General features: G+C 44.9%; 3 protein-coding genes and 2 non-coding genes across 12 annotated transcripts; 3 read left to right on the top strand and 2 right to left on the bottom strand.

Annotated features, from left to right (window-relative positions):
* Positions 1 to 80961: 80961 nt before the first annotated feature.
* NIPA1 (NIPA magnesium transporter 1) lies at positions 80962 to 126917 on the top strand. The gene is made up of 5 exons (XM_058294804.2): positions 80962 to 81148; positions 95058 to 95105; positions 96054 to 96144; positions 109219 to 109379; positions 121277 to 126917. Exons 1-5 carry the CDS (start codon positions 80989 to 80991, stop codon positions 121786 to 121788), a joined length of 972 nt encoding a protein of 323 aa, XP_058150787.1. The 5' UTR covers positions 80962 to 80988; the 3' UTR covers positions 121789 to 126917.
* Positions 126918 to 127966: 1049 nt separating this feature from the next.
* On the top strand, positions 127967 to 128073 carry LOC111764656 (U6 spliceosomal RNA). Its single transcript, XR_002797218.1, has one exon. It is a non-coding gene; the product is annotated as a U6 spliceosomal RNA (small nuclear RNA).
* A 3445-nt stretch (positions 128074 to 131518) lies between these two features.
* On the top strand, positions 131519 to 156684 carry NIPA2 (NIPA magnesium transporter 2). Of its 6 annotated transcripts, none has more exons than XM_004447694.5 (6): positions 131519 to 132128; positions 140480 to 140712; positions 142600 to 142656; positions 150160 to 150250; positions 151273 to 151433; positions 155180 to 156684. In XM_004447694.5, exons 2-6 carry the CDS (start codon positions 140574 to 140576, stop codon positions 155812 to 155814), a joined length of 1083 nt encoding a protein of 360 aa, XP_004447751.2. In that variant the 5' UTR covers positions 131519 to 132128; positions 140480 to 140573; the 3' UTR covers positions 155815 to 156684. The 6 variants fall into 6 exon arrangements, with proteins under 6 accessions (XP_004447751.2, XP_023445188.2, XP_023445187.2 ...); XM_023589420.3 differs by having other exon boundaries at positions 131861 to 132128; positions 142600 to 142681; positions 155180 to 155849; XM_023589419.3 differs by lacking the exon at positions 131519 to 132128 and adding an exon at positions 133179 to 133199 and having other exon boundaries at positions 155180 to 155849.
* Positions 156685 to 158341: 1657 nt separating this feature from the next.
* Positions 158342 to 251745, bottom strand: CYFIP1 (cytoplasmic FMR1 interacting protein 1). Of its 3 annotated transcripts, none has more exons than XM_058294802.2 (31): positions 251574 to 251745; positions 216031 to 216148; positions 215807 to 215896; positions 215072 to 215149; positions 214837 to 214938; positions 213476 to 213657; positions 210492 to 210588; positions 210281 to 210409; positions 208460 to 208564; positions 205908 to 205999; positions 205233 to 205350; positions 199268 to 199390; positions 198436 to 198561; positions 191620 to 191786; positions 189612 to 189759; positions 188365 to 188518; positions 187294 to 187450; positions 184998 to 185094; positions 183875 to 183951; positions 183668 to 183776; positions 181364 to 181483; positions 179107 to 179306; positions 176589 to 176676; positions 169519 to 169662; positions 168443 to 168533; positions 167669 to 167799; positions 163908 to 163980; positions 163310 to 163404; positions 162436 to 162674; positions 161810 to 161957; positions 158342 to 159142 (listed from the first exon to the last, which is right to left on the bottom strand). In XM_058294802.2, the coding sequence occupies exons 2-31, from the start codon at positions 216145 to 216147 to the stop codon at positions 158978 to 158980; spliced, it is 3762 nt and encodes a 1253-aa protein (XP_058150785.1). In that variant the 5' UTR covers position 216148; positions 251574 to 251745; the 3' UTR covers positions 158342 to 158977. The 3 variants fall into 3 exon arrangements, with proteins under 3 accessions (XP_058150785.1, XP_058150782.1, XP_058150786.1); XM_058294799.2 differs by having other exon boundaries at positions 188365 to 188941; positions 251574 to 251708; XM_058294803.2 differs by lacking the exon at positions 188365 to 188518 and adding an exon at positions 188794 to 188941 and having other exon boundaries at positions 251574 to 251708.
* A 10992-nt stretch (positions 251746 to 262737) lies between these two features.
* LOC111762803 (U11 spliceosomal RNA) lies at positions 262738 to 262870 on the bottom strand. Its single transcript, XR_002795824.2, has one exon. It is a non-coding gene; the product is annotated as a U11 spliceosomal RNA (small nuclear RNA).
* Between the last annotated feature and the right edge of the window lie 25488 nt (positions 262871 to 288358).

The following is a 288358-nucleotide window of genomic DNA, read 5'->3' as shown; positions in this document are numbered from 1 at the left end:
CATATACATTCAATTGAACATTATTCAGCCATAAAAAGGAAGTCCTGATACATGCAACAATATGGATGAACCTTGATGACATCACATTGAGTGAAATAAGCCAGATGCAAAAGGATAAATATTGTATGATCTCATTACTTTAAAACAATTGGAATAAATAAATTCATAGACTCAGAATATAGAATATAGGTTACCAGGGGATAGGGTGAGGAAGGGAAATGAGAAGTTAGAAGTTAAGTCTTCAAATGTGCAGGGACCTATTTGGAATGATGGAATGATAGAATAAGTTTTGGTAATGGACGGTGGTGAAGATCGCACAACATTGTGAATGCAATTCACAGCACTGAAATATATATATGAATATGATTCAAAGGTGAAATGTTAGATTGTATATATGGTAGCAGAATAAAATTTCTTTAAAATCTGTGGAACTACACTATACAGTGAACCCTAAGTTACACAATGGACCTAATTAATAGTACAATTATAAAAATATGCTACCATCAATTGTAACAAATATTTCTCACCAATGGAAGGTGTTGGTGTGGGGTGGTATATGGGAATTCTGTATGTTCTATATGATTGTTCTGTAAACCATCACCTTCTCTAATAAAGAAAAAAATTACTTGAATAGACATTGCTCCAAAGATAATGTACAAATGGCCAAAAGATGCTCAATATCATTTACCATAAGGGAAATGAAAATCAAAACCACAATGAAGTACCATTTCACACCCACTAGAATATCTACCATTAAAGAGATAGAAAATTACAAGTGTTGTAGATGATGTGGAGAAATAGGACACTCATTCATTATTGGTGGGAATGTAAAATGGAGTGGCCACGGTGGAAAATAGTTTGGTAATTCCTCAGAAAGCTAAGTAGATTAACTTTCTAAAGCTAATGACCCAGCAACACTGTTTTCAGGTGTATATACCAAAGAATTGAAAGCAGGGACTCAAATAGATATTTGCAAACTGATGTCCATGGTGGCATTATTCGCAATTGCCAAAAGATGGAAGCAACACAAGTGTTCTTCAACTGATGAATGGATTTAAAAAAATGTGGTATATACATGCAATGGAATATTATTCAGTTATACAAAGAAAGGAAGTTCTGTTACATTTGACAACATGGATGAACCTTGAAAACATCATGTTGAGTGAAATAAGCCACACACAAAAGGACAAATATTGTATGATCTCACCAATATGAATTAATTAAAATAAGCAAACTCATAGATTCAGAGTAGAATATAGTCTACCAGGGTCTGGAGTGGAGGTAAGGAATGCTTAAATTATACAGAGTTTCTATTTCAGATGATGGAGAATGTTAGAGGTTTGCAATAATTAACAAGCTGTAGCTCAGTTTCCCCTGATATGCACTGGGGAAAGGCTCACCCCATCCCCCATAAGCCTACATGTCCAAGGGCACGGCACTTCCCCACAGGTTAAACAAAGAAACCACACAGAGACAGAGTAAAGGGAAATGGAAACCTTCCTTACCTGCATATTGGAGAGAGAGAAAATTCCTACAAAACAAAGGAACATCTGCTCCTGCAGTATTCCAAGAAACCATAACTCCCTAACCCACTATCTCCTAGTCACTATCAGGAAAAGTTACACCTTTTAGGACTTCCCATTGGCCCCTGCACTTCACTTGGACCCTCAACCCCCTCCCACCAACTATCATTCCCCCCGTTCTGTATAAATTCAAGTTCCCCCTTCCAAGGGGGAGTCTGTTCTTCAAACACCCTCTGTTGGGAGAGCTTCTCAATAAATCTTTCTTTGTCTAAAGTCATTTCAGTCTCCGTGTCCCAGTAAGCACCATATTTTCTACCAACAGGGAAGTTTTGGTGATGGATGATGGTGATGCCAGCACAACATTGTGAACCTAATGAACAACACTGAACTGTATATTTGAATGTCATTAAAAGAGGAAATTTTAGGTTGTATATATGTTACTAGAATAAATTTTTTCTTCCCTTCCTCCCTCCCTCCTTCCTCTGGTAAATCCTGATGTATCCATGATAAAGCTATTGAGGTAATAAATGAGTTGAGCAAAGTGACAGAGCACAAGATCAACACACAAAAATCAGTAATATTTGTACACTAGTACTGAACAATCTGAAGAGGAAATCGGGAAATATTTCATTTTCAATAGCTTCAAAAAGACTTAATTTAATTTAATGAAAGAAGTATAGTACCTATGTATTAGTCAGCCAAAGAGGTGCTACTGCAAAATACCAGAAATCCGCTGGCTGTTATAAAGAATATTTATTTGGGGTAGGAGCTTACAGATAACAGGCCAAAATGCATAAGTTACTTCCTTCCCCAAAGTCTATTTTCACATGTTCGGGCAAGATGGCTGCTGACGTCTGCAAGAGTTCAGGCTTCCTGGGTTCCTCCCTTCCTGGGGCTTGTTTCTCTTTCCTCCGTGTACTTACTTCCCGGGGCTCCAGCTTAAGGCTTCAGCACCAAAGTCCAACATCAAAACTCCAACATCAAAAACCTTCAACTCTGGGGAAGCAGACTTTGCCCAGTGGTTAGCACGTCCGTCTACCACATGGGTGGTCCGCAGTTCAAACCCCGGGCCTCCTTGACCTGTGTGGAACTGGCCCATGTGCAGTGCTGATGTGTGCAAGGAGTGTCCTGCCATGCAGGGGTGTCACCTGCGTAGGGGAGCCCCACGCACAAGGAGTGTGCCCCATAAGGAGAGCCGCCCAGCGCAAAAGAAAGTGCAGCCTGCCCAAGAATGACGCCGCCCACACGGAGAGCTGACACAACAAGATGACACAACAAAAAGAAACAGATTTCCGTGCTGCTGACAACAACAGAAGTGGAAAAAGAAGAAGACACAGCAAATAGACACAAAAGAACAGACAACTGGGGTGGGGGAGGAAGGGGAGAGAAATAAATAAATCTTAAAAAAAAAAAAACAACTCTATCCTTTGCCACACCCTAATGAAATGGCCCAATCAAAGCCTAATCATAACTTAATCATACCCAGGTACAGACCAGGTTACAAACATAACCCAATATCTATTTTTGGAATTCATAACTATATCAAATTGCTAACCTATAGCAGAAAACTACAAAACGAAGCTAAAAGAAATTTTAAAAGACCAAAACAAATGGAAAGACATTCTGTGTTCATGGATTAGAAGAATAAATATCATGAAGATGCCAGTCTTACCCAAACAAATTTATAACTTTGATGCAACACCAATCAAAATCCCAGCAGCTTACTTTACAGATTTAGAAAAGACAACTACCAAATTCATTTGGAAAGAAAGTGCACCCAAATAGCCAAAAGCATTCTAAAAAAGAAGAGTGACATGGGAGGAATGTCACTGCATGACCTTGAAACATATTACAAAGCTACAGTGGTCAAAATAGCACAGTACTGGCATAAAGATAGACACATTGATCAGTGGAACAGAATTGAGAACGCAGAATTAAACCCTCACCTATATAGTCAACTTGTTTTTGACAAACTTAACAGGTCAATGTTAATGGGACAAAACAGTCTTTTCAACAAATGGTGCTGGGACAACTGGATATCTATAACCAAAAGAAGGAAAGAGGATGCCTGTCTCACTTCCTATACAAAAATCAACTCAAACTGAATCGAAAGACTCAAATATAAAAGCCAGGACCATAAAACTACTAGAAGAAAATGTAGGAAAACATCTTTTAAGACCTTTCGGTAGGTGGTGGTTTCTTGGACTTTATACCCAAAGCTTGTGCAACAAAAGGAAAAATAGATAAATGGGATCTCCTCAAAATTAAATGCTTTTGCACCTCTCAGGACTTTGTCAAGAGTGAAGGGGCAGCCCACTTGGTGGGAGACAATATTTGGAAATCACATGTCGGATGAGGGTTTAATATCCACGGTATGTAGAGAGATGTTGCAACTCAACAATAGGAAGACAGATGACCCAATTGAAAATGGGCTAAAGATGTGAATAGACATTTGTCCAGGCAAGAGATACAAATGGCAAAAAACAAAACAAAACAAAACCACATGAAAAAATGCTCAACGTCACTAATGATTAGGGAAATGCAGCTCAGGACTACAGTTAGGTGTCATTTCATGCCTATCAGAATGGCCACTATTGAAAGGATATAGAACTACAGGTGCTGGAGAAGATGTGAAGAGATAAGAACACTTATTCACTGTTGGTGGAGATGCAGAATGGTACAGCCACTGTGGAGAACTGTTTGGCAGTTCTTAAAGTTGAATATAGACTTGCCATGTGACCCTGCAATACCACTACTGGATATATACCCTGAAGAACTGAGAGCGATGACGTACATCTGCACATCAGTGTTCATAGTGACATTATTCACTATTGCCAAAGCTGGAAACAACCCAGGAGTCCATCAACAGATGAACAGGTAAACAAACTGCAGTCTATTCACACGATGGAATATTATGCAGCTGTAAGAAGAAATGGAGTTGTAAAACATATGACAACACAGATGAACCTGGAGAACATTGTGTTGAGTGAAGCAAGCCAGACACAAAAGGACAAATACGGTGGGATTGCATTACTATGAACCAAATATATTGTGTAACCTATGGTTTGATTTTTTAAAAAGTGTATATGTATCCAGTACATTTAAATGAGAAATGTATGTTTTTATTCAACTGTTTTCTTTTTAGTTTTTGTTTTCAATAATTTTCAATTATTAAATGTACAAAAGAAAGGTTTTTTTTTAAAATCATATCATCCAAAATGGGAAACAGTTGGAATTTCCATTTATGAGTGTCCAATTGTGAAAATGCCCATTCTGGGGTGGCCACTATTCTCTGTTATCTACCAATAAAACAGGACTGCAAATTTTTCTAAATGTGTTGGAAAACCTAACGCATTTATGCTCTTTGGCCTGCTGGTTTGAGTAGTTAAATGTCAAAATAGGAAAAAAGAGTTAATTCATGAAGGCTGGATGCTCTCTTGTTTAATTCTCCTTCACTAACTTTTCAATGAAAATTGAGAAAATAGCTTGTGTTCAACTTCTCCCAAGTTGAGCTTTTAGTTTTATACTTAGATTTCTAAAGAATTGCCGAGGACTCTTCCACAGTGGCTGCATTATTTTGTGTTGCTACTGGTAGTGACTGTTCCTGTTTCTCCACATTATCAACATCACTTGTTATTTTCTGCTTTTTCGAATAGTACCCATTCTGGTGGGTGTGATATGATACCTCATTGTGGTATTGATTTGTATACTCCTGATGGTTCATGATATGCTTTATGGTTTTTTGTGTATCTTCTTTGGAGGGATATGTAATCTAATCTTTTGCCCATTTTTTAGTCGATTTTTTTTGCCTTTTTGTTTTTGTTAAGTTGGAGGATTTATTTGTATGTACTGGATATTGATCCTTTGTTAGATGTGGGGTTTCCAAATATTTTCTTCCATTGTGTACGTTGTCTTTTTACTTTAATGATAAATCTTTTTTTTATATAAGTTTTTTATCACTTTTTTATTTTTTTTAATTTTTTGTCTTTATTTGTTTTTTTAATGTTACGTTAAAAAAATATGAGGTCCCCATATATCTCCCACCCCCCTCACTCCACTCTTCCCCCCATATCAACATTCTCCTCCATCATCATGAGACATTCATTGCATTTGGTAAATACATCTCTGAGCACCGCTGCACCTCATGGTCAATGGTCCATACCATAGCCCACACTCTCCCACAGTCCACCCAGTGGGCCATGGGAGGACATACAATGTCCAGTAACTGTCCCTGCAGCACCACCCAGGACAACTCCAAGTCCCGAAAATGCCCCCACATCACATCTCTTCCTCCCACTCCCTACCCCCAGCAGCCACCGTGGCCACTTTCTCCAGAAGGAGAAGAGAAGGGAAAGGAGACAGAAGGGGTGTTGGAGGAAATAATAGCTGAAAACTTCCCAAATCTACTGAGAGAGATGGATGTACATGTCCAGGAAGCACAACGCATCCCAAACACCATAAATCCCAACAGGCCTACCCCGAGCAATGATGAAGCTTTTGAGGATCATGTCACCTGTAAATAAGTGAAGGTTTACTTCTTCCTTTCAAAAAAAAAAAAAACAAACATGGGAGGTCCCAAGTTTGGTTCCTGGTGTTCCTAAAAGCAAACAGAAGAAAAAAAAAAAAAAAACAAGCCACAAGCAAACAAATGAAAAGAAAAACAATTTAGGGAAGCTGATACAGCTCAGTGGTTGAGCACCAGCTTCCCACATATAAGGCCCTGGGTTCAATCCCCAGCCCCAGTACCTCAAACAAAACAAAACAAAACAAAACAAAAACCCTGAAAATAATGAGAGTTGTTGAGGGTGCAGAGACATAGGAATACTCGTACATTGTTGGTGAGAGTGTAAAATCATGTAGCTACTATTGAAAAATTTGTCACAGTTCCTCAGAAAGTTAAACCTAGAATTACTGTATGACCCAGCAATTCCCCTACTAGATATAGAACCAAAAGAATTGAAAGCAGGGATTCAGACAGATTACATGCATGCCTTGTGTGTTAGTCAGCCAAAGGGGTGCTGATGCAAAATACCGGAAATTGGTTGGTTTTTATAAGGGTTATTTATTTGGGGTAGAAGCTTACAGATACCAGGCCATAAAGCATAAGTTACTTCCCTCACCAAAGTCTATTTTCACGTGTTGGAGCAAGATGGCTGTCGACAGCTGCGAGAGTTCGGGCTTCCTGGGTTCCTCTCTTCCAGGGTCTTGCTTCTCTCTGAGTTCAGGGTTCCTCTCTTCCTGGGGCTTGCTTCTGTTTCCTCTCTGTGCTTATTTTCCAGGGCTCCAGCTTAAGACTTCAGCATCAAACTCCAACATCAAAACTTCAACATTAAGAACCCTCAGCTCTGTCCTTTGCCATGCCTTTTATCTGTGAGTCCCCACCCACCAAGGCATCCCTAATGACATGGGCCAATGAAAGCCCTAATCATAACTTAGTCATGCCCAGGTACAGACCAGATTACAAACCTAATCCAATATCAATTTTTGGAATTCATAATTATATCAAACAGCTACACCTTGTTGTTTTTTTCTTCAATAAGTGGATGTACTTTTTACTGAGGAAAATTAATGAAGTATGCTATTTTCCAAGTATTTTTTTATTACAGAAGTTGTGAATCTACAAAACAATCATGCATATGTGTGCAAAATTCCCATACAACACCCTTCACAAACACACCACACTGTTGCGGAACATTTGTTACAGATTATGAGATAACATCGCCAGACCATTGCCAATAACCATGGTCCACAGCACACACTTGGCATGTCTCTTTCATACCCCACCACCATTATTAACACAGCACATCTTTGACATTGATGCAAGAATATTGTAGTTAACAGTTACTGTTAACTATAGTCCATAGGTTCCATTAATTGTATTTTCCCCATGCTTCTCCACATCCCACCACCCTGCAATAGTGATGTACATCTGTTGAAGTTCACAGAAGGGCATTCCTGCATTTGTACTATTAACTGCAATTCTCACCCAACTCTGGCTTCCTGTGTTCATCAGTCCCTAGATTATCCTCTAGGTTTCTTTCATTGACATTTATACCCTAGACTACTGTTTTCAGCCATAATCCTGTTTTTAAGCCAGGTGCTATTCATTATATGCATACTCTGTTTTATTGCCCTTTATTGTGCTTCATAGATGTTACATTTTTTCACAAAATTAAGGTTTACGGCAACCCTGTGTCAAGCAATTTGATCAGTGCCATTTATCCAACAGCATGTGCTCACTCTGAGTCTCTGTGTTACATTTTGATTAAGGTATGTACATTATTTTTTTAGACATAATGTTCCTGCACACTTATTGAGACTACAGAATAGTGTAAACATAACTTTTTAGGCACTGGAGAGACAAAAAATTCATGTGCTGCTTTATTGCAATTGTCCCTTTATTATGTTGGTCTGGAACTGAACCCAGAGTATGTCTGAAAGTATGACTGCATTCACAATAGCCAATGGGTGGAAGCAAAACAAGTGTACAACACAGATGAATGGATAAGCTAAATATGATATATCCATACAATGGAATATTATTCAGCTTTAAAAAGAAGTGAAGTGCTGGTACATGATGCTAAAATATGGAAGAACCATGAAGACATCATGACGCATGAAATAAATCAGATACAAAAGAACAAATATTGTATGATTTCTCTTACGTGAAATAATAAGAATAAGAAAATACAAGAGATAAGAAAGTAAACTAGTGGTTACCAGGAGTTAGTAGGAGGGAAGAAGGGAGAGCTATTTCTAAATGAATATGAATTTTGGCTTGGGATGATGAACATAGTCTGGAGATAGTGGTGAAAGCTACACACTATTGTCAATGTACTTAATGTCAAAGGATTGCCTACTTAAAATGGTAAAAATGATTTTTTATTTATATTTTATCACAATGAGGACTTAATTAATTATAAAAACAATTAGTAAAATGGCAAAAGTAAATTTTGCCTTACCAGTGATTTCCTTAAATGTAAATGGATTAAAAATTCCAAAAGGTAGAAATTGGCAAAATACATAAAGAAACATGACCCAACCATATTCTGTTACCAGAGAGCCACTTTAAATCCATAGATACAAAGAGGTTGAAAGTAAAAGTATGGAAAAAGTATTTCATGCAAATAGTAATCAAAATTGAACTGGGATGTCTATATTAATATCAGACAAAAGAGACTTTAAGGGAAGTGGACTTGGCCCAGTGGTTAGGGCGTCTGTCTATCACATGGGAGGTCCGTGGTTCAAATCCCAGTCCTCCTTGACCCGTGTGCAGCTGGCTCATGCACAGTGCTGATGAGCGCAAGGAATGCCGTACCACACAGGCGTGTCCCCGGCGTAGGGGAGCCCCACGCGCAAGGAGTGCGCCCCGTAAGGAGAGTCACCCAGCACAAAAGAAAGTGCAGCCTGCCTAAGAATGGCGCTGCCCACATGGAGAGCTGACACAAGATGACACAACTAAAAAGTAACACAGATTCCTGTGCTGCTGACAACAACAGAAGCGGACAAAGAAGAAGACACAGCAAATAGACACAGAGAACAGACAACTGGGGTGGGGTGGGGGGGTGAGGGGAAAGGGGAGAGAAATAAATAAAATCTTTAAAAAAAGAGAGAGACTTTAAGTCAAAAATTGTTTGAACCAGAAGAGGGAGGAACCAGCAAAATGGTGGCAGAGTAAAGAGCTCCTAGAGTCAGCTCCTGCTACAGGGCAGTTAGTAAACACCCAGAGCTCTCTGGAGCTAGCTGAAGCACCTGTGTGGGGGCTCCAGGAAGCCAGAAGAGCATCCTGCAACATCCTTGAAGGAGTGGAAGGAGGAGACTACCCCTCTGCAGATAAAACTTGTAAGTAGCGGCTCCATGTCCTAGAGGCTGGTACCGTCCTCCACTGGAGGCACAAGTCGCCTGGGGAGCTGTACCACGGCTGGAAATGAAGATTCTACTTTCCAAAAATGGGGAAAAAAGAGGCAGATGGGCACCAACTTCAGCTACTCATGAGTAAATTCAGCAGGCTAAAGTACAATCCTGAGAACAGCTAAAGTTTGAGCCTGTCCAGGTCAGAAAGAGGCCAGGAGCTGATATCTTAACTCTGTGCCTGGCACAAGGGGAAGCAGGGCAGACTGAAGATCCCAGTGCTGGTGAGGACCAGCTTCTTCCCATCCAGGTCAGATTGCAGCTCTAGCCTAGGCCCTAGTGCCACCTCCAGCAGGGAGGAAACTATGGGGACCTCTGCCAGCCTATCCGGGAAATAACCAGCAAAGGCCCATCCTCTCTGGCAGCACAGGCCACCCCAGAAGCTATTCTGTGGCTGGACTTGGAAGCTCTATTTCCCAGAAGCAGGGCATGAGATGGTTGTCTGCTGATTTCAGCTACTGATTGGTAGACTCAGCTGGCTAACATATAACCCTGGGAACAGCTGGGGTGTGAATCTGCCCAAGTCGGAAAGAGGCCAGTGGCTATCACTTTTACTCTGCCCCCAGCCTGAGGGGAAGCCGGGCTGACTGAAAATCCCAGTGATGGTAGGAACTGGTTTCTTTCACCCAGATCAGCCTGCAGTCCTAGACTAGGTTTCAGCTCCGCCTCTGGCAGGAAGGAGGCTGGTGACCCTGCAACAGCCTATCCAGGTAACTGCAGGTACCTTTGGCTGGCACAGACTGAAAATCTGAGGTCTACCAGGGCAACTGCGGTCATCTTGGACCCACACTGCATAGACTGATGCCCACACCTGCAGCTCCATCCCTGCCCCAGGCAGAAAGGAGTGTGAAACTTCATCAATCTTTCTGGAAACAATAGTCTAGGCCTGCATGACTTGGATTATTCCACACAGCTGTGACTCTGTCCCTACCCCTGGCAAAGGAGAAAGTTGGGAGAAGCTTCATCGGTTCCTGAGGCAATGAGGGCAGCTTGAGCCTCCACAGCTTACTGCACCAACTGCTACCTTGGCTCCTACTGCACGACCGGCAAGGGAGAAAGGGCAGGAAGCCGTAAACTAAAGAGAAAACTGCACCCAGAATAAATAGTCTAGTAAGCCAGGTGCCAAGACACCAACAAAAAATTAAAATCCACACCAAGAAACAGGAAGCTATGGCCCAGTTAAAGGAACAAGATAAGCCTCCAGATGATAAAAAGGAGTTGAGACAACTAATCATAGATGTTCAAACAAATCTCTTTAATAAATTCAATGAGATGGCTAAAGAGATTAAGGATATTAAGAAGACACTGAATGATCACAAAGAAGAATTTGAAAGCACACACAGAAAAATAGCAAATCTTATGGGAATGAAAGCTGCAATAAATGAAATTTAAAAAAACATTGGAACCATATAATATCACATTTGAAGAGGCAGAAGAAAGGATTGGTGAGTTTGCAGAAATGGCCTTTGAAAGTGAACATATGAAAAAACAGATGAAGAAAAGAATGGAAAAAATTGAACAAGGTCTCAGGGAACTTAAAGACAGCAAAAGGTATGTAAACATATGTGTCATGGGTGGCGCAGAAGGAGAAGAAAAGGGAAAAGGGGCAGAAGGAATATTTAAAGAAATAATGATAGAAAATTTCCCAATCTTATTGAAGGACATAGATATCAATGTCCAAGAGGCACAATGTACTCCCATCTGAAAAAATCCAAATAGACCAACTCCAAGATACATCCTCATCAGAATGTCAAATGTCAAAGACAAAGAATTCTGAGAACAGACTTCCGGCAAGATGGTGGCTGAGTGAGCTTGCCTTGCCGTCTCTCCTGGGAAGAGGCAGCTGGGCACTGCTCGAGGTTCTCCGGGACCAGGCTTTTTCAGGATTTTTTCAGGGCAGGAAGTGTCTGGACATCGATTTGGTGGGAAGGTAAAGGAAAGGACTGGTCTATAAGATATAAATTGGGACTTTTCAGGAGGGGGAGGCAAGATGGCGGCTGAGTGAACTTCCCGGTTACTAGCTCCTGGGGGGAATTGGCTGGGAGGGGTCGGAGACTCTTTGGGACCGGCTGTTTCGGGATTTTTCCAGGTCCGGAGGTGTCTGGACATCGATTTGGAGGGAAGGTAACAGAGAGGATCCATCTGTGAAATATACACGGAGATCCCAGCTACGTGTGGAGGATTCCCTCCTTGGGTAGGTGGAGCCGAGGCAGCTAGCACCGCGCGGAGCCCCGGTGGGTGGCGGCCAGGGTAGCCGAGTCCGGCCGAGCCCGGCTGAGCCGCGGCGGGCGGAGGGGCGGAGCCCAGCTGAGCTAGGCCGAGCCCAGGCGTGCCGCGCTGGGCGGCGAGCGGGAGAGCCGAGCCGCGCTGCACCGCGCCGGGCGGCGGGCGGGAAAGCCGAGCCCAGCCGAGCCCAGCCGAGCCCAGCCAAGCCCAGCCGAGCCGCGGCGGGCGGGGGACCGGAGCCCAGCTGAGCCCAGCTGAGCCTGGTGGCGAGGTTTCTGTTCTTTGGGGGTTTTTTTGTTTGTTTTTTTATTTTTTTATTTTTTGTTGTTGTTGTTGTTGTTGTTCTTTTTTTTTTTTTTCAATCCTCTCTTTCTTGTCCCCAATATTCTTCTTATACTATTTTACCTTAACAATACAATAGGTCCTACAGGAAATACCTCACATTTGCTGGGTTTCCTCACCCTCCACTGCCTCATTTCTCTGTGAATAGATTTAGCCTATCTACACTATCCCCTTTCCCCTACAACTTGATATCCTCCACCATCTGCTATCTCTCCTATATTCCATCTCCCTTTCTTTGATCCACAAAGTGTCTAACTCTTAATTTCTAATACCTTTGTTTAGTTTTCCATCTGGTATTCGTCCCTGAAACTATTACCTTTCTTTTCTCTTTCCCTCTCTCACAAAAACAATAGCCTCTTAGTACGTACCACATTCCTCCCATATTCAGTCGTCTACCTCATTATAGGTACTTTCCTACTACTATAACTCTACACAATTTACATGATCTAACCTCCATCCTCCCAGAACTCATATTGTTGCTTTGTAAACATATATCACCAATACTACTTCACACTTTTTCCTTCCTTACACAATTGACTTTCCCCAGCACTAATACTTTCCTTTAAAGTGAGCTTAACTAGCAATAAGAAATTGGAATAAGAAGAACAAAGTGACAAAGAGAAGATATAATACTTACGCAAAAACAACAGCTAATTAATCTCCAAGACTAGACAAAGAAGCTAAGGAACTGATTAAACCCGTCAAGAAAAAATGTTGACAAGACAGCAACAAAAATCTACAAACCAAACCAGTAATCAGGAAAACATGGCTGAATCCAATCAACAAACTGAAAATCAGGAAGGGGGGCAGGACTTCGCACAAGCAATGACAGATCTCAGAACATTTATCACCGACAAATTTGATGAAGTAATGAAAGAGGTTAACAGCGTGAAGACAACACTTGGAGGGGAAATTGCAGACATGTGCAAAAAAATAACAGATATGATGGAAATGAACACCACAATTCAAGAAATCAAAAATACACTTGCAGCAAATATCAGCAGACTAGAAGAGGCAGAGCAGAGAATCAGTGATGTGGAAGACAGTGCATTGGAAATCAAACAGATAGTAGAAGTGGTCAATAAAAAGGTAGAAAAAATCCAGATAGGACTTAGGGACCTGAATGATAACGCAAAACACTCAAACATACGTATTATAGGCATTCCAGAAGGAGAAGAGAAGGGAAAGGGGTCAGAAGGAGTGTTGCAGGAAATAATGAATGAAAACTTCCCAAATCTACTGAAAGAGACAGATGTACATATCCAAGAAGCACAGCGCACTCCACTGGTCATAAACCCCAACAGGCCCACCCCAAGACATATACTTGTCAAATTATCCAATGCTCAAGACAAAGAAAAAATTCTAAAAGCAGCAAGAGAAAAGAAAACCATCACATACAAGGGAAACTCCATAAGATTAAGTGCTGATTTCTCATCTGAAACGATGGAGGCAAGAAGGCAGTGGTATGATATAGTCAAGGTACTAAAGGAAAAAAATCTCCAACCAAGAATACTCTATCCAGCTAAACTAGCATTCAAAAATGATGGAGAGTTCAAAATATTCACAGATAAACAGAAACTGAAAGAGTATATCAACAAGAAACCTCCGCTTCAAGAAATTCTTAAGGGAATTCTGCAGGAAGAAAGGAAAAAACAGGACAGTCAGAGATGGAGGAGAGTGTAAAAGCAACAAGAAAGACAAAAATAGAAGGGGAAAATAAAATAATACAAACAAAATATAACAAACACAAATCCAACCAAAATATGGCTACCATAAATAACTCTCTAAACGTAATAACACTGAATGTCAATGGATTAAACTCACCTATCAAAAGATTCAGACTGGGACACTGGATAAGGAAATACGACCCATCTATATGCTGCCTACAAGAGACACATCTTAGACCCAGAGACTCATGGAGGTTGAAAGTGAATGGCTGGAAAACAATCATACAAGCAAACAACAACCAAAAAAAGGCAGGAGTAGCTATATTAATATCAGACAAAATAGACTTTAAATGCGAAACAATTGTGAGAGACAAAGAAGGATACTATATTTTAGTGAAAGGGACAATTTGTCAAGAAGATCGAACAATCATAAATATTTATGCTCCTAACAAGGGCGCCTCTAAATATGTGAGGCAAATGCTGGAAAAACTAAGTGAAAGAATAGATGCATCTACAATTATAGTGGGGGATTTTAATACACCACTATCAACTCTGGACAGAACATCTCAAAAGAGAATCACTAAAGAAACAAAACATTTGAACAGTATATTAGAAGAGCTGGATCTAATAGACATATATAGATCATTACACCCAAATACAGCAGGATATACATTTTTCTCAAACGCACATGGAACATTCTCCAAGATTGACCATATGCTAGGCCACAAAGAAAGGCTTAATGAATTCAGAAAGATCGAAATCATACAAAACAATATCTCTGACCACAGTGGAGTCAAGCTGGAAATTTGCAAGGGACAGAGACCCAGACTTCACACGACAATTTGGAAATTAAACAGCAGACTCTTAGAAAAACAGTGGGTCAAAGAGGAAATCTCAAAAGAAATCAATGACTACCTTGAAACAAATGATAATGATAACACAACATACCAAAATTTATGGGATGCAGCAAAAGCGGTACTGAGAGGGAAATTTATAGCCATAAATTCATATATCAAAAAAGAAGAAAGAGCAGAAATTGAAGAATTAACTGCACACTTGAAGGACTTAGAAAAACAACAACAAAGTAACCCAACAGGAAGAAGAAGGAAGGAAATAACAAAGATAAGAGCAGAACTAAATGAAATAGAAAATAAGAAAGCACTTGAAAAATAAACAAGACCAAGAGCTGGTTTTTTGAGAAGATCAACAAAATTGACAAACCTTTAGCGAGACTAACAAAGAAAAAAAGAGAAAAGATGCAAATACACAAAATAAGAAATGAGAAAGGCGATATCACCACTGACCCCACAGAAATAAAGACTATCATAAGAGGATACTTTGAAAAACTATATTCCAACAAAAATGACAATTTAGAGGAAATGGACAAATTCCTAGAAATACATAAGCAGCCCATACTGACGAAAGAAGAAATTGATGATCTTAACAAACCAATCACAAGCAAAGAGATAGAATCAGTCATTAAAAATCTCTCAACTAAGAAGAGCCCAGGGCCAGACGGCTTCACAGGTGAATTCTACAAAACATTCCGGAAAGAACTAACACCAATCCTGTTGAAACTATTCCAAAAAATCGAAACAGAAGGAACACTGCCTAATTCCTTCTATGATGCCAACATTACCCTAGTACCAAAGCCAAACAAAGACACCACAAGAAAGGAAAATTACAGACCAATTTCTCTAATGAACCTAGACGCAAAAATACTTAACAAAATACTTGCTAATCGTATTCAACAACACATTAAACGAATTATACACCATGACCAAGTGGGATTTATTCCAGGTATGCAAGGATGGTTCAACATAAGAAAATCAATCAATGTAATACACCGTATAAACAGATTGAGAGAAAAAAACCACATGATTATATCTATAGATGCAGAAAAGGCATTTGACAAAATACAGCACCCCTTCCTGATAAAAACACTCCAAAAGATCGGAATACAAGGAAACTTTTTGAACATGATAAAGAGTATATATGAAAAGCCTAAAGCCAACATTGTTTACAATGGCGAAATCCTGAAATCCTTCCCTCTAAAATCAGGAACAAGACAAGGATGCCCATTGTCTCCGCTCCTATTTAACATTGTCTTGGAAGTACTGGCTCGAGCACTGAGACAAGAACCAGATATAAAAGGCATTCAAATTGGAAGGGAAGAAGTCAAAATTTCATTATTTGCAGATGGCATGATCCTATATATAGAAAACCCTGAGAGATCTACAACAAAGCTCCTAGAACTCATAAATGAGTTTAGCAAAGTCGCAGGTTATAAGATCAATGCGCAAAAATCAGTAGCATTTCTATACACCAATAATGAGCAAGATCAGGAGGAAATCAAGAAACAAATACCATTCACAATAGTAAATTAAAAAATCAAATACTTAGGAATAAATTTAACTAAAGAGGTAAAAAACTTATACATCGAGAACTATACAAGATTGTTCAAGGAAATCAAAGAAGACCTAAATAAATGGAAGAATATTCCCTGTTCATGGATAGGAAGACTGAATATTATTAAGATGTCTATCCTACCAAAACTGATCTACACATTCAATGCAATCCCAATAAAAATCAACACAGCCTTCTTTAAGGAACTAGAAAAACTAACTATGAAATTTATTTGGAATAAAAAGAGGCCCCGAATAGCCAAAGACATATTGAAAAAGAAAAACGAAATAGGAGGAATCACACTTCCTGACTTCAAAACATACTACAAAGCTACAGTAGTGAAAACAGCATGGTACTGGCATAAGGAGAGACACACAGACCAATGGAATCGAATTGAAAGTTCAGATATAGAACCTCATGTATATAGCCATATAATATTCGATAAAGCCACCAAACCCTCACAACTGGGAGAGAATGGCCTATTCAACAAACGGTGCCTGGAGAACTGGATAGCTATATATAGAAGAATGAAAGAGGATTACCATCTCACACCTTATACAAAGATCAACTCAAGATGGATCAAAGACCTAAATATAAGAGCCAAGACCATAAAGACCTTAGAAAGCAGTGTAGGGAAACATCTACAGGACCTTGTAATAGGAAATGGCTTCATGAATATCACACCAAAAGCACGAGCAGCAAAAGAACAAATAGATAAATGGGACTACCTCAAAATTAAAGCCTTCTGCACCTCAAAGGAGTTTGTCAAGAAAGTAAAAAGGGAACCCACACAATGGGAGAAAATATTTGGCAACCATATATCTGATAAGAGACTTATAACTTGCATATATAAAGAACTCATAGATCTCGAAAACAAAAAGATAAACAACCCATTTAAAAAATGGGAAAAAGATTTAAACAGACACTTCTCCAAAGAAGAAATACAAATGGCTAAAAAGCACATGAAAAAATGCTCCAAATCCCTAGCTATCAGGGAAATGCAAATCAAAACTACAATGAGATACCATCTTACTCCCATAAGATTGGCAGCCATGAAAAAAACAGTAGAATACAAATGCTGGAGAGGATGTGAAGAAAGGGGAACACTCATCCATTGCTGGTGGGAATGCAGAAGGATCCAACCATTCTGGAGGACAGTTTGGCGGTTTCTCAAAAAATTATCCATAGATTTGCCATATGACCCAGCAATACCACTGCTGGGTATATACCCATCAGATCTGAAAACAAGGACACAAACCGATATATGTACACCAATGTTCATAGCAGCATTGTTCACCATCGCCAAAAGTTGGAATCAATCCAAAAGTCCATCAACAGATGAGTGGATCAATAAAATGTGGTATATACACACAATGGAATACTACTCAGCTGTAAGAACCAATACACTACAATCGCACATGATAACATGGATGAACCTTGAGAATCTTATGTTGAGTGAAGCAACCCAGGCATTGAAGGACAAATACTATATGACCTCAATGATATGAAATAAGTTAACTGCCTCTGAGAGCTAGAGTCTGGCAAAGTGGCTTACTGGAAATTGGGGGGTGGAGGAAGGCTGTGAGTTAATGTCTGTAGGGGTGGAATCTGTGATGAGCTGGGGGTAAGTATGAGCACAAAGAAGGGACAAAATGGGGGCAAGGGGTTACCTTTGGGTGGGGTTTTCTGGGTTTGAGGGGGACTGGGGATGGGAAGAGGGGTAATATGGTCCAAGAAATAGGTGGGAGGGAGGGGCAACATACAAACATGGGAGAGTGCCAGAAGTTCATTGAGAACTAAATGTTGAGTAAAACGTATCAAAGTATAAGTAGGAGGGTTACCTGGTTAGGACGCTCAGGGGGTATGGTCTGATGCGGGACGGACTCTGGAGGGAATAGCTGAAGGCTCATTTTGCCAAGGTGGGTTCTACCATTGGGTGGGGTGGACCCATATCCTGGGGAAGACTAATGCCGTCGAATAGAGAGAACTGTATCTCTCGTGAGAAAGGACGGCTCCCAGGGCATTAGATTGGCAGGCGTTGTGGGCCCTAAGGGGAGGGGAAAATGGACGTGCAATGGATGGAACAAAGGTAAATAAGGGGGCAAAAGAGGAGTTATGTGAGAGTACACGAGGATGAATATAAAACAGCTAATATTACACCAAAAACATATAGGGGACGACAGACTAATAATGAAAACCATAAGACAAAACATAGGATAACTAAAAAATTTAGAAAACTGTACAACCTAAAGTATGGACCACATAGTAAGCACAAATGTTACCTTGTTTGAAAACTATAGTTTCGGAATCTGTACATCAGTTTCAGGAAATATGATATGAATAAGTTAAAAGATTATTGCTGTGGAAGGGAAAAGGTTTTATGGTGGATCTGGGGAAATACTGTATATTGTATATATGAATTTTGGTGATCTAAGACTCTTCTGAAGCTGGCATTATGTTGGGATTCACTTTACGGGAAGTTTTGGATCACAGAGTGGTTCAACAATGGCAGCGGAGGAATACTGATATGGGATGTTATTGACAGGATATATATGGTTGACAGGGAGTTATACAGGGCATATGCCCAGGGTATATGGTAATGTCTATATATACTCATAGTGGAAACAATTAAAAACAACAGCTGGGGGGGTACTGGGCTCCTGGCCAGGGGGTCACTGTTGTGGGCCCTGGGAGAGCAGCGGCAATCCTCCAGGTGCAACGGCAAGAACCAGGAAGGAAGGAGGGCCCAACAGTGGGCTCTTGATACTAATGGCTACACTTTTGAGCCTATGCACCTCCAATAAGAACAAGGCCTAGAGTAGCATTGTGCCTGGGGGTTTCCTCCTGACAGCCTTCATGTTACTCAAATGTGGCCACTCTCACAGCCAAACTCAGCGTGTAGATGTGATGCATTCCCCCCAGCGTGGGACACGACACCCGGGGATGAGCCTCCCTGGCACCGAGGGATCACTACCACATACCAGCTGAAGAAGCAACTAGAAAATGACCTTGAATTAAAGATTCAATGCGGAACAGCAGAATATACCTGTCTACATATAATAACATGACTTCGGGAAGCGGTTTGACCTAATGTAAGGGGGAAATGGAAAGGAGAAATGAGATTATAAGGCTGTGAGTCTCTAAAAAACAGTCTGGAGGTTGTCAGAAGGAATACCCCTATGTACAACTGAACAGAGTCTAAGAGACAGATAAGGTAGATACAACCCCAGGTATTGGTTCTTTTGAGGGATAAAGAGACCCACGGGTTCTATGGTCATGGCAGAAGGGGTTCACTGCCATGACAGATGGCCCTTCTTTGGAGCTGGTGTTTCTGTGTGATGGAAATGGACTCAGAGGGGATCTCTTTTCACAAGACTTGCATGCTACTTTATTGGAATTGTAGTTGGTGCTGGGTTTAAGATATATGTAGGGGATTTGAATCTCTGGACTGATAATATGACACCCAGGCCCAGAGCCTCAACAGACTTCAGCTCCTACACTTTGACTTATTGGACTTACTCCACTCAGCTAACATGGAGTTGAAGAAGGTCAACCACCACAACATGGAGCCTAGAGTGTCTACAACTAGAAGCGGGAAGAGTGCATCCAGTACCCATGTGCAATCTAAGCCCTCACTTGACATAGGTGTGCAATGGACACAACCAATCCAATGTCCACAGAGAAAATGTGGAATGGGTGTGGGAACGGTAGCCATGGGGGCTGCTGGGTGTGGGGAACGGGAGGAAGAGATGAGATGTGGAGGCGTTTTCGGGACGTGGAGTTGTCCTGGATAGTGCTTCACGGACAATTACGGGACACTGTAGATCCCCCCAGGGCCCACTGGATGGAACGTGAGAGAGTCTGGGCTATGATGTGGACCATTGACTATGGGGTGCAGTGATGTGCAGAGATGAACTTACCAGGTGCAATGGATGTATCACGATGATGGGAGAGAGTGTTGCTGTGGGGGGAGTGGGGGGCGGGGGTGGTGGGGTTGAATGGGACCTCATATATTTTTTTTAATGTAATTAAAAATAATAATAATAAATAAATATTTAAAAAAAAAAAAAAAGAATTCTGAGAACAGCAAGAGAAAAGCAATGCATAACATATTAGGGATACCCAGTAAGATTAAGTGCTGATTTCTCACCAGAAACCATGGAGGCAAGAAGACAGTGGTCTGATATATTTAAGAAACTACAGGAGAAAAACTTCCAGCCAAGAATCTTACATTCAGCAAGACTGTCTTTCAAAAATGAGGGCGACATGCGCAGTGCTGATGCACGCAAGGAGTGCCATGCCACACAGGGGTGTCCCCCACGTAGGGGAGCCCCACGCACAAGGAGTGCACCCCGTAAGGAGAGCCGCCCAGCACGAAAGAAAGTGCAGCCTGCCCAGGAATGGTGCTGCACACACAGAGAGCTGACACAACAAGATGACACAACAAAAAGAAATACAGATTCCCGTGCCGCTGTCAACAGAAGCAGACAAAGAAGATGCAGCAAATAGACACAGAGAACAGACAACCGGGGTAGGGGGGAAGGGGAGAGAAATAAATAAATAAATAATAAATAAATAAATAAATAAATGAATGAATGAATAAATAAATAAATAAAAATGAGGGCGAGATTAGAATATTCACAGATAAACAAAAACTGGAAGAATGTCTAAGCAAGAGACCAGATTTTCAGGAAACACTAAAGGGTATACTAGAGCCTGAAAAGAAAAGACAGGAGAGAGAGGCCTGAAAGAGTCTAGAAATGAAGATTATATCAATAAAAGTAACAAAAATTGTCAAAAGAGTGTTGAAAACTAAATATGACAGATAAAACTCAGATAGTCAGGAATAAACTTAACCAGTGATGTAAATCACTTCTATTCAGAAAACTGTAACTCAATGTTAAAGAAATCAAAAAAGGCCTAAATAACAGGAAAAACATTCCATGCTCATGGATTGGAAGACTAAATATCATTAATATGTCAATTCTACTCAAATTGATGTGCAGATTCAAAGCAATCCTGATAAAAATTCCCCCAGTATTAAAACAAACAAACAAACAAACAAAAAAAACCACAATCATCAAATTTATTTGGGAGAGTAAGGGGTTCTGAAGAGCCAGAGACATCATAAAAAGGAAAAGCGAATCCTCATCTCCAGACTTTAAATCATATTACCTAGCCATAGTGATAAAAACAGCATGGTACTGGCATGAAGACAGACACACAGACCAATGGAACTAAATGGATGGTTCAGAAACAGATCCTCACATGTATGGTCAAGTGGTTTTTGACTAGCCTGTCAAACCCACACAGCTTGGGCAGAACAGTCCATTATAACAAATGGTTCTGAAAGAATTGGATATCCACAGCTGAAAGAAGGAAAGAAGACTCCTATCTCACACCTTATTGAAAAATTAACTCAAAATGGATCAAAAACCTAAAAATAAAAGCAAGAACCATAAAACTTCTAGAAGAAATTATAGAAAAATATCATCAAGACCTGGTAATAGGTAGTGGATTCTTAAAAGAGATAAGAGGAGGACTGAAATGGACTACAGATGTTTAATGTATGTAGAAGTTTTAATTAGCTTTAGTGTAAAAGTGTGGAAATGTATAGAGTTGATAGTAATGCATAGTAAGTAACAGCTAGTTTATAAATGTGGTTATGGCTGAAAATGGTAGTCTAGGTATGTAAATATTGACAGAATGCAACAATCAATGTTCAACTTCCTTAGGAATTGCCAAACAGTCCTCCACAGTGGCTGTACCATTCTGCATTCCCACCAACAGTGAATAAGTGTTCCTATCTCTCTACATCCTTTCCAACAAATGTAGTTCCCTGTCTTTTTTAATAGTCGCCATTCTGATAGGTGTGAAATGATATCTCATTGTAGTTTCTAATTGCATTTCCCTAATCATTAGTGATGTTGAGCATTTTTCATGTGTTTTTATTTTATTTTTTTGACATTTGTATTTCTTCTTTGGACAAATGTCTATTCAAGGCTTTTGCCCATTTTTTAATTGGGTCGTTTGTCTCTTTATAGTTGAGTTGTAACATCTCTCTGCATACCCTGTATATTAAACTCTCATCTGACACGTGATTTCCAAATATTCTCTCCCATCGAGTAGGCTTCCCCTTTACCCTTTTGACAAAGTCCTGTGAGGTGCAAAAGTGTTACATTTTGAGGAGGTCCCATTCATCAGATTTTTTTCTTTTGTTGTGCATGCTTTGTGTGTAAGGTCCAGGAAACCACCACCTACTACAAGGTCTTGAAGACGTTTCCCTACATTTTCTCCTGGTGATTTTATGGTCCTGACTTTATATTTTGGATTTCGATCCACTTTGAGTTGATTCTTGTACAGGGAGTGAGATAGGTGTCCTGTTTCTTTTGTTTTTTTTGGTTATGGATATCCAGTTCTCCCAGCTCTGTTTGTTGAAGAGACTGTTTGTCCTGTTAACATGGGCTTGGTAGGTTTATCAAAAACCAGTTGACCCTACAGGTGAGGGTTTATTTCTGGACTCTCAGTTCTATTCCACTGACTGATGTGTCTATCTTCATGCCTGTACCATGCTGTTTTGACCACTGTACCTTTGTCATGAAGTTCAAGCTCAGGCAGTGAAGTTCCTCCCAGGTCGCTCTTTTTCAGGATGCTTTTAGCTATGTGGGTGTGCTTTCCCTTCCGAATGAATTTGGTAACTGCCTTTTCTAATTCTGTAAAGTAGGCTGTTGGAATTTTGATTGGTATTGCATTGAATCTATAAATCAGTTTGGGTAAGAGTGACATTTTCACGATATTCTTTCAATCCATGAACACAAAATGTCTTTCCATTTGTTTTGGTCTTTTAAATTTTCTTTTAGCATTGTTTTGTAGTTTTCTACATATAGGTCCTGTATTTCTTTGGTTAAATTAATTCCTAGGTATTTGAGTCTTTTTGTTGCTATTTTTAAAAAAGATTTATTTTATTTATTTCTCTCTCCCCACCCCCTCATTATTTCTTTAGGAGGCACTGGGAACTGAACCCTGGACCTCCAAGGTCGGGGGGGAGGTGACCACTCCCTGCTTTGTTGTCTCTCGTTATGTTTTTCCTCCTGTGTCTCTTGTTGTGTCATCTTGTTGCATGAGGTCACAGCGCCTGCCCATGGTGCCAGCTCACCCTCCTGCTTGACCTTTTAGGAGGCACTGGGAACCTCTGCTCCCTGCTTTGTTGTGTCTCTCCTGTTTTTTTCCTTCTTGTGTCTCTTATTGTGTCGTCTTGTTGTGCCAGCTTGCTGCACCTACCTGTTGCGCCAGCTCACTGTATTATTCAGGGACACTGGGAACCAAACCACAGACCTCCCTTGTGGTAGGCAGGAGCCCAAATATTGAGCCACATCTGCTTCCGTGTTGCTATTGTAAATGGAATTTTCCCCCTGATTTTCTCCTCAGGTTGTTCAGTACCAGTGTACAAAAATATTACTGATTTTTGCATGTGGATCTTGTATCCTGCCACTTTGCTGAACTTGTTTATTGGCTCAAGCAGCTTTGGCATAGATACTTCAGAGTTTTCTAAGTACAGGATCGTGTCATCTGCAAACAGTGAGAGTTTTACTTCCTATTTTCCTATTTGGATGCCTTTAACTATTTTTTTCTTGTCTAATTGCTCTAGCTAGAACTTCTAGTACAATATTGAATAAGAATGGTGACGATGGGCATCCTTGTCTTGTTCCCAATCTTAGAAGGTTTTCATCCTTTCCCCATTTAGTACGATGTTGGCTGTGGGTTTTCCATATATGCTTTTTATCATATTGAGGGATTTTCCTTCAATTCCTATCTTCTGAAGTGTTTTTATCAAGAAAGGGTACTGGATTTTGTCGAATGCCTTTTCTGCAGCGATTGAGATGATCACAGGCTTCCCCCCCCCTCAGTTTGCTAATGTGCTGTATTACATTGATTGATTTCCTTATATTGAACCAGCCTTGCATACCAGGAATAAATCCCACTTGGTCATGATGTATAAGTCTTTTGATAAGCTGTTGGATTCGATTTGCAAATATTTTATTGAGAATTTTTGTATCTATGTTCATTAGAGAGATTGGTCTGTAGTTTTCTTTTCTTGTATCTTTATCTGACTCTGGTATTTGGGTGATGTTGGCTTCATTAAATGTTTTGGGTAATTTTCCCTCCTCTTCAATTTTTTGGAGGAGTTTAGACAGGATTAGTGTTAATTCTTTTTGAAATGTTTGGTAGGATTCACCTGTGAAGGCATCTGGTCCTGGACTTTTCTTTGCTCAGAGATTTTTGATGACAGATTCAATCTCCTTAAACGTGATTGGTTTGTTAAGTTCTTGTATTTTTTGTAGCATCAGTGTAGGTTGGTTGTGCATTTCTAAGAATTTGTCCATTTCATCTAGGTTGTCTAGGTTGATGGCATACAGTTTCTCATAATAGTTTCTCTTTTTTTTTTAAAGATTTCTCTTATTTATTTCTCCCTCCCTCCCCCCCAGTCTGCTCTCTGTGTCCATTCTCCACATGTTTTTCTGTGTCCGCTTGCACTCTCAGTGGCACCAGGAATCTGTGTCTCTTTTTTGTTGCATCATCTTGCTGCATCAGCTCTCCATGTGTGCGGAGCCACTCCTGGGTGGCTCTCCTTACGGGGCGCAGTCCTTGCACATGGGGCTCCCCTACGCGGGGGACACCCCTGTGTGGCAGGGCACTCCTTGCATGTGGCAGCACTGTATGTGGGCCAGTCCACCACACAGGCCAGAAGGCCCAAGATTTGAACCCTGGACCTCCCATATGGTAGGCAGATGCTCTATCAGTTGAGCCACATCCATTTCCCATAATATCCTCTTACGATTTTTTTTATTTCTTTGGGGTCAGTCATAACTTCCCCTCTTTCATTTCTAATTATATTTATTTCCATCTTCTTTCTTTTTTTCTTTGTTAGCCTAGCTGGGTGTTTGCCAATTTTATTGATCTGTCTTAAAGTACCAGATTTTGGTTCTGTTGATTTTCTCTGTTGTTGTTTTTGTTGTTGTTGTTGTTCTCAATTTCACTTATTTGTGCTCTAATCTTTATTATTTCTTTCCTTCTGCTTGCTTTGGGATTGGTTTGCTGTTCTTTTTCTAGTTTCTCTAGTTGTTCAGTTAAATCTTTTAGTTTAGATCTTTCTTCTTTTTTAATATAGGCATTTAGGGCTATAAATTTCCCTTGCAAAACTGCCTTTGTTTTATCCTATAAGCTTTGATAAATTGTGTTCTAATTTTAATTTGTCTCAATATATTTAGTGATTTCACTTGCAATTTCTTCTTTGACCCATTGATTATTTAGGAGTGTGTTGTTCAGCCACCACACATTTGCGAATTTACTTTCTTCCTGTCTATTATGGATTTCCAGTTTCATTCCATTAGATCTGAGAATGTGCTCTCTAGAATTTCAATATTTTTATATTTATTGAGAGCTACATTGTGCCCTAACATGTGGTCTGTCCTGGAGAAAGATCCATGGGCACTTGAGAAGAATGTGTACCCACTGAGTTTGGGTGCAGTGTTCTGTATATGTCTGTTAGGCCTAACTCATTGAGCATATTGTTCAAGTTCTCTGTTTCCTTGTTGATCTTCTGTGTACTTGTTCTATCAAATGATGTGAGAGGTGTGTTGAAGTCCCCAACGATTATTGTAGAGATGTCTATTTCTCCCTTCAGTTTTCCCGGAGTTCATCTCATGTATTTTGGGGCACCCTGGTTAGGTGCATAGATACTTATGACAGTTTTATCTTCCTAGTGGATTGTCCCTTTAATTAGTATATAATGGCCTTCTGTATCTCTTCTAACTTTTTTGCATTTAAAGTCTGTTTTGTCTGATATTAGTATAGTTACCCTTGCTCTCTGTGTTTACTATTTGCATGGAGTATCTTTTTCACTTTCAACCTGTTTGTATCCTTGGGTCTAAGATGAGCCTATTGTGAGCAGTATATGGGTGGCTCTTTTTTTTTTTAATCCATTCTGTCAGCCTGTATCATTTGATTGGGGGTTCAATCCATTTACCTTCAATGACATTACTGTAAATGCATTATTTACTTCCATCATTTTCTTCTTTGGTTTTCATACATCATATATTTTTGTTTGTTTTTTTATGCTTTTGGTTATCCTTTCTGCTATTCTACCTTCTATAGTCTTATCCAAGGCTTTCTTTCCTGTCTTTTTATTTCAGGTTCTAAGACTTCCTTTAATATTTCCTGCAAAGGTGGATTCTTTCTTGCAAACCCTCCTAGTTTTTGTTTGTTTGTGAATATTTTATGCTCACCTTCATATCTGAAGGACAACTTTGTTGGATAAAGAATTCTCAGATAGCAATTTTTTTCTTTCAGTATCCTGATTGTACCATACCACTGTCTTCTCACCTTTATGGCTTCTGAAGAGAAATCCACACTAAGTCTTACTGGATGTCCCTTGTATGTAATGGTTTGCATTTCCCTTGCTGCTCTGAGAATTTTCTCTTTAACTTGGACGTTTGACATTCTGAGTGGTATGTGTCTCGAAGTAGGTCTATTCAGATTTATTTTGATTGGGGTACAGTGTGTTTCTTGGACATGTAAATCCATTTCTTTCATGAGAACTGGGAAATTTTCAGCTGTTATTTCCTCAAATACTCTTTCTGCCCTTTTCCCTTCTCTTTTCCTTCTGGAAATCCCATGACACATATGTTGTTGCATTTCATGTTGTCATTCAACTCTGAGCCTCTGCTCAATTTTTTCTATTCTTTTCTCTCTTCAAGTTTAGCTGTTCTGTTTTCAGTATCACTTATTCTTTTTTTTTTTAAGATTTATTTATTTATTCTCTCCCCTTCCCCCCCCGCCCCAGTTGTCTGTTCTCTGTATTTATTTGCTGCGTCTTCTTCTTTGTCTGCTTCTGTTGTTGTCAGCGGCACAGGAATCTGTTTCTTTTTGTTGTGTCATCTTGTTGTGTCAGTTCTCCGTGTGGGCGGTGCCATTCTCAGGCAGGCTGCATTTTCTTTCGCGCTGGGCAGCTCTCCTTACAGGACGCACTCCTTGCACGTGGGGCTCCCCTACATGGGGGACACCCCTGCCTGGCACGGTACTCCTTGTGTGCATCAGCACTGCGCATGGGCCAGCTGCACACGGGTCAAGGAGGCCTGGGGTTTGAACCGCAGACCTCCCATGTGGTAGACAGACGCCCTAACCACTGGGCCAAGTCTGCTTCCCGAGTATCACTTATTCTTTCTTCTGTCATTTAGAGTCTGCTGTTGTATGCTTCTGATGAGGTTTTGATCTCAACTATTGTGAATTTCATTCCTATGATCTCTGTTACTTTTCTGTTCAGGATTTCAAATTCTTCTTTGAGCTCATTCAATGTCTTCTAGATATCATTTATCTCTTTAGCCATATTGTTTTCAACTCAATTTGATTTTTGAAATTTGTGCACATCTCGCTGGTTAGTTCTCTGAAATGCTGTGATTCTTTTGGGGCTTTGATATATTCCTCTTATTGGCCATGTCTTCTATTTTTTTGGTATGGCTCATAATTTTTTGCTGATGCCCAGGCATCTGATTAGGATGTATTTTACTCAGATGCTCAATTTGCAGGTATTTAGTGGCAGGAGGCTCTGTATTACCACTACTCTGATTCTTGGCTTGACTTGGATTGTCAGGATTGTCCCTGCTAGTTGCTCAAAACTGGGCTCTGGACCCAGTAATTGGTTGTACACCCGCTTCCTAGGACATTCAGGAGGGAAGCTATAGAGGTCAGAAAAAGCCTCTCTTACTTATTTTTAATTTTCTCATGTGCATTTCCTTGGTCTGCCAGCAGATGGTGTACTTTGGCAGCTCTTTGTTGAATGCCTGGTTGGTGTGTGTTTATTGCAACACAGACCAGATCAATGTGATAGAGCTTCTTGCCTGGATGCTAAGAGCCTTCTTTTTTTTTTTAAAGATTTATTTTATTTATTTCTCTTCCCTTCCCTGCCCCTCTCCCCCCCACCCCCGTTGTCTGCTGTCTGTGTCCATTTGCTGTGTGTTCTTCTGCATTCACTTTGCATTATCCTGTGGCACTGGAAAACTGAGTCTCTTTTTTTGTTGTGTCCTCTTGTTACGTCAGCTCTCGGTGTGTGTGGCACCACTCCTGGGTGGGCTGCACTTTTTTTTTTTCATGTGGGGCGTGGCACAGCACTCCTTGTGCACAACAGCACTGCATGTGGGCTAGTTTACCACATGGGACAGGTGGCCCTGGGTATCAAACCCTGGACCCTCCATATGGTAGGCAGATGCTCTATCAGTTGAGCCATGTCTGCTTCTTGCTAAGAGCCTTCTAATTCAAACTTTCTCAGAGACAGTTCTCCAGCCTTCTCTGGCAGCACCCTCCCTTTTCCCTGGTCGGAAACACCTCCACTCTCCTCTGAGTCCTCAACAACCAGTCCCGGTTAGTAGAGGAGATTAGGAGGGTCACATATCTTTAGCCCCTTGGTGGCTCCCATGGCAACAATAGTGTGGCCCCACCCAGCATGGAAGGGCTCCTGGGACACAGCAGAACAAATCCGTGAGTTAAAAGTTGAGTCATTCTTAGGCTATGTCCCTCTTCTACCCGTTCCTGGGGAGGTGCATCCTGTATAATAATCAGTCCCAGCCAGAGGAGAGGGAGATGGCACAGGTGGGATTTCTCCAATCCTGTGCTGGCCCCCAAGGCAAACTACCAGGTGGTCCCACATGGCCTGGAACAGCCTGTGGGACACAGCAGACCAAGTTTTGGGGTCAGAAGGTGAGTCAGCCTTAGGCTGTGTCCCTCTCTCTCCCCTTTCCTGGGGTGGTGGATCCCTGGAGCCCCTTTGTCTGTAGCCACAGACCCAAAGGCCTGAGAATTCGAAAGTGTCTTTAGTTGGGGGAGGGTGCTGGCAGCAGCAGCTGTTGGTTTCAACTCATAGTTCTGTCATTATGATTCTTCTCCTTTGTCCCTCTCTCCTTTGGGCAGTGTTCAGCCTTCACCTGGTGTCCTAAACCCTAGAAGATCTTTTTCCAGGCTGTTTCAGCCTGTCCTCTGGTTCTTTTTCTGGAGGAGAAGAGAATCCCCTGTCTTCCTAGTTTGCCATCTTCCTGGAAGTTTCCAGCATCCTTTCTTGATAAAAACATTTCAAAAGAGAAGAATAGAAGGGAAATTCCTCAATCTGATAAAAGGCATATATGAAAAATCCACAGTCAACATTGAGCTCAATGGGGAAGGTTGAAAACTTTCCCTCTAAGATCAGGAACAAGACAAGAATGCCGACCATTACCATTGTTTTTCAACATTGTACTAGAAGTTCTAGCTAGAGCAATTAGACAAGAAAAAGAAATAAGAGGCATCCAAATAGGGAAAGAGTAAGTAAAGCACTCACTATTTGTGGATGACATGATCCTATATTTAGAAAATTCTGAAATGTCTACAACAAAGCTACTTGAGTTAATAAATGAGTTCAGCAATGTGGCAGGATACAAGATCAACATGCAAAAAAAATCAGTACTGTTTTTTGTACACTAGTATTGAACAATCTGAAGAGGAAATCAGGGGAGAAATTCCATTTACAATAGCAACAAAAAGAGTCAAATACCTAGGAATCAATTTAAGCAAAGTAGTATAGGACCTATATGCAGAAAACTACAAAACAATACTATAAGAAATTTTAAAAAGACCTAAGCAAATGGAAAGAGATTGCATGTTCATGGATTCAAAAAATAAATATTGTGAAGATGTCAACCCTACCAAAACTTATTTATAGATTCAATGGAATTCCAATCAAAATTCTAACAGCCTACTTTACAGAATTAGAAAAGGCAATTACCAAATTCATTTGGAAAGGAAAGTGCACCCGCAGGGTTAAAAACATTCTAAAGAAGAAGAGCAACATGGGAGGAATTCACTGCCTGAGCTTGAAACTTATTACAAAGGTACAGTGGTCAAAACAGCATGGTACTGGCATAAAGACAGACACATCAGTCAGTGGAATAGCATTGAGAGTCCAGAAATAAACCCTCACTTACACAATCAACTGGTTTTTGACAAACCTACCAAATCCATGTGTAGCAGTTTAATATTATTGATGAATTCCAAAAAGAAATATGGGCCTATGCTTGTTATCTGATCTGTACCTGGGAATGACTGAATTATGATTAGGGCGCTATCTTTGAGTCCCCACCCCAACAAGGAGTCCCCACAACAAGGGGTGGGGACTCACAGATAAAAGGCATGGCAAAGGACAGAGTTGAGGTTTCTGATGTTGGAGTTTTGATGTTGGAGATTGATGCTGAAGACTTAAACTGGAGCCCCGGGAATTCAGCTCACAGAGTAAAGAGAAGCCAGCACCAGGAAGAAAGGAACCTTGAAGCCAGAGTAAAGCAAGCCCCAGGAACGTGGGAACCCAGGAAGCCTGAACCCTCACAGATGTCGGCAGCCATCTTGCTCCAAATAGACTTTGGTGAGGGAAGTCACTTATGCTTTATGGCCTGGGATCTGTCAGCTCCTACCCCACATAAACACCCTTTATAACGCCCAGAAGATTTCTGGTAGTTTGCATCAGCACCCCTTTGGCTGACTAACACACCATGTTAATGGGACAAAACAGTCTCTTCAACAGATGGAGCTGGGAGAACTGACTACAACCAAAAAAGTGAAGAGAACACCTATCTCACTCCCTCTACAAGAATCAACTCAAACTGGAATAAAGACCGAAATATAAAAGCCAGGACCAAAAACTACTAGGAGAAAATGTAGGGAAATATCCTAAAGACCTTTTGGTAGGTGATGGTTTCTTGGAGCTTACACCCAAAGCACACGCAAAAAGAAAAAACAGATAAATGGGACCTCCTCAAAATTAAATGCTTTTGCACCTCACAGGACTTTTCCAATAGGGTGAAAGGCAGCCTACTGAATGGGAGAAAATATTTGAAAATCACTTCTGATAAGTATTTTGCATCCAGGATATGTATAGAGATGTTACAACGCAACATTAAAAAAGCAAACGACCCAATTAAAAAATGGGCAAAAGCGTTGAATAGACATTTGTCCAAAGAAGAAATATTAATGGAAAAAAAAAACACATGAAAAAATGCTCAACATCAGTAATGATTAGGGAACTGCAAATCAAAACTACAATGAGATATCATTTCACACCTATCAGAATGGCAACTATTAAAAAGACAGGGAACTGCAAGTGTTGGAGAGGATGTGGAGAGATAGGAACACTTATTCACTGTTGGAGGGAATGCAGAATGGTACAGCCACTGTGGAGGACTGTTTGGCAATTCCTAAGGAAGTTGAATATAGACTTGCGACATGACCCTGCAATTTCTCTACTGGGTTTATACCCAGAAGAACTGAGAACAGTGACACCAACAGACATCCACACAGCTATGTTCCTCATGGCATTATTCACAATTGCCAAAAGCTAGAAACAACTCAGGTGTCCATCAACTGATGAATGGATAAACAAACTGTGGTTTATTCACATAATGAAATATTATGCAGCTGTAAGAAGAAATGAAGTTGTCAAGCATACAACAACATTAATAAACCTGAAGGACCTTATGTTGAATGAAGCAAGCCAGACACAAAAGGACAAATACTGTATGATTATGTTATTATAACTAAATATATTTTGTAACATATTCTACGATTCCATCGGTATAAATTGTAAATATAAATCAATTTATAAAGATGGAATTTGATTAGTGTTATGTAGGGTTAGGGAAGGGTGTGGAGTTTTTCTTTATGGAGTAGTGAAACAATTCTAAAATTTTTTGTGCTAATGAATGTACAACATTTTGTGATTATACTAAAAGCCATTGACTGTACACTTTAGATAGATTGCATGGTATATGAATATATCTCAATAAAATTGCTTAATAAGTGAATAAATAATTGTGTAAGAATAGCCAGAAATATCAGCTATGTACAGCAGGGGAAACATAGAGGGATTGAGAGGTGAAGAATTTTCTTTTTTATTGATCTGTTTTTGGTTATTATTATTATTATTGAAATAATGAAAATGTGCTAATAGTGATTGAAGTGATGAATGCACAAATCTGGTATACCAAATAGCATTGGTATACCAAATACCATTGATTCTACACTTGCAATGAATTTTATCCTTTATTAATATGTATTAGTAAAATTGATTTGTTTGAAAAAACACACTATGATCAAGTGGGTTTGTTTTTTCTTTTCTTTTACTGAAGTTTTTAGAAAAGTTTATTTCATGCTTGGAATATTTTTCTAAAGCATCACAAACCTATTTCACATTCAGACTCTTCAATGGGAGAATAACATTCTAAAAGAGAAAACTTAAAGAAAACTGTTGTACGTTATGATACTGTAAGTCTAAGGGATTCACATAGCAGCAGAACTTAGAAGAAAGGAGACACTGCAGAAAATGTCTATTACATAAAGCAGAGCTGGTTCATTCTGAATATTTATGATCTGTCATCTTCTAGTGGCTAATACAGTTGTCCATCACCAAAACTTCTGTGAAAACACATTAAGTATTCCATCTTGCTGATATGCATGTGTGAAATATAAGCAGACAAGAAAAGTACAATAGAAGGCAGAGTCTGTCTTTTAAAAAACATAACAATGGTATGATTTTAAAACATCAAGCATTCACTGGCTTTATAGTGTCAGCTAATAACTTTCTGTATATGGAGAGAACAATGCATTGAAACCACACTGTAAAATGCTTCTTCCGGAGTAGAATGAAAACTTTTATATCAATTAAAGCTTCTGTGAATTTTTTTATCTTTTTTTTAAAGATTTATTTATTTTTCCTCCTTCCCCTCCTCCCACCCTGCTGGGTTTTTTTGCTGTCTGTGTTGTCTTCTCGTCTTTCTCCTCTAGGATTCACCGGTTTTGATCCTGGAGACCTCTGATTGGGAGAGAGGTTCCCTGTCAGTTGCACCACCTCAGTACTTGTTTCTGCTGCGCTTCACCTTGACTCTCCCCTTGTCTCTCTTTGGATGCGTCATCCTCTTGCTGCGTGACTCACTTACGCAGGCACTGGGTCACAATGCGAGCACTCGTGCGGGCACTGGCTCACCACACGGGCGCTCATGTGGTCACTGGCTTGCCATGCAGGCACGCTTTCTCTTCTTTTTCACCAGGAGGCCCCAGGGATCAAACCTAGGTCCTCCCATATGGTAGACGGAAGCTCTATCACTTGAGCCACATCTGCCTCCCTCTGTGAATTTTTGAAATGTAAAATATCAAGGCTTTTCCACGACACCAAATAAAAATCTGGAATGTTCACCTTCAAATAAAGAATAAAGAAAAAGAAGAGAGTACACATAGAGGTTCAGGAATGATGTAAAATCTGAGATGAGTAGCCGAACTTTTAAGTTATCCATAAACAGTTCTTCAGTTTTAAGGCTCCCTCAGTAAACTTTATCAATCTGAACCAAGAAAATAGTACCGTTTACCAAAAAATGAAAATTTCCAGGAAATTATCATCCAATTTGGAAAATAAAATCTATGCACTGGAAAGAGAAGGGCAAAACAGGTGATTAACAAACTTTATGGGAATTTAAGATATTACCATAGATTTATAAAAAACTTCCTAAATCAATAGCATATCCTGTTTTAATGACCATGTGTATAAATCTTTAATTAAATTAAAGTAGTTTTTATTGATTGCATAACCTAAAAATATGAGGAAATTTTGGGCTATATCTCTAAGAAGCCCACAGAGTTGTCAGTGAAATATGCATTTCTTCAGACAATGGACAAAATTCCCATTTATGGGAAATATGTTCTTTTTTCACACATGAAATTGAGAAAAATACATCAAAAGAACTATTTTCCCCTAATGTAAATTCTTTTCTTTTTTTTTAAGATTTATTTTATTTATTTCTCTTCCCTTCCTCCCTGTTGTCTGCTCTCTGTGTCCCTTCGCTGTGTGTTCTTCTGCGTCCACTTGCATTATCCGGCAAAACTGGGAAAATCCATCTCTTTTTTGTTGTGTCATCTTGCTGTCAGCTCTCTGTGCGTGCGGCCCCACTTCTGGGCAGGCTATGCTTTTTTCACGTGGGGTGGTTCTCCTTGTGGGGCACACTCCTTGCACATGCGGCACCCCTAGGTGGGGACACCCCTGCGTGGCACAGCACTCCTTGCGTGCATCAGCACCACACGGGTCAGGAGGCCCAGAGTTTGAATCCTGGACCTCCCAGGTGGTAGGCGGACGCTCTATCTGTTGAGCCAAATCCTGCTCCACTCTGGCAGCTGAAAGAGCACTGACATACCCTCCTCAGCACAGATCCGGGACCATGCCCTGAGGAAGCAGGTCCGGTAGCCTCTGCTCGTTCTCATTTACAGTTTGTGAAGTCCTTGTGGGGCCCTGATGGCACCTGGGTTCCCCACCCTTCCATGATAACCAGCAGGAAGAGCGGTTACCATAAATCCTCAGTCCTCCCTGCTCCGACATCTCCTTTTGCAATGTAATTGCAAGATCTTCTCCCCATTCAGCAACACTTTCCCATTCTTGCTGAAGATTCTGACAAGCAGAACACCAGGAACATTGTTGGAGAAAATATGTACCTTACTGGGACACGGAGACTGATTGACTATAGACAAAGAGAGATTTATTGAGAAGGTCTCCCAGTGGAGAGGGTCTGAAGAACAGACCTCAGCCCCCCCCACCAGATGGTGGGGGTCCAAAGAGAGACTTCAGCCCACCCCTGGAAGGGGGGATTTAAATTTATACAGAACTTTCCTAGGCGGGGAAATGATAGTTGGTGGGAGGGGATGAGGGTCCAAGTGAGGTGCAGGGGCCAATGGGAAACCCTGAGAGGTGGAACTTTTCCTGAGAGTGACTAGAAGATAGTGGGTTAGGGAGTTATGGTTTCTTGGAATGCTGCAGGAGCAGAGGTTTCTTTGTTCTGCAGGAATTTTCTCTCTCTCCAATATGTAGGTAGGGAAGGTTTCCATTTCCCTTTACTCCGTCTCTATGTGGTTTCTTTATTTAACCTGTGGGGAAGTGCCGTGCCCTTGGACACATGGGCTTATGGGGGATGGGGTGAGCCTTTCCCCAGTGCATATCAGGGGAAACTGAGCTACAGCTTGTTAATTATTGGAAACCTCTAACAAACATAAAATTCTGTCATTTGCGCTCCTTCTGGCAACTCTTTCCAGTTCGTATCTGTGATGATGCACACGTTCGTTTCTCCACCCCAAGTAACAACACGAGGACTGCTGAGGGAATCATGGAACTCCCCGAGGTGCTGCATCAGCCGTTCGTACACCCCATACCCAGGTGTGGGGGCTCCCTCAAGTGGGTTTATCCCAGACGTGATGGTTCAGCTATTGTGTCAACTCGACCAGGTAACTGTTCCCACTTGTCTGGTCAAGCAAGCACTGGGCTAACTGTAATACAAGGGCATTTATGGACTTGAGTCACCATTGGCTTTACTGCAGTGGTAAATCATAGATAGCTGGTTATAATTACATCAATCAGGGAGATTGCCATCAGCAATGAGTGACGCTCAACCCAATCAGCTGAATGCCTTAAAAGGGGAAGTGATTCCAGCATTGGGAGAGAATTTCCCAGCTCGTCTCTGGACTGCCAATGTCTCCCAAACTCGTCAAGAACCTTCACTGGACTTTCATTGCAGCACCTGATTGCAGCCTGCCTACAGAACCTGAACTTGTATATCCCCACGGTCACATGAGAGACTCTTATAGAATCACATACTATTGACAGATCTCTCCTGTTGATTCTGTTTCCCTAGAGAACCCTGACTAATACAGCTTGGTACCAGGAGTGGTTCTTGAGGAACAGAGTCTTAAACATGGGATGTCTGAGGTGGTTCTGGGAGTTTTGCCGTTGGCTCTCTACTCTGATTGGACTCAAGGGTACTGATGACTCCCTTTGCAATAATGAAGACACTAACAGTCCATGGCATGAGTTGGCAATCAAGATACGCAAAATATCCAAAATATCATCACTGGATTCCTCTACTTCCATGCTTATAAGAATCAAGGATCGGGGTGAGAGTGTCTTCCACACCTTAACAGAGTTTTGTGGAGTCAAATGGTATAATGATATTAGCTGGCTCCTCCTAGATACTCTGGATACTGTTACAAAAGAAAGAGATGAGTTAAAGGCTTCAAATTTGAAACTTAAACATCGCACGAATGATGTGAAAGTTTCTATGTGTGCTCTGAAAGAAAATCTTGTCTCCTGTAGCCACAGTCTCAAAATATCTGAGAACCAAACTCAGACTCTCATTGTACAAGTAGGGGAGTTAAAAAGGAAGCTAAAATCTCAACCGTGCAGGGTTTCTGCAGTTAAAGTGAAGGCATTGATTAGAAAAGAGTGGAATCAAGAGATTTGGGATGGAGACATATGGGATGATGATAATATTGGTGGGGACACTGGAACCCTGAATTCTGCTGGGAGTTTATGAGATAAGCCTGCCATGGCCTGGTGTGGAGAACACACCTAATCAACCTTGTATCATCCAGCCTCCAGCCTGCTGCAAGGAGTCTGGACCTCCTCCCAGCCCTGAGGCAGGTACCAGCCAAATTCCAACCTGCACTGCTGAGCCTCCAGTCTGCCCCAAGGAAACTGCCTTCCAACCCTTGCCTGAAGAGATTAATCCTGTCTCACCAGAAGAAAATGCAAAGAAATGCCCTGAGGTCAGTAGCTTCCAAGAAATTTCTAATCCTTCCCTTTACCCAACCCCACCACCTCTCCTGTCTTCAGACCTATTACTAGATTAAAATTGTAACCCGTTCCCAAAGGTGAAATACAAAGAGTGACCCATGAGGAAGCAAGGTATACTCAGAAAGAACTGCAAGAATTTTTCCGCTTCTATAGACAGAAATCAGGGGAATATATGTGGGAATGGATACAAAGGGTATGGGATAATGGTAGAAGGAATATAAAGTTGGATCAGGTTGAATTTGTTGATATGGGCCCACTAAACAGAAATTCTGGATTCAATGCTATAGCTTGAGTAGTTAGTGTTGGAGAAAAATGACGTTCACTGCGACATGGAGACTGATGGATCACAAGCAGAAAATGAATTTATTGAGAAGCTCTCCCAACAGAGGGGGTCTGAAGAACAGACTTCAGCCCCCCCACCAGCATGGTGGGGGTCTGAGGAGAGACTTCAGCCCCCTCCTGGAAGGGGGGATTTGAATTTATACAGAACTTTCCTAGGAGGGGAAATGATAGTTAGTGGGAGGGGGTTGAGGGAGTTTATGGCTTCTTGGAATGCTGCAGGAGCAGACGTTTCTTTTCACCTGTAGGGATTAAAGGATATGTAAATAGTGAAGGTTTCCATCTCCATCTCCCTCTGAAATGCAGACGGTAAAGATCTCTCTCTTCCTTTATTCCTGTCTCTACTGGGTTTTTTTTGTTTAACCTGTGGGAAAGTGCCCGTCCCCACACACAGGGGAGGGGGTTTGCCTTTCCCCAGTGCATATCAGGGGAAACTGAGCTACAGCTTGTGAATTATTGCAAACCTCTAACATTCCTAACTCTTTGTGTGTATGTGTGTGTATATATATATATATTTTTTTTTTTTTTTAAAAGATTTATTTATTTATTTAATTTCCCTCCCTCCCCTGGTTGTCTGTTCTTGATGTCTATTTGCTGCGTCTTGTTTCTTTGTCCGCTTCTGTTGTCGTCAGCGGCACGGGAAGTGTGGGCGGCGCCATTCCTGGGCAGCTGCACTTTCTTTTCACGCTGGGCGGCTCTCCTCACGGGCGCACTCCTTGCGCGTGGGGCTCCCCCACGTGGGGGACACCCTTGCGTGGCACGGCACTCCTTGCGCGCATCGGCACTGCGCATGGCCAGCTCGGACACCCTTGCGTGGCACGGCACTCCTTGCGAGCATCGGCACTGCGCATGGCCAGCTCCACACGGGTCAAGGAGGCCCGGGGTTTGAACCGCGGACCTCCCATATGGTAGACGGACGCCCTAACCACTGGGCCAAGTCCGTTTCCCTATATATATATATTTATAGGGTATTGGAGTATAAGGCACTGGGCAGGATGGGAGGGTGAGGGGATTTGGGGGCATCGGCTCTGTCTGGCTACTTCCTGCTGTCAAGCAGCAGAGAAAAGAAGTTTCCTTCCATCCTGTGCAGTGGGCTGTGATTTTAGGCTCCGCAGGGGCTGATATTGTTGTTCACGCAGCAGAAAGACGCCGTTTACATATTCCTGGGTTATTGACTGTACAATTTGGTGTATGAATTGGACAAGAAGCTATAAGAGAAAGGACCAAAAAGAAGCAGCAATACCATTAATAATGATGTTATAATGGATAAAAGGATTGATTTTATGGGTGAAGAAAAATAAAAAAGGAATGAGGATAACCATGCCTAATTTCCATAATAATTATTTTGGGTATTCTGAATGATTTATATATATTTAAGACTTGAAGATTTTTTTATCTGACCAGTTCTGTTAATGCAAAAAGATCAAGTTTCATTTACGACTGCACAGGTGCCTAGTACATCCTGTTGGATTAGGGACAGGGGTGGGGGTTTGTGGTCATCTGTTACCTGTTATTGGGGCAGGGGAGGCCTGAAATTTTTAACCCTTTTTAATACGGTTGGGTTGAGAGGGAGAGCAGGAAGACGTTGTGGGATTCAGTTGTTGTTCCTCTTCTTTCGTTGAGATATTTTGGCTTCATGTTTGGTGGCTGGCACTGTATTTTTGCAGCAAGAGTACATCATGTACAGGATCATGGTGACATCTTGGATGGCTATCTGGATAAACTGAGTTATTGCATGGAAGATGCGTGGACTTGCTGATAGGAGGAGAATGAGAGTTATAATTGTGGTAAGAATAGGAATTAATCAGGAAATTTAGGGTTGGCTGTGAGGTTATCGCCTCCAGGAGTCTGAGGAGAAGGAATAAGAAGATTATACATTCAGCATTAAACAATGGCATTAATGGTTGATAGTGAAATTACATGATTTGATGGGTTTATACACTTAAGAGTTTTAGCTGGAATAGGAGACTTTAGATTATTAACTGTGGTTTTATAACAGTGTTTTTGAGTGATATTTTTATGGATTTAAGATTTCCAACCAGCAGAGCTGCATAGACCAGTATGGTGATTAAAATGACTACATTTTCCCCAGTTTATATAGTTTGAAGTACAGGCAACAACAATTATTATTACTTCCCTTTTTGGGTTTGAAGCTACTGTCACTTTAACTTGTAATTTAGACTTAGTCCATTGTTGTAAGGATTTGGTTACAAGGTTACAAGAGTCCCCTTGCAGTGTCTGCAGTACTGAAACCATACCTTGCCCCTTCTGAGAGAGAGAGGGGACCGATGTCACCCACTTGCCATCGTGCTCCTGGAGTCTGTGCTTGGCCAGTATGTTTCGTCCAGTGAGGTAATGTCACAGTCATTGGAGTGAGCACGATGGACACTCGTGGGTGCTGTTCCTGAGCTGCTGGGGAGTGACAGGCAGTTGGAACTGCTGGACTAGGCACCACGAGGTCTGGTATCTATGATGTTTGCCTTCTCGGTGGAGCCACTCTGCTGCTTTTTGGGTTTCAGTGGTATGGCTCTGGATCTTCGTGAGAGCATCTGCCTCAACAGTTCCAAGAGATGTTGGAGGAGGGGGCAGGGACGTGGTAGACAGTTACCTGTCACTGCTGGCAGGCGTCCAGATGTTTTTTCACAGATTTCTCTTTTTTATAAAGGGCAGCTTACAACAGTTCATTGTCCTTGTTTTGCACTTTGGTTTCTTCTTGCAATTGTGACTAAAACTTAAGTAGTATTTGTTTAGAAAGTTGCCTTTGCCACAAATTCCACCCAAAGCCAATATTGGTACTGGCTACATCCAGTTCACAGGGTAAGTTAAGATCCACCCCCTTACTGCTTGAGCCTGTGTTATTGTTTTAAAAGCAGCCTGCTGGGGGGCTCTCATTTCCATGCACAACTTTTTCTGATTAGCACATATAATGGTTTTAATATCTGAGTTAAATGAGAGATGAAGGGTTTTCAGCATTCCAATAACATGAGAAAACATTATACTTTATCAGTTACAACAGAGGGTACAGTTTTTGTTTTATTTAACCAAACACCATTTAAGAATGTGATAGACGGTCAGGACTTTGTAGCTTGTCCTAATCGTTTACCTATTTCAGGTTCTTAAGATAAACCGGTTGTTTTATTTTAGGACAAAATTATTATCTTTTCCCTTAACAATAAAACACATTGTGTATACTTTACATACATAAGTTATTAAAATGATTTCGGAAACTGTTTAAAAGCAAATTTTTACAACATCCAACTATCATGATTAAATTAATTAGCAGGTATTTTATTTTAGCAATGCAGAAAAACTACTTTTCTCATTATTTTATGAAAACTTAAGATTTCCAATGGAATTAAAATGATTTTTTCCTATTACCACTGTAACATGCAGATTGAGGTGACTTTTAATCACCAATTCAGTTTCTGTTCAATAATGATTTTTTGTAATTAGCTATTTGGATATTTCAGTTTAAGCAATGCTTTACAAACTTTTTATAACTATTCAAAACCGCATAGAATGTAGTTACTTCAAGATAAATTCTGCCTTCACAGAACACATTCCCTTACTCAATGCTATCACAATACCTTTTACAATTTGCCATCTGCATTCAAGTTTTGTTTTATATATTTTTACTCTGATTTTATGAAAACCAGCCATCTTATCTTAGGACAAAACACACTTCTTGAAAAACTTATTAAATTTTAGTCAGTACTCTTACAAATGTTTTACTTCTTTCAATACCATACATTTTATTCTGTGAAAAAAATAAACTTCATTTTAATTTAGGCAAGAACTATCTTTTAGGAAGAGATTTGTAGCAATTTCATCAGTCAAGACTTGCAATATTCATTACTCATACCTATTTATTAATATAAGAACTTGTTTAATTTTTGGCCATGTGAATAGGGCTCTTGTAGGAATTAATTTTACCATCTGGAGGTATCAAAATATATGCTGGTGTCAAACAAACAGACAAACACAAAAAGAGTTAGGGCACATGGACAGAAACATCAAGTCTATTAATTTGACTCATAATTCTTACTCCTTTGGTATGATTATTTTACTGCCTTTAAGATTTTTTGGAATCAGTGTTGCTTATAATATGCAATTTTGTTTTTGGAAACACGTTTACTAGTAATGAGCAACAGTTAGGAATATTTGAGCACAATAATGCAGTTAAACTTTAACAGTTTAGATAAATATTTAGCACATATGTTTTAGATTATTGCTTTTTAGGAATATACTTACACTTAGGAGTCAGCTGAAAGCTTACTTGTAAGAGGTGAGCAATTGTAGGTTAAGGAAGGTTATTAGGGACAACTGGGAGTTGGTAAGAGGCAAGGAATCAGAGGAATAGGATCTGAGAAGGTGTTTGAGTTGGGAGAGAAGGGGATGTGTTTTCTGCCTCAGCCACTTCCTGGAGAGGGAGGACTGGAGCTGGGGAAGGAGCCTGGAGAGTGAGGAGCTGGGCTGGAGAGTGGTGGTGGGTGGGGAGAAGGGAGCGGGTTCACAGGGGATGTGGAGGCACTGGAGGAGGATGGAGTAAGTTGGGGTGCTGATGAGGCATGCAGCAGTAGAGGAGGGATGCGATCGGAGAGATGAGTTGGAAGAAGGGTTTTCTGTGTACGGATGGCAAGGAGGGATGGGGAAGGGGGCGAGCTCCAGCTCCAGCACCTGTATGAGGAGGGGAGAGAGTTGGGTGGAAGGCGGTGAGGACCAGAGGGGGAAGTGGGGGAGTTAGTGGACGTGACATCCGAGGAATATGTGGAGGAAGTGCAGGGGGAGTCTGATCAGCTGGATCAAAGTCAAGGGTTTTTTTGGGGGGGGGAGTGGGGGGCAAAAAGGAGGAAGAAGAAAACGTTTGAGGAGGTTTTTGGTGTAAAAGAAGAACAGGAGGCAAAGATGAGAGAAGGCATGAGTGTAAGGAATCTCACGTGTCTGCCACTGCTCTGGATAAAGTTTTTTAAGTTTTGGAGAACTTAGGAATTAAAAGTGCATTGATTTTCATTGTCCAGTTGGTATTGCAGTCACACAGATTTCAAATAGAAAAAGAGTTTTTTAGGTCTGATGTCTCCTTCCGGGTACAGAGTTTTAAGGATATGAAGGAGACAGTTCAGAGGCATGGATTTTTGGGGGGCCGAACTTGAATTCCCCATTTCAGGTGTCCTGGGTGAGACTAAGGACCTCTAGAACGGGGGAGATTCTGAGTGAGACAAGCATCCCCAAATCAGTCAGATCTCTCCAAGGAAACGGGAAACTGCTCTTGGAGCCAGACGTCTCCAGAGCCAAGGGGTTTCTTCCCATGAGGACGCAGGCATACCGCCCACCATGGCCCTTGGGGAATGGGGAGGATCCTGGCCTACTGCTAGGTTTTCCCAGTGGGTTGTCCTGGACAACAGAAAAGGAGAGAGAGAGGCAGCAGGATCCTCTGGGGGGGAAATCCTTAACTCACCCAGCTGAGATTCGATGTCTGGTGTTGGATGGGCGTTCAGCCATGGCGGAGGGGAGATTCCTCACTAGTCAATTAGTCTCAGCATGACCCCAGTTCCCAGGTTTTGGCACCATATGTTGGAGAAAAACGACATTCACTGCAACATGGAGACTGATGGAGCAGAAAATGAATTTATTGAGAACTCTCCCAACAGAGGGGGTCTGAAGAACAGACTTCAGCCCCCCCGCCAGCATGATGGGGTCTAAAGAGAGACTTCAGCCCTCTCCTGGAAGGGGGGACTTGAATTTATACAGAACTTTCCTAGGCAGGGAAATGATAGTTAGTGGGAGGGGGTTGAGGGTCCGAGTGAGGTAGCAAGAGGGGATTGAGGGAGTTTATGATTTCTTGGAAATCCACAGGACAGATGTTTCTTTTCATTTGTAGGGAGTAAAGGCTATGTAAATAGTGAAGGTTTCCATCTCCATCTCCCTCTGACATGTAGGTAGAGGTAGTAAAGATCTCTATTTCTCTCTGATATGCAGATGGTGAAAATCTCTACCTCCCTTTATTCCTGTCTCTATGAGGTTTCTTTGTTTAACCTGTGGGAAAGTGCCATGCCATGTCCTCAGACACAAGGGAGGGGATTTTGCCTTGTCCCAGTGCATATCAGGGGAAACTGAGCTATAGCTTGTTAATTATTGAAAACCTCCAACAGTTAGAAAGGGCTTTAACAATTTGTTTGAGTGGCTGATTGAAACATGGGCCAAAAGTTGGCCTAGCATGTCTGAGGTTGAGATGCCCAATTTGCCCTGGTACATGGTAGAAGAGGTAATTCAAAGGCTTAAGGAGATTGGAATGCTAGGATACATTTACAGTTTGAGAGCTGCCCACCCCAGCAGTGTCCAGGGGACACACCTTTAATCAGGACTGTGAGGAATAAATTTGTAAGACTAACTCCATCTGCCCTGAAGAGGTCTGTGTTGCTCTTCTCTGTCATCTAGATATCACTGCAGGGAGGGCTGTGAAGGAATTAGAATCCTTAAACATGAGGGGATGATTGGATGTCGGTCTGGTAAAAGTCAAGTGTCGGTGGTAGTTAATCACCAAAGTCAAGGTGGGCATGGCTACTGCAATGAAAAGCAGATTCAAAAAAATAGTCTGTGTTGGGAAACGGACTTTGGCCCAGTGGTTAGGGCGTCCGTCTACCATATGGGAGGTCCGCGGTTCGAACCCCGGGCCTCCTTGACCCGTTTGGAGCTGGCCATGCGCAGTGCTGATGCGCGCAAGGAGTGCCGTGCCACGCAAGGATGTCCCCCGCGTGGGGAAGCCCCACGCGCAAGGAGTGCGCCCATGAGGAAAGCCGCCCAGCGTGAAAAGAAAGTGCAGCCTGCCCAGGAATGGCGCCACCCACACTTCCCGTGCCGCTGACGACAACAGAAGCGGACAAAGAAACAAGACGCAGCAAATAGACACCAAGAACAGACAACCAGGGGAGGGGGGGGAAATTAAATAAATAAATAAATCTTTAAAAAAAAAAAAATAGTCTGTGTTGTGTAGAGTTATGGTGTTGGCTAATATTGCATGGGGTACTAGCAGTGAAACAGACAGGCAGTCTACTAAATTTGTTTGGGTTCTGTATAAACAAAAGAGTTCTGGGTTGACTGAATGAAACCCTAACTCAAATTACAGATACAGAGAATCATAGCCCCTTAATCAATTCCCAGACTTGAGACAGTTTACAGACCCAGAACCCCTTGAATGGGGAGGAGGCCAGGTCTCCTTGGGGGAGGGTCCTGTTCAATTGCCCAAAATTAATACTATTAATCTTCCTCCCACCTTTCCCCAAGGAGGTCTATGGCCTTTTACCAGAGTAGCTGTGCATTGGGGAAAAGGAAATGATCAGACATTTCAGGAATTATTAGACACTGGCTCAGAAGTGACATTAATTCCAGGAGACCCAAAAAGTGGTCCAGCAGTCAGAGTAGGGGCTTATGGAGGTCAGATGATTAATGGAGTTTTAGCTCAGGTCCATCTCACAGTAGGCCCACTGTGTCCATGGAACCATTCTGTGGTTATTTCCCCAGTTCCAGAATGTGTAATTGGAATAGACATACTCAGTAACTGGCAGAATCCCCACATTCAATCCCTGACTTGTGCAGTGAGGGCTATAATGGTTGGAAAGGCCAAGAGGAAGCCATTAGAACTGCCCCTACCTAGCAAAATAGTAAACCAAAAGCAATATCAGAATCCTGGAGGGACTGCAGAAATTAGTGCCACCATTAAGGATGTGAAGGATGCAAGGGTGGTGATTCCCACCACATCCCCATTAAATTCTCCTATTTGGCCTGTACAGAAAACAGATGGATCATGGAGGATGACAGTAGATTATCATAAACTTAACCAGGTGGTGACTCCAATTGCAGCTGCTGTCCCAGATGGGATATCATTGCTTGAGCAAACCAACAAGTTCCCTGGTACCTGGTATGCAGCTGTTGATTTGGCAACTGCTTTTTTCTCAATTGCTATTAGTAAGGACCACCAGAAACAGTTTGCTTTCAGCTGGCAAGGCTGGCAGTATACCTTCATCTGTCCTGCCTCAGGGATATGTCAACTCTCCAGCCCTATGTCATAATATTGTCCACAGGGATCTTGATAGTCTCTCCCTCCCACAAGACATCACACTGGTCCATTATATTGATGATCTCATGTTGATAGGTTCTAGTGAGCAAGAAGTAGCAAAGACTCTAACCTTATTAGTAAGGCATTTGCATGAGAGAGGATGGGAGATAAATCCAACTAAAGTACAAGGTCCTTCCACCTCAGTGAAACTTCTAGGTGTCCAGTGGTATGGGGCATATCGAGATATTTCTTCTAAACTGAAGGATTAGCTGTTGCATCTAGCTCCTTCTACAACCAAAAAAGAGGCACAACACTTAGTTGGTCTCTTTGGGTTTTGGAGACAACACATTCCTCATTTGGGTGCTACTCCAGCCCATTTACCAGATGACCAGAAATGCTGCTAGTTTTGACTGGGGACTGGAACAAGAAAAGGCTCTGCATCAGGTTCAGGTTGCTGCACAAGCTGCATTACCACTTGGGCCATAGGATCCAGCAGATCCAATGGTGCTGGAAGTTTCAGTGGCAAATAGAGATGCTGTCTGGAGCCTTTGAAAGGCCCCTTTGGGAGAATCACAATGCAGACCCTTAGGATTTTAGAACAAAGCCCTGCCATCCTCTGCAGATAACTACTCCCCTCTTCAGAAACAGCTTTTGGCCTGCTCCTGGGACTTAGTAGAGACTGAATGCTTAAACATGGGCCATGAAGTTACCATGAGACCTCAGTTACCTATCATGAGCTGGGGATTGTCTGACTTACCAAACCATAAAGTTGGGCGTGCACAGTAGCACTCTGTAATGAAGTGTAAGGGGTATATATGAGATAGGGCTTGAGTGGGCCCTGAAGGCACAAGTAAGTTACATGAGGACGTAGCCCAAATGCCTATGGTCACTGCCCCTGTCATGTTGCCTTCTCTTTCCCAGTCCACAGATTTGGCCACTTGGGGAGTCCCTTACAATCAGTTGACTGAGGAAGAGAAAACTCGGGCCTGGTTTACAGATGGTTCTGCATGATAGGCAGGTACCACCCAAAAGTGGACAGCTGAAGCACTGCACCCCTCTCTGGGACATCCCTGAAGTACAGTGGTGAGGGCAAATGCTCCCAGTGGGCAGAACTTCAAGCAGTGCACCCGCTTGTTCAGTTTACTTGGAAGAAGAAATAGCCAGAAGTGCATTTGTACACTGATTTATGGGCTGTTGCCAGTGGTTTGGCTGGATGGTCAGGGAACTGGAAGGAACATGATTGGAAAATTGATGACAAAGAGGTCTGGGGAAGAGGTATGTGGATTGACCTTTTTGAGAGGGCAAAAAAACATGAAAATATTTGTGTCCTATGTGAATGCTCACCAGGGGGTGACTTCAGCAGAGGAAGATTTTAATAATCAAGTGAGTAAGATGACCTGCTCTGTGGCTAATGCTCGGCTTCTTTCCCCAGTCATTCCTGGCATTGCCCAGTGGGATCATGAACAAGTGGCCAAGGAGGTATGGATGGAGGTTATGCATGGGCTCAGCAACATGGACTGCCCCTTACCAAGGCTGACTTGGCTACCGCCACTGCTGAGTGCCCAATCTGCCAGCAGCAGAGACCCACACTCAGCCCCCCATATGGCACCATTCCTCGGGGTGACCAGCCTGCTACCTGGGGGCAGGTTGACTACATTGGATCACTTCCACCATGGAAGGGACAGTGGTTTGTTTTAACTGGAATAGACACATACTCTGGATATGGGTTTGCATTTCCTGCACGCAATGCATCTTCCAAAACTACCATCCATGGACTTACTGAATATCTTATTTACTACCATGGCATTCCACCAGCATTGCTTCCAATCAAGGAATCCATTTCATAGCAAATGATGTGCAGGGATGGGCACATGCCCATGGAATTCACTGGTCTTACCATGTTCCTCATCACCTGAAGCAGCTGGATTGATAAAACTGTGGAATGGCCTTTTGTATGTATTTTTTTCTTTCTTTCTTTTTTTAATGTTACATTCAAAACACATGAGGTCCCCATATACCCCCCTAACCCCCTAACCCCATTCCTCCCATAACAACAACCTCCTCCATCATCATGGGACATTCACTGCACTTGGTGAATACATCTCTGAGCACTGCTGCACCACATGGTCAATGGTCCACATTATAGTTTACACTCTCCCCCAGTTCACGCAGTGGGCCATGGGAGGACATACAATGTCCAGTAACTGTCCCTGCAGTACCACCCAGGACAACTCCAGGTCCTGAAAATGCCCACCCCCCCAATCACATTTCCCCACCCACAGCAGCTACCATAGCCACTTTCTCCATCTCAGTGCTACATTTACTTCCATTACTAATCACATTAGTTCCAGAATAGAATATCAGTAAGTCCACTCTAATCCATACTCTATTCCTCCATCCTGTAGACCCTGGGATGGTTATGTCCGCTCCACCTCTGTATCGAAAGGGGGCTTAGATTCCACATGGATGATGAATGCAATTCTCCTGTTTGCAGTTGTAGTGGAATGGCCTTTTGAGGACTCAGTTACAGCACCAACTAGGAGGCAAAACTTTGCAGGGCTGGAGCAATGTGCTCCAGGAGGCTGTGTATGCTCTAAATCAGCATCCACTCTATGGTGCTGTTTCTCCCATAACCAGGATTTCATGGGTCCAGGAATCAAGGGATGGAAATGGGAGTGGCACCACTCACTATTACCTAGTGACCCACTAGGAAAAGTTTTGCTTCCTGTCCCTGTAAACTTAAGCTCTGCTGGTCTACAGATCTTAATTCCAAAAGGAGGAGTGCTGCCACCAGGCAACACAATGATGATTCCATTGAACTGGAAGGTAAAACTGCCACCTGGCCACTTTGGGCTCCTCTTACCTCTGAATCAACAGTCAAAGAAGGGAATTACTGTACTGGCTGGGGTGATCGAGCCTGACTGTCAAGGGGAAATAGAACTACATCTACATAATGGGGTAAAGAAGAGTTTATCTGGAATACAGGAAATCCTCTAGTGCATCTTCTAGTACTGCCATGTCCTATGATTAAAGTCAATGGAAAATTGCAGCAACCCAATCCAAGCAGGACTAACAATGGCCCAGAATCTTAAGGAATGAAAGTTTGGGTCTCCCCACCAAGCAAAGAACCATGGACAGCTGAAGTGCTGAACTGAGGGTAATGGGAACATGGAATGGGTAGTGGGAGAAGGTATCCTTCCTTGTTTCATTATGATGATGATTGTATATGTACATAAAATGACCTTCTTTGTCTTCTTCCCCAAACTTGTCCCTTATATAACAAGTTGTATCCGTTTCATGTCATAATATTTGAGGATGTCAAGTCTGAGAGTGAATATTACCCAATCACTTGCACCCTATTCTGTAGGGAATTAATGTGTTTCCAGTTGTATGCAGTAGAGTTGAACATTATTATGTGAAATATATATATATGCATATCTGTTATTGTTTTTACTTAGAAACTAAGTATGATTTAAGGTAATGTGTATGGTTGCCAAGTTGACAAGGGGTAGACTGTGATGGTTAGGCTAATGTGTCAACTTGGCCAGATAATTGTGCCCAGTTGTTTGGTCAAGCAAGCACTGGGCTAACTATAATACAAGAGCATTTATGGACTTTAGTCACCATTGACTTTACTGCAGTGGTAAATCATGGATAACTTATTACAGTTACATCAATCAGGGAGATTTCTATCAGCAACAAGTGACGCTTTATCCAATCATTTGAATGCCTTAAAAGGGGAAGTGATTCCAGCATTGAGTGAGAATTTCCCAGCTCATCTTTGGACAGCTAGCATCTCCCAGAACTTGTCAGGAACCGTCACTGGACTTTCATTGGAGTCCCTGGTTGCAACCTGCCTGCGGAACCTGGACTTGTGCATCCCCACGGTCACGTGAGAGACTCTTATAAAACTGCGTACTATTGACAGAAATCTCTTGTTGATTCTGTTTCCCTAGAGAACCCTGACTAATACACCAGGTATGCAAAGTTTTTCCACAAAAGAAAATCAATTTGTGTAATAAGCCACATTAATAAATTGAAGATGAAAAATCACACATGATCCTCTCAATTGATTTGGAAAGGCATTTGACAAAATATAGCAACCTTTCTTGATAAAAACAGTCCAAAAAATAGGAATAGAAGGACAGTTTTTCAATGTGGTAAAGTGCATTGTAGCAATTTGACATTGTTTATGAATTCCAAAAATAGTTATTGGATTATGTTTGTAAACTGGTCTCTCAGATGTATCTTTTTTATTTGATTACATTATGATTAGGACTTTGATTGGATCATGTCAGTGGGGCATGGCAAAGGTCAGAGTTGGCGTTTTGAGCTGGAGCCTGGAATGTGAACACACAGGAGAAGAACACAGAGGAATTGAGATGGCTCCTTAGACATGGCAGAAGCCCTGGGGAGAGAGACAGAGCCATTCACCTCATAGTCTATAGCTGGCCTTACTGAGAGAGCACAGCAGCTGAGCCTGGAGAGAAACGGAGCCCCAGGAAGAGAGGAACCCAAGAAGCCTGAACTCTTGGCAGACATTGGCAGCCATCTTACTCTAACATGTGGCAATAGACTTGGGTGAGGGAAGTAATTTACACCTCATGGCCTGGTAACTGTAAGCTTCTACCCCAAATAATTAGCCTTTATAAAAGCCACCAGATTTAAGGCATTTTGCATCAGCATCCTTTGGCTGACTAATACATTCATACATGAAAAATCTATAGCAAGCATTGTACTTGATGGTGAAAGATTGAAAGCTTTCAGGAACATGACAAGGATGCCCACTTTCACCATTATTACTCAATATTGTGCTAGAAGTTCTAGCTAGAACAATTAGGCTAGATAAAGATGTGAAAGGACCCCAAATAGGAAACGAAGAAGTAAAATGTTCACTATTCGCTGATGATATGACTCCACATCTAGAGAATCCTGAAAAATCCATAACAAAGCTAATAGAATTAATAGACAAACTCAGCAAAGTAGTGGGGTAGAAGATTAATGCACAAAAATCAATAGCATTTCTTTTATTTTTATTTTTTATTTTTTAAAGATTTATTTATTTATTTAATTTCCCCCCCTCCCCTGGTTGTCTGTTCTTGGTGTCTATTTGCTGCGTCTTGTTTCTTTGTCCGCTTCTGTTGTCGTCAGTGGCACGGGAAGTGTGGGCGGCGCCATTCCTGGGCAGGCTGCTCTTTCTTTTCCCGCTGGGCGGCTTTCCTCACGGGTGCACTCCTTGGCGTGGGGCTCCCCCACGCGGGGGACACCCTTGCGTGGCACGGCACTCCTTGCGCGCATCAGCGCTGCGCATGGCCAGTTCCACACGGGTCATGGAGGCCCGGGGTTTGAACCGCGGACCTCCCATGTGGTAGACGGACGCCCTAACCACTGGGCCAAAGTCCGTTTCCCGAAAAAATCAATAGCATTTCTATACACTACTGTTGCGCCAACTGAGAAGGGAATCAGGAAAAAATCCACTTAGAATAGTGACTAAAAGAAACAAATATTTAGGAATAAATTTAACCAAGGACTCAAAGAACCTGTATTCAGAAAACCAAAAACATTGCTAAAAGAAATAGAAGAAGACTTAAATAAATGGAAAGACATTCCGTGTTTATTGACTGGAAGACTAAATATCGTTAAGATGTCAATTCTCCCCAAACAGATTGCCAGATTCAATGCGATCCCAATAAAAATCCCCAAAGCCCTGTTTACAGAAATGGAAAAGCCAATTATCAAATTTATTGGGAGAATAAGTGGCCCAAATAGTCAAAAATGTGTTAAAAAAGAAAGAAGTGGAAGGACTCTTACTTCCTGGCTTTAAAGCATATCACTTATTTACAGTGGTAAAATCAGCATGATACTGGCATAAAAATAGACAGATTGACTGATGGAACTGAATCAAGAACTCAGAAATTGACTCACATCCACAGTCAAGTGATTTTTGCAAGGCTGTTAAGCCCACCAAGTTAGATCAGGACTGTCTAGTTAACAAATGGTGCTGGGAGAATGGGACAGCCACATACAAAAGAAAGAAAGAGGACCCCTATCTCACACCTCACACAAAAATTAACTCAAATAGGATCAAAGACCTAAAAAGAAAAGTGACAACCATAAAACTCTAAGAAGAAATAGTATGGAAACATCTTCAAAATCGTGTGCTAGGTGATAGATTCTTAAACTTTATACCCAAAGCACAAGCAACAAAAGAAAAAATAGATAAGTGGGAACTCCTCAAAATTAAACACTTTTGTTCTTCAAAAGATTTTGCCAAGAAAGTAACAAAGGTGAAGTGGGTGTGGCTTAAGAGATTGAGTTCCTATTTACCACATAGGAGGTCCCAGATTTGGTTCCTGGTGCCTCCTAAGAAGATGAGCAAGACAGTGAGCTGATGCAACAGGTTGGTGCAGTGACCTTATGCAACAAGATGTTGCAGCAAGAGACACAAGGAGAAAAACATAATGAGAGACACAACAAAGCAGAGAGTGGAGGTGGCTCAAGCTATTAGGTGCCTCTCTCTCACATTAGAGGTCCCGAGTTCAATTCCTGGTGCCTTCCAAAAGGAAGATGAGCACACAACAAACAGACACAGCAAGAGCAAACAATAAGGGGGTGGGAAGAATAAATAAATAAAATAAATCTTTTTTTTTAAAAAGTAACAAGGCAGCCTACTCAATGGGAGAAAATATTTGGAACCATATACCCAATAAGGGTTTGATATCCATTTTATATAAAGAGATCATACAAATCAATGATAAAAAGACAAGCAACCCAATTTAAAAATTGGCAAAAGACTTGAATAGACATTTCTCCAAAGAGGATAGGGGAAACGGACTTTGGCCGAGTGGTTAGGGCGTCCGTCTACCATATGGGAGGTCCGCGGTTCAAACCCCGGGCCTCCTTGACCCGTGTGGAGCTGGCATGATGCGCGCAAGGAGTGCCGTGCCACGCAAGGGTGTCCCCCGCGTGGGGGAGCCCCACGCGCAAGGAGTGTGCCCGTGAGGAAAGCCGCCCAGCGTGAAAAGAAAGAGCAGCCTGCCCAGGAATGGCGCCGCCCACACTTCCCGTGCCGCTGACGACAACAGAAGCGGACAAAGAAACAAGACGCAGCAAATAGACACCAAGAACAGACAACCAGGGAAGGGGGGGAAAATTAAATAAAATAAATAAAAAAAAAAAAAAACCAAAGAGGATATACAAATGGCCAAAAGGCACATGGAAAAATGCTTACCATCACTAGCTATAGGGAAATGCAGATCAAACTACAATGAAAGAACCAGCTGGGGATGCAACTAGGAAAATACCTTGAATAAAAGGGGGAAATGGTAAAGACGAATGAGTTTATATGGCTAAGAGACTTCCAAATGAGTCGGGAGGCTATCAGAGGGGTCATGCTTATGCATGTCTTGGCAGGATCCCAGAGACAGCCAAAGCAGATACAACCCAAGGTACTGGTGCTCCTGAGGGCTACGGAGACACCCAGGTCCTATGGTCATAACAGATGGCTCTGGAGTTTGGTGCCTTGTCAGTGGGTCCTACTTTGGAATTTGTGTTCCTGAGTGTGATGGAGCTGGACTCAGATGTGACCTCCACAAATGCCTCTTCTGTCACTTTTATTGAACCTATGGTTGGTGCTGGGGTTGGTGTATGATCAGGAGACTTGAATCTCTGGACTGTCCAGGTACCAGCTGGGTCCTGAGCCTCAGCATAGTTGCAACACCTATTCTCCAGTTCACTGGACTTACCCAAGTCAGCTAACAGGGAGGTAAGAATGATCAACCATCACACCAGGGAACCAAGAGAGTCTACAGCTGTAAGCAGGAGAATCCCATCCATCAGCCTTGTGGGATTCAAGCCCCCTCTCAATTTAGAGGTACAGCAGACATCACCATCCCAGGGTCCTCACGATGGAAGAATAAAATATGGATTAGAATGGATTTACAGGTATTCTACTATAGAACTATTGTGGCTCTAGCAATGGAAGAAATTATATCATTGATGTGGAGACAGTGACCACAGGAGTTGCTGAGATCAGGGAGAGGAAAGAAGAGGTGTGATATGGGGGCATTTTTGGGACTTGGAGTTGTCCTAAATGATATTGCAGGGATAGAAGCTGGACATTATATATCCTGCCATAATCCACTGAATGGACTAGGGAAGAGTGTAAACTATAATGTAAACTATAATCCATGCTGTGTAGCAGTGCTCCAAAATGTATTCATCAAATGCAATGAGGGACGCAGATTTGGCTCAACTGATAGAGCATCCGCCTACCACATAGGAGGTCCAGGGTTAAAACCCCAGTCCTCCTGGCCCATGTGGTGAGCTGGCCCACGCACAGTGCTGATGCATACAAGGAGTGCCGTGCCACGCAGGGGTGTCCCCTACTTAGGGGAGCCCCACGCACAAGGAGTGCATCCTGCAAGGAGAGCCACCCTGCGTGAAAAAAGTACAGCCTGCCCAGGAGAGGCACCCCACACATGGAGAGCTGACGCAGCAAGATGATGCAACAAAGAGACACAGATTCCCGGTGCCGCTGACAAGAATGCAAGCAGGGACAGAAGAAAACACAGCGAATGGACACAGAGAACAGACAATGAGGGGAAGGGGAGAGAAATAAAAAAATAATAAATCTTTTAAAAAAAACAAAAACAAATGCAATGAATGTGCCTCACTGATGAAAGAGGTTGTTGATGTGGGAGGAGTGGGGGAGTGTGGAGAATGGGGTATATGGGAACCTCATATTTTTTAATGTACCATTCTGTGTGATCTGTGTATTGTAAAAAAAAGATAATGAAAAAAAACTGCAATGAAATACCATTTCACACCTTGTAGAATGGCCATTATTAAAAACAAACAAAACAAAACACCCAGAAAACCACAAGTGCTGGAAAGGTTGTGGACGAGCAGGAACACCCCTTCACTGCTGGTGGGAATGTAGAAAGGTGCAGCCTCCGTGGAAGACAGTCTGGCAGCTGCTCAAGAAGGTGAATACAGAACTGCCGTATGAACGAGCAGATCTGTTAGTAGGAATACCCTCAGAAGAACTGAAAGCAAGATGTAAACTGACATTTGCACATCAATGCTCATAGCAGCATTAGTCACAATTACCAAAATATGAAACCAGCCCATCAACGGATGAATGGATAAACAAAATGTTGGATATGTTCACAGTGAAGTACTATTCAGCTGTAAGAGGAAATGAAATCCGGTTGAACTAGAGGTCGTTATGTTGAGTGAAATAAACCAGTAAGCCTGACAGAAAAGGACAAATACTGCATGGTCTTACTAATACGGACTAAATACTACGAGTAAAGTCATGGAGGTAAACTCTAGAGTATAAGTTACGGAAATAGAATGTGGATTAAAAATGGGAGCTAGGAAGCAGATGTGGCTAAAGGATTGGGTTCCTGCCTACCACACAGGAGGTCCCTAATTCAGTTCCCAGTGACTCCTAAAGAAGACAGCAAGCTGGTGCGATGGGCAGGCACAGCAATCCAACAAAACAAGATGATGCAAAAAAAGACACAAGAAGGAAAACATAATGAGAGACACAAAAAAGCAAGCACTTCTTTAGGTGCCTCCTAAAGAAGATGAGCAATACATCAAGCTGACACGACGGGCAGGCACGGAGAGCTGATGCAATTGGATGATGCAACAAGAGATACAAGAGGAAAAACATAACGAGAGACACAACAAAGCAGGGAATGGAGGTGGCTCATGCAATTAGATGTCTCCCTCCTTCATCAGAGGTCCGGGGTTCAGTTCCTCATGCCTCCTAAAGAAACAAACAAACAAAAAGGAAAACAAAAAGATAAAGCAAGTGCAAACAACAAGGGGATGGGGAGAAATAAGTAAATAATATTAATCTTAAAAAAAAAAAGGGAACTGATGCTTAATGTATGTAGCATTATTCATAAGGGTAAATTGTAAAAGTATGAAAATGAACATATACTGGGTGTAACTAACTGCTGATTTATAAATGTGATTGTGTCTGAAAGGGGTAGTCTGTGGATGTAAATGTCAATTGAAAGGAAACTAGAGAATAATCTAGGAAAATTATAACAGTGATTTTAGTGGTGGATGAAGACTGTGGTTAACAGTATAAACGTAAGAATGCTCTTCTTTTACAAAGTGCTAAGAATATGATGATACATGGGAAAATTACAAGTAATGTAACTTATGGACCATAGTATTACTGTAGTATTTTGCAGCAATGGCAAGAAGATATATATATTTTTCAATACTAAGGGACAACAATAGGGGAGTTTAAGGAGATATGGGATTTTTCCTTTTGGAGTAATGAAAATGTTCTAAAATTGACTGAGGTGATGACAGCACAACTCTGTGATGAAAACAGGGGCCACTGAGTTCACACTTTGAATGGATTGTACAAAGCATGGGACTGTACAGTGAGGGGAATCCGGTGGTGGAAGATGGACTGCGGTTAACAGAACAAATATGAGCATGCTTCCTCCTGAATGATCACAAATATATAACACTAATATAGGGTGTTAATAATTGGGGGTTAGGGGAAAATATACCAATTGTAAAATATGTGCTATAGTTAGTAGTAATATTTTGATGATGCTTTTTGTAACAAATGTTTCACAACAATGCAAGGTGTTGGTGGTGGGGAGATGTATGGGAGCCCTGTATGATGATTTGCATGTTTGTTTTGTCAATTCACAAATTTTACTACACATTTATTATTTATGTATGTTCACGTATGAATGATATACTTAATTTTTATTTTATTTTCTCTGAAAGAACAACTTTATAGTTTATTAAACAAGTGAAATTTTCATCCAGTTCTAACTTTTCTCCTCAAAAACTCCCCGACTTTTTATTGTCCTCAGCTAATTACCTGAAAGGATTTATTTTATTTTTAAAGGGACTTTAAGAGTCTCTCCTGTCCGTAAGTCTCAATAAAGCGCATGCCTGACTAACTGCCAGGTGTGCTCTTCGGTCTCACGGCCGCCCAGAGCATGCCCTTCAGGAGCTGGGTTGTAACAGGTACATTTATTACCACTGATGAACACATGTTAAAGTACTGCTGCTGACCATGGTCTATAGTTTACTTTATGGTTTACACTTTGCATGCACATTTTATAGGTTTTGACAAAATGTGTAATGGCTTGTATCCATCACTGCAATATCATGCAGGACAATTCCAACGTCCCTAAAATGCCCCAGGTTCCACCTATTCTTCCCCCTGCTTCCCCTCAGAACCTCTGGTGACCACTGCCATTACACAATGTTACGAGTTCTTCCATTGCTGGAATGATACTAAGCCTGCGTTAGTCCATGGTTGCACCCCCCCTTAGGTTTGTCACTCTTGAGGATTTTAGGATGGTGATGCCCACTCTGCTTGCAGTTGAGAGGGGGATTAGATCCCATGGGGCACATGGATGGAATTGTCTTGCTTGCATTTATAGATACTCTGTTTTTTGGGATGGGCATTGTCCATCATCATCCTCTTTTTAGTTGTCCTGGACGAGTCCCATGAACTGCAGAGTAGGTGTTGGCTGCAACTCTGCTGAGATTCAGGGCTCAGCCAGCATAAGAAAAGTAGGAAGATTTAAGTCTCTGGGACACATATTTAATGGACATAGTGCTAATTGCAGGTTCAGATAAAAGGGTCATAAGAAACTTACATAGGAAAATTAAAAACTAATCTAACTCTGATAAATTGGGGGGATAGGTTATCATACCCTCCAAGGTAAGGCCCACTGATGGGGTGCTGATTTCCTGGGGTTGTCTGCTCTGTCTATAGTGTCCTGATGTCTCTAGAGCCCTCAGGAGACCCCTGCTTGAGGCACTGTTTACTGTGGCAGACAGCGGATCCTCCTGAGACGTGGGTAAGTATAACCTCTGGAGGGAATTCCTGACTCACTTTGAAATCTCTAAGCCATAAAAACTCATTTGTATTTAATATTTACCCCTTTTGGTCAAGGTTTTTTTTCCAAATTCACTGCTGGTTTTAAATTTTATTTTAAAAACAAAACAAAAATCCCTTGACTGTATATGTAAGGGTCTATTTCTGAGTTATTGATTTGGTTCCATTGGTCAATATGTCTATCTTCAGCCAATATCACGCTGTTTTTACCACTGCGTGATGATTTAAAGTCAGGAATGAGAGTCCTCCTATTTATTTATTTTTTGTTTTTTTAAACACATTTTTGGCTGTTTGGAGCTGTTTGCCCTGCCAAATAAATTTGATCATTGGCTTTTCCATATCACAAAAAGGGCTATTGGGATTTTTAATGGGATTCAATTGAATCTGTACATTGGTATGGATAGACTTGCCATCTTAAGATAGTTTGTCTTCCAATCCATGAACAAAGAATATCCTTCTGTTTATTTAGGTCTTTGGTTTCTTTTAGCAATGTTTTATAATTTTCTGAATATAGGTACTTTATGACTTGGTTAGGTTTTCTAAATATTTGATTGTTTTATTTGCTATTATAAATGGGATTTTTTTGTTTCTCCTCAGATTGCTCATCAGTAGAATATAGAAATGTTACTGATTTTACATATTAATTCTGTATACTCACTTTGCTGAACTTGTCTACTACTTCTGGTAGCTTTGTTGTGGGTATTTGGGGATTTTTTAGATGTTGGATAATGTCATCAGTGAATAAAGTTTTACTTATTCCTTTACTATTTGGGTGCCTTTTATTTCTTTCCTTGCCTAATTTCTCTAGCTAGAACTTATAGCACAATATTGAATAACAATGGTGAGAGTGGGCAACCTTGTCTTGTTCCCAATCTCAGCAGGAACACTTTTAGTCTTTAACCATTGAGTACAATGCTAGCTATGGCTTTTTCATATATGTACTTTACCATGTTGAGAAATCTTCTTTCTAGTCCTATATTTTGGTGTGTTTTTATTAAGGGTGCTGTATTTTGTCAAATGCCTTTTCTGCATCAATCGAGAGGATCACGTGATTTTTTCTTCTTCAGTTTATTAATCTGGTTTATTACAGTAATTGATTTTCTTGTGTTGAATCACCCTTGCATACCTGGGATAAAATTCACTTGATTGTGGTGTATAATTCTTCTTGTTCTTTTTTTTGTGAGGCACCAGGGGCAGGGAATGACGCTGGCACCTTGTATATACAAAGGCTCAACCACTGAGCCACATCAGCTCCCCTGAGTTGTATTTTTCATTTTCTTTCTTGTAATGTTCTTTTGGATTTGGTTTGCAAGTATTTTGTTGCGAATTTTTGCATCTATATTCATTAGAGAAATTGGTCTACTTTCTTTTTTTTCATAGTGTCTTTATCTGGTTTTGGTACTAGGGTGGTGATAGCTTCATAGCATAGGTTTGGTAGTGTTCATTCCTGCCCATTATTTTTGGAAGAGCTTGAGCCAGATCGGTATTAGATCATCTTGAATGATTGGTAGAATTCACCTCTGAAGCCATCTGGTCCTGGGCTTTTCATCTTTGGGAAGTTTTTGATGACTTTCAATCTCCTTACTTATAACTTGTTGGTTGATGTCTTCTATTTCTTCTAGAGTCAGTGTAGGTTTTTCTTGTGTTGCTAGGAATTTGTCCATTTCATCTATGTTGTCTAGTTTGTTGGTATACAATTGTTTGCTGTATCCTCTTTTTTGTTTTTAAAGATTTATTTATTTATGTATTTTTGTCCTCTTCCCCACCCCCCACCCCTGACCCCAGTTGTCTGTTCTCTACGTCTATTTGCTGCATCTTCTTTGTCCGCCTATGTTGTTGTCAGTGGCACGGGAATCTGTGTTTCTTTTGGTTGCATCAACTTGTTGTGTCACCTCTCCATGTGGGCGGTGCCATTCCTGGGCAGGCTGAACTTTCTTTTGCGCTGGGCAGCTCTCCTTACGGGGCACACTCCTTGCGCGTGGGGCTCCCCTATGCGGAGGACACCCCTGCGTGGCAGGGCACTCCTTGCGCGCATCAGCACTGTGCATGGGCCAGCTGCACACGGATCAAGGAGGCCCAGGGTTTGAACCGCAGACCTCCCATGTGGTAGACGGATGCCCTAACCACTGGGCCAAGTCCGCCACCTGCTGTATCCTCTTATGATCTCTTTTAATTCTGAGAGATCAGTGGTAATGTCCCCTCTCTCATTTCTGATTTATTTGCATCTTCTCTCTTTTTTCTTTGCCAATTTATTTTGTTGATTTTGTTGATCTTCTTGAAGAGCCAACATTTGGTTTTGTTGATTCTATTGGTTTTTTGTTGTTATTGTTTTTGTTGTTCTCAATTTCATTTATTTCTGCTCTGCTCTTTACTATTTCTTTCCTTTGGCTTGGTTTGGGTTTAGTTTGCTGTTCTTTTTGTAGTTTCTCCAGGTGTGCAATTAGCTCTTTAATTTTGCCCTTTCTTCTTTTTTAATGTAAGCCTTAAGGGCTATAAATTTCCCTTTCACACTGCCCTTGTTGTGTCCCATAGGTTTTGACATGTGTCTCATTTTCATTTGTCTCACAATATTTACTGATTTCTCTTGCAATTTCTTCTTTGACCCACTGATTATTTAAGAGTGTGCTGTTTACTCTCTCTCTGTTATTTGATAATTTTCCCTTTCTCCATCTGTTACTGATTTCCAGCATTATTCCATTATGATCAAAGTGTTTAGTATAATTTCAACATTTTAAAATTTACCGAGACATTTTAAAATTTATCCTGAAGAAGGATCCATAAGTGCTTGAAAACAATGCATATTCTGCTGTTTTGTGTTGTAATGTGCTATAGATGTCTGTTTGGTCTAGTTGCTTACTTAGTTCATCCATTCGTTCTTTGGCTCTCCATTGTCACAGCTTACTATTGTCTATCTTTTTACTCTTTAAGTTCCTAGTAATCTTCATTTCAACACTCTTCTGCAAGTCACTCACCCTTATTTTTTGCTTTCTGGCTGTAGCACTCCGTTTAGTATATCTTGTAATTCTGTTATTTTGATAACCTACTCTCAGTTTTTGTCTGTGAAGACTTTAAACTCATCCTCATTTTTGAAGGACATTTTTGTTGGCTAAAAACTTCTTGGCCTGCAGTTTTTCTCTTTCAGACCCTGAATACATCATATACTTTCTTCTCACCTCCATGTTTTCTGTTGAGAGATCTGCACTTAATCTTATTGAGGTTCTCTTGTATGTGATGTATTGCTTTTCTCTTGCTGCTTTTAGAATCCTCTCTTTATCTCTGGTATTTGTCATTCTGAATAGTAGGTGTCTCAGAGTAAGTCTATTTATGTCTTTCATAAGGTTTGAGAAGTTTTTGATCATTATTTCCTCAAATATTCTTCCTGTCCCTTTTCCATTCTTTTCTCCTTCTGAGACACTGAAATGTGTGTGTTTGTGCATTTTTCATTGTCATTCAATTCCCTGAGGCCTTGTTCCATTCTTTCCATTATTTTCTTCTTCTGTTCTTCTGTCTTTTCAAGGTTGTTTGCTTGCTCCTCCAATTCACTGATTCTGTCCTCCACCAACTCAAATCTGCTGTCACATTCCTCTAATGTATGTTTAATCTCATCCATTGTGCCTTTCATTCCCATAAGCTCTGTTACTTTAATTTGCAGACTTTCAAATTGTTCTTTAGGCTCACCCAATATCTTAAAATACTTTTTCTCATTAGTCATGTTTCCTTCAACTCCTTGAATTGATTTAGGAGATTTGTGTGATTATCCTTGATTACTTATCTTAAATCCTGTGTCTCTTCAGTATTTTTGGTATTTTCTTTTGACTGGGTTATCTCTTCCTGTGTCCTAGTATGGCTTGTAATTTTTTTGCTGGTGTCTAGGCATCTGAATATGTTGGTGAATTTACTCTGATGGTTAATTTCTCTCTCTCGCCTAGTGGTTTTGCTCCATAGCTCTTCTTTATTTTTGGTTCAACATGTTTTAAGTCTTTAAAATAGGACCAGGGACTCTTTAATGGGGTGCACATTCACCCCAAATGGACTGGGATGAGAGACTCCTAATACTGGTTTTCCTCCTTGCAATTTCCAGCCAGCCAGAAGATGGTGAGAATCACACTTGCCTGTGATTCTGGTCTGGCCAGAGTGGAAGTTCAAAATAGGTTCTGGTGTCCAAATACACTGAAGAGAAACCTCTCTCCACTCTCTGCCACACTCTCCCTGTTCCCAGGGAGGAAGACGTCTTTTCTCCTCTCAGTTTGTTGCAGCGAGCCATGGCTTTTCTTCCAGGCTGTTCACCTTGAGAATGGGGGATGGGTGCCATTCCCAGCCCTGGGGTTTAGCAACTCATGGTTTTCCTTTCATCTTATTCCTCTCTCTGTCCTGCTCCCTGCTGGAGAAGGTACAGCACTCTCCTGGTCTGCAAATCCCCAAGCAGTCAAGCCCTACCTACCTTCTCAGAAGTCCTCTCTATAATAGTTATTTTGAGGTGATGGAATTTGTGACGATGTTTTATATTCTTTGGCCTTTTCTGAAATTTTTGAGTTGTTTTTTTAAGGAGGTACCAGGGATTGAACCCAAGACCTTGTTCATGGGAAGCAGGCACTCAACCACTACATCCATTATTGAGTTTTTTTAAGAAGTAATGAGCACTTATCTTTTTTCCAGAATCACTGAAGTCATTATGTCTTTTAAAAACTGGAAGTATAAGTGAATTAAATAATTAAGATTATGTTAGCACTGTTATTTCTGCTACTTTCACTACCTTCTTTGGCCTTAGATTTATGATAAAAATTATTGCTTATTTCAAGAAACATTATCATTAACATTCAGAAGTTATTTAAAAAGAAAAAGGAAATCACCAGATCTATTCTGCATAAAAGTTTTTGTAAAGAAATAATATAACATTTTATAATGCTTCACAAATATTTTTTTAATACAGAGTTGCAAAAAAGGCTTATACTCTGCAGCACTTTGATAGTTATGAACTCCAAAAATAGATATTGGATTGTTTGCAAACTGGTCTGTATCTGGACATGATTAAATTATGATTAGGGTTTTGATTGGGCCACATCAGTAGCCCCTTGGTGGGTGGGGACTCACAGATAAAAGATGTGGCAAAGGACAGAGCTGGAGGGTTTTTTTTTTAAATTTTTTATTCATTTTTAAAAAAATATTACATTAAAAATTATGAGGTCCCATTCAACCCCACTGCGCCCACCCCACCACTCCCCCCACAGCAACACTCTCTCCCATCATCATGACACATCCATTGCATTTGGTAAGTGTATCTCTGGGCATCGCTGCATCTCATGATCAATGGTCCACATCATAGCCCATACTCTCCCACGTTCCATCCAGTGGGCTCTGGGAGGATCTACAATGTCCAGTAATTGTCCCTGAAGCACCACCCAGGACAACTCCAAGTCCCGAAAACGCCTCCACATCTCATCTCTTCCTCCCATTCCCTGCACCCAGCAGCCACCATGGCCACTTTTCCCACACCAATGCCACATTTTCTCTGTGGACCTTGGATTGGTTGCACATCTATGTCAAGAGAAGGCTTAGATTCCACATGGATACTGGATGCAATCCTCCTGCTTTCAGTTGTAGGCACTCTAGGCTCCATGGTGTGGTGGTTGACATTCTTCAACTCCATGTTAGTTGAGTGGGGTAAGTCCAATAAATCAGAGTGTAGGAGTTGAAGTCAGTTGAGGCTCAGGGCCTGGCCATCATATTGTCAGTCCAGAGATTCAAATCCCCTAGATATGTCTTAAACCCAGCACCAACTACAATTTCAGTAAAGTAGCATGAAAGTCTTGTGAAAAGAGATCCCATCTGTGTCCAGCTCCATGAGCTGGAGGTTTTTGATGTTGGAGTTTGATGCTGAAGACTTAAGCTGGAGCCCTGGGAAGTAAGCACACAGAGTAAAGAGAAGCCAGCCCCAGGAAGAGAGGAATCCTGAGCCCAGTAAGAAGCAAGCCCTGGTTAGAGAGGAACCCTGAGTCTGGAGAGAAGCAAGACCTGGGAAGGGAGGAACCCAGGAAGCCTGAACGCTCGCAGACATCGGCAGCATCTTGCTCCAACACGTGAAAATAGACTTTGGCGAGGGAAGTAACTTTATGTTTTACGGCCTAGTATCTGTACGCTCCTAGTCCAAATAAATACCCTTTATAAAAACCAACCAATTTCTGGTATTTTGCATCAGCACTCCTTTGGCTAATACATACTCTTTTCCCAGTAATTTTAAAATGTATTATTTTAAATATATATATTTTTATAATAGAAGTAAAACTGGAAACAACCAATAATAGCTCAATGCTTAGACAAATTATGGTAATTAACTTTATAAAAAATTATGGCATTAAAATAATTATTATAACCATGTAGCAACATAGAAATTGACGACATATTAAATAAAAGCTAAGTTTTGTGCATTATGATTTCAAACGTGTGAAAATAGGTATACGTGTAGGAAAACACCTAAAATAATAATAATTGGGGGATTGTGCGTTGTGGAATTGAATAGTTTCTGAGTAACTTTTCCGGTTTTCCAGACTTTCTATGATATATTATTAAAATTAAATGAGGAGGGCAGCAGATGTGACTCAAGTGGTTGAGCTTCCCACATGGGAGGTCCCAGGTTTAGTTCCCAGTACCTCCTAAAAACAAAAAAACAAGCAACGAGCAAATAAACAACAACAAAAAAACCAACTCAGGGAAGTTGATGTGACTCAGTGGTTGAGTGCCAGCTTCCCACATAAAATATCCTGGGTTCAATCCCAACACTAGTACATCAAAAAAAAAAAAACAAAAAAAAAAACACTAAATGAGGGGAAGCAGACTTGGCCCAGTGGTTAGGGCGTCCGTCTACCACATGGGAGGTCCACAGTTCAAACCCCGGGCCTCCTCAACCCGTGTGCAGCTGGCCCATGCGCAGTGCTGATGCGCGGAAGGAGTGCCCTGCCACGCAGGGGTGTCCCCGCGTAGGGGAGCCCCACGTGCTAGTAGTGCTCCCCATAAGGAGAGCCACCCAGCGTGAAAGAAAGTGCAGCCTGCCCAGGAATGGCGCCGCACACATGGAGAGCTGACACAGCAAGATGACGCAACAAAAAGAAACACAGATTCCCGTGCCACTGACAACAACAAAAGCGGAGAAAGAAGACACAGGAAAAAGACACAGGGAACAGACAACCAGGGTGGGGGGAGAAGGGGAGAGAAATAAATAAATAAATCTTAAAAAAAACCAAAAAACTAAATGAGGAAATCCTATGATATGATTGCAGGCTCCCTGTCCCAGTGTGGAGGTAGCAGACTTCACAGGGCAAAGAAGGTTGAGCAAACAACGCACTATATTCAGGGCTCCCATTTGAGTTTCCACACCAGGCACATCCTCGCTTCTGGCTACGGGTGTGTACGCTGCAGTCACCGATTGGAGGCTTTGGGAGTGGGCTGTGGTTCCCGCGACAATGGCAGCTGACCCAGCCCACTGGCCAGTGCTCTTTATTTGTTGCTTCTCTGACATTCAGACTTCACTGGGCGTCCTGTATTTTTATTTGCTAAATGTGGGTAACCTGCCTTGCCTGTCACCTCCCTCTAGCCACCCTCCCCTATCATACTTCCTTACGTCTCCCTCACCTACCATCCCCCATCCTCCCCTCCTGGCTCCAGACTCAACCCTTCCTCACTACCACCCCCTCATCCTCCTCATGACCATCCCCCTCATCCTGGTCACCTACCACTGCCCCCATCCTCCTCACTACCACCCCATCCTCCTCCTCAGCTAGCACCCCCTCCTCCTCCTCAGCTAGCACCCCCTCATCCTCCTCACCGCCACCCCCTCATCCTCCTCAGCTAGCACCCCTCATCCTCCTCAGCTAGCACCCCTCATCCTCCTCAGCTAGCACCCCCTCATCCTCCTCACCACCACCCCCTCATCCTCCTCAGCTAGCACCCCCTCATCCTCCTCACCGCCACCCCCTCATCCTCCTCAGCTAGCACCCCCTCATCCTCCTCACCGCCACCCCCTCATCCTCCTCACCACCACCCCCTCATCCTCCTCACCACCACCCCCTCATCCTCCTCAGCTAGCACCCCCTCATCCTCCTCACCGCCACCCCCTCATCCTCCTCACCACCACCCCCTCATCCTCCTCACCACCACCCCCTCATCCTCCTCAGCTAGCACCCCCTCATCCTCCTCACCGCCACCCCCTCATCCTCCTCAGCTAGCACCCCTCATCCTCCTCAGCTAGCACCCCCTTATCCTCCTCAGCTAGCACCCCTCATCCTCCTCATGACCATCCCCCTCATCCTCCTCAGCTAGCACCCCCTCATCCTCCTCAGCTAGCACCCCTCATCCTCCTCATGACCATCCCCCTCATCCTCCTCAGCTAGCACCCCCCATCCTCCTCACCACCACCCCCTCATCCTCCTCAGCTAGCACCCCTCCTCCTCCTCAGCTAGCACCCCCTTATCCTCCTCAGCTAGCACCCCCCATCCTCCTCACCACCACCCCCTCATCCTCCTCAGCTAGCACCCCCTCATCCTCCTCAGCTAGCACCCCCCATCCTCCTCAGCTAGCACCCCTCATCCTCCTCAGCTAGCACCCCCTCATCCTCCTCACCGCCACCCCCTCATCCTCCTCAGCTAGCACCCCTCATCCTCCTCAGCTAGCACCCCTCATCCTCCTCAGCTAGCACCCCCTCATCCTCCTCACCGCACCCCCTCATCCTCCTCAGCTAGCACCCCTCCTCCTCATTACAGCCCTCTATCCTTCCTTCCTTCCACGCTTACTTGTCCTCTCACTACCACCCCCATCTCACCACTGTCCCCATCCTCCTCCTCACTGACCACCCCCTCATCCTCCTCACCTACTTCCCCTTCTTCTCCCTATTACCCCTTCACCCTCTTCACTACTGCCCCCTCATACTCCTTACCATCCCCTCATCCGCTCTACTGCTTTCCTTCATCTTCCTCACCTATCACCCCCTCCTGTCTCCCTTCAGACCTCCTCCTCCCCGTGCCCTCCTTCACTTTCCTCCTCTCCCCAAGCCCCGCACCTACTGCTTCCCCTGACCCCTCCTGGAGACTCTTCACTTTCCTTACACTCCTCAACTCTCCCAATGCCTTCCTCCTCCACCCCTGGCCTCCTCCTTGGCCTCTGCTTCTCCTTGAGGCCTTCTCCTACCCTCCACCTTCCACACCTTATCCAAAACGAAGACCTGCTGCCCTCAGGCTTAAAACCTCTGACTCCAGAGAGCTAGCCTACCCCAGAGTCTGGAAATTCTCCGAAGTGACTATTTGCTTCCTCCCTGCAGATTATACATTTTCTAGCTTTATGGTTAAAATCTGAGGTAAGTGTGCTAGGGAAGACAACAGAGCAGGAAGCTCCTGGAATCAGTTCCTCCACCAGAACAACTATTAAACAGGCAGGACTGTATGAATCAACAATTCAAAACTCCAGAGTCAAACAGAACACTGTACATCTAGGGGGGAGCAGGAGGAAGAGGCTGGTAAATTATAGTAAATACCAGTAAATTGCTCTCTCCACGCAGTGGTTACCAGTGCCCATCCCCCACTCTTGTGGCAGGTGGCAATGGGGCCTGGCCCCTTGTGTAGCCGGTGCCAGAAAGAGACATAAAAGTCCGCTTCCCAGTGCTGTGCAGGGGAAGAGGGTGTGGCTGATGTTGATCACTGCTGTGGAATAGCTACTTTGGATCACTGGGGGCTCAGCTCCCAGGGCAGCCATTGTTCCTGCCTGGCCTGGATGCAGGCAACAGAGGAGACTTAAAGACTGACGTCCTCAGAGGACAGTTGAAGGGCTGCATTGGCTTGGCAGGGGCTGAGGCAAGAAAGTGCAGCTTGGGGAGCTATGGAAGAAGCTCCTGGCCCTTCCCTCATTCCCCCTTCAGAGCGGTATGGAGCCGGCAGTCTCTTCATTTGTGGTTTCCGAGCCTTGTTCCAGCTGGGAAAGACTGATTTGGGCAGCTGCTCTCCAGCATGCCCTTCCTCTCGCAGAATTAGGCCTATAGGTAAAAGCAGCTTGATCCAAGGAAAACAGTGAAAGAAATAATTGAGGCAGACGGCCTATGGCAAAGTCTTACCTGCTTAAAGTCCTGCACTGGAAGACCCCGGAGGGGTAGAAAGTATGTTTCCTGGGAAGTAGAGCGGACATGCAAAGTTCTGTAAACTGGAGGACTCCTAAGGCCATGAACAAGCACAAGTCCAGGACAAGACAGGCCTAGAAAAGATGGGGAGGACCTGCACTATGAATCCACCATGTGCTGGCCTGCCTTATAGGAGGACTGAACTCTGATGGAGAGCACCAGCCAACTCAAAGCCAGTTTGAAGAAAGGGTTAAAGAATTTTTTGCTTAGAATTGCTTGATTTGTTAGCTTCTGACACTCAGGAAAATCTCTGTCATATCATCAGTTGGTTACAAATTTAAGAAACAGACATGACAGGGAATAAATCCTAGAGTTAACTTTTTAAGATATTAAAATATACAGTATGGAACAAAAGATTGCAATACAAATAAAGAAAAAGGAAATGATGACCCATCCAAAGGAAGAGGATAGAAACCCAGAAAATGTCAATGAAGAAGACAAGAATGTGGACATACCAGAAAAGACTTAAAAAAAAAAAAAAAAAAAAAAAGATCTTGCATATGTTCAAGGGGACGAAGAAAATTGCAGAGAAAGAAGTAAAGTATCTCAGGAAAATAATGAATGACAACACAAGAATCTCTCAGTAAAGAGATAGAAATTTTTAAAAGTAACCAAATAGAACTACTGGAGTTGAAATCCACACATCTGAAATGAAAAAATGCCCAGGAGGGTTTCAGGAACAGATTGGAGCAGGCAGAAGAAGGAATCAGTGAAGTTGAAGACAAGACACTTGAAATGAGTGAGGCTGAGGAGTAGAAAGAAAAAAGAATTATAGGCGGCGGACTTGGCCCAGTGGTTAGGGCATCCGTCTACCACTTGGGAGGTCTGCGATTCAAACCCCGAGCCTCCTTGACCCATGTGGAGCTGGCCCATGCACAGTGCTGATGTGTGCAAGGAATGCCGTGCCACTCAGGGGTGTCCCCGCATAGGGGAGCCCCACACGCAAGGAGTGCGCCCCGTAAGGAGAGTCGCCCAGTGCGAAAGAAAGTGCAACCTGCCCAAGAATGGCGCTGCACACAGGGAGAAATGACACAAGATGATGCAGCAAAAAGAAACACAGATTCCTGTGCTGCTGACAACAGAAGTGGACAAAGACGACGCAGCAAATAGACACAGAGAACAGACAACCGGGGTGGAGGCAGGTGGAAAGGGAGAGAAATAAATAAATCTTAAAAAAAAAAAAAAAAGAAAGAAAAAAGAATTATAAAAAGTGTAAATAGCCTAAGAACACTATCAAACATACCAATATACACAGTACAGGAGTCCCAGAAGGAGAAGGAAGAAAGAAGGGGTGGAAAGAAAGAAGGAATATTCAAAGAAATAATGACAGAGAACTACCCAAACTTAGCAAAAGACATGAATATGCACTTCCAAGAAGTCCAGAGAACACCAAACAGGATGAACTTGAAGAAAAACATGCCCTGTAACACATTGATCAAGCTTTCAAATGCAAAGGCCAAAGGGTGAGTTCTGAAATCTCCAAAAAGTAAGGCAGAGTAACAATTAGATTAAGTGTTGGGTTTGCATCAGAAACCATGGAGGGAAAAAGGCAATGGACTGAAATATTTAAAATGCTGAAAGAGAACAACAGTCAACCAAGAATTTTATAGCTGACAAATCTATCTTTAAAAAATGAGGGTATGATTAAGACATACCAAGATAAACAAAAGCTGAGGGAGTTCAATATCACTGAGCCTTTTCTAGAAGCAATGCTAAAGGGACTTTTTCAGGCTAAAAGGAAAGGACACTGGACAGTGGTTCAAAGCACCATAAAGAAATAAAGACCTGCAGTAAAGATAACCATTTGGGTAATTATAATTGCCAGTATTATTGTGTTGTACAGTTTGGTAAGTAACTCCTCTTCTTACTCTCTTCATGTGGTAAAAGGCAAATGCATAAAAGGTAATGATAAATCTATGGTTCTGGACAGAAAATGTACAGAGATATAATTTGTAACAACTACAAAAAAGGTGGGGGTATGGAGGGGCATAGAGACTGTAACTGTGTGCGTATGCTATTAAAGTCAAGATGGTGTCAAATCAAAAATATATACATATACTTATATACTATGGGTGTTAAATTTTAACCCCATGGTGACCACAAGAAAAATGTATGAAAAATACATACAGCTAGAAAGTTGAAGGGACTCAATATGGTACAATACAAAAAAAAAATCAAGTAAATCTGGAAGTAGGCATTAACAGCAGTGAGAGACAGTAGAGGTATAAGACAAACACTAAATATGAAAATGGGAGAAGAAATGCCAGCATTATAAGTAGTGACTTTATTTTCTTTTTTTTAGAAGGTAAGTGATATATCCAATTGCCTTTTATTTTTTATTTTTATTTTTTATTCCTTGCCCCTCCACCCTACTCCAGTTCCCAAGATAGCTCTCTCATTTGTCTGCTTGTTGTCTGCTTGTCTTCTTTAGGAGGAACCTGGACCTGAACCTGGAACCTCCCATGTGGGAGGGGAGTGCCAAACTGCTCAAGCCACTTCTGTTCCCCACTGGTTGCGATGTCTGCTGGTTGTGACATCTGCTCTTTGCAGTGGTTGCAGTGTCTGCTGGTTGTGGCATCTGCTAGTTGCAGTGTCTGCTTGTCTTCTTTATGAGGCATCAGAAACTGAACCCAGGACTTCTCATTTGGGAGGCAGGCACCCAGTTGCTCAAGCCATATTCACTCCTCCATAAGTAGTGACTTTAAATATAAATGGATTAACCTACCCAGTAAAAAGAAAGAGATTGGCAGAATGTATAAAAATGCATGGCCCAACTATATGCTACTTACAAGAGATTTGCTGTACATTCAAAGACATAAATATGTTCAAAGTGAAAGGTTGGAAAAATATGTCATGCAAGTAGTAACCAAAAGTGTTGGAGTCGCGGACCTGAAGGGTATTGGGATGAAAGATAAAGAGAGATTGGGATCAGGGGATCTGAGAGCATTGATTTCTCAAGCTCATCAGACAAATTTATTAGTCTCAGGGGCTTGCCTTTATACCCCAATAGGTCGTGAGAAGCATGAACTATCCTAGATAACTATTACCACTAGCAGGCGCTATTCTAGATAACTATTACCATTATCTTATTCTTAAGAATACAGTGGATTAGACAGTGACCAAAGCTCACAATATTCTATTATGTTATTGAAACAAATATACTTATGAATCTTGTTGCCCAAGTTGTCCTGTGCTATCAAGTCCTGGTTCCGCCAGGATGTTACATCCGTGCTATCAAGTCCTGGTTCTGGCAGGATGTTACATCTCCCTGCATGTTCACCTCTAGGGACAGCATGACCCAGTTGTCAAGAAAGTAACTTGCTATTATGGAAACAAAGAGAGCTGGAATAGCTTTACTAATATAGGATAAAATCAACTTTAATGCAAAAACTGTTATGAGAGACAAAGATGGTCCTTATATACTGGTAAAGAGGTCGATACAACAAGAAGACATAACAATTAAAAATATGTAAGCACCTAATGGCAGAGCCCCAAATTATGAAGCAAATACTGGCAGATTTGAAGGGAGAAATTGATGGTTCTACATTAATAGTAGGAGACTTTAATAAACTACTTTCAATATTGATAGAGGGAAGAGAATATATAGGAATCCCTTTATTTTATTTTATTATTTTTTAATAGATATTTTAACTCACTTTTACCTTTTTTTAAAAGATTTATTATTTATTTATTTACACCCCCCCCCCCACCCTTTTGGCTTGCATGCTGTCTGCTCTCTGTGTCCATTCACTACATGTTCTTCTGTGTCTGCTTGTTTCCCTTTTTGTTGTTGTTGTTGTTGCATGATCTTGCTGCACCAGCTCTCTGTGGGCATGGGCCGTCAGCTCTCTGCAGGCACGGGCCAGCTTGCCTTCACAAGGAGGCCCTGGGACACGAACCCAGGACCTCCCATATGGTAGATGGGAGACCAATCGATTGAGCCACAACCGCTTCCTGGAATCCCTTTATTTTTGATATAACACTTATGTAATCTAAATCTCCCTTAAAAATAAAGAAAAAAAATGAATAGAACATCTAGGCAGATAATCAATAAGGAAATACAAGATTTGAATGATAATCCAAACCAAATAGACCTAACAGACATATATAGAATGCTTCACCCAATAACAGGGGAATAAACATTCTTCTCAAGTGCATATGGATCATTCTCTGGGATAGACCATATCTTAGAACATTAAACAAGTATCAGTAAATTTAAAAAAATATCGAAATCATACAATGCATCTCTTGGACCACAATATAATAAAGCTAGAAATCAATAATTCAAAATTATATGGAAATTAAACAACAAACCCTTTTAAAACCAAAGGCTCAAAGAAGAAATCACAAGGGAAATTAGGAAATACCTTGAGGTGAATGACAATGAAAATATAACTTACCAAAATGTATGGGATGTAGCAAAGGCAGTGCTGAGAAGGAAATTTACAGCTCTAGATGCTTACATTAAAAGTGAAGAATATGTCAAATCAGAGACTTAACCTCAAAACCGGAAGACCAGAAAAAAGAAGAACAAACCAAGCCCAAAGTGAGCAGAAAGAAAGAAATAACAGAAGTTAGAGTAGAGATAAATGAGATAGAGAGTTTAAGAAACAATAGAGAAAATCAACGAACCAAAGTTTGGTTTTTTGAAAAGATCAGTAAAAGAAACAAACCTTTAGCTAGACTGATGAAGAAAAAAAGAGAGAGGACACAAATAATGAAAATCAGAAATGAAAATAGGGACATTTCTATTGACCCCACAGAAAAAAGAAATACTATAAGAGAATACTATGAACAACTGTACACCAACAAATTAGATAAGTTAAATGAAATGGAAAGCTTCCTAGGAACAAATTATCTTCACAGACTTAAGAAAAATAGATCTCAACAAACTAATAATGAGTAAAGAGATTGAATCAGTGATCAAAAATATCCCAAAAAAGAAGAGTCAGGATCAGATGGTTTCACAGGGAAATTTTACCAAACATTCCAAGAAGAATTGACACAATCCTGCTAAAACTCTTTGAAAAATTGCATAGGAGAGAACTCTCCCTAATTCATTCTACAAGGCCAAAATCAGTCTCATATGAAAGCCAGATAAAGATACAAGAGAAGAGTCAGCAAGATGGCGGCAAAGGAGCTCCTAGAGTCAGCTCCTGCTACAGGGCAGTTAGCAAACACCCAGAGCTCTCTGGAGCTGCTGAAGCACATGTTTGGGGGCTCCAGGAGGCCAGAAGAGCATCCTGCCAAATCCTTGAAGGAGTGGAAGGAGGAGACTGCCCATCTGCAGAGAAGACTCGTAATTAGAGGCTTCACGCCACGAAGGCCGGTGCCCAGCCTCCATTGAGGGCACAAGCCGCCTCGGGAGCTGTTCTGCGGCTGGAATGGAAAGTTCCACTTCCCAAAACAGGGGAGGAAGAGACGGGTGGGCACCAACTTCAGCTACTGATGAGTAAATTCGGCGGGCTACAGTATAATCCTGAGAACAGCTGAAGTTTGAGCCTGTCCAGGTTAGAAAGAGGCTGGGAGCCGCCATCTTAACTCCATGCCTGGCTCAAAGGACAACGGGGTGGACTGAGGATCCCAGTGCTGGTGGGACTGGTTTCTTGCCATCTAGGTCAGATTGTAGCTCTAACCTAGGCCCCAGGACCATCTCCGGCAGGGAGGAAGCTGTGGGGACCTTGGCCAGCCTCTCCAGGAAATTTCCGACCAAGCCACGGAGGCTGGTGATCATCCTACTCTGGTGGTCTGAGCTGTCCCAGGAGCTATTCTGTGAAGGGAATTGGAAGCTCCATTTCCCAGAACCAGGGGAGGAGACAGTTGGCTGCCGATTTCAGCTACTGATTCTCTTGCCTTTACACTTGAGTAATAGCTTTGTTGCCTACTAAATTCTCAGACACATTTTCTCTCTTAGAGCACTGTACACAACGAGCATTGCTTTATAACTTATAGAGTCATTGGTAGACTTGGCTGGCTAAGAGATAACCCTGGGAACAGGTGGTATGTGAATTTATCCAAGTCAGAAAGAAGCCAGTAGCCGCCATTCTGACTCTGCCTCCAGCCTGAGGGGAAGCTGGTCTGACCAAATATCACATTGATGGTAGGAACTGGTTTCTTTCACCTGGATCAGCCTACAGCCCGCCTAGGCTTCAGTCCTACCTCTGGCAGGGAGGAGGCTGGCTGGTTCAGCACCAGTCTATCCAGGTAACTGAGGGTACCTTTGACTGGCACAAACTGAGTAATTAAAAGTCTACTGGGGCAACTGTAGTCATCTTGGACCTGCACTGCGTAGACTGCTGCCAAAACCTGCAGCCCCATCCATGCCCCAGGCAGGAGAAAAAGGGGCATGAAGCTTCATCAGTCTTTCTGGGCAACTACAGTCTGGGCCTGCATGACTTGGATTATTCCACACCATTGTGACTCTGTCCCTACCTCTGGGAAAGGAGAAAGTTGGGAGAAGCTTCATCCATCCCTGGGGCAATGAGAGCAGCTTGAACCTCCACAGTTTATAGCACCAATTACATCCTTGGCTCCTACTGCACAACCAGTCAGGGAGAAAGGGCAGGAAGCCCTAAACTAAAGAGAAAAACTGCACCCAGAATACTCTAGTAAGACAGACGCCAAGACACCAACAAAAAATTACAATCCACACCAAGAAACAGGAAGCTATGGCCCAGTTAAAGGAACAAGATAAGCCCCCAGATAACATAAAGGAGCTGAGACAACTAATTATAGATATTCAAACAAATATCCTTAATAAATTCAGTGAGATGGCTAAATAGATTAAGGATATTAAGAAGACACTGGATGAGCACAAAGAAGAATTTGAAAGCATACATAGAAAAATAGCAGATCTTATGGGAATGAAAGGTGCAATACATGAAACTTTAAAAACATTGGAATCATATAATAGCAGATTTCAGGAGGCAGAAGAAAGGATTGGTGAGCTTGAAAAAATGGCCTCTGAAAGTGAACATACGAAAGAACAGATGAAGAAAAAAATGGAAAAAATTGAACAAGGTCTCAGGGAAATAAATGACAGCCAGGGATGTGCAAACATACATATCATGTGTGTCCCGGAAGAAGAGGAGAAGGGAAAAGGGGCAGAAGGAATATTTAAAGAAATAATGTTAGAAAATTTCCTAACTCTATTGAAGAACATAGATATCCATCTCCAAGAAGCACAATGTACTCCCATCCGAAAAAATCTGAATAGACTAACTCTGAGACACATACTAATCAGAATATCAAATGCCAAAGACAAAGAGAGAATTCTGAGAACAGCAAGAGAAAAACAATGCATAACATACAAAGGATACCCAATAAGATTAAGTGCTGATCTCTCATCAGAAATCATGGAGGCAAGAAGTCAGCGATCTGATATATTTAAGATACTATGAGAGAAAAACTTCCAGCCAAGAATTTTATATCCAGCAAGACTGTCTTTCAAAAATGAGGCCAAGATTAGAATATTCACAGATAAATAGAAACTGAGAGAATTTCTAAGCAAGAGATGAGAATTTCAGGAAATAATAAAGGGTATACTAGAGCCTGAAAAGACAAGACAGGAGAGAGAAGCCTGGAAGAGAGTCTAGAAATGAAGACTATATTAATAAAAGTAACTAAAATTGTCAAAAGAGTGGTGAAAATAAATATGACAGATAAAACTCAAGTAGTCAGGAATAAACTTAACAAACGACGTAAAGCACTTGTATTCAGAAAACTGCAACCCAATGTTAAATGAAATTTAAAAAGGCCTAAATAACTGAAAGAATATTCCATGCTAATGGATTGGAAGGCTATATATCATTAAGATGTCAATTCTACTCAAATTGATATACAGATTCAATGCAACCCTGATAAGAATTCCACCACCATTTTTTTTTTAAATTGAAAACACAATTAGCAAATTTATTTGGAAGGGTAAGGGGTCCCGAATAGCCAGAAACATCAAAAAAGGCAAAGTGAGCCCTCATCTCTGGACTTTAAATCATACTACCAAGCTATAGTGGGAAAAACAGCATGTTACTGGCATGAAGACAGATACATAGACCAATGGAACCAAATTGACAGTTCAGAAACAGACCCTCACATGTATGGTCAAGTGATTTTTGACTAGCCTGTCAAACACACACAGCTTGGGCAGAACAGTTTGTTCAGCAAAATGGTGCTGAAAGAACTGGATATCTATAGCCAAAAGAAGGAAAGAAGACCTCTGTCTCACACCTTATCCAAAAATTAACTCAAAATGGATCAAAAAGCTAAAAATAAAAGCAAGAACCATAAAACTTCTAAAAGAAATTGTAGGAAAATATCTTCAAGACCTGGTGGGAGGTGGTGGATTCTTAATGGGGATAAGAGAAGGACTGAGATGGACTACTGATGTTTAATATGCCCAATGGACTGAGCCACATCTGCTTCCGGTAGGCTATGACGTCTGCTGGCTTGTGGCCTCTGCTTGTTGCAGAAGGGGCAGAGTCTAGCTCTTTGCGGCTGGAGGCAGCATCTGCTCATTTTCTTTTAGGAGGCATTGGGAAATGAACCCAGGATCTCCCATGTGGTAGGCAGGTGCCCAAGTAGTTGAGCCATATCCGCTTCCCAACAAAGACATTTTCATAGATGCAAAGTCTCAGAAAACTTACATGTAACATATTCCTTTTAAAGAATTTTCCTCTGACAAAATAGAGGAAGAAGTAATACAGATGCACGTGAAAAGCTGCTCAAGACCATTAGTCATTAGGGAAATGGAATTAAAATCACACTGAGGTCCCACTTTACACCAACTAGAAGGAAGGTCTTAATTAAAAAATAAAAACAAAATAAAACAAGAAAAATAACAAGTGTTGGTAAGGAAGTGGAGAAATTAGAACCCTCATATATGGCTGTGTAGAACAGTTTGGTGTTCCCTTAAAGAGTTAAACATGAATTACCATATGACCAGCAATTCCACTCCTAGGTATATACCCCAAAGAATTAAAAACAAGGACTCAGACAATACATATACATGCTTGTTCATGACAGTCCTATTCATAATAGACAAAAGGTGAAAGCAAACCAAATGCCCATCAGTGGATGAATGGGTAAATAAATGCCATAAAATAGAATGAATTACTGATACATGCTACATTGTGGATGAATCTCTAAAAACATCATGCTAAGTGAAGAAGCCAGACACAAAAGGTCCTGTATTATATGATTCTATTTACATAAAATTTCCAGAATAGAGAAATCCACAGAGACAGAATGCAGACTGGTGGTTGCGGGGGGCTATTTAGAAGGGTGAATGGGAAGCAACACTTAATGGGTACAGGGTTTTCTTCTGTGATGACAAAAATATTTTGGAACTAGAAAGAGGTGATAGTTACACCATACTGTGTATATAATAAATGCCATTGAATTATTCACTTAAAAAAAAAAGATACCAGAAGAAAAGAAAATTACAAACCTATATTTCTTATGAATATATTTTTTATTTCTCCCTGCCCATTCCCCCTTTTGTGTGCTCTCTGTGTTCATTCGCTGTGTGTTCTGTGTCTGCCTGTATTCTTGTTAGGTGGCCCCGGGAACCGATCCTGGGACCTTCCAGAGTGGGAGAGAAGCAATTACTCTTTTGTGCCACCTCAGCTTCCTTGTTCTGCTATGTCTTATTTTCTCTCCTCTGTGTCTTTTGTTGTGTCATCTTGCTGTGCCAGCTCTCCATGTTGCCTGGAACTCCTGCACGGGGCGGCTTTTCCCACATCAGGCGGCATTCCCATGCAGGGCAGCTCTCCTGTCCAGGGCTGCATTCCTGCATGGGCCGGCACTCTGCATGGGCCAGCTCGCTGCATGGGCCAGCTTGCACTCACCAGGAGACCCTGGGCATTGAACCCTGGACCTCCTATATGGTAGATGGGAGCCCAATTGGTTGAGCCACGTCTGTTTCCCTCTTATGAATATTGATGCAAAAATCCTCAACAAAGTATGAGCAAATTGAATTATACATTAAAATATACACCATTTTCAAGTGGGAGTTATCCCAGGTATGAAAGCATGGTTCAACATAAGATAATTAGGGTGGCAGACTTGGCCCAGTGGTTAGGGCGTCCGTCTACCACATGGGAGGTCTGCGGTTCAAACCCCAGGTCTCCCTGACCTGGGTGGAGCTGGCCCATGCGCAGTGCTGATGCGCGCAAGGAGTGCCCTGCCATGCTGGGGTGTCCCTGCATAGAGGAGCCCCACGTGCAAGGAGTGCGCCCCGTAAGGAGAGCCGCCCAGTGTGAAAGAAAGTGCAGCCTGCCCAGGAACGGTGCCGCACACATGGAGAAATGCTACAACAAGATGACACAGCAAAAAGAAACACAGATTCCCGTGCTGCTGACAACAACAGAAGCAGACAAAAAAGACGCAGCAAATAGACACACAGAACAGACAACTGGGCGGGGGGGAATAAATAAATAAATCTTTTAAAAAAAGATAATTAATTAGTGTAGTAAACCACATTAACAAAATGAAGGGAAAAAACACATGATCATCTCAAAAGATGCAGAAAAGGCATTTGACAAAATCCAGCACCCATTATTGATAAAAACATGTAGAAAACAAGGAGTAGAAGGAATTCAATGTGATAGAGGAAAAATATGAAAAATCCATAGCTGGCATTATACTTAATGTGAAAGGCTAAAAGCTTTTCTTCTAAGACCAGGAACAAGACAAGGATGCTCAGTGTCACCACTTTAATTCAATGTTGTACTAGAAGTTCTAGCCAGACTTATTAGGGAAGAATAAGAAATAAAGGGTATTCAAATAGAAAGGAAACTGTAGAACTTTCAGTATTTGCCAATCATCTGATACTATATACAGGAAACACTGAAAATCCACAGCAAAGCTTCTAGAACTTATAAATTAATTCAGCAAAGTGGCGGCGTACAAGATCAACACCGTAAAGTCAGTAGTGTTTCTATACACTAGTAATGGACAAATGGAAGAAGAATCAAGACAATAATTCCATTTACAATAGCAACAAAAAGAATCAATTTGTAGGAATAAATCTAACCAATCTAAAGTACATATACATAGAAAACTATAAAACATTGGTAAAAGAAATCATAAAAAACCTAACTAAATGGAAGGATGTTCTGTGTTCTTGGATTGGAAGACTAATCCTTAAAATTCCAATAACCTTCTTTTCAGAATTGGAAAAGTCAATCATCAAGTTTATATAAAAGGGTAAGTGGCCCTGAATAACCACAGCTATATTCAGAAAGAAGAACCCAGTTGGAGGACTCACATTTCCCTATCTTAAACTTATTACAAAGCCACAGTAATCAAAACAGCATTGCACTGGCACGAAGTCAGAATATAGATCAATATAATTGAATTGAGAGTTCAGAAATCATCCCTTACAGTTATAGCCAACTGATTTTTTATATGGGTGCCACGTTTACTCAGTTGGGAAAGTATAGTTTCTTCAACGAATGGTATTGGAAAAAGAGATTATTCATACTTAAAAGGATGAAGGAGTACCCCTATCTCACACCATATGCAAAAATCAATGCAAAATGAATTAGAGACATATATAGAAGAGTCAATAATGTCATATTCCTATAAGAAAATGTAGAGAAGTAACTTTAGGATCTCATGTAGGCAACGGTTTCCTACACTTTACACCCAAAGGCCAGGAAACAAAAGAAAAATTGGGCAAATGGGACCTCATCAAAATTTAAAACTTTTGTGTTTCAAAAGACTTTATCATGAATGTAAAACAACAACCTACACAATAGGAGAAAATATTTGGAAACCATGTAACTCAGAAGGGTTTAATATCGAGAATTTATTTTTTTTAAATCCTTCAGAGTAACAAAAGACACACAACCCAGTTGAAAACGGGCAAAAGACTTGAATATTTATTTCTTCAAAGGAGATACATACCTGACCAAAAAGCACATGAAAAGATGTTCAGCAATATTAGCCACTAGGGAAATGCAAATCAAACCCATAATGAGATGCTATTTCACACCCACTAAAATGGCTACTGTTAAAACAACAGAAAATTTTAAGTATTTGGAGAGGATGTGGAGAAATAGGAACAGTCATTCTTTGCTGTTGGGAATGCAAAAAGGTGCAGCTGCTGTGGAAGACAAGTTGGCAGTTCCTCAGAAAGTTAAGTATAGAATTACTATATAACCTGGCAATCCCACTTCTAGGTTTTTACCCCAATAATTTAAAGCAGAGACTGGAAGAGATATTTGCACACCAATGTTCATAGTGCCATCATTCACAATTGCCAAAATATGGGAGCAATCCAAGTGTCCATCGACCGATGAACAGGTAAACAAAATGTGGTTTATATACACAACACGTGATTATTCAGTAATAAAGAAATTACGTTCTAATACGTGGGACAGGAGGATGAATCCCGAAGACATTACATTAAGTGAAATAATCCAGATACAAAAGGAAAACTATGTGTGCACTCACTGATATGAAATAATTAGAATAAAGAAACTCATAGAATCAAGAATATAGGTTACCATGAGACAGGTTGGGGGTAGGGAATATGGTGATAAGTCTTAACTTTTTAGTACTTGCTTCTTACTTTTACACTTTTACCATGAAGGCGTTAATTAGCAGGTAGTTTACTTTAGCAGTAAAGAAAGAACTACCTCTTCCATTTCTAAAAAATGAAAACTGAAGATTTCCAATGGAACTAGCCATTTAAATGCTTCAGTTTAGAAGATGCGTTTACAGGTTTCACTGCTATGAAGTTACTTTCTTTTTTTTATTATTATTATCCCTTCTCCCGCACTTTCACGGCTTTTTTCATACTGTCTGCTCTCTGTGTCTGTATTTATTTAATTTCCCCTCCCCCCTTGCTGCTTGCTTGCTATCCACTCTCTGTGTCAATTGGCTGCACTCTTTTCTGTTTTTTACTTGTCTCCCCTTTTTTGCATCACCTTGCTGAGTCTGTTCTCCATGGTGCTTGTGGGACAGGTGGCACTCCAGCCTGCCTTCACAAGGAGGCCCCGGGATGTGAACCCAGGGCCTCCCATGTGGTAGACAGGAGCCCAACTGATTGAGCCACAGCCGCTTTCCTGAAGTTACTTTTTGCCACTAGTAATAATGGCTTCTTGGACTTAGCTACATCTTAAAATGTACAGTTTCAATTTGGGAAGATAGAAATTTTGGTAATTGATGGTGGTAATGGCAGCACAACATTGTGAGTTTAATGAATGGCCCTGAATTACATATCTGAATATGCTCAAAATAGGAAACAGGTTGCATATATAGTACTAGAATAAAAATTTTTTAAAAACCCAACCCACAGAACTACACAGTACAGTGAACCCTAAATTATCCAATCGATTATAATTAACAGCACAATTAGAAAAAAAACTTTCATCAACTGTAACAAACGTACCATACCAAATGCAACGTGTTAATTACAGGGTGGTACGCACATGATTTTGTCTCTAAACCCACAATTTATCTTGAACAAAAAAAGAATTCTTGAGAAACTCCTGACGGAAAGGCTTCCAGGCCGGGCCAGCGTGGTTCATTCTGGGCTGCGGGCCTGGCCCTGCCCGGCACCTGCCCCGCCCCGTCCCAAGCTTTCGTGCTCAGCCCCGGGGCCTTGCAGGCGCCCTCGCCCCCAGCCCCGTGGAGACCCCGCCACTTCTCGGTCCTCCCTCTTCAGGTGCCCGGCACCCATCCCGAGCCCCCGCCGGCGCCCGGGTCCCGCCCCCTCCCGCGGGCGGCGCGGCGGGTGCGCAGGCGCGGGCGCAGGCGCCGGGGTGCGCAGGGCGCGGGCGGCATGGGGACTGCAGCGACGGCGGCGGCGGCCGGGGAGGGGGCGCGCAGCCCGAGCCCCGCCGCCGTGTCGCTCGGCCTGGGCGTGGCCGTGGTGTCGAGCCTGGTGAACGGGTCCACGTTCGTGCTGCAGAAGAAGGGCATTGTGCGCGCCAAACGGCGAGGTGGGCTGGGGGGCGGGGGGCAGCCCGGCGGGGTGGGGGGCGCTGCGGGCGGGGCGCGGGGCCCTGGTGCCTGCGGGCTCCTGGCGGGCCGGGGTCCCCGGCAGGCGGTGGCGCGCGCCGCGCTGGCCCCTGCGCCGTGACCGCAGGCTGCCCGAGACTTGCTGAACTATGGGGCCGCGCCGTTCCAGGTCGACCCCCACGTCGTGTGGAACACAGGTTCTCTAGGCTGCCGGGTCAACATGGCTGCGGGGCCCGAGACCCCCGCGCGCCGGGCCGGGCCGGGCCGGGCCAGTCCTGGGCCAGGAGCCTTGGCCTTGGAGGGTCCCCGCGGGCCACGGGCCGACCTGAAACCCCGAGGCCACCTCCAGGAGGCCGGGGAGCGGGTGTGCGCAGTGAGTGGGAACAGCGCGTCCGAGAAGTCCCCGCGGCGGCCCCTTCTTTGGCTTCGGGCATCTCCAGACCGGCCCGAGGGGACCGGGCGCGCCCCGAGTAGGGGGAACTGTGTCGCCGCCTACGCTTTCCTCCCCTGCGCCCAGAGAGGCCTAATTCAGCTTTATAGGGTTTCTCTAGTTGTCCCCAACTAGATTTTTCTGTCCCAACCCCTCTTCAGCCTCGCGGCCGGGGGCCAAAGCCTCCCTGTCACTGCCAGGCCTAGAAATGGCTGGAGCCTACCGCGCGCTCCGAGCACTGCGCTTTGCTCTGGCTCACGGACGGCAGTGCCCTTGGAGAGCCAGCCCTGCCGAATTTCCTGCTCCCTGGAGTTGCCATACCAAGACAGACCTTCAGGACGGTTCCGGCAGGCCGGCCCTGGACCAGCCTGGCGAGCCAGGAGGCCAGGAGGCTGCTGGCAGGGCCACCGAGAGTCTGTTCTTTCCAGTGGCTTCTGGTCCTGGGCGTCCTTGGCCGAGCCAGCTCTGCTTTATATCTGAGCCGTCTAAACACAAGGGCTCTTCAATGCGAGACAACCAGGCAGATGAAAAAAACAGCCAGCGGGCCAGCGGGTGCCCTGGATGGATGACCCCCCCAAAACACCCCGCCTCATTGAGGCGGAAAGCGAGGGATGCGGCTTTCTCTGCCAGTGTCACTTGCTAAAAGGAGCCTGGCAAAGGTGACTGAACTGATGCAGCGTGTTTTGAAACTGGAGGTAAATGTTGCTTCAAGAGGGGTAGAGAAAGTCTTGGGGTGATTAAGTCAGTTCTCACCAGGGTAGTGTGATGAACTTCACAGAAAGGTATGCGACTGCTTGGCCCTGGGTGGCAGGAAGTCCCGTTTACTAGCCATCCAAATTCCAGAGCACAGGTGTGAGCCTCTGGGCACCCTGCACCGTAAGCCAGGTGCACCCACAGGGAGAGCTTTGAAATGAAAGAGAGAAGGGACCTGGCAACCTTTAATGAAACAGAAAACCATGGATATTCTTTTAAAGAATTCTGCGTCAAAGGGAAAGCATTGCAGTCTTTGCCTAAAATCTAAATAAAACCCAGTATGATCTACAGGGATGCAGATGTGCGTCCAAGGTGAACCAGTGAGCGGGCAGTAGCACTTTCTTAGGGAGCGCCTGTCAGTTTGCTGGTCTTTGGGGAAGGGTGGATAAGCAACACTGTCCTGGACAGGATGAGGTGCGAGGGGCACTTCACCTCTGTGGTTTTCTTCCCCAAACTCCCAACTCCTCTCCAACCCTAAGGGAAGCCTCAGGCCAGTCCCAGCAGAGGACATGCCACAAAATACCTGCCCAGTCTTCCTCAAAGTCGTTGAAATCCTGGAGAAATGCTCACAGCCAAAAGGAGCTCAAGGAGGTGTGATGACTAAATGTGGAAAGGGCATTAGGAGAAAACTGAGGTGATGTGAATAATGCATGGACTTCAGTTATATAAAAAAATGAGAAAAAGAGCTGTGTTATTTCAACTCCGCTTTGCTATTGAAGGGGAATTGGTGAATAATAAGAAAATATAGATAAACCTCCAAAAAGACACCACCACAAGACTGATGTTGTTTTGTAAACCTACATACTATACCTTAAAGGTGAAAGTATAATATTAATTTGGTACCCAGATTAACACCCGCTGCTGCCGATTCAAGCTAGCATCGATATTTATGGAATAACACAAACGTGGTGGTGGAAGAGAGCCATATGGTATTGTTTTGATAAATTGTTGATTTATCAATTTTTTTGAAATCCTCACGTGCCAGGCACTGTTGTAGGTATTGCAGATTCAGCAATTTTAGAATATATTCCCCTTAAAACCCTTTTCCACATCCGCTGATGGGCAGCAGAGTTGATAATTATGAAATGTCAGAAATGGAAGAGGAAGGAGCAGGAGGAAGCCGTCTGCAAACTGGGGAATGAGGCTCCTGGGTTCGGGGAGACTGTCTTCTGTTGTGAAAAAGCCCCATCTCACATCTTAGAGCTTAAACTTCGAATTAATTGCCAGGCTGCAGCATGTATAGAGAAGAGCCGGCTTCACAGGAGCCAGGTTCTGGTCACAGTCTGTAATGGGAGGTTTGGGGACACCTGTGACAGGTTTCAACTCTCCCCCTTTAAAGGGCCTTCCTACTGAATTGGCTCCACAGGTAGTTAAGATGAATAAACGCCAGGGTACGCAGGCCTAGAGACTCCAGGCAGGACTGCTCTGTGTCCCAGCAGCACTTCTGAGTGACAGGGATGCAAAGTGGGAAGGATGCTAGTGTACGGGTCCACATGCTAGTTTTCATGTCTTATCTAGTTCTCAAGCCCCATTTCAGTAGGGTTTAAACAGAGACAAGGCGCAGGGGGTTGGTGGGAAGCAGGTGCAGCATTAAAATGGCAGGCGAGGCGCCCCGACAGCCCGCCGTGGGCACCTGAGGGGTGAGCTGGTGCCTGGGAGGGGCTGGCCGGTGAGGGGGTGGGGTCGGCTTTCAGACTGCCTCGGGGAAGTCGTGGTGTGTGTGAATTTGCTGGCGGCTTCTGAGGAGTGGGCAGTTAACTCTAGGTCGGATGCCCTGGACCAGGATGAACCGGGTGATATTTTTAAAATTCTTTTCGGATTTATAGTCTCCTCCCTGAGAGTAGTACTGCTTAGAGATGTGACTGCTAAGACATTCGGAAGGTCGGGCATTTGTCCCATGTGAATGGAAATGGGGACCCAGGCCCCCCGATTTCTGGTCTCCTGGAGAGTGTGAGCTCCCTGGCCTCTGGGGTGCCTGCGTGTGCACTTTGCCACCATTCCCTTCTCAGCACACAACTGGGTTCGCTACCCCATGCCAGAGACAGGGACAGACCCTTCTGGCCTTTGGGTTTTCCTTCATTTCCGCTGCCTCTCGGAAGCCTCCAGACGCTGACCCCAGCCTCTCCTGAGTGCTCTGGCTCCTGACCTCATACCCCCTTGCTCCCTGAAACCCGTGGCGCGGTGGCCCCTTCCCCCTGGAGCTCGGCTCTCCAGAGGCAGGGTAGGGTGCACGTCCTGCCCCCGGACGTTGCTGGTGGACACTCAGCCATGGGTCTAACTAGCTGTGAGTAACTGTGGAGCAAGGAGGGTGAGACTGAGCCTTACATTATATGAAAAGATTTCAGAGCTCCAAGTTACTCAGGGGTGACCTCCTACATCTGCAGCCTCTAATAAGTAACAGCGTCTGGAGTTACTGCTAGGTCTGAAAATCTGTAACCCTAGTTGATCTTTATCTAGCGCCGAGAGGAGATGATTGATAAAGGTTAGCGTGAGAATAACCTGAGAGGTAGGCTTAGCAGGGCTCCACAGCCTGTACCTGGCTTACCTGATACAGTTTCCATAGAAAGAGAAGATAAAGGGGCTGCTCTTTAAAGAAGATGCGTGTGTCTCGAGTTCATGTATCTGCCTTGGTTCCATGGCTTGACTGGGGTCTCACGCAGTTGCAGTCAAATGGCGGCTGGGGCTGAGCCGTCTGGATACTCGACTGGCCATACAAGACAGCTTCTTCCCGCCCATCTGTGTTTTTCCATTGGTCTCTGTGTCTATCCTCATGGCAGTACCACATTCTCTTGACTGCGCTACTTTTACAGTAAATCTTTAAAAATATATTTAAACATTTTTTTTATTTCCCCTGCCCTGAGATAGCTCCCTCATCTGTCTGCTCGCTGGTTGCTCATCTTCTTTAGGAGGCACTGAGAACCCAACCTGGGACCTCCCACATGGGAGGCAAGTGCCCAACCACTTGAGCCACTTCCACTTGCTGCTGGTTACGGCATCTTGCTGGTCGTGGCATCTTTTGGTCTTCTTTAGGAGGCACCAGGAACCGAACCCAGGACCTCCCATGTGGGAGGTGGGCGCCCAATTGCTTGAGCCACATCCACTCCCTTATAGTAAACCTTAAAGTCACATAGTAAAGTCCTCTAACTTTATTCTTGTTTTTCAAGATTGCTAGGCTATTTCTTTAGGAAAATAAGTTCTGCATTTCTAATACCCAGTATGCCAAAGGATGTCAAGTACCAAATCCATTCATAAATTGAACACCAGTACCCAAATTGATTCATCTAGCTACATGTGTCAGGAAAGAAAATTTGATTTTTATTCCTTCTTTAGGAATCTGTAAAAATTGCCTAGCATCTTTTTTATATATTTTTGAGGTCAAGGAATCAATTTATAAAGGGCATGGTGACCTGCTCACTCTTTTAAATTTTTATTGTGGTACACCTGTCTACATAAAACACAAGATTTCCTACTCTAGCCATTTCAAGCGTGCAATTCAGTGGTACATTTAAAATGTTATGTTACCATTACCACCATCCATTAAAATCTTTTTCATCACTCCGAACAGAAACTCTGTACTAATACCTCCCCATTCTCTCCCTGACCCCTGGTAACATCTAATCTACTTTGATTTCTATGGATTAGCTGATTCCAGATATTTGAATATTTGTCCTTTTGTGTCTGGCTTACTTCACTCAACATGATGTGTTCAAGGTCTATCCATGTTGGAGCACGCACAGAATTTCATTCCTTTTACAGCTGAATGACACTCAGTTGCATGTGTACACCACATTTGTTCATCTGTTCATCTGTGATGGGCACTTGGGTTGCTTCCACCTTTTGACTATACATGCTGCTGTAAACATTGGTGAACAAATACCTGTTCAAGTTGCTGTTTTCAGTTTTTCTGGGTACATGCATAGAAGGACCCACTCACTTTGCTTTTAGCAATTCTTTTGTTTCTATCAGGAGCTCCCACATGAAAGCAGTTTTTCTGTGGTATAATTTAAAGGTAAATAAATTAGATGTCTGTATTTTTATATTAGAAAGTCATATTTAAGGAAATTTCTGGTAGAACATTTATAACATAAGTGGGAGGTTTTAAAAGTCACAAGTCCGTGTTGGATAGCCTTGCTGCCAGTTGATACTATCATCCTGACAAGTGTCTTTTGTATTTGTACAATCACATCTTTGTCCTGTAGTTTAGCTGTTACGAACAATCATCCAAGTCTCAGTCGCTCTAGTAGCCAAGGTATCTGATGAGGGAAAAAGGCACTAGAACTTAGCTCCTGCCACTTTTGCACCCACACCTAGGAGCATAAGTGGAGTAAAACAAAGAAAATCCCCCAATATTCTACAATTCTGTGGCTCCCTATTCTTGCTGAGGCCAGAAGACCAAAGAGAAATAAAATAGAGGCAATAGCCAGGGAGCCAGGCATGAGGCTGAGCAGGTGCCTCCTGTGCGTAGGGATGTGATGCTGAGGGTAAAATTGAAGAACTGGGTAGTTGTAGGACATAATAGAGTATATCCATTTAGGACAGGGCTGAGAATTGTTTTGGAAGGCAGGTTCCAGGGCTCCCAGCTGAAGGAGGAAGGAACCTGGGATATTCGGCTGGGCAGGGGAGCCTGGCCACAGATGGGTGGGCAGGCAGAAACATGGGCTGCTACGATGGAAGTCCCAGGAACCACATGCAGGGAAGTTGTTTTCCTCTGCAGGCAAGAATATGGAGCAGGTGTGCAGACAGAAGCAGCTGACAGTGTTCATGGAAGCAAGGAAAAATGGCCTAATATTTTTAAACCCATTTTTAAAAAAGATTTATTTATTTATCCTACCCCCCCCCCCCACGATATCTGTTCTCTCTGTGCCCATTCACTGTGTGTTCTTCTGTGTCCACTTGTATTCTCATCAGGTGGCACTGGGGATCTGTGTCTCTTTTTGTTGTGTCATCTTGCTGCGTCAGCTCTTAGTGTGTGCGGCACCACTCTAGACTCCTGGGCGGGCTGCAGTTTTGCACAGGGCAACTCTCCTTGCACAGGGCAGCTCTCCTTGCACAGGGGCCACTCCTTGCATGGGGGGCACCCTTAACGCAGGGGCATCCCTGTGTGGGCTGGCACACCTTGAGTGCAGCAGCACTGCATGTGGGCCAGCTCACCACATGAGCCAGGAGGCCCTGGGTTTCAAACCCTTAGACCTCCTATATGGTAGGTTGACGCTCTGGTTTTTTTTTTTTAAATTAATTAATTAATTATTTTTAAAGATTTATTTATTTTATTTCTCTCCCCTTCTCCCCTGCCCCAGTTGTCTGTTCTCTGTGTCTATTTGCTGCGTCTTCTTCTTTGTCCACTTCTGTTGTCAGCAGCATGGGAATCTGAGTTTCTTTTTGTTGCGTCATCTTGTTGTGTCAGCTCTCCGTGTGTGCGGCACCATTCCTGGGCAGGCTGCACTTTCTTTCACACTGGGCAGCTCTCCATATGGGGCGCACTCCTTGCGCATGGGGCTCCCCTATGCGGGGACACCCTGCGTGGCACGGCACTCCTTGCACACATCAGCGCTGTGCATGGGCCAGTTCTACATGGGTCAAGGAGGCCTGGGGTTTGAATCGCGGACTTCCCATGTGGTAGACGAACGCCCTAACCACTGGGCCAAATCCACTTCCCGACGCTCTATCTGTTGAGCCACATCTGCTTCCCTAAACCCATTTTGGATTTCAGCAGACACAAGTTCCTCCTGGAGAGTAAGAAAAGGAGGGCCTGAAAGCTTCCGGGGAATGCTTTGAATTTTTGTTAAAGGGAGTCCAAAACCCTGTCACTTCCCCGCTCACTTGCCACCCTTGATATCTGGTATCCCAGCTTTCCTGCTGTTTTGGACACCTAGTCAATTTCAGACTGTCAAAAGCCTGGGAAAGCTAACGGCGAAAGGGGAGAGTGCGGGGCCCCACAGTGTTGGCGGCTCTTTTCCTTGGACCAGCTTCCGCGGCTGGAAAGCCACACCCCTCATGCTCTACCTGCTGCTGTCGCTGCGATTCTGTGACTTCACAAGGATCCATGGCCAAACCATAATCATCTCAATGAAGGAAGACAGCCTTTTCTCTCTTCCTTTGCTCTCAGCCTAGACTCAGCAGGAAAGACCATGACTACCTCCTACACTCCAGAGTCCCTGAAATCTTTTTATGTCATATATAGAATTTGAAAAAAGAAATTAAGTAGATTACTTTCTGCGTCTTCCATAAAAATGAGTGTCAAGGTGTTGTACAATGAAATACACTGACAGTTATCTAAAATAATGAAAAGAAGATATCCTTATATCCAAAAGAGCTGGAGCAGCTGTATAGAGTTTAGGACAAAAATTACTACTAGAGACAAAGGAGGGCATTTTAAAATAATGAAATGGTCAATCAGTCAGAAAGACATAAATACAAATCTGTATGCACCTAATAACAGAGCCCAAATGTACAAGGAGCAAAAATTGACAGAATAAAGATAAATAGATAATTCAACAATAATAGTTGGAGATTTCAATACCTTCCATTTTTTTTAGACATTTATTATTTTAATTTATTGCTCCCCCCCCCCCCCCGGCAATTGTCTGCTCTCTGTGTCCATTTGCTGTGTGTTCTTCTGTGTCTGCTTGGATTTTTGTCAGTGGCAATGGCAATCTGTCTCTTTTTGTTGTGTCGTCTTGCTGCATCAGCTCTCTGTGCAGTGCCACTCCTGGGCAGGCTGCACTTTCTTTTGCGCGGGGCTGCTCTCCTTACAGGGCGCACTCCTTGCGTGTGGGGCTTCCCTACGCGGGGGACTCCCCTGCGTGGCAGAGCACTCCCTACGCACATCAGCACTGCGCATGGGCCAGCTCCACACGGGTCAGGAGGCCTTGGGTATCAAACCCTGGACCTCCCATGTGGTAGGCAGACACTCAGTTGAGCCAAATCCACTTCCCTCAATACCCTACTTTTAATAATACATAGAAAAACTAGGCAGAATTCACCTCAGGTGCATATGGAACATTCTACAGGATGGATCACATCCTAGGCCATAAAACAAGGATCGATAAATTGAAAAGATTGAGGGGAAGCGGACTTGGCTCAACGGATAGAGCGTCGGCTTACCACATGGGAGATCCATGGTTCAAACCCCAGGCCTCCTGACCCGTGTGGTGAGCTGGCCCACGCGCAGTGCTGCTGCGTGCAAGGAGTGCCGTGCCACGTGGGGGTGTCCCCTGTGTAGGGGAGCCCCACACACACAGAGTGAGCCCCGTAAGGAGAGCCGCCCCTTGTGAAAAAAGCACAGCCTGTCCAGGAGTGGTGCCACACACACACAGAGCTGACGCAGCAAGATGACGCAACAAAAAGAGACACAGATTCCCGGTGCCACTGACAGGAATACAAGTGGACACAGAAGAACACAGCAAATGGACAGAGAAAGCAGACAATGGGGGGAGGGGGTGGGAGGGAGGGGGAGAGAAATAAATAAAAAATCTTAAAGAAAAAAAAGGTTTGAAAGAATGCTAAGTATGTTTTCTGACCACAATGGAATGAACTTAGAAATCAGTAATGGTAATTTAGGAAATTCACAAACGTGGGAATTAAACAGCATGCTCCTAAATATCCAATGAATTAAAGGCGTCAAAAAAGAAGTCCCAGTTAGAAAATACTTTCAGATAAATGTAGGAAAAACACACAAAATACCAAAACTTTTAGGATGTAGCCAAAGATTGCTCAAAAGAAAATTTTGAGCTGCAAATGCTAAAATTTATTTTAAGAATAATACCTCAAATCAGCAACCTAGTATCGCTCCTTAAAATATAGGGGGAAAAAGAACAAACTAAGGGAAGCTGACTTGGCCCAGTGGTCAGGGCGTCCGTCTACCACATGGGAAGTCCGTGGTTCAAACCCCGGGCTTCCTTGGCCTGTGTGGAGCTGGCCCATGCGCAGCACTGATGTGTGCAAGGAGTGCCGTGCCACACAGGGTTGTCCCCGTGTAGGGGAGCCCCACGCGCAAGGAGTGCAGCCCCGTAAGGAGAGCCGCTCAGCACGAAAGAAAGTGCAAGCCTGCCCAGGAATGGTGCCACACAACGGAGAGCTGACAAAACAAGATGACGCAACAAAAAGAAACAGATTCCCATGCTGCTGAAAACAACAGAAGCGGACAAAGAAGAACAGGCAGCGGATAGACACAGAGAACAGACAACTGGGGGGGGGGAATAAATAATTAAATCTTAAAAAAAAAAAAAGATACAGTAAAAAGAAACACAGATTCCCGGTGCTGCTGATAAGGATGGAAGGGATCACAGAAGAACACTCAATGAATGGACACCGAGAGCAGACAATGGGGGAGGGGGAAGGTAGAGAAATAAAAAACAAATCTTTAAAAAAAAAAAAAAGCAAACTAAGCCTAAAGCAGAAGGAAGGAAACAATAAACACTATAGTGGAATTAAGATAGAAAATAGAAAAACAATAGAGAAAATCAATAAACCCAAAGTTCTTTGAAAAGATCAAAATTGACAAATCTTTAGCTAGACTGACCAAACAAAACATAGAAAACTCCAACTAATAAAATTTAAATGAAAGAGATATTACTAACGATTTTATGGGAATTTAAAAAACAACAAAATTATGAGACTACTATGAACAATTTATGGCAACAAATTAATAGGTGAAAGAACAAGTTCCTAGAAAGATACAAAACAGTGAAACCGATAGGAAAGAAACGGAAAATCTAAATTGACTGTATCAGGCAAAGAGATTGAATTAGTAATAGAACAAAAGAAAACTACCCACCAAGGACATCCTAGGCCCAGACGGCTTCAGTGAATTTCTGCCAAGGATAAAATGCGGGTTAGGACTGGGCCTGGCTCCTTGATGACCAGCAATCGACCATTAATATGGAGGTTTATCTCTGGGCTCTCAATTCTACTCCATTGATCTAATTCTATGCCATGCCTGTGCTCACGCTAGTACTCCCTGTGTCTGATCATGGTAGCTCTGTAGTTTTTAAATGGGGAAGCGTAGTCCTCCACTGTGTTATTTTTCAAGATTGTTTGACTATTCTGGATCCCTTGGGCTTCCATATGAATCTTAGGTTCAGCTTGACAGTTTTTGCAAAAAAAGGCAGCTGGAAAATCTGGAAATTTGATAGTGAATGCTTTGAATCTGTAGATCAGTTGAGGAATACCGCCCTCTTAACAATTTTATTCTTCCAATCCAAGATACAGGGTATCTTCCCTTTTATGTATGCTGTCTTTCAATAATGTTACATACTTTTTGGAATAAAAGTTTTTCCCTTTTATTAAATTTATTTCTAAATATTTGTTCCAATGAAATTGTAATAGAATGGTTTTCTTAATTTCATATTTTACCCCCTTGAGATGGTTCCCTTCTCTGTCTGCTTGTTGTCTGCTCATTGTCTCTGCTTGTTGTCTGCTTGTCTTCTTTAGGAGGCCCTGGGAACCTAATCTGGGACCCCCCATGTGGGAGGTGGGGGCCTAACCACTTGAGCCACATCTACTTCCTGCTTGTTGTGTCTGCTTGTTTTGTCTGTTCATTCGTCAGCTCATTGTGTCAGGTTATTACTCCTGCTGGTCTTCTTTAGGAGGCACCAGGAACCGAAACTGGGACCTCCCACGTGGGAGGCAGGCACCCAACTGCTTGAGCCATATCTGCTCCCTAATTTCTTTTTTTGATTGTTCATTGCTAGTGCATAGAAATACAAGTGATTTTTGTATATTAATCTTTTATCCTGCAACCTTGCTGAACTCATTAACTTTTTTTTAATGGATTCCTTAGGATTTTCTGTGTACCAGATCATATCAAATGCAATTAGACGTAGTTTGACTTACTTCTTTCCCTAATCTGGATTTAATTTCATCTTCTGGTCTCATTGCTCTGGCCATTAGTACAGTGCTGAATGGAAACAGTGAGAGTGGACATCTTATCGCGTTCCTGATCTTAATGGGAAAATAGTCTTTTACCACTATGGTCATAACTGTGACTTTTCCATAGATGACCTTTATCAAGTTAAAGACATTCCCATCTATTTCTATTTTGCTGAGTGTTTTTATCATGAAGAGATATTGGATTTTGTGAAAAGCTTTTTCTATGTAGAATCTATTGAGATGATTGTGTGAGGTTTTTTTCCCTTTATTCTATTATATGGTACATTATGCTCATTTTTTTTTTTTTTAATTTATTTTTATTTTTTTATTTTTCTGGGGAAAAAGAGCGCAAGGGCCTGCGTCCCGCCCAGCTCCGGCCCCGCGGCGGCCCAGAGCCGTGGCGCAGACGCGGCCCCCCGGTCCGCGGCCCCCCTGGGAAAGGGATAGCGGGCTGCCCCACGACGCCCACCGCCTCGGCCCGTCGCTCTCCCACCCCGTCCCAGACCGGGGACGCCCCCGGCGGGGTGGCGTATGCTCATTTTTTTTGGATGTTAAACTAAGCTCACATTCCTGGGATAAATCCCGCTTAGTCATGGTGTATAATCCTTTATATGTTACTGGAATCAGTTTGCTAGAATTTTTTCCAGGAATTTTTAGACTGTCTTCATAAGATTTATTGGTCTTCAGTCTTTATGATTTCTTCGTCTGGTTTTGATATTAAGATAATACTGACGTTTTAGAATGAATTGGAGAAATATTCCTTCCTTTTTTATTTTTTGAAGAGTTTATGAAGTATTGGTATTCTTCTTTATGTGGTTGAATTCACCACCATTTTCCTTGTGGGAAACTTTTGGTTACTAAATCTATCTCTCCTTGTTACAGTTCTATTCAGACTTTCTATTTCTTCTTGTCAATTTTGGTATTTTGTGTCTTTCTACAAATTTTCAGTTTCATCTAACTTATCTAATTCTCAGCATATAGTTCATAATATTCTCTTAAATAGTTTTTATTTCTGTAAGGTTGGTAGTAATGTCCCCTGTTTTAGTTGCTAAAAGCTACTGGGAGCAATATATCAGAAATGGGTTGGCTTTTACAATGGGAATTTATTAGGTTCACAGTTCTAAGGCTCTGAAAATGTCCAAGTCAAGGCATCATCAGAGATGCTGTCTCACTGAAGGTCGACTGCTGGCAACCCCAGACCCCTGCCATGTGGCAAGACCCAGTGGTGGCCCTGCCAGTCTCCGCCTTCTCTTCAGGTTCACTTTCTTACCAAGCTCAGCTATGGGCAACCAGGCACAGGACAGGACAAAATGGTGGCACTGGCGTCTCTCTGTCTTGCATCTTTTTTTCCTGTGGGTCTGTGGCCTTTTAGCTCTCTGTTTCTAAGGGACTCCAGTAAGAGGATTAAAACCTGGGGGGAGCGGATGTGGCTCAAGCAGTTGGCTGTCCACATACCACATGGGAGGTCCCAAGTTCGGTTCTTGGTGCCTCCTAAAGACAAGCAAGACAGTGAGCTGAAGTGATGGGTTGGCATGATGAGATGATGCAACACAAGATGCAACAAGGAAATGCAACAAGGAGACAAAGATATAAGCAGTGAGCAGAGGTGGCTCAAGCGATTGGGCGCCTCCCTCCCACACAGGAGGTCCCATGTTTGGCTCCCAGTGCCTCCTAAAAAGAAGATGAGTAGACACAGAGAATACACAGCAAATGGACACAGAGAGTAGATAGTGAGCACAGACAATAAGGGTGGAGGAATAAATAAATAAAATAAATCTTAAAAAAAAAAAAGAAAACAGACCTACCCTGGGCCCTGCAATGATCAAAGGCCCTTCCCTGAAGTGATCTAATCAAAAGGTCCCATCTACAATGGGTTTACAGGCACAGGAATGGGTTTGCTTTAAGAACATGATTTTCTGGGGTCCATAAAAGACTCAGACCAGCATACTCTACCCTCTGGACCCCCAGAATACCTGTTCTTTCCATATGCAAATACAGTCATTCCATCACAGTATTTCAAAAACCTTAAATCCTTTCAGTAGCAATGCTAAGTACACAATCTCATCAAAATCACTTATAGGCATGCAGTCTGACTTGGGTCAAAACTCCATAGAGGCTTGTTGAGCCAAAGAAATCGAGTTTTATAAAGGTTTCATCTGTTTGTTTGGGTGAAAGTTGCAAAAGATGTCTTTACTCTGTCACTGCTAGAGGTTTGTCCTGCTGTTATTAGGCTAATTTAAATATACCTTTATAGGGTGAATCAACAATGTGACATTCATTATTCCTTTCAATTTTAGTTTTCATGTAAAAATTCCTCTTTTAAGTTTTGTTTTAGTTTGCCAGGGCTGTTATGACAAATGCCACACAATGGGCTGGCTTACGAACAGGAATTTATCATCTCATATATTTGGAGGCCAGAAGTCCAAAGTCACAGGCCAACAACTGTGGCTTTCTGGTGCTGCCTGGGGACTCCTGGGCTTGCAGCACCGTCACTGTCACATGGTGACCTGTTTCCTTGGTTTCCTCTTGTGGTTCCTTCTGACTGTGTCCACATTTCCTCTGCTTATAAGGACTGTGGTCACACGGATTAAGGCCACCTGATTCCGTTCGCCCTCCTCTGCAGTCGTTGAAGATCCTGTTCACAAATGAGTCCACCCTTTAACAATAATGTCTTCAAATGTCCTATTTTCAAATGAGTTCACACCTCCCAAAAAACGCATATTAAGATCTGAACGTGTCTTTTTTGGGGGGCAGGGAGTACAATTCCAAACAGTTTGAAGTTTGTAAACATCTTTGTACTCTCCTAACATATCCATTTTTATCTCACTCTTTTATAGGTACTTCCTATTTAACGGACATCGTGTGGTGGGCTGGCACCATTGCAAGTAAGTACCCTGTGGGTGAAGAGGTTTTTTTTTCTTTTTTCTTCTTTCCTCAGATCAGTCATTCCACCTCCTCAGGGGGTGGAGGCGGGTGGGATTGAGCTTGGTTTTGTTCTTTGGAAAGTGGTATAATTCTGCATCTTCTCAGGGTCTGAAGGCCATTCCAAGCCCCTCCCCGTCTCCCACACCCTGGTGGAGGGAGAGGGATGGAGAGGATGCAGGACATCAAACTGTGCTGGACCAGAAATTTTGAGACAGCTCCTGCCTGCTCGTCACTAGCTGTGCTGTTTGTTGCACTGTCTGCTTTTGTTCAGCACAATTGGTTTTACAAAGGAAAGTTTCTTGACTCGACTTTAATACCAGATCACAGTTCATGTGTTATAATGCAATAATAAATAATAAACTATTAGAAATATAAACATGTAAAGGAAAAATGAATTAGAAATTATTAAGTAAACTACCTCGTAAACGTGGGATCCGTATTCTCATCTTCAAGTGCTACTCTCCGGGAAGTCCCGGGTGCGGCACTGTGGGGGCAGCGGTTTCCTTTGGTGGCCCCAGTGCTCACACCATGTAGGACCCAGGCCGCTTGAAGGTGCAGAGCTCTTTGAGAAGGTGTGCAGGAAGCTGTGCGTGACTCCCCTTAAAACTGAGGCTGTGCTAGGGGAGAATGGAAATACACTCCCGAGTTGTATGCTGTTGGCTAGAGTGCGAGTCCCACAGATGGCTAAAAATGACTTACACTACCAGTTTGACACACGAAGTTGCCGGCCTGCTGTCCTCTGCCATCTTAGCCATTAGACCTGTGAGTGACACCCCAGATTTGCTTCCTCATGGATAATAAAAATGAAACAAGTAGCTTTTTCAAAACAGAGCCTTGTACGTTTCAGCTCGGTGATCAGCGTTAAGAGCTTGATGATGGCAAGTGATGCTCTTGTGTTCTCTTGACAGTGGCCGTCGGTCAGATTGGAAATTTCCTGGCTTACACAGCAGTCCCCACAGTCCTGGTGACACCCCTGGGTGCCCTCGGAGTGCCATTTGGGTGAGAGCTGGAATCTTGTGTTTGTGTTTTGGCATTTAATGCATAGTTTAGATATATATTTTTTTAAAAGTTCATGTTAAAAGTTTCTGTTAAAATAGTGAGTAAAATTGTAACAAGGTTAGGTTTTCCATTTTTCCAAGCTAGATGGTAATTTGATTTTGATTCCTTCACATATTGCATATGGTTAACCCTTCTCTAGAACTTTGCTTTAGTATATTCCAAACAGTAAGTTACTCATGGATAGGGAGGAGTCCAAAGCTGTCCCTCTTCTGGTCTTGGCCTGGATGACTTCCTGGAGACTACAGAGTCTTCCCGATGCCTCTACAAATTATTCTGAAAAATCTTGAAGCAAAACTGGCCAGTCGGTATTTTACGTGGGCACCTAGCAGCCCCTTCTGGACACTGGGCAGCCCCTCACCCCCAAAAAGGAATGACACGGGTGTCTGTGGACATGGAGGGGGGTTATTGCTCACATTGGAGACAGCAGTGGTCTCCCACCAAGTGAGAGGAGCATGAGGGGGAGATTGGGTTTTTATCGTGGTGAGGCGGTGGAGTTGGTTGGGTGTGTGCCGGGGATGGGGGTCCACCAGAGGCAGCTTTCTTAGCAGTTTGCCCAGATGTGGACAAAGAGGAAAGGAGAGGGGTGGGCATTTGATGGCTGTCAGCTGTCAAGTATCAGAAGTGGAGTCTTTCTCTTCGTTACACCTGGCTCACCTATAACAATGATTTTATGAGACCATAACACACATTCTCTCAAGCACCTATTTATGTTCTGTTTTACCTTTGAAGAAATCATTAGTAAACAGAAAGAGGATGGAAGAGAGATACAGCCCAAGTTTCTAACTCTTCGAGATGTTGTTTTCCTCTTGTATTCCAGGCAGACCCCAGCTCCTGAAGAGACGTGTGTCTGTGATGGATGTGGTTACTTTGACGTCTTGAAGTTTGTAGGCTCTAAAATTCTGTGGCCTAAAAATCACACATATGTTTTTCACGTGTGAACCTTTGGAATGAGGTTTCTAGAGCATCGTTCTCCTTGCTTTTATCCACACGTAGCCTGATGTCACACGGAGCTTGGCTTCTTTTTGTGATGTCCCTTCCTGCAGAGCCAGGGTTGCATGAGTGGCGCCCATGCTGGGAGAGCCCAGCCTCCCTCCCCAGTCCTTTCCCTGGAAAGATAATCAGGCAGACAGACAACTCAACCCTGGGTCGCTGCCCACATGTTTAATGTGCACATATTAAAATGTGTTGCCTGGTTAACGTCAGAGAACCATGTGCATTGACTTGGATAACTGAGCCACCGCACTGGAAATTCTCACTGCTCTACATCTTTAGGAGATGCTTCCCCAACAAACGTATGGAGGTAGCATGATGGATGCAAAGAACTCAGAATCCCAATACAAACTTTTAAAAAGGAAACTGAAATATAGTTGGAAAAAGTAACCAAAGGTATCAAAACATATTTATGTACACATGCACAAACATATTTTAAAAGAAGTTCCATTCTGGATAATGGAATGATGTGACTAGAATTACAAAGAAGCAGAAAGAAAAGAATGATTTCTGTACCTCAGCAGGATTAACGTTTGGGTCTAGATGTTTCTCTTGTTGGGGATTGCTGTGTACATCGAAGGATGTTTAGCAACATCCCTGCCCTTCCCCCCCATCAGATACCAGTAGCATCCTCTGACCCTCAAATGTCTCTAGACAGTGCCACATGTCCCCTGGGAGCCAGGATCACCCCCATTGAGATCCACTATTCTATATGAATTTTTTTGTTTTCTGGCTTTTTTTCCTGATCCATTTGAGAGTAAGTTATATACATCTTGGCCCTTTACCCCTGAACATCTCAAAGTGTAAATCCTAAGAATAAAGATATTCCCTTTTTTTTAAAGATTTATTACCCCCTGCTCATTGTTTTATGCTTGCTCTTTGCTGTGTATGTTCATTTTGTGCTCTGTGTCTGCCTGTCTTTTTTAGGAGGCCTCAAGAACCAAACCCAGGACCTCCCATGTGGGAGGGAGGCACCTAATCACTTGAGCCACCTCTGCTCCCTGTTTGTTGTGTCTCATTTTCTCCTTGTGTCTCTTATTGCATCATCTTGTTGTGTCAGCTTGCTGTGCCTGCCCATCATGCCAGCTTGATGTCTTGCTTGTCCACTTTATGAGGCACTGAGAACCTCTGCTCCTTGCTTTTTGTGTCTCTCATTGTTTTTCTTCTTGTGTCTCTTGTTGCATCAGCTTGCTGCACCTGCCCATCACACCAGCTCGCTGTCTTCTTTAGGAGGCACCAGGAACTGAACCAGGGACCTCCCATGTGGGTGGGCAGGAGCTCTACCGCTTGAGCCACATCTGCTTCCTAGATATCCTTTTAATAACCATAGTACAATTACTGGTTTTGGTGAATTTAATATTACGATATATGTATCTAACCTACCTTCCATATTCCAATTTTGTCCATTGACCCATTCATACTATTATTTGATACTGCTATCCTTTATTCCATTATTTTTCCTTTTAGGTGAAGGTCCAGTCTAGGATCAGGAGCTGCCTTTAGTTGTCATGTCTCTAAAGAAGTATTTTAGAGACATGAAAAAGTGTTAGAAAAACTGGTAAGCTATTTGGGGGAACATTAGTTTAAATTCTAATCATAACACCATAAAAATATGATCTTAGTGAATAAGAATTATATGCAGGTTGGTCATCAAGTATAGAAACATAGACAAATACAACATTAAATGGTTTATTGGTGTTACATTCAGTGTCTGATTTGTGTGATTGAATTACCGGTATGTTTTAAGTGTGTTATCCCTGGTTGGCAGGACAGAGTTCCTTGTGCTCTGTACAGTTGCAGTAAAGCTGGTTCATTAACCAGCATCTCTGTCAATCCCTGCCCAAGCATCTGTGTGGCACATTGCTGCAGATGATGTGTGTCTGATTTTCACTGAACAAACCTTCAATTCTGGCACGGCCCAGGGTAAGTAATGTAGGGGATTCAATCTGTAAAAATGAAGGGAAAAAAAACCTAGCTATGTTTCCAGAGTTTATAGCCTGTGTCTAAGAAAAATCTTTTTATTTTTACAACTTGAAAAACATAGGATCTTTACGAGATCTTAAAAGGATAAGCTTCTAAAGTTTGAAGCAATAGATATTACAAAAGAAATTTTGTACAATAAAAAGCAAAATGATAAGTAGAATGGGAGGAATGTTTCCAGCAAATGTGATAATGATTAAAGCTTTACGATATATAGATGTCCTTCCAATTGTTTGGAAATAATATGAAAATCCCAATAGATAAAATGACAAAGAAAATTTATACAGAAAAATACATTCAGGGGAACGGATGTGGCTCAGGTGGTTTAGCACCTGCTTCCCACATGTTCGATCCTGGGTTCAGTTCTCAGTGCCTTCTAAAAAAACAAGCAAACAAAGGGAAAAAAAACGAACTCAAGAAAGCTGATGTGGCCAGTGGTTGAGCACCAGCTTTCCACATATGAGGTCCTGGGTTCAGTTCCCAGCCCTGGTACCTCAAAAAAAAACAAAAACAAAATTTTCATTACACTAATGTTAAGCCTCACTATCAGTAAAATGGACATAAGCACCCAGATATAATAAATACCTGTGTATCTGTAAAATACCTGAATGGTAATAAGAATGTTAAAAAGAGTGGTAAATAAGAAGTCAAATATAACTATATAAATATCTATTTGTTCCTAATTGCTCTTCGCTCATCTGAAATAATAACAACAATATATTTTTGGATTTGTAACCTAGATAGCTGAAATACATGTAACATAATAGCATAAAATGGGTAAGAAGGAGTGCATTTCTAAATCTCACTGGAATTAAGTTACTATAAACCTGAAACAGATTCTGGTAGGTTAAGATATATATGGTCAGTACTAGAGTAACCAAGAGGAAAATAACTCAGAAAAGGGATAGTGAAAAAAATCATTAAAGGAATTAAAATGTTATGCTTGAGAATATTCATTTATTGCAAGAGAAAGCATCAAATGGGGAAGAATAGTGGGAGGGAAAAAGACATAAGACAGAAAATAAAAAGTAAAATGGCAGACATAAATCCAAATATATCAATAAAGACACTAATATCAATGGGTTAAACAATTCAATCAAAAAGCATAGATTGTCAGACTAGAAAAGAAAAGATTCAAATACAGGGTGTCTACAGGAGACACACTTTAAATTCAAAGATAAAAAGAGGTTTAAAGTAAAAGGATGGAAAAAAGTCATGCAAGCAGCAATCATAAAAAGCTGCAGTATATTATAATATAAAATAGACTTTAAAACAAAAATGTTAGAGAAAAAGAGGGGCATTTTATAACGACAAAAGGATCAATCATCATGAACACATTACAATTATAAACAAATATGCTCTTAAAAATAGGCTTCAGGGAAGCAGCTGTGGCTAACCAGTTGGGCTCCCATCTACCATATGGGAGGCCCTGGGTTCACTTCCCAGCGCATCCTTGTGAAGGCAGGCTTGCCGGCATGCTACAGAGAGCCACCAGCCCACAAGCACCATGGAAAGCCGACTCAGCAAGGTAACACAACAAAATTGGAGACAAGAACACAGAAGTGTGCAGTGACTGGACACAGAGAGCAGACAGCAAGCAAGCCACAGAGGGGGAGGGAAATAAATAAATACAGACACAGAAGAATGCACAGCTAACAGACCCAGAGAGCAGACAGCAAGCGGGGGCGGGGAGAATAAAAAAAAATAAGCTTCAGAATAAAGAGAAAAACAGACATTTAAACAATAGTAGCCAGAGACTTCAATACTTCTCTTTCAATACTGGATACACCAGCAAGGCAGCAGATCAATATGAAAATAAGTGACTTGAACAATGCTGTAAACCAGTTTGACAGAACAGACATCTGTAGAATACCCAACAACAGTAGAATACACATTCTCCTCAAATGCTCATGATACGTTTGAGGATAAACCATATATTAGGCCATAAATTGAAAAAAAAAAATTGAAAGCACACAAAGTATGTTTTCCAGTTAAGACACAGTGAGATTGGAATGTGATAATAGAAAGAAATTTGGAAATGCATAAATATGGAGAAATTAATTCACTACTAAATAACCAGTGGGTCTTTGGTGGTTGTGAGCTGTATGTACCCCAGAAAAACATGTTCTTAAACTTAGTCCATTCCTGTGTGTGTGAACCCATTTTAAGAAGGACCTTTTGATGAGGTTACTTCAGTTAAGGTTGTGGCCCAGCTCAAGGAGATGGGTCTTAATCCCATTACTGGAGTCCTTTAAAGGCAGAATGAAATTTAGACTTAGAGAAAACCACAGGAAGCAGGCAGCAGCTGAAATTCAATGGAGCCAAAAAGAGAATAGAGAGGCCAGGAGAGACCGCCATGTGCATTGCCATATGACAGAGAAGCCAAGACAGAGGATTACCGGCATCCAGCCCCAGAACTGCACAGTTCTTGGGGAGAGGGAATTGCCTTGATGATGCCTTGATTTGGACATTTTCCCAGTCTCAAAACCATCAGCTAATACATTCCCATTGTTTAACCCTACCCATTTCATAGCATTTGTTTGAGTAGCTTGGGAAGCTAAAATAAGGTCAAAGAAGAAATCATAAGACATTAGAAAATACTTTGAGTGAATAAAGATGATGACACAACTTACCAAACCTTTGGGGAGGCAGCTAAAATAGTCCTCAGGATAATTTATAACTGTAATGCCTACATTTAAAAAAAGGAATGATATCAATCAACAGCCTAAACTTTTACCATAATACACTGGAGAAAGAAGAGCAAACTAAATCCAAAGCAAGTAAAAAAAGGAAATAATAAGATTTAGAGCAGAAATTAATGAAATAATGAATAGAAAAATAGAAAAAAATCAGTGTCTTAGTTTTCAGGTTCTTAAGGCAAATACCATACAATAGGTTGGTTTAACAACAGCAATTTATTGGCTTATGATTTCAGAGGCTAGAAGGGTTGTTTCCTCACAGGGTCACTAGTCTTCTAGCTGGCTAGCAGTTTTTGGGTCCCTTGGCTTTCCTTTCACATAGTGCTGTCTTCCTCTTTCTCTTCCAGCTTCCATTGACTTCCAGCTTCTCCTCTGAGTGGCTTTTTCTTTTTTTTTTAACTTTTTAAAATTAAATTTAATAGATCACAAGGAATGTTACATTAAAAAACATAAAAAAACAAGAAACATAAGAGGTTCCCATATAACCCACTCCCCACCCCCCACCACAGCTTTCTTTTCATAAAGCCTCCACTAATAGGATTAAGGCCCAGCCTCATTCACTTGGGTCACACCATAACTAAAAATAAAATCTTCCAAAAGGTCCTGTTTACAGTGGGTTCATACAGGAATGGATTAAGATTAAGGACATAATTTTTCCTGGGGTACATAACCCACTATAATCAGCAAAACCAAAAGTTCTTTTTTGAAAAGGTCAACAGATTTGACAAACCTTTAGCTCAAATGACCAAGCAAAAAAGAGAAGATTCAAACTACTATCATCAGGCATGAAAGAGGGAGCATTACTAGGAACCCCACAGAAATAAAACAACTATGTATTTTTGCTGTGCATGAATAACTGTATGCCAACAAATTAGATAACTTGGATAAAATGGACAAATTACTGGAAAATAACTCAATACATAGAAAATTTGAATAGATCTATAATAATTAAAGAGAGAAAATTAGTAATAATAAAACTTCAAACAAAACAAAGCCCAGTCACACAGATGGTTTTACTGGTGGATTTAGCCATAAATCTCAAGAAGAATTAACACAAATTCTTCACAAACTCTCCCAAAAAATAAAAGAGGTGGGAACACTTCCCAAATCATTCTACTGAGTTAGTATTACCCTGATACCAAAACAAGAAAACTGAAAGACAAATTCCCTTATTCATCCAGACAAAAAATCCTCAAAATCGAATCCAGCAATATCCAGGATTATACACCCTAACCAAGTGGGATTTATCCCAGGGATGCAAGGTTGATTTAGCATCCCAAATCAAAGTTATATAATACAACACTTCGAGAAGGGATAAAAACCATATTATCATCTCAACAGATGCAGAAAAAGCATTGGATAAAATTCAACAGCCCTTCATGATAAAAGTACTTTGACACTAGAAATAGAAGGTAACCTTTTGAACTGACATAGTGCCTCAGTGATAAGCCTCCAGCTAACTTTTAGTGAAAGACTGAATGCTTTCTCTAAAAGATCAAGATCAAGACAAGTTGTCCTCTTTTACCACTATTTCTATCAGCATTGTACTAGGGATTCTAGACAGGACAATTAAGCAAGAAGAGGAAATAAAAGGTATCCAGATTGGAAAGGAAGAAATCAAATGATCTCTATCTTTTGATGACATGATCTAGAAAATCCTAGTTAACCAATGAAAAAGCTGTTAGAACTAATAAATGAGTTTAGCACGGTTGCTAGATACAAGATCAGTATATGAAAATCAGTTTTATTTCTAGAGCAGCTATCGGCAAACCAAAAATAAACTTAAGAAAACAATTTTATTTATAATAGTGCCAAAAGGAATAAAATAGGAATAAACTTAACAATTTGAGTGCCAAACTTATACTCGGAAAACTATAAAACTTTGATGAAAGAAGTGTAAATAAATGCAAAGATGTCCCATATGCATGGATAGGAAGAATTAATATAGTTACCATGGCAGAGCTCCCCAAATTGATTTATAGATTTTGGAAATTCTGTTAGAATTTCAGCTGTATTTTTTAAAAAAGAAATTGATGGCTGATTCTAAAATTCATACATAAATACAGGGGATCTTGAATAGGCACATCAATTTAAAAAAGAACAGAGTTGGAGGTCACATACTTTCAGATTTAGAAACTTACTACAAAAGTTCAGTAATCAGGGAAGTGGACTTGGCTCAACAGATAGAGCATCCGCCTACCACATGGGAAGTCCTCAGTTCAAACCCAGGACCTCCTTGACCCGTGTGGAGCTGGCCCACGTGCAGTGCTGATGCTCGCAAGGAGTGCCGTGCCACGCAGGGGTGTCCCCAGAGTAGGGGAGCCCTACACGCAAGGAGTGTGCCCTGTAAAGAGAGCCGTCCAGTGTGAGAGAAAGTCTAGCCTGCCCAGGAGTGGCATCGCATACATGGAGAGCTGATGCAGCAAGATGATGCAACAAAAGGAGACACAGATTCCCGGGCCGCTGACAAGAATAGAAGTGGACACAAAGGAACACACAGCGAATGGACACAGAGAGCAGACAATTGGGGGGGGGGAGCGGGGAGAAGGGGAGAGAAATTTAAAAAAAAAATCTTAAAAAAAGTTCAATAATCAAAATAGTGCAGTACTGGCATTAATAGTCACATAGCTTAATGGAATAGAATTGGAATTCCAGAAACAAATCCTCACATTTATGGTCACTTGATTTTCACCAAGGGTGTCAAGTCAATTAATCAGGAAAAACAGTTTTTTGGCAAATGGTGTCAAGACAACTGGACATCCACTTGCAAAAGAATGTTAAACCCCTGCCTTACGCTGTATACAAAAAGTAACTATATACATAAATGAAATCTAAATGAATCAAAATTTAAATGTAAGAGCTAAAACTATAAAACTCTTAGAGGAAAACATAGGTAGATTCTTGGTGACCTTGGATTATTCAACAGATCCTTATATATGACACCAAAAGCACAAGCAACAGAAAAAAAAAGTAGTTAAATTAGACAACATAAAAGTAACCTTTTTTGTTTCAAAGGACACGATCAAGAAAGTGAAAAGATAACTCAGAAAGGGAGTAAAACATTCAAATCATATATCTGATCTATATAGGTCTAGTATCCAGAATATATAAAGACTGTATCTCAATAATATAGAATGATAACCAAATTAAAAAATAGGAAAAGGATCTGAGTAGGCAGTTCTCTAAAGAAGATATACAACTGGCCAATAAACATGAAATGATGTGCGACATCATTAGCCATCAGGGAAATACCAATTAAAACCACAGTGAGATGCCACTTCAGGCCCACTAGGATGGCTATAATCAAACTGAAGGACAATAACAAGTGTTGACAAGGACTTGTTAGAACCCTCCTACACTGCTTGTGGGAATGTAAAATGGTACAGCTACTTAGGAAAAACAGTCTAGCAGATCCTCAAATCCTCAGATGATTAAACATAAACCTTATGATTTAACAATTCTACTCCTAGGTGTCTCATGCCAAAGGGCTGCCAATGCAAAGTCCCAGAAATGAGTTGGCTTTCATAATGGGAGTTTTATTTGGGGTAAAAGCGTACTCTTCCAAGTCCGTGAAAATGTCCAAAATCAAGGGACTATCAGAGATGTTTTCTCACCAGAGTCAGCTACTGGTGATCTGGCATTCTGCCATGTGGTGAGGCAAGGTGGCAGCTGATCTCTGCCAAGGTCACTGCCTCCCCCTCAAGGCTCACCATCTCCAGGAGCTCCGCTGTGGGTGGTCAGGCACAGGGCTGTCTCTCTTGGCCTCCTCTCTCAGCCCCTTGCCCTGCTTTCTCCCCGAGCCTAGCTGTGGGCTGCCAGGCCTATGGCTCATTTGTTCAGCTTCGAGATGCCCCGTGGGCCCACCCTCTTGGGAGCTTCGTGCCTCAGCTTTGGCAACTAGTGACCCTAGAGTCCTCTCTCTCACACGGCTGGGTCAGAATGGCAGAGCTCCCTTATTTGTGTCTTCTTTCTTTCTTTATCCTCGTTTATGTAAGTCTCCAGTAAGAAGGTGGAGACTCAACCTGAGTCAGGCCTCACTGACATAGTCCAATCAAGGGATCTAATCAGGGTCCTTTAATCAAATCTAATGCAAAGTTTCTCACACCCACAGGAATGGATTAGTTCAAAGACATCTTTTTTTAAAATTTGGATTCACCAAATTCAAACTGTCACACTAGGTATATATACAAGAGAAATGAAAACTGTGTCTATGCAAAAACTTGTACACGAATATTCTAATGGCTTTATTTATAGTCACTAAAAAGTGGAAACAATCCAAATGTCCATCCACATATGAACAGATAAATGTGTATCTATACAATGGAATATTATTTGGCAATAAAAAGAAATGAACCCCTCATATATGCTACAGCATGGATAAATCTTGAAAACATTATTCTAAGTGAAAGATACCTGTCACTAAGGACTGCATATTGTATGATTCCATTTTTATGAAATCTCCAGAATAAGCAAATCTTTAGGGACAGAAAGTAGTTTAGTAGTTGCCTGGGGATGGGAATATTGATTGGTGATGGCTAAGGGATACTAAAGAGTTATTATTTGGCATAATGCAAATGTTCTAGAATTGATTGTGGTAATGGATGAACAACTCCGAATATATTAAAAACCACTGAACATAATCTTAATGGGAGAATGACATAGTGTATGAACTGCATTGTCGTAAAAATGTGTGATGATTAGGTTCATGTGTCATCTTGCTAGGTTATGGTGTCAAGTTGTTTGATAAGCAAGTGCTGATCTGATTGTTCCTGTGATGACATTTCATAGATGAATTTTTATCTGTAATCATTTGACTGCATCTACAGTTGATTGTATCTACACTCACCAAAGGAGACTGTCCTTTGCAATGTGGGGAGTCTCCTCATCCAGTCAGATGGAGGTCTTATGAACCAGAACTGACCATTTCAGAAGTCAGGGAGATTCCAGGCCCACATCTTGCTCTGTAAGCCCCCTTCTTCTCTGTGGTTTTCTCTTTTCTGGGCAGCTTCATGGAGCTCATCAGAGCTCCTCAATTAAATATCCAGTTGCGGATTATTGTATCGTTGGTTAGTTGTTTCAATATGGGGCTCATTTCCCCAGCTGCACTGCTGGGGGTTCCTTGAGGACAGGCTGTCTGGAACTGGGGATGCCAAATAGTGCAATGGAAAGATAGCAGCTTTGGCGTGTCTTCACCAAGTTTCCCTGTTAACTTTGTGGTGTTAGGTTTGGTGCTGATCCTTCCTGAGGCTCCTTTCTTATCTGAGACTTGAGGATTAAAGGAAATAATCCAGTAAATCCCTGAGTCTGGTTGTCCTCTTTGCTCAGTGCTCATGTTCTCTGAGGGTCTCCACCCCAAACCCCAGAAAAGTGAGGATGACCAGGCCAGTATCTTAGTAAGAGCACAGGTTCTCCAAACCAGATTTCAGAGTTCACAATGTTGTTACAGAGTTTATTAACTAATGCTAAATAAGAGAAATAAGAGAAGGCATAAATCATAAGACATATGGTTTATAAAAAACACATTTTGTGTTTTGCATTTAAAAAGTAATGTGACCAGAACTACAATACTCCTAGGAGAAAATATGTGGTTGGAAACATCTTCAGTACTTTGTGCTAGGCAATAGTTTCTTAGACTTCATACCCAAAGTGCAAAAAACAATAGATTAAATTGGATTTCCTCAAAAGTAAACACTTTGAGCATCAAAGGACTTTATCATGAAAGTAAAAGACAGCCTACAGAATGGGAGAAAATATTTGGAAGCCACTTATCTGATAAGGGTTTAATATCCAGAATATATAAATAAATCCTGCAACTCAACAATAAAAAGTTAAACAACCCAGTTAAAAAATGGGCAAAACACTTGAATAGACATTTCTCCAAAGAAGATATACAATTACCATGTTGGAGGGGATATGGAAAAATAGGAACACTTGCTCACTATTGGCAGGAAAGTAAAATGGTACAACTGCTATGGAAGACAGTTTGGCAGTTCTTGAGAAAATTAAGTATAGAATTACCATGTGATCTTTGCAAACCGGCTTCTAGGTACATGCCCAAAGAATTGAAAGCAGGGACTCAAACAGATATTGGCATATTGGTGCTCATAGAGGCATTATTCATGTTTGCCATAAGACGGAAGCAACCTAAGTATCCATAACCAATAAATGGATAAAGAAAATTTGGTCTCTACATACAATGGAATATTATTCAGCTGTAAAAAGAACTGAAGTCCTGATACATGTGACAACATGAACGAACCTTGAAGACATCATGTTGAGTGAAATAAGGACAGATATTGTATGATTGCACTGATAAGAAATAATTAGAATTATTATTCCTAATTCATAGTCAGAAACTACCATAGGTTACCAGAGGCCAGCATAGAGATAGGAGATGGGGAATTAATCCTTAAATTGTACAGAGTTTCTATATGGGATGGAAAAGTTTGGTAATAGAAGGTGGTGATTGTAGCACAACATTATGTATGTAATTAACAGCAACGAATTATTCAAATGTGGTTAAAATGGGAAATTTTAGGTTGTACATGTTACTAGGATAAAAATTTTTTAAAAATCCATAGGACTGTACACAGTCTGTACACAGATGGGGAACCCTAGTGTAAACCACAGCTGTAGTTAATAGCACATTTATAGTAATATTCTTTTATCACTTGTAATAAATGTACTACACTATTGCAAGGTGTTAATAATAGGGGGCTATATGGCTCTGTTTTTTGCCTGATTTTTCTGTAAATCTACAACTACTCTCATTTTTTTAAAAAAGGCAAAAAAAGGTTTAAAAAGGGAAAAGCATACTGCGAGCATATTTTTAAAGTTTTGAGCATAAGAGAAACGTAATCACCCATACTCCTTCTACCATAGTATGATTATTAGCATTTTTCTTTTTTTGTGCATTTTTAACTGTTGTGATCATGAGTTACTTGTAATTATATGAACAAGTTTCTTTCCTACTTTCCCACTTACCATAATTTTAAAAATGTTCTGCTTTTATAAATAAGTAATACTTTTATGTTTGGTCAATCAAAACTTCTTTTCCTACTCTGGTGTATTTCCTAACTACTAAAGTAAAAGTACAGTGGCGTGAGTTGAGTGTCATTAACCAGGTACTGCCTAGCATGGAATTGGTACGAAAAACCTATTTGCGTTGAAATGACAGCTACAATTTAAAAAACCACTATCTTTTCTATTCTAAAAACCAAATTAAAAATAATTAAACTATGGCCATAAAACAAAAGTGACTTTTCTGTGTAAAATATTTGCACTAAGTAGAAACAGGCCAAAATTGTTTGATGTCAACTTTGACCATTTCTTTTTATCATCAAAGGTCCATTTTGGCTTCTTACCTTCTGAAGGAGAAGCTCAACATCTTGGGCAAGTTGGGGTGTCTGCTAAGCTGCGCGGGCTCGGTCGTGCTAATCATCCACTCCCCGAAATCCGAGAGCGTGACGACTCAGGCCGAGCTGGAGGAGAAGCTGACCAATCCAGGTAATCCTTTCGGGCGACCTGGAGGGGCGCTCACCAAGAAAGGCGGGGGGTCTTGGCCTTTTGGTGGCGCGTAACACGCGAGGCATCCGGTACACCCTTCAGGTCTAGTTTCCCGGGGTGTCCACCTGCTCATCTTGTGCCCCTGTCTGTCCATCAGCTCTGCCCCCCCAGACTGCGGGCTTCCCGTGCTCTGCACCCCCAACTCAGAGTGGTGAGGAGTAGCTGCCCTGGGGTGGCTGCCTCTCTCTGGTGAGACGGCAAGCCCGGCTGGGCCCCTGTTTGTTTTTGACGCGGCTGAGCGCCTCCGGGGGCTTGCCTCTCACCCGAGCCTGGAACGCAGCGTCCTCCCCGCAGGGCTCTCCCGGGAGCCTCCCGCAGCTCCGCTTCCACTGAGTAAGGCCTGGCCTCCGCCCCCGCCATCCGCTCTCCCCGCAGCCCCTTCATCTCCGTCCCGGGGGCCTTCCGGCCCCTCCGCTCTCTCAGACTGTTCCTCCGGCGCCCGCTGCCATCCGGGTCTGGGCCCTCCGGCCGCAGGCGTGGCCTCTGCGTGGTGCGCGCGACGCCGGAGCGCGTCGTCCACGTCAGCGCCTCCCCGGCGCTCGCTTTCCCACAGGCCTCCTCGACTCCGCTCTGCGCGTGGGGTGGCACAGACCCGTCACGCGGACCCTGGTGTGGCCGCAGGACGTGTAGCTGTCCCACCGTCCAGCCCACCCCCAGTCGGCGCCGCTGCCCTCGCCAGCCGCGTGCATGGCAGGCCTGGCTTTGTGGGCACGGCCGCCAGGCACGGCTCGCACGGCTCCCGTCCCTGTCGCCCGCCCTCCTACCCGCATCCACCCCCGGGCATCAGGCTGGCTGTGGCCACGCTCGGCTTTCCAGGCAGCCCTGCTGCCCGAGGAGTGGCATCTCCCACCCGCTCCCCAGGCTGAGCCGGGCTCCCCAGGCCTCCATTGCGTCCCCGCGTTCTCCTCACGGCGCCTCTTACATAACAGCTACTTCATCCACGCGCCTTGCCGCGAAGCTCTTGAGCAGAGCCTGCGTTTCAATTATCTTTACATTCCTCATAGAACTTTCCTTATTTTTGACACATAACTTCTTTCTTACTACTAAGGAAAGAAGCGAAGAAGACCCAAGTAAGAACAAGCAGAGGTGATTTCCTTAGTGCTTACTCTGGCAAGGGAGGTGGCTGCTCTCACCTGTGTTGGCAGAGACTGAATGGCAGCAGAGAGGGAAGCTGTAGAGCGGCCAGGGTGGAAAACTGCAGGTCCAGCTCGTTTGGAGACTGTGTGGCAAAGCTGGAGGTGGGGTCACTAGAACAGGCCATCCTGTGTGACTGGGTACGGGCACATGCTTGGCTTTTCCTGGAATCAGGGGCAAAAGTTAGGGAAGCTCCCTCTATATTCTCTGTAACATTTATGTAATCGAAGTATCTTTTAAAAATTAGAAATATGGAAAGAAAAAATAATTAGGGAAGCTACCAGTTATTGCTAAGTCCTGCCTGTTTGGGTCAGTTGAGACCCAGATTGTGTCTGATCGCTGTGGACATGGCTGCTTGCCGCTGGACGGCCACAGCCTCCTGGTTCATTGTCTGTTTGCACGGTCAGCCTCCCTTCTTGCTCATTGCAATAAAAAGCAATACTGTCCATGCAGTTGCACCTTCAAGTGTAGGTTTCTTCTAAATGTCTTCCAAATGCCTCCCAGTAGACCACTCTACGTGGCTCACCACCAGTTTTAAGCAGCCACCAGTGCAGAACTCCCCCAAGCTGCATCTGAGTACCAACGACTCTGTGACACCGAATCAGCCCCTGGTCTCTAGCTTTCCAGGAGCAGCGAGCGACAGCAGAAGGGGCCTGTAAACTTTGAAAAACTGATTCCTGGTGACATTAGCCAAGACTTCATCTTTAGCTTTGGGATAGTCATTTCCTCCCAGAAAAGCCAAAATAATTCCCAAACCGTGAGAAATGAGAGAGTACAGAGACATGAAAAAAGATCAGAGAACTAGAAAGGAGTGTTCTGAGGGATTTGCTTCATGTCATTTCCACTTTTTGATAAATGTGAACAATGCTGATAAATTCAGGTTCTTTACTTACTATTTGTACAAAAAAAAAATCTAATTTGAATCCAAAAAAGTTGCTATGAAGATATGCTAACAGCAAAAAGATTTTTTTTTTTTTGACATGAAAAACATTTGCTCTTCTTATGTGGAATATAAGATGGGGATGGTATTCTGACATTTCATTGATTTGATTAAAGGTGTTTTCCATTTTTTCCTTTTATTTTTCTAAAAGTCAAAGCACCAGAGTGAATTCTTGTCAAGTAATTGTCCTGGAAGAAATTTAAAATCAACATTTATTTGTATTTCTCAAACCCTTGGTGGGCAATTCCTAACATTCAAAGAGGGGACAGGAAAGAACGGTTGGGAGGAAAGTTCACTGTGGAGAAGATAAAGTAAGCACTCTCACCCTATCCAGGAGAGCAGAAATTGGTTCTTGGGGTGAAAAAAAGTATTTTAATGTCTACAGCACAGCGTTCATACAGTGCATAAACAGAGACCTCTGTAGAGTCCATCTGGGATATTAAAATTTAATGATGGTAGGCGAGTAGGGGAAATGTCTGAAATGTTCGCTGGTGGGCCGAGGGACATCTGGTTGCATTTTCTAAAGGTGACAAATAAGAAATTAAGTTTGATTGTGAAAAGGTTTTCTTGGGTCCTCACAGCAGCCACCACAGCTCCCGTGATGCCCCTCCAGCTGGTCTGGCTCCCGTCCCCACTGCCCACCTTCCTGATGTGGTCTCATTGGACCCACCCCCTGCCCCAGCCTGGGGCTGCCTATTGGCAGTGTGACCCTTGCCGGCTGCAAAGCCCTTGGAAGTCCCCTCCTGGAGAGAGAGCCCAGGCTGCCTCCCACCCACTCCAGGAGAGAGAGCCCAGGCCGCCTCCCACCCTCTCCAGGAGAGGCCAGGCCTCCTCCCACCCCCTCCCAGGAGAGTCCAGGCGGCTGCTTCCCCTCCCACCAGCCATCTGCCTTGCTCCTGAGCCTCTTCATTTGACTCTGGCTGCTTCTGATGCCGTCTTCTGCCCCAGCACCGCTCAGCTGTCCTGCCATGTCGGTTTCCCAGGAGCGTCTTCCACCGCATCCTCCTCCCCAGCAACCTGAGTGGCCCACATCCTTTTTCTCACCTTTGGAGAGCAGCTTCCCCAGCCACCTGGCGGTTTGCTTGTCCACACTGGACTGAGTTTGCCAAGGGCTGCTTCCACCCTATCAGGCTGGGAGTGAAATTCATGGAAAGTACAACTTCCCTTGTACACGTAATTTCAAAGCAGCCAATGTAATGCCCTACCTGTTATATGAAGGAAAAAATAGGAGGACCGTACTTTATAATGAAATGTGCATTTATGTAAATGCTCGGTACATACACGGGACGCTGTGGTGAAGCCACAGACCCCACCTCACGAGTGGAGCTGCTGAGGTTCTGGCTGCTGGAAATACAGACAGACCTGGAGGTTGTGGTGTTGGCGCAGAAGACACTCTTGGGGGTGGGGGGTGGGGGCTTGCCATCAGCAGCGTGATCCTCTGAAATGCATATCTAACTCTCAGGGACGTTCTCATCTAAGAACAGTGGTCCCTCGGTGTACAGGGAAGTTGCTGGCATTCCTGAAAAATTCAGGGTATATAAATCCTTGCAAAACTTACTTTGTTTCCTACGTAAAATAGTTAGGCAATAGCCTGATTATCATGAGCCTATTTTTCACTTACAAATCCAAGAAGACAGATAGAAGATAGAGAAGGGGATAATTTTTGTTTGCGTGGACTGTCCGCACATCCTAGGACCTTCCACAGCCCCCAGTTACAGCAACAACCAAGATACTCTGTAGCTTTTCCACCCGTTCCCTAAGATCCCCCCACCCTGGCTGGGAGCACTCTGCCCGTGCTAGACATTCTAGCCAGGTTGATTGAATTGACTCCCCAGTAAGCAAATCCATCTCTTGAATGACTTAGAAAGTTTTTTTTTAATCTCAAAGCATCTATGTTGACTTCTGCTTTGAAATAGTTTATAGAGGATTTATTTATTTTCCTGTAAACTATTAGGAACTGTGTTTTAAGTAATTTTTTAAGTCAGATAGATTGTAGGTTTACAGAAATTGTATGCAGAAACTAGAGTTCCCTTTATATAAGCTGTTTCCCCTGTGAACACTTTGAATTTGTGTGGTAGCTTGGTTACAATTGATGAAAGAATATTATTATAATTATGCAATTAACTATAGTCCATCATTTACATTAGGGTTCACTGTTTGTGTTCTACAGTCCTATAGTGTTTTTTAAAAATTTTATTCTAGTTATATAGAAGTTAAAATTTCCCTTTTAACTACATTCAAACTTATAATACAGTGCTGTAAATTACGTTCCCAGTGTTGTACAATCATCACCACAATCCATTGCCAAAAACTCTTCCATTAGGCCAAACAGAAATTCTAATTAAACATTAGCTTCCCATTCCCTACCCCCACCTTGGCACCAGATAAACTGTATTCTGGTTTCTGACTTAAAAATTTTCTTATTCTAATTATTTCAAATCAGTGAGATCATACACTATTTGTTCTTTTGTATCTGGATTATTTCACTCAATATGAAGTCTTCAGAGTTCATCCATGCTGCCACATGTATCAGAACTTCATGCATTTTTGTGGCTGAATAATATTCCATTGCATGTATTTACCACATTTTGTTTATCCATTCATTATTTGATGGACACTTGGGTTGCTTCCATTTTTTGTGAATAATGCCTCTGAGCACTGGTGTGCAAATATCTGTTTGAGTGCTTGCTTATAATTTTTCTGGGTATATACCTAGAAGTGGGATTGCCAGATCATATAGTAATTCTATACTTAACTTTTTGAGGAATCATCAAATTGTCTTCCACTGCTGCTTCCTTTTTACTTTCCCACCAACAGTGAATGTGTGTTGCTATTTCTCCACATTCTCTCTAGTACTTGTAATTTTCCATTTTTATTTAAAAGTAGCTATTCCAGTAGGTATAAAATGGTATCTTGTGATTTTTATTTGCATTTCCCTAGTGGGTAATGATGTTGAACATGTTTTCATGTGCTTTTTGGCCATTGCCGTATCTTTGGAAAAAATATCTATTCAAGGCTTTTTATCTTTTTCGTGAGTTGTAGGATTTCTTTACATATTCTGGATATTAAACCATTATTGGATATGTGGTTTCCAAATAAATAATTTCTTCTATTCTGCAGTTTATCTTTTTATTTTCATGATGAAGTCCTTTGGTACACAAAAGTGTTTCATTTTGATGAGGTCCCATTTATCTGTTAATTCTTTTGTTGCTAGTGCTTTTGGTGTAAAGTCTAAGAAACTATTGCCTAACACAAGGTCTTTCTGCATGTTTTATTATAGAAATTTTATAATTTTCATTCTTATATTTAAAGATGTTTGATCCATCTTTGTGTTGGTTGGTTTTTTTTTTTAAGATTTATTTATCTATTCCTCCCCCTCCCTCCATTGTCGGCTCTCTCTGTCCATTTGCTCTGCGTTCTTCTGGGTCTGTTTGTATTCTCAGTAGGTGGCTCCAGGAACCAATCCTGGGACCTTCCAGAGTGGGAGAGAGGCGATTATTCTCTTGTGCCACCTCAGCTCCCTGGTCTGCTAAGTCTCTTATTGTCTCTCCTCTGTGTCTCTTTTTGTTGCATCATCTTGCAGTGTCAGCTCTCTGCATTGGCCGGCACTCCTGCACGGGGCAGCACTCCTGCATGGGGCAGCATTCTGCGTGGGCCGACATTCCACGTGGGCCAGCTCGCCACTTGGGCCAGTTTGCCTTCATCAGGAGGCCCTGATGGTACCTCCTATATGGTAGGCAGGAGCCCAATTGTTTGAGCCACATCTACTTCCCTTTTGTTGATTTCTGTATATGGTATGATATCCAGGTCCACCTTTATTCTTGTGCATATGGATATACAGGTTTTTTTTTCCAGCACCATTTGTTGAAGAGATTATTTCCCAGTTGAGTGGACTTGGCAACCGTGTCAAAAATCAATTTTTGGTGTGAGGATCAATTTCTGAACTCTCCATTTGATTCCATTGGTCTATATGTCTGCTCTTGTGTCAATACTATATTTGACCACTATAGCTTTGTAGTAAGTTTTAAAATAGGAAGGTATGAGTGTTCCAATTTTGTTCATCATTTTCTTGACTATTTTGGCTATTTGGAGCTCTTTACAATTCCATATATATTTGATGATACGCTTTTTCATTTCTTCAAGAAGGCTATTGGAATTTCGATTGGTATTGTGTTGAATCCATATAATAGTTTGGGTAGAATTGACATCTGAACAATATTTAGTCCTCCAATCCATGAACATGGAATAACCTTCCATTTATTTTAGGTCTTTGATTTTTTTAAGGAATATTTTGTAATTTTCTGTGTATAAGCTTTTAAATCTTGGTTAACTTTATTTCTAGATATTTGATTCTTTTAGTTTCTTTTGTGACAGGAATTTTTTAAAAAAATTTTCTTTTCATATTGCACACTATTAGTGTATGGAAACACTACTGATATTTAAGTGTTGCTCTCAGGTCCCGTCACTTTGCTGAATTCATTTATTAGCTCCAGTAGTCTTGAAGTGGATTTTTCATTTATGTCATCTGCATATAGAGAAAGCATTACTTCTTCATTTCCACTTTGGATGCCTTTTCTTTCTTTTCCTTGCCTCATTGCCCTTTAACACTAGTACAGTATTAAAGAACAGTGGTGACAGTGGGCGTTCTTGTCTTGTTCCTGATCTTGGAAAACTTTCACTCATTTACCATTGAGTATAATGTTAGCTGTGGATTTTTCATACATGCCTTTTCTTGTTGAGGAAATTTCCTTTTATTCCTAGCTTTTAAGTTTTTATCAAGAAGGGATGTTGGACTTTGGTACAAGCCTTTCTGAGTCAATTGATATGATCCTGTGGTTTTTTTCCTTCGTCCTATTAATATGGTATGTTACATTAATTGATTTTATTGTCGAACCACCCTGGCATACTTAGGAAAAATCCCATTTGATCATGTGGTATAATTCTTTTAATGTACTGTTAGGCTTGGTTTGCTGGTATTTTGTTGAGGAGTTTTTTATCTGTACTCATAAGGGGTATTGGTCTGTAATTTTGATGTCTTGTTGTATCTTTATCTGACCTTGGTGTGAGGCTGATGTTGGTCTCATAGAATAAGTTAGGGATGTCCCTTCCTCTTCAATTTTTTGGAAGAGTTTGAGCAGGATTCACATTCATTCTTCTTAGAATGTTTGGTAAAATTCACCTGTGAAGCATCTAGTCTTGGACTTCTCCTTGTTGGAGGTTTTTGGTGACTGATTCAATCTCTTTACTTGTTATTGGTCTGGTGAGATCTTTTGTTTCTCCTTTAGTCAGTGTAGTTAGTTGGTGGGCTTCTAGGAATTTGTCCTTTTCATTTAGGTTATCTTATTTGTTGATGTTTAGTTGTTCATATTATCCTCTTAAAATTCTTTTATTTCTGAAGGGTCAGTATTAATGTTCCCCCCTTTTTATTCTGATTTTAGTTATTTGTGTCCTCTCTCACTCTCTTTTTTGTTTGTTTGCTCATTTGTTGGTCCACTAAAGATTTGTCAATTTTGTAGACCTTTACAAAGAATTAAGTTTTGGTTTTGTTGATCCTCTATTGTTTCATTAGCTATTTCACTTATCTCTGCTCTAATCTTTATTTCCTTCCTTCTGCTCATTTTGGGTTTAGGTTGTTCTTCTTTTTCTAGATACTTCAGTTGTGAGGTTAGGTCTCTGATTTGAGTTCTCTCTTCTTTTTTAATGTAAGTTTTGAGAGCTCTATGTTTCTCTTTCAGTACTTTCTTTGTTGCATCCCTTAAGTTTTAGTATATTGTGTTTTCATTTTCATTTGCCACAAGATATTTACTGATTTCCCTTGTGATCTTCTTTGACCCATTGTGTTTAACAGTATGTTGTTTAATTTCTACATATTTGTGTATTTCCCATTTCTCTATTTGTTATTGATTTCTACCTTCATTCCACTGAGGTCAGAGAAGATACATGGTATGATTTCACTATTTCTGAATTAACCGATTGTTTTATAATCTTATGTATGGCCTGTCCTGGAGAGTGAGCCATGTGTGCTAGAGAAGAATGTATATTCTGCTACTATTGGATGAAGTGTTTTATGTGTCTGTTAGGTTTAGTTGGTTTAGTCATTCAAGTCTCCTGTTTTCTTATTGGTCTTCTGTCTAGATGTTCTATCTCTCCCTGCAAATCATTCAATATTTGTTTCATGTAATTTGGAGCTCTGCCATTATGTGCATATATATTTATAATTGTTATGTCTTCTTGTTGAATTGACCCCTTTATCAGTATATAATGACCGTCTTTGTCCCTTGTAACTGTTTTGGACTTGAAGTCTTTTTTATCTAATGTTAATATTGCCACCCCAGCTCTCTTTTGGTTACTACTTGCATGATAAATTTTTTCCCATTCTTTCACTTTGAATTTAAGGTGAGGTTATTGTAAACAGCATCTAGTCGGGTCATTTTTTTAAAAAATCAGTTCTGCCAATTTCTGCCTTTTGATTGGAAAGTTTAATCCATTTACCTTTAAAATCATTACGGATAATTCAGAACTTTCTTCTGACATTTTGCTATTTGGTGTTTTTAAGTATTATATCTCTTTTGTCCTGCAAACCTTCTGTTAATGCTTCCTTTCATATTTATTTGATTATTTGTAGTGTGCTGTTTTGAGTCCCTTCTTTCTGAATATATTTTTCTTGTATTTTCTTTGTGGTTACCATAAGGTTAAGAGATACCATATTAACTTCAATAGCATGCATATACTTTGTTCCTATACCTCTTTGTTTCTCCATTTCTTTGTTGTACTTGTTTCAAATTATATCTTTATATACCCTATGTCCAAAACCATAGATCTATTATTAATTTTTTAAAAATTAATTAAAATTTAGGAGATACTGGGGATTAAACTCAGGACCTTGGACATGGGAAGTAGGCACTGAGCTACATCTGCTCCCCAATGAGAGTTGATTTTTTTTTTTTTTTTTTTAGGAGGTAACAGGGCTTGAACCCAGGACCTTGTACATGAAAGCAGGTGATCAGCCACTTGAGCTATATCTGCTCCCTAATTATTAATTTTTATGCATTTGTAATTTAGAACCTGTATGTAAGAAGGAAAAAGTGGAGTTGCATACCAAAAAATGCAATGGAATAATACTGTATTTATAATTACCCATATGGTTACTTTTATTGGAGGCCTTTTTTCCTTTATGCTACTTTGATCCTCTGTCTGCTGTTCTTTCCTTTTAGTCTGAAGAACTCCCTTTATAACTGATTTTAGGGCATGCCTAGTGGTGACGAAATCCCTTGGGTTTTGTTTATCTGGGCACTTAACCTTATTGGAACTCCCTTGTATATAACACGGTTGGTTTTTTGGTTGTTTTTTAGCTTTCAAAATTCGCTCCTTGTCTTTGTTTTTCAGTTGGGTTGTTATGTATTTGGACATATTGTTCTTTGAGTTTATCTTGTTTTGGGTTTGTTGCACTTCTTAAATGTACACATTCATGTTTTTTTGTTAAATTTGGGAAGTAGTCTGCCATTATTTCTTTGAATATTCCCTCTGCCTCTTTCTGCCTTTCTTTTCCTCCTGGGACTCCCATAGTTCATATTTTGGTGTGCTTGATGGTTTCCTACACATCTCTGAAGCTTTGTTTGCTTTTCTCTAATTCTTATTTTTCTCTTCCTTAGCCTGAATTCTTTTTATTTATTTATTTATTTATTTATTTATTTATTTATTTATTTAATTTCCCCCCCCTCCCCTCCCCTGGTTGTCTGTTCTTGGTGTCTGTTTGCTGCATCTTGTTTCTTTGTCCGCTTCTGTTGTCATCAGCGGTACGGGAAGTGTGGGCGGCGCCATTCCTGGGCAGGCTGCACTTTCTTTTCAGGCTGGGCGGCTTTCCTCATGGGCGCACTCCTTGCGCGTGGGGCTCCCCCACGCGGGGGACACCCTTGCGTGGCACAGCACTCCTTGCGCGCATCTGCGCATGGCCAGCTCCACACGGGTCAAGGAGGCCCGGGGTTTGAACCGCGGACCTCCCATATGGTAGACGGACGCCCTAACCACTGGGCCAAAGTCCGTTTCCCAAGCCTGAATTCTTTTAATTGTTTTGTCTTCTTATTCTATTATTCTTTCTTCTACCAGCTCCAATGTGCTATTTAAACCTGCAGGGAATTTTTCATTTCAGTTACTGAGGTCTTTAACTGAAGTATTTTTGTTTGATTCCTTTTTAAAATTTCTGTCTCTTTATTGAGATGAGCATATTCGTTCATTGTTTTCCTGATATCCTGTCATTCTTTCTCTGTGTTTTCCTTCATCTCCTTGAGCACGTTGAAGATCACTTTTTAAAAGTCTTTTTCTGCTATGTCCAAAGTCTGGTACTTTTCGCCGATGGTTTCTGGATTTTTCTCTTGTTCCTTTAGGTGGGCCATCACTTCATGTTTCTTTGTCTTGTAATCTTTTGTTGCACCCTGTACATTTTAATATTTCAAAGTGTTTGTTCCTAAGTAGTGATGTGATAGAGATTTCCTTGAGTGCCAGGTGCTAATAAAAACAAAGAAAGCAGTGGAAATAGCACCTTTTGCTGTCTCTGCAAATTGACCCTGCATTAGTTACTGCCCTCCTTCAGAGGTTAGACCTCCTGGCAAGAAGATCAGCCTGAGGCCAATGCACAGTGTAGAGCCCTCTCTGTCTTTTCTGTCCTGGGCATTCCCCTGTTTATAGGATTTTGAATTTCCCCTCGAATGCCCGTAAAAGAGTTTTCCCTCCCCATGGTTCTCTGTTGTTTGACTTAATGCAGGTAATCCTTTGCCCCAGGCTGCTTTAATTTAATTGTTTCTTACACTGCTTATGCCTGCAGGGAAAGTTCTGGAAGGTTGAGCCTGAAATGAATTTCCTGGTTCATCTTTCAGGCTGCCCCTGGCAAGACGGCCGGCTAGAACACAGGGACCCCAGGATGTGCATAGGTATCCTCTGCTCACTCCCAACAGGGTCAGGCCCTGAGGCTGGGAGCACAGGCCCACCCCGCACTGTACCAGGGAGGGAGTGACTGGCCAGCGAGGGTGCCTGGAGAGTTTCCTACCTCTTCTTTTTTTTCCCCTTGTACCTTATTTAGATCTTTATCCCTACTGTTTTTTTTGTTTTTTTTTTAGATTTATTTTTTATTTATTTTTCTCCCCTTCCCCGCCCCATCCACACCCCAGTTGTCTGTTCTCTGTGTCCATTTGCTGCTTGTTCTTTTTTTGTCCACTTCTGTTGTTGTCAGCGGCAGGGGAATCTGTGTTTCTTTTTGTTGCATCATCTTGTGTCAGCTCTCCATGTGGGTGGCGCCATTCCTGGGCAGACTGCACTTTCTTTCGCGCTGGGCGGCTCTCCTTACGGGGTGCACTCCTTGCGCGTGGGGCTCCCCTACATGGGGCACCCTGCGTGGCAGGGCACTCCTTGCGCGCATCAGCACTGCGCGTGGGCCAGTTCCACACGGGTCAAGGAGGCCCAGGGTTTGAACTGCGGACCTCCCCTGTGGTAGACACTCACCCAGTTACTGCAACCCTTTAACTGTTTTCTGGAGTTTTGAGGGAGACCTCTTTGCTGGGTCTTGCTAGGTGTTCAAAGATTCGGCGGGGAAGGGGACCTGGGGCGTCTCATGCCGCCATCTTGATTGACTGGAATGGGGCTTTGAGGATTCTCATGGTGGAAGTACTTTGGAGGGATGAGATGAGCGCACCTGGTAAGGCTAGCCCCGAGACCAGGTGTCTGCCGGCCGCCAGGCCCCCACCCATCACTCTGTGTGTCTGTCTTGCAGTGTTTGTGGGCTACCTGTGCGTCGTGCTCCTCACGCTGCTGCTGCTCATCTTCTGGGTGGCGCCGGCTCACGGGCCCACCAACATCATGGTGTACATCAGCATCTGCTCCTTGCTGGGGAGCTTCACCGTGCCTTCCACCAAGGGCATCGGGCTGGCGGCCCAGGACATCCTGCACAACAACCCGTCCAGCCAGCGGGCCCTGTGCCTGTGCCTGGGGCTGCTGGCCGTGCTGGGCTGCAGCATCATCGTGCAGTTCAGGTACATCAACAAGGCGCTCGAGTGCTTCGACTCCTCGGTGTTTGGGGCCATCTACTACGTGGTCTTCACCACGCTGGTCCTGCTGGCCTCGGCCATCCTGTTCCGCGAGTGGAGCAACGTGGGCCTGGTGGACTTCCTGGGCATGGCCTGCGGGTTCACCACGGTCTCCGTGGGCATCGTCCTTATCCAGGTGTTCAAAGAGTTCAACTTCAACCTAGGGGAGATGAACAAGTCGAACATGAAAACAGACTAAGATGAGACAGGGTGCTGGGTGTCTTGAGCAGGACGTGGACTTGGTTTCTGGTTTTACGTGGACCGCGGTGGGTGGGGGCAGCCTCCTGGAGCCTGGGTTTGCTGGACGATTGCCTGGGGGTTCTCTCTCTCACGAGAGAAATCTCATTTCCATTGCCATTACCCTCTAAGCTTTCATGAGTCCCTTTTCCTTTGAAGACATTTAACATGTTTAGGTAGAAACTAAAGATGGGTTCTTTCTGGTTAGTCTTTGTAAGGGAGCAAATATTCTTAGAAGGTTAGTTTGGAAAGGGGAGAAGTTGTCTTGAAATCTGACTCTGCATAGTAAATGCCCCTGTAGTTGTATAAGTCTACAGTTAAGCATGTATAACATCCAGGTACCTTATCCAAGTAAGAGGTGTATGCATTTAACTGTTTTTAATCCTCTAACAAGTTGACACATTCCTTCTCCCCAACTAGCAAACTGAGAGAAAAGAGTGAATGGACATAAGGCAGTGTCCCATTTACAGGGTGACTTTCAGTAGCTCAGATGTATTTCAGTGCCTTTATCACTTGAACTGTTCACTTAATTTGACTACTACTGTGTGTATGTTCTCTGAGGTTAGAATAATGCAAACTCCTGGATTATACTTAAATATTTTAATATTCAAATTACAAATGTGTAAAGCAGTTAGAAATCATAGGATATTCCTTGGAAGAGAGTCAAGGCTAAAGACACATTAGAGCAAATTGACCCTGTTAGTGTGTAGTTATTGTCCAATTAAAGACAGTTGTCTAAGTAGCGTGAGGTATCTTATTTGCATTCAACCTATGTAACTGGGATCCAGTATCAAATATTTCCAATTTCTCTTTCAGCAGGCATTGTGGCTTTGATGAGCTGGCCATTCAGAAGACATAAATTCTTTCAGTTGATATAAAGGTTATTATATGAGAGAGTAACTATTAAGTAGCATATATATTGAGTTCCCTGTAATATAGGAATAAGTTAAAGGGCACAAATAATCTTTAGGCTAGTATCTAAAAATCTGAACACACATAACTTTCATATTGAGTTTTCAGATGAGATCAGGCATGTTCAGGGTGGTATGCCTTAGGCTATGGAGTTTTCAAAAGAATTTCTAGCAAAAAATGAAATAAAAATTAATTTAGCCATATCTTACAAAAACCTCAAATTATATTTCCTAAATGCAAAACAGCCATTAATTATGCCAGTTTGGATCAAAGTGATTGTTCTGTCTGTAGTAAATGGGAGAGAGCACAAAGTAATGCAAATATTTCATCATGCTATCATGCACTTCATGTGCAATGTTTTACCTAGATAGGGAACTATGCCGAGCGAAAAGATGGGTTTGTTAAAGTGGATTATGATAAAGTAGAACATGAAATTTAGTAAGATCCAACTGAAGTTACTTGCTAAGAAAAGCAATGTGTGTTTTCCAGGTGAGAAGAAATTTCTATATTAATGACCAAGGAATAGTCCCCTAAGGTGTTGAACAAGAGGCCAAATGAAATGAGAATAGTTTAAAACAAAAAAATACCCTTATGGATTAGAAATATGCATAATGATCATAGGTTGCCAGTGAGTTGTGGCTAAGGACATCAACAAAATTATTAAAAACAACTTTTTGGAAAAAATCTTATGTTAACTGATAGTTAATAAATTCTCAAAATGTCCATTACTGTTTATATCAGTTCTTGGAGGCTTGTTTTTTTATCATCAGTATTTTTAGATATGCAGGCCTTACTTTATTGAATTGGACATTGTGAAAATAGCAGTAGTCACATACTTTAAAGCATGAGAATATTTTCATAGGTAAGAATTTTAAGATAATCAGAATACATGTAGCTCTGTAAGTATAAATGAGAAGGTTCCCGTGTTTCATGGAAATCATTTTTATTTTGTTAAAGCTTACATGTGGAGCTTAGATTAAGTACAATTATTGGTAGTTTTATTATATTTTAATCCATAATTAGACCCTGGGTATTCAGAAGTGACATTTTGTGGGTCCCCTTCCCTATGATGTTTTTAAAGAGTGAAACAGAACCTCAAAGTGTTAGGTCTTCTCTCGAGGACGCCTGGCCCCTGCAGCAGTTAGGATTTCCCAGACTTCCATCTGTTCAGCAGTTGACATCGGTGGGATATGCTTTCCCTCCAGTGCAACCAAGGTCACACCATTCGTCGTATTTTATATTTTAGGTGTGACGCGGCCTTGAGATAATTACCATGACTAGATAATTACAGGCTAAGGGGCTAATTTTAAAGCTTGACTTAAGACATATAACCTGTGACTTGAATGGTATTACTTTGACACATTCATAATTTCATGATTTATTTAGAAATGCGTAGAAAAAGAAAAGCGAAGGATGATAGGATTTACAGTGCTCACTAACGTGCACACGGGACGGGGCCTGGCTGCGGTGGGTCCTTTGTTGGCCCTTCCAAGAGCAGGTGCACAGGAGACCCCCGTATTCTTACCCAGTTCTTTGGATTTTATCCCTGATAAAGCTAAGAAAGCAAAAATACCTGCTCTCTGTTTTCAAGCCTCTTCTGAAATCATCTGTTTTTTTATTACAATTTGCTGATTTGCTGATGATAGACATTTAAATAGGCCGTCTTACCCCTCCTGGTTGGACCATGCCTTGTTTTCTCACCTGAATCTTGGCATTTAAGAAGATTGCTTCCTCTTTTGCCCATCGATCAAGGGTTGGGCCCATTAAGGATCCTAAGCCAAACCCAGCCTGGAGAAACCACCCCGGAGCCTTCCGCTGCTCTCCGGACCCTCGGAGGGTCCTGAGAAGGTTCCTTGGAGAAGGGAGGACTGCCACAGCCAGAACCTGCAGTTTTCTAGTGGCTTTGGTTGTCACTCACACTGTAATTAAGTAACATTCCTCCCAGAATGTCAGTGAAATATGTTCTGCTGCTTCTTGTTCAGCAGTAAGCAGTATTCTTGCAATCCCTCTTCTTCAAGCCAATTTGCCCTGCTCAGTTTTATTTCCCAGAATTCATCCCAGCAGTGATGTGCTGGTCTTCGCTCTTTGGTTTCCTGTCTGTTTTCTGATAGAGGAGTCTATTAACATACGTAGGCACTATTCATCTACCTTCTTCCTAGAAAGGCAGGCTCTCTAGGGAAGCCAGTCTGTAGAGCTCTGAGGACGAGCTTTTCAGCCTCCGGAGCAGCAGACAGAAGTGTTGGTAATAAGCACAGGCCCCGTGGCCCTCCTTAGATTGCTCTCTTTTCCAAGCTGCTTGACTAGTTCTAGAAGAGCTTGAGGTCGCTTTCTCTGATGACTCCATGATCCTGCTGTAGGCTTCCTGTGACTGAATAGGGAGCTAGAAAGAGTGTTGATGTTTCTGAATCTGCTCAAGGCTGCACAGATTAGCTGCAGTGATCCGAAGGTGTGTTCCTTCTCAGGGTGTCTGACATGAAGAAAGCAGTTCACCCTTCTAGCAGGATCGGATGGAATCTTTGCGTTCCACCATCTCAGGGACCAAAAGTATAACGTTAACTTCTTAGCACTGCTCCTCTTCCCAAAGATATGTCCATGTTTGTTTTCTTCTATTTTACTCATATTCATAGCTAGAGGTCTGTTAACTTGAGTTGGAAAGAGGTCAATTTACTTATCAGTGACACCATAAGACATTTACCCTATAATATACCTCAATGTTCTGTGCTCCTTCCTCACATCTACATCACAGCTGTAAGCCTTGTCCCTTAGCTTCTCAGTGATTTCTGCATCTGGCTGGATTCTTATACCTCTATTATATACTTGAAAAGATGAAGAATTATAGGAACAGAAAAAAGAATCTGGTCCATTAGCACTCCTCATTTGTTTTCATAGGCATCTCCATTCTGTTCAATGCGACAAGTTATATTTTAAGAAAATTTATTTTACGTTATATCCAAAATATGTTGCCTAATAAAAAGTTGGTATTCAATAGAATAATGATCATGTAAATAAAAATATACTTCAGTTGTACCCAGTGTGTCAAAAAGCATAGTCTAGGTGCACAGGGCACGAACCAGGGAGAAGGATTTATTTGCTCTTTTCTCTATTTTTCCCTGAATTGTGCAAATTCAGCAAATTCACTTAACCTTTCTGTGCCTCATGTCTCTACCTCTAAAGGGGTGGGATGATCCTCCATTTGATTGGTGTAGAACTGTAGCACTTTTGCCAGCATTCTGGTGGCCTCCAGGGCAAGCGCTGTGTTCAGAATCGCTCTGCAGCCGACGCAGGGACGTCAGCACGGCTGTGCAGTCGACGAGGACGAGGACACACATTTTTGAGTATGAAGGTAGCAAAGGAAGCACTGGGTGTAAAGTTTGCATGATTCCACCGAGCTTTAATTTCCCCTTTTTGTTTTAAAAGAAAGGGTTTTGTATATTCTATTGTCAAATATGCAAATTAAACAGGGGCTTTTAGAAGCTGACAGAGCCCATTCTGATGGTTTGATGACCCTCTTTTAACTTCTGACATCCCCCGAGGACTTTTGGTCTTTAGTCCTTTAGGCCTCTGCTTAGGTCTGCATTATTCAGGTTTCCTAACCCGTGAAGTGGGTCTGTTTTGTTGAAATGAATTCGTAGGGAATGATGCTGAATTTCCTGCTTTCAAGTAGCTCAGCCCTGCTGATGAACTCTCTTGACACCAGGCTAATTTCAGAAGCTCCCAAACCACTAGTGCCAAAGAGTCATAATGAAAAGTTGAGAATATTTCTTTTATTTATCGGAATGAAATAATTTGTTACAACCCCCCATATCGGTATTTTGCACTTTGGAAAAATTAAACGGTACTGTTTCTCAGTACCAATCCTGAGTGTTTTTGCCTTTTTAAATGATAACTGTTATTTTCTTGTAAAATAGAATATAATCATGAAAAAGAGGAAGAAGCCTAGAAGATAAAAAGGTAAAATGTTGATTGGTTGCATAACAGTTTTTTCATGTAGGTATATTTACATACACACATATACACATACACACATTTGTCAGTGGCTAAGAGTTGCTTATATTTTGCTTTGTAGAAGTAGTCGTGGCATGTTGCAATTGCCTTATGTAAATAAAATGGCTATCTATTAAGTTTTCCAATATTTATTAATCTGTATGTTTTAAAATAAAATAACTTATTTCTAGTTGACCACTCGTTGCTTTATTTCCCCTTTACTTGAAATGTTTGTATAGTTACAGGTTCTGCATTACCCTAATTCCTCAATCAAATTTTTCCCATTTTCTTTGTAGAAATGAATAGTCTAGGTTTCCATGGTGATATAGAAAATGTTTACCTGTGTATATTTTAGAAGGTAAATACATAATAGCTGAAGGAATTCACCATCCTGTGACTACCTCCTGAAATAATGAAATGATTGTATTTACAAAAACAAGCTCTATTTTAATGTTAATATCGTCACATGTTTTTGAGTAGCATAACATATTTTAAGTACATAGAAAATTGGGGAATCTTAGCATATTAATACTCCAAATGTCATCAGAAGTCCTGCCTTTAATCTTTAGTGCCCTGTAAGTTCTTTTATCAAGTGAGAGAAATGTTTGAGCACACATATTCAAAAGGATTTAATTACTCACATTTTGATCAAAGTATACCTATAAAGAAATCCGGAACAAACATTTTAGAAAACACCAAATGTATCTATGGATAATCCTTTCCACAGATGATTTTGGGGCTGTGAAATGTATAAATGCCAAATTTCTATAGTCATTGAACAAAACGTGCCGTGGGTGGTCAACATTATAGACGTGTTGTAGTCTGCAGCTGAGTTTTGAAGGCCCCTCTACACACACTTCTGAGAAGTATACGCAATAAGCATGGTCCCTGCCTCCAAGGAGCTTATGCTCTTGTTCCTCTCTTGGTTAATTACATCCCCATCTGATGACCCTTATGCATAACATTGTCAGTATGTTTGTTGCAACGTTAATCGCACTTAATTATATACTATCCTTTGATCCTCATGGTATTCTCAAAAAGTTCTTTTGAGTTGGGGGGGGGAGCTAAAACAGTCAGAAATCAAACAGAACTCAGTCTATATTAGCAATCCAGAGAAGAGAGGGATTAATTCCAGTTGAGGAAATTGGAAAGCATTGAGATTGGAACTGGACCTTGGTGAACAGGATAGTAGAGATGCCAGTCAAATAACAAACGCACTAAATCAGTATAAAATGGCAGAGAAAGTGCTCTCTTCGGCAGCACATATACTAAAACTGGAACGATACAGAGAAGATTAGCATGGCCACTGTGCAAGGATGACATGCAAATTCATGCAGCGTATTATATTAAAAAAAATTTTTTTTTTAAGTAGCAGAGAAAATAAGCTAGAAGATGGAAGAAAGGCCAAATTAGATCTCGTCTATGAAATTAAATCTTTATACTTTTGGTGAAGATATCAGAAAGATATCAGTGTCTTCTCGTTAATTCGGAATACTTATCCACTTTATTATTATCCTATTGGTGCTGTAACATTACCACAAACCTAGTGGTTTAAACAACACCAAGTCAGTTATCTTTCCATGCATTCCTTTCTGGAGGCTTTAACGAAGAATTCATTTCCTTGCCTTCTCCATCTGCTGGCACGGTCATTCCTTGGCTCAGCCCGTTTCCATCTTCAAAGCTGGCAATATTGTATCTCTCTGACTATTCTGTCACCACATCTCCTTCTCTGACCCGGACACTCCCGCTTCCCTCTTGGAAAGACAAAGGTAGACCTTAAGGTCTACCCAGACAATGCAGGTTGACCCCCCATCTCAAAATCCTTAAAATAATAACTTCTCCAAAGCCCCCTTTGCCATGTTCAGGTTTTGGTGATTAGCATGTGAACATCTTTGGATGGGTGAGGGGGCGTTATTCTTTCTACTGCATTTACTAACCCATCAAGTGAGGCTGTTAAGAGCCTACTGCTGGCTTTCAGCAAATAGCCCAGTGTGCTATATAAATTCAGTTCCAGTTATTCCTGTCTTTCTCAGAGAGCCACCCCAGTCGCCAGCCTACAAATGTTTTGGAAAAATGCCCTATTACATTGTAGGCCATCTATGGCCTTGAATAAACTCAATAATAACTGAAAAATATTTTGAATGCCACCCTTCACATTAAAAGGACAAAGGGAAAATTTAACTGGTAATAGGGGGTTAAGATAACGAAAAAATGTTCGTCTGTTATGTCGTTCTCATGGTTCTGGTTGGCATCTGTGGAACAAAACCAAAATGTGAGAGTAATTGGGGAACAATTTATATATAAGAAAATTTAAAAACCATTTGATTTCCTAATACTTGAGTTTTTAAAAATACCGGTTTAATAAGTAGTCTTGCCTGTGCTCCTGTAATCATTACAAAGTAGATTTTAACAGCTTTATTGAAGTTTAATTAAGATACAATAAAATGCACGTATATAAAATGTTATAAAATGTACAGTTCGGTAGGATTTGACATATGTCTATACCCTTGAAAGTAACACCATGATCAAAATCGTGAACATATCTGTCACCCAAAGGTGTTTTACTCCATTGTAATTCCTCTCCTCCCCCTACACTTCATCCCAGGCATCCATTCAGCTTTCTGTCACTGTAGATCAGTGTGCATTTCCTATAATTTCATATAAATGGAATTGTATATTATGAACTCTTTTTGTATGACTTCTTTTTTGTTTCACTCAGCATAATTGTTTTGAGATTCAACCATGTTATGGTGTATATCAATAGTTCATTACCTTTTATTCTTAGTAACATTTCATTAATGGCTATATCAGTTTGTCTATCCATTCACTGTTGATGGACATTTGGGTTGTCTCCAGATGTTGGCTGTTACAAATAAAACTGCGATTGAAAGTGCATTCACAAGTCTTTTTTTAAAAAAAACAACTTTATTGATAGATAATTTACATACCATAGAATTCATCCACTTAAAAAGTGTACAGTTCACTGGTTTTTAGTATATTCACAGGAATGTTCAACCATTACCACAGTCAATTTTAGAACATTTTCATCACTCCAAAACAAGCCCCCTATCTTTTAACTATCACTCTATTGTCCAGCGCCCCCTCCCCAGCCATAGTCTACCACCAATCTACTTTGTCTATATACGTTTCCCTATTTTGGACTTTCATATAGATATAATCATATAATATGTGAGGTTGTGTGGATGGCTTCTTTCACTTACCTTTACAACTCCTTTTATGGACATGCTTTTATTTCTCTTGGGTAAATATGAAGGAGTAGAATGTCTGGGATCATATGGTTGGTGTAACTTTAACCTTTTAAGGTGCCAAACTTTTCCAAAGATGTTGTACCATTTTATATTTTCACCAGTAGTTTATGAGAAGGAACTAGACTTTTTAAGTTAAAAATTACCACAGGGTCAAAGCTTGTAGACTCAGGTTGTACACAGTGTGCATCCAGTGGCCGCAGAAGTGCTTTGGGTGTTGAAAGAGCATGCATCATATTAGCAAGATACATACACACATGCAAAGGCAATGTACTGTGCGTCTAAGTGTCAGGTCCAGACAATGGAAGCGAGGGGAGTCTGTGGGCAACAGGGATAGGAGAAGGCTGATGAGATGAGGTGGGACCTTACCTGGGATGGTCAGAATATTGGCAGAAAAAGCAAATTCATTCATTATGTTTAATTAACGTACCAACTTCTAAGCATTCCTGTTCGTAGGAACTGAAAACTGCTTTCATTCAGTCGTCTGTGCTCTTGGAGGTATCCGTTGGCATCTTTTATTAGTAAGTTATTGCTATATAACTGTCCACCCCAAAATGTGGGGTCAAGCAATCACTTATTCTCTCTGTGGATCTACGGCGCAGTTTTCCTGATCTGGACGGCCTTGCATTGACTTCAGTCTACTACAGCACCATGGCTGTCTGGTTGCCAAGCTCACAGCAGATCAAAACCTTTTAAATTATAAGAGGCAGAGTTAACTAAACCAAAACCAGAATGTGTAGTTTCGAACTGTCCAATGGGATTAGTCTGAAAGGGGAACTTTATAGTTGACATTTTCCATTTAATAAGCATATAATTTAGAAAGATGCCCATCCAAAAAGATTGAAATTTTGTACACGTAGAAGTATTTTGTGCCTACTCAAAACCGAGGAGGACATCCCTGAGGGACGTTTACACCGGCAACCAAGCAATCAGTGATTTGTTGGCAGGCGCCTGCCTCTTCTCAGGACGCGCCCTCTGCACTTCGTTCTCGGAGGAGGAGGACCCAGGCCAGGGACCTCACAGTGAATTTCCTATGCTCACGAAAAATAAATCTCCCTGCTCCTGCTGTAGCAAAAGCAGATTTAACCAAGCCTGGAACTCGCCCAAAGAACGCCCCGATTCCGGGATTCGCCCGGCCCCGCCCCTTTCACGGCGCCGCCCGGGTCCTTCCCTGGCCCCGCCCCCGGGCCCGCCCCGGTCCTTCCCTGGGCCCGCCCCGGTCCTTCCCTGGCCCGGCTCCGGTCGTTTCTCTGGCCTTGCCCCCGGCCCCGCCCCCGTCCTTAACCTGTTCCCGCTTGCGGCCCCGCCCCCTCCACAGCCCCGCCCCTGGGTCTCCCCGGTCCTCCCCTTGGCCCCGGCTTGCGACCCCGCCCCTCCCTGGCCCCGCCCCCGTTCTTTCCCCGGCCCCGCTTGCGGCCCCGCCCCGGTCGTTTCTCCGGCCTCACCCCGGCCCCGCCCCCGTCCTTTCCCTGGCCCCGCTTGCGGCCCCGCCCCTGTCGTCTTCTCTGGCCCCGCCCCCGGCCCCGCCCTGTCCTTTCCCAGGTCCTGGCCCCGGCCCCGGCCGCCCCGGCCTCTACTCGCCTCGGAGCTGCCCTTCGGTTAGGGAATGGCCAGGGAATCCTGTGCAAACCCAGCTTCACACGCTAACCAGCCCCGGGAGCGCGCATTTTAACTAAGCGCCGCGTGGAATTTTGGCTTTGGGCAAATGGTCGGCAGACACTACCTCTCAAAACTCTCACTACAACGCTGTGCCTCGCGCTGCCCACCAGGTTCCGACAGCAGGGAACCCGCGGAGAGAACGCCGGGGCGGGGCGTCCCCGCGCCGCTGCGCATGCGCGCGCGTGTGTTGCGTCATCCGGCCGCGTCCTGGTCTTCTTCAGGAGATCCTGAGTCCTGGCAGCAGTGGCGGCGGCGGTGGGGCAGAGGTTGTCCCCGGCGGGTTCCCCTCGGGGCTCCCCCATGGAGGCGGTGACGCGCACGGCTGCAGTCCCGGACGCCTGGACCTCCTCCTGGACAGCAGCGAGGGCAGTTCGTGCGCGAGCGCAGACGGGGGCAGCCTTGGCGGCTTCTGCGGGGGTGTGAGCTGGGGTGACCCAACCGGATCAAGGAGGGGCAGCCGCGCGGCCGGCCTGCTGACCGGGTGAGCACTCCGGTGTCCTCCTTTTAGGCCAGCGCGAAGGGGCTGCCTTGTAGGCGAGTCGCCCGTCCTCGGCTGGGAAGAGTCTTTCAGGGGCTTCTTGGCTTTCCTGGGGGAGATTGGGCCCCTCGTGTCGTGAGGTGAAGGTGGTTTTCCTCGTAACTTGCCGCGAGGGACCCAACCGTGAATTGGATTCCATTTAAATGTCACTGCGCGCTCGTTCATTAAAACAGTTTTCATTTTATTGTGGTGAATTTTAGATGGTTTCAAGTACTCAGGAGGTAATAACTGACAGCGTTCTGCTCTAATCTAACGTTTTGAACAAGGCTGTTTTTTAGGTTCCTGACTCAAAGTCTTTGATTCCCCTCTTCATGCAACTGTACAAAACTCATTATATGTTTATTTTTGTGTTTATGTCTCATTTATATCTTTGCCAGATTTTAAATACGAAACTACATCTTTCCTAGAAATTCTTTGTATACCGTGTGCCCACTTAGTTCAGTAGATGTATTTTGTGCGTGTGCTTTGGTAATAGAAAATGAGAGTAGACATCTTTCATTCCAGTAAGCTGTTGAAGCATTGTCCTGCACGCGTTATGCTGTTAAGTTTCATTTCATTTGCTAAGTAAAATGAATATGAGGGCTAGTAAGTAAATTTAAAAAGCAGTTAATTACTCAGTCCTTTTGCCTACCGCTATACTTTCTTCTTTCAGGTTGGAACCTATGGCGAGGTTTAAAACTTTAAGTGAGATGAAACGGTATTATTTATGAGGAAGTGAAAGTGAATAAGTCATCCTCTAATCTTTTACAGCCTTTTTTTTTTTCATAAAAGAGATGATAGTGAGGACTGGATGTAGCTCAGTGGTTGAGCACCTTCTTCCCAGTAAGAGGTCCTTGTTCGACCCCCTGTACCTCCTGAAAACGAACAAGCAAAGAGAAAAAACCAACTCGGGAAAGCTGGTACACCGACTTGAATGCTTGAATGCTGCCTCCCAAGCGCCCGCTTCCCACATACTGAGGTCTGGGGTTCAATACCCAGCCCAGTACCTCCAAAAAAAAAAAGACATGATAATGTGTAAGTTAAAATTTTAATTATAATTAATTGATCTTGTTGTTAAATTAGGATTGGAGATTTAAGTTCTCTAGTATTTATAAGTACTGCTTTTAAAAATAATTAGCCAAATGAGAAGTTGGAAAAAATTAAAGCTAACTTTTTTTTTTAGGTGGTATGGGAAATTGAACCCGGGACCTCATACATGGGAAGCTGGCCCTCAAACCACTGAACTACACTTGTTCCCTAAAGCTAAATGTAGGTAGCAGTGAAAACCAAGGAGAAGTAAAGATTAAGAACTCTAAAATTTTAATATGGGTTAGCGAGCCTGATGTAGAAGTAGAGTCCATTGGACACTTGAGTTCCAGATCAGGTTTTCTAACATTCTTTTGTAGTTACTTAATCTTTTTTGAGGTTTAGTTTCTTTAGCTGTAAAATGGAGGTAATGGTACCTTTTTGTTATTGTGTGGCTTAGAAATAATGTATGTAAATCATTCAAAACAGGCTTAGATAGGTGCTCAATAAGTCGTTATTAGGAAGAAATAATTATCAAAAAATTATACAGGTTTTCAGGATATTTCTATTATATAAAAAATGGTTCACTTGTATTTGAAATTACTAACTTTACATATTACATTATTTTTTCCATAGAAGGCTTAATAACTATCTAAATTCCAATTTACCTGATTGATATATTTTGTATTATTGAACAGAAAGACAAAACTAAGAGTACCTTTCAGACCAGAGATATTTTGAACCTTAAACATTTATGCCTAACTGTATTTTATTTAAATTTTGAATAAAACAACCATATAAGGTTCTATAATAGCTTTACAAGAAAAAAATTATCTGGCGAAGTAAATGAACTGTAGATCCATATATTTCATACCTTTGGGTCCCCATGATCTGACACCCCACTTCCTTATTCTCTCTGCTGGTCTCCTACCTACACTGCTCATTCAGGGTCAACTTCAATGCCCTTTCTTACTTACTTACTTATTTATTTATCCCCCCCCTCCCCTCCCCCTCCCCCTCCCCCTCCCCTTGCCCTGCTGTTTTTGCTGTCTGTATTCATTCGATATGTGATCTTCTGTATCTCTTTCTCTTTTGGTCTTCTCTTCTTAATTTTTCTCCTCTAGGATTCATCAGGATTCCATCCTAGAGACATCTCATGGGGAGAGAGGTTCCCTGTTAGCTGTACCACCTTAGTTGCTGGTTTCTGCTGCGCTTCACCTTGACTCTCCCCTTCTTCATTTTGCTGCATGACTCACTTGTGCAGGCACAGGCTCGCCATGCAGGCATGCTTTCTCTTCTTCTTTTTTACCAAGAGGCCCCAGGGATCAAACCCTGGTCCTCCCATATGGTAGGGGGAAGCCCTATCACTTGAGCCACATCCACTTCCCTGATCTTTCTTTGCTAGAAAATAGACATGTTCACATCACAGAACCTTTGTACCTGCTTTTCGCACTGCTTGAAGTGCTCTTTTCCCATTGCTTTTAAGCCTTTGCTCAGTGTTACCTCAGTGAGAACCTCCTAATCACCACAATTATTATAAAAGCCTCCCTGTGCTTTATATATATATTTAAGTTCATTAAAAGTTTCATTTTTTCGTGGTGAATTTTAGATGGTTTCAACTGACATTGTATTTAACTCTTTCTAATTTAGTATATATGGTTCATATTTATTTTATTATCTTGTTCTGACCCCAACAGAAGGTGAACACCATAAGGGCAGGGATTTGGGTCTGTTTTATTCATTTCTGAATCCTCAGTTCCTAAAACATAGTATGTGCTCATAGTATGTGTTGATTGCGTAAAGGAGATAAGCAAGCCATCTGTTCACAGGGAGCCATAATAAATTGGAAACGAGTCATGTACATAAGTAACCATAATACAGTCTGGAAAGTAAGTGTCTGAAGACATGCATGTGAAAGGCTGAGGGAGTTCAGAAAAGATTGTGGCAATTCTGGGTTGTAGAATTGAAGCACTGAGATATTTTTTAAAGTGGACACTTTCAGATGAAAGGGGTAGTATAAACAAAGATATAAAGGAGGAAAAGTAGGAGTAGGTAAAAATGGCAGTAGTGTGTTGACCTTAGTTAGAACACAGAGTTGGAAAAAAATGGTGAAGGATCTTAGTTACTGGGTTGTAAAATTTGGACTTCTTCCTGTAAACAGTGGGTAGCCACTGTAAGCTTTTTTTTTTTTTTTTTTTTTTTTGAAGTGTCAGGACTGGGGGTTGAACCCGGGACCTCGTATGTGGGATGCCAGCCTTCAACCACTGAGCCACAGTGGCTCTCCTTAGTTCGTTTTTTCATTTGTTTGCTTTGCTTGTTTGTTTTAGTAGATACGGGGGACTGAACGCAGTGTGGGAAGCAGGCACTCAACTGCTTGAGCCAAATCTGTTCCCCACTGTAAGCTTTTCAGCAGAAGAATGACCGGCAGAGATGTGTTTTGTGAAGCAATGTGTCTAAGCTGGACTGGAGTCAGGAGAATTGGAGAGGTGCAGGATCTAGTTAGGCAGAGCAGGAGGCACAGAGCAGGTGTGAGGCTGTAGAAGGTAGAATCCGTCTGGGATGATGAGTTTGTTGTAGTCATTGTCAGAACACGAAAGGCAGCGGAGGCAGTGATGGAAGCTGAGCCTGGTTTGAGCTTCTTCTGCTTGTGTTCGTTCTCTGGGAATAAACAGGCAGAAGACTGAGAATGAGGAGACCTGAATTCTAATGTGTGTCCTGTGTGACAAATTTCTTAACCCCTCTCTGCCTATTTCCTCATCAAATACCTCTTCAAGCCTTTGTGAAAACAAAATGTCAAAAGTACTGTGACATGTTTAAGCCAGAAATGTACTTGATATAGTTTTTAAAGATTGCTGACTTTTTAGTCATGTAGCGAAGCAAATCTTACCTTGGATTTTCCTAATCTATGTTAAAATGCTGGTTCATTTTCTCCTGTTCAATAAGTTATGTGTTCCCCACATTAGTGAAGAAGGTAGACAGTTTTTTTTCTCTTTGACATATATTTCATTCTCAACATGCTTGTATTTAATGAAGAGGTTAACATTATAAGTGTTTGTAAATGGTTGTAAATTAAGTTGTGAAAATTAAGTTTAGGAAAATTTAGAAAGATCAGCCTGGAACAGGGTTCTTAACCTTTTTTGTTCCTTGGACCCCTTTGCTAGTCAGGTGAAATGAATACTACTGTAATTTATTTATTGCGTGCATTCGTAAGTGAAGGAAATGCTAGATTTCAGTTAAAGGTCAGAGAAAATAAAGATAATCAGTTATTTTTTTCAATTTGTGCTCACGGACACGGACCCCCTGAAATCTTTCCACGGACGCCTCTGTGGACCCCTGGTTAAGAACCCCTGGCCTGAAAATTCTAAGAGTCGTCAAAAGTGTGTTTATAATTTGAATAGATGGTTTTCAGAAGTTTTTATTCACTCATCTGTTACTCTTTGAGGAAAGGGACCTTTGGTCATCTTAATAATTTCAGTGCTTGGCAAATGGTAGCTGTTGAGTAGGTTTATGAAACAGATGGCCACAGATACATAACATTCACGTTTAGCTGTTTGACCTTCCACCTGAGGAAAGATATGCAAGAGCTCATTCTCTGGCTTGGGAAACTAGTTGAAGTGAAACTTGAAGATTTTCTTCTTTACATATTTTTAAGTCTGTACCTGCCTGATGGCTAATCTTTAAGAATAAAAAAAAATATCTCTGTTGCAGGCTCTTCCAACTGTGATTCAGCTTTAATTATAGGGAGTGGGAGCAGAACCAAAGTCATTGTCCTTAAGGAATTTAGAGTTTATGTTGAAGATAGACTAGTAATTGAGGATTAAGTTTTTTGAGGCCAACTGTAAATAACAGGAGAGAAAATGCCTGTGGGTTGGAGTTGTTAAGGAGGGCTTTGTAGCACAGCTTGAAACGTGACCTAGCCTTGAAGAAAGAGTGGGCTCTTAGGAAGCCAGGAGGTCCATGGAGAGTATGGGGCAGTAGTGACACCTGTTTGATGGGAGCTGCAATTCTGGGTTGGCAATGAAGTAGGAAGTAAAATGGACAGGAAAGTCATAGCCTGGCTGTGGATACTCTGGAGAGTCACACACATATGCCTGATGCAGCTGGTCATCTTAGAAAATCAAACAGAAGAAAGACCTTTACTACTTTCGTGTATTTTGAAATTCTCCATAATAAAAAGGAAAAAATGAAAGGAAAATATAGATTTTAAATAGCATCATGAAACTTTAATAAATGTAGAGAAAATTCATACGTAAACATAATAAAGTTAGGGACAGTTAACTTTTAGAGAATTTAGGATAAAATGAATAAAATTTCATTGTATGTATGTAACTTGTATTTAGTGAAAGGCCACATAGTGTTAGTGATTATTAGTAAATTAAATAGTTATGCATTGTTCTTTGAAAGTCAGGTGCCAATAATGGGGTCTTGATTTGGATTTGTGAGCCTATCATTATGCTGGGATTAGCACTGCAGAAAATCTGACTGGTTTCCATATATCATGTTTGCAAATAGCAAAGTTCCATTTTATTGATTTCAGAATATTCAGACTATAAGTTGATTTGTTCTTTTCAGACCTTCCAAAGGGAGATTTATGAACCGTGGAACTGTAAAAAAATTATAGTAAGAAATACAACTGCTAAATACTTATCTCCTCAGCAGGAGAACTTGCCTGATGACAAAGAACATTGCTCATGAAAATAATGTAAAGGATGATTTATTTATGTATTTTTAAATGCCAGGTGATCTTAAGGCTTTCATTGCAGTTAGGTGACTCTTGCTTATTAGAATGATATACCTTCCGAGTGGACTGAAGTGATTAGTAGCTAGTTTTTTACTACTTTTTTTTCCTGGAACCTTTAGCCACAATCCTTGCACTTTTACATGTGTCTGGTACTACCACTTACTTCCCTGTGTCTCCAACTCCCTGCCTGGGACTTTCTCATGCCTCAGGTGGGGCACTGAGAGAACTGGGGATATTTTTCCAGATTCCTTAAGAGAGAGATTCTGGAAAGTTTTCAGCAGACAGCTAATCTTATCTTTGTTATATGTGACTTATATTTCCAAAAACTCAATGTACCTTTTTGACTTGAGGGCTTTCTGTCCATAGTTCAGTGTTATCTTTTCCTAGATTGTGGGGTGACTTTGCTTTTGGGACTTGCTAGTGGTTTCCTGGCATCCCTGTAGCTCTTGTGCACTGCAAGATGTGTTTTAAAAGCTGTACTGTGGGGAAGGCAATGTGGCTTAAGTGACTGGGCTGCCATCTTCCATATAGGAGGTCCAGGGTTTGATTCCTGGGGCCTCGTGGTGAAAGACAAGCTGGCCTGTGTGTAGAGCTGGACCACATGGAAAGCTGACCTGCTTAGGAGTGCCGGCCTGTGCAGGAGTGCTATCCTGCAAAGAGAGCTGGTGCAGCAAGATGATGCAACAAAAAGAGACACAGAGAAGAGACGATAAAGAGATGCAGCAGACCATGGAGCTGAGGTGGTGCAAGTGATTGAGCACCTCTTTCCCACTCTGGAAGATCCCAGGATCAGTTCCCTGTGCTGCCTAAAGGGAAGACAAGCAGACACAGAAAAACACAGCAAGTGGACTCAGATAGCAAAACAATGAGGGGAGGAGGGGGAGAAATAAAATAAATTACAAGAATAAAAAAGCTTTAATGTGGAAATGTTCACATATACCTGAAAGTAGACAGAAGAATACGATGAACCTCCATCACCTAGCCTCAACAATGATTGTTCCCTGCAGACAATTTTTGGTTTTTAAGAAGTCATAATGGAAATTTTCTGTTTACCCATAGTTAAACCTGTCAGATGCAGATGTTAGCTATTTCAGTGGCATATAGCAATGAGCATTTATGATCATGCTCACAGGTGTTTGGGTCAGCTGCTCATTCTTCTGTGATCGGTGTTCTGCCCCAGGTGTATTCTCACCTGGTGATGGCAGGATGCACAGGCACAAGTAGAAGTATGAGGGGCCTCTTGATTCAGAACTAGCACTGTTATGCTTGCAAGCCATGACCAAGCTTAATAAGGGAATAAGGGAAGAATATTCTTGTGGGAGGTATATACAGGAACCATAATCTGCCACATCAAGCAGATCAAAACATGGCACTTTTCTTTTCTTTGGAATGATATCAACTCAGTGTGATCATACTGTGCTTGCCATTATTATAATTGCCTCTTATCTGTCTCCCCACAGAAGACTAAACCTCCCTGAGGGCTGACTTTGCATGTTTGCATCACCATTTTATCCTGAGAGCTTAGCCTGAGTCTTAGTTCACACAGCACCTGTTCAGTGACCACTGTTCAGTGAATGGATAAAGTAACTGCAAGGCCAGGTGGAAGGAGATTAAATTGCTTAGTTAAGAGCCACATCTCATGGTCTGAAAAATAGAGAAACGTCAACTTAGTGAGGGCAAAGGGATCCTGACTGAATTGCAGATTAGTTCTGGGACTAAATGGTTAAATTGGAGGACTAAAAATCCCCAAACTTAAAAGTTTGGATGGGGAGTTAGTTATAGTCATAAGCCTTGCTGCTAAATATTCTTTTTCTCTGCTTTCAATTCTTTGCTTTGATTCACCACTTAGTAAAGTTTATCAGTTGGTCATTTGGAAAAAATCTTGCAGTCTTTTGTAAGCCTGGACATCCTGTTGTGATATTGTTCATTGAGCCCTTTGGGCTCTAAAGTCCACAAATACCACACACCCACCCTGCCAAACATTTGTGTGCTAGAATTGTCATCCTATGCTAAAAAATAACATGAAATTTGCCTTCTTTCTACATACACCCAAAAAAGGTAAATAAGGAATAAATTACAATATGTATCACATATATTTCTAAGTAGAAAAGGTGAGAAAACCTATAATTTTTCTGTTTGGCTTATTCAAAAAGGACACCTTTGTGAAATTGGTTAGTGGATTTATAACCTAGATTTGAATATTATGATGTCTGACTTTTCATTCTCTAGAATTTTTTCCCTTATCTCCACAATTTTGTTACCATGGACCGTCAGGGCTGGAAACAGGTTTTTTAAAAATACAAAGCAAGAGTTTATATTAATCAATTTAAACATAGTTTTATACAGTTTTCCCATCTTTTGCCATAATTGAGGAAATAATAAGATTGGTTCTAAAATTTAAATAGTAAATATGTTATCATCAGTGGTATTAATAAAGAAAATGTTCTTTATGAGAAAAGAAACGAAGTGAAGTTTTGACTTGCATGTGGTGTGGGTAAGCTGTTATGATCATTCTTTGATAATCTCATTTCATTTTATATTGTCTTAGATTTGAAGACTTACCTTGTCCTGCCTCCAGTACCAGCAGTTTCTCTCTTCTGTGATCAATGTGATTCACAGGAACCTCTTAGGTAGACAACGAAATGATCCAGGGCCGTGGAAAATATGACTTTTATATTGGTCTGGGATTGGCTATGAGCTCCAGCATTTTCATTGGAGGGAGTTTTATTCTGAAAAAAAAAGGCCTCCTGCGACTTGCCAGAAAAGGCTCCATGAGAGCAGGTAGGTTATTCTTGTGTGACATCTGAAATGACAGTGTCTGCTTATATGGGACTCTTTGCAAAGGACCACACCTTCTTTCCTAGTGAGTGTAGTCAGACCTTTGAACTATGAAGGAGTTGTTAATGTTTATGGAGAATCAGAAGTCAATTTTGCAATGAGAAAAATAAAAAAAAATTAGAATCTTCTAATGAGAAGATTTCAAAATAATTTTTAATTACTCACTCCTGCATTTATTTCCACTCTTTTATTTTACCAAAGTAGGAACAGGGACCAATTAGTGTTCAGCCTTTTCTGTGCATTTTGGTATGTCTGCAGAGAAGTAAATAAGGACCCTTGAGTGGCACTGAATCTTAGTGAAGCCAAGGATCTCCTGTTTATGAGAGTTGAATGGAGTAGAAGTTCTGATTTCTTACCTTACTTTACTGAAACGTTTTTCTTGATGCTCTCAAATTAATGAGAAGAAAGTGAGAGGGCTTCCCTGGCCTGAAGACTCCCTGGTCCAGTGAACCTCTGGTGGTGAAGGTTGTTTTCCCAGGAACTGCCAACAAGTGAAAAGGACCTTTGGGGAGACTGCACAAACTTGAGCCTACTCTGCCTCCTGCACTGGGTGCGTCCACAACAGTACCAGTGTCATAGTGTGGCATTATGGTCATGTTCTAGACCGGGATCCCACCTAATGGGGAGACCTGCTTTGGCAGTAAACTGTCTTTCCTGTGCCACCTATATTGACAAACCTAATTAAGCAATTTTAAAACATAGCCTCTATTGGGGATCAGTGGACAGAGGAGGAAGTATCACCATACACTGCTTGTTTCCCTAATCACTCTTCCTTGGTCCTAGGGCAGGTGCTTTCATTGGCCATGATATATATAATATATATATATAATATATATATATATATATATTTTTTTTTTTTTTAGATTTTACTTATTTCTCTCCCCTTCCCTGCCCCCCCCCCACCCAGTTGTCTGCTGTGTCCATTTGCTGTGTGTTCTTCTGTGTCTGCTTGTATTCTTGTCAGCAGCACCCGGAATCTGTGTCTTGTTTTTGTTGTATCATCTTGCTGCGTCAGCTCACCATGTGTGAGGTGCCATTCCTGGGCAGACTGCACTTTTTTCACACTGGGCAGCTCTCTTTAAACGGGGTGCACTCCTTGCGTGTGTAAGGGACACCCTTGCGTGCATCGGCACACAAGGTTTGAACCTTGGACTTCCCATGTGGTAGGCGGATGCCCTAACCATTGGGCCAAATCTGCTTCCCAGACCATGATATATTAATATATGGTCAGCAAAGGATTCATTCACATTGGTTTTTCCCTTTGGACAATGGCTTATGTACCAGTGGCTTCTTGACTTTATTAGTTTGGTCAAGAGGGAAGCCAAGGAAAACAGCAGTATGTGCATCACAGTCCCAGACCATGAGCAGTGCTCAGTCTTTTTTTTTTTTTATTTTTAATTTTTTTTGTGCTCAGTTTTTTTACATTTGATCAGTAGAGGACCATATTCTCCAAGGTTACTACATCTTATGTGGATGTACCACACTTAAATGGTTTCTTCACTTTCAGAGTAGTTCATTAGAAGTTGGAACTACTTGGTTCATTTTCTTTACTTTGTTTATTGAAGCTGAGTTAACAAAACAAAAAAAGAAAGTCTAAACTGAATGTAAGGATTGATTTAATTCCTTCTTATAAGAGTATTGTACAAACCTGCACATTTTTTGATAGTCATAAAATACCTAAGAAATTTCTTTATATGGAAACCTTTATTTAAATTAGTAATAATCAACAAATGAGATGTTTTGAAATATGTCATTGTTAGTAGCTGTGAAAATTGTTAATAGCAGAGTCTGATAATCTTCCAAAGAAGTGAAATATTTCTTCATTCACAGGTCAAGGTGGCCATGCATATCTTAAAGAATGGTTGTGGTGGGCTGGACTGCTATCAAGTATGTATGGAGAACATTTCCAAAAGTATATATTTGATATGATATATATTAAATATTTGCATATACTATTATCTCATTATTAGCAAATTTTAAAACTTTAAATACTGTGGTTTTTGTTTTTGCTTTAGGAGGTACTGGGATTGAACCCTGGACCTTGTACATGGGAAGCAGGCGCTCAACCACTGAGCTTCATCTGCTCCCCAATGAGAGTTGGTTTTTTCATTTGTTTGTTTTGTATTTAGGAGGTACTGGGGATCAAACCTGCTCCCTAAATACTGTGTTTTTAATGAACAAAATTCAAAATATGTAAAATTTAAGCCTGTCAGGGTCATTTCGTTTTTCTTATTTAATTTGAACTAGAAAACTATTATATCCTATTAAAACATGTCAGATATATAATTTTTAAAAATTCTGTCATTTTAAGAAGGAACTTTTAAAAATGAAAGAGCCTAGGCAACATCTTGTTTTAGTTTCTCCTCTTCCATTAGTTCTCATTACAAATTGAAAGGAGGGTATGTAATAATAAGACTCTCCAAAATTAGTTTGATAATGATTACCTTTAAAAGGGTACATGGAACACATGATCCTTAAGGCACTGAGCCTTTAAAAGAAACTATGCAAGATTCTACAATTATGTAAGTGTTCTATATTAAATTAAAAAAAATAGATATTGAAACTCAGGGTGGTGAAGAACTTTCTAAGCCTAAGAGCAGTTGAAATTTACAGAGCCTGATAGGTTTGACTATTCATTCAGCAAATATTTATTGATTATCTCTTATATGCCAGGCACTGTTGTAGTTGCTGGATATACACCAGTGAAAAGAAAACAGAAAAATTCCTACCCATAAGAAGCTTACATTCTGGAAGGGAAGACAAATAATAAACTAATTAAGTTTAAATGTGTTAGTGATAAATGTTAAGGAGAAGGAGTAAAGTAGGGAAGGGGGATATGAAATAGAGAATAGATAGGTTTAAATTTTTAAATAGGGCCTGGGAAGGCCTCACTGAAAAGATAATATGTGAGTAAAAGAACTAAAGGAAATGAACAAGCTAGCCAAATGGCTATTTGAGGAAAAGAACATTTAGGCAGGAAGAAATGTGAAGACTATGAGGTGAGCCCATGGCTTGCCTATTAAAGTGTGAGGCAGCCTCTGGGGTGCCCCAGTGATTCTCGCCCTCCCTGGTCTTCAGACCTTTAGGAACCACTCTCAGAATGAATCCTTGCTGGCCTGGTGTGACCAGAGAATATGGCACAAGTCATGATAGCTGACTTTGGAGGCTGAGTCATAGGACGCATTGCAGCTTCTGCCTCGGTCTCTTGGATTACTTGCTCTGGGGAAAGCCAGGTACTGTGCTGTGAGGGCATCGCCTGCAGAGAGGGCCCCCAGCTACAGCCAGTACCCACCTGGCAGGCATGCGAGTGGGCCACCGTGGAGGTGGATCCTTCAGCTCCAGGCAGGCCTTCAGATAACTGCAGCCCCAGTAATCTGATATTTTGACTACAGGACCATAAACTATAACTACGTACTGAGCCTTTCTTGAATTTTTGACCAACAGAAACCATGAGGGATAATAGTTACAGATGTTTTAAACTGCCAGATATTGAGGTGCTATTAATGGAGAGTACAGTTGCTAAAGTATTATGGGATAAGTTCAGAGAGATCGTGTTGGGTCAGATCACGTGGATGTTTTTGGTCATGGAAAGGACTTTGACTTTTATGTCAGTAAGATTGTTTGGAAGCCATTGGAGACTTTTTATCAGAGGGTTTATGTGACATGAAGTGTTAGTAGGATCTCTCTGGTTGCTGTGCTGAGAGAATAGACTGCATAGGGGGCAGAAGCAAGAAACTAAAGTAAGAGACTGCTCTAATAATCAGGTGTGATGTGGTGGTGCCTGGACCAGGGTGGTAGTAATGAGGGTGGTGAGAAGTGGTAGAATTCTGGGAATATTTTGAAGATAGAACTGACAGGATTTGCTGACTCAGCAAATGTAAGGTGGGAAAGAGTTGCATCATGGATGACACGGAGGTTTTGGCCACAGTACCTGGAAGACTTGAGATGCCATTAACCAGGTGGTAAGACTACAGGAGAACCTGTGCTGATGGGTGGGATGATGCCAGAAGTTTGGTCTGGACATGGTAACAATTAAAATGCCTATACAGTATTCAAGTAGAGATGTCAAGTTACCAGTTAGGTCTAGAATTCCATGAAGAATCCAGGCTGGAAGAAAATAACAATTTGAGAAACATCAGCTTATAAGCAGTATTTAAGACTTTGTGATTGGATGAGATCATCTAGGACAGGGGTTCTTAACCAGGGGTTCATGAGCTTGAATTGAAATTAAAATAAATACATTATTCATGTGGGGATGTGTTGGTGTGGGTGTGATATATTAAATATTATACAGAATGGTATGGACTTAGTAAGGGGTCCGTGGTTTTCATGTGACTGGCAAGGGGGTCTGTGGAACAAAAGGGGTTAAGAACCCCTAATCTAGGAAATGAGTATAGATAGAGAAAGAGGCTCAAGGTTAGACCTGAGAGCAGTATAATGTTTGAAAGCTGAGTGATATATTAAACAATTCTTTTAAAAGAATTAACATGACAGTTAAGAAATACTTGACCAAGATCAGGGAAAGTATCAGGGTTCAGAAGAGTAAACTGGAGCCACTTCTGCCATAAAAAAGTTTTCACTGGCTCTAGAGGATGCATTTGAGAGATAAGAGTAAAGCTTTGAACTGGATTAGTAAGAGTCAGAATCTGATGCTGCCAAGGATGGTAGCTGGTGAAAAACCACCTGTTCTGAGCTGGGAATCCTGAATAGTTGTACCTTTGGAGTGAGGAAGAGACTATGCTCTAAGTTATTATTTGGGTGGACCAGACAATTTCAAGCCTTGGTCCTAAATTGCCAGTGTTCTTTGGAACTTGGCAGAAGAAAACAAAACTTCTCTCTTGAAGGGAATTACATCATCTTGGCTTTAAATTGTTTCCACAAGTAATCTGTAAAATAAAATGTCCAGAAAAGAAAGAGGAAACACATGAGATTAAGAAAAATTAAGAAAAATGACTGGTAGAAACTGATCCATAGACTCTCCAGATGATGTGCGTATCACAGACCATAAAACAATTGTGCCTAATACAAGGAACCGTAGTTCCAGCAGTGAGCTGGAAACTATAGCAACATTGTCTACTTGCAAAAAAGCCAAAATGATATAATTGAAAAATGCAATAATGAAAGTTAAATTAATGGATTTAACAGTGAATTAGGTGTGACCGAAGAGACACTTAGTGAACTGGACCTTAGTTTGGAAGAAACGATCTAGATTGAAGCAAGTAGAGATCAAAAGATAGAAAATATAGGTAAGAAGGTTCTGAAACTTAGGGGATTCCATAAATAATTAGCTTCCCAGAACTGGGAGAAAAGGGAATGGAGTATAAGCAATGTTGGAAGAGAGAATGGCTGAGAATTTTCCATAAACTGACTAACCAAACCGCAGAATCAAGAAGCCCAACAAGACCCAAGCAGGATCTACAAAAGGAAAACCAGACCTGGACACATCATAGTAAAACTCAAAACTAGAGACAGAATATCTTAAAAGCAGTGAGAGAAAAAAAAAAACACAGTACCCATAAGGCAGGGGTGTGTGTGTGTGTGTGTGAGAGAGAGACAGATTGACAGCTGACTTTTCAACAACATTGGAAGCTGGAAAACTGAAAATACATCTTCAAAGTGCTGAGAAGGTAGTTAGCAATGGAATTCTCTGCTCAATTGAAAATAACCTTCAAGAATAAGAACTAAATAAAAATGTTTTTGGACACACTAAAACTGATAATTATACTAAAGCAAATTTAAAAGGGATTTCTGTGGGCAGAAAGAAATTGATCCATGTGGAAGGCTAGAGATATAGAAAGGAAAGAGAAGATATTCATATTCCCATGAAGTATTCAGGAGTGAGATGTCATGGTATTTGTAATTTGTTAAGATATTTTAGCAAAAATAAAAAGCATTCATCTTGAAAAGAATAGCACATTTGGGAGGAAGGCATGTTTGGGAAATTGGTTACATCTTTTAAGTCTGGGTGGTGGGTCTATAACTGTCATTTGTAATTTATTCTGAGTTTCTGAATATTTGGAATGTTTCATTATCATTCTTTATTTGAGATATTTTAGAGGTTAAAAATAAAACAGTATCCTTAAGAAAGGATACATATTTGAAGCCTGATATATTAATAACTACCTTACATACTGTGCCCCAATGGAAAGGCAAAGATTATCAGACTGGAATTAAACAAACAAAAGCCAATTGCATGCTTTTAGTGCAAGACATATGTGCAATATGAGGATGTAGAATAGCTGAGAGGACTATATCCCAGAAGAAAGTTGACATTGCTCTTATTAATGTTTGACAAAATATACTTTTCAAAGCAAAAAACCCTACTGGAGATACAGGACTGGTTCATAAAATGAAAAGTTTAACTTAACCTGGAATCTGTAACAGAACTTTTTGTAATATGGCTTTGAAATATGCAAACAAAAATCGACAGAACAAAGAGAAATAGAACAATCCAAAATCAAATAGTGACATTTTAATATACTGTTCTCAGTAACTGATAGGACAAGCAGAGAAAAATCATTAAGGCTATAGAAATCTTGGATAGCAAATTTAGCAAACTTAACACAGTAGTCATGTCACTGCACTGAACTTCAGATATATACTTTTTCAAGTGCATATGGAATATTTATACAGATGGACCATTTGCTAGGCCATAAAACTAGTCTTCACATTTTTCAAAAGATTTAATGGAGCATTTTCACAGATCATATTAGTTAAAAATCCATAACAAAAAGATAACATGAAAATCTCATATGCATGGAAACTAAGAAATACACTTTTATGCAACCCATGGTTCAGAGGAGTCTGAGAATTAGAAAATAGGTATGTTAATATTTCAATTAGAAGAGGCTTTAATATGTTGATACCAAGTACTTGTGGAATGTAGCTGAAATTTATAGTTTTAAATACATAAAATTGAAAACAAGAAAGGCAAGGCATCCAAGTCAAGATATTAGATTGCAAAATAAACCCAAAAAATATAGAAGGAAGTAAAGGGAAGAGTAGAAATTGTGTTAAATAGGTAACAAAGGGTCATTAAAGTCAGTATTTGGGTCTATGATCCATACTAATAAAATTGACAGGGAAACGGACTTTGGCCCAGTGGTGAGGGCGTCCGTCTACCATATGGGAGGTCCGCGGTTCAAACCCCGGGCCTCCTTGACCCGTGTGGAGCTGGCCATGCGCAGCGCTGATGCGTGCAAGGAGTGCCATGCCACGCAAGGGTGTCCCCTGCGTGGGGGAGCCCCACGCGCAAAGGAGTGCGCCCGTCAGGAAAGCCGCCCAGCATGAAAAGAAAGAGCAGCCTGCCCAGGAATGGCGCCGCCCACACTTCCCGTGCCGCTGACGACAACAGAAGCGGACAAAGAAACAAGACGCAGCAAATAGACACCAAGAACAGACAACCAGGGGAGGGGGGGAATTAAATAAATAAATAAATCTTTAAAAAAAAAAAAAAAATTGACAAACCTTTGGTGAAACTGATCAAGAAACAGAGAAGGTAAGATAGCTAGGTGATGCAATATGAAGTTATTCTACTTAAAACGCAGTATAGTTTGTATCAAGATGGATATGTGGACCAATAAAATAGCCCTGAAACAGACCCATATGTAATGTGGTATTGATGAGAAGTGGAGAAATGCACTTTTTAGTAAATACTGCTTTAACAATTGGGTATACATAGTGAAAAGAATAAAATTTGTATCCTAATATTTAAAATATTTAAAATCAATATTTAAAAATCAACTCCAGCTGATTCACAGGCCTAAATGTGAAAGGTAGGACACTAAAGATTTTAGAAGATTATGAAGAATTTAGGGAAAGATTTCTTAAACAAGTTGTATGAAGCAGTAACCATAAAGGAAAATATTTTTAAAATGGATAACTTAAAATTCAAAACTTCTTTTGATCAGAAAAATTTAAGTGAATGAAAAGGAAATTGCAGCATGTGAAAAACATCATTGCAATGTTTTTAACAAGCAAAAGATTCATATCCTGAATATATAAAAAATTACCTCAAATCAGAGAAAACAATAGACAAATGGGGGGGGTGGGAAACTTAAACAGCCACTTAACAGCGTTTGTGTGGGTAATCAACAAATGAAAGGGAAATGCAAATTGAAAGCACAATAAAATAATCTACATACCCCCCACACATTAACACCCTTGTCTGACAGTACTAAGTATTGGTGAGGATGTGGCACACAGGGAGCTCTCATACGCTGACAGGGAAGTGAAATTTGACATAACCATTTTGAGGATGCGGGAGCCAAGAGTGACCTTTTACCAGATCATGTCCCTCCACGGCATAAAATTTCTCAGTGGCTTTTCAACGCAGGTAAAATCCCAACCTTGATTGACTCACCTGCCATTCCCCCTCCCTCACTCTGCTGGGGCCATGGTGGCATCCTTGGCTGTTGAGACATGCCAAACATTTTCTTACTTCAGGGCTTTTCTCCTTGTTCTTCTCTGCTTGGAGTGTTCTTTCCCAGACACCTTCCTCACTTCAGTTAGATTCTGTTTGACCTACCTTACCAGAGTGCCCTGGCCTAACAGTGATAGAAAGTGGTACACCCTCTCCCTTCCTTTGTTTTTCTTAGCACTTTTTGCCCCTTGACATATATATTTTGTCTGTCAGTCTTTCCTGACAGATAGGAAATGTGAGTTTCATGAGAGCATTCTCTTTGTTTTCCTCCCTGCCTTATTTCTAGATCCTAAATAGGACCTGGCACATAGGAAGTAGCCAAGACTTCTTCTTTTTTTTTTTTTTTTTTTTTTTTGAGGTACGGGGGCCGAAAATTGAACTCGGGACCTCATGTGTGGGAAGCCAGCACTCAACCACTGAACCACATCAGCTCCCCTGAATTGCTTTTTCGTTTGTTTGCTTGTTGTTTGTTTTCTGTTTTTTTAGGAGGCACCAGGGATTGAACCTAGGACCTCCCATGTGGGAAGCAGGCATTCAACCTCTTGAGTCACAAGTGTTTCCTAAGACTGTTTTTTGAATATAAGAATTGGGTTTTAAAAACAAAATTCCCAGTACTAAAAGACTTGTGGGAAGTGGTATCCAACAGCTTTGGCTTCTTTTAATGGATTTGTGTTTGTGGTCATAGGGTATAAAGATTTGTTGAAATTTTTTATTTGAAAAATGTAAATGAAACATGTATTAGCTTTCTACCATTAAAATTATAGATTTAATTTGTTTCTATTTGATTTGGCCTATTCTAATATTGATCATTTATAGGGGAACCCTAATCCTTATGAATACTTGAGAGAAGATATGCAAGTTACTAAATACAGTTGAAATAATACATAGATATTGAACAAATTCAGGCATTTACAATCTGTTTGAGTATATGTTCCTATTTAAGTTTTCTTTTGTTATCCATTTCCAAGTGGGAGCTGGTGAGGTGGCCAACTTCGCAGCATATGCATTTGCTCCAGCCACGTTAGTGACTCCATTGGGAGCTCTCAGTGTCTTAGTGAGGTAAGTACACTTCATGGCACCTCTAGAAATAGTAGTCGGGATACTACTGGGTCTGTAATTAATAGACCTATCTAATTAATTGTGTTTGGCATAATTTATATTTAAACAACCTTGACTTTTTTTTAAATACTGTAGTAATTCCTTTAAAAAATTATCCTCTTTATCAGCAAACCTACTGATTTGGAGGAGTAAATACCTTTATGCTTTAACCTACATATATTCAGAATCAGCACTAGTTCTAGTTTACCATCAGTTTTTAAACATTTATTTACCATTTGACACATAAATGCTGTGTTAGATGCTGGTTGGTGATGAGTAGATTTTTGTACTTACTACAGAAAACCATTGACTAGGATAAAATTATGTGCCTCTGCAGGACTGCCCTGGATCCTCATTTGGAAGCAGCAGTTCTAGACTTGATCTGTTTCTTTTATTTTAGTTATTAGCCCAGACAACTAAGCCCAAAGTGAAGTGTGGATTTTGGTTATTATTCCCAAAATTGTAATTGATTGATAATTAGGTATTTTGATTTGAGGATACTATATATAACACGTTTTGGTGAATATCTAATTTTTTGTTACCTTATACCATGTTTATACCATGTTTATAGTGTTATACTGTATTTTCTTTTTAGATGTAGATAAAACTAGTTATAATTTTAATACTTGTAAATTTAATTAATAGGTGTACTAAATAGAATTAAATGAACAAATAAGGATACATTAACCAGTAGGACTGAATTAAGGGTGAGCTGTTTTAAAACTGGTATGGATACAAATTCCTAATTAGGATGTAAATTTGTACGAACTAGTATATAATGAAACATTTTTTAGAAACTTGCATTTTATGATTGAATATGCATTTTCTTTACCTTGGTTAAAAGGCAGAATCTTCATAGGCTTAGAACATTCAGTCTGAGTTCAAATTTTAAAGTTCCAAGTGTGTTGATGCTTTAAAATGAGAAAACTACCTGATTACTTTCATGTTCTTGACCATTTTTTTTTTTCTCTCTTCCATTTTAGTGCCATTCTTTCTTCATATTTTCTAAACGAAAGACTTAATCTTCATGGGAAAATTGGATGTTTGTTAAGTATTTTAGGGTCTACAGTTATGGTCATTCATGCTCCAAAAGAAGAGGAGATAGAGACCTTAAATGAAATGTCCCACAAACTAGGTGATCCAGGTGAGAGAGAATAAAAGCTTTATTAGTCTTACTCTACTCCACCTTTTAATTTAATTTTAATCAAAATTTTATGTGTGCGTAAAAGAGGCACATAGTTCTGCAGGGCTTATTAAGAAAAAGATTAGTCATATTCCTCCACTGCCAGCTCTAGCCCCTTGTTTCTCTTGTTCTTTAACTCTGTATCTCTACTACTTCCTGGACAGTAGGCATTATTATTGGCTTTACACTATAAAAGGTGAATATTTAGCTTTTTTGTTTAAATTATTTGTTTACATTATCATCAGTACATAAATTCTATTCTGAGCTCAGCCATGTAGTGTATTATGATTATTTTTCTTTCTTGAATGATATATGTTTTCCCTGTATTAGAATTTATCAGTCCATCCTGAACTTCTTCCCTGGTTGTCTGGTTTTATTCTCAGTAATTTCATACACATTGGGTATTCTCAGTTGATCTTTTTGGAAATCTATTTCCCAGAGCCTTCTTTTAGCCTCAAGTCTAGATTGGCATTTCTAGGGTAACAGCAGAATGGTCAGCCTGGGTTTTCCTTGATCAGCATCCTGGGAATTCCCTTCACTTTTGTTTTCTCTTGGGCCTTTTATATTAATCCTGAATTTCTTGCTCCTTCAGTTTGGTAGAGCCACTCTTCTAGGACAGGAGAGAGATGTTTTTCTGAGACGTTGTGTTTATCTCAGAATATATATATTTTTAAAAGATTTATTTATTTCCCCTCTCCCCCCCGGTTGTCTGTTCTCTGTGTCTATTTGCTGCATCTTCTTTGTCTGCTTCTGTTGTCAGTGGCACGGGAATCTGTGTTTCTCTTTGTTGAGTCATCTTGTTGTGTCAGCTCTCCGTGTGGGCAGCACCATTCCTGGGCAGGCTGCACTTTCTTTTGCACTGGGCGGCTCTCCTTACGGGGCGCACTCCTTGCGCGTGGGGCTCCCCCACGCTGGGGTCACCTCCGCGTGGCACGGCACTCCTTGCGCGCATCAGCACTGCACATGGGCCAGCTCCACACGGGTCAAGGAGTCCTGGGGTTTGAACCGCGGACTTCCCATGTGGTAGACAGAAGCCCTATGCACTGGGCCAAGTCCGCCGCCATCTCAGCATATTTTTAACCTACCCTTCCACTCCTTCTCATTTCCTCTATTGCTGTTCAGAAATCTAATACAATTGATTTTTTTGATCTTTTATACAACCAGTATTTTGTCTTTGAAAGCTTTGGGGATGATCACTTTGCCTTCAATATTTGAAATTTCCCAATAATGTGTCCAGGTGTGGGTCACTTTTCATCCACTGTGCTAAGTATTTGATGGGATCTTTCAAATATGGAAATCCACGTCCTATTTTGGAGGAATTAATTAGTTTTCTTTTTGTGGAGTTCTGACTTATTTCTTGGTTGGACCTTCTGAACTGGACCATTAGTTTTCTTATATTTTTTCCTCATGTTCTTACCATTTCTTTTGCCTTTTCTGCCTTCTGGGAGATTTCCTCACTTTTATTTTCCAACCCTCTGAGATTTTATTTCTGCTATTTTTAATTTCCAAAAGCTTTGATTCTTAGTTATATTTAAGGTCTTATTGTGCTAACTTCACTGTCAGGATTTTCTAGTGGGTCTTTTTCTTTTGTCTGTTTTTTCTTTTGGTTTTTAGTTATTTAGTTTTGTCTGGGCATTTTTGACTGAATGCTGGATGTATATTAAAATGTGTAGACTCTAGGTGATACGTTCTTCCTTCAAAGAGAAATTAAATTTCTTCTTGCAGGTGGCTGGAGTACTGCAGATCCCCTGCAACCAGTTTAGGTGCCTTTCCAGCTTTATGAGGGTTAGTTTCTTCCCAGGTTGTGATTGTTTTTGGTCTTAGCTCTTCTTGCTCTCAACTGATAACCTAGGAGGTTTACTTGGACCCCATCTGCCTCGTTGAGCTGTGAATTCCAGTTTCTCCACAAGACTGCTGACATCTCTGCTCAGCCCTTAGACTTCTAACCAGGCCGTCTGCTTGGTCCCTCTAGCCTCGGCTTGTATAGCTGTGTGCCCACCAGCACCACACGGAGTTTGGGGCTCACTTGTCTGCAGTTCCCTCCTTTTTGGGTACCTTGGCCCATTAATTTCCCACTGCTTATTCCCAAATTCTGTATTTTTTTACCCAGCCCACTGACACATCTGCAAGCCCCAGGCTACCACTTCCTACTGGCCTTTATGCCCACATTACTCCCTGCTCCAAAACTGGCAGTTGCCTGAGGGAAAAAGCAGAAGTGCATGTTAGACTTTCCTTGGGGTGCTTCCCTTTGCCCTGGATTTTGTCCCCTTAAGTCTTGACTTTGATTGCTCTCCTGTGGCCTCCCTCAAATGTTTCTTTTTTTTTGTCGTTCATTGTTTATGGTTGTTTTGGGGGCAGTTCTTCTTTGTCTCTCTGAATATTAACGGTAGTTTTTCTTATTTTTAGTTGGGGGGTGTTTTATTTTGAAGTTTTGTTTCTCTCTACAAGGAGGAATCAAAAGGCCGTTGCTTTTTTGTTTGTTTTGGTCCCTCTGGTCTTTAGCTCAGCTGCCTGATGATCCTTGGTTGCTCCTTTTAAAAGTAGGGCTGGTCAGATCTCCAGACAAGAATCTTCTGGGAGCTGAGTGGGGAAGGCAGGTTGGCATCATGGAGCCGCACCGCCCCAGTTGGCTCCTTTAGTGCAGCCCTCCTGTCCTCCGCTGAGCCCAGAGCCTCCAGTGCAGACTGACCCTATGGCTGGGCAGGGGTGTGGGGCCCGAGTTCTTCCTCAGTGGACTGTGAGCCAGGCCTTCTGTTTTCAGTCTCACCTTCACCCCATTTCCACAGTCCTTTGCCCTTTAAGGGTTCTGTGCTACCCAATTGAGGCTTTGATCACTGCTGCTGTAGGATTCAGGTTATCAATCATAGTCTTCTGCTTTGTCCTTCCCAAATATTGCATCTATCTCCTTTTTGTGTGTGCGTATTTGCCTTTTTTAAAATTCCCATTACTGTTTATTTTATAAATGGAGTTTGAGGAGGAATCAGTAAATGCAAGTGAAGTCTCTGTGTCTGTATTCTCATCTAAAAGTGCAGATAACAGTATCTAAATTATAGCATAATTGTGAGGATTAGATGAGTTAATTGGTACAGAGTGCTGAGAAAAGTCCCTGCCCACAAGGTGACACTGTGCTTTCACCATGCTATCCTCAAACCTCCATGTCACCAAGAAGCCCAACAGTAGTTTTCAGGTTCTCTAATGGATTTGCTGTTTGCTCTAGCACTTCTCCCTAAATATTTTAAAAATTTGCTCCTTTTTGGACAGAGCTGCCACTCCTATTTTACTTTTTGCATTTGTAAATTTATGACTCTTCAAGGGCACTTCATGATTTCTCCTCTACTAGATTATGTCCCCCTGGCCTTGACTGTTACAGCATTCACGGGGTTAGAAGGGAGGTACTCCACAGGGTTCCAGAACAGAAGCGATGGAATTGCCTACTTCTGTTTTCTTTTGCAGTTATTATGAAGTATAAGGTGTTATTATTGGTAAATCATTTTGTAAATATAAACACATACTTTCATCTCTCAGTATGTGTATATAACTAAACTTTTGTGGGTGTGCTTTTGCTGAAGCAAATTTAAAGACAAGTTGATTTTTCTTTTAGGGCCAAATTTTTCCCCTTTCCTATTGAGTTTATATTTTGTTTTGGATTCTCTGTTTTCTTAGTACTTAAACATTTAACTAAATGTAACTTTCCTTTGCCTCCCCAGGTTTTGTGGTCTTTGCAACACTCGTGGTCATTGTGTCTTTGATATTAATTTTCGTGGTGGGACCTCGCCACGGACAGACAAACGTTCTTGTGTACATAACAATCTGCTCCATTATTGGAGCGTTTTCTGTCTCCTGTGTGAAAGGCCTGGGCATCGCTATTAAAGAACTGTTTGCTGGAAAGCCTGTTCTGCGACACCCCCTGGCCTGGATTCTGCTGCTGAGCCTGATAGTATGTGTGAGCACACAGATTAACTATCTGAACAGGGCCTTGGACATATTCAACACTTCCATCGTGACTCCAATATATTACGTCTTCTTCACGACATCAGTTTTAACTTGTTCAGCTATTCTTTTTAAGGAGTGGCAAGACATGCCTGTTGATGATATCATTGGTACTTTGAGCGGCTTCCTTACCATCATTGTGGGGATATTTTTACTGCATGCCTTTAAAGATGTCAGTTTTAGTCTAGCGAGTCTGCCATTGTCTTTTCGAAAAGATGAGAAAGCAATGAATGGCAGTCTCTCTAATATGTATGAAATTGTCAATAGTAATGAAGAAAGCTTAACCTGTGGAATTGAACAACACACTGGTGAAAACATCTCCCGAAGAAATGGGAATCTGACAGCTTTTTAAAAAAGAAAAAATTAAAAGTTTAATCTATAGTTCTACCATATAGTCGAGTATCAGATTGTGTCTGAAAAAGCAGTGTCCTCAAATAAGGTTCTCTAAAGACAATCTTTTTAAAGGTTTCACTACTTGGGACCAAGATATTACTTTTCTTACATTTAAATGAAGGTAGCTCATTAAAATGACCTCAGAATGTGGCCAATTTCTATCAACACTGTATTATTTTAGAGGTATTTTAAATTTTGAGTCCTTTACCCAAAACTAAATGCACTAATGACAATTTCAAGTCTATAAAAATGCTTTATTTTTTCATTGGTGATATACGTCTGATATGTACATTTGTCACCTTCTCTATCAACTTCTAGCCATTTTAAAGTGTTTCGATTTAAAAAAACTATCCAAATACATTATGCTGTGGTTTACCTTGCCTATAAAATGCCTCCTGTTTGATGAATTGTTTTTTGAACTGTTATTTTAAGGGAATCTTAAGTTACTAAATAAGGGAAAACTCGACACAAAAAGATTAGGAAATCACCCCAAAGAAATATTTTTCCGGCTGTGACTTATTTACCCCACGTAAGATTTCATGCACATAGTGGATGGACTTCTTGGGCAGCAGTTTTCTCAAGCCAGCTGCATCTTGCCTTTTTTGGGACTGGGCTCTCTTTTGGATTCTGCCAGTTTTATTCATTTACTCCAGTCTCGTGATGCCTGGAAACTTGATTATTTTACTTTCAGCTCTTGTACTTTTCAATATATTTTCATAATGAGTTAATAGTGTCATTTAGCTCTTGTACCAACTCTGGGAAAATACAGTCAGAAGACTAGGGCTATTTCTTTTAACTCGTTATAATAAAAAGACAAATTGATACAGTTCTTTTCTAAGTCTCAATGCTTGGCGTAAATTGGAAATGCTTGTAAAATATTTCATTGTACCCAGTAATTTATTTTGCTGCTTAAGAGCTCATTTGAACCATTCTATACTTTGATCTTATAAAAAAAAATGTGGAAAAATGTGAAACATACAAAAAAGTAGAATCCTATTAATTTACTGCCATTAATTGGTCTTAAAAGTTAAGTGTTGGGTCTGCCCTGACCTGCTGCTTCTGCCCAAGGCTGGCCAGCATTCAGCGGCCCCTGCGGGCCCAGCCTTGCCGGGGGCCACGGGGACCTCACTGAGCTGGAGGCTGCTGGGTGGTGTGTGCAGCCACAGGCCCCAAACGTCGCAACCTTTTTTATTTTTAAGTTCTTGACTCTCCGTGTCGTCTTAGACACTCTGTCATCTTCTCCTTATACTCTTAATACTACAGATATACTGACATAGATATATCTGTTTATGAGCTATAGGTACATAAAAGTTTTTTGCCTTTCCAAGAACCAATTTTGGCCTATTGGGGGTGATACTGCCCCCATTGAGAATGCGTGAACTAATACTAACAAATTTTAACATTTTATAGCACTTGAATTGTGTTGTGCGTAAGTGTACTTTTTTATTTGGTTTATAATTAAATCTTTTAAAAACTCAGTAATATGAGCTATTTAATCTTGGTCATTAAATTAGTTCTAACAGTAATTTTCTATCATAGTCTATGTTTTCAGGCAAGCATAATGGATCAGGGTTGTTCATTCTCATTACCAAAACATTTTGGAAAAAATAGTTCCATTAGACTTCATGTAATGTAAGGTTAACAATACAACACAATAATTTACATTATTTCCTGTACTTGCACCATGCTCCTGGACTTTGGTGCTAGATTAACAAGGACATACAGAAAAGTACTCCTACATTTTATAGGAAAATGTCATCTGTACAAAATTAATTACAAGGGTTGAATGAATAGTTGACCCTCCAGATAATATACAATTACCAGGTTAAGATGCACAGTGAGTTTACCTAATATTGTTGGCCTTATATTTACCTGTATTGTTCATTTACAGTAGACAGGAATAAAACATTTTTTTCCATTCACTTAGCAATTTCAGATACCTCCTGCCTTAATACTTTAAAATCTGGCTTTAGTTTCTCAATTCTTATCTGTTTACACAAACTCAAATAGTACCCTAGGCTTTGACACCTCATGTTGACATGAGTCATGAGTCATGAGTCATGGGTACACTCCAGCTGGCTGAAACAATTCATTTGGCGGAAGGTTCTGAGGAAAAAAGCCCAATGTTTGCCAGTTCCCTTTCCGCTGCACTCACTATCCAAGGCCCGTCTCCTTTTCCCAAACTGCCGGTCTCTTCTGCAGACTGCAGAAGCACCTGAGGGAGTGGCATTATTATCGCTTCTAGCCCAACACAGCTGCTGATACCTTACCTGCAGGAGTTTTCTCTCAGCCCTGGGGAACGTGTAAAGCTGAGGGCCGCCCACTGGTGAGAAAAGTGGTGTTTGAGGACAATCACAAGCCCTTGCCCCAGGGACAGAGCAGGGTTTAAGGTGACCTGGTCTCAGAGACCCTGGGCCCTATCGGTCAGTTCTGAGAAGCAGAGAAATGCCTTGTCCCAGCAAGGTTGCAGTGAACAAATAAACAGATAGGTTCCATTAGGTTTATTTCTATCATCGTTAAGTCAGACCTCACAAAGTATATTGTCCCAACTGGAGTGGAAGCAGAGGTATCAAGCTCACTATTTTCTGAAACATGGACACACAAAGGAAGGGAACAATGATTTAGAAAAGATTATTCATAAAAGACCGTCAGAAAAATCCCTAAACAAAAGCTAAATAGTTAATCATTAAGTTGAATTCTAATTCATAAAGGATTTTATTACAATTAGCTGGTATGAAGTTCTTGTTTGAGTTCTTAAATCTCCCCGTAAACATTTCTCAATCCTTTGCTGAGGGGTAAGCAGATAAACTGCAACACTGTACAATACTGTAAGTTGGAACAATTTGTAGAAAAGCTTACAAGAACTGTAAGAACACAACAGGTAGCAGCCAGTATTCTCAGATTTCCTCATTACCAAAAGCATATACAATTTTAGTCTAGAAAAATAAGTCAATTTTATAAAATTAAGCTTTGAGATTGAAAAGCACAGCCTTTAACAGGCACAGAGAAAAATAGTCCCTAAAAATTTCACTAAATAGTTTATAGAAAGAAAAACATGCCGTTACAGTTATTAAATGCAGTTGACACTGGGACTCTGGAAAAATGGGTGACACCCTTGTGCCTCAGCTGCTGGCCAGGGACTGGTGGATGGGGGGCTGAAAGCAGCGCACGTGCTCCACAGGCGTGCTCTCCCCGTCGCCCGACTTCAAGTACTTGTCCAGGATCATGATGATTTCATCATTGAGAATTTGGAACTTGCGAATTCTCTCCACCATCTTCTTCAAAGGCTAAGACAATTAAAAAGTGTTACTATTAAAACTTGTACATTTTATTGCTCCTGTTTCAAAAAGGCAATATTACCCTTTTTTCTCAAAAAGAAATTATAGGGAAGCAGACTTGGCCCAGTGGATAGGGCATCCGTCTACCACATAGGAGGTCCGCGGTTCAAACCCTGGGCCTCCTTGACCCATGTGGAGCTGGCCCATGCGCAGTGCTGATGCGCACAAGGAGTGCCTGCCACGCAGGGGTGTTCCCCATGTAGAGGAGCCCCACGCGCAAGGAGTGCTCCCCGCAAGGAGAGCCGCCCAGCGCATAAGAAAGTGCAGCCTGCCCAGGAATGGTGCCGCACACACAGAAAGCTGACACAACAAGATGACGCAACAAAAGAAACACAGATTCCTGTGCTGCTGACAACAACAGAAGCAGACAAAAGAACACGCAGCAAATGGACACAGAGAACAGACAACTGGGGTGGTGGGGGGGGGCAGGGGAGAGAAATAATAACAAAAAATTACAGCAAACTGTTAACACACATACCATCTCTTCCAACTATTGGAAAATGAACATAATCTTTTCTTTCCCCCACAATCTTTCGAATACAAACAAATTTCTTTGTGGGTTTCGTGCACTGACGGTATTAAGGAACTGCTACAGGCTAAAGGCTGGGAATGCAGAGATGAAGATGACATATTAGTGGGAAAGACCTGTAAACAGTGGAAGTTTTAGACTTCCAATTTGGCAATACTGTGGACTGCATCCTTTCGCAGATCCTCCTGTGTTATGCTGTCAAGAGACCCTGGATAAAGAACACACACGTGAAAACAGAAAATACTAAAAAGCATTGCCGGTCAACCTGTGCAGGAGGGAAAGGAAAGCTTAAGGTAAAGAAAAATCCCGGGCTTCCTCTAGGGCCAGATGCCAACAGCAGCGGTGGGGTGAGGACACTGAGCCTGGGCAAGCTGAACAGAATCTGGGGACTGTCCCATGAAGCCAGGACAGCCTCTGCAGAGAAGCAGAAGCAAACGCAAAAAATTTGGCAAGTAATCCAAACTTAAGTTCAATCAGATAAGAGCTTGCAAGTAAAAAAAAAAAAAAGAACAATCACCCACAAGGAAATAGTTCAGAGTAGAAATAGACTTAGATACCCTCCAGGCACTCAGGTACTAGAACTCTTAATATACAGACTATAAAATGCATGAAATGTGTAAAGAATTAGAAGATGGAAATTAAATATTTAAATTTAAAAAATTATCAATATTACTTGGATTTGAAGAACCAAAGCAAAAATTAGGCAATAAATTGCTGAAAGTAAAACATCAGTAGATACAGATTTAAGTGAATTAGGAAAATGAAAGTCATGCAGAAAAGTACTATGGACAAAGCCCAGAGAGGCCAAAAGAAAAATATGGCAGGTATAGGGGGCAGTTGCCACCCCCCACAAAGACATGGACAGCCTAATCCCGGGAAACAAGAAATATGTTCCCATCACACGCAAAAACTTTGCAGATGTAAATCTGTTAGGATAGGGAGTGTCCTGGATGGCCCAGGTCCACCCAAACTCATCACATCAGTGGTGACTTTCTGCAGATGGAAGCAGCAGGGGAAGTCGGGAGAGCTGAGGTGTGAGAACAAGGTGGCCTTTTGTTGCTGGAGGGGAGCCACGTGGAAAAGCATGAAATGGGCAGGCTAGACACAAAGACCACCCAGCCGACAGCCAGCAAGGAACAGGACCCTCAGTCCTACAGTCACAGCCACGGGAGGGCAGCTGATGACGCGGACGAGACCAGGCGCGTCACCCCTAAGCCTTCAGAAAGGAGCACGGCCCTGCCACACGCTCATTTCGCCCTTGCAGGGATTCTACGCAGAGCACAGCCGTGGCGGTGTACCCAGATTTCTGATCTAGAAAACTACGAGATGAGAAATGGGTGTGATTTAAAACCATTAGGCTTGTGGTAATTTGTTACAATAGCAATAGAAAGCTAATACAGCAGGGTAAAGGACATGGAGAACAAAATAAGGTCTAAGAGAACTCTAACTGGAATCCCCAAAGAAGGAAACAGAATGGGAGAAAGGCAGTATTTGAAAAGACGATGACTAAGTATTTTTAAAAATTCTACTACAAAGGATCCATAAAATGACAAGACAAAAAGATTTAAGAAGCAGCCGAAAAAAGAAGACAACACACTTGGGGAACAAAGGAAGCAAGAAGATGGAAATAATATGCCAATAAATCTACACGCCCTGAAAAGAGAAGGAAAATGGGACAAGTATTTTAATGGGACCTGATTTACTTCCCAATTGTATTTACATTCATTTTGGGAATGAAAAGCAAGCTTCCTTTAGTGTTATCCTGCCTATTGGGGTAATAAAACATTCTCAAGGAAAGCAAGGTTTTTTTTTTGAGGTACCGGGGCTGAAGATTGAACCCAAGACTTCGTATGTGGGAAGCCAGAGTTCAACCACTGAGCCGCATCGGCTCCCTGAGTTGGTTTATTTGTTCGTCTGTTGTTGGTTTTGTTTTTTGGAGGTACTGGGGATCGAACCCGGGACCTTGCATATGGGAAGCAGGTGCTCAACTGCTTGGGCTACACCCACGCCAGCCAAGTTGTAATAAATTGTAGGACGTGTACATTTGTGAAACTTCTACAACTGGTGCAAGATTTTTCCCCACGTACCACATTTTTGATAATCTCATCTTTGCCATCATGTTTCTGGACTTTCAGGAGATGGTAGCAGAAATCCAGTACAGCAAAGCGCCGCTGTTGCCCCAGAAGTACAATGATCATACATCCAGCCCAGTGGAGCCCATCGCCAAAACACTGCCTGAAAGAAGCAGCAGTAAGGAAAATGGGAGACAGAATAGGAAAACGATGTGTGTCTGTCATCCAATGTCAAGGACCAGCCGTCTGTGCCACTGGGCTTTGCGTACACGGCCAACAGCCAGCTCCAGGAGCCAGCCCCGAAGAAAACGCTGAGAGGCCGGTGGTTTCTCTGTTTCTACTGAACACCTCTCCTGGGTTCCTCTGGCACACGGTTTTCCTAACTTTATTTAGATCTCAGACCTTCCGTGAATATGACTGCAGGAAGCTACGGGTCTCCTTCCCAGAAAACGCACACGCTTGGTGCAATTCCCATGGTCCAGAGTCCCCCGAAGTCCAGCCCGAGCCACCGCGGGCATCCAGTAAGAACGCGCACGTCGCAGCTCTCGGGCGGCCAGGCCTGCTCTGGCTTTGGCCCACTCCCCTCGCCCCTCTCCCCGCACTCGGCCCTCCTCCGAGGCGGAAGACGAGCACACACTTACTCGACCGTGAACTCGTGCGTCCCCACGGGAATGCAGTAGACGAACTGCATGGCACTCCACAGCCTGTGGAACTCCACGCACTCGTCCACGTGCACGACGCCATTGCTGGGCAGGGGCCCGCGCCATATGGGGTCATCCAGGAAGGTGCGGATGCGCGTCAGGATGACCTCGAACATGGACAGGCCGCAGCAGAGGCGCTCCTTGGTCAGCAGGTCCCCTTCCCTCGCTATCGCGATTTGCTGCGGAAACAAAGCGGAGGCGAGGCTGGGGGCCGCCGCGGAGGCGGAGACCAAACCACTTGGCTCTGGCCATGGAAACGGAAAAGCATCTTAGCTTGCAGGTGAGGATCCAACAGAAGCATCGCCAAAGCCAACTGCAATCACCTCTGTGTCTTAAGAGAGTAAAAACATTTCCCAGCCAAGGGGAGCCGGCTAGTGCAGCTGATTTTAAACGAAAGCCCTTCTGTCCCCTGGGGAACGTCTGACAACGTCTGGAGACAATTTTGGTGGTCACAACGGGGGGTGTGCTACCGGCATCTAACGGGTAGAGGTCAGGGACGCTGCTGCACATCCCAGAAGGCAGAGGACGGCGGCACAGCAGCTACGGGACCCAGAATGGCAACGGTGCCAAGGGTGAGAAATCAGGATCTAGCATCGCTGGTGCAGAATCACAAACCTGACGATGTTCTCTGTCTTAGAAACGTCCCGGAGCCTTCCCCAAGAAGCGACGGTGACAAGCACTCTGCACCCACGCCGGAAGAGGTCCCACCACCAGCCCCACGTGACCCGCAGTGACAGGTGCGTTCCCGCCACGCCTGACGCAGAGGCCCCACCCACCGCAGGGCTGAGACGACCCCGGGTCACCGCCTGTTTACCTGGGGGGTCCCCAGTCTCTCGATCAGAGGGACGAGGTGCAGCGGGGCGTACTTTGATTCCAGTCTTTTCATTTTGGCATCAAGTCTCTCTCCCTCTGCGGGGGAAAAATATTTTATATTCTTTTCCTTCATATGGAAAAACGACTAGTTTAGTTTTTAAAAAAACAAAGAACAAAGGAACGAAAATGAAAAAAATAAAAGACATGATTTTAAAAAAAAACATTATGTTCTACAAAGCCTTTCACAGAACTGACTGATTTGGTATTTTAATTGGATCTGACAGAATTTTCTGTCCCGCACTCATTTTTTAAAAACTGAAATTTCCAAGTGTGATCAAAAGTAGACATCGGCGCAGTGAACCTTCCTGTACCGACCACCGACGCCCACAGGCCCCAGCTCGCCGCCCATCTTCGCTTCACGCCGCTCCGCGTTGTTTGGAAGCCAGTCCCAGGCGACCGGTCGTTTCCGGCCTAAACCCCCGCTGTCCCCGGTCCTGCCGCAAAGGCAGCCCGCGCGCCTGAACCCCGCCTGTCGCCCCCTGGCCCGGGCGCTGCCCCCCACCCGGACCCGGGCCCGCCGCCGCGGGGCCCACACTCACCCTTCACGTGGACGCGAGGCAGGATGTTCTGGAAGGGGGCCGCGTGCAGCAGGTCGCACACCTCCTCCAGCGACTAGGACAGAGCGGGCGTGAGGGGCGCCCGGGGCCGCGCTGACCCGCAGGCCCCGCGGGCGCCCAGAGGCTCGGCCCGGGCCCCTCTGAGGGGGCGGCCCCGCGGTCCCCCCGCGCGGCACCGGCACCCCCCCCCCCAGCACGGCACCCGCCCCAGCACCCCCCCCCAGCACGGCACCCGCCCCAGCACCCCCCCCCCAGCACGGCACCCGCCCCAGCACCCCCCCCCCCAGCACGGCACCCGCCCCAGCACCCCCCCCCCCAGCACGGCACCCGCCCCAGCACCCCCCCCCCAGCACGGCACCCGCCCCAGCACCCCCCCCCAGCACGGCACCCGCCCCAGCACCCCCCCCCAGCACGGCACCCGCCCCAGCACCCCCCCCCAGCACGGCACCCGCCCCAGCACCCCCCCCCAGCACGGCACCCGCCCCAGCACCCCCCCCCAGCACCCCCCCCCCAGCACGGCACCCGCCGCGCCTTGTCCCGGGGGCCTCGGCCGCCCTCCCGCCCTCCCTCCTCCGCGGCCTCTGAGGAGCGGCTCCGGCTGGGGCGCCCCTGAGGGCGAGGCGGGGCAGGCTGAGCCGCAGCCTCTCCCGCGGAGCCCCCAAGCGACTTGGGGGCGCTCGTTCTGAGCCTCTGTCTGGACGACAAACTCCTGCGAAGACGTAACCGGAAGCCCGCGCGGGGTCCTTCCTCCAGAGCAACGTTCACGCGAAAATACAGCCACCTCCGACATCACGGGGGCTGCAGGCGAACCCCAAACCTCCCCACAGGCAGGAAGCCGACGCGCCTGCCGCGCCCACGCCACCCCACCCCACCCCACCCGGCTAAAGCTTCTGGAACCCTCCAGGGTAATTACCCGGCCCTAAATGAAGAAATGGCTACCGACACGCACGGGTGCCTGAGGAGTCCCGGAACCAGGCCTCAGCCCCAGGACTGCAGGGGGTCCTCCTCTGGGCCTCCCCCACCCCGCGCCCAGCAGCCAGCTACCCCCCCCCTCGGGTCCCCGGCACGTGCCAAGAGGAGGCCAAGCCCTTGAGCCCCCGAGCCCCCAGGTGAGCTCCTGATGCCAACACGGGCATCCCCCGAGGAAGAGGAGGGAGGGGAGGAGGCGGGAGGGGGAGGGACAGGGAAGAAGGGGAGGGAAGGAGGGGGAGGAGGGGGAGGGGAGGCCTGGGGGAGGGGAGGCCTGGAGGAGGGGCGTGGGGCGGACAACCAGGCCAGGCACGGGAGGCGAGGGCGCAGAGCAGGGCCCTGAGGGAGCGGCCAGGCCACGGCCGGGGGCGGGGGCCCAGGGTCTCCAGAGCTTCGGGGAGCGGCGGGTGGAGCGTGAGCCCGGGGAGAGGGGCGGCCCCGCGCACGGTAAGCCAAGCCGTTGCTGGCAGCACCCCACCCGGCAAACCGGAGACTTCCCGCTTCCACTTAAATGGGCTCCAAATTTTGTCCCCAAACCAGGAAAAAAAAAGGGGAGAATGGCTTAAAGTCGGCGTTAAAAATAAACAGGGACCACCGGAGAGCAGAGGCAAACCCCCCGCGCTGTGAAGCGCCCCCGGGCCGCCTGGCTGGGGACCACCCACCCCAGGGGAGCACAGTGGCGCTGCGGGTAGCTCCCCCCGCCTGCTTCCACTTTCCCTCAACCTGTACTTTTCAGTGTACCTGTAAGTGAATCCCTGAGAGACGGAATTCTGTGGATTATGCACTTGAGCCCTGAAAGCCAGCGGGCACGCGGCCAGCGCCTACCCTTCAGGCTGCCCTGGGCAACCGACAGAACGGTGACGATGGACAGTCCACCCCCAAACACGGGGTATCTCCAGCTACAGGCAGAGCGTTTCCACCCCGCTGCCCCCAGGAGCTACGTCCCTGCTCAGCCTGAAGCAGAGTGGACATCACCCCACAGAAGCATAAGCGAGGAGTGAAACCACAGACCAAAGCGGATCTACTGTCCCTGCAGTTAATGCCTTGTGTTACCACAGGAATGTGTCATGTTGAGATACATTTAAAACTTTACTTCCTAAGAGAATGCAACAAACTGGCAAACAACTAAAAAGATAAATAAACAAGGGGAGCAGATGTGGCTCAAGCAACCCAGCTCCGGCCTACCACCCAGGTTGGTTCCTGGTGCCTCCAGGAGAAGACGAGCAAGACAGAAAGAGATGCAACAAGACACACAAAGGGGAAACACAACAAAGCAGGGGCTGAGGTGGCTCAAGTGACTGAGCTCCTCTTTCCCACAGGGGAGGCCCCAGGTTCGGTTCTGGGTGCCTCCTAAAGAGAAGACGAGCAGGTATAGAGAGCAGCCAGCCAGCCCGAACAACGGGGGGGTGGCGGTGGGAGTAAATAAATCTTAAAAGCAAACGAGTAATCTAAAACTGTTCTAAAAGAAAGAATTCATTAAAAGAGAACAAAAAAATGCTGAAAGCAAAACAACTGTCTTCTACCAGAATCTTCAGGTTGGGTTTAGGAAGCGGGACTTAAAGGCACCGGCGCCCTCAGCACCCCATTCTCCACCCGGGGGCGCGGGCGCCCTCTCCTGAGAGGCCCAGGAGGCCTTCGCCGAGGCCCGCGGGTGTGGGAGGGCCCGGGCCTGCTCCCCCCGCAGGGCTGCCCCGGACCATGGAGCTCTGGAAGGCCGACCCTGTGTCTCCCAATGCCACCCCATGGCCGGCCGCCTCCCCACCCTCGGGGTGCCTGCTGGGGCGCAGGAGCGGGGGAGGCCGGGGTGGGAGCGCGGGAGGCCGGGGCGGGAGGCCGAGCTCCTCCGCCAGCAGCACCGACTTTCCAGGCCTGCGGCTGCTCCTCGGTGTCCTCCCCTGGCGCCTGGTCTCGGGCAGTTAGGGAAGGGAGGGGCACTGGGGTCACGGGGGCCGCAGACCCACGGCTGTGCCCGGGCCGCTTGGGCCCCCTTCCCAGGGGCGCGGGGGGCTGTGGAGGCACCCGGGGCCAAGCAGGACGGGCCGCTGCCCGAGGAGCAGGAGCCGGGCCGCGCGGGGCATGTGAGGGGCAGTGGCCACAGCCTTGGGCTCCCCGTGCCCGCCCCACCCATGCCTCCGCATGCCCCGCGTCGGTCGCGGCCGAGGCTCAGGCTCTGGGGTCACCCGCACCCCGCCTCCGGCAGCTGCGGAAACATGGCTGGCGGCCGGTCTGGGCTTTAAAGGGCCCCCAGCGCCAAAAGGGCCCCCCGCCCTCTGCCACCCCGGCCTCCACCACCCCGGCCCTTCCCACATGTCCCCGCGGGCAGCCCTTGGCCCTGCTGAGCTGCCAGGAGGCGATCCCGGGACGGTGAGCTTGGACACGCCCAGACCAGGGTGACCCGAGAGCGGGAAATAAGGCCTGCGAACCCTAAACGCCGAGCCACAGAAATAAAATAAAATACAAAACCCCAAGCCAAAAACCCCAAGCCACACTTCAAAGGCCACCCCAGCCAGAGCCTGGCGCTGCCACCCCAGCAAGTGCCGTGGGCAGCGACCCGTGCGCCTCCTGGGCGCTAGTTCAAATGCAGCAAACCTTCCAAGGGCACTTCCATGGTGCTCATGTGAAAAGCCGCCTCCCCGCCACCTCGGGGTGACTGGGCATCGGCGAGGGGGCTGCCCAGCGCTCACAGGCCCGTGGCGGGGGGCTGCCGGGGCTGGGGGTTGGCCCAGGGCTCACAGGCCCATAGCGGCGGGGGCTGCCGGGCTCGGGGCACTCACCAGGCCCTGCTCGACCAGCAGGCAGAAGAGCACGGCGTTGCCCACCTCCCGCAGGTTCTGGAAGCACACGGTCTTGAGCTCTGCGTACTCCACGATGTCCTTCAGCTGGTGGTGGAAGAACTCCAGGATGCCTGGGGGGCGGCCAGCGGGTTGGGAGGGGCCCCAGGCGGCAAAGCTGCTGCCTGCCCGCCCCATGCCCTGCACTGGCTGCTTCACCCCTGCCAGCGCACCCAGGACCCCATGGCCCCGAGGGACGGGGTCTCCACCCCAAACGGCCTTCTCAGTCAACCTTGTGCCAGCAGAGGCGGCCACGATGAAGGGGCTGAGAGGGGGAGAAGACAGGGAGGAGGGGAGAGAGGGGAGGACGGAAGAGGTGGGGAGAAGGGGAGGAGAGGAGGGAGAGAGGGGGCGAGAAGGAGGGAGGACGGGCAGGAGGGGGCACCGGGAGACCACCTGAGCTTGCCAGAGCCGGTGTTGGGCTGAGTGCAGGCCGCGAGCCACCCGCGCCTGGTCCAGGGAAGCCGGGTGCCTGCCTCGGCACCCCCCCACCTCCCCGTCCCACCCCCACCTCCCCGTCCCCTGGAGTCACTGCCTGTGCCTCGGGGCCTCCGCTGCCCGTCCCCGGTTGTCTCGTTGGGTTTTCTCTGATCGTGGGAGAACCGATCTGTGACTGGCCACGGCCCTCCGCCCAGCAGCTGCGGGCTCAGCGCGGGCGCCCCCTGCCCTCCGCGGCAAGGCCCCTGCCACCCTCGCCTGCCCGCCGCCCGCGCTCACCAGGGGAGCCGTACTCGTGCCGGGGCAGGCGGCAGACCTTGGGCATCACCTCCATCAGCGTCTTCACGTACTGCAGGATGGTGCCTTGCAGCTGCGGGACACGCGCCGCGTCAGCCACGGCCGCTCGGGAGGGAGGGCGCGGGGCGAGCTGGGCGGGGGGGGGGAACGGTGACCGGGCGCAGGTCCCTTGCACCAGGATGTCTACACAGCCGCCCCTTCAGGGGACAAGCGGCTCCGAGGTGGGTGGCAAGGAGGGTGGCTCTGGCAGGACTCGCTAGATGGCCGGTGCTCGTCCACCCCCTCCCCACCCCCGTTGCTGGGCTGGCGGGGGAGCCAGAGGGGACCGCCACACCTGCCCACCGAGCACCGGAGCTGCAGGGGGGCCCTGGACATCCAGCGGGCCCACCGCGGGCACCCGCCGCCCTCCCCAGGCTGCTGGTATGAAGAACCGGCAAGCCTCCCGCGGCCACCCCCCACCAGCTCGCGGCGGGCAGGGGCTCCGGCTGCGCACCACATCTCATCATGGGCCAGGACGCACGCCCAGGGCCCTGAGGCAGGACCATGTCCCCTGCACCCACAGCGCGGGCGCTGGGCAGAGGGCCACCGGGTGAGGGTGTGCAGGCGGCCTGGCCCCCCACCCCGGCGCCCCGCCACGCCAGGACATCGAGGGCCCTCCTCACTGAGCCAGTGGCCGCTCCCCAGGGACTCCCGGCCTCCCTCCACCTTCCCAGCGCCCGCGTCTGACCCGCCAGCAGGGCCGCGCCTTCCCACAGCCCTGCCCAGCTGGAGGGAAAGAAGGTGGCCGAGGCGACGGCCGCGTGGGCACCCGTCTTCCGTGCCCAGCAGCTCGGTCGTCTAAGAAGGGCTCGTCAGCCTCCGTTTTCTCTCGCAAGGCCCCCCTTTTCTTAGCAGTTATTTTAGCCACGACACGTGCTCTCCTAGGAGCCGGCTAAGCACACCGCTGTCCTCTCGGGTTAGGACACGGGGGTGGGGACAATCGCGCCTCGCTCGGGCAGAGGCTGGACGCTGACACCACCCAGTCGTCCACGTGCCGGGCTCCCCCGCCCGCGCCGTACCAGGCTCTTGACGACCTTGAGCAGCTCCTCCATGACCACAGCGATGCCCTGGTAGCCCAGCAGGCGGCAGATGACCTTGAAGTGCGGTGGCCCCACGAAGTTCCTGTAGCTGCCGTAGATGCTGGAGTAGGCCAGGTTCAGGGCCTGCGGGGCAGAGCAGGAGGGCTCGACGCGGCCAGGGGCGGCGGGGCCCATGCACACGGAGATGGCTGCACAGAGGAGCCGCGGCCACCCGCCACCCGCTGAGGGCAAGGCACCCGAAAACGACCCAGACCACCCGGATGCTGGCAGGTCTTCGGCCTGCTCTGAAGAGCAACGTGGCTGACGGAGAAAAGAGAAAAAGCCGCCTCTCGCCACCGTCTGTTGAACTTCCGATTTGACAGACGTCGTCTGGAGGCCCCGGGCTGGATGAGACATGAGCCACCCCAGCCGGAGCCACCAACATAACCATAACCTCAGCTTTCATGGAGCTGTTCCCCAAGTCCAGGGCGGCACTGAGGACAGCGCTGATGGGCCCAGGGAGCCCGGGGGGCCCAGAGGTGGGAGAGCAACCCCAACGGGGGCAGGGCCACAAGGGTGGGTCGGGGTGCCTGGTGCACATTGCGAGCCTCCCAGGGACCCAGCCGTCTTCTCGGTCCCTGCAGCGGCCACAGCGCCCCGGGCTGGCATGGCGCAGGGAGTCAAGCCCTACTTGCTGAATCAATACATCCTTTTTTCAAGTGCAGCAGAAATGGGTCACCGCTGAACAATTTCAGCAGGCTTGTCAGTGCTCACTTGGCCCTGGGTGGAGGGTGCGGAGCCGCAAGATGCCCCGATGTTGGCCTCTTCTCACCTTCCTGGCGCCAATTAGCAGCTGGCTTAGTGGTAGGCACTGATCGTCCAGGAGCCTCAAGGACTCCATTTAAATGAGGCAGGAGGTCAAGAGCAAGAGAACACTGCACCCAAGGCCATCTGTGAGTCACAACTTTAATGAGGAATATAGATAATACAGTAAAATAAAACTGGCAGAACTTAACACTTTCCACACCCCAAAGAGGGGTCAACCTTATGGGCACAGGACAGGAGCTGCCCTGGAGAACACTGAGGATGCTTTATAAATAGTCTCCCTGTGAATTCTGACGGGGAGGGAGATGGCAGAAAGCCCACCTCTGGGGACCATGCCTCCAAGGGTTCCGGCAGCCAGGCGCACCTAAGGAGGCCCTGAAGCCAGGGTCCCTATGCACGTAAAAGCCACTGCGTTCCCACTAAGGGTTCCCATTTCTACCTTTAAACAGGAAACCGGGAAGAGGATATGGCTCAATAGACAGCGCTTCCGTCTACTCTATAAGGGGTCCAGGGTTCGACACCCAGGGCCTCCTGGCCCGTGTGGCGAGCTGGCCCATGTGGAGGGCTGACACACGCAAGGAGTGTCGCCCTGCACGGGGTGCCCCCCACACAAGGAGTGCAGCTCAGCACAGCAGGAGAGCAGACCACCCAGGAGCAGTGCCGCCCACACGGAGAGCTGATGCAGCAAGATGATGCAACAACCACCAAAAGAGACAAAGAGAAGAGCCAATATGAGACACAGTGAACTAGGGAGCTGAGGGGGAGCAAGAGAGTGATCATGTCTCTTCCACCCCAGAAGGTCCCAGGATGGGTTCCCAGAGCCGCCTAACAAGAATACAACAGACATGGAAGCACATACAGTGAATGGACATGGGGGGAGGGGGGGAGAAAAAAACACACAGGAAACTGACCTCAGCTGAAAAAGAAACATTTCACAATGTACACTGTGACAGTTTGAAGCCAGACAGACCCCAGAAAATTGTCCTTAGAGTGATCCATTCCTGAGGTGTGAACCTACTGTGGGTGGGACCTTTTGATGACGTCACTTCAGGGAAGGGCCCTCTGATTAGGTCCCTTCAGTAAGGTGTGACCCAGGGCAGGTCTTAATCCCCCACTGAAGTCCTTTAAAAATGGGATAAATATGGGGAGAGAGACAGCAAGAAGGCCACAGAAGCAGAGAGAAAGAGCCGGAAGCAAGAAGCTGAAGGCAAGGACGCCTGGAGGAAGAGGCAGAGACCGGCAGGGCGGCCCCGTGCCCGACCATGTGACAAGGGGGTCTGGGATCCCCCACAGGTGGTCTTTAGGGAGAAAACATCGCCTGCTAACGCCTGGATTTGGGCATTTTCACGGCCTCAGAAATGTGAGCTTGCAACAAAATAAATCCCCATCATAAAAGCCAATCCACTGCTGGTATATTGCATTTTGGCAGCCTAGCAGACTAAAACAGACATTATACTTCTCCAAGCATTTCCCTATTAATTTCCCATGCATTAGAATTGTTATTTTATTTTTAAATATATTTTTAGGAGGAACTGGGTATTGAACCCGGGACCTCATACATGGGAAGCAGGTGCTCAACCCCTGAGCTACACCCATCCCCCCCACATTAGAATTAGAGATTGATACCCTAAATTACAATTAGGTCCCACAGATTCATACACTCTCCTCCTGCACAAACACCCAAGCACTTGTCCGTGCAAGGCCTTGGCCATCACCCGTGCATTTCAGGAGCTGCCGCTACACTACCCACAGCCAGAGTTTTGGGTTCAAGTTGCAATAAGTTAACAGAGCATGATTAATACCTCAGATGTTCCCATGAAACCTAAGCAGTGCCAATTCTTAGGGGTAAGGGCGGCACGCTAAGACTAGAATTTACCCTAGGAATATAGCGAAACTGAATCAAGCCCACTCTTAAAAGTTTAAGGTAATCCGACATTAATTTGGATGCTCCTAAAACAAACTCAACACTTTTCAGAGGAAGGTACCCCAGAATTTCTTCATTAGCTCATCCACGGTGTCCAGTATATAATTAAAACTTACCAGACATAAAGAAACAGGAAAAGTGTGATGCACAAATGGCCCATACTGAAATTAGTATAGAAGGACTTTGAAGTAACTATGATAAATACGTTAAAGAATCTACAGAAAAAGAATTGGGGAAAATAATCAAATAATGTTAGAAATGTTTCCAAATTAGAAACAGTAATCCATTGATCTAGATGCAGCAAAATGTGCAGTAAAACCCATCCAAAATAAACACAAAACACATCTACACAGATCATAGTCAAATTACAGAAAGCCCAAAAATGAAGATAAACATCTTAAAAGCAGCCAAAGGAAAAAAATGTTGACTGAGCAGTAAGACAGCGGATTTGTCATTGGAAACAATAGAGACTGGGAAGCACTTTGAAGTGCTAAGGGAAAAAATAGTCAACAGAATTCCATAGCCTGCAAAAAGGTTCTTCAATAATAAAAGTAACAAAGATAATTTCAGGTAAGTGGAAGCTGAGAGAACTGCTTGCAAACAGAGCTGCACTACAAAAATGCTAAAGGAGTAAAGGGAAAGATACCAGAAAGAAAATCATAGTAAGAGGCACAAATGATGAGCTTTGGAATTGAAAAATATAAAAAATATATCTGGGGTAGATAAAAACACTACCTCTCTTTCTTTTCTTATAGAAGGCAAAACTGGTAACATATTGGAATAAAATTTACATGGAGCAAAATATTTGCTAAAAAATAAATTATAGGGGGAAGTGGAGGTCCAGGATTCAAACCCAGGGCCTCCTGAACCGTGTGGTGAGCTGGCCCAAGTGCAGTGCTATTGCGCACAAGGAATGCCGTGCCACACAGGGGTGTTCCGTGTTTAGGGGAGCCCCATGTGCAAGGAGTGTGCCCCCATAAGGAGAGCTGCCCAGCCCAAAAATGTGCAGCCTGCCCAGGAGTGGCGCTGCACACACGGAGAGCTGATGCTGCAAGATGACGCAACAAAGAGACACAGATTCCAGGTGCCGCTGACAAGAATATAAGCGGACATAGAAGAACACACAGTGAATGGACACAGAGAACAGACAATGGCAGGAGAGCGGGGAAGGGGAGAGAAATAAATAAAAAACATATCTTTAGAAAAAAAAAATGAGGGTGAGATTAGAATATTCACAGATAAACAAAAACTGGGAGAATTTCTAAGCAATAGACCAGATTTTCAGGAAATACTAGAGGGTGTGCTAGAGCCTGAAAAGAAAAAACAGGAGAGAGAGGCCTGGAAGAAAGAGCCTACAAATGAAGATTGTAACAATAAAAATAACTAAAAATGTCAAGAGTAGTGAAAACAAAATATGACAGATAAAACTCAAATAGTCAGGAATAAACTTAACAAATGATGTTAAAGCACTTGGATTCAGAAAATTGCAACTTGATGTTAAAAGAAGTAAAAAAAGGCCTAAATAATTGGAAGAATATGCCATGCTCATGGATTAGAAGACTAAATATCATTAAGATGTCAATTCCACTCAAATTGATATACAGATTCAATGCAATACCAATAAAAAAATTACAGCATTAAAAAAAAAAAAGAAAACATGATCATCAAATTTATTTGAAAGCGTAAGGGGTCCTGAATAGCCAGAAACATCATAAAAAGGCAAAGCAACCCTCATCTCCAGACCTTAAATCATTTTACCTAGCTACAGTGGTAAAAAACAGCATGGTACTGGTATAAAGATAGACACATAGACCAATGGAACCAAACTGATGGTTCAGAAACAGACCCTTACAGGTATGGTCAAGTGATTTTTGACTACCCTGTCAAACCCACACAGCTCGGGCAGAACAGTCCATTCAACAAATGGTGCTGAAAGAATTGGACATCCATAGCCAAAAGAAGGAAAGAGGACCCCGATCTCAAAAATTAACTCAAAGTGGATAAAAAATGTAAAAATAAAATAAAAACCCAAAAATAAAAGCAAGAACCATAAAACTTTTAGAAGAAATTGTAGGTAAATATCTTCAAGACCTAGTGGTAGATTCTGGATTCTTAAAGGAGATAAGAGGAGGACTTGAGTGGACTACTGATGTTTACTGTATATAGAAATTTTAATTAGCTTTGTTGTAAAAGTGTGGAAATGCATAGAGTGGATGGTAACACATAGTAAGAGGTAGTTTATAAATGGGGGTGTGGCTGAAAACGGTAGTCTAGGTATGTAAATGCCATTTGACAGAATGCTAGAGAATAATCTAGGAACTGAATAGCACAGTAAACCAAGAGGTGGATGAGAATTGTGGCTGATGGTACAGATGCAAGAGTGTCCTTTGTGAGCTAGAGCAAATGTATATCACTACTGCAGGGTGGTGGGAAAGTGGAGAAGCATGGGAAAAATACAGCTGGAGTGACCTATGGAGTATGGTTAATAGTAATAATATAATATTTTGCACCTATGAGAAAGATGTACTGTGTTGATAATGGGGCAGTATGGAGAATGTGAGCCAAATGTACACTATGGACATGGTAATGATCAGATGATATTAGTTTATCTGTAGCAAATGTTCCATCACAGTGTGGTGTGTTGATGGAGGGGTGTTGTTTGGGAATTCTGCACATGTGCATGATTGTTTTATAAATTTACAACTTTTGTCATAAAAAATATATTTAAAAAATAATAGGGTGGGTTGGGGGAAAAACACACCAAATGTAAGATAAGGGCTATAATTAGTAGTAAGATTTTGACACTATTCTTTCATAGTCCGTAACAAATGTCTCATGACAATGCAAGGTGTTGGTGGAGGGTTGATGTGTGGGACCCCTGTATGATGTTATGCATGTTTGCTTTGTAAGGTCACAACTTTTATTATACACTTAATTGTTTATGTATGTTCATATATAAATGATATAAAGTTAATAACAATCAGATTGGTTAGGGGAAAAATACTTTGTTTATTAGTAATATTTTGACAATGCTATTTAATCATTAATTAAAAAGGTTTAACAACGATGCAAGGTATTGGTGGTAGGGTGAGGTATGAAGAGTCCTGTATGATGTTATATATGTTTTCTAAGTTCATTACTATTATTATACCCTTACTGTTTATGTATGCTTATGTATGAGTGATACACTTCAATGAATTAAAAAAAAAAGCGAGCAATTAAGACATTTTCCCAGATAAGCACAGGCTGAGGGACATCGTCCCTCGACCGGCCCTACAAGAAAGGCTGGAGGAGGTCTGGAAGTTCTGGGGGTCGAGGGGACAGGGCCCCGGGCCAATGACTGCGCCAGGTGAGAAAACCAAGATCTCCACTTGAGACCGCGACACGGGAAAATGTAAACACCTGCACTACTGTCCTTTGATTTCTAACCCCATTTTTCCCTTCCGACAGGATCTAAGAGTCACATGCCTGAACTGTAACGTTGAGTCAATGGTTTGAGTCTCCTAACGGATGAACAAGAACCTCCTAAAGGTGGGTGGACAGGTAGTCGTAGAACATGGTGTATGTATGCTGTTATACAGGCAGAAAATAGGGTACAGGCTACCAGTGGCAGGGGAGTCAAGGAAACAAAAGTGAGTATAGGGTTTGTGTTTGGGGTGAAGGGAAAATTCTAGTAACGGTTGGTGGTAAAGGTACAACACTGAATGCGATTAACTCCACTGAATTGTATGCTTGGGTGGGATTGGGGATGGGAAGATTTATGTTGTATATATTTTTACACAATTAAAAAAAAAGAAATTAAAGACATAATTGAATGTAATACATGATTTTGGATGGTATCCAAGGATGGAATAGAAAAAGTACAAAAGGACATCATTAGGACATAAGAAAAAATTGGAATATAGAAGGCAGGCTTTATATCCACGTCCAATTTCTTGAATTTGATAAATACACTTACGGTCCTTACATAAAGGAAAATCCCTGTTCGTAGCAAACATACATGGAATAGTATGTGTTCAAGAAGAATGACGTGTGCCGCTTCATAGATTTAGAAGATGATGACAGAGGGGGTAGAGGAGAGAAAGAAAAAAGGGAGGGAGGAAAATGAAGGAAAGAAGGAAGGAAAGAGAGAACCAATACAGGTGGGAAAACACTAAATCGGTGGTGCTGGAGGGGTGGGATACAGTATATTGGAGCTCTCTGTATGGGGTTTGTGTCATTTCTGCAGCTGCCCTGTAAATTTGAAATTATTTCAAAATAAAAAGTTAAAAAATGCTTCGTTATGAACTTAAAAATCTAACGCAAACAAAAAGCAACCTACCTTTGATCCATGTAAATACTGGGGTTGTGCATTGGGCTGTTTATCTCTCTGAAATTCCTGAGAAAATGGCAATACTGTACGAACAAATCTAAATGAGAAAGATTAAAAAACAAAAGTTGAAAAGGTAAAGGCAGTTCTTTAAAATTCAGAACTTTTCCATACCTCCCCCCACCTATATAAATCCTTCTCTGAGTTCAGGATGTAGTTACCAAGCAGGAAAATTCTGGGGAATCGAAAATCACAGAATGAATTAGATAAAAACACTCTGAACTACAATAAAGATACCCTGTAAAATCCGAAGCTAACCGAGCAGAGCGCGCTCTTACAGCGTCCCTCCTCCGCGGAGCGCCCACTCGCCAACCCAGGAGGCTGGAAAGGGAGCTCACTGGCCCAGCAGCACCAGGAACATTTCAAGTTCCTCCGACCCCCTGACGGCTGACGACGACTGTGCGCGGACCCCGGGGCCCTCTCTGCAGGGACGCAGAACCCGCAGCAGGTGCCTGGGCTTCAGCAAGAACTTGGAACCAGCAGGGAAACCCGGGCACAGGTGAGCACTTAGGACCACACTCATCCAGGTAGGAGAGCGTGTCTGGAGGACAGATTAAAGGCCACTTAAACAGACACCTCAACTGCAAAGCAGAAATGTCAAACTCAGGTAGCACTTGCAAAGCACAACGGTTCAATTAGACTTACAAAACTTTTGCTAAGACCCAATATAGTAGAGAAAAACACGTGGATTTGCTGATTATCTAATTCCAAGAACCTGATTAACAATCTAAGAAATAAAAAGGACACACCTCCAGGCAAGGCTAGCACGCGGGGCATGAGGCACGCACCCCCGAAGGCGAGGCCCGTGGCAGAGGCTTGCGCACCCCAAGGACGCCCACCGGGGGTTCAGCAGGCCTGGCAGGCAACTGAGGGCCCCAAGATGCCAACACTGAGCCACCTACATCCCGACCCCAGGGGAAGGTGCCCCGTTTCCCTCCTTGGTGTATGAGAACGTTCCACACTGGCTGTGGCTCTTCATGCCCCAAACGGGGAGCCGGCACCCGTCACCGCAGCCCTGCCACCGCCCCAGGCAGCAGGACGCAGGCAGTGGAGGCGGGCGGCACGGCGGGGCTCGCCCCGGGGCTGTGAGGTTTCGGGGTGCCCTCAGCAGGCCGTGGCCCACGGGAGTGGGCTAACGACTGAGAGAGGAGCTGGGGGCAGGGCTCCCAAGGGGAGCGCGAGCACGACCGCTGGGAGGGTCTGACCAAGGCCACCACCCGCCAGGGACCCTGAGACGGCGACACCAGGTGGAGTCCCGCCGCCTCCCGCACTGTTGACGCGGCCCATGGCCCACCGCGGCCACGGCGGGCGCTGCGAGGACACCCACGCGGACCCCCGCCGCGCTTCAGACGCACGCAGCTCCACTAACCCACCCGGCAGGGCCCTCGTGGCCGCAGCGTGCAGGGCGCCTGGATTTGCAAAAGGAAAACACGTGGATGTCACCGCACCGCGGAAGCTCTAGGAGGCTGACACCTTCCTTACGAGGGAACCCCGGGCGTTTTAACTGCCGCCCCAACGTCGACGTACAGGTATTTCCAATTTTTCTACAAGTTTCACTAATTGTGAAACGAATGTATGTCGCAGTTAATTCACACTCTGCAACAACTTAAAAAACATCTTTTCTGAGAAACCAGGCGCCTTAAAAGCGTGCTCACTGGGCTTTGAGGGAGCGCTCCTGCTCGGTGCAGGGATGGGCTCCCGGGGAAGGTGTGGGGGCTGGCGGGTGGCCACGGGCAGAGGCCCCTCAGGGGACGGCGCAGCAGCCCCGGGCAGGCCGGCCCGGCATGGGCCACCGAGCGACACCAGGGCCAGGCCCACTTGCCGCCCAGGGCCCTGCGCGCCCTCGCTTCTTTCCCTGCTCGCCGAGCCCGCGAGGCAGGGCCTCAACCTGTACCTATTCAGCCTCCGCGTGAGCACGTGCCACGGGTGGGAGGCTAAGGCCGCAGCAGCGCAAAAGCAAACAAAACCAAAACCGTCATTTCTGGGAACGTGGTCACGAAACACCCACACCCGAGTCCACCGCTGGGCAGGGTTCGGCCAGGCAGGCCCCGCTCGGAGCCACCATCCCGTGGGCGTGGGTGCCCTTGGGTGCCAGCGGGGGTCTCACCCCCCTCACCCGGCATGGGCTCACTCCAGCCGCGGGGGCCACAGCGGGGAGCTCTGGGCGCCGTCGGGGACGCGGCCTTCACCAGAGGCCAGGACTGCTGCCCGTGCGCCGCCTCCACCACGCGGTCGGCACCTTCACGCGTCACCACCTGACATCCCCGCGTGGAAACACGAGACCCCCAGGGGCGCCACCCCACGGAACGCCAGGCACGCACCGGGCGAGGACCCCCGCCCCGGGAGGCAGCCCGCCCCCGCGGCCCGGGCCCTGCTCCACACACACAGCCGGGCGCGAGACGAGAGGCCCGAGACCCCGGGCGGGCGGCCGAGAGGGGCTGGCGCGGGGGGGCCGGGCGCGCGTCCTCACCGGTTGGTGGAGCCGTTGTAGCAGTAGTTGGGCAGAAAGTCGTAGTTGAGCTCCCAGAAGACGTGCAGCGTGATCCTGCCGTAGGGCGCCGACACGTTGTGGTTGGCCTCGCGGAACATGGCGTCGAAGCTGTCCAGCGTCAGGTACCTGCCCAGCAGGCTGTGCGTCATGCGGTTTATCTCCAAGAGCCCGTCCAGCTCCTGCGGGCGCAGAGGCAAGGCTGAGCGGCGGGCCGGGGGGGCGGGGGGCACCCGGGGCCCCGCGCAGGGCCCTGCCCCGCTCACAGGGAGAGCGCGCCGGTCAGCCGCGGCGACCCAGGACTGCGCCGGGGCGGCCGACCAGTCCACGCCATGTCAGCCAAGGACGGGCCTTGTCAGGCACGCGCGCCCGCCCCTCCTCGCCACCGCCGCTTCCCCGCTGCGGTCACTGCCGCACTGCCCCCCTGGCGGCCCTCCACACCCCGCCGGGCAGAGCCCGCTTGGACAGGGCAACCCGCCCGGCCACCTCCTCTTCCACCCCCGCCCTGAAGCCCCCCCGGATGCTGCTGCGCCCAGCACCCTGTGCCTGCGCCCGGCCCCTCCTCTCCCTCCAGGAGGCCCCTCCACCCCACACCCCCGCAACCCCAGCGAGAGCCCCTGGGCACCCAGGAGCCTCAGCTTATCCTGCGATGCTGACCCCTGGCTGTCTCCCCGTAAAGCCGGCTGTGGAAGTCACACCCACCCCCTCTTTGCTATTGCAACAAATGGAAACAGGATTTGCTTGCAGTCCTCACTGTTGCTCAACTAAGCTGAAATGACAATTACTCATCCCATTAATTCCATGACTAATCCTGTGTCCAAAGTGCCACACGCTCAAGTTCTAATTTCTAATACTGCATTATTCACTTCTAGAATATCTACTTGAGTTGTTTATATAGATTCTAGTTTTCAGAAATCTTTTTTTCATCTATTTTACCCATCTCTCCCTCCATTTTCTTGGGTGTATTAATTTTTTTAAGTCCTCATTTATTAACCCAGTATCACTTATTGGTTTGTTTCTGTTGTCTTTTTCCTACTGGTGTGGATGGCACATCAAGTAATTTTTTAGTGCCGGATATTACATATGTGTGTGTAATAATCACGCACTTTTTTTTTTTTTCAAGGAGGACTAGGGATCAAACCCGGGACCTCGTGCGTGGAAAGCGGGCGCTCAACCACTGACCCACCTCCACTCCCCTAGATGTTGTGTATTAAAACTGCAAAGCCTCCCAGGGCAGCTGTTCCCCACACAGAGCGCTCCCCCACCACCACCTTTCCCCCTTCAAGGCAGAGAGAATTGGGGGCTGACCCCGTGGTCCAGCCAGGAACCAAGCCAAGGCTGGGCAGTGGCTGTGCTGAGCCGCCCTGCCTCGACTCTGCCCTCAAAAGGTTTTCCATCTCTGCTCTCCAAAACCGTACGGCTCAGCTCCACAGCCCGGTCAGACTGGGACAAGCTTCTCAAGGAAGACCAGGCTCGTGCCCGAGTCCCGCCGAGTCTCCACGTTCTCCTCACCCTCCACCCTGACGCCCACGGCTCCGTCCCCTCGGCAGGGGCCACGGCAGGGGCCACGTTCCAGGCCCACCGCGGGCTGGCGCAGCCCCGTGGGGGAGCGGCTGGGAGTCCGGAGCCTCTGAGGCTCCCGCCCTGGAGCTGGTTCCTGAGTTTTTACCGGCTCCACACTTCCGTGGGGCGTTGTGCGTTCTAACGTTTTGATTGCTAAATGCTGTTCAGCCTTCCTGGTTATTCTCGCAGCCCTGCTGGCTTGCCGGGGGCTCCTCCACTCGACCCCAGAGCAGCGTCCTGGGAGCTTTTCCAAAGCTCTCCCCCTTCCACTACGCTGTTCCCCTCCTCTACCTTGGCTTTTGAAAAAAGATCATGCTATTTCACTTATTACTGATACATAAGTTACTTAATTTCATCTGCTAGTTCATTACTATTTAAAATAGAAGCATGTTATTTTATTAGTAACATGAAGTAGAGTGCCATGTGTTGCCATAATTTAAGGCATAAATCTATTCAAGATCAGAACTGTTTGTTCCCTGAAATCAATTTAGAATTGCTAATACTAGGAGAAGATGCCAAGACGACACCCAGGATATGCCAATCTCATTTAATGCCTATCTTACAAGAACCGAAACTATCACTGCCCTCAATCTACCATACAAAAGTAAATGAGTTCCAGTCCTTATGACGATCGACCACAAAATCAGCGGAGCCTGATAAAGGGCAGCACACTTACAACTATTGACGTCAGGTCTTCACTTTCAAATCTTCCAATCGCCAGTTCCAAGGACTTATACATCGCAGCTGAGACGCGCTGGGTGATCAGACGGTTGAGGTCTATGGACCTGCCCAGGAGCTGCAGGGAGGGGGGCGGATGTCAGGAAAGGGGTAAGAATGACCAAACAAAGCACACACACACACAAATAAGCAAGAATCCTCCCAGAAACCTTTTCCTAAGACAAATGTTTGCTAGTCGATGGTGTCGTAGATTGAAGAGTATCCCCCAAAAGCTACGTCCAAGTCCTGACCCCTTTCCCTGGGGATGTCACCTAACTCGGACACTGGGTCTTGGCAGATGGAATTAAGGTAAGGGTCTCGAGATGAGACCGCTCTAGATTTAGGGTGGGCCCCACAGCGGACAGCTGGACCCACAGCAAGAAGGCCGAGTGCAGGTGGACGCAGGGGTCAGAGTGGAGCTCCCCCAGCCGAGGAGGCAGGAGCTCCATAGGGCAGGGGGCAGGGGGGGCTCTCCCCGAGCCCCGGCATGCGGCGTCCTGCCCACATCTTGATTTCGGACTCCTGGTCTCCAGAACCGGGAGAGAATAAATTTCCGTTGTTCTAAGCCATCGAGTTTGTGGCCATTGGTCTCGATAGGCCAAGGATACTAACACAGAGGAATAAAGTAGGAATGTTAAAATGTAGATGCAATTTTCTGTAGAGGTGTCATGACCAAATGCTCTTTCTTGGAGCTGTGATTCTGCAAGCCACAAACTCACAGGACTTCTGCAGCAACTTTACACTGAAATCATGCACAGAAGCCCTAAGACGCCCGAGCGGCTACAGAAGCTGGGGCTGTCGGCCGCCACACCCCGTAAAAGGTGCCCAGGAGTCGCCCCCCACCTCCGAGAGCGCCCCTCCAGAGTTACCACGACTGTGGTGGCTCAGAGCGGTCTGCACCCCAGGAAATCATGTTCTCCCCCTCATCCACTCCTGTGGCCGTGAACCCACTGTGATGATGAGGCTATGTCAGTTAACGCACGGCCACCTCCATCACGACACATCTTAAGCCTACACTGAAATTCTTTTCTTAAAGATTTATTTATTCCCCACCCCCCTCCCCTCCTCCCACCCTGCTGTTTTTGCTGTCTGTGTTGTCTTCTCTTCTCATCTTTCTCCTCTAGGATTCACTGGGATTTGATCCTGGGGACTTCTGATGTGGAGAGAGGCTCCCTGTCACTTGTGCCACCTCAGTGCCTGGTCCCTGCTGCTCTTCACCTTGACTCTGCCCTTCGTCTCTCTTTTGTTGCATCACCGTCTGGCTGCGTGACTCACCTGCACGGACACTGGCTTGCCACGTAGGCACGCTGTCTCTTCTTTTTCACCAGGAGGCCCCAGAGATTGAACCCGGGTCCTCCCATACGGTAGGTGGAAGCCCTACCACTTGAGCCACATCCGCTTCCCTATCCTGGAATTCTTTATATTCAGACAGGGAGAGAAAGCCCCAGGAAGCCAGCGGCGGAAACTACAGGAACCTGGACGTGGAAGGAGAGGCCAGGACGGGCCACCCTGGGCCTTGCTGGGTGACAGGAGCCCAGGACACGGCCGGCAGCCAGCCCGGAGCACCAGGCTTCAGGGAGACGGCATCGCCTGCGAGGCACCTGGCCCTGGGCTGCTTCCTCGCCTCAAAACCCGAGCTAGTGAGCTCCCTCTGCTGAAGCCGACCCCTTGCGTGGTATTTGCTCGAGCAGCCCAGGAAAGTAAAACAGTGACAGGACTCCAGGGTCCTAAGAACACACCTCCACTGCAACACCGTGTCAGCAACAAAATACGAGCGGAGGGGGCCCTGGTGAAAAAGTGTCTCCAAATGTGAATGGTGACTGTCCTTATTTAGAATCGCATGGGAAATTTCCCCTACATTTTTCTGTATTTTCCTCATTTTTTATAATGCATGTCTTTTTTTTTTAAACAACAAAAAATTAAGCACTTTATAACTCTAACTGCTTAGCACTGACCAAGAGAAAGCTCGTCCGTGACACTGTCTTAGCTGCCAAGCATTCCTCACCGTCCTTTTCTGAATGGCGTTTGCCTTTTGGGTTCCTCTGGGGTCAGTCAGGAGCTCAGGTGAGGTCAGGTACAGAGGGATAGTGGCAAACACCTCTTTCTTTGAGGTTATTCAGTAGAAACTGTCTTTACAAGTTTACCACTTTACATGCATATTCATCAGTCATGTAACGTTCTTACGTCTGTGAAAACCTACTTAACCATAAAAAGCCCCCATCTTCCACAGGACTTTTTCAGAGCGCACGAGGCGCCCACTCACCTGCACGTGCCTCTGTTTGAGCAGCGTCTCGTAGCGGTTGGATGGTGGGAGGTGGATGGTCGCGCCCTGGTTCTTGCATTCTGACCGTAACCGCTTATCAAGGAGCAAGCTGGGAGAGGAAACGTTTTCACACGCCGTAAACTTTCACAGCCTCCTCATCCGATCAGATGATCCCAGGTTCTGTATCAACGTCACCCACCAACTCACCTTCCTGCCATAACCTTGTAATATGCAAATATCTGGTCTGCTAACTTGTAAACAAACTGGTCGAAACAGAGGTTCACCTGGACAGAAAGAAAAGCACACGTCACATCCGGAGCCCCAGGTCAAGGCCAAACCGCAAAACTTAAACCCTAACCCTCAACAGCACGGATGGACTCTGGCACGGGCAGCCAGGACGGCGGCCGCTAATGCTGCGCGTCAGAACCGCCTTCCTAGCCCTGTAGCACAGAGGAGGACAGAGGCCCCTTGCCGCCCTGCGCTGCCCGCACGCCTCTGGGGCCCGGCTCCCGCTGCCGGCCACTTTGCGCGAGCTCTGGCCACAGGCTTCTCCTGGACGGGGGCTGGCCATGCAGCCATGCTGGCCACTCGGGGGACACCAGACTAGCCCCTGAGACCACAGCCCGAGGCTCGGCCTTGCTGCCCGGTGGCTCGGGGCTGAGGCTGTGGCAGCCCCGGTGGGCCGAGGGGTCAGGGCTTCACAGGCCACCTGCCCGCCTGGCCCGGGGAATCCAGGACATGGTCCCTGCAGAACCGATGTCCGGTGGCCCTCGTGAGAGGCAGGAGAGAAGTCCAGAAGGACGAGGTCCACAGGGTGGAGCAGCCGTTGGCCGCGGGCACATCCTCTCACTCTCTTCAGCTACAGCTAGGTAGGGGGATTCATCTCCTTAGCCTAACAATCCCATTTGGAGGAATTTGTCCTTGAGAAATAAATGCAAATAAAAAAATCACGGGTGAGGAAATCCACTAAAGCATTATTTATAATAACCAAACACCCAAGCACTAAAACTGAAAAAATAAAAGAGATTGCTTCAAACATGTTCCATTCAAGATAATGCACCTGCTGCGTGTCGTGTTTATGAGAAAAAGCAGGTGAGGATGTAAGAGAAAACGCTCACGACGTGATCAGGGGAACAAAGCACACAAGGAAATGGCCTGTATCGTAGGATCCATACTTTTTACATGTAGCTGCACAGAGAAAACCACGGAAGGGTTCGTGCCAAAATGTTCATTTCAAGGTTTATGAAGCTCCCTGTGTTAAAATAAGCCTAGTCCCTTTACACGCACAGAGAGGAACGAGTCAGCCCTGGGGAAGGTGCGGGGGCCTCACCTCTGCCTCAATCTCGTCGTAGAGGAACTGCTTGTTGAACCGGGTGAGGGCGTAGTGTGCGCTGTCGTTGTACAGGTCCAGCGAGTAGAGCACGTACCTGCAGGGGGGGCGCCGTCACCGCCACGGTACACACACGTGGACCGAGGCGCCATCACCGCCACGGCACACACACGTGGACCGAGGCGCCGTCACGGGCACGGCACACACGTGTGGACCGAGGCGCCGTCACCGCCACGGCACACACACGTGGACTGAGGCGCCGTCACGGGCATGGCACACACACGTGGACCGAGGCGCCGTCACCGCCACGGCACACACACGTGGACCGAGGCGCCGTCACCGCCACGGCACACACTCGTGGACCGAGGCGCCGTCACCGCCACGGCACACACTCGTGGACCGAGGCACCGTCACCGCCACGGCACACACATGGGGACCGAGGTGGAGTGAGGTCTCCTCTCCAGCCCTTAAGAGACATCACTTTCATTTTCTCCCTCTGGCAAGAGAAGGAAAGACTTCTTATTCCAACACCAAACTGTGTGTGTGCCGACTTGCACGAGAGGTGCACGCCTGGGAGCCCGGGCAGCAATGCCCTGAGAGCAAGCTGGGGCCAGTCCACCGGGCGGGAGGGCATCTAGTGGGGGCCGATCCACTAGAGGCTGAACCACCAAGGACACTGATCCACCAGGGACAATGATCCACTAGAGGCTGAACCACCAAGGACACTGATCCACCAGGGACCAATCCACTGAGGACACTGATCCACTAGAGGCCGATCCACCAGGGACACTGATCCACCAGGGACTGATCCACCAGGGACTGATCCACCGAGGACATTGATCCACTAGAGGCTGAACCACCAAGGATACTGATCCACTAGAGGCCGAACTACCAAGAACACTGATCTACCAGGGACACTGATCCACTAGAGGCTGAACCACCAAGGACACTGATCCACCAGGGACAATGATCCACTAGAGGCTGAACCACCAAGGACACTGATCCACCAGGGACCAATCCACTGAGGACACTGATCCACTAGAGGCCGATCCACCAGGGACACTGATCCACCAGGGACTGATCCACCAGGGACTGATCCACCGAGGACATTGATCCACTAGAGGCTGAACCACCAAGGATACTGATCCACTAGAGGCCGAACTACCAAGAACACTGATCTACCAGGGACACTGATCCACTAGAGGCCAATCCACCAAGACACTGATCCACCAGGGACCCTGATCCACAGGGGAGATAATCCACTGAGGACCAATCCACTAGAGGCTGATCCACCAAGGCCACTGACCCACCAATGGGACTGATCCCCTGGGGGTGATCTACCGGGGGCCAACCCACCAAGGACATGGATCCACTAGGGACCGATGCCCTGGGGACGCGCATTTGCTTCAGGCTGCACCCCCACACTTGCTGGGTCCACAAAGCTCCTTCCTCCAGCGTCTTCCCCAACGCCCTCCCGGGTGTCAGGGCCCTTCAGCGCAGGTGTGACGCCTCTTTATAAGAGGTAGTAGCTATTAAGTTAAAGAGTGAAAAGCCCAATAGGAAAAGAAAATCGCGCTAAGGTCCCGGGTCCCACGCAGACCTCGCGAGTGCTCCCGCGCTGAGCCACAGACCAAAGCCCCCGCCCCTCCGGCACAGGCTGCTCCACGGAGGCTCGCGCAGCGGCGCCACGGCCTCCCCGCCGGGTCCCGCACGCGCAGACCACCCTGCTCCGAAGGCGCATCTCTGCGCCACGAGGCTGCGGCGGCCAGGGAAGGTGGGGCGCCCGGCGCCGTGCTGACAGCGAGCCGGGAGCGCGGGGACGCCCAGGCCGCCGCCCTCCGCGCGGCTCGGAGGCGCTCGGCGAAGCCCCTGGCCCCAGCCTGCTCTCCACGAGGCACCCTGGGCGCGACTCCCGGGCCACGGGCCTCATCTTCTCAAAGACTCCGGGCCCCTTTCCCCACCTCCCACCCCAGCCCTGAACCCGATCCATGAAACCTGATTAATTCCACGCCTGCCCCATTTCCTGACGGTCAGGGGCCTTGGCACAGGGGGGCCCAGGCATGCCCCCCAGACCCACCCCTGGTCCCAGGGGAGTCCCCAGGGCCTAGCACGTACACAGCAGGCACTTAACAGACTCCACTGCCCAAGTTCCCGCGTTCCGTATGAAGCCGAGGAACGTGTTAGGGTAGGGGTCTTTGAAGACGTCCCACGAGATGCTGAGAACGGCCGCCTCCCCCCCCCCCAACGCCAGCCCCAGCCTCGGGCGCCGGCACCGCGGGGCGGCGCACGCACTTACTCCATCATGGAGGCCTCCTTGGTCTCCAGGATGTGGTCCGTCAGGATCCAGGGCATGGACATCTCGATGGGGAACTGGATCCGCCGGCCCATCGTCAGCTCCAGGAAGAACTCTCGGAACCACAGCTGCGAGAGGTCGCAGCACTGCTGCAGCGTCTCTTCCGGGAGTCAAACGGGGCGGCGTCAGCGTGTCGCGGGCGGAGGGGACGCCCGGGCCCGCTTCCCAGGCCCCACGCCGCGCGGGCGCGGAGCGCGTGCAGGGGAGCCCCGCCCCCGCGCCCTCGCCCGCCAGCAGGCACCCCCGCGGGCCCCCGGGGGGGCAGGGTCACTTTGAAAACGAGGACTGAAACGGGATTACTTAGGAGAAAAACCACGCCCTCGGTGTGCACCGTCAGTGGAGTCTAGCAAATGCAAAACGACCAGACTCAAAACTATGTCTCGATCCCTTCCCAGGCTTAAAAAGAGATGTTTTGCATTTTCCACGGGGAGTCACAACGAAGTGAAAACGGTGAGGAAAGAGCAACCACAGCAAACGCATTCAAGCTCTAAGAGCCACGGCACCATGTTAGCGTCTTAAGTGAGAAGCGTCACAGCCAAATGGCGGCTCCTGCATGGAGCCAGGCGTGCTGGCACAAGGAACAGTGGGGAACAGCCCACCCAGCCGAGGGCAGTGCAAGCTGTGACAGGCAACCCGCCGAGGCAGGCCACGCCGCCTGCCGGGCTGTTTCTGTGCCCTATCGCCATCCGGTTCTAGACCCGGGTGACGGGCCACATCCATCGTGGCAGTGGCCCCGCTCGGGTTGGTCGTGTGGGGGAGCCTGTCACGGCCACGGCCCTCTAAAGGTCACGCCACCCACGGCGCATCCACGGCCACACACGCCACTCAGCCCGGGCGCCTCTGACTGCCACGTGCACGCTCAAAAAGGAAAGGCGGGGGTGGTGGTGGGTCGGGGGACGCGGCCACATGGGCAGTGGCACGTGCCCGGAGCAGGGAAGGGCCTGGCAGCTGGCTCTGGGTGGAGTTAGCGCTGTTAGAGCATGCTGGGCGGACCGCCGCCACCGCGGCGCTTACCACTGAAATTTATCAAGTGGGTGTAGAAGAAGGACTCGCGGTGGAATTTTTCTATGTCCAATATGGTGGGCCCCTCAAGGCTACTTCTCAGGGTTTTCTTGGAACCACTTTTGTCCGCAATGAGGGACTCTAGCATGGTTCTCACCATGTAAAGCTGCGTTATCCGAGGAAACATTCGTGGGGGAGAAAATACACATGGTACATTAGTCACGCCTGGCGCAGGATGCCACGCCGGAGCAGTTGCTCCGTTATGACCCGGTAGCCCGGACGAGCCCCCGGTGGGGGCAGGCGGCCCCCCGGGGCCGAGGGCGGCCGGGCCCCCAGCCGATCGGCCCGGCGGCTGCTGCTGCTGCTGCTGCTGGGGGACAGAGGCACGGGGAGCGGGATGGGGCGTCAGCGTCAACAAGAACAAGGAAAGTCGTGTCTTACCCCCAAAGGCTAACAGAGGCGGGTAGGCGTAGGACTGCCTCAGAAACGCGTTTACCACATGCAAGAGCCTCTCGGCGCCCAGGGCCTTGAGCTGCCGCAGCAGCTCCGCAGAGCCCAGCGACTCTGCCATGGTACGCACCATGTACAGCTAGACACCGACAGACAGGGAGAGGCGAGACGGTCGTTAGTCACGGGGCGCGGACACGGGGGAATGGGGGGCGTACGGGGGCAGGGCCCAGGCGGCCACAGAGGCGTCTACGCAACGAGGGGGAGACACGGACAACAGCTCCCCCGAGACGGGAGGAAAGGAGCAGCGTCTGAGGTCGGGGCACGGAGGAAAGCGACAAGCTGCCCGGGTTAAAGGTTTGCGCAGACCAGAGGAGAGATGCGCAGCGGTGGTTCAAGACCAAGGACGCAGGAAAGCAACGCTTCTCTTCCGATGCTCTCGGCGTGCTTACGTTTAGGGATGCACGTTTGCAGACACCGTAAGCGTACATTCAGGCGTCAACCGAGCAGCGCGGTCTAAGTGGATGCCCACAGACACGTCTCCCCACGTTTTTAGGAGGGGAGTGGACATGGGGCCCAGTAAACTCCTGAACCCAATTAAATGGCTCAAACGCCCATCGAGTCAGACCCCCGTGGGCAGGGGACCAAGGGCCGGTGCTGGGCCTGCGAGTTCCAGCGCGTGCTTGTTTGGTGGAGACAGAACTTGCTGAGAGAGGGGACGCTAGCTTGGGTGGGCCCAGCAGCAGCCCCCCGCCCGGCCTCCCCCACGGCCCTCATGCCCTCAGGGAGACGGGCCAGGGGTGGGGTCAGACCTGCGTGCTGGAGGGTCCCACGGCGCGCCGGGGCACCTTGATGTCGAAGCCGCTCTTGGGGTCCTTCTCACCGCGCAGGGCGGGGTCGTTGAACGGCTCATGCCCAGCCTCCCAGTCGCACACGGTCTTCCGGATGGCCTGCAGGATGCTGGACACGGCCGGCCGGGTCACGTCCCAGGGCGGGGGCCACGAGGGCCCGTCCCTGCTCGGGGCGCCCCGTTCCTGAACGTGGGCTCCCGCGGGGGTGTGGTAACAGGCGGAGCCAGCGCAGAAGTTTAGGAGTTCACTGCTTTCTCGGGAACATCGGGGCTCCCAGAGGATTTCACCCAGCTGAAATGGGCACAAAATGGCCCAGAAGGAGGTTTTAAAAAATCTCCTGAACATCCCACGGCTGGGCCGGGCCCATTGGTTGCGCGGTCGCCCCCATTCTCCACCGTGAACGTGCCGTCGCCAGCACGGGAGCCGAGACACACGTGGGTGCTGGTGTGGAAGGGAAGGTCTCCTCCTCCACCAGGGCTGCGCAGCACGGTGTTCCCTGGTCTCCCACAGGGCGAAAAATTCCACAGAAATTTAAGTGACTGCGGACACCAGCCGTTTCACGGGCGCTGTGGCTGCAAGTGACCATGCACACTGTTCCTTGGTAAGGGAGCACCTGGTACACAGAGTGTGCAGCCAACCTGACAGCCGTCCCTCTGCGGCAGGCAGAGCCCTTCGACACGTGTGTCCAAACCACGTCCAAGACGCACACCTGGCCTTCCATTCAAAACACAAAAGCCTCGGGAGTGGAGGCAGCTCAGGGGTTGAGCACCTGCCTCCAACACGAGAGGTCCCGGGTTCAGTACCCGATGCCTCCTAAAAACAAAAAAAAAACAAACAACAAGCAAACGGGTGAAAACACCAACTCAGGGAAGCCGATGTGGCTCAGTGGTTCAGTGCCGGTTTTGCACTTACAAGGTCCCGGGTTCAATTCCCAGCCCCGGTACCTCAAAAAAATAAAAAAACAAACCTCAATTAAGCCCTCAAGGTGAAAGGTGCAAGAAAGGAAACCGGTGTGCATCACCGTAAAATACTTTTAGTAACGCTAAAATCACACTGTGCCAGGAGACAAAAATAAACCACAGCAGGAAGAAATTGGAATTAAGACGTTTGTATGCCTGTATGCCGGATTTTAAATAGATATCTTTGAAGGACAAGGCTATCTGAAAAACTAGACTAGAAGGAAAAACGAGCTCAAGAGTGCTGCTGGGGGAAGTGGACTTGGCGCAGTGGTTAGGGCGTCTGCCTACCACATGGGACGTCCGCAGTTCAAACCCTGGGCCTCCTTGACCCGTGTGGAGCTGGCCCACATGCAAGGCTGATGCGCGCAAGGAGTGCCGCGCCACGCAGGGGTGTCCCCTGTGTAGGGGAGCCCCACGCGCAAGGAGTGCGCCCCGTAAGGAGAGCCGCCCAGCGCGAAAGAAAGTGCAGCCTGCCCAGGAATGGTGCCTCACACACGGAGAGCTGACACAGCAAGATGACGCAACAAAAAGAAACACAGATTCCTGTGCCGCTGACAACAACAGAAGCGAACAAAAGAACACGCAGTGAATGGACACAGAGAACAGACAACTGGGGCAGGGGAGGGCGGAAGAGGAGAGAAATAAATAAATAAATTAATTAATTAATTAATTAAAAAAAAAAAAGAATGCTGCTGGATTTCTGCAGTATCTGTGTGGTTTTCAACCAATCCGGAAGGCAGCCCAGGGGGCGGGAAAGCAAAAGCCCTGACCATTACACATTTGGAGAGGGGGCTAGGGGGCTGGCTGGCGGGTCCCATGAGCCGGGCCAAGTAGGGACCCGCCCGGGATGGCGCTCCGTCTCCCTGGGCCCCCGCGATGCGGTGAAGGCACGTCACCCAGGAAGGCGCCCCTCTAGAGGAAGGACAACGCGTCGTGCCCGTCTTAGGAAAACGCGAGCGCACCGCCACCCTGCCCGGCGATCCCCCGAGGCCCGGGGCGGGCGCGCTGACCTCTGGACCACGTTCTTCTTCTTCTTGATGGCCTGCCGGAGAGGTTCCCGCAGCGTGACCTGCGCGAAGTCCTGCAGCGCGGCGTACACGGTGTGCCGGATGGCGTGGTTGAACACGCTCTCCATCCTGCCCACCAGCACCTGCAGGCCCTTGATCATGGCGATCACCTGCGGGGACAGCGCCGGTTCCAGCACGCAGGGAGGGGGTGGGTTGACGGACCCGGGCGTCCTCGGAGCCGCCCCCTCCCCCGGCCCTGCCCAGCGGTCACCACCCCGGCCGGAGCCCCACGGGCACGACGGCCTCCAGGCCGGGTGCGGCACAGGCTCACTGGGCACCTGCCACGGACTCAAAACGCGCCGTACCCACCGGGGCCCGCGCTGCCCCGCAAGACCAGGTGGAAGCCACAGGTTCCAGAGAGAAAAACGTCATCAACGGAAGGAGACGTGCACAAGCTGGAGCCCAGGATCCTGTCTGTTACTTAGATGGCACGGCGAATTACCAGGCACGCAAAGGCCTGCAGGAAAAGGCGTGAAGCAGCGGGGGCGCCTCCAGACCCTCATCACGGCCCTGTAATTTCCCTAATTTCACATTTCTGCCTCCTTTTAGTTTACACTGGAAATCTGATTCTGTGTTGCTTTCCTAAACAGAAAAAAAATTTCTATGAAAAAGCGAAAGGGGGACAACCAGCAAGGTGGCGGCAGAGTGAGGAGCTCCTGGAGTCAGCTCCTGCTCCAGGGCAGTGAGCAAACACCCAGTGCTCTCTGGAGCTGCTGAAGCACCTGTTTGGGGGCTCCAGGCACCAGAAGAGCACCCTGCAACATCCCTGAAGGACGGGAAGGAGGAGGCTGGTGCCCATCCTCCACTGGAGGCACGAGCTGCCTCGGGAGCTGCTCTATGGCTTGAACTGGAAGCTGCACTTCCCAGGAACAGGGGAGGACGAGATGGCTGGGTACCAGTTCAGCTACTGAGGAGTAAATTCAGCAGCCTAAAGTACAATCCTGAGAACAGCTAAAGTTTGAGCCTGTTGAAGTCAGAAGGAAGCTGGGAGCTGCCATCTGAACACTGCGCCTGGCACGAGGGGAAGTGGGGTGGACTGAGGATCCCGGTGCTGGTGGGGGCCCGCTTCTTTCCATCCAGGTCAGACTGTAGCTCCAGCCTAGGCCCCAGGGCCACCTCCAGCAGGGAGGAAGCTGCAGGGACCTGCAGGGAAGAATCTCTGGGAAATTACTGGCCAAGCCACAGAGGCTGGTGATCATCCTACTCTAGTGGCATTAGTCACCCCAGGAACTGTTCTGTGGCTGAAACTGGAAGCTCCATTTCCCAAAAACAGGGGAGGAGGAGGCTGTTGGTCACCGATTTCAGCTACTGATTGGTAGACTCGACGGGCTAAGAGATAACCCTGGCAACAGGGGGGTGTGAATCTGCCCAAGTCAGAAAGAGGTGGGTGCCTGCCATTTTTACTCTGCCCCCAGCCTGAGGGGAAGCCAGGACTAAAAATCACAGTGACAGGAGGAACCAGTTTCTTTCACCCAGATCGGCCTGCAGCTGTAGACTACTAGGCTTCAGCCCACCTCTGGCAGGGAGGAGGCTGGCAGACCCTGTACCACCCTATAAGAGATAACTTTGGCTGGCACGGACTGAATAATCGGAAGTCTACCGGGGCCACTGCGGTCATCTTGGACCCGCACTGCATAGACTGCTGCCCACACCTGCAGCTCCATCCCTGCCCCAGGCAGGGGAGAAAGGGACGTGAAGATTCATCAGTCTCTCTGATGAATCCTGCACATGGATTATTCTACACAGCTGTGACTCTGTACTACCCCTGGCAAAGGAGAAAGTTGGGAGAAGCTTCATCCGTCCCTGGGGCAATGAGGGCAGCTTGAGCCTCCACAGCTTACAGCACCAACTACATGCTTGGCTCCTACTGCAAGACCAGCAAGGGAGAAAGGGCAGGAAGACCTAAACTAAAGAGAAAAACTGCACCCAGAATACTTTAGTAAGCCAGATGCCAAGACACCAACAAAAAATTACAATCCACACCAAGAAACAAGAAGCTATGGCCCAGTTAAAGGAACAAGATAAGCCTCCAGATGACATAAAAGAGTTGAGACTTCTAATCACAGATGTTCAAACAAATCTTAATAAATTCAGTGAGGTGGCTAAAGAGAATAAGGCTATTAAGACGACACTGGATGAGCACAAAGAATTTGAAAGCATACATTGAAAAATAGGAGATCCTATGGGAATGAAAGGCACAATAAATGAAATTAAAAAACATTGGAGAAAAGCAGATATGGCTCAATGGATAGAGCAACATGGGACATCCAAGGTTCAAGCCCAGAGCCTCCTGACTCGTGTGGTGAGCTGGCCCACATGCAGTGCTGATGCACGCAAGGAATGCCCTGCCATACAGGGGTGTCCCCTGCGTAGGGGAACCCCACATGCAAGGAGTGCACCCCATAAGGAGAGCCGCCCCACACAAAAAAATTGCAGCCTGTCCAAGGAGTGGGGGCGCACACATGGAGAGCTGACGCAGCAAGATGACAGTAACAAAAAGAGACACAGATTCCCTGTGCCGCTGACAAGAATGCAAGCAAACACAGAAGAATACACAGCGAATGGACACAGAAAGCAGACAACAGGGGGAGGCAGGGAAGGGGAGAGAAATAAAAGAAATTAGTCTTAAAAAAAATACACTGGACTCATATAATAGCAGATTTGGGGAGGCAGAAGAAAGGATTGGTGAACTTGAAGAAATGGCCTCTGAGAGTGAACATATGAAAGAACAGATAAAGAATGGAAAATATTAAACAAGGTCTCAGGGAACTTAAAGACAGCAGAAGGCATGCAAACATATGTTGTCATGGGTGTCCCAGAAGAGAAGGGAAAAGGGGCAGAAGGAATATTTGAAGAAATAATGGTAGAAAAGTTCCCAACCCTATTGAAGGACATAGATATCCCCGTCCAAGAAGCACAACGTACTCTCATCCAAAAAAGTCCAAATAGACCAACTCCAAGACACATACTCATCAGATTGTCAAATGCCAAAGACAAAGAATTCTGAGAACAACAAGAGAAAGGCAATGCATAACATTTAAGGGATATCCAGTAAGATTAAGTTCTGATTTCTCACCAGAAACCATGAAGGCAAGAAGACAGTGGTCTGATATATTTAAGATACTACAGGAGAAAAAACTTTCAGCCAAGAATCTTATATCCAGCAAGACTGTCTTTCAATAATGAGGGTGAGATTAGAATATTACGAAAAACAGAAACTGGGAGAATTTCTAAGCAAGAGACCAGATTTTCAGGAACTACTAAAGTGTGTGCTAGAACGTGAAAAGACAGGAGAGAGAAGTCTGGAAGAGAGTCTAGAAATGAAGATTATATCAATAAAAGTAACTAAAAGTGTCAAAAGAGTGGTGAAAACAATATATGACAGGTAAAAAATAGTCAGGAATAGACTTAATCAATGATGTAAAGCACTTGTATTCAGAAAACTAACTCAATGTTAAAAGAAATAAAAAAAGGCCTAAATAACTGGAAGGACATTCCATGCTCATGGACTGTAAGACTAAATATCATTAAGATGTCAATTCCAGTCAAACTGATATACAGATTCAATCAATCCTGGATAAAAAGTCCACCAGCATTTTTTCAAAAAATTGAAAATACGATTATCAAACTTATTTGGAAGGGTAAGGAGTTCTGAAGAGCCAGAAACATCTTAAAAAGGAAAAGCAAACCCTGATCTCCAGATTTTAAATCATATTACATAGCTATACTGGTAAAAACAGCATGGCACTGGTATAAAGGCAGATACATAGACCAATGGAACCAAATTGATGGTTCAGAAACAGATCCTCACATATATGGTCAAGTGATTTTTTTACTAGCCTGTCAAACCCACATAGCTCGGGCAGAACAGTCTACTCAATAAATTGTGCTGAAAGAACTGGATATCTATAGCCAAAGAAGGAAAGAGGACTCCTATTTCACACCTTATCCAAAAATTAACTCAAAATGGGGCAAAAATCTAAAAATAAAGCAAGAACCATAAAGTTCCTAGAAGAAATTGTAGGAAAATATCTTCAAGACCTGGTGGTAGGTGATGGATTCTTAAAGGAGATTAGAGGAGGACTGAGATGGACTACTGATATTTAATGAATGTAGAAGTTTTAATTAGCTTTAATGTAAAAGTGTGGAAATGTATAGAGTGGATGGTAACACACAGTGAGCAACAGCTAGTTTATAATGGGCATGTGGCTGAAAATGGTAGTCTAGGGATGTAAATGCCAATTGACAGAATGCTAGAGAATAATTTAGGAACTGAATAGCACAGTAAACCAAGAGGTGGATGAGAATTGTGGTTGATGTTACAGATGCAAGAGTGCCCTTTGTGAGCTACAACAAATGTATATCACTACGGCAAGGTGCTGGGAACATGGAGAAGCATGGGAAAAATACAAATGGAATGACCTATGGACTGTGGTTAGCAGTAATAAAATAATATTCTTGCATCTATGCAAAAGATGTACTGTGTTGACAATGGGGCAGTATGGAAAACATGAACCAAATGCACACTATGGACGTGGTAACAATCAGATGATATTATCTGTAACAAATACTCCATGACAATGTGGTATGTTTGATAGAGGAGTGTTTTTTGGGAATTCTGCACATGTGCATGATTGTTTTATAAGTTTACAAGTTTTGCCATAAAAATATATTTAAAAAATAACAACAGGGTGGGTTGCGAGATAAATACACCAAATATAAGATAAGGACTATGATTAGTACTAAGATTTTGACAGTATTCTTTCATAATTTGTAAGAAATGTCTCACAACAATGTAAGATGTTGGTGGAGGGTTGATATATGGGACCCCTGCATGATGTTATGCATGTTTGCTTTGTAAGTTCACAACTTTTACTATATACTTATTGTTTATGTAAGTCCATATATAAATGATATAAAGATAATAATAGTAGGATTGGGGGAAAATACTTTGGTTAGTTGTAATATTTTGACAATGCTCTTTAATCATTAGTTAAAAGGTTTAACAATGCAAGGTACTGGTGGCAGGGTGAGGTATGAGAGTCCTGTATGATGTTATATGTTTGCTTTGTAAGTTCAGAACCACTACTACATGCTTATTGTTTGTTTGTTTATGCATGAGTGATATACTTCAATAAATTAAAAAAAAAACTTACACACCAAAAAAAGTGAAAGGGGGGACGGGTGTGGCTCAGGCAGCTGAGCGCCTGCCTCCCACACGGGAGGTCCCGGGTTCAGTTCCCAGAGCCTCCTAAAGAAGAAACAAAACCAGACAACGAGCAAAGACAACAGGCCAACAGACGAGGGAGCCATCTCGGAGCGGGTGGGGGAGCAGGAGGGGAAAACCCATTTGAAAGAAAGTGGAAATACTACATATTCAAGCTTAAGGAATACGGAGAGAGATGTGCCTAAAGGTATAAATGCAAATATTAGAAAAGAGGGTGAAAATAATAATTTACCTAATATTTATCAGGAATCTATAAAAAGAAGAGCAAGTTAACTCCCCCCAAAGTAGAAGAAAGGAAATAAATATCTAAAAGAAAAAAACCAATGAAACAGAAAACAAACATAGAATAGAGGGGGCTCAACAAAGCCAAAAGTGGTTTCAGAATAAGTGAAATACTAAAATTGATATGCCCCACAAGACCGGTCCTGAGAAAAGAGCCGAGGCACAGATCACCATCATCGGGAATGAAAGGGGAGATGTCACGTGCTTAAAGATGTTAGAAGATGCCGATAGGCTGGCATTAGGGCAGACGTCAAAGGAACAGACTCGAGGGCCGGGAAGTACGCCCTCGCATTCACGGTCACCCTATTTTTAACAGAGGTGCCAAAACCATTCAACGGGTGAGGGCGTCTTCTCTACAAACAGTACCGAGGCCACCAGCTATCTGCTCGCAACACAGCGAAGCCGGACCCCTCTGCAGAGAGGGGAGCCTCTGCAGGCCTGGGCTGCACACACCCCGCACGCCCCCCAAAAGGCCGTGCTCTGGGCCGGCTCCTGGAAGCAGCCCGAGCCCTGGGGACGCGCTGCCGAGAGCCAGGGCCACGCTGTGCTGCCCACCAGCGGCCCATGCTGCTACGTGTGACTCACGGGAGCGCATCCTTCTGCTCTGGAGGTCTGGAAACCGAGCAGCTGAGGTCAGCCGTGTGCAAGACCGACCCCCAGTGAAAAGCCAAGTCACGTGGCTCAGCCGAGCTGCCCTGGCCGGCCACGCCTGGCGAGTGCCGTCACCCACCGCTGCTGAGAACGAGCTTGCCCCAGCAGCGTAGCCGCAAGAGGGGCAGCTCCGGGCAGCGCGACGCTGAAATGAAGAACGCCTGTCCACGTAGACGCCCGTGACGAAGGCACAGGCTGAGCCTTGGCACACGCGTGTCCACGCAGAGGGCGGGCCCCGCAGGCGGGAGCCCGCGAGCCTGCCGCGTGCTCCCCCTCGGCCGTGCGTCCTTCCAGGGCAGGGCCTGGGCTCGCTCCCCTGGGTCCCTGCACCCGGGAAACGGCCACCCCTGGCCTGGGAATGAATCCCCGACGTCTGACGGCAGGGAGCGCTCCGCCAAGGGACCCAGAGACCGAGACCCAGGGGTCAGCGTCTTCACCTAACTCATGCCGTTTTGAAAACTGACACAGGCGACGTGCTGCCCGGGAGAGGACAAGGGCGTGAGGTGGGAGTCTGACTCAGGGTCTCGCCTCTGCTCCTTCCGGCCAGGCCTGGCTGCAGCCGGGGTCCCCCTGGGAAGGGAACGCGGGCGGCGCCTCACCTCCACCAGGGCGAACTTCTCCTCGCTGGTGTAGTTGTAGCGCGTGGCGCGCTCGTACTCCTCGGCGTTGTCGGGGCAGTCCTTGTTGGAGTACTTGTCGGTCGGGTGCACAAGTTTCCACGAATACTGTGTCGGAAGAAAGATGACAGACACGCCCCAGTGAAGGCCGGACACCGGGCCCGTGGTCAGACACCACAAGGGCGCTCTGACAGCCGCACGCGCTGCCCCGAGAGGCCACCAAAGAGCAAAGCATCGCGTCCGCGGGATCTGAGGTTTAAGACCTCAGCTAAAGCGGGCTGGATATTTTGTGTCGAATATCTAAGACCGTAGGCATTTCACCATGTTTAAAATGAATTTGCCTTTCAAACGGTCATGTCCTCATCTGACTTAGTAAAAATTAATCTGATCAAATTAAACCACCAAAGGGGAACAATTTTATACCTTATAGGTATCCAAACCTTTATATTTGAAAGAATTTTAGTAACGTTGAAAGAAACCAATGGCTAGAACTCAAAACAGAAAATGTTAAAATAATGGGAAGTAAAATTCATCATCATGTTAAGAATTTAATTCTACCGATGTATTCTAAAAGATGACGCCCTTTATTAGGAAAAATGTGTGAAGGAAATAGACATTGACTCATCTTACAAATATTACATATTAATGGATATTCTCATTTCTAGGCCCAAAGATTTTTTGAAAAGCCAATTCGTTCTTGACCCCAAGGCTAAAGTGAATGTGGAATAAAAATATCGCAAAATTTCCTGATGCATTCCAGGAAAAAGCGCTTCGCACGGGGTGGGCCAGGACCTCCCGCAGCGCTTCTGCCTACCACTTCCATCACGTGGGCGCTCCACTGCGAGAGCAGCTGCAGGCCCTGCAGCGCCAGGTCGAAGAGCTTCCGGTACTCAGCGTCTGTCTTCTGGGCCTCCTGGCGGCCCGACCCGGTGACCACCTGGAACACAGGCAGGTAGGACGCGGTCACGCAACACTCCATTCTAGAACTTTCGCCCCAAGTTACACTCACGAAAACTCAGCGCAACGTGTGCACGAGACCATCCCAGGTGGGAAAAGGTCAGCGCCCCCTGGGAAGCGGCCGTGGCCCCTGGGTGGGCGTCCAGGGGCCTCCTTGTGGAGGCGACACTGGCCCGTGCGCCGTGGAGAGCTGGTGCAGCAAAATGGTGCAACAAGGGGAGACCAGCAGACACAGAAAAAACGCACAGTGAATGGACAGAGACAGCAAAGAAAGGAACAAGCTGCCAGGGGGGAGGAAATAAATAAATAGATAATAAATAAATCTTTTTAAAAAAAGGTTGGCGCCCACTGACGTCACCCCCCAGGTCTCGGGAGCGAAGAGAAAGGTCACATATGACTCCAGGACCTGGTGATGGAGAAGCGTGTGCACACGGGCTTTCATCAGCCAACTGGAAAGCACAGGTATCCTGTGTATTTGCTTACACCAACAAATGAAAATTCAAACTTAAAGGGGCTGCCTACAGGGGAGGAGGGGCGGGGTCAAGGGAAGGCGGGCTTGTACAGGGGAGACTTCCCTAAAACCGCAAAGCCAAATGGAACAAGGAAATGAACTTGGCGTCGAGATGTCCTCACGAAACACAGAGAGGAACTTTCAAACAGCACGATTTAATGTAATCTCCCCGGGGGGAGAAACCCCGACGGCAAAACTCACGGCTAAACCAACCTTAAATAGTTTTTAGTAACTACAGCGTCACCCGTTGTGCCGCTATGCCGTTTTAAGACCATGGCGAAATGCAGCGTGACATCAACCAAATCAAACTATCCTGGGCTCAGGAAGAACCAGAAAAAGGAAAAAAAAAAAAAAATCGAGCCAGGAATACCTTGTCCTACCAGAAAGGAAGGAAGTGTCGCCAGCAGGCCTGGAAGCCAAGCTGAAGAGGCTCTCCCCAACCAAATTCCAGCAGCAGGAAGAAGAAAATCTCAAGGGGACCGAGTTCAAAACGGGGCTCAAAATTTTTGTTAGCTTAGGTGGTGCAAGGGAAACAGTTATTTTAAAACCGATAAACAAAGCAGGGGAGCTGAGCTCCTCCTCTCCGTCCTGCCTCTCTGCTGCTGGAGCGTAACTTGGGGCAGAGTTATAAGGAGCTGAGGACTGGGAGCCAGGACAGGCCTGGCCAGACACCAGGGCTGGGCAGACTCCAGCGGCTGCGCATCCCAGAGCGGCGCTGGCCCGTGGGCCTCCTGCAGCCATCGCCCGGCGGACGGAGGCTCAGCCTCCGACCACCCGAAAGCCAGAGCCCCAAGATCGCGGGAAACGACAGCACAGGGCGAGAGGGGGGGATCTCATCTTAGACCCATCGCCGTCACAGCGTGTGGAGCATCTGGACCCCGATGCAAACAAACACACATCACGCAGGAGTCAACTGGGGGAAGATGAGCAACGACCAGGTACTCAGTAAAAAGAGTGCCTGGTATCCTCAGGTTGTGTTTAGAAGGGCCCCAGCTTCCGGAGGCACAGAGTTAAGTGCCTGCTTGGCACCTGCCCTGGGCATCTTGGATTTGTCCCTATCCGCCCTAGACGCTCGGGGAAGACGGACGGAAGCGCCACGCGATAGGGCTGAAGGACGCCACGCTGGAGGTTGCGACCTGCTCTCTCCTTCCCTAAGCGTCAAAATTTATACGAGGGTAGTTAGAAGGAAAAAAGCACACTGTCCTGGTCACTCGGAAAGTTCCCAGGGCTGCCGTGGCCCAGGCAGGCGCCGTCCACACGGCCGACCTACTCGGAAGGACCACGGCCCTCACCTCCAGTCGATGGAGATGGAGCCAACCGCCAAAAAATAATCCCCCTTAAAAGAGCATCCAAAGGAATAAAATTCTCAGAAATGAATTCATCTAGACAAGTGCAATGCGCGCACCCTGAAAATTCCAGAGCACGGCTGGAAGACAGGAGGCGAGGTCCGAGTGGAGGACACGGCACACTCACAGACCGGGGAACTCAGGGCAGCTTAGACGGCAGTGTTCCCCAAACTGATCTGCAGGTTTACCACCACCCCGGCAAGATCCCAGCTGCCTTCTTTTGCCAAAATTGGCAGTCTGATCCTAAAATTCATACGGAATTGCAAGGACCTCAGAAGAGCCACAACACTCTTTAATAAGAACAAATTTGGAGAAGCACACTTCTCAATAACAAAACTTACTACGAAGTTACAGTCATCAAAAGACTGTGGTACTGTCTTAAGGATATAGAGAATAAGGAGAACTGGGAGTCTAGAAACAAGCCTATCACATTTCTGGCTAATTGATGTCCAAGGTCATTCAACGGGGAAAGCAATGCTCTCTTCAAAAAATGACACTGGGGCAACAGGAAACACACATGCAAAAGAAGGAAGTTGGACCCTACCTCACGCCATATGCAAGATCTAAGTCAAAATGGACCACAGCTCTACCTGCAAGAGCTAAAACTATAAAACTCTTTGAAGAAAAGAGGGGCTGGGAAGCAGATGTGGCTCAACCAGCTGGGCAGCTGCCTACCACACGGGAGGTCCCGGGTTCAGGTCCTGGTGCCTCCTACAAAAGTAGAGCAGATGCCCGCACCCGCTACAACAAGCAGACAGCTAAATGAGCAGACACCAAAGCCAGCAGACGCCGCAGCCCGTGGGGAGTGCACGTGGCTCTGGCCGCTGGCCACTCGCCCCCCCCCCACTTGGGAGGTCCCAGGTTCACTTCCTGGTGCCTCCTGGAGAAGGCGAGCAAACAATGAGCAGACAGATGAGAGAACCATCTGGGGAGGAGGGATAAAGTAAAGTAAATAAATCAATCAAAAGAAAAAGTAGAAGAAAATAGGCCTGCTGCCCCCATTAAATCATTTAGAGGAAAAAAGAAGACAAGAGGGGTGAATCTGCATGATTTTGTGTTAGGCAATGGCTTCTTCAATGTGACACCAAAAGCACAAACAACCAAAGAACAGATAAAACTGGACCACATCCAAAATTTAAAATTGTGCTTCAAAGGACACCGTGAAGAAAGTACAACCCACAGAATGGGAGAAAATCTTTGAAAGTCGCTTATCTAATAATGGATTGAGATCTAGACTATATAAAGAACTCGTTGAACTCAGTAATTAAAAAAGGCAGGCAGCCCAATTCCGAGTAGGTACTTCTTCAAAGAAGATAAAGAAATGGCCAATAAGCAGGTGAAAGAATGCCGATTATCAATCGTCATCAGAGACTGGCAAAGCCGAACAACAATGACCCACTACTTCACATTCCCTGGGATGGCTAGAATTGAAAAATCAGACACTAACAGGTGTAGCCAAGGATGTGGAGTAACCAGTCCTCCATCTTGCTGGTGGGAATGTGAAATGGTCCAGTCACTTTGAAAGCAGACTGAGAGCTCCTCAAAGTGTTAAACCTAGGAGTCACCACCTGATTCAGCAATTCTACTCGTGGGTATCTACCCATGAGAAATGAAAACATTTCCACACCGAAACTTGCACAGAAATGTTCACAGCAGCCTGATGATAATCCAAACGCCCATCAACTAATGGGTGGGGTATATCCATACAACCGAGTATTATTCAGCATTAAAAAGAAACAAAGCACTGATGCATGCTACAAGATGAATAAAACCTGAAAACATTAAAAGCTAAGTGAAAGAAGCCAGTCCCAAAAGACCACATGTTGAGTGATTCTATTTATGTGCCCGAACAGGCAAATCAATAGAAACAGAGGAAAGCGGATTTGGCTCAGTGGATAGAGTGTCCACCTACCACATGGGAGGTCCAGGGTTCAAACCTAGGGCCTCCTGGCCCACACACAGTGCTGATGCGTGCAAGGAGTGCCGTGCCACGCAGGGGTGTCCCCTGCATAGGGGAGCCCCATGAGCAAGGAGTGCACCCCATAAGGAAAGCCGCCCAGTGCGAAAAAAGTGCAGCCTGCCCACGGTGGCACTGCACACACGGAGAGCTGATGCAGCAAGATGATTCAACAAAAAGAAACACAGATTCCTGGTGCTGCTGACAAGAATACAAGTGGACAAAGAAGAACACACAGCAAATGGACAGAGAGAGCAGACAACAGGGGGTAGGGGGGGGAAGAGAAATTAAAAAAAAACCCAGAAAGTAGATTCGTGGTTGCTGGGGTGGGATAGAGAGAACAGGGCAATGAAGAATGGATACTAATCATTATGGTGCTTCTTTTGGGGGCAATAAAAATGTTCTAAAATTGATTGTGGTGATGGGTGAATTGTGCAACACTGTGCATATACTAAGCACCACTCAATTACACAATTTAAATGGGTAAATTATATGTGAATTATCTCCATACACCTGTAGAAAATATAAGCTGAGCAAAGCATTCAGTGATAGGTATTTTCTTTTTAAAAACATCACGTTAATTATAAAGGTACAACAGTAGAAACCCGAAGAAAACTATATAGGCATACTTCATTTCATTATGCTTTGCTTTCCTGCACTTTGCAGATATCGTGATTTTTACACCTTGAAAATTTGCGGCAACTCTGCATCAAGGAAATCACCTGGCACCTTTCTCCCAATGGTGCGTTGCTTACTTCATGTCTGTGTCACGTTTTAATTAAAGTATGTACGCGGGGTTTTTTCAGACATATTCCTGTTGCTCAGAGATAGTATATGCCTTTATATGCCCGGGAACCCGAGGAATCCGTGTTCCTGCGGCATTCGCTCCACTGCAGTGCTCTGGGACTGGACCAGCGGAATCACCGAGCTGTGCCCGCAGGAAGCGCATGTCAAATGCTCTTATTTGGAGGGGCATGAGCAGCTCCGTGTGCTGCTGAGAACTTTCCACCAAGCAGGTGGTGGGGCCCGGAGGAGCCAGGAGGTGGCTCCTGCTCCCCGCAGTGCAGCTGGCGCCCAGGTTCAGGAACGTGTGCCTCAGGGGCAGGTGCAAGATGTGGACTCTCTTTACAGTGCTGGCTCCACAGCCTCTAGTGTTTAGTGGGTGGGGACAGGGACCCTTCATCCAGCAAGAACTGCGCCGTGGGAGCACATGTGGCTCAAGCGGTTGAGCGTCCACCTGCCACATGGGAGGTCCCGGGTTCTGTTCCCGGTGCCTCCAGAAAAAACCAAACAAGCAAAACGAACAAAAAAACCAACTCAGGGAAGCTGAGGAGGCTCCGTGGTGGAGCGCCAGCTTCCTACATACAAGGTCCTGGGTTCAGTGCCTGGCCCCAGCACCTAAAAAAAAAAAAAGAACCATCCCACACAAACATTAACAGTCCCCTTAAAGCCATAGGCTACCCCCCTCCCTAAAAGCAGGCTCAAGCGTGCACCCCAAGGGCCTGCGTCTGGAAAGTCACCCCGATCTCCAACAGCCAGTCCAGGAAGCCAAACCACAGCCCCTGTGACGATTGACCCAAGCCAGGCAGGACTTCTCAGCACCTGACTGCTTCCCGGGTGCCGACCAGAGAAAGCCAAGCACGCTGTCCGAGCAGCATAACCAGGGGCTGCCGGCAACTAGAAGGGGTGCCCCCTGCCAGCCAGCCCACCTCCCCAGGGCCCCCGCGAGGCCATGCCTGGCCCGCCTGCCTAGGACCCTGCAAGCACAAGCGACGGTGGTGACCCCCCACCAGGGCAAGCTCTGAACAAGGAGCCTGCGCTGTTCTCCTCTGGGTGGTCTCGGCTCATTCCCACAGAAGCATGGGGCGAGGCCAGGCGGTGCCGTGCCCGCACACACCTCTCCCGGGTTGTTTCTCTCGGTACTTGGGACTCAATTCCGTCTCCCGAGAACTCAGAGGGGCACCGGGCGCAGGAGGCCCGCCCACCCCGCGTCCCGCATGGCGCCCACCTCGTTGTTGCTGTAGCGGGCCAGCTCGGAGATGAAGCGCATGTGGTCCTCTCGGATCTGAATCATCTGCTCGCAGATGTTGTACTGTGGACTGCTGCTGGGAGACGTGCATGTCCACCTGGGGAGGAGAGCGGCCGCGCTGACCGGAAAGAGGCCCGAGCACGCACTCGAGGTCAGGTCAGCCGACGGGCTCGCAGGAGATCAGTGAGCGCGGGGGTGCAAACCACAGCCTGTGCGGCCAGTGTATGTACAGCCCTAGAAAACGGTGTTTACATTTTTAAGGGTTTGTTAAAAAAAAAAAAAAAAAAAGAATCTGCACGTGATCTGCCACCAGCTGGGAAGCACTGGCCAGCACACCTCGGGCCCCAAGAAGGCTTTAGTGCTTTGACAGTCTTGGCAGGTTCTGTCCAGTGAACTCCGAGAGGATGGAAATGCCCTCTGTCTGTGCTGCCCGGCTCAGTGGCCCCTGCTACCGAGCACCCGAAAGGCGGCTGTGCTACTGCGGGAATAAGTTTTTAATGGATTTTACCATAAACAGCCACTGGAGCAAGGGCTACCGTATTGGACTGTGAAGCATGTCAAAGGTTTTATCTCCAGATAATCCAGTAGGGCGTTAGTCACCATGTACTGAAGACGCTGCGAACGCTTGAACGGGGCGGCTGACTCTCGTCCTACCTAGATTTGTTCTCCTCGTAGTGGGCGCTGGTCTTGATGTATCTGGCCAGTTCAATCTGCATGTCCCCAAACAGGGGGACCACCTGGAGCTGCTGTACTCAAAGAAAAACCAAACAAAGCAGGGTTACCACGTAGGTATTGTCACCAAATACATAACCTCAAGACGATTACTCTTTATTACTTTGGGTTCAATGCGAGCGAGGCAAATCATTTACCAAACCACACAAAAACACAACACTGTAAATAACTTCTACATGTACTTTAAGAACAAAGTACAATTTCTTTAAGAACCAACATATACAGTAATCATTCAAATATTAAAATTAATCTACCTTGGAGCTAAATGCAAGCTCATAAAAAAAAAAATCAACCGTATTTCTAAATACTAGCAAAAAATTCAAAAATGAATATTTAAAATGCAATTATTTGCCACAGCATAAAAGAAAATCAAATGTACCTATGACTAAATCTAACAAACAAGGACAAGATGTCTAAACAAAAATACTTCCAAAAATTTTAAAGAAATTCTCAAAGTTCTAAATGAAGGGAGAACTAAGTTTGTGTACTGGAAGCCTCATTATCCAAAACAGTCATTCTCTCAAAATTGATCTAGGAAACAACACAACCCCAAGAAGAAAAATGGTTCTGGGGGGAGTATGCACGTATGTGTGGAAATCAGGACACCCAGCCCTAAAATGTATCTACAAAGGTAAAAGGACAATCCCAAAGAACAAAACTGGACGATGTGTACTTCCAGGTAGCGGACGGCAACTGAGGCAAACTGGCCCGGAGCCTGGAGGGAGACGCACGGAGCGGGACAGGGAACCGAGAGCAGAGACACACAGCCACGGGGGTCAACACACAGCCCAGGGAAAAGATGCTCCTTGCAAGAAGGGGACAGGCTCAGGTGGCCCTCCATACTGGGGCAAAAAACAAGCATCCAACCCCACCCTCGTCATACTGGGAGCCAAGTACAGGGTCAGCAGAGATCGGATGCGAAAGGAGCGGCCGTGTTTCCAGAGACGGCCCTGTGAGTACAAAGATTTCCTGAAGGGGGTAGGCAGTGTGAACCTCCTGTGGGCCCCGGGAAGTCCAGGTCTTGACGCTCATTCACTCCTGCAGGCCTACGGTAGCTGGGACCGTTTGTTAAACCACTCAGGTAAGGGCCTTGGATTAGACCTCGTGGCCGAGGGTAGGTGCTCATCCTCTTGCTGGCGTCGTTCATAAATGCAGGAATAACAAGCAGCAGAGGAAGAGAGGAACCCACAAGCTGAGAGAGAAGGCCCCAGGAGCTGGAAGCAGAAATCAATGAAACATGGAAGCTGAGAGGAGCCCCTTTAGCTGGAAGCTGAAAGCAACGAGGCCTGGAGGAGAGGGGAGACAAGCAGAGGCCCCATTCACCTGACCGCCCACAGCTGCAGGTCAGGGAGAAGGGAGCTCCTGGTGATGCCTTGATCTGGGCACTTCCACAGCCTCAGACCTGTAAGCTTTCAATCTAATAAATCCCCTTTGGAAAAGGCAGCCCGTTTCTGGTGCATTGCTCCCAGCAGTTTTTAGCAAACTAAAATAGTAGAAAAGATGAGGGCATCAGACTACACTGAAAGAACTTCTGCTGTTCAAATGACACCAATGAGAAAGTGAAAAGATGAGCCACGTAAAGGGAGAATATATTCATTCGACAAAGGACATGTATCCAGAATACAAATCAATAAGGGAAAAAAAAGAGCGGAAGACTCAAAGAGGCATGTCGCAAAAGAGAATACACAGAAGATGAGTAACATGAAATGCTATTCAGGAAAATCATGAACTACACCACAATGAAATACAGCCAATGAAACCACAATCGTAAATCATAAATGCACACCCTTCAGAGTGGCCAAAATAAAAGAAAGGACAGTGCCAAGTGCCGATAAACAAGTGGAGCTAAAGGAGCGCTCGTTCTCTGCAGGTGGGAAGGCAAATCAGGACAAAGAGTGGACAATGGACAGGCTGTAGCCAACATGGTGAAAGCAGACACACGAACAGGAAAGCACTCTTTAACCCAAGCTCCACTCCTGTGAATATGCCCCACAGAAATGGGAACAGAGGTGCAATGGATGTGCATACAAGATTTGCAGAGTGTCGCTTTTTGTACTAGCCAAAACTTATAAACAACCGAATGTCCGTCAACAGTAGGATGGATGGGTAACTACATTGTGGTCAAGTCATCAAATAGAATACTACAAAGAGAACAAAAGGGCCACCGAGGCACGGGTGGACCTCAGAAACACGAGGCTGCGTGAAGGCAGCTGGGCGCAAGAGGGTACCATCAGCATGCACCCGTGTCCATAACGGTCACATCCCGGAGAAACTGCCCTGGGCAGAAGAAGACAGTGCTTCCCTTTGGGAAGCGAGGGTGGGGTGACGGGAGCACGCGGCACTGCTGAGCTGGTGGCACGCCCGACCACCCTGGGAGTTTATTTCCCAGAACTTCACGCTGTACACTCAGGCCTTGTGCGCTCTTCTGTATGTTACAAGGAAATAAGAAGGTTTGTACGAAAAATTTAACCCACCTTGAAGAACTTGTCAATTTTGGATAAGTTTATTCTTTTCTTGGCATCGAGTTTATAGATATTACTGACGCTTCCATCCATCAAGTATAGGCCAAATCCCATGACCTGAAAATCCACAAAACATGGCAGTGAAACTTAGCTGTGCAGATTTAATGACGCATGAGCACTTTTCAACTCTTTAAGATTTATTTTTTTCTCCCACGCCACCCCCACCCCGCCCCAGTTGTCTGTTCTCTGTGTCTATATTGCTACGTCTTTTTGTCTGCTTCTGTTGTCAGCGGCACAGGAATCTGTTTCTTTTTGTTGCGTCATCTTGCTGTGTCAGCTCTCCGTGTGTGCGGCGCCATTCCTGGGCAGGCTGCACTTTCTTTCCTGCTGGGCGGCTCTCCTTACGGGGCGCACTCCCTGCGCGTGGGGCTCCCCTACGCGGGGACACCCCTCCGTGGCAGGGCACTCCTTGCGCGCATCAGCACTGCGCATGGGCCAGCTCCACACGGGTCAAGGAGGCCCGGGGTTTGAACCACAGACCTCCTTTGTGGTAGACGAACGCCCTAACCACTGGGCCAAGTCCGCTTCCCTCACTCTTCTTTCTAAAGCACTTCTCAAGGCTTGTAGGAAACATAGCTAATCCCTACTTATGAAGCTATTCATTTCTTGAGGTTGCTCCTCGTGGCTACGTCGGTTTCTCCTGGCACACCACAGGAACACAATGCGCCAACCCTGCAGCCGCCATAATTAAGAGAGGGTCTCCAAACCCTGCCCCCAGCTGTGCCACTGGCTGCCTGCGCTTCCAGTAGTAACCTCATGCCAACAAATAGGGGCCAGGACCCAAGGCTGCTGCTGGAGTGCGTGACAAGGCAGTGGACCACCTGCTCAGGACGTTGACCAGCCTCGAGTCGCCGTCGGCCTCAGAGGTCACTGCGCACGCTGTGCTTCAGGGGGGTCTTGGGCTGTGTAAGGGGTGGGCCAAGTGCTGTCTGGCTTCCCTCACTGGTGTCTGCTAACAGACGCCACATCCGGTCCTCGATTCCAATCAGTTCCACAAAGGCGCACGCGGGGCGGGGCGCCTGTTTCTTGGAACGCACTTTTCCCACGGAATCGCGCTTTGAGGGTGGCTGGGTCCGGGCCGGCGGATAAAAGCCGAAAACGCAGACCCTGCGGGCCAACCTAGTACTCTAGAAGCGCCCTGCCCAACACCACGGCCACACGGGACTATTAACTATATGTAAACTGACATTCCGACGTGGCGCCGGCCACACCACAAGGGCTCTGCGGCCATGTGTGGACAGCCGCCGAGGGCTCGCTGCCCGACCCTGCTGCACGGGCCCGAGGGTGCCAGTCCCCCAAGGAGCGCCCCGGGCCACAGGAACTACCAGGCACGGGGTCCCACGGGACCCCCACCGAGAGACAGAGCAGAGCCAGAGAACGGCAGAACCGCGACTCCTCTTTCCAGTGAGAAATGTGGTCCAAACGCCCCCAATTTTAAAGTTATAACGATGCCTGTTAGGAGTAGGGCAAGCGGCCGCACGTGGTGACCAACAAAAGTCAATTAGGGTGACATGCTTTATCTGACTCCTAGGAATCTCGTCCTCAACCAGCCGTGACTCGTGTGGCCTCTGCCAACAGAACACGGCCGAAACAACCCAGCCCTCGACCCCACACGTCCAGGACCCGCTCATGGCGACGTGTTGAGAGCCCGCGGAGGACGCTGCGGGGTGGGGGGGGGGACCGCGCGGGACGGACACGCTCCGAGCAGGACGGCAGGAAACGCCGGCCGAGGATCCCAGCCCGGCCGGGATGCGGCGGTCGGCCCCGACGCACCTTGAGCAGCATGTGCTTCTCCCCGGGCGTCAGGTACATCTTGTTCTCGTAGTAGTCCACGCACAGGTTCACGATGTCGGCCAGCAGCTCCTCGTAGCCGGAGATGACCTCGAGCTGCTGCTGCAGAGACTGGAGCAGCAGGCGTGAGGCGCGCCCCCTGCCCCCGGCCCCCGGCCCCCGCCCCACACCTGCCCGGGCAGCGCGCGCCCACCTGGGTGATCTTGTTGTGGTTGGCCAGGAACATGGACAGGTTCTGCGACTCCTGGATGGACTGCGGGTCCGCCATTTTGCGCAGAAACTGAGCTGCCCTTTGAAAGCAAAAACAGGCTTCACCCCAAAAGGCACCGGCATGCTTAACGATTAAAAAAGAAAACTCTGGGAAAATGAGGGTTGGCATTCGTAACCGCTCTGGTTCCGTGGACCCCTTTGGTGAAAACCACGGGCCCTTACTAAGTCCACACGAGACTGCGTACTATTTAATAAGCATATCCCACCTGCACCAACACGTCCCCAACAAGAATAACGTTTTTTTTCTATTTTATTCACGCTCACGGACCCCTGGTTAGGAGCCCCTGCCTTACTCCCTCCACGGCCGGCTAGAAATCCAGCCTTAGAGACGGGCACCATTTCAGCTTCCTCAAGCTTCCCCAACCCTGCGTGTCCCGGCTTTCACCAAGGTAGGCGGGTGGGGCACTCACCCCCCGCACACGGCCTTCTCTGCACCCCGCGCAGGACGCGGGCTCCCAGCCCCCGAGTCTGAGGGGGCTGCAGCCTCAGAGACCCCCAGGCCGCCCACCCGGGGCACGTGGCCTGCTGCCTTGGGGGTCACACGGCTTTGGTACCAGAAGTCCTGGGACAGAGTGCGGTGCTGCCACCACCTCGCAGGCTATTTTGGGCAAACCCTTCCTTCCTGAACCTCCATTATCACACCTGTAAAAAAGGCAACACCTGCCAGACCTCCCAAGGCCAGTGTGAGAGGACTACAACAGAGAGGGTGTACCTGAAAGCACCCGTTCACAGCGGCTCTAACAAAGAGGTACGTGCAGCAACTCAGTGAGGTCTTATGAAAATACGTGAGGCCAGGCGTGCGGATTCTGCAGCTCGAACACTGTCGCCTAATGTTTACTGGAAACTGCCCCCGTAAGGATGTGTGTGCAATCTAGAAACTTGAGGGTTTAATAAAAAACAAGTTCCCAAAGCAGACTAATAACCCACCCAACAGTCACTTCCTCCCCCCGGAATAGATATGGAGCAGCCGTGTGCCCAGCTAAGACACGCTTCTTCTCTTCCCTTGCAGCTAACTGTGGCCACAGGACTAAGGGCTGCGCCAGGTCCTGAGATTTAATGCAAAACATTGTATGCTACTAAAAAGTTTACTTGTACATTTGGGGGCCTTTTCTCCTTCGTCCCTGCTGCCTGGAGTGCAGAAGTGACAGGTGGAGCCCAAGCAACCCTCCTGGACCACGAGGCAGCATGTTAAGACAGTGGAACAGCTTGACAGCAGGTACCCTGGATCCCGGAACTCAGGGGAGCCACATTGCCTGCAGACCACCTGCCCCGGAACTTCCCAGGTGAGAGAGAAATTTCAATCTTGTTTAAGCCCGTTACTTTTGCAGGTTTTTAAAAAGTATGTTCAGGTAAACCTAGTATTAACTGGCATGGTGACGTTTCACCATTTTAAATGTGTTCACGCAATCGCGCCGAGCAGCTCTTCCTTCGGGTAAGGAGCAGAAACTAAGGAAGAGGTAAAGGATGCTGTTTTTTTGTTTTCATCAAGCGTCGCAAGAACCACATTGGCGCTGACACTCGAAGGGGCTGTGCTGGCACGGGAAGGGAGGAAGGGGCAGTGCGTGAGTGAGGCCTGGAGGCGGGGGCTCACCATTCAGGAAGATGACCTTACGGGGTCCTCGACAGAGGTCCCGGGAAGGGGGACTCGGGCTGCTCTTCCGTGCTCAGGGGAGCCGGGGGGCGGCGAGACGCGGGGTGGCTCCGGCAGGCGTGCCTGGGCCCCGTCTCTAAGCTGGGTTCTGGGCCGAGAAGAAACTTTCTAAACTGGAAAACCAGCACTGCTGTTCACCGCCCCCCTTACCCTGATCAAGTCAAAGCGGCTCAAGATCCCGCTCCACGTGAACTCTGCAGCCAGGACCCGAGGCCGCTCCCGGGCTGGGCCAGGCGCTGCCCCCCACCCACGGGAACGCACACACGCAGACTGGCAGGTGACACAGGCAGAAGCCCAAGACGCCGCCGGCACCCGAGACTCTCAGACCTGAAGGAGGCTCATCAGACTCCAGAGGTCTTTCTCTGGCCCTGAAGATGAGGTTTCTACACGGAGGTGACGTTGGGTCATGACTGCATGTTTCTATTTCTCTGGCATGAATAAGGCCCAACCTTCCAGGTGCCCTGGCTCATCCCCCACCGGTGCCCAGCCCCCAATCCCAGCTGGGGGCCATGTCCCAAGTCCACTTTGTTTTGAAGGCACAGCAGTCGGCGCACAAGTTGAGAGGCAGTCTGACTCCAGCATACTCAGGTGCAAAGTAAAATCCCTTCCTTTTCCGTGAGCTGAGATGCCCCGTTCAGCAAGGGACACAGCCGCCTGCCCTCATTCCATCCGGCGACGCCTTCAACAGCCTGAGCCGAGACCTCCCGGGGAGCGTCGAGCAGTGGACGCTCACTCTGCCCCCACTGCCCACCGTCCCCCTGCCAGGGACCTGCCCGTCCGCCAGAGCGGCCGCTCCACGCGCCCCCCCAGACGGGCTGCCCCGCCTCTTCCAATCCTCCTCCTACCCCATGCCTGGGAGCTCTGTAAACCCAAAAAGGCAACTGCCAAACAGGAGAGCGGCTCCAGGGGACCCGAAAGCCCACGACACGGGCGACCTAGAAACGCCGTGACCGCCCTGTACGGCCATCTCCACGGAGCGCCGCCTGGCGCACGCACCCCGAGACAGGCGGGGGGGCGCCCTCGCCCGACCCCATCTGCCTCTTCGCCAAGATGCTCGAGGGACGACAACACGACCGTGCCGGGCGGGCTGCGCGTTTCTGTCTTCCCGAGGGTGAGGTCCTCAGGAAACGGCCCCGCCGGGCAGCGCCACCCCGCGCATCGCCGCCCTCCGCCCGCCCTCCTCCTCGGCCGGGCGGGATCCGGCAGGTGCACGGGCCTCCTGCGGGCGCCCCCCGCCGCGCCCCGCCCGCGGGCACCTCTTGTAGGCCGAGTGGTCGTTCTTGACGCTGCACTTCATGTTCTTGAGCTCGTCCAGCACCGCGAACATGTTGATGAACTTGCCCAGCGTGAGCAGGTACGCCTCGGACACGAAGTCCTTCCTGCGCTCGGCGTGGCACAGCCGGCGCACCTCCCCGCAGAAGCGCTCGATCGCGTTCCTCTGAGCGGAGAAAGGGGAGGCGGGGGCCCCGTCAACGGCGGGCGAGAGCTCACCAGCCAGTCAGAGCTGTCACGGGCGGACACCGCCGGGGAGACCCGAGGCCCAGGCAAAGGAGCTTTTTTTTAGGAACCCACCTGGGATCGAACCAGGGACCTCCCAAGTGGGAAGCCGGCGCTCGACCACTGAGCCACGTCGGCTCCCCCGAGTTGTTTTTTGTTTGCTTGTGGGATGTTTTTGCTTTTAGGGGGCACTGGGAACCGAACCTGGGCCCTCCCATGTGGGAAGCAGGTGCTCAACCACAGCCCCGCCCCGCCTTTCTATTACGTAATTTCCAGAGGCCGCTCAGTAATAATAACGGCCTATCTGCACTTTACCAACTATGTCCTAAAGTTAAAGAATTTTGTTGATCAGTTGGGCAAAGTTACAGAGTAAAATGCTCCAATGAAACATCTATGAACAGGGGCTCTTAACCTTCTTTGTTCCATGGACCCCTCTGCCAGCCAGATGAAACCACAGACCCCTTACGAAGTCCACACTACACTGTGTATTATTTAATAAATACATCACGCCTGCACCAACACGTCCCACAAGAATAAATTTCCGTTCAAGCTCACCGACCGCTTGTTAAAAACCCCTGATCTACAAAACAAGTGTGTTCACTTGCAAAGGTAAAACAAAGGGGGAAAGTTTTCTTCCTGACAACTTGTAAGTTAAAATAAAAATTCAACCCCAAGTCATATGTCCTTCCTTTCCTAAAGAATCGACAATAAATATCTTTGACATTTGCCAAGTTCTTAAAAAGCCAGGATCCCCTTGGGAGAGCACCTCTTTGCCGAGGCAAAGGGTCAGGGTAAGGTTGGGAGAAAGAAAAAGGCCTGAAAAGCCAAAAGAACGCAAAGGGCCGGCTGGGGGAAGACAGAACCTCGCCCCTGGTGCCGTTAGAAAGCAGTCTTCACAAAGGAAGTAAGAATTCACTCTCAGACTGAGAAGAGAAGCAAAACCCCAGGAAGCGCCCTTTCCAGGGTGAGGCGCATGTTGAAGGCGGCGCTGCAGCTCCCCTGGGGCTGCTTTATTAAACAGCACGTCCTGTGCTTGGTCTTGGTGACAGTGATGGGCAAGAAAACGCCGGGATCCCAGCCCTCCCCGTTCAACCTCTCGGGTCTCTTTTGCTCTTTTTACCTGGAAGTACATGAAATTCATCAGTTTTGTGACCTCCGGTTCGAGGACCTCCACCGTTTTCTCATAAATTTCCACTCGATTAGGCTGCTCGTTGCACTTCACCTGGGAATAAACCAACGTGCGTGATGGACGGTGCAGGCTTCAGCCCAGCAGGGTGGGGGTGGGCTGCTCCCCGGAGGGGCGGGAGAGGAGGGATGGAGGCTGGGCAGGGTCAAGGGGGTGGGGGTGCCTGCACCTGCGGGATGGCCCGGGAGCAGCTCCTCCAGGTGTACAGCATGACGGCGTACTCCTGGCCCTCCTCCAGCATCTCGTTCTGCAAGAGAACACAGAATATGACAGGCAGGTGGTGGAGGCAGCGAAAGGAGGGGTGGAAAGCAGATTTGGCTCAATGGATCGGGTGTCCCCACCTACCACATGGGAGGTCCAGGATTCAAACCCAGGGCCTCCTGACCCATGTGGTGAGCTAGCAGTGCTGATGTGTGCAAGAAGTGCCCTGCCACGCAGGGGTGTCCCCCGTGTAGGGGAGCCCCAAGTGCAAGGAGTGCACCCTTCAAGGAGAGCCGCCCAGCGCAAAAAAAGCACAGCCTGCCCAGGAGAGGCTCCACACACATGGAGAGCTGACGCAGCAAGATGAGGCAACAACAAGAGACATAGATTCCCGGTGCCGCTGACAAGAATACAAGCGGACACAGAAGAACACACAGCAAATGGACACAAAACATAGACAACGGGGGACTGCAAAATGCCCACCAAAAGTTTCCTCTGCACCATCGAGTCTAAATTTTCAGAAAACAACTGCACTGTTTTTACAATAAGAAAAGCAAAGGCTTTTTTTCAAAGCATGCATTATTTCATTCATTTCCCTTTTTCCTCAGTCTGTATCATACCAGGATAATCCCCAAAACGTCGACACTTGTCACTGGATGTGCCATTCCCCTGGAGAGACGGACAGACATGCGGACAAAATTACCATGCTGGAGTGGACGGTGGCCTGCTCGATGTATCTCGCGATGCCGGTGACAAATGCATTCCTGTCTTCAAAGTTGGTGTTGAAATTTGGCTACGAGGAGGAGACAGCAGGTGGAGGTCAGCGCCAGCGGCCCGCGCCCGGGCCTGGGCCCCCCCACCTGGTGGAGGTCAGGCTCGCGACCACGCCCAGGCCCCCGCCCGCTGCCCGCCCCGGGGCCCGGCCACCTGGTAGAGCAGCGAGGACGGCGGCGGCTCGATGCAGGGCTGCTGGTCGGGCAGCGGCAGCTCCTCCAGGAGGTCCACGTTGGACAGCGCATCCTCCAGCGTCACCTGGGCCGCCATGCTGGGAACAGAGCTCCCGTGAGGGAGGGCAGTCCCGCTCCCTCCAGCCTCCTGAGGCCGCAGGGCCCCCGGGTCCAGAAGGCAGGGATGCCCCGTGGCCTCTGCGCTCCCAGCGAGCGCGAGCAGGTAGAGAGGGTACGACTGCGTCCTATCGACACCCCCTCCTCCCGGCTGCCCAGGTGGAGACCTGCCTGGGGGTCACACCAGCCCCCCGGGGCTGCACAGGGCACACGCCTGGCCAGCCCGGCTCGGAGGAGCATGGCAGCTCTGGCAAGCAGGTGCCCGCCTGGCGGGTCCTCCCAGCGAGGCCCGGGCCAGGGGCAGCGGTGCAGAGGACAAGGCCCGGCTCCCGCAACCGCTGCCGGCTGGGCAGACGAGCAGGGCGTCGGGGGGACGGGGCAGCCTGCGGGAGCAGCACTGGAGACGGGGAGCAAGGTGTCCACCACAGACAGAAAGCCCGGGCGCCGCGGCCCGGTCAAGAGGAGGGCAGGGAAGGCCACCGCCATCCGAACACGGGTGCTGTCCTGCTCGGCCAGCTTCCCCCAGCACAGCGGCAGCCCCGGGCGGCCACGGCGGCCACATGGGGGCTCGGGGGCGCTCCAAGCAGGTGATGGGGTGTGTGCAAACCAGCAGTGACCGGGCGCCGTCTCCTCTGCCTGCCTCGCCCCTGGCCCTGGCCCAGTACAGGTCACTGGCCGGAGGACGGAAAAGGGAGGCCCAGGGCAAGCGCAGAGGGGTGCGGCGGGGGCGGCACCCCTTCTACACCTTGCTCAGGGGCGAGGTCCAAACAGCTGGGCAGAGGTTCTGACACCAAGACACCCGCAGAGGGCCGTGGGAGCCTGCAGCCTGCAGCCAGCCAGCCTGCTTGTCTGCTGTGATTAAGTGTCAACATGCTCGTGGGATTCAAACCAGACCCCGGGTCTCACAACACGGAATTCACAACGTGCCCAGTCCAAGGTACTCGGCGTGCAGAGAACCAGGAGGAGCTTACGGGAAAAAGACGACAACGCTGCAATAACATGTAAGATGCAAAGATCCATCCAAGACTTCAAAGCAAGTACTATAAAAATGCTCTAAGAAACCATCATCCTAAGACTCCTGAGGTGAATGGAAAAAGAGCACGATAAAGAAATGGAAATTTTAGAACTGAAATAACAAAACTCTCTGCATGAGCTCAAGAACAGAATGGAAAAGACCAAGGAAAGATTCAGGGACCTTGAAGAAAGAGAATGGAAGCTATCCCACTGGAACAGCAAAAACATTATAACATCCATGTCATCAGAGTACCAGAAGAGGAGAGAAAATGCCTGCAGGGCTGGAAAAAATAGCTGAAAACTCCCCAAATTTAGCAAATGACTCAAGTTTATAGATTCAAGAAGCTCAGTGACCCAAACAGGGAAAAACAAAAGAACTCCACACTTAGACACTTCATATTCAAACTGCTGAAAACTAAAGACAAAAATCTTGCCAATAACCTGAGAAAAATGTTAACTTACCCATAGGGGAACAAGAATTCAAATGGCTGTGGATTTCTCCTCCGAAACCATGGAGGCAAGAAGGCAGTGGGATGGCATATTTACAATGCTGAAAGCAACAAACTGCCAAACCGAAATTCAACACCTGGCAAAACTGTCTTTCAAAAATGAGGGGGAGATGAAGACATTCCCAGATACAAGCCGAGGGAGATCATCACCTTTAAACCCTCCAGGAGACGCCAAAGAGGGTCCTGCAGGTTGAAAAGGAAAAGGAGGTCAAAGCTACGGGAGAGGGAAAGCTGCCCGTGGGGACAATGGCCTGGGTAAAGAGAAAGGCCAGTCCTAGTGTATTTTTGGTTTACAACTCTACTGTTTACTTCCTGTAGGATCTGAAAGGCAGATGGATAAAAAAAGGGTGATGATAAATCAGTGGTTTTGTCATTTGTGACAAGACTACATAAAGGTGGGGGGATGGAGGGGTACAAAAATATAATGTGTATATAGCATTGAAGTTAAGTTGGAATCAAACCCAACGAGATTGTTACAGATTTAGGATATTAACATTAAGCCCCGTGGTAGCACCAAGGGAATACTGGAGATTATGCAAGCTCACAGAGACAGAAAATAGAGTACAGGCTGCCAGGGGAGGGGGCAGGGGGAATGGGAAGTTAAAGCACGATGGGTGCAGGGCTTCTGTTTGGGGAGATGGGAAACTTTAAATGCTAGAAGGTGGTGTGGGGACTGCTGTATTGTAAAGTGATTAATCCCACTGAATGGTATGCTTGGGGGTGGTTGAAATGACAGAGTTTATGTTGTATATAGATTCCTACAATTAAAAAAAAAAAAAAAAAGCAATAGTAGCCATGGAAGTCAGAAAGAAGTGCCATAACATCTTTTTAAGATCTGAGAGAAGTGTCAACCCAGAATTAAATGGAAATAGCCTTCAGCACCAAAGGGGAACAAGGACATTCTCTGATGAAGAGAGTTCACGGCCTGCTAAGGGAGGTTCTTCAGATGGAAACGAGGCCAGACACATGGGAAGTCAGCGACAGAGGCAGAGCAACAAAAAGAGGAAATACTTAGGAAACGGAACTGATGCTTCTCCGCCAGAGTTTTCTAAAAGGTTGAAAGCAAAAATTAAAATATTGCTTAAGGGGGTTTTTGGCATATGTAAATGTACAAGACAACTATTTGACAAAGGGGGAGGGTAGAGGGGGACATAATTTTTACATTCCACTGGAAGTAGTAAAATATGATTCTAAGTAGACTGAAAAGTTAGGCATGTGCACTATACTCCCTAGAGCAACCACTAAAAAACTACACAAAGCAAATATAGACAACTTGGGAGAGTGTGGGCTAGGATGTGGACCACTGACCATGAGTACAGCGGTGCTCAGAGATGTATTCACCAAGTGCAATGAATGTCTCATGATGATGGAGGAAACTCTTGTTAGGGTGGAGGAGTGGGGTGAGGGGGGTGGGGGTATATGGGGACCTCATATTTTTTTAATGTAATCTTAAAAAAATAAAGGCAAAAAAAATTTAATATTAATAAATATTTATATCATCCAAAAGAAGGCAGGAAAAGGAAAGCAGAGGAGAAAAAAGAGGAATCTAGAAAGAAACATAAAATAAAATGGTAGACCTAAATCCAAACATATCAATAATCATGAATAGGCTAAACTCACCACTTAAAAGACAGAGATTGTCAGAATGGTTTAAAAAACAAAAAAACAACAAGAACAACAACAAAAATAAGACCCAACTACATACCCTGTCTACAAGAATCTCATTTCAGATATGATATAGCTGGGCTAAAAGTGAAAGGGAGGGAAAGGATACACCATACAAACAGTAATCAATAGGAAACTGGAATCTCTGTATTAATATCAGACAAAATAAACTCCAGAGCAAGGAGATTATCAGAGATAAAGTAGGGCATGATGTAATAATAAAGGGTCAATTCATCAAAGTGACAAAACAATCCTAAACATGTGTGCATCAAACAACAAAGCTTCAAAACACTAGAGACAAAAAACTGGCAGAACTGAAAGGAGAAACAGATACTTGGGAACATCAACACTCTAAGTAACTGGCAGGAGTTCAGCAAGAACACAGAAGAAATGACCAGCACCATCCACCAACTGGATCAACCTGACATTTAGAGAACACTACTCCCAACGCAGAATATTTATCCAGAGTGTTTTTAGAGCTAGAATGCATTTCATAACAGAGACTGCCTTTTCCCTTTCGTTATCAACGTCTTCCGGCATCACAGCTTCCTGTTCCACACATTCACAAAAGGAGAAGCTCTGGGACGGCACCTCCACCCACAGTGAGGGCCCTGAGTGGCCTGAGCGGAGTCCCTGCAACCTGGTCACTGCCCTGCAGAGCCAACAAAGATACCGCAAAGCTGACAGGCACCTCCCAGGGGCACCAGCTCCTAAGAGCTCAGGCTGTTACATGACCCAGCCCCAAGTTCCACGTTCTACCCTTTGCATGGTCTGCGCACAGGCTGTGCCAGGAAAGGCCTCAAGGTTCAGCCAGGCTCACATGCCCTCAACCCCCACCACTGGCCAATGAGAAAATGGGTCGGGCGAGCACCTTGGACAGCTACGTGGCACAGCTACTCGGCTCACCCTGGCCTCCCACTCAGCCCCCCCACCACAGACCACGGGGACCCTGTTCACTCCGCCTGCCCAAGGAGAGGCCACGATGACATGACTGGTGAGAACAGGGACGCAGTGAGGATTTCTGCATGAGAACTGCTGAAAGATTCAGCAAAAACTGTTAAACTTACCAACTGTGATTCACATTAGTGGCAACACTCTGTTGGAATCTTATATTCATGGAAAAATGTCAAATGTTCAACTTCCCGTTAATCAGTGTTCACAGAATTTTTTTCCTATATATTAAAACAATACTTACTGCAGATTTATCAGAAAATATGGAAAAAGGGAAAGAAAAATCCCACCAGATCAAAAGAATATCATAAAACTACTTTGAAAACGGTTTTCTTCCAACTTACTACATCATAAAATTTTTCAAGCTGTTAAACATTCTTCTGCAACATCTTTTTAGCTACAGCAGAACAGTGCTTTGTGCCACCTAAGTCCCTGCTGCTGGAAATTGTTCTTCCATAGTTTCATATTTTTCACAGCTATAAACACTCCTCCAACAAACACGTCCGAGTGTGAAGCCATGCCACTTACACGCACACAACCGAAAATCTAAAGGCACAGCACCCAGAGCTCCAGTGACAGCTCTTCATCTTGTCCCTTCCAGACAAATGAGAATCTAGATTACCTTTGCCTCAACCTTTGTAAGTAAACTTGGAATATCAGCTCTGAATTCAAGTCTTCAATTCAAGTCTTCCCATCATATCTTGTTCTTTGATACCTCACACTTCCACCTTCAAAGTTTCTCTCAAATCCTCCTCTTCTCCATCTGTAACCACTGCCAGTAAACCCTCATTGACTGCTCTGGGGGTAAAGGCCAAACTCAGTGCACCTGACCCCAGCCCCCTTAGGCTCCAGGTTTGCCATCTGAGGTCCTGGCACTCGTAGGACCCCTCTACCTGACTCCCTAGGCTCTCAGGCAGCTCAACCACCTCCTGTGAGTGTTGGATGCCCCAGCTCATCCATAGACTCACCCACTAGATGTTCTCCCAGCATGGATCCCAACCACACAGCTTCTCATCTGCTCACCTGTTGGTTATTCATCCCACTGCAAAATCCCCCACCACTACATCTATGTTCCGGGCAGCAGGACCACCTTGCCTGTCCTGGGCACCGCCACGACCCGTGTCAGCAGCCCATGAGACAGAGCCTCAATTGTAACTGAAGGACTGACTGCTGTCCAGAGAGCCATCATCACCAGCTTGTCAAGGTCCAGTGGCGTAGGTCAAACCATAGGGTTAGAATGGCACCGAGACATGCAGACCCTACGACCTACTGGTTCACAGTCTAACAGCTCAAATCCATTTCTGTCTCAGATTTGCTCTGCCCAGACTGACACACACACAGATAAGTAAAGCATTTGCAGCCTGGTCATCACAGAGTGGCATGCAACCACAGGCACTGGGGGAGCCGAGAGTGGGTTTTGGCAAAGTCACACAGACAAAATCTGTGTGCTCCTGCGTTGGCTGTACAAACTAACATGTGCTCGTATTTTCCCAGACGTGAAACACTTTGTGCTCAAGGAAGAAAAAAAAAAATCTACTGGGAACAAAACACAAGCCAGCTGGGCCTGCTTAAGCTCTGTCACCAAGTGCTACCAGCAAGTCTGGGCCACCCTGGAGGCAAATCTACCCACAAACCATGGGGTTCACCCTCCATTTACATAACCTAACCACATAATGACTGATTCTTATCAGGACAGTTTCCGACCAGATCCTACAGCTTGTCTAGTTATAAAATGAATTAAAATATGTTAGGGGAACTGCTGTTGTAACAAAGCCACCAACTTATTTCGTAAATTTAGGACTTTTTTAAAAATAAGGATTTCAAAGGAGGGTGACCAATCTGCCCTCCTTCAGGGCTCCTGCGTCAATCCCAGAGGACACAAGGACACCCTGGCCCATCCCGTGGCATTTTGCACCAAGAGCTATAAAAACTGGTCAGTGAGAGACAAGCTGTTGTCTGAGCTCAGCAAGTATTTTATACTTCACCTACTGTACACCTCACTTACCCAGTCCCGGGTGGGTGCTGAGCTGGGCGCGGGCCTCGTACGGTGGGCCGTGGGCTGCCGGCGACGGGCCCTGGGAGCTGAACCGCAGAGGGACGTCCAGCAGGCCCGCGGCGAGGGAAGAGACCGTGCTCCCGCACATCAGACATGCAACTTAAGGAAGCCTGGCAGCCCCTGGAGGAGCCTGTGTTTCCTTCCCTGCAACCTCTCCTGACCCCGGCCCGAAGCACAGGTGACCGCAATCCAGCCACAATCTGGTCCATCCCTCAGCACCCCAGTTGGAGGTGTCCTCACAATTCCTATAAACCAAGTCCCCCCAGCGGCGCCCGGCAGCAGTCTACCGTGGCAGCTCTCCCTTCGCTCAGTCCTGCCTTATGACTTCCTGAGCAGTGCCCGGCCTCCGCCTGTGTGGCCCCTCCGGGACCCCCACCGTGGCGCTGTCCTCCAGAACGCCCCCTGCCTCTGCACAGGACACAGGCCATCAGCCGGGGCGACCATGGCCCACGAGGCACCAGCTGGCCACACAGCCCACACACCCGGGCCGTGGGCCCCCGGCCCTCTTATTGCAATGGAAACAGGGTGGGAGGTGTGGGGAGCAGGGCACCTGGGAATCCCCTATATTTTTTGTTATATTTATGTAACCTAAGTATCTTAAAAAAAAAAAAAAAGGTGTAATACAGTGGCATTTTCGAGACATTGGAATTGTCCTGAATGATGCTGCAGTGACGGATATGGGCCATTATATATCTTCTCATAACTTACAAAAATGTGCAGGAGAGAGTGTAAACTATACAGTAAACTATCATCCACACTTAGTGGCAATGCTCCAATATGTGTTCATCAACTGTAACAAATGCACTGCACTAATGAAGGACGTTGTTAACGTGGGAAAGTGCGGGAAGGGGATGGAGGGGGGCATATGGGACTCACCTACGTTTGTATGTTGTTTTTTTTAAAAAAAGAAAGAAAAGAAAAACAAGCAAAAATAATAAACAGTACAAACTGAAAAAAAAGAAAGAAAATAGGACAACACAAGGGACTCCCGAGCCTGCCGTCCCTGAGCCCAGAAGTGGGACGCACAGGCCTCCGCTCTCCAGCGCAGCCGACACCAGCGTGGCCTCGGAGACGAGCTGTGCCACGCGGGCGCTGCCTGCCTCCAGCTCCGAACGGCCCCCGCAGCCTGGAGACGACCAGCCACAGTCATTCCCCCCACGCCCGTCGCCAACCCAGGTCTGCTAGTGACCAGCGCGGGCTGAGGACAGCACCCCAGCACCCCACAACGCAGGCTGGGGGCTCCGGGCCAGCCGGGCTCTAGGCTGCGCCGCCCTCCGCCCCGCCGACCTCACGCCGTCTGGCGGGGTCACAGGGACGCGCCGCGGCCCACCACCCAGCCTCAGGTGGGATGCAGGTGACGCAGGTGGGTACTACTTGATGACAGGTGGCTGTGAGGCAAGCAGTGGGCGTCAAGGGACACAGGTGTGTGGGAGGTAGCCACGGGTGCACCTCGGTCGGGTGGTGCAGGCGGGGGGCCAGGGCTCTGGCCCATGGCCACCCCTCCAAGAGCAACGCCTGCCTGCTCCCTCCTTCCCTCCACAAGGCACAAGCGCTCCTCACCCCAATGCACCCTGATATATTCAAGTCACCCTCTGCCAGCCTCCAGGTAGGGGACAGCCCAACCCGCTCCTAATGAGCAGCATGAGGGTCCCAGGGCCCCCACTCAGTGGCCCCCCACCCTCACCTATCAACAGGTCCCAGGTGACTGAACCTGCAGGGCTGGAGGCATATGGGTCAACAAAACCTCACAGGAGGGAAGTAGCAGTGGCTCAACTGATAAGAGCGTCCACCTACCATATGGAGGGTCCAGGGTTTGATACCCAGGGCCTCCTGACCCGTGCAGTGAGCTGGCGCACATGCAGTGCTGTCGTGCACAAGGAGGGCCGTGCCATGCAGGGGTGTCCCCCCGCGTAGGGGAGCCCCATGTGCAAGGAGTGCCCCCTGCAAGGGGAGTTGCCCTGCATGAAAAAAGCACAGCCCGCCCAGGGGTGGCGCCGCACACATGGAGAGCTGATGCAGCAAGATGATGCAACAAAAAGAAACACAGATTCCCAGTGCTACACAACAAGAATGCAAGTGGACACAGAAGAACATATAGCGAATGGACACAGAGAGCAGACAACGGGGGGAAGGGGAGAGAAATAAAAAAAATAAAAAAATAAAAAAACCTCGCAGGTGAGCGCAGGGTGTGGGAGCCCCGCAGAGGCCTGTCAGGGCCAGCCACTGCCCGTGCCGGGGGTCCTAGGCAGAGGACCAGCCCACCCCCTGCCCCCTGCCCCTGCAGGGCCCAGCGGAGGCAGAAGGGCGCAGGCCTGGGGGACAAAACACAAGGCCCGTGCCACAGGACGAGCAGGTGCGGAGACCCACGAGAACAGGTCCTGGAGCAGCTTCTCCAGCCCCTTCCCCACCCAGCTCCAGGCCCTGAGCCACCCAAGACATCGACACAGGCCTCTGCTTCCAGATCTCGCTAAGGACACCCGTCACCGTGGGGTGTCTCCCTGCTCAGCCCCTCGGGGAGCCCAGCCCCAAAGGGGCAAAAGGGGCGACGACCGCTGCAAAACCCCAAGTCACCACCTGCTTTGAAATAAAGCACAGTGAGTAATAGGACCTTTCTTCGTCTTTTGAAAATAAATAGGGTTTAGTCACTTCTACCCCCCGCCCCACCGCCACCCCCGTGCTTCTGGGCAGCCGGAGCAGGAGCTGCTGAGAACATGATGATCGTATCCACAACTGGCAGCGCAAGGAGAGAAGGTGACGACGACACATCTTTATATAGCTTGACAATGTCCTAAAATGCACTTGTGCTACAAGGAACCAATGGAAGTTAAACTCACAAGAATGACTTTCAACCTGGGAGCAGGACGATGCCAAGAGAGCAAAAGGAAAAGAGAAAAAAGGTCTGTGATTTCAATCACCATATAATCCAGCAGGACACTGCAGAGCAGGCTTCCCGGGCCAGAAAAGCAGCCCGGGAAGGAGGAAGGGAAGGTGGACACAGGTGCCCCAAGGTGCCTGGCACCCCAAGGTGGCTGGCACGGCCATGGGGAGCAGCGTGAGGGGGCCAGAAGGAGGTCCCCACTGCCTGCAGGTGACCCGGCCGGCCGCGTCTGTGATCAGGCCAAGCACGGCTCCAGCGTGGGCAGCAGGGACCCCACACACACAGGGGCCTCTGCACTGAGCCCAGGGCGGCCAGTGTCTGGAGATGACCTCGGCCTGAACGCCTCCCGGGACAGGCTGGGGGACAGCAGGTGGCTCCCCGGGGCACCCAGCCTGCCCCTCCACCCAGAGGGTCAGGACCCCGGCCACCGTGCACTGCCACCACATCAGGGGCTAAGCTTCCCGAGACCACTTCAAGAGGGAACAGGTATCCCATTTCCCTAGTACTGAGCTGGGGACAAAACTCATCTGACAATGCTTCCTGGCATTATTCCTGTAAATAATTGGACTAAGGACATTCATTACCAACGAACAAGAACGAAAAGCAAGAGAGAGTAAATATCTGTAGAGGCCAGTACACAGTGATAAGTGGACGCCCGTTTGGGGGGGAGATCAGTTTAGAAGTCTTGGTTCAAAGAAACCAGGTGAACAGCTCAGACTGTAAGTAGCAGCCAACTTAGCTTTTGGTAACTTCTGTTTGCAAAAGCATCCTCTAAATTCAAATCTTCAGACTTGAATAGTATATTACAAAAATGTGCGAACAACAGTCCTAACACATTCTACACCCATGCAAGGTGTTGGTGATGGGGTGAGGTATGAGAATCCTGTATTTTATGCACGATTGTTCTGTAAACCCCGTTTCTGTTTGTTTTTTTTTTTAAATCAAATCTTTAGTAAGTCAAACATTTAAATCCACTCCAGAAAGGAGCTCAGCACAGTCCCCCAGAATATGTAACTTTTATCAAGGCAAAGTCTCAGCTGAATAAATTACTGCCACAAAAATAGAAATGCAATGTAAGCAATTACCACACTGGGTGTATACGTGTTAATGCACACTAGACTTCTAGGAGTCTGAACCGGTTGGGAAAAGGGCATGAGCAAGGAAGTGTGGCCGGTAGTAGATAGGACTAAGCATTTACCCTATGGGGCAGCAGTACCTGCATCTGCACTTGCGAGAAGGGCAAGGGTGCAGGGACACCGCCTGAGAGGCAGGAGGGGAGGGTGGTGGCCACTGCTATGCTGTATCCAAGGGGTGTGCAGGCACAGCCAAGTCAGCAGTAGGACGGCAGCACCACGGGGGTTCCTGGGCCAAGGGCCAAAGTCTGGCTGGCACGGGAAGCCCAGGCCAGGCAGCCCAGACCCCAGAGGCCCAGCACTTCCTGCCGGGTCTGGGGGGGGAGATGGCAGCTGAGGGCCAGCTGAGCCGTCAGACACAAATAAATGAGGACTCAGCCGGCGAGAGTGGGAGCTTTTCACAGGGATTGAAGGCAGTAATTTTTGTATCTGTTTAAAATAGAAACTGCCAGAGCAGCTCAACACTTAAGGTTGCAAAACATGGTGAATAACCACAAGCCCGAAAAAAAATGCAGCACTGAGGGATGGCCCAAAGCCGTCCACGGGCAGAACATACCCCAAACACGCCTCTGCGCCTTCCCAGCATTTCCAAACCTGCTATTTTTTACTTTACAGCCAAAAAGCACTTCACTTACGAAGTGACCCTGCAGCTCTTCAGAGCAGGCCTAGAATCTGCATGACCAAAGGAAGACCCCAATGGCCTCTGGCTGACTTGCACAAAATGCCAGCTGGAGTTTCTTCCTCTGCTGTATGCAAATAAGACTGCCCAGGAAAGCAAAAAGAGGGGAAAACGCATTGGAAAAATTGTTTTACATGTGCCCTCTATACACACATAAAACGAACAAAATCCCACCTCATTTAATTGCTCCTTTCTCTCTTCCGTGTTCAGAGAACGTGCCTTTCTGTATTGTCAATGAGGAAGACACAGCAGCATGGGCTGCAATTTGTTTTCCTTGGACACAAGAGACTCAGGACACTGCCAGCCTGCAACTGGGTGCGATGGTGATGGCAGACAAGAAGTTCATACTAACATAGTAAAACCCAAAAGAACGCTTCACAGCTCAGCTTCTCTACTGAAGAAATTCCATTTTTTTAAATGCACAAAAAAATTCAAATTGTATTCTCAAAAGCAGCACTGGTCTTTTCTCCAGCCAACAAAGAGAAATCAAGTTAGCTTCAAATATGCAAGGAAAGGGTGCCAGGGTCAGAGACAGACGGCTTGGCCCCTCCTGCCGCCCCTCCTGCCGCCCCCAGAGCCCCCGCCCACCCCATCCTCCTCCACTAGCTCTCCTGCCTCCCCGGCCCGGGTCTGGGGACTGCGGCGGCACTGGGCAGTCCTCCAAGCGCCCTCTGCCCCTCAGGGTCCATCCTGCCCCTCATGCCCCCAGCCCGCCCTTCACCCCCTGGAACCCCCAAGGCAGCACGCACGCCTGCCCTCTTCTGTGCAGTGGCTTTTTACCTGTGCAAAGCACACCCCTGCAGGTGTCCCTCCCAAATACCACGGAGCCCTGGGTGCCCCCCACAGAGAGGAGCTAGGTCTGCATCTAGTCAGGCATGTTGGGGCGTTCCCTCAGGTAAGGGCGGGAAAGGGGGCCCGAGTTTCACAGAATAAAGCCTAAATCCCGGGGCGCACGAGCCCAGGGCCTTCCTGCCCACTCGGCGCCTTCCTCGGCCCCCCAGGTCCGTCCCAGGCCTCTTACCCAGGTGGGCGCCCTCGCAGGGCACCTGTGCAGCTCCTGCAGCGCAGCGGCCAGCGCACAGGGGACCCCCGCCTGGCAGCGCCTGGCTGACGACTGCTGGGGCGGCCCGGGGGTCCCCGCGGCCTGGCCCGATCCCCTCACCCACGACTGGTTCTCTCCTCCCTCTTTCACGCGTTGAAAATGCGGATGAAGCTGCCCTCGCAGCCGGGAGAGTTTCCTAGCCTGAGCACGTCTGAGGCTCTCTGGGAAGACAACCCGGGGTCCAGCTCAGCTTATTTCCTCACTCCTCATTCCTCACTCCTGCGGGGGTGCCGCAGGAAGGGGCGTTACCACCCGGGAGGGAGCCCCCGCCAGCGGCGACCACAGCCCCTGGGGAAGGGGAGCCGGCAGCACCCCGCAGGCCCGGCGTCCTCAGCGGACAACGTGGCCCTCCGAGCACCAGAGCTGGAGAGGCGAGGAGGCTGCGGCCGCCCCTGCCGGGGACCGTCTCGCCCAGGGCCCCGGGTGCGCCCGCGCGCTCGCCTGCCCCGCGTGGGAATCCCCACGCGCCCGCGCCCAGCAGGTGCCGCCCGGGGGCTGCAGCGCTTCCTCTACGCCCGACCTAGCCTGCTGGCTCCGCGCCACGTGGCGGCTCCCCGAGGCTGCGCCAGGGGCGCTCCCCGCACCCCATCCGGGCGGACAGGGGGGCGGAGGGGCCTCGCTCCGGCCCAGGCACCCCGCACTCTGCGTGCGCCCCACCCTGATGGCACAGATGTGCGTGCAGCGAGGCCCCGCGCAGGTGCCAAGAGCGTGCACACCTGCAGCGCACTGGCCTGCCTCCTGGCTCCCCAGGGCGGCCCCAAGCACGTCTGAGGTCAGCCCTATGAGTGGCCGCCTGACCTACACCAAACCACCGTCCTCATTTCACCCCGGGCCGCTCAGGCGACAAGTCTCTGCGCCAGCTGTGAGCCTGGTCCCGCGGGGTGGCCCTCCCGTGCCCGTTCATCACTCTGCAGGGGCAGGTGGCTGTCGGGCAGGACCCCAGCCAGCAGCGTCGGGATAGAGGTCAGGACAGGGCCGGGATGGGGTACCAGAGTGAGGGGCACAGAGGTCAGGGGGAGCAGGGGGCAGGGCCCAGTGTCCCTTCAGGACTGGAGGTGGGCCCAGCCGCCTCTCGGCTCCTCCAAGAACTGCCCAGAGCTCTCCAGACCCACCGGCCCTCCCTGGGCTCCCAGCCTGCAGGAAGGAAGCAGGAGCAGCCCCCCACCAAGCCGTGCCTGTGATCCCCTACGGTCCCCCTGCTGGTGGAGCCCTGCAGAAGGAAGCGTGCTGGCCCCTGCCCCCACAGCCCCCCGCTGGCCTCCACCTGCTGCTCGACCTGCTGCTGGGCAGGCAAGCTGCTTCCTCCACCTGCTCCAAGTGCTCAGGCTGGGAAACTCTCCCGGCTGCGAGGGCAGCTTCACCCACATTTTCCACGGTCATCAAGGCCACAAATGGACCTGGGTGTCCCCTGTGTTACCGATTTAAGTTGTTAATTTTTCTACTGTAGAGGAAAGCCTAAGATTACCATCTCTGGGCAGAATGCTTACCATTAACAACTTGCATTTGTGTGGTGCGTCTGTTAAAACTGGTGCAAGAATATCTAATTGTACTATTAACTAGAAAATAATAAAACCACAGGGCTGTCCAACACAGTGAGCCCTCATGTAAATATGAATAAAAGCTGCTGTGAACACCAGCATACAGTTATCTGCTTGAGTCTCTGCTTTTGATTCTTTGGGGTATATACTTCTGTGGAACTGCTGGTTTATCCCTGTGTATTCTTTTTTTTTTTTAATTTATTTATTCCCGCCCCCCCCTTGTCTGCTCTGTCCATTTGCTGTGTGTTCTTCTGGGTCCACTTGTATTCCTGTCAGCAGCACCAAGAATCTGTGTCCCTTATTGTTACATCATCTTGCTGTGTCAGCTCTCCATGTGTGCGGGGCCATTCCTGGACAGGCTGCACTTTCTTTCGCACTGGGCGGCTCTCTTTACGGGGTGCACTCCTTGTGCTTGGGGCTCCCCTACGCGGGGGACACCCCTGCGTGGCACGGCACTCCTTGTGCGCATCAGCACTGCACGTGGGCCAGCTCCACATGGGTCAGGAGGCCCAGGATTTGAACCCTGGACCTCCCATGGGGTAGGCGGACGCCCTATCAGTTGAGCCAAATCTGTTTCCTTGTATATTCTTAAGAGACACTTTTAAGCTCAGATTTTAACTTTATAAAAGGGATACCAGGGAAACGAATGTGGCTCAAGCAATTGGGCTCCTGTCTACCATATAGGAGGTCCAGGGTTCGATGCCCAGGGCCTTCTGGTGAAGCCAGGCTGGACTATGTGGCGAGCTGCCCCACGCGGAGTTCTGGCCTGCGCAGTGTGCTAGCCGGCGCGGAGTACGCGCAGGAGAGCTGCCCCACACGAGTGCTGTCCCATGTGGAGAGCTGGTGCAGCAAGATGACGCAACAAAAAGAGACACAGAGGAGACAATAAGAGACACAGCAGACCAGGGCGCTGAGGTGGTGCAAGAGATTGAGCACCTCTCTCCCACTCTGGAAGGTCCCAAGATCGGTTACCGGAGCCGCCTAATGAGAAGACAAGCAGACAGAGAAGAACACACAGCAAATGGACAGAGAGAGCAGATAATGGGGAGGGGGGGGGTGGGAATAAGTAAATTTTAAAAACCTAAAAAATAAAAAAAGGGATACCATGCTGCATAGTCATTTTACTTACTTTTATCACTATTATGTTACTAAGATTTGCCCATGTTGTAACAAATCACCCGGAAGCAGTTATTTTGACTGGTGCAGATTCCCCGGAATGAATGCGCCAGTTTACACACGTGACCTCCTGCCGATCGGCGCTGAGAGCTTCACAGGACCTCTGCTATCATAAAGAAAATTCACGCACATCAATCCCAGGACAGGGGTCAGTGAACTTCCCCTGTAGAGTTGATAAACTACCCTGTGTGTATTTCGAGAACAGCCTATTCTTAAGAAATGCATGTTGAGTTTAGTGGGATAGGACCTCAAATTGCTGGGGGGAAAAATGCTGTCTATGTGTGTGTTTTTTGTACAACTTTTACTTTTGCAATGTTTTATATATTGGAAATTATGTAAAGAGAATAAAAGTGGAAGGTTCCCCTAGAACTCTTGGTGAAAATAAGGAAAAAGGAATAAAAAAGACCTATCACCGATTCCTTGAACTGGTTTCTTACCTGCATCTCACTGCTCTAACCTATGACAGGTTATAGATACATGAACCCTCTTCAGAGTGGAAAAAAAAAAAAACCTAGATTTTTCCAAGCAGAGCCTCTGTTCAGAAAATCCCAGACACTGCCCACAACAAGGTCCTGTCCAGCGAGCCCAATTGTCAGGACAAAGCTTCGGCCAGACCCCAGCCCTTCAGCGGAGCCCGGCCAGGGCAGCGAGGCTTGGACAGGGTTTTCACAGAGGGCTTTTCCAGGCTGAGTCAGCCCTGGGGAAGGCAGTGCTTTCCGTAGTATAATCAGAATGCCTTCAGAGCAACTGATTTTTGTTCAAATAAAACAAACTCTAAATTTTTACAGCTATTTAATAATTTTCCATTTCCTAGACGCCCACCCTTCAACCTCCAAAGGCCCTTTTGGGCTGGTGTTAACTGTCCATATCCCTGGGGCAATTATAAGGCCCTCTAGGGGTAAGAATTGTTTGTAAGGGAAGCGGACTTGGCTCAGTGGTTAGGGCGTCCACCTACCACATGGGAGGTCCACGGTTCAAACCCCAGGCCTCCTTGACCCGTGTGAAGCTGGCCCACAGGCAGCGCTGATGCGCGCAAGGAGTGCCCTGCCATGCAGGGGTGTCCCCTGTGTAGGGGAGCCCCACGCGCAAGGAGTGCGCCCCGTAAGGAGAGCCGCCCAGCGCCAAAGGAAGTGCAGCCTGCCCAGGAATGGTGCTGCACACATGGAGAGCTGACACAACAAGATGATGCAACAAAAAGAAACACAGATTCCCGTGCCGCTGATAAGGATACAAGCGGTCACAGAAGAACACACAGTGAATGGACACAGAGAGCAGACAACTGGGAGGGGAGGCGGGAAGAGGAAAGAAATAAAAAATAAATCTTAAAAAAAATACCATGCTTCCCCAAAATGCCTTGGGTTTTGTTTTATTTTTTAGCCCCAGTAAAGAGAATAAAAAAGCTGAAATAAGGTGAAAGGAGAAATGTTGAATAAGTATGTACAATTTATTCAAACTGTTGTGTTTTTTTTTTTACAGTGGTAAAGCAGCAATAGTTTGGCTGGAGGCATCGGCTCCAGCACGGGGCCAGGGGCCCTATTAGACACAAGGGGACAGAAGCCCACTGCCCCTCCCAGGAGCTGCTGAGGGCATCTGCAAGGGCTGAGGTCAGTAGGACCAGGTGTTTCTAGAAGTTAAAGACCTCTGCACTAGAGGGTCATGGAGGAAGGACTCGCTGAGGCCGGCTTGCTGAGGGACTCTGCACAGGTGACGTGGCCTTCAGGGGTCCATGTGCAGTGAGGGCAGCGTCCTTGCAGGAGTTCACCAGGGACGTAGAGGCACACCTGGCCCTAGACCCCGAATCAGGAAAGGTGGCCACTGAGAGCGCACACTAAACGACCAGCGGTGCTCGTGAGGCATGCCCACGTTCTAAGCATCCGTCAAAGGGGACACTCTTGAACACCTTTGCAGAATACACCTGACCATGCAAAAAGGAAGAATTCAAAGGAAACTTGGGCCTCACACCTCAGAGGCAGTCAGGGAGGGATGAGCTCTCGGCTCCCTCTAGGAAAAGATGAGAATATCCTCTCAACGATCATGTTGCTTTAGCCTGCTAGAAGCTGTCGAAAGCCATGGAGGAGAGATGGGTCGGCGTTTACGACAGGGACTCATTAGGCTGCAGGCGTACAGCTCTGAGGCCGTGAAAACGCCCACGTCAAGGCTTCATCAGGCGACGCTTCACGCCCTGACTGGCCGCCGGCGATCCTGGACCCTTCTGCCACCAGGCAGGGAAGGTGGCGGATCTGGAGGGCTCTCCCTTCCCTCCTGGGTTTTGTTGCTTTCAGCTTTTGCTCCGTCTGTGGGTTTCTCTCTCAGTTTCTGGGCGTTTCTCTCTGTGTCTCTCCATATTTGTCCCGTTTATAAAGGACTCCAGGAAGAGGATTAAGACTCACCCTGGGCCATGGCCTACTGAGGTGACCTCATCAAATGGCCCGCCTGCAGCAGGCTGACACCCACACGAGTGGATGAGCTCCAAGGACGGGATGTTCTGGGGTCCATCCAGCTTCAAATTACACAAGTGTTCGTGAAAAACCCACAGGTAAAGCCACTCATTGATGAAAGACTGAAAGCTCTCCACCTAAGTAAGGACAAGCATGCCTGCTTATACCACTGCTACCCAACGCAGTACTGGAGGTTTTAGCCAGAGCAATCAGGCAAGAAAATTAAATAAAAGGCATGTACTTCAGGAAGGAAGAAATAAAACTGCAGCTATCTGAAGGTGATAATGTCAGAATACAGAAAATCTTAAGAATTCTACAAAAAACAAACATACAAAAAAAAAAATCCAAAACACCTAGAACTAAATTAATTCAGGTCACAGGATATAAGACAAAGCTATAAATGAAAGACATCAAAACAACGAAGATCTAAATAGAGAGACCCACCTTTTTCATGGATTGAAAGACTCAACACAGTTCAGATATAAATTCTGCCTAAACTGACATAGAGACAATAGAGACACACCAATTACTATGAAAATTCCAGCAAGACTTTTTATAGATATAGACAAAATGATTCTAAAATTTACGTGGAAAGGCAAAAGAACTAGAATAGCAAAAACAATTTTTGAAATAGAACAATAAAGTGTGAAGAATCAGTCTATGTGATTTCAAGAATTATTATATAGGTATAGTAATCAAGACTGTGGGATATTGGCAGAAGAAAAGACCAGACCAATACAATAGAATAGAGAACCCAGAAATAAATCCACACAAATACACCCAACTACTTTTTGAAGAAGGTGAAAAGTAATTCAATGGGAGGGCAGCCTTTACAACAAATGGTGATCAAACAATTTGACATCCAAGGATGAAAAATTGTAAATAGATCCTTATCCTAAGTCTCATACCTTATTCAAAATTAAATCAAAATGGATCAGAGACTAAAGTATAAAACACAAAACTATAAAACTTTTAGATAAAACATTGGGGAAAATAAAATCTTAAGGATGCAGGACTAGGCAGAGTTCTGAAACTTGACACCAAAACACAATCCATAAAAAATGGATACAGGTATGGTTTTCCTGTGGATGTGATGAAAATGTTTTAGAACTAGATAAGAGGTGATGGTTGTACATCACTGAATATATAAAATGTTACTCAATTGTACACTTTAAAATGGTTCATTTTATGGTAAGGGAATTTTACATCAATATATTAAAAAAAGATGGGCAAAGGATCTGAATAGACAGTTCTTTCAACAAGATATACAAATGGCCAGCAGGCACATGAAAAAATGTTCAATATCATAAACCGTCAGGGAAATACAAATCAAAACCGCAATCAGATACCACATCACACCAACTAGGATGCCTATTTTTAAAAGACTTTAACATATGTTGGCACAGATGTTGAGAAACTGCTGGTGGAAATGTAAAATTATGCAGTTCCTCAAATGGTTAAAATAAAGTAACCAGATGACTGAGCAATTCCACAAAGCCAAGAAAAATTAAAGCACGTCCACGCAAAAGCTTGTGAACAAATGTTCATAGCAGCATTACTCATAATAGCCAAGAAGTGGAAACTGCTCAAATGCCCATCAATTGATAACTGAACAAATAAACTGTGGTATAGCCATAAAATGAAATATTATCCAGCAATAAAAAGAAATGTTGGGAAACGGACTTTGGCCCAGTGGTTAGGGCGTCCGTCTACCACATGGGAGGTCCGCAGTTCAAACCCCGGGCCTCCTTGACCCGTGTGGAGCTGGCCCATGCACAGTGCTGATGCGCGCAAGGAGTGCCGCGCCACGCAGGGTGTCCCCCGCGTAGGGGAGCCCCACGCGCAAGGAGTGCACCCATAAGGAGAGCCGCCCAGCGCGAAGGAGGGAGCAGCCTGCCCAGGAATGGCGCCGCCCACACTTCCTGTGCCGCTGACGACAACAGAAGCGGACAAAGAAACAAGAAACAAGACGCAGCAAAAAGACACAGAAAACAGACAACCGGGGGAAGGGAAGGGAATTAAATAAATAAAAATAAATCTTTAAAAAAAAAAAAAAAAAAGAAATGTAGTACTAATACATGCTAAGACATGGATGAACTTTTATGGCATTATGCTAAGTGAAAAAAGCCAGTTACAAAGGATCACATATTGTGTGATTCCAATTATATGAAATGTTCAAAATAGGAAAATCTATAGAGACAGTCGATTAGTGATAGGACCGGCAGCAGGACAGGAGGATTAGGAAATGATGGCTGTGCAGTACGGGACATCTTTATGGAGTAATGAAAATGTTCTAAGGATGATAGTTACACATATCTATGAATTAGGGGGTAATTCTCCCAATTTATTTTTCTTTTCAAATATTCTTTTTAGCTATTCTAGTTCATTTCCCCCTCCTTATAAATTTTAGAGTCAGCCTTTTATTTATAAAAACATACTCCTGAGATTTCTTAGAAAGTTAAACATTAATTTCCTATATAACGCAGCAATTGCACTCCTAGATTTCTACCTAAGAGAAATGAAAGCCAATGTCCACAAAAACAAGCACATGTTCATTGACTGGTGTATGGATAAATAAATGTGGTATATCATACAATGGATACACTATTTAGCAACAAAAAGAAATACATGCTTTTTTTGAAAGAATGAACTTCAAAATCATTATGCTAACTGAAAGGAGCCACCATAAAAGACATAAAAGACTACATATTGTATAATTCCATTTATATCAAATGCTCAGAATAAGCGAATATAGAGAGTCAGGAAGTAATTTAGTTACTGCCTGGGGCAGGGATTAGGAATAGGGATTAAGAGACAATGAAGGGTTTTTTTGGGGGATGATGAAAATGTTCCAAAACTGGACTACAGTGATAGATGCATAACTCGATAAAAAATTATTATACATTTAAAGTAGGGAAATTTTATGTGATACAAATTATACCTCAATAAAATTGATTAAAAATTTTTAAAGTCTTGCTGGAATTTTAATTGGTGTGATGGTTAAATTCATGTGTCAACCTGGCTGGGTTATAGTGACAGTTGTTTAGTAAAGCAAGCACTGGCCTGATGGTCCCTGTGAGGATATTTCATGGATTTAAATCATCAGTAAAGCTGGTGCATCTACGGCTAATCATATCTACAATCAACAACAGGAAACTGTGTTCAACAATGAGAGACGTCTCATACAATCAGCTGAAAGCCGTAAAAAGAGAAGTGATTACTTCAGCAGAGTTTTCATCACTATTTCAGTCAGCCAGCTTTTCCTGAGAAACTCATAAAAAAATCCACGTGAGGGAAGCGGCTGTGGCTCAATCAGATGAGCTTCGGTCTACCAGATGGGAGGCCCTGAGTTCCCGTCCCGGGGCCTCCTTGTGAAGGCAGGCTCGCCCGCACGCTGCGGAGAGCCAACTCAGCAAGGTGATGCAACAAAAAGAGGGGAGACAAGTGAGAACACAGAGGAGCCCGCAGTGAATGGACACAGAGAGCAGACAGCAAGCAAGCTGCAAGGGGGGGAGGGGAAAGAAATTAAAAAAAAAAAAAGACACAGAAGAACATACAGTGAACGGACATAGAGGGCAGACAGCACACCAAAAAAAGCTGGAAAGAGGGGGATAATAAAAAAAAATCCACGTGATCTTCTGTAATAAAAATAAGTTTAAAAAAATAATAAAAGGGGTGGTTGGGGGAAAATACATCAAATGTAAGATATGGACTATAGGTAGTAGTAAAATTTTGATGATATTCTTTCATAATTTATAGCAAATGTTTCACAACAATGCAAGGTGTTGGTAGAGGGTTGCTGTATGGGACCCCTGTATGACATTATGCATGCTTGTTTTTTTAAATTTACAACTTTTACTATAAACTTCTGGTTTATGTATGTTCACATATGAATGATATACTTCAATAAAATCTTTTAAAAACTATATGTTCACAAAAATGAGAACTAAGGAAATAACACTGTGAGCCTACTAATGTGGATGATGAAGGAATTTTCTATTTGTTGAGCAGAACCATCTTGTATTTCCATTGACAGAGTCTGTCATTATTTTTAAAATTATATGCTGAATGATCCATTTTCAGAAATTAAAGTCTTGCTGCTGGGTACCAAAAAATAAAATAAAATAAAATTCATGTGAGTTCCCCAACCTGCAGCCAGCCCTTCGGACATTGGGCTTGCCTATCCCCACAGTTGTATTAGTCAATTCCCATAATAAACCTCCTTATATTTACCTTATATAAACATAACCTGTTGGTTCTGTTTCCCTGGAGAACCCAAATTAATACAGGTTTGGTACCAGGAGTGGTTCTTGAGAAACATAATTTGAAGGATAGAATTTCTGAATTAGTTCTGGGGTTTTGGGAACTGGTTCTCTAATCTCATTGCATTCAAAGGTGCTAATGACTCTATATCCAATGATCAAGATGGCAACAGCTAAGCGGTCTAGGAAGGGATGCATCTTTCCTTCTGTAAGTTCGAGTCAGGAAATGTCCTCAGGGAAGCCGATGTAGCTCAAGCAGTTAGGTGCCCACCTACCACATGGAAGGGCCTGGGTTCACTTCCAGTGCTTCCTAAAGAAGACAAGCAAGACAGCAAGCTGACGTGACGGGCTGCTGCAGCGAGCTGACTCAACGAGATGATGCAACAAAGAGACACCGCAAGGAAACACAATGAGAGACACAAGCAGGGAGGTGGAGGTGGCTCAAGCAACTGGTCACCATCCACCCACATAGGAGGTCCTGGGTTCCATTCCAGGTGCCTCCTAAAAACGAGGACGAGGACACAATGAAGGGACACAGAGAGCAGACAACGAGCACAAACAACAAGGGGGTGGGAAGAAATCAATCAATCAATCTCTGAAAAAAAAAAAGCTGCCCTCAGTCATCTTAGTAATAGGGTTGGATGTCAAAAGTTGTGGGAAAAAGACCAGGAGAACTTCCAACAATCCAAACTTACCGTATCCAAGAATTCAGATACGATGGAAGTGAAGTCGATGTTCCAGGAAAACGGCAGTTGTCTGTGGAAGGTGTGACCACAATGGAGCTGTATAAATCCAAAGTTTTACCCTTAAAGTCTCTGACTCTGGAAAAACTGGAGAAAATGCAGCAAGCTGCACAGGATACAATTCACCAACAAGAAATGGCAAAGGAACAGCAGCAGCAGATAACCGAACGGATGATTGAGCACTTCCATGAATACCCCATCTATTTAAAAATAACTAGAACGTAATCTTCTATAGGCTGAAATTAGTATTTGTTAATAAAACCAACAGTATTCATATAAAGAATACAAAAATACCCAAGATTGGTGAAACCTATATTGTGAATTTTTAAATGTTGGTTTGTATTGAACACAAAACTTTGAGCCAAGTTTTATGCTTTGTTTACCCAAGTGTTTAAGATTGCAAATAATGGATAACATTCTTAGGCACAAGTAACTAAATGCAACTTCCTGTACACAGAGGATCATTACACCTTCATTAAAAATCCACATTTGAAGATACATTCTATTCTTGTATACGGTGTTTGTGCTGGGCTTTTATGTTACCTACCATAGTATTTTACCAATTTTATGTGTCATATCGTGTTTAAAGCTATTTTGCCTGACCAACTGATCCTACCAATAATGACAAATCTGTGCTTCTTAAACAAATTGGTTTTTAAAATACCCTCACCTATTCAATATAGTCACCTGTATTTTCAGTTATACTAATTTTTTAAACTGAAGAATTATGTGGCTACCTTTGTATTCCAGGCATCAAACAATTATAAACCTAAAAATGGTTATATAATTACCCACAAGCCACAGTAAAGTGGACTTTAAAGAGCTCATGAGGTAAATTTCAAGGTTAACTTTGGATTTTTATCTAAACCTATAATAGGGATATTCCTAAGAATACCTCTGTAAGTTCTAAATATAATTCTTACATTGGCTTGCTGTAGTCATTAACAGGCAATTCAAATTCTAACAGGCCTTGCGGGTTTGCTGAGTAGTCAGGTTCTACAAAAGAAAGGTTAGAAATGTGATCATTCTTTAGATAACTGTTAGTTATCCGTAGTTAATATAACCTTCTCTGACACTGGTAAATGTAAAAAGTTGCGTTGTTGAAGAATATTTTTTATAACAGCAACATAATTTGGTAATTAAAGAATTAAAGGTATTATGCAATTTTTAGAAATGTCATTAATACTGTGAGGGAGGTGGTCTGCAAGACACTTCTAATTCTTCTTATGACTGACCCCTACCTCCTGTCTTTTCTTTCAGACCTATTACTATACTGAAGTGCCAACAGGCCCCAAAGGTGAGGTACAAAGTGTGACTGAAGAAGGTAGCTACACTCCAAAAGAACTGCATGATTTTTCAAATTTATATAGAAAGAAATGAGGGAAGTGTGTGCAGGACGGGATACTGAAGGTGTGGGATAATGGTAAAAGGAACATAAAATTGGATCAGGCCAAATTTATTACTACGGGCACACTAAGCAGAGATTCTGGCTCCAATGTTGTAACTAGAAGGGTTAAAAAGGGCTTCTTGGGAGCAGATGTGGCTCAAGCAGCTGAGCTCCTGGTTCCCACATGGGAGGTCCTGGGTTCGGTCCCTGGGGCCTCCTAAAAACAAATAAGCGAACAAACAAGGAAAAAAAAAAACCTACATGGTTCACTGGATGAGTGCCAGCTTCCCATATGTGAGCTCTATATTAGTCAGCCAAAGGGGTGCTGATACAAAATAACAGAAAGCGGTTGGTTTTTATAAAGGGAATTTATTTGGGGAAATAGCTTATAGATACCAGGCCATAAAGCATAAGTTAGTTCCCTCACCAAAGTCTATTTTCACGTGTTAGAGCAAGATGGCTGCCTACATCTGCGAGGGTTCAGGCTTCCTGGGTTCCTCCCTTCCGGGGTCTCACTTTTCCCTGGGTTCAAGCTTCCTTTCTTCCTGGGGCTGGATTCTCTTTCCTCTGTGTGCTGACTTCCCAGGGTGCCAGCTTAAGACTTCAGCATCAAACTCCAACCTTAAGAACCTTGCATCAAAAGCTCCAACTCTGTCCTTTGCCATGCCTTTTATCTGTCAGGCCCCACTCACCAAGGGGTGGGGTCTCATTGCCCTAATGATGTGGCCCAATCAAAGCCCTAATCATAACTCACTCATGTCCTGTAATACACCAGATTACAAACATAATCCAATACCTATTTTTGGAATTCATAACCATATCAAACCACTACAAAGTCCCAGGCCCATCCCCCAGCCCCAGTACCACAGAAAGGGGGGCGGGTCTTACCGTTTGTTGGGGTGGTTGGCTGAAGCATGGAACAAAAGGTGGCCTACAATGCCTGAAGCTGAAATTCCAGAACTGCCCTGATAAAATGTAGATGAGAGGATCCAAAGGCTTGGAGAGAATGAAACTTAGAATGAATGTAGGACCTGCTCACTCACCCCAGGAATGTCCTTTCACCAAGACCGAGAAGACTAGATTTGTAAGAATAACTCCAACATCCCTGAAGAGCTCTCGGTAGGTCAGATCTTACTATGGGAAATGCCATCACTGAACTTGGACCTTTAAACACAATGGGGATGATCAGACCCCTGGTTAGCAGAATTCAAGTGGCAGCAAAGAAAAGGTGCGAGTGGCTGCCAGAATGGATAGCACGGTCAAAGCAGTAATCAGAACAGCCTGAACTGCACAGAACTAGTAGACAATGGCTAGTAGACAATGAGGTACCTAGAAATAAAACAGATGGCAGTCTACTAAATTCCTACTTTGATCTGCATAAGCAGAACCATTCTAAGTCAAGTAAACAAAAGTCTAACTTGAATCACAAAAACAGAGTCAGAGCCTCGCTCAATTCCAAGACTTGAGACAGTTTACAGACCCAGAGTCCCTGGAATGAGGGGAAGGCCAGGTCCCCTTGGGAAAGGGCCCTGCTACCCTACCAAAAATTTACCCTTCCTCCCAGCCTTCCCCAAAGAGACCTACAACCTTTCACCCGAGTATGCACTGAGGAAAAGGAGGTGATCAGATGTTTCAGGGATTACTGGACTCTGGCTCAGAAGTGACAGTAATTCCCCAAAACATCACTGTGGGCCACGAGTCAGAGTACACGTTTATGGCGGTCAGGTGATTGATGGAGTTTTAGCTCAGGTCCATCTCATAATGAGTCCAGTGGGTCCCCAGACCCATTCTGTGGTTTTTTCCACAGTTCCAGAATGCATAATTGGAAAAGACATACTTAGCAACTGACAGAATCCCCACACTGGGTCCATGACTTGTGGAGTGAGGGCTATTTTGGTGGAAAGGCCAAGTGGAAGCCACTAGAACTGTCCCTACCTCACAAAATAATAAATCAAAAGCAATATTGGGGAAGTGGACTTGGCCCAGTAGTTAGGGCGTCCGTCTACCACATGGGAGATCCACGGTTCAAACCCCGGGCCTCCTTGACCCGTGTGCAGCTGGCCCATGAGCAGTGCTGATGAGCGCAAGGAGTGCCCTGCCACGCAGGGGTGTCCCCCATGTAGGGGAGCCCCACGCGCAAGGAGTGCACCCCGTAAGGAGAGCCATCCAGCATGAAAGAAAGTGTAGCCTGCCCAGGAATGGTGCTGCACACACGGAGAGCTGACACAACAAGCTGATGCAACAAAAAGAGACACAGATTCCCGTGCCGCTGACAACAAGAGAAGCAGACAAAGAAGACACAGCAAATAGACACAGAGAACAGACAACTGGGGTGGGGGGAGAAGGGGAAAGAAATAAAATAAATTTTAAAATCTTAAAAAAAAAAAAAAGCAATACTGCATTTCTGGAGGAACTGTAAAGATGAGTGCCACCATCACGGACTTGAATAATGCAGGGGTGGTGATTCCCACCACATCTCCATTCAATTCTCTTTGGCCTGTACATAAAACAGAGGGATCTTGGAGGATGACCATGGTCTAAAATAAACTTAACCAAGTGGTGACTCCATTTGCAACTGCTGTTCCATATGGTATCATTACTTGAGTAAATCAACATATCCCTTGACACCAGGTATGCAGCTATTGATCTGGCAAATACTTTTTTCTCAATTCCTGTTAGTAACATTTTTCTTTTAGCTGGCAAGGCCAGCAATATACTTTCACTGTCCTACCTCAGCGGTATGTCGACTCTCCAGGCCTATGTCATATTCTAGTCTTCAAGGACTTTGATCATCTCTCCCTCCCACAAGGCATCACATTGGTCCATTTTATTGATGGTATCACAGTGAATGGCCCTAGTGAGCAAGAGTAACGATTTGCTGAGTGCATGTGTAATCTAGACATATTGGTAAAGCATCTGTGTGTCAGACAGTGGGAGATAAATCCAACAAAAATGCAAGATCCTTCCATCTCAGTGAAATTTCTAGGTGTCCAGTGGTGTGGACACCTAGTGGGGCATACTGAGATACCCCTAAAGTGAATGATAAGCTGTTGCACCTGGCCCCTCCTACAACCAAAAAGGAAGCACAGCACCTATTTGGTATCTGTAGCAGCTTGATATGGTTATGAATTCCAAAAATAGATGCTAGATTATGTTTGTAATCTGATCTGTACCTGAGCATGATTAAGTTATGATTAGGGCTTTGATTGGGCCATGTCACTAGGGCATCGAGGCCCTTCCCACCAAAGAGTGGGAACTCACAGATAATAGGCATGGCAAAGCACAGAGTTACAATGTCTGATGATGGAGTTTTAATGTTGGAGTTTGATGCTGAAGTCTTATGCTGGAGCCCTAGGAAGTCAGCAGAGAGAGGAAGAGAAGGAAGCCCTGGGAAGAGAGGACCTGAGCCAGAAGAACACAGAGAAATAGAGACAGCTACGTAGACATGGCAGAAGCCTCAGGGAGAGAGACAAAGCTGTTCACCTGATAGTCTACAGCTGACCTTGTGGAGAGAGGCAAAGTCTAGAGAATCTCAGAGTCTACAGATGACCTTGTGGAGGAAACAGAGGGGCTGAGCCCAGAGAGCAATGAGCCCTGGGAAGAGAGGGACCCAGGAAGCCTGAACCCTAGCAGATGCTGGCAGCCATCAAGGTCCAACATATGAAAACAGACTTTGGTGAGGGAAGTAACTTATGATTTACAGCCTGGTATCTATAAGTGCCTACTCCAAATAAAAACCCTTTAAAAAACCCAAACAATTTCGGTTATTTTGCATCAGCACCCCTCTGGCTGACTAATACAGAATTTGGTACCACGGAGTGGGGAAGTGCTTTTGCAATTACCAAAATGCTGGAATGGTTTTATAAATGGGTAAGAGTTATTTTTTGGAGGAACTGTGAATGCTTGATGGAAAAGGCCTAGATCACTTTGAAAAGACTGTTGATAGCAATATGGATGCTAAAGAGACTTTTTATGATGCCTTAGAAGAAAAGGATGAAACTATTATTGGAAACTGGAGGAAAGGCAATCTGTGTTTTAAAGTTGCAGAGAACTTAGCAAGATTAACTCCTGGTGTTTTATGGAAGGCAGAATTTGAAAATGGTGAGCCTGGGCATTTAGCTGAAGAAATTTGCAAAGTAAACCTGGAGAATGTGGCTTGGCTTCAGCTTACAGCTTATAGCAAAATGCTAGATGAGAGAGATATGCTGAGGACTGAACTGCTGGGCACAAAGAAAACAGAAAGTGATTCTGGAAATTCCAAGCCTCCGGAAAGAAAGTTCCCAGATGCAAGTGCCCCACTGGAGAACTAAACTTGGAACTTGTAAACAGGATTGAAGATGCAGTTATCTAGGAAAGACTTGTGGAAAGTCTTACTGTTTGATGGCTTGGACCCCTGCTTCTTGCATGCTAAACCAACAAGGTTTTTGAGAGAGCTGTATGAACAAAATCCCTGTCAACATGGAATAAAAGGTACATGGAAAGGAGCGATTAAAGAGAAAATGACTTCAAGAGGAACTCCAAGGAAGCTGAGATCTGGAATTAAGACTTTACCTTGGGCCAAGAGAGGAACCACACCCAAGTGCACAGAGAGGGAAAGTTTGCCCCAGCAATTGAAGAGGGTGGATGTTCCCACCCGATGTTCTGGGAGAGTTTTGCTGGCCCAGGGTAGAGAAAGGGTAGAGCACATTCCCTAAGGATTAGGGAGGTTAAGGTCAGCACCCCACAGGTCTGAGACGGGTGGACCTGTCCCTCAAAGGTTAGGGAAGACCAGGTAGTCAACTTGTTTCTCTTAGAGAGCTGAGCCTGTATACCAAAGGTTAGGGGCAATGTTGTCTTCCCATCACTGTAGTAGGGGGGTTAAGACTCTAACCCAAAGATTGGGTAAAGTGAGGCAATCACCCCAACACTCTTGAAGGGAGCGGCCTGGAGCTTGGCAGACAGGCACCTGTGCCTGATGAGGGTGGAACCAAGAAAATGGCTGTTGGGCAAGACTGTGGAAAGGGTGGGTCCCCATATAGCTCCAAGGAGAAGAAACTATCATCTTAAGAATGACTCTCAGACTGAAATTGAATGGAGGATGCCCTACAGATTTACTGAACTGTACAGGACCCGTAACTCATGTTTCCCTCCCAATTTCTCCTTACTGTAATGAAAATGTTTATCCTTTGTCCATTTGTGTATCGGAAACAGATAAATTGCTTTGTAAGCTTCAGGGGTCTATAGCAGGCAGGACTTTGCCTCAAGACAAACTGTATTTCTTTAAATTGATTGTGGTATGATTTAGGACTTGTTACTGATTTAAGGTTTTTTCGAATATTGTAATGTCTTTCTGGAATTCAGAGGGTGGTATAGGAGTTTGACATGGTTAAGAATTCCAAAAATAGGTACTGGATTATGTTTGTAATCTGGTGTGTACCTGGCCATGATTAACGCAGTACCTTTGGATTTTAGAGGCAACATATTCCTCATTTGGGTGCGCTACTCTGGCCAATTTACTGAAGGACCAGAAAAGCTGCTAGTTTTGAACGGGGACTGGAAGAAGAGGAGGCGCTGCAACAAGTCCCGGCTGCTGTGCAAGCTGCTCTGTCACTTGGGCCATATGATCCAGCAGATCCAATGGTGCGGAAAATGTCAGTGGCAAACAGAGATGCTGCCTGGAGCCTTTGGCAGGCTCCTACAGGAGGATCACAGCACAGACCCTTAGGATTTTGGAACCAAGCCCCGCTTTCCTCCGCAGATAACTTTTCTCCTTTTGAGAAACAACTTTTGGCCTGCTACTGGGCCTTGGAAGAGACCAAAACGCTTAACCACAGGCCACCAAGTTCCCCTGAAACCCGAAATGCTTATCATCCACTGGGTGTTGTCTGACCCACCAAGCCATAAGGCTGGGTATGCACAGCAGCACTCCATCAGAAAATGAAAGCAGTATAGACAAGACAGGGCTCTGCAGGCCCTGAAGGTGCCAGTACTTACATGAGGAAGTGGCCTAAATGGCCACGGTCACCACTTGTGCCACATTAACTTCTCCTTCCCAGCCCACAGCTATGGCCTGTTAGGAAGCTACCTAAAATTAGTTGACTAAGGAAGAGAAAACTCAGTCCTGTATACAGACAGGTCTGAAAAGAATCAAGTAGACAGCATGACCTGTCTGTGGATACCAGTCGGCCTCATTACCAGCAACTCCTGTCGTTGTACAATGGGGTCATTTTAAAAATGGACACGGTGACAGGGATGGAGGTTATGCATGCGCTCAGAACATGGACTTGGGCTCGACAAGGCCGACCTGGCTACAGTCACTGCTGAGCGCCCAACCTGCCAGCAGCAGGGACCAACACTCCGTCCACGATACGGCACTGTCACCTGAGGGGATCCACCTGCTACCAGGTGGCAGGCTGAATACTGGAACATTTCCATCATGGAAGTCATGGAAGGCACAGCATTTTGTTCTAACTGGAACAGACTCAAACTCCAGATAAGCGTTTGCCTCCTCTGCACACAGGCTTCTGCCCATACTACCATCAGTGGACTTACAGAATGCCTTCTCCAGCACCATGGCATCCCACACAGCATTGCTTCTGATCAAGGAATCCACAAATGAAATGCAGGGATGAGCACATGCTCATGGAATTCGCTGGTCTTCCAAGTTCCCCATCACCCTGAAGCAGCTGGCTTGAGAGAACTGTGGAATGGCCTTTTGAAGGCTCAATTACTGTGCCAACTGGGCGGCAATACCTGCAGGGCTAGAGCAATGTGCTCCAGGAAGCTCTGATGCTCTAAGTCAGTGTCCACTCTATGGTGCTGTTTCTCCCATAGCCAGGACTTACGGGTCCAGGAATCAAGGGGTGGAAATGGGAGTGGCCCCACTCACTATTACCTCGTGACCCACTAGGAAAAATTTTCCTTCTTCTCCCTGCAATCTTAAGCTCTGCTGGTCTGTACAGGTCTTAGTTCCAAAAGAAGTGCTTCCACAAGTGATTCCACTGAACTAGAAGTTAAAACTGCCCCCTGGCCACTTTGGGCTCCTCCTGCCTCTGATTTAACAGGCAAAGAAGGGACTCGCTGGACTGGCTGAAGTGGCTGATTTTGATTATCCAGGGGAAATAGGACAGCAGATACACAACGAAAGTAAAGAAGAGTTTGCCTGGAATACAGAAGATCCCCCAGCGCATTTCCTAGTGCTACCGTGCCCTGTGATTAAAGTCAACAGAAAATTGCAACAACCCAATCCAGGCCGGACTACGAATGGCCTAGAAACGTCAGAAAGAAGGCTGGGGTCACTCCACCAGCCAAGAGCCACAGCCAACCGATGAAGGGAATATGGAACAGACAGTGGAAGGAGGTAGTTATAAATACAAGCTATGATCCGCGAACAGTTAGAGAAACCAGGACAGTAATGGTCATGTATATTCCCCCCTTGTTTTGTCAACTTTATGTAGATACATAATACATTAGTTGTTTTCTTCCCTATCTTCTCCCCTTACCATATGATGTAGTTGTGTTATTTAAGTTCTAGGATATCAAGTCTAAGACTGAATATTACCCAAGGACTGCACCCTCTTCTGAGCAAAGAGTTACTATGTCTCCAGTTGTATACAGGACAGTGAGCACTGTTAGGCAAAAATATGATTATTACTGTTTTTATTTAGAGTTTACAGTTTAAGGCTGGTAATCTCTAAAATCAACTGAGAGACTGCCTTCGAGAATGAGAGAAGTCTCATCCAATCGGCTAGAGGCCTGAAAAGGAAAACTGGGGGAAGTAGATGTGGGAAGTTGGGTACCTGCCTACCACAGAGAAGGTCGGGGTTCTGTTCCCCATGCCTCAAGAAGACGAGCAAGACAGTGAGCTGATGCGACATGGCGTGCTGACGCAATAAGATGATGCAATGAAGAGACACAACGAGGGAACACCATGAGAGACACAACAAGCAGGGAGCAGAGGTAGCTCAAACTACTGGGCGCCTCCCTCTCACATGGGAGGTCCCGGGTTCGGTTCCTGGTGCCTCCTAAAAAGAAGACAAACAAACACAGAGAGCAGGCAGCGAGTGTAAAACAAGGAGGGGCGGGGAGCAGGACAGGGAAAAATAAATCTTAAAAAAAAAAAAGAGAACTGATGATTTCAGCAGTCAGAAGGGAGGATTCCCATCTCTACTTCAGTCAGCTTCTCCCGGGGATTCGTCAAAAACCTCTGCATGAGTTCCAAACTTGTGGCCTGCCCTAGGAATTCATACTTGCCCATAGCCACAGTCGTGCAAGCAAGTTCCTATAATATAATAAATCACATAATATTGAGTATCTATATCTCCTTTTACATTCTGTTTCTCTGGAGAACCTAATACAATCAGAACTGTGCTAAATCTGCAGATCAGTTAGTAAAGAGCTGGCATCCTTCCCATGGTAAATGTTCCAACGCATGAACACTACCTGTTTCTCCATTTATTTGGTCTTCTTTGATATCTTTCATCAGCATTTTATAGTTTTCAGAATATAGATTCTTACATATCTTGTTAGATTTAAACCTAAGTGAATTGTTTGAAGCTATTGAAAAGGGTATTTTTTAACCCTGCTCTCTGCATTATATGTTACTAGTATACAGAAATAAGATTGACTTTCGTGTGTTGACCTCGTATCTTGTGACTTTGCAAAACTCACTAGTTCTAGGGACTTTTTCATGGATTCCTTTGATTTTCTATACAAATAATGTTATCTGCAAATAGGAGCAGTTTTACTTTTCCTTTCGGTCTGAATGCCTTTCATTTCTTTTTCTGACCTTATTCCACTGGCTAAAAAAAGGGTACTTAATTATGTTAATGTAATTAATCCATGCTCTTTACCTGTGGCCAATAAGGGCCAGCTAAATTTTAGTAACAAAGACAAGGATATGTTACTTACTTAAAACTTCACAGTGGGAAGTGGACTTGGCCCAGTGGTTAGGGTGTCCCTCTACCACATGGGAGGTCCGTGGTTCAAATCCCGGGCCTCCTTGACCAGTGTGGAGCTGGCCCCTGTGCCATACAGGGGTGTCCCCATGTAGGGGAGCCCCACGCGCAAGGAGTGTGCCCCATAAGGAGAGCCTCCCAGCGTGAAGGAAAGTGCAGCCTGCCCAGGAATGGCGCCGCACACAGAGAGGGCTGACACACAAGATGATGCAACAAAAAGAAACACAGATTCCCGTGCCGCTGACAACAACAGAATCGGACAAGAAGACCCAGCAAATAGACACAGAGAACAGACAACCGGGGTGGGGAAGAGAGAAATAAATAAATCTTAAAAAAAAAAAAAAAAAGTAAGGAGAGAGTAAAACATTCCCAGATTTTAGAAAAACAAAAACAAACAAAAAAAAACTTCACAGTATAACAAGCCCTTTGAATATAAAAGCTTTAGAAAACAGCATTTGGGGGCAGGTATTTGACAGCTTATTTCAAATTTTAAACTTGTCCTACGACTGGAGTGTCGGAGTCTGGGTTAAACCACTGGCTCTGCCACTTCCCAAGCAGGTGACACCGCCGCACACTCCGTCTCTCAGGTCAGTTTTCGCACCCATAAAAAGGGAATAATTATTGCACCTATTCTGAGGGTTCTCAGAATATTTAGTTGGTAAAGTCCTGAGAATAGGGACCAGCAAAGAGCCCTCTGCTGATGTGTGGAAAGATACCACATTCGACACATTCACTGCATATTGTGTATGGCTGCTCTGGTGCTGAAAGGCAGTGACAGGTACCATATGGGCTCCAAAGAGTTAAACACGCACTATCTGCAACTTTACAGAAAAAGTAAGCCCCGTTTAGGACAAGGCCTGGAGCATCAGTACTCGAGAAATGTTAGCTACTATTTTAACCGAATTTCACTTCCAGAATGATAAGCCTGAATGTGTACACAAAGATAGAGGTACAAGCGTTGGCTGTAATGGTGAAAACGGGAAATAACGTCAGTTAACATGATTAGGCTCTTTAAATTATGGTACATCCATGGAACACTATACAGGTATTAAAAGCAATGATGGAAATCTCTGCTTATTTATACTGCCTGTACCAAAGTGTAAAGATCTCAAAGATCTTTAAGCAGTCCAAGATCACCACGTGAGAAAGCATGACAATCTATGCAATATAATCTCATTATGTTAGTAAGAAAACCTGTGCGCTCAGAAAAGCCTACACAGTTCTGACCAGGTATTGAGGGCATTTCACTTTTTTTTAGTGAGCTGGGGTTTTGTTAACTTTAAAAAAAAAATCATTTAGAACTGTTATTTTCATCTCTCTGGTTGCATACTATCTAGAGTTTTACTTTTCAAACCCTTTTTTACCTTTAAGGGATAAATGTCGAGCATGGGTGAATGTCAAACGCATTCTAAGTGAAATAAGCCAGACCCCAAAGAGCAGCCACGGCGTGAGTCCTGTTACACGGCGTTGTGGAAGGAGAACTGGGGGGAGGAAGGACAGATCGCGGATGCCAGGAGCTGAGGGTGGGGGAGGGGCTGAGTACAAAAGGAGCAGCAGGGGCAGCTCTAGAGGAGGAAGGAGCTGATCCTCACGGTCGCCCAACTCCAGGCACTTGCCAAACTCCAGTGAATTTTACTATACGATAACTTACAATAGATTTCAATAAACACACATGCCCCCCCCCAAAAAAAAACACAACAACTTGGGGCATAAAATTCTTCGAGGGGCGGAGGAAACGTTTCCCCCACGATTTGCCTGGGTCCCAGGGAGAATGCCCCCAAAAGGAGTGGCTCTAACAGCATTCGCTTCCCGTGGAATCCCGACAGGTCGGGCCTGCCCGGGCCGGAGCTGAGGTCGTGATTATTTCTCGGTGCCAGGAGACCCAGGCTTTCACAGGAAAACCTCAAGGAACCGCAGGGACAGGGGCCGGGGTGGGGCCCCGCTGCTCCGGGCAGACGCGCCCGGCGGGCAGCGTGCGGGGCTCCAGGCTGGGGCTGAAGCTGGCCAGGCCCGCCCCAGCCGCCCGCTGCCAGGGGTGCTTCCCCGGGGGTCAAGTTCGGGGACCCGCGCCGCAGGACCCGCGCGGCATTTCCGCTTCCATCACCAACCACTTAAGGAATCGTGGGAGCAAATGGCCAAGAAATACCACTGGGCTCGAGAGCAGCAAGACACTGTCACACAAGATGCCCTCGATGCTAGAAAATAAAAGTTCCAAAGCACCAAAGATCCAGCACGGCGGGGAGCGAGCCGGCACCCTCCCGCGCGCGGAGCGCACCCCGACGCCGCTCCGGGCGGGCGCGTTCCGCACACGCCCCGCGCGCGGCAACCGCAGCGCCCGCACTCCGGGCTTAAAACGCGCGGGTCGTCGCGGCCGTGCCAGGACGTCCACCCGCGGGGCGAGCCCGGCTCCTCGACCGAGCCCGAAACTCGTCTCCTCCCTCGGCCGGGACGCGCCGCGCACGCCGCAGGGCTCCCCAGCGTCCGCGCCTTACTTTCCCGCGATCACGCGCGGAACCCGCACGCTCTCCTTTCCCACGCGCCACAAGCCCGGCGCCGGCCCGGGAGCCCGGGTTGCTGGGGGCCGTGGAGCAGGCGGCGTGGGGGCCTGGGGCCCGGAGAGGCGGGGGAGCAGCGGGGCCTGCACGCCGGGGCTCGGCTCGGGGGCGGTGCGGGGGAGTCGGGGGAGCCCGGGGGCTGGGGGCTCTGGGGGCCGGCGTCAGGGCGCTCCGCGGCCCGGGGGGGCGAGAAGGGGGGGTGCCGGGGGTCGGGGCGCCCGGCAGCAGTGGGGTGGACCCGCCGGGGAGGCCGCGCCGCGGAGGGCCAGGTCCCGGCCGCCCGTGGGGCCCCGAGCCCGGCGCGCAGAGCCCGGCCGGGGCTGTGGGGGCGCCCCGGACCCCGCGGAGGCCGCGGGCGGGGGCGGGGGCGGCGCCGCGCCTCACCTGGGTCGGCGGCGGCTCAGGGGTCCCGGGCGGGCGCTGGGAGTTTCCTGCTTGAGTCACCCGGGCGGGCCGGGAATGCGCCAGGAAACGCCCGGCCTCCGCCCCTTCCTCCCGGGGCGGGGGCTCTCCCGGCTCGGCCCCTTCCTCCCGGCGCTCCTCCCTCCGCGCGCCCGCCGCTCGGTCCCCGCCCCGCGGCCCTACCTCGCCCCCCGCCCGCTCGCCCCCCTCCCTTGTCCCCAGCCCCGCCCCGCCCCCGCGCCCGCCCCCCCCCGCCCCCCGCCCCAGGAGCCCGCCGGGCTTCCTTCCTCGCGGTTGGGACGCGCACGCCAGACCCGGGGCGGCTAGAAGGCGGCGCCGGAGAGCCCCTGGCCGCGCACGCACCGGTCCAGAAGGTGCCCTGCGGGGCCGGGAGCCCCGAGGGCCACCTGCCGGCCTGGGGGCGTCAGCTCTGAGCCGGACGGGCGGGGATGCAGGCCCGGCTCGCGGGGGCGACCCCCGTGGGGGCCGCCCGGCTCCGGGCGCTGAAGGAGCGGGGTCTACACCCTGCCCCAAGGAGTCAGCGGGGCCAGAGCGGTGGGTGGGGTGCCGTGCAGAAGGGCCTCGCTTTCCTACCTCCAGGCAGGGGGCTACCTCCGGGGGCCAACAAGACGACGGTCTGTGGTCCCTGCAGTGACCCCATCTCTACAGCCCCACCTCCCTGCTGAGACAGGGCAAACGCACGGTGAAGACCTGGGGGAAAGGATGGCTACAGAAGAACACGGGACCAGAGCTAGTGCCCAGAGCCAGTGCAGAGGCAGGTAAGTAACACAGCTCACGAAGTGAGTGCGGCACATGCATGCTCAGGAGAAAAGTTGACCTGAAGTCCCCCCTGTTCTTAAGGAGAACCAGAATGATGGCATCAGATATTCCAGTTCGGCCACTAGATCTATGAAAACCACAGGAATATCGGCTACACCCCGACTGTGCTTGGATTAATGCAAGAAGCTACAAGGAATGGATGTTGACAGGAACAGACTCTATCAAACGTCTAAGTGTTCAGAGGACAGTGTGTAAAAGCTTCCAGGGGTCTCTCTGGCTTCTGTAAACATGGACTTTGAGTGATTTTCCCATTCCCAGCCCTCCCGTTTCCAATCAGAAGATTACTGCTTCTCTCTGCCCAGGTCTGTCTTAATTTGAAGGTTTCTGTTTTTTGCTTTTTTGCAGCATAGGTGAATTGATAGAACGCAAGTTCAAAGTAGGTTGTGAGATTTTAAAATAGTGTAATCCCTAGAGTCATCACCAAAAAATAAGAAAAGACATAGCTAAAATTATTCAAGACAGGAAGTAAGAGTTCTAAAATATACTCAATCCAAAAGAAGGCAGGAACAAAAAAACATACAGGAAAACAACCAAAGAGCAAGCTGGTAGGCCTTAACCTGACCATATTCGTAATTACATTACATGTAAATGGACTAAACACTCCAATTAAAACACAGAGGTCATCACATTGAATCAAAACAAGACCCAAATATATGCTGTTTAAAAGAAACATACTTAAAATATAACACAGAGAGGTTGAAATTAAAAAGATGGAAAACAATATGCAATAAAAACAGAGTTATAAGAAAATTGGAGTGACTATAATAATATCAAAGTAAATTTCAGGACAAAGACTATTAGCAAATTTTAAAAAAAAAATTTCATAAAGATGAATAGGTCAATTCATAAAAAAAAAATTCTTAGTGTGCATACACCAAATAAGCTTTTAAATACTTAGGAAAACACTGATAAAGTCAAAAGAAGAAAGAGGCAAATATACCCCATTAGAGGTTTTATTACCCATCTCATAGTAACTGATGAGACAAACACAAAATAAGTAAAGCTATAGAAAAATTTTAAAAGTAGTTAACCCATTCGACCTAAATAGTACTCTTACAAAAGGGAAGGCAGAATATATTGTATCTAATGAAAGATGTTCAAAACCTTTACACTTAAAACCTCAAGCTATTACTGAAAGGAATTACAGTTATCAAATACAAGTGTAGTATTCACCCAAATACACCATTTGCTGAGAAATAAAATAGATTTAAAAGGAATGAAATTACATAGAACACACTCTGACCATCATGAAATTAAATTAAGAAAGCAGTAATGAAAAGATAATTTTTTAGGGAAGCGGACTTGGCCCAGTGGTTAGGGCATCCACCTACCACATGGGAGGTCTGCGGTTCAAACCCCGGGCCTCCTTGACCTGTGTGGAGCTGGCCCATGTGCAGTGCTGATGCATGCAAGAAGTGCCTTGCCACACAGGGGTGTCCCCCTCGTAGGGGAGCCCTACATACAAGGAGTGCACCCCGTAAGGAGAGCCGCCCAGTGTGAAAGAAAGTGCAGCCTGCCCAGGAATGGTGCCACGCACACATGGAGAGCTGACACAACAAGATGATGCAGCAAAAAGAAACACAGATTCCCATGCTGTTGACAACAACAGAAGCGGACAAAGAAAATGCAGCAAATAGGCACAGAGAACAGACAACTGGGGTGGGGGTGGGGGAAGGGAGAGAAATAAATCTTAAAATATATATATATATATATATATATTATATATATATATATAAGAGGTCCCCATATATCCCCTATCCCCCTCACCCCACTCCTCCCACATCAACAACCTCTTTCATCATCGTGGGTCATTCATTGCATTTTTTTTTTAAAGATTTATTTTTTATTTATTTCTCTCCCCTTCATTCATTGCATTTGGTGAATACATTTTGGAGCACTGCTGCACCACATGATAATGGTTTATATTGTAGTTCATACTCTTCTCCAGTCCACCCAGTGGGCCATGGCAGGACATGCAATGTCCAGCATCTGTCCCTGAAGTACCACCCAGGACAACTCCAAGTCCTGAAAATGTCCCCACATCACATCTCTTCTTCCCTCTCCCTACTCTCAGCAGCTACCATACCTACTTTCTCCACATCAATGCTACAATTTCTTCTATTACTAATCACAATAGTTCCATAGTGGAATATCAGTAAGTCCACTCTAATTCATTCTCTATTCCCTCCTTTCTTTGGACCCTGGGATGGTGATGTCCTCTCCACCTCTATATCAAGAGGGGGCTTAAATTCCACATGGATGATGGATTCAATTCTCCTGCTTGCAGTTGTAGGCACTCTTGGCTCCCTGGGGTGGTGGTTGACCTTTTTCACCTCCCTGTTAGCTGGCAGGTAAGTGCAATAGTCCAGAAAGTAGGAGTTGCAAGTCTGCTGAGGCTTAGGGCCTGGCTGTCACATGGACAGTCCAGAGATTCAGGTCTCCCGAGTATACACCAACCCCGTTGCCAACCACAGGTCCAGTAAAAGTGATAGAATAGGCGTGTGTAGAAAGGTCACATCTGAGTCCAACTCCATCACACTGAGGAACACAAACTCCAAAGTAGGGCCAACTGACGTGGCACTGAACCTCAGAACCATCTGCCATGACCATAGAACCTGTAGGTCTCTGTAGCCCTCAGGAGTACCAGTACCTGGGGTTGTACTACTTTGGCTGTCTCTGGGACCCTGCTAAGGTGTGCATAAATGCGACCCCTCTGATGATCTCCTGACTCTTTTTTGGGGACTCCTAGCCATATAAACTCATTTGTTCTTTCCATTTCCCCCTTTTATTCAAAGTTAAAAAGCAGTTTTTAACACCTGATATTACATGTACACTGAAATATTCTACTGGGCTGAGTTGACCCTTTTATTCAAGGTATTTTTCTAGTTACATCATCAGCTGGTGCTTGGTAGTAATCCCTCGGCACCAGGGAGGCTCATCCCTGGGAGTCATGTCCCATGCTAGGGGGAAGGTAATGCATTTACATGCTGAGTTTGGCTTAGAGAGTGGAGATTGGGACTTTCTTTTAGCCTCAAAACTGTAAGCAAATAAATTCCCATTCTTTAAACCTAACTACTGCATTGGTATTGATTCGAGCAGCCAAAGAAACTAAAACATGCCCAATATTAAAGAATTAAACAATACATTGCTAAACATCCCATCAAATAAAGAATAAATCACAATATAAATTAGAATATATTTTCAACTAAGCAATAATGAAAATTCAACATTAAAATTTGTGAGATGCAGCCAAGAGGTTTAGAGTTTCATATGTGAAATGCATATAAGACAAAATGCCAAAGGTTTAAAATCAATCATCTAAACTTCTACCTTAAGAAAGTTAGGAAAACAAGAGGAAATTAAATCTAATGAAAGTAGAGGCAAGGAAATAAATATAAGGGCAGAGTCAATGAAATAGATAATGGATAGCCAAATGAGAAAATCACCAACACCAAAAAAAGTTAACTTTTTAAAAAATTAACAAAATTGTTAAATGCTAGCAAAACTGATATTAGGAACACATGAATTATCAACATCAGAAATAAAAAGGGGGGGCATTGATAGTTTCCTATAAAAAATAAAAGCATATCCAAGGAATTTTATGAAAAATTTTATAACAATAAATGCAACAAGTTAGAGGGACTAGATAAAAACAACTTTCCAAAACCAACACAAGAACAAAAGAAAATCTGAAAAGTCCTATATAGATAAAAGAAATCGAATCTGTAATTTAAAATCTTACCACAAAGAAACATTCCAAGCTTATATGGATTCACTGGAGAATTTTATCAAACACTGAGGAAAGAAACGAGCAATTTTACAAAGCCACAGTAATAAAAATAGTGTGGTCTTACAGTTTGTTCGGGTGGATGGCTGAAACATGGACCAAAAGATGGCTGGCATTACCTGAGGTGGAAATGTCAGACTTCCCTTGTATAACGTACATGAGGGGATCCAAGGATAGTACAGTTATAAAAATGTGCTATCATCAATCGTAACAGATGTTTCACATCATTGCAAGATGGGATGGTGTTTTAGTTTGCCAAAAGCTGCTGGGGGCAATATACCAGAAATATGTTGCCTTTCACAATGGGAATTTGTTCGGTTAAAAACTTACCATTCTGAAGCTGTAAGAATGTCCAAATCAAGGTGTCGTCAGAGATGCCATCTCACCAAAGGTTGACTGCCGGCGATCCTGGACTCCTGCCACGTGGCGAGGCACAAGGAGGCATCTGCTTCTCTTCCAGGTCCCATCGCTGCAGCTTCTGGCTGCTGCCAGTAAACTGCGCCCCCCAAACAATTCCAATCCAATCAAAGCCCCCCCCCCCCACAGGAATGGATTGGCTCCAAAGACATTACCTTTTCTAGGGTCCACAAAAAGCTTCAAACTGTCACAGTCCACCCTCTGGATCCCAAAAAGGCATGTTCTTTCCATATGCAAAATACATTCATGCCATCACAATCGTTTTGGTAACAATGCTAAGTACAAAATCTCATCAAAATCAGAGGCATGCAGTCTGTCTGGGGCAAAATTCCCTTCCGGGTGTGGACCTGTGAAACTTAGAAAACAAGTTATCTGTTTCCAGTATACAAAGGAGGGACCGACATAGAATAAATGTTCTCATTCCCATGAGAGGAATTGGAAAGAAAATAGGAATTATGAGTCCCAAACAGTTCCAAAAACCTGCAGGGCTTACTCAATTAGATTTCGAAGTCTGAGAGTCATCTGTAGAATGATGGCTGCTTCTCCCGGGGCTCCGTGGAGCGGGAGCCCACCTTCCAGGGGGCTTACCTAGTGGTCACCTTGTCAGCTCGACCCTCGTCAAGCATCTGGGTGGCCACTGAACTCTAGGCCTCACCCACCAAGAGCCCTGGGGTGACGGCCATCCTCCCCGGTTTCGGGGGCACAGGCCCTAGAACAGTGGGATGCTAGTCTAGCTCTCCTCAGCCCCGGGGGTGTCCCCCACCCCCTGGAAAGCCTGGGGCAGCAGCGCTGTTCCTGAGCAGCGGAGCGGAAGGCCCATCCTCTTTAAAGACAGAACAAACTCACCCTTTCCACACACAAGTGTGGGGTCTCTCTCTCGGCCTGAGAAGATGCCTCAAGGCCAGACTCAGCTTCCATGGTTTTGCTCTTGAAGCTGTTTTCCCTTCAATCTCTTCCTTTTCTGTCCCTTTTGCTCAGGCTGACAGTGGCTTTGTCCATACAGATCTCACCAAAAAAACTTGTTGGTTTACCATGCAAGAAACAGGAGTCTAAGCCATGAGACAGTAAGACTTTCCACAAAATGTGTTTCTGATTTCTTTTTTTTTTTATTGACTGTGTAATAATATTACATTAAAAAAAATATATATATATGAGGTCCCATTCAACCCCACCACCCCACCCCCCCACCCCACCTCTCCCCCCCCCAGCAACACTCATTCCCATCATCATGACACATCCATTGCATTTGGTTAGTACATCTTTGGGCACCTCTGCACCTCATGGTCAATGGTCCACAAATGTGTTTCTAATCCTGACTGACACTGAAAAGACTGGCTGGTCCCTGTTCAGTTAAATCCTCAACTGGGACTCTGTTCTCTGAGAACTCGTTTTCTGGAAGCTTGAAATTTCCCAAAACATCAATTTCTGATTTCTTTGCTCCCAGGAGCTGAACAGTTCTCAGATTATCTTTTTCCTCTTGTATTTTGCTATAAGCTGCAAGGAGAAGCCAGGCCACGCTTTCTACATTTAGTTTGGAAATCTCCACACTAAATATCCAAGCTCATCACTTTCAAGTTCTGCCTTACATCCAACATCAGGAGTCAACTTTGCCAAGTTCTCTGCCACTGTAAAGCAAGGATTGCCTCCCTTCCAGTGTTGTGTGTGTGTGTCCTTTATTTTTTATTTCCTTATTGATACAATTAGCACAGTCTATGTTCCAGGAACCTTGCTAGGTTTTGAGTTTGCAAGAAAGAACAATATAGTTTCTCTCTCTGAAAAACAGACATAGTCTCTCTCTTTATATCTGTCTCTCTCACTATTTTTTTTCCACAGTTTTATGCTTTTGTTGCTGAAGTCCTTGTTTAAAATGGCCCCCAAGTAGAGTGCTGGCATTCTGTGCAGAGTGGCTAGCATATCGAGCCTGTGATGTGCCTTATGGAGAAAACTACATGTTAGAAAAGCAGTGTTCAGGGATGAGTTAGCAATAAGTTCAATTTTCAATGTCAATTAACATGGCAGTTTTCTCAAATTTTGAATTAGTACTATTTAAATGTCAGATCCATTTTTTAAATTGATGTGAATTTATAGAACATAAAAGTAACCTTTTATACAAACAATTCAGCGGCGTTCAGTACGTCCACAATGATAGGCAACTAATACATCTATTTCCAGGAAATTTTCATTACCTAAAGGAAAATCCTGTACCCATCAAGCGGTTACTTCTGTTTCACCTGTTCCTTCAGCTGTGGTAACTGCCAATCTTCTTCTATCTCTATGGATTTACCTATTCTGAATATTTCACAAAAATGGAGTCATACAGTGTTGTAATCTGCTAGGCTGTTGAAGGCAATATACCAAAAATGGGTTTCCTTTTACAAAGGTGATTTATCAGCTTATAAGCTCGAGGCTGAGAAAAAGGAACAAATCAAGGCATCATCAAGATGACACCGTCTTCCTAAAGAACGGCCGCCGACAGTCCTGGACTCCTGTCATTTGACAAGGCACACGACAATCTGCTTGTCTCTCCCTTCTCTTCCGTGTTTTGTTGCTTCAGCTTCTTGCTTCCATGACTTTTTCTTCCTCTCTCTGAATTACATTCTTATAAAAGGACTCCAGTAAAAGGATTAAGACGCACCCTGGGCCATGCTTTAACTGAAGTAACCTCCTCAAATGGTTCCACCTACAATAGACCCACAGCCACAGAATGGATTAATTCTAAGAACATACTTTTCTGGGGTCCATAAAGCCTCAAACCATCACATATGATATGTGACCTTTTGTGTCTGTCTTCCGTCACTTAGTATGTTTTTGAGGTTCATCTACATTGTAGTATGTATTAGTAGTCATTCCTTTTTATGACTGAATAATATTCCACTATATGGATATACCATAATTTGTTTAACCTTTCATCAGTTGATGGACAATTTGGTTGTTTTCTCCTTTTGGCTATTGTAAATTGTGCTGCTATGAACTTGCTTATACATATATTTGAGCACTTACAAAAAAATCTTTTTGATATATACCTAAGGGTGGCACTGCTGGGTCATATGGTAATTTTATGTTTAAGTTTTGAGAAACTGCCTGTAGTAGGGAATGGTCTGAGTGCAACCTGCAGCCTTTTCCTGCTACCCACAAATAAATCCTGTGCTTGGGACTGTGTTAGCCTGGCTCCCAGGAGGGATAAGTGCAGGCTGACCCCCTTCTTGGGAATACCTTGAGATAAAACACATCCCCTAACAGACAGCGGCCTTCCTGCCAGCACTTTCCCTCTCTACTACCCCAAGACATGTAACCATTAAGTGGAGATGGGTTAAACTGGGCATGTTTATGCCATCCAACTCACCACCTGATGGTGTATCTGTTCCCAAAGGAGAGAAAATGGGGTCCCATCATTTCTCTATCTTTCCACTATGGCACAAGTAGGGTATGCATAAATCAGAAATCAGAGTGGCTCCCACAATCCACTGGCCGAGGGGAACCAACACCAAGTAGTGAGGCTGGCATGGCTCTGACTCTTCTCTACATGAATAAACATCTTTCCATCTGAGCTGGCCCCGTTGAAATCTATATTAGAACGTGTTGACATCTCTTAGGTGTCTCTCTCTTTGACGGGCAGACACTTTGGTGCAGCCAGCAGGGTGCTAGCAGTCTGACACTGCCAAAATATTTACCATAGCAGCTGCACCATTTTATATTCCTACCAGCAACATATGAGCATACTGACTTCTCCACAACCTTGCCAACCCTTGTTATGTTCCTTTTTAAAATCATAGCCATTCTAGTGGGTGTGTGATGTGATACCTGACTGTGGTTTTGATCTGCATTTTCCTAATGACTCAAGATGCTGACTGTCTTTTCATGTGCCATTTGTATACCCTCTTTGGAGAGATGTCTATAAAAGTTTATTGTACATTTTTAAATCATGTTGTTTTCTATTGTTACAGAGTTGAGTTTTTTATGTATTCCAGATACTAGACCTTTATCAGATACATGATATACAAATATTTTCTTCCATTCCGTGATATGTCTTTTCACTCTCACTTTTCACTTATACATATAGCCCTTTGATGCACAAAAGATTTCATGTTGATGAAGTCTGTTTTACTTGTTTTTCTTTTGTTGCTAATGTTTTTCATGTCGTATCTAAAAATTCTTTGTTAAATCCAATGACATAAAGATTTACCCCTGTGTTTCATTCTAAGAATATTATAGTTGTATCTCTTTATTTAGGTCATTTATATGTTGAGTTAATTAGTGTATGGTATGAAGTGAGCATCCAACTTCACCGTTGCTTGTGGCTATCCAGTTGTCTCTGTGCCATTTATTGAGGAGATTATTTTTTCCTGTTGAATGGTCCTGACTCTCTTCTTGAAAAATAATTGGCCACATATTATTTTATTTTTGGGTTCTCAATTATATTCCATTGGTCTATAAGTCTATCTTTATACAAGCACCACACTGTTTTGATTACCATTGCTCTAGTAAGTTTTGAAATTGGGACGTGTAAGTCCTCCAACTTTGTTTTTCTTTTTCACGATTGTTTTGGCTCTTCTTTGTCCCTTGCATTTCCATGTAAATTTGAGGATTAACTTTTTCATTTCTGCTAAAAACTTGTATAATTTTGATAAGGATTGCATTGAATTTGTAGGTTTCTATGAGTAGTATTGACATCTTAATGACGGTATGTCTTCCATTCCATTAATATGAGATGTCTTTCTGTTTGTTTAAATCTTAAATTTCTTTCAACAATATTTTGTAGCTATTAGGGTACATGTTTTTTTATCTCCTTAGATGATTTTTTTCTCTTTTTTAAAAATTTTATTTGTTTTATTGAGGTAAAATTCACACAATATAAAATTAACCATTAACCACTTTAAATTGTACAACTGAGAAGCACTTTGTACATTCACAATGTTGTACAACCATTGCCTCTATCTAATTCCAAGATATCTTCATCATTCCCAAAAGAAAACTCCATATCCGTTAAGCAGTCACTCCCCATTCTCTCTACCCCTTAGCCACTGGCAGCCACTAATCTATTTTGTCTTATGCATTTGCCTATTATGGATATTCCATGAAATCATACAATCTTGTCCTTTAGTGTCTGACGTCTTTAACTTAGCCAAGTGTTTTCAGAGTTCATTTATGTTGTCTCACAGATAAGGACTTCACTCCTTTTTATGGCTGAATAATATTCCTTTGTATCTATATACCATATTTTGTGTATCTATTCATCTGTGAATGGACACTTGGGTTACTTCCATTTTTGGCAATTGTGAATAATGACACTATGAAAATCAGCGTGCAAATAAGTATTTGTTCCAGTCCCTGCTTTCAGTTCTTCTGGATATATACCTAGAAGTGGGATTGCCAAGTGTAGTAGTTGAAACTGTATGTACCCCATAAAAGTATGTTTTTTAAAGTCAATTCATTCCTGTGTGTGGAGCCATTTTAAGTAGGATATTTTGGTGAGTAGAATCTTAACATAAGTTAGTATGTGTCCACCTCATTCAGGGTAATTCTTAATCCTCTTACTGGAGTCCTTTATAGAAGAATGAAATTGATACAGAGAGAAGTCATGGAAGGAATAAGCTGAAAGTAATGAAATTGGAAGAGAAGGGAGACACTGGCAGATACCACCACGTGCCTTGCCACGTGGCAGAGGAGCCCAGGATCTCAGTCAGCCAGCTTTGGGAAGAAAGTCTTGCCTTGATGTTGCCTTGATTTAAAGATTTTCTTCTATCTGAAAACTGTAAGCTCGTAAGCTAATAAATTAGCATTGTTAAAAGCCATTCCATATAATAGTATCTGCTTTGAACTTTGAACAACTTAGCAAACTAGAAAACCAGATAATATGGTAAGTCTATAGTTAGCTTCCTGAGGACTGCCCATCAGTCTTCCATAGTGGCTGCACCATTTTACATCTCACCAGCAAAGAATGAGTGTTACTATTTTTCCACATTCTGTCCAACACTTGTAATTTTCTGTTTTAATAGTAACCATTCTAGTGGGTGTGAAATGATACCACATTATGGTTTTGATTTGCATTTCCATGATAGCTAATGATGTTGAGCATCTTTTCATTTGTTTTTTTTTGTGTGTGTGTGTGCCAGGACTAACAATCACAAGCTGCTCTAGCAACAAAAATTATGCTTCCAAAATCTCTTGATGTCAATTCCACATGAAGAACAATTGAGGTGCCGTATGTGTGCCATTCACAACAGAAGCCATTTTTTCTTCTTTTGCTCTTTGACCATTTGTATTTCATCTTTGGAGAAATGTCTTTTTAAGACTTTTGACCATTTTTAATTGGGTTAATTATCTTTCTATTGTTGAGTTGAAGGATTTATTTATATATTTATATATTCTAGATATTAAACCCTTATTGATATGTGGTTTCCAAATATTTTCACCCACTGAGTAGGTTGTCTTTTCACTTTTGTGGCAAAGTTCATTGAAGCACGAATATTTTTAATTTTATCAATTTTTTCTTTTATTGCTTGTGCTTTGGGTATAAAATCTAAGAAACCATTGCCTATAATAAGATCTTGAAGATGCTTCCCTACAATTTCTTATGCTTTATGGTCTTGGTTCTTATATTTAAGCCTTTGCTATATTTTGAGTTAATTTTTGTATCAGGTGTTAGATAGGGGTCCTCTTTCATTCTTTTGGATATGGTTATCCTGTTCTCTCAACAACACTTGTTGAAGATATGATTGTGTACCAGTTGAATGAACTTGGCAGCCTTGTCAAATATCAATTGACCATACATGTAAGGGTCTATTTCTGAACTCTCAATTCTATGCCATTGGTCAATATATCTGTATTTATCTCAATACCATGCTGTTTTGACCATTGTAGTTTTGTAATATGCTTTTTTAAAAAAGATTTTTTATTTCTTTCTCTCCCCTTACCCCCTGTTGTCTGCTCTCTGTGTCCATTTGCTGTGTGTTCTGCATCCCCTTATAGTATCAGGCGGCACTGGGAAACTGTGTCTCTTTTTTGTTGCATCATCTTGTTGCATCGGCTCTCCATGTGTGCGGCGCCACTCCTGGGTGGGCTGTGTTTTTTTCATGCAGGGTGGCTCTCTTTTCAGGGCACACTCCTTGTGTGGGGTGCCCCTGTGTGGCACAGCACTCCTTGCGTGTGGCAGCACTGAGCATGGGCCAGCTTACCACACAGGTCAGGAGGCCCTGGGTATAGAACCCTGGACCCTCCATATGGTAGGCTGGTGCTGTATCAGTTGAGCCACGTCTTTTTCCCTGTTATATGCTTTAATGTTAGAAAGTGTGAGTCTTCCAAATTTGTTCTTCTTTTTCAAGAAGTTTTTGGCTATTTGGGGTCCCTTACCCATTCAAATAAAATTGATAATTGACTTTTTCATTTCTGCAGAGTAGGCTGGTAGAATTTTGGGATTGCAATCAATCCTGTAAATCAATTTATGTAGAATTGACATCTTAATGATATTTAGTCTTCCAACTCATGAACAAGGAATGCCCTTCCATATATTTAGTTCTTTGATTTTTTTAAAGCAATGTTTTATAGTTTTCTGTGTACAAGTCCTTTACATCCTTGGTTAAATTAATTCCTAGATATTTGATTCTTTTGGTTGCTATTGTATTGTAAATGGATTTTTCTTGATTTTCTCCTCAGATTGCTTATTTTTGCATGTTGATCTTGTATCCCATCACTTTGCTAAATTTATTTGCTCTAGTAGCTTAGTTATAGTTTTTCAGGACTGTCCAAATATAGGATCATTTCACCTGCAAATAGTAAAGTTTTACTGCCTCCTTCTAACTTGGCTGACTTTTATTTCTTTTCCTTGCCTAACTGCTTTAGCTTGAACTTCCAGCACCATGTTGAACAACAGTGGTGACAGTGGGTATCCTTGTCCTTTCATGGACCTTAGAGGGAAAGAATCAGTCTTTCATTGTTGAATATGAGGTTAGCTGTGGGTTTTTCATATATGTCCTTTATCATGTTAAGGAAGTTTCCTTCTATTTCTATCTTTCCAACTGTTTTTATCAAGAAAGGATGCTGGGTTTTGTCAAACGCCTTTTCTTCATTAATCGAGATGATCACGTTTGTTTGTTTGTTTCCCCTGAGGTACCGGGACAGGAGATTGAACCTGGAACCTTGTATGTAGGAAGCTAGCACTCAACCCCTGAGCCACATAGGCTCCCCTGCATTGTTTTTTTTCTGTTTGTTTGCTTGTTTGTTTTTCTATTTTTTTTTAGGAGGCACCAGGAACCAAACCTGGTACCTCCCATGTGGGAAGCAGCCCCCTGATCATGTGGTTTTTTTCCCTTTAGCTCTGTTGATGTGAAGGACATTAACTGATTTTTTTCTTCCTCTCCCCATAACCCACCCTGCTGTTTTTGCTGTCTGTGTCCATTCACTATGTGATCTTCTGTATATATTTCTCTTCTTGTCTTCTTTTCTCATCTTTCTCCTGTAGGATTCACTGGGATTCAATCCTGAGGACCTCTGATATAGAAAGAGGTTCCCTATCAATTGCACCACCTCAGTTCCTGGTGTCTGCTGTGCTTCACCTTGACTCTCCACTTTGTCTCTCTTTTGTTGCGTCATCATCTTGCTGCATGACCCACTTGCGCAGACATTGGCTCACTGCCCAGGCACTTGGCTTGCTGCGTGGGTGTTCGGCTCACCACGTGGGCACTGGCTCGCTACGCGGGTACTGGTTCACCACACAGGCACTCAATTTGTCACATGGGCACTTGCATGGCACTCGGCTCACCATGTGGGCACTCACCTCACCGTACAGGCACCCACACTGCACACGACTCAGCTCACTGTGTGGGCACTCAGCTTACCTTGCGGGCATTTGGCTGACCACGGGGGCACTGGCTTGCTATGCAGGACTGCTTTCTCTTCCTCTTTTTCACCAGGAAGCCCCAGGGATCAAACCCAGGTCCTCCCATATCGTAGGCAGAGGCCCTATCACTTGAGCCACATCCACTTCCCTAATTGATTTTATGTGTAATCATGCTTGCATACCTATGGTAAAACCCACTTGATCATGGTGTATAATTCTTTTGATGTGTTCTTGGATTCGATTTGCAACTATTATGTTAAGGATTTTGCAGATGTAGATATTCATAAGAGAAATGGTCTGTAATTTACTTTTCTTATTGTATATTTATCTGGCCTTATAGAATGAGTTAGGAAGTGTTCCCTACTCTTCAACTTTTTAGAAGAGTTTGAGCAGGATTGGTATTAATTCTTCTTGAATGGTTGGTAGAATTCACCTGTAAAGCCATCTGTCTTGGGCTTTTCTTTGTTGGGAGCTGTTTGATGACCAGTTCAATTACTTTGCTTGTAATTGGTCTGTAGAGGTCTTCTGTTGCTTGTAACATCAGTGTAAAAAGCAGGGTGGTATATTGAAGATTCAGTACTATTGTGTTCTGTATTTACTCTTACTGAGGATCTTCATTTCTTCACACTACTCCAAGCCACTCTCTCCTTTATTTTCCTTTCAACCTGAAGAATTCCCTTTAGTAAATCTTGCAGGGCAGATCTTTTGTTGATGAACTCTCTATTTGTTTACCTGTGAATATTTAAAATTCTCCTTCATTTTTGAAGGTGATTAGTTGTGTCTTGGAGAAGTTCTCTTAAGATTTATTCTGTTTAGAGTATGTTTCCCTTCTTGGGCATGTATATTTATGTCTTTCATAAGAGTTGGAAAGTTTTCAGCCATTATTTCCTCAAATCTTCTTTCTGCCTCTTTTTTTTTTGGCATATGAAAATTTATTACTACTGCTTGCTCTGCATCATCAAAATTTATGATCTTGGTCTTTCCTTCTTGCCTTTATATAAAGCCAAAAGAGAGACGTTGGCTACTTTGACAACCTTAAAGCATACTCCAGGAATGTCACCAATAGCATGACCTTTGCGACTAAATCCAGCAACCAGAACTCCATCGTTTTCCTCAATAAAGTTCAAGCAACCATCATTGGGGACAAAGGCTGTGATTTTCTTCCCATTCTTGATCAGCTGGACCCTGACACACTTCCTGATGGCAGAATTTGGCTTTGGCTTCAACCCCTACTTTTTCCAACACAATTTCCTTTGCGTGGGAAGCGCCTCCAAAAGGGTTGGCCTTCAAGGCTGTGCTCAGATGGGCTTTCTTGTGCTGTTTATCATGCCACTTCTGGTCCCGTCAGTGACTACAGAGTTTCCTGGCAGTACGAAGACCTCGACACTTGCCCATCTTGTCGGCACCGCAAGACCGAGCGAAAGCAAGCTCTTTTCTCTTTTCTTTTCCTTCCAGGACACCCAAGATGTATACTTTGCATGCTTCATGTGGTCACTCAAATCCCTGAGCACTGCTCAATTTTTTCTTTTTGCTTTTTTTTTTTAAAATTAATTATTTATTATTATTATTTTTTAATTACATTAAAAAAAATGAGGTCCCATTCAACCCCACCGCCCCCACCCCCCACTCCCCCCCCAGCAACACCCTCTCCCATCATCAGAACACATCCATTGCACCTGGCAAGTTCATCTCTGAGCATCACTGCACCCCATAGTCAATGGTCCACATCATAGCCCAGACTCTCTCACGTTCCATCCAGTGGGCCCTGGGGGGATCTACAGTGTCCCGTAATTGTCCGTGAAGCACTATCCAGGACAACTCCATGTCCCGAAAACACCTCCACATCTCATCTCTTCCTCCCATTCCCCAAACCCAGCAGCCCCCATGGCTACCGTTCCCACACCCATTCCACATTTTCTCTGTGGACATTGGATTGGTTGTGTCCATTGCACACCTATGTCAAGTGAGGGCTTAGATTCCACATGGGTACTGGATGCACTCCTTCCGCTTCTAGTTGTAGACACTCTGGGCTCCATGTTGTGGTGGTTGACCTTCTTCAACTCCATGTTAGCTGAGTGGAGTAAGTCCAATAAATCAAAGTGTAGGAGCTGAAGTCTGTTGAGGCTCTGGGCCTGGGTGTCATATTATCAGTCCAGAGATTCAAATCCCCTACATATATCTTAAACCCAGCACCAACTACAATTCCAATAAAGTAGCATGCAAGTCTTGTGAAAAGAGATCCCCTCTGAGTCCAATTCCATCACGCAGAAACACCAGCTCCAAAGAAGGGCCATCTGTCATGGCAGTGAACCCCTTCTCCCATGACCATAGAACCTGTGGGTCTCTTTATCCCTCAAAAGAACCAATACCTGGGGTTGTATCTACCTTATCTGTCTCTTAGACTCTGTTCAGTTGTACATAGGGGTATTCCTTCTGACAACCTCCAGACTCTTTTTTAGAGACTCACAGCCTTATAATCTCATTTCTCCTTTCCATTTCCCCCTTACATTAGGTCAAACTGCTTCCCGAAGTCATGTTATTATATGTAGACAGGTATATTCTGCTGTTCCGCATTGAATCTTTAATTCAAGATCATTTTCTAGTTGCTTCTTCAGCTGGTATGTGGTAGTGATCACTCGGTGCCAGGGAGGCTCATCCCCGGGTGTCGTGTCCCACGCTGGGGGGAATGCATCGCATCTACACGCTGAGTTTGGCTGTGAGAGTGGCCACATTTGAGTAACATGAAGGCTGTCAGGAGGAAACCCCCAGGCACGATGCTACTCTAGGCCTTGTTCTTATTGCAGGTGTATAGGCTCAAAAGTGTAGCCATTAGTATCAAGAGCCCACTGTTGGGCCCTCCTTCCTTCCTGGTTCCTGCCGTTGCACCTGGAGGATTGCCGCTGCTCTCCCAGGGCCCACAACAGTGACCCCCCGGCCAGGAGCCCAGTACCCCCCCAGCTGTTGTTTTTAATTGTTTCCACTATGAGTATATATAGACATTACCATATACCCTGGGCATATGCCCTGTACAACTCCCTGTCAACCATATATATCCTGTCAATAACATCCCATATCAGTATTCCTCCACTGCCATTGTTGAACCACTCTGTGATCCAAAACTTCCCGTAAAGTGAATCCCAACATAATGTCAGCTTCAGAAGAGTCTTAGATCACCGAAATTCATATATACAATATACAGTATTTCCCCAGATCCACCATAAAACCTTTTCCCTTTCACAGCAATAATCTTTTAACTTATTCATATCATATTTCCTGAAACTGATGTACAGATTCCGAAACTATAGTTTTCAAACAAGGTGACACCTGTGTCCACTATGTGGTCCATACTTTAGGTTGTACAGTTTTCCAAGTTTTTTAGTTATCCTATGTTTTGTCTTATGGCTCTCATTATCAGTCCGTCGTCCCCCATATGTTTTTGGTGTAATATTAGCTGTTTTATATTCATCCTCGTGTACTCTCACATAACTCCTCTTTTGCCCCCTTATTTACCTTTGTTCCATCCATTGCACATCCATTTTCCCCTCCCCTTAGGGCCCACAACGCCTGCCAATCTAATGCCCTGGGAGCCGTCCTTTCTCACGAGAGATACAGTTCCCTCCATTCGACGGCACCAGTCCTCCCCAGGATATGGGTCCACCCCACCCAATGGTAGAACCCACCTTGGCAAAATGAGCCTTCAGCTATTCCCTCCGGAGTCCGTCCCGCATCAGACCATACCCCCTGAGTGTCCTAACCAGGTAACCCTCCTACTTATACTTTGATATGTTTTACTCAACATTTAGTTCTCAATGAACTTCTGACACTCTCCCATGTTCATATGTTGCCCCTCCCTCCCACCTATTTCTTGGACCATATTACCCCTCTTCACATCCCCAGCCCCCCTCAAACCCAGAAAACCCCACCCGAAGGTAACCCCTTGCCCCCATTTTGTCCCTTCTTTGTGCTCATACTTACCACCAGCTCATCACAGATTCCACCCCTGCAGACATTAACTCACATCCTTCCTCCACCCCCTGATTTCCTGTAAGTCACTTTTCCAGACTCTAGCTCTCTGAGGCAGTTAACTTATTTTAAATCATTGAGGTCATATAGTATTTGTCCTTCAGTGCCTGGGTTGCTTCACTCAACATAAGATTCTCAAGGTTCATCCATGTTATCACGTGTGATTGTAGTGTATTGGTTCTTACAGCTGAGTAGTATTCCATTGTGTGTATATACCACATTTTATTGATCCACTCATCTGTTGATGGACATTTGGATTGATTCCAACTTTTGGCGATAGTGAACAATGCTGCTATGAACATTGGTGTACATATATCGGTTTGTGTCCTTGTTTTCAGATCTGATGGGTATATACCCAGCAGTGGTATTGCTGGGTCATATGGCAAATCTATGGATAATTTTTTGAGAAACCGCCAAACTGTCCTCCAGAATGGTTGGATCCTTCTGCATTCCCACCAGCAATGGATGAGTGTTCCCCTTTCTTCACATCCTCTCCAGCATTTGTATTCTACTGTTTTTTTCATGGCTGCCAATCTCACGGGAGTGAGATGGTATCTCATTGTAGTTTTGATTTGCATTTCCCTGATAGCTAGAGATTTGGAGCACTTTTTCAGGTGCTTTTTAGCCATTTGTATTTCTTCTTTGGAGAAGTGTCTGTTTAAATCTTTTTCCCATTTTTTAAATGGGTTGTTTATCTTTTTGTTTTCGAGGTCTATGAGTTCTTTATATATGCAAGTTATAAGTCTCTTATCAGATATATGGTTGCCAAATATTTTGTGTGGGTTCCCTTTTTACTTTCTTGACAAACTCCTTTGAGGTGCAGAAGGCTTTAATTTTGAGGTAGTCCCATTTATCTATTTGTTCTTTTGCTGCTCGTGCTTTTGGTGTGATATTCACGAAGCCATTTCCTATTACAAGGTCCTGTAGATGTTTCCCTACATTGCTTTCTAAGGTCTTTATGGTCTTGGCTCTTATATTTAGGTCTTTGATCCATCTTGAGTTGATCTTTGTATAAGGTGTGAGATGGTAATCCTCTTTCATTCTTCTACATATGGCTATCCAGTTCTCCAGGCACCATTTGTTGAATAGGCCATTCTCTCCCAGTTGAGAGGGTTTGGTGGCTTTATCGAATATTATATGGCTATATACATGAGGTTCTATATCTGAACTTTCAATTCGATTCCATTGGTCTGTGTGTCTCTCCTTATGCCAGTACCATGCTGTTTTCACTACTGTAGCTTTGTAGTATGTTTTGAAGTCAGGAAGTGTGATTCCTCCTATTTCGTTTTTCTTTTTCAATATGTCTTTGGCTATTCGGGGCCTCTTTCTATTCCAAATAAATTTCATAGTTAGTTTTTCTAGTTCCTTAAAGAAGGCTGTGTTGATTTTTATTGGGATTGCATTGAATGTGTAGATCAGTTTTGGTAGGATAGACATCTTAATAATATTCAGTCTTCCTATCCATGAACAGGGAATATTCTTCCATTTATTTAGGTCTTCTTCGATTTCCTTGAACAATCTTGTATAGTTCTCAATGTATAAGTTTTTTACCTCTTTAGTTAAATTTATTCCTAAGTATTTGATTTTTTTATTTACTATTGTGAATGGTATTTGTTTCTTGATTTCCTCCTGATCTTGCTCATTATTGGTGTACAGAAATGCTACTGATTTTTGCGCACTGATCTTATAACCTGCGACTTTGCTAAACTCATTTATGAGTTCTAGGAGCTTTGTTGTAGATCTCTCAGGGTTTTCTATATATAGGATCATGTCATCTGCAAATAATGAAATTTTGACTTCTTCCCTTCCAATTTGAATGCCTTTTATATCTGGTTCTTGTCTCAGTGCTCAAGCAAGTACTTCCAAGACAATGTTAAATAGGAGCGGAGACAATGGGCATCCTTGTCTTGTTCATGAGTTTAGAGGGAAGGATTTCAGGATTTCGCCATTGTAAGCAATGTTGGCTTTAGGTTTTTCATATATACTCTTTATCATGTTCAAAAAGTTTCCTTGTATTCCGATCTTTTGGAGTGTTTTTATCAGGAAGGGGTGCTGTATTTTGTCAAATGCCTTTTCTGCATCTATAGATATAATCATGTGGTTTTTTTCTCTCAATCTGTTTATATGGTGTATTACATTGATTGATTTTCTTATGTTGAACCATCCTTGCATACCTGGAATAAATCCCACTTGGTCATGGTGTATAATTCGTTTAATGTGTTGTTGAATACGATTAGCAAGTATTTTGTTAAGTATTTTTGCGTCTAGGTTCATTAGAGAAATTGGTCTGTAATTTTCCTTTCTTGTGGTGTCTTTGTTTGGCTTTGGTACTAGGGTAATGTTGGCATCATAGAAGGAATTAGGCAATGTTCCTTCTGTTTCGATTTTTTGGAATAGTTTCAACAGGATTGGTGTTAGTTCTTTCCGGAATGTTTTGTAGAATTCACCTGTGAAGCCATCTGGCCCTGAGCTCTTCTTAGTTGGGAGATTTTTAATGACTGATTCTATCTCTTTGCTTGTGATTGGTTTGTTAAGATCATCAATTTCTTCTTTCGTCAGTATGGGCTGCTTATGTGTTTCTAGGAATTTGTCCATTTCCTCTAAATTGTCATTTTTGTTGGAATATAGTTTTTCAAAGTATCCTTTTATGATAGTCTTTATTTCTGTGGGGTCAGTGGTGATATCACCTTTCTCATTTCTTATTTTGTGTATTTGCATCTTTTCTCTTTTTTTCTTTGTTAGTCTCGCTAAAGGTTTGTCAATTTTGTTGATCTTCTCAAAAAACCAGCTCTTGGTCTTGTTTATTTTTTCAAGTGCTTTCTTATTTTCTATTTCATTTAGTTCTGCTCTTATCTTTGTTATTTCCTTCCTTCTTCTTCCTGTTGGATTACTTTGTTGTTGTTTTTCTAATTCCGTCAAAAGTGCAGTTAGTTCTCCAATTTTTGCTCTTTCTTCTTTTTTGATATATGAATTTATGGCTATAAATTTCCCTCTCAGTACCGCTTTTGCTGCATCCCATAAATTTTGGTATGTTGTGTTATCATTATCATTTGTTTCAAGGTAGTCATTGATTTCTTTTGAGATTTCCTCTTTGACCCACTGTTTTTCTAAGAGTCTGCTGTTTAATTTCCAAATTGTCGTGTGAAGTCTGGGTCTCTGTCCCTTGCAAATTTCCAGCTTCACTCCACTGTGGTCAGAGATATTGTTTTGTATGATTTCGATCTTTCTGAATTCATTAAGCCTTTCTTTGTGGCCTAGCATATGGTCAATCTTGGAGAATGTTCCATGTGCGCTTGAGAAAAATGTATATCCTGCTGTGTTTGGGTGTAATGATCTATATATGTCTATTAGATCCAGCTCTTCTAATATACTGTTCAAATGTTTTGTTTCTTTAGTGATTGCCTTTTGAGATGTTCTGTCCAGAGTTGATAGTGGTGTATTAAAACCCCCCACTATAATTGTAGATGCATCTATTCTTTCACTTAGTTTTTCCAGCGTTTGCCTCACATATTTAGAGGCACCCTTGTTAGGAGCATAAATATTTATGATTGTTCGATCTTCTTGACAGATTGTCCCTTTCACTAAAATATAGTATCCTTCTTTGTCTCTCACAATTGTTTCACATTTAAAGTCTATTTTGTCTGATATTAATATAGCTACTCCTGCCTTTTTTTGGTTGTTGTTTGCTTGTATGATTGTTTTCCAGCCATTCACTTTCAACCTCCATGAGTCTCTGGGTCTAAGATGTGTCTCTTGTAGGCAGCATATAGATGGGTCGTATTTCCTTATCCAGTGTCCCAGTCTGAATCTTTTGATAGGTGAGTTTAATCCATTGAAATTCAGTGTTACTACGTTTAGAGAGTTATTTATGGTAGCCATATTTTGGTTGGATTTGTGTTTGTTATATTTTGTTTGTATTATTTTATTTTCCCCTTCTATTTTTGTCTTTCTTGTTACTTTTACACTCTCCTCCATCTCTGACTGTCCTGTTTTCCTTTCTTCCTGCAGAATTCCCTTAAGAATTTCTTGAAGGGGAGGTTTCTTGTTGATATACTCTTTCAGTTTCTGTTTATCTGTGAATATTTTGAACTCTCCATCATTTTTGAATGCTAGTTTAGCTGGATAGAGTATTCTTGGTTGGAAATTTTTTTCCTTTAGTACCTTGACTATATCATACCACTGCCTTCTTGCCTCCATCGTTTCAGATGAGAAATCAGCACTTAATCTTATGGAGTTTCCCTTGTATGTGATGGTTTTCTTTTCTCTTGCTGCTTTTAGAATTTTTTCTTTGTCTTGAGCATTGGGTAATTTGACAAGTATATGTCTTGGGGTGGGCCTGTTGGGGTTTATGACCAGTGGAGTGCGCTGTGCTTCTTGGATATGTACATCTGTCTCTTTCAGTAGATTTGGGAAGTTTTCATTCATTATTTCCTGCAACACTCCTTCTGACCCCTTTCCCTTTTCTTCTCCTTCTGGAATGCCTATAATACGTATGTTTGAGCGTTTTGCGTTATCATTCAGGTCCCTAAGTCCTATCTGGATTTTTTCTACCTTTTTATTGACCACTTCTACTATCTGTTTGATTTCCAATGCACTGTCTTCCACATCACTAATTCTCTGCTCTGCCTCTTCTAGTCTGCTGATATTTGCTGCAAGTGTATTTTTGATTTCTTGAATTGTGGTGTTCATTTCCATCATATCTGTTATTTTTTTGCGCATGTCTGCAATTTCCCCTCCAAGTGTTGTCTTCATGCTGTTAACCTCTTTCATTACTTCATTAAATTTGTCGGTGATAAATGTTCTGAGATCTTTCATTGCTTGTGCGAAGTCCTGCCTCCCTTCCTGATTTTCAGTTTGTTGATTGGATTCAGCCATGTTTTCCTGATTACTGGTTTGGTTTGTAGATTTTTGTTGCTGTCTTGTCAACATTTTTTCTTGACGGGTTTAATCAGTTCCTTAGCTTCTTTGTCTAGTCTTGGAGATTCATTAGCTGTTGTTTTTGCGTAAGTGTTATATCTTCTCTTTGTCACTTTGTTCTTCTTATTCCAATTTCTTATTGCTAGTTAAGCTCACTTTAAAGGAAAGTATTAGTGCTGGGGAAAGGCAATTGTGTAAGGGAGGAAAAAGTGTGAAGTAGTATTGGTGATATATGTTAACAAAGCAACAATATGAGTTCTGGGAGGATGGAGGTTAGATCATGTAAATTGTGTAGAGTTATAGTAGTAGGAAAGTACCTATAATGAGGTAGATGACTGAATATGGGAGGAATGTGGTACGTACTAAGAGGCTATTGTTTTCGTGAGAGAGGGAAAGAGAAAAGAAAGGTAATAGTTTCAGGGACGAATACCAGATGGAAAACTAAACAAAGGTATTAGAAATTAAGAGTTAGACACTTTGTGGATCAAAGAAAGGGAGATGGAATATAGGAGAGATAGCAGATGGTGGAGGATATCAAGTTGTAGGGGAAAGGGGATAGTGTAGATAGGCTAAATCTATTCTCAGAGAAATGAGGCAGTGGAGGGTGAGGAAACCCAGCAAATGTGAAGTATTTCCTGTAGGACCTATTGTATTGTTAAGGTAAAATAGTATAAGAAGAATATTAGGGACAAGAAAGAGAGGATTGGGGTACTGGGTTCCCGGCCAGTGGTGCTCTGTCGTGGTCCCTAGGGGAGCAGCGACAGTCTCCCAGGTACAGTGGTGGGGACCGGGAGGGAGTGAGGGTTCAACAGTGAGCCCCTGATACTAATGACTATGCTTGTGAGCTGATAAACCCAAAATAATAACAAGGCCTAGAGCAACTTTGTGCCTGGGAATTTCCTTCTGTCAGCCTTCATGTTACTCAAATGTGGCCAGTCTCGAAGCCAAACTCAGCATGTAAATGCAATGCCTTCCCCCCAGCGTGGGACATGACACCCGGGGATGAGCCTCCCTGGCAACGAGGGACCACTATCAACTACCAACTGATGATGCAACTGGAAAATGACCTTATACGGAAGGTTCAATGCGGATCAGCAGAATATCCATGTCTACATAAAATACCATGACTTTAAAATGCTGTTTGACCTAAAGTAAGGGGGAAATGGAAAGGAGAAATGAGTTTATATGGCTACGAGTTTCTAAAAAAGAGTCTGGAGGCTGGCAGAAGGTTTGCCCTCATGCACAACTGAGCAGAGTCAGAGAGACAGATAAAGCAGATACAACCCCCAGATATTGGTTCCTTTGAGGGCTAAAGAGACCCATGGGAGTTATGGTCATGGCCGATGGGGTTAACTACCAGGGCAGATGGCCCCTCTTTGGAAATGGTGTTTATGTGTGATGAATCTGGACTCAGATGGGATCTCCCTTCATAAGACTTTCATGCTAATGTGCTGGAGGTGCAGTTAATGTTGGGGTTTAAGATATATTTAGGGGATTTGAATCTCTGGACTGACAATGTGATAGCCAGATCCTGAGCCTCAACAGACTCCAGCACCTACAATCTGATTTATTGGACTTACCACACTCAGCTAAGATGGAGGTGAAGAAGGACAACCACCACACCATGGAGCCTAGAGTGATTACAACTGAAAATGGGAGGATTGCATCCAGCATCCAGGTGGAATCTGAGCCTCCTCTTGACATAAAGGTGCAATGGACACAACCAATCCAGTGTCCACATAGAAGAGGTGGCATTGGATTGGGAAAAGTGGACATAATGGACAAAGGGTATGGGGAAAGGCAGGAAGAGATGAGAGGTGGAGGCGTCTTCGGGACATGGAGCTGCCCTGGATGGTGCTTCAGAGGTAATCACCGGACATTGTAAATCCTCACAGGGCCTACATGATGGAATAGAGGAGAGTATGGGCCATGATGTGAACCAATGTATATGAGGTGCAGAGGTGCCCAAAGATGTACTTACCAAATCCAATGGATGTGTCATGATGATGGGAACGAGTGTTGTTGGGGGGGGGGGGAGAGGGGGGGTGGGGGGGTGGGGTTGAATGGGACCTCACATATATATTTTTAATGTAATATTATTACAAAGTCAATAAAAAATAAAAAAATTAAAAAAAAAAAAACCAAAAAAAAAAAAAAAAAAAAAAAGAAAGAGAGGATTAAAAAACAACAACAACAACAACAAGAAATAAAAAATAAAAAGAAAACAAAAAACAAAGAATAGAAACCCCACCGCCAGGCTCGGCTGGGCTCTGGTCCCCTGACCGCCGCCCGCCTCGGCTCGGCTGGGCTTGGCTGGGCTCGGTTGGGCTTGGGCCCCCGCCCACCACGGCTCAGCTGGGCTCGGCTGGGCTCGGCTCTCCCGCCCACCGCCCGCTGCTGCATGGCTGGGCTCAGCTGGGCTCGGTTCCCCCGCCCGCCGCGGCGCAGCGCGGCTCGGCTCTCCCGCCCGCCGCCCGCCGCGATGTGGCTCGGATCCCCCGCCTGCTGCCCACCGCGGCCCAGCTAGGCTACCCTGGCCGCCGCCCACCGGGGCTCAGCGAGGTGCTAGCTGCCTCAGCTCTGCCTACCCAAGGAGGGAATCCTCCACACGTAGCTGGGATCTCCGTGTATATTTCAGAGACGGATCCTCTCTGTTACCTTCCCTCCAATCGATGTCCAGACACCTCCGGACCAGGAAAAATCCCGAAACAGCCCGGTCCCAAAGAGTCTCCGACGCCTCCCAGCCGATTCCCCCCAGGAGCTAGTAACCGGGAAGTTCACTCAGCCGCCATCTTGCCTCCTCTCAATTTTTTCTATTCTTTCTCTGTTTTTCTGATTGTATGACTCTGATTGTCCTGTCTTTTAGTTTTCTGATTCTTTCTTCAGCTTGTTCAAATCTGCTGTTTTATGCTTCTAGTGTATTTGGGGTGGGGTGTGTGGAGTTTTCTTTTTTAATTAACAAATCAATTTTATTGATACATATTAATAAAACATAAGTCCATCCAAAGTGTGCAATCAGTGGTATTTGGTTTAGTCATATAATTGTGTATTCATCACTTTAATCATTATTAGAGCATTTCCATTATTCCAATAATAATTTTTCAAAAGATTTATTTATTTATCCCTCTCCCTCCACCCCACTGTCTTCTCTGTGTCCATTTGCTGTGCATTCTTCTGTGTGTCTGCTTATCTTCTCTTTAGGCAGCACCAGGAACCGATTCTGCAGTGGGAGAGAGGTGCTCAATCTCTTGTGCCACTTCAGCTCCCTAGTCTGCCATATCTGTTATTGTCTCTTGTCTATGTCTCTTTTTGTTTAGTCATCTTGCTGTGCCAGCTTTCTACTCGGGCCAGCACTCTGCTCCGGCCAGCTTGCCACGTGGGCCAGCACTCCGCATGGGCCAGCTCTCTGCTCAGGCCAGCTTACTGTGCGGGCCAGCTTGCCTTAACCAGGAAGTTCTGAGAATCAAACCCTGGACCTCCCATATAGTAGACAGGAGCCCAATTGCTGGAGCCATATCTGCTTCCCTCCAATATAATTAAAAAAAAAAAAAACAAAAACAGACAAATAAACGAACAGAAACTCATCACTCCTCAATTTTTCTATGTTCCCCTGCCATACAAAGCTGCTATTGTTTTCTGTCTCTCTGATTTATTGGTATTTGCATTTTGTAGAAAGACATGTTATATATGCAACATTACCTGTACTCATATTTCACATGAGGTTTCACTATGCTTTGCAGTCCGATACTACATTCTTTAGCTTTCCTTCTAGCAATGTAAATGTCTTTAGACTTTCCCTTTCAACCACTCTCATACCCATATAACAGCTCTGCTAGTTATAAACACTACAGATGTGCTTCCACCATTTCTATTCATTCCCAGAGATTTACAAACAACCTTTTCACCAGTTCTGCACAGATTAAACCTCAGTTTTCCATTTTCTACACTCATTCTGTTTTCTGGTGACCTATATTCTAATTATTAACTCCATTAGTTTACACAATATATTTAGTTAATAATAGTGCAGTCATATAGTATTTGTCCTTTGGTATATGGCTTGCTTCACTCAACATAAAGTCCTCCAGGTTCATCCACGTCATATGCTTCTAGTGTAGTTTAAAGCAATTTTATTGACATATCATACAAGCCATCTAAAGTACACATTCAGTGCCTTTTGATATAATTACAGATTTATACCTTCATCACTGCAATCAATTTTAGAGCATTTTCATTACTCCAAAAATACAAAACCCTATCCCTTAGTGTCACTTCTCAACCCCTTTGTCCTTTCCCAGCTGTACATAACTGCTAATCTAATTCCATTTCCATACATTTATTTAAATTTAAATTTAATCTAGTACATTGTGTCTGGTTTCTTTCACTTAAATAACTTTTGTTTATTTTCCATTAATGGAAAGTGTCAATATATTACTCTTTACCACAGACCACCATTTGCTTTAAGTGTGTTTTTGCCCATATGCTACCGTATTATCAACATCTTGTACTATTAAGGTAAATTTGTTTTAATGCATGGAATGACATTCTTATATTTGTACTATTGACCACAATCATCATCCACTGCTGTACAGTCCCACTAGTGACAAACATGACCTTAAACTTTCCCTTTCCACCACAATCTTACCCACCTATCAGTGTTAATCACACTCACTGTATTGTGCTACATCACCTCTATCCTTATCTAGATATTTATAATCAACCTTATTACAAATTCTGCACAAATTAAGCAGCAGTTTCCCATTCTCAATCCTCATTCTATCTTCCGGTGACCTCTAGTCGAGCTATTTTTTTTCTGGTTTATTTTATTAAATAACTTTATTTCAAATTCAAAAAACTAAAATAACAGAAAAATGTAGCTCAACAAGTTATGGAAACATTACTCCTAAAAAAGTTCTTTCCACGCACTTTCAACCCATCTAATTCCAACTACTAAGTCACTTGTTCCTCTAGTGTTCATTAAGATACATAGATCTTAACATGGATTTGTTAAAGGACATCGTCAAGATTTCCTTATTAATGAAACAAATGAAGAAGAGAAAAAAATGCTTAACATAGTCATAGCTCACAGAACTAAACTCCATATTCCTTTTTTACCTTTAGCATAAATATAGTACAAACTATGATTTTACTAAAAAACATTATAATGTTAACTATCGTCCATAAATTACATTATATTTTTCCCATGTATTACCACACTCTTAACACCCTGTAGTAGAACACTCCTGCGTTTATACAATCAACCACAATCCTCATCTACTGCCAAAATCATTGTTATACGTTCCCTGTTATCCTCCAGCTATCCTCCAATGAACAACCTTAATCTCCCTGGACTACTCGTTTCAGCCACATTCATGTCTATAAATCAACAGTGTTTATTACATTCATACAATGTGTTATCAAGTCCAGCCATTACCACATATTTACATTTCACTTTATTAAACATTCTACATACATCAAGCATCGTATCCCTTTCTCATCCCACATTCCATCTCCCACCAACCTACACTTCACAGCCCTTCTCCATAAGTCTACTCACTGTATTTAGTTCATACCAGTGAGACCATACAATATTCGTCCTTCTGCGTCTGGTTTATTTCACTTAACATAATATCCTCAAGGTTCCTCCACATTGTCATGTGATTCCCCAATTAATTCTTCTTAGAGCTGAATAATATTCATTCCTATGAATATACCATGTCTTGTTGATCCATGCATCTGTTGGTGGACACAACATTGTTTCCATCTCTTAGCAACTGTGAAAAATGCCGTAATGAACATTGGTGTGCAAATATCTGTTTGCGTCCTTGCTTTAAGCTCTTCTGAATATATTCCTAGTAGCTGGATTGCTGGATCATATAACCATTCTATATTTAGTTTCATGAGGAACCACCTGTCTTCCACAGAGTATGCACAATTTTACACTTCCACCCACAAGAAGGAATATTCCTATTTTTCCACATCCTCTCCAGCACTTGTAGTTTTCTGTTTTTTGTTTCGATAATGGCCATTCTGTATGGTGTGAGATATCTCATTGTAGTTTTTAAAAAATAAAATTTTATTCAAGTATGTCATTTATACATTAACATACATAAAAAATAAGTGTACAGTAAAATTTGTGAATTTACAAAACGTATATCATCATACAATGCTCCCATACATCTTCCCACCACCAACACCTTGCATTTTTGTAGAACATTTGTTACAAACTATGAAAGAGCATCATCAAAATATTACTAATTGTAGTCCATATCTTACATTTGTTATATTTTCCCCCAACCCCTAATTATTAACATCCTATATTAGTATTATATATGTCATTGTCAGGGGAAAACATTTTCATATTTGTGGATACAGTCTCATGCTTTGTACAGTCCATTCAAAGTGCGTATTCAGTGGCTCTCATTTTCATCACAAAGTTGTCCTGTCATCACCTCAGTTAATTTCAGAAGATTTTCATTACTCCAAAAGGAAAAGTTTCAGACCTTCTTCTTCTTCATTATTGTCCCTTAGTATTGAAATAATATCTTCTTGCCATTGCTTCAAAATATTACAATATTACTGTTTTCTTTTAAGATTTACTTTATTTATTTATTTCTCTCCACACTCTTGTGTATCACTTGCTGTGTCTGTCTCACTTGTTTCTTTAGGAGGCACCCAGAAGGCAAACCTGGGACCTCCAATGTGGGAGGAAGGTACCTAATTGCTCGAGCCACCTCTGCTCCCTCTTTGTTGTGTCTCTCATTATGTTCCTTCTGCATCTCTTGTATCATCTTGTTGTGTTAGTTTGCCATGCCAGTCGGTCACATCAGCTGGCTGTCTTTTTTTTTTTAGGAGGCACCGGGAACCTCTGCTCCCTGCTTTGTTGTGTCTCTCATTATGTTTTTTCTTGTGTCTCATGCCAGCTTGCTGTGTCTGCCTGTCGTGCCAGCTCACTGTCTTCTTTAGGAGGCACCAGGATGCAAACCACCTAACTCCCGCGTGTTAGGTGGGAGCCCAGTTGCGTGAGCTACATCTGCTTCCCTACAATATTACTGTTAACTGTCATCTATTCCTTTGGTACTAGGGTGATGTTGGGTTTCATAGGAGGAGTTTGATATCATTCCACCCTGTTCAGTTCCTTGGAAGAACTTGAGCAAGATTGGTGTTAGATCCTCTTTGAATGTTTGGTACAATTCACCTGTGAAGTCATCTGGTCCTGGGCTTTTCATTTTGGGGAGGTTTTTGAGGACTGTTTCAAACTCTTGTTTTTTCTTTTTTTTTTTTAATATTTATTTTTTTATTTCTGTTCCCTTCCCCTCCATAGTCTGCTCTTTGTGTCCATTCCCTGTGTGTTCTTCTGTGTCCACTTGCATTCTTGTCAGCGGCACCACGAATCTGTGTCTCTTTTTGTTGTGTCATCTTGTTGCATCAGCTCTCTGTGTGTGCAGGGACACTCCTGCATGGGCTGCACTTTTTTCGCACCGGAGGCTCTCCTTGTGGGGAGCACTCCTTGCATGTGGGGCTCCCCTACACGGGGGACACCCCTGAATGGCAGGGTACTCCTTGCGCACACCAGTGCTGCACATGGGCCAGCTTACCACATGGATCAGGAGGCCCTGGGTTTGAACCCTGGACCTCCCATGTGCTAGGCAGACGCTCTGTCAGTTGAGCCAAATCTGCTTCCCAATCTCTTTACTTGTGATTGGTTTGTTGAGGTGTTCTATTTCTTCTTGGGTTGGTATAAGTTGTTCGTGTTTCTAGGAATCTGTCCATCTCCTCTGCATTGTCTAGTTTATTGGTGTAGTTTCTCACAGTACCCTCTTATGACCTCTCTTATTTCTGACAGTCCAGTGGTAATGTTCCCTCTCATTTCTGATTTCATTTATTTACATCTTCTCTTTCTTTTTCAGTCTAGCTAAGAATTTGTTGATTTCGTTCATCTCTTTGAAGAACCAACTATTGATTTTGTTGATTCTATTTTTTCTGTTGTTGTTGTTCTTAATTTCATTTTTTTCTGCTCTGACCTTTGCTATTTCATTCCTTCTGTTTGTGTTGGGAATAGTTTGCTGTTCTTTTTCTAGTTCCTCCAGCTGTGTAGGTCATTCATGTTAGCTGTTTCTTTGTTTTTAAGGTAAGCATTGAGAGTTATAAATTTCCTTCTCAGAATGCCTTCATTGTATTCCATAGGTTTTGATATGTGATAATCTCATTTTCAGTCGTCTTGAATTATTTACTGATTGAGTCTTGCAATTTCTTCTTTGACCCATTGATTATTTATCTTATTTTATTTTGAGGTACCAAGACCAGGGATTGAACCCAGGACCTTGTATGTGGGCGGCCAGCACTCAACCATTGAGCTACATCAGTTCTCTTGAGTTGGTTTATTCATTTGCTTGCTTGTTGCTCCTTTTTGTTTCTCTCTAGGAGGCAATAGAAACGGAACCCAGGATCTCCTATATGGGAGGCAGGTGCTCAACTGCTTAAGTCACATCCATTCCCCACTCATGGTTTAAGTGTGTATTGTTTAATCTCCATGTATTTGTGAATTTTCCCTTTTCCCATCCATTATTGATTTTCAGCTTCTTTCCATTATAATCAGAGAAAGTGCTTTGTATAATTTGTCTTTTAAACTGTATTGAGACTTGCCTTGTTACCCAATAGATGGTTAATCCTGCAGAAGGATTCATGAGCACTTGAGAAAAAATGTGTAATCTGGGTATAATTGTCTATAAATGTCTGTTAAGTCTATTTCATTTATTATATTATTCTGGCTCTGTTTCCTTATTTATCCTCTGTCCAGATATTCTATCCAATGCTGAGAGTGGTGTTTTGACGTTTTCAATTATAATTGTAGACACGTATATTTCTCTTTTCAGTTTTGCCAGTGTGTGCCTCATGTATTTTGGGGCATCCAAGTTAGGTGCATAAATACTTATTATAGTTATTTCTTATTAATTGTCCCTTTTATTAATATATAATGACCTTTATCTCTTGTAACAATTTTGCACTTAAAATCTATTTGTCCATTATTAGTTTTGCTACTCCAGATCTACTTTGGTTAATCTGTACAGAATATCTTTCCACATTTTACTTTCCACCTAATTGTGTCCTTATGTCTGAGGTGAGTCTCTTGTAGAGAGCATATAGATAGCTCATATTTTTACCCATTCTTTTAGTCTGTATCTTTTGATTGGGGAGTTCATTAACGTTTGTAGCAGTTTGATATAATTATGAATTCCAAAAATAGATATTGGATTATGTTTATGATCTGGTCTGTAACTGGGTGTGATTAAGTTATGATTAGGGCTTTGATTGGGCCACATCATTAGGGCACTGAGTCTCACCCCTTGGTGTGTGGGGCTCAGAGATAAAAGGCATGGCAAAGGACAGAGCTGGGGATTTTCAATGTTGGAGTTTTGGTGTTGGGAGTTTGATGCTGAAGCCTTAAGCTGGAGCCCCAGGAAGTAGCTCACAGAGGAAACAGAAGGAAGCCCCAGGAAGAGAGGAACCGAGAAGCAAGACCCTGGAAGTGAGGAACCCAGGAAACCTGAATCCCCGTAGAGGTTGGCAGCCATCTTGCCCCAACACATGACAATAGACTTTGGTGAGGGAAGTTAACTTATGCTTTATGGCCTCGTATCTGTAAGCTCCTACCCCAAATAAATACCTTTTATAAAAACCAACCAATTTCTGGTATTTTTGCATCAGGACCCCTTTGGCTGACTAATACAGATTCAAAAATTTTCAGTCATTATTTCCTTAAATATTCTTTCTGCCCCCTTTCCATCTCTTTTTCCTCTGGAACACTGATAATGCATATGTTTTTGTGTTTCATGTTGTCTTTCAATTCCCTGGGACCCTGTTCAATTTTTTACATTTTTATTGTCCTTTCTTCTGTCTTTTCAAGTTCTGAAATTCTGTCCTCAATTTCACTTATTCACTTTTCTACCCTTTCAAATTTGCTCTTATATACATCTAATGTATTTTCATACATTAATTAATAACTCCCATAAGCTCTATAGTTTTCTTTTCAAGCTTTCAAATTGTTATATTTACCCAGTGTCTTAATAGACTTTATTTCTTTAGTCACATTTTCCTTCAACTCCTTGAATTGACTTAGGAGATTTGTGTGATTATTGTTGATTAGTTGTCTTAAATCATATGTCTCATTAGGATTTTTATTTGTTCCTTTGCTTGGGTCATCTCTTCCTGTTTCTCAATATGGATCATAATTTTTTGCTGATGTCTAGGCATCTGATTATGTTCGTGAATTTACTCTGATGGTCAATTTTCTCTCTTGCCTATTGGTTTTGTTTTATGGTTCTTCTTTGATTTTTGGTTCAACTTATTCTAAGTCTTTAAAATTGCCTAGCCTAAGTTATCAATATAAGTCCAGGTACCCACTAATGGGATGCATATCAGATCCAAGGGGTCTGAGACCTAAAATTCCAAAAAGTATTTTTTCTTCTTGCAGTTTCCAGCCAGGTAGCAGGTGGCGTTTTTAGTCAATCTTTCCATGATGGTGTCTCTTTCAGTCTTCACTTGCTCATTATTCAAAGCAGGCTCTCCTGGCCAAATTCACTTAAGAGAAACCACTCTCTGCTGTCTGCCACACCGTACCTCTCCCCAGGGAGGAAGACGTCTGTTTCTCTCAGTTGGCTGCAGTGAACCATGGGTTTTATCCGTGTTGTTCACCTTGAGGGTGTGGGAATGGATGGCATGCCCAGCTGGGGGGTCTAGTAACTCAAGGTTTTCATTTAAGCTTCTTCGTCTCTCTGTCCCTCTCCCCTTCTGGACAATGCAGAGCACTCTCCTGGTCTGCAGGTCCCCAAAGAAGCTCCCGCAGATGGCTTTTGCCCTTCCTTTGTTGATTTTGGAGGACAATTGAGCCCTGCCTAACTACTCAGATGCCATCTTCTGAAGTCCTCATTCCCTCTTTCAACATCTTTTATTGCTTCACTTTACACTTTTAGTGTGTCCTATATCCTGTCTAAATTAAACCTAAATGCTCTAACTGCATTTAGTAGGCATATACATTGTATGTCAAAGAGTTTGACAGGTTACAAGATATTCAATCTTTAGAAATACCCAGAAAACACTGTAAATAATATTTGTTTCAAAGATTGCCAGTACAATCATTTGTGGCCATGTCTCCAAGAACAAATTCAAGGTCATGACAGAGAGAGTCTCAAAGGTTGTCCATACATGGCACAGTTTCTGGAGTTTTAACTGAAAGACTGTTGTATACACCCTTTTCTTTTCCAGTCATTTGGGCAAAAATTGACTAAACCACGAGAATAGATAAATCTATCACAATAGTGGAAAAGTTTTAAGGCTGCTTCTTAATACTACTCTAAGAAGCACAAGACCTTCTTAATATTTAAGTGTTGACCCCCAATTTTTGTTTTATGCTATTCTTTAAAAATTTTAGTAAGAAATTTTCTTTCCAAGCTCCTCAGAAGTTGTTATAAATAATAAAAATTACATAGGAAAGTTAATGGAATGATTTAATGGTTAGGCTAATGTGTCAACTTGGCCAGGTATTGGTACTTAGTTGTTTGGTCAGTTGGGCTAATACAAGGAATTTCACGGACTTTAATCATCAGTGGGTTGATTGCAGAAATGGCTGATTACATCTACAATCAACCAAGGAGATTGCCTTCAGCAATGAGCAACGTCTTATCCAATCAGCTGAAGGCCTTAAAAGGGGAAGTGATTTCAGCATTCAGAGAGAGAAGTCCCAGCTCTACATGGGACATCTCCTTGGAACTCGTCAGGGACCTTCATTGGAGCCCCTGGTTTGCAGCCTGCTCTGTGGAATTTGGAATTGTGCATCCCCACGGTCATGAGAGATTTTTATAAAATCGCATACTGTTTACAGGTATCTTGTCGGTTGTTTCCCTAGGGAACCCTGCCTAATACAAAAGGTAAAGTTTGGCAGTTCCTCAAAAAGTTAAATTACCGTATGACCCAGGAATTCTACATCTAGGTATAAAAACAAAAGAGAGTAGGGACTCAAACAGATACTTGTACATACATGCTTATAGCAGTATTACCCACAATTGCCAAAAGGTGGGAAAAAAACCACTAATAGATGAATGGATTAACAATATTTGGTATATATACACAATGGAATATTTTCAACCATAAAAAGGAACTAAGTTCTGATACATACTATAATACAGATGTAAGATATACAGATGTAAGTCAGATATAAAAAGACAAATACCGTATGATTCCACTTACATAAAATATGATGTAAAATAAGCAAATTAGGAGAGACAAAGTAGATTAGAGGTTACTGGGCCTGTGGGAGGGGAAATGGGAGAATTATTGCATAACCAGTAGGTTAAAATGGGAACTTTTGTGTTATGTTAACACAATATAAAAAGCGGGAAGTGGACTTGGCTTAACGGATAGAGCATCCGCCTACCACATGGGAGGTCCAAGGTTCAAACCCAGGGCCTCCTGACCCGTGTGGTGAGCTGGCCCACACGTAGTGCTGATGTGTGCAAGGAGTGCCGTGCCATGCAGGGGTGTCCCCCGTGTAGGGGAGCCCCATGCGCAAGGAGTGCACCCCGTAAGGAGAGCTGCTCCGCATGAAAGAAAGTCCAGCCTGCCCAGGAATGGCGCCGCACACATGGAGAGCTGACATAAGATGACGCAACAAAAAGAGACACAGATTCCCAGTGCTGCTGATAAGAATACAAGTGGACACAGAAGTACACACAGTGAATGGACACAGAGCAGGCAGGGGGGGAGGAAGGGGAGAGAAAAAAAATTAATGGGGAGCGGATGTAGCTCAAGTTGTTAAGCGCCCAACTCCCACTTGGTAGGTCCTGGGCTCCATTTCTGGTGCCTCCTAAAGAAAACAATGAACAGACAACAAGCAGACAGCGAGCAAAAACAAGGAGCAGACAAGCAGAAACAAAAGAGCAAATGAAGAGAGGAGGGAGCCAACTCAGGGGAGTTGATGTGGCTCAGTGGCTCAGCGCTGGCACCCCACATGAGGTTCCAGGTTCCATCCCCAGTCCCTGAAGCTAAAAAAAAAATGGATGAAAGTATCCTGTTAAACACATCCCAAATCAAATTGGAGATATATCATAAAAAATCAGACACATTAAGCTTCTTTCAAGTAGGGAAGTTGCATCTTATTTTGCTTTTAACCATTTGCTCCATTTCACAGATCACATTTTAAGCACTAAAAAAACCCTTTTTACTGTAGGAACATGTATACAACTGAAAAATTTCCCATTTTAACCACTTTTAAGTGTACAATTCAGTGGTATTAATTACATTCTCAATATTGTGCTATGCCATTATCCACTACCCCAAGTTTTTCATCATCCAAAACTGCATCTACTAAGCAGTAACTCCCTTTCCCACCCAACCTGTAAATCTAGGGGAACTACTGAACATATGGGAATTCTACTTTCAATTTTCTGAGGAACTGCCAAATTTCCACAGAATCATTTTTAAAAGATATGACACAAATAGTATCTTCCTAAAATCCAAACAGAACCATTAAGAGAAACTAAGTAAAAAGAGGTATCAAATCTGTTTCACCCCCAGGACAGGGCTATTTAATGTATCACACATTTCCTGAACTAGTTAAGAAACAGCTCTTTCTTGGATTGAGTGTAAAAGTAAGACATATAGTTTCCTCATTTAGAAAAATCAAGAATCATTTGACAAGTGTAGTTGACGTGAAGTGCTGCTCAGATCCTTCTTCCAGAAGGAATTGCTGCCCAGTTGCTCCAAGTGCTGCCAGGAGACAGCCTTCAGCAACAGCTGCAGATGCCTCAGCTAGAGGTCATGCTCTTCCCAGGGACCCAGAGCCAATGACCACTGAAGGTGGTATGGACACCTGGTCATTTTGACCCAAGGCAGGACACACTAGCAAGCAATCCAGCTCATCTACATCGCAGGGCTACTTCTTCTCTGTTCATT

This window comes from Dasypus novemcinctus, chromosome 3 (assembly GCF_030445035.2).
Source record: "Dasypus novemcinctus isolate mDasNov1 chromosome 3, mDasNov1.1.hap2, whole genome shotgun sequence".
Lineage (NCBI taxonomy): Eukaryota > Metazoa > Chordata > Mammalia > Cingulata > Dasypodidae > Dasypus > Dasypus novemcinctus.
Note: the sequence above shows the minus strand (reverse complement) of the source record. Positions and strands in the feature narration are given on the sequence as shown.

Coding starts and splice junctions, on each gene's coding strand:
- NIPA1 (XM_058294804.2), top strand. CDS start 80,989: ATGGGGACTGCAGCGACGGCGGCGGCGGCCGGGGAGGGGGCGCGCAGC. Junction 95,106..96,053: donor GTGGGCTGGCACCATTGCAA/GTAAGTACCCTG, acceptor TTCTCTTGACAG/TGGCCGTCGGTCAGATTGGA. Junction 109,380..121,276: donor GGAGAAGCTGACCAATCCAG/GTAATCCTTTCG, acceptor TCTGTCTTGCAG/TGTTTGTGGGCTACCTGTGC.
- NIPA2 (XM_004447694.5), top strand. CDS start 140,574: ATGATCCAGGGCCGTGGAAAATATGACTTTTATATTGGTCTGGGATTG. Junction 140,713..142,599: donor AAAAGGCTCCATGAGAGCAG/GTAGGTTATTCT, acceptor CTTCATTCACAG/GTCAAGGTGGCCATGCATAT. Junction 142,657..150,159: donor GTGGGCTGGACTGCTATCAA/GTATGTATGGAG, acceptor TCCATTTCCAAG/TGGGAGCTGGTGAGGTGGCC.
- CYFIP1 (XM_058294799.2), bottom strand. CDS start 216,147: ATGGCGGCCCAGGTGACGCTGGAGGATGCGCTGTCCAACGTGGACCTC. Junction 213,658..214,836: donor TGAATTTCATGTACTTCCAG/GTAAAAAGAGCA, acceptor TTCTCCGCTCAG/AGGAACGCGATCGAGCGCTT. Junction 179,307..181,363: donor AAGACCTGACGTCAATAGTT/GTAAGTGTGCTG, acceptor CTGCGCCCGCAG/GAGCTGGACGGGCTCTTGGA.